This window comes from Drosophila sechellia, chromosome 2R (assembly GCF_004382195.2).
Source record: "Drosophila sechellia strain sech25 chromosome 2R, ASM438219v1, whole genome shotgun sequence".
NCBI classification, from domain to species: domain Eukaryota; kingdom Metazoa; phylum Arthropoda; class Insecta; order Diptera; family Drosophilidae; genus Drosophila; species Drosophila sechellia.
The window spans coordinates 9,518,083-9,746,418 of NC_045950.1; the positions used below are offsets into that span (position 1 = coordinate 9,518,083).

General features: G+C 43.7%; 38 protein-coding genes and 9 non-coding genes across 78 annotated transcripts; 24 read left to right on the forward strand and 23 right to left on the reverse strand.

The window, feature by feature from the left end:
- Positions 1–4,031: 4,031 nt before the first annotated feature.
- LOC6608988 lies at positions 4,032–7,552 on the reverse strand. The gene is made up of 2 exons (XM_032716569.1): positions 4,746–7,552; positions 4,032–4,696 (listed from the first exon to the last, which is right to left on the reverse strand). Exons 1-2 carry the CDS (start codon positions 7,443–7,445, stop codon positions 4,100–4,102), a joined length of 3,297 nt encoding a protein of 1,098 aa, XP_032572460.1. The 5' UTR covers positions 7,446–7,552; the 3' UTR covers positions 4,032–4,099.
- Positions 7,553–8,093: 541 nt separating this feature from the next.
- LOC6608989 (attacin-C) lies at positions 8,094–8,985 on the forward strand. The gene is made up of 2 exons (XM_032716115.1): positions 8,094–8,480; positions 8,543–8,985. The coding sequence occupies exons 1-2, from the start codon at positions 8,155–8,157 to the stop codon at positions 8,940–8,942; spliced, it is 726 nt and encodes a 241-aa protein (XP_032572006.1). The 5' UTR covers positions 8,094–8,154; the 3' UTR covers positions 8,943–8,985.
- A 38-nt stretch (positions 8,986–9,023) lies between these two features.
- LOC6608990 lies at positions 9,024–13,697 on the reverse strand. Its single transcript, XM_002033667.2, has 2 exons — positions 9,946–13,697; positions 9,024–9,877 (listed from the first exon to the last, which is right to left on the reverse strand). Exons 1-2 carry the CDS (start codon positions 13,659–13,661, stop codon positions 9,106–9,108), a joined length of 4,488 nt encoding a protein of 1,495 aa, XP_002033703.1. The 5' UTR covers positions 13,662–13,697; the 3' UTR covers positions 9,024–9,105.
- A 7,687-nt stretch (positions 13,698–21,384) lies between these two features.
- Positions 21,385–22,485, forward strand: LOC6608991 (immune-induced peptides). 2 transcript variants are annotated; one of them, XM_002033668.2, is made up of 4 exons: positions 21,385–21,475; positions 21,538–21,750; positions 21,810–22,312; positions 22,369–22,485. In XM_002033668.2, exons 1-4 carry the CDS (start codon positions 21,424–21,426, stop codon positions 22,372–22,374), a joined length of 774 nt encoding a protein of 257 aa, XP_002033704.1. In that variant the 5' UTR covers positions 21,385–21,423; the 3' UTR covers positions 22,375–22,485. The 2 variants fall into 2 exon arrangements, with proteins under 2 accessions (XP_002033704.1, XP_032571730.1); XM_032715839.1 differs by lacking the exon at positions 22,369–22,485 and having other exon boundaries at positions 21,810–22,351.
- Positions 22,404–24,287, reverse strand: LOC6608992 (N-acetylglucosamine-6-sulfatase). Its single transcript, XM_002033669.2, has 4 exons — positions 24,200–24,287; positions 23,453–24,146; positions 22,755–23,392; positions 22,404–22,701 (listed from the first exon to the last, which is right to left on the reverse strand). Exons 1-4 carry the CDS (start codon positions 24,200–24,202, stop codon positions 22,558–22,560), a joined length of 1,479 nt encoding a protein of 492 aa, XP_002033705.1. The 5' UTR covers positions 24,203–24,287; the 3' UTR covers positions 22,404–22,557.
- A 344-nt stretch (positions 24,288–24,631) lies between these two features.
- Positions 24,632–49,265, reverse strand: LOC6608993 (probable phospholipid-transporting ATPase IA). 10 transcript variants are annotated; one of them, XR_004361572.1, is made up of 12 exons: positions 46,488–47,810; positions 32,313–32,436; positions 32,031–32,214; positions 31,804–31,964; positions 31,544–31,741; positions 29,922–31,293; positions 29,053–29,859; positions 28,736–28,989; positions 28,578–28,676; positions 25,490–25,572; positions 25,046–25,236; positions 24,632–24,979 (listed from the first exon to the last, which is right to left on the reverse strand). XR_004361572.1 is itself a non-coding variant. In XM_032717212.1 (11 exons), exons 1-11 carry the CDS (start codon positions 47,080–47,082, stop codon positions 25,139–25,141), a joined length of 3,975 nt encoding a protein of 1,324 aa, XP_032573103.1. In that variant the 5' UTR covers positions 47,083–47,810; the 3' UTR covers positions 24,632–25,138. The 10 variants fall into 10 exon arrangements, 8 of the variants coding, with proteins under 8 accessions (XP_032573103.1, XP_032573104.1, XP_032573108.1 ...); XR_004361573.1 differs by having other exon boundaries at positions 24,632–24,982; XM_032717212.1 differs by having other exon boundaries at positions 24,632–25,236.
- On the reverse strand, positions 32,689–33,532 carry LOC116800711 (protein D2). The gene has a single exon (XM_032717219.1). The coding sequence runs from the start codon at positions 33,315–33,317 to the stop codon at positions 32,706–32,708; it is 612 nt and encodes a 203-aa protein (XP_032573110.1). The 5' UTR covers positions 33,318–33,532; the 3' UTR covers positions 32,689–32,705.
- Positions 39,805–39,878, reverse strand: Trnai-aau. Its single transcript has one exon. It is a non-coding gene; the product is annotated as a tRNA-Ile (tRNA).
- Positions 40,207–40,327, reverse strand: Trnal-caa. Its single transcript has 2 exons — positions 40,290–40,327; positions 40,207–40,251 (listed from the first exon to the last, which is right to left on the reverse strand). It is a non-coding gene; the product is annotated as a tRNA-Leu (tRNA).
- Positions 40,490–40,563, forward strand: Trnai-aau. Its single transcript has one exon. It is a non-coding gene; the product is annotated as a tRNA-Ile (tRNA).
- Positions 40,821–40,894, forward strand: Trnai-aau. The gene has a single exon. It is a non-coding gene; the product is annotated as a tRNA-Ile (tRNA).
- Trnai-aau lies at positions 41,270–41,343 on the forward strand. Its single transcript has one exon. It is a non-coding gene; the product is annotated as a tRNA-Ile (tRNA).
- Positions 41,588–41,661, forward strand: Trnai-aau. The gene has a single exon. It is a non-coding gene; the product is annotated as a tRNA-Ile (tRNA).
- Trnal-caa lies at positions 42,917–43,038 on the forward strand. The gene is made up of 2 exons: positions 42,917–42,954; positions 42,994–43,038. It is a non-coding gene; the product is annotated as a tRNA-Leu (tRNA).
- LOC6609001 lies at positions 43,393–44,086 on the forward strand. Its single transcript, XM_002033671.2, has 2 exons — positions 43,393–43,691; positions 43,744–44,086. The coding sequence occupies exons 1-2, from the start codon at positions 43,488–43,490 to the stop codon at positions 43,789–43,791; spliced, it is 252 nt and encodes an 83-aa protein (XP_002033707.1). The 5' UTR covers positions 43,393–43,487; the 3' UTR covers positions 43,792–44,086.
- LOC6609002 (trypsin alpha-3) lies at positions 44,535–45,392 on the forward strand. The gene has a single exon (XM_002033672.2). The coding sequence runs from the start codon at positions 44,558–44,560 to the stop codon at positions 45,338–45,340; it is 783 nt and encodes a 260-aa protein (XP_002033708.1). The 5' UTR covers positions 44,535–44,557; the 3' UTR covers positions 45,341–45,392.
- Trnai-aau lies at positions 48,165–48,238 on the forward strand. The gene has a single exon. It is a non-coding gene; the product is annotated as a tRNA-Ile (tRNA).
- Positions 49,266–49,655: 390 nt separating the features above from the next.
- On the reverse strand, positions 49,656–60,754 carry LOC6609005 (centrosomin). 7 transcript variants are annotated; one of them, XM_002033674.2, is made up of 11 exons: positions 60,476–60,754; positions 55,838–55,881; positions 55,067–55,440; positions 54,738–55,004; positions 54,485–54,652; positions 54,205–54,423; positions 54,070–54,133; positions 53,771–54,009; positions 53,241–53,435; positions 50,727–52,851; positions 49,656–50,663 (listed from the first exon to the last, which is right to left on the reverse strand). In XM_002033674.2, exons 1-11 carry the CDS (start codon positions 60,658–60,660, stop codon positions 50,404–50,406), a joined length of 4,140 nt encoding a protein of 1,379 aa, XP_002033710.2. In that variant the 5' UTR covers positions 60,661–60,754; the 3' UTR covers positions 49,656–50,403. The 7 variants fall into 7 exon arrangements, with proteins under 7 accessions (XP_002033710.2, XP_032572411.1, XP_032572409.1 ...); XM_032716520.1 differs by lacking the exons at positions 55,838–55,881; positions 60,476–60,754 and adding an exon at positions 55,502–55,670; XM_032716518.1 differs by lacking the exons at positions 53,771–54,009; positions 54,070–54,133; positions 54,205–54,423; positions 54,485–54,652 and having other exon boundaries at positions 49,656–49,861; positions 50,593–50,663.
- LOC116800614 (lysozyme 1) lies at positions 55,979–56,787 on the reverse strand. Its single transcript, XM_032716522.1, has one exon. It carries the CDS (start codon positions 56,618–56,620, stop codon positions 56,060–56,062), a length of 561 nt encoding a protein of 186 aa, XP_032572413.1. The 5' UTR covers positions 56,621–56,787; the 3' UTR covers positions 55,979–56,059.
- A 79-nt stretch (positions 60,755–60,833) lies between the features above and the next one.
- Positions 60,834–63,694, forward strand: LOC6609006 (golgin subfamily A member 1). Of its 2 annotated transcripts, XM_002033675.2 has the most exons (6): positions 60,834–61,300; positions 61,390–62,175; positions 62,228–62,326; positions 62,620–63,033; positions 63,089–63,328; positions 63,386–63,694. In XM_002033675.2, exons 1-6 carry the CDS (start codon positions 61,127–61,129, stop codon positions 63,506–63,508), a joined length of 1,836 nt encoding a protein of 611 aa, XP_002033711.1. In that variant the 5' UTR covers positions 60,834–61,126; the 3' UTR covers positions 63,509–63,694. The 2 variants fall into 2 exon arrangements, with proteins under 2 accessions (XP_002033711.1, XP_032572412.1); XM_032716521.1 differs by lacking the exons at positions 62,620–63,033; positions 63,089–63,328; positions 63,386–63,694 and adding an exon at positions 62,395–62,512.
- Positions 63,695–64,179: 485 nt separating this feature from the next.
- Positions 64,180–93,669, reverse strand: LOC6609007 (low-density lipoprotein receptor-related protein 6). Its single transcript, XM_002033676.2, has 7 exons — positions 93,600–93,669; positions 92,274–92,580; positions 66,804–69,793; positions 66,584–66,741; positions 66,252–66,521; positions 65,569–66,193; positions 64,180–65,505 (listed from the first exon to the last, which is right to left on the reverse strand). Exons 2-7 carry the CDS (start codon positions 92,464–92,466, stop codon positions 64,705–64,707), a joined length of 5,037 nt encoding a protein of 1,678 aa, XP_002033712.1. The 5' UTR covers positions 92,467–92,580; positions 93,600–93,669; the 3' UTR covers positions 64,180–64,704.
- LOC6609008 lies at positions 87,870–88,567 on the forward strand. Its single transcript, XM_002033677.2, has 4 exons — positions 87,870–88,014; positions 88,070–88,212; positions 88,264–88,396; positions 88,457–88,567. Exons 1-4 carry the CDS (start codon positions 87,879–87,881, stop codon positions 88,555–88,557), a joined length of 513 nt encoding a protein of 170 aa, XP_002033713.2. The 5' UTR covers positions 87,870–87,878; the 3' UTR covers positions 88,558–88,567.
- Positions 93,670–94,074: 405 nt separating the features above from the next.
- On the reverse strand, positions 94,075–95,809 carry LOC6609009 (protein CLP1 homolog). The gene is made up of 4 exons (XM_002033678.2): positions 95,612–95,809; positions 94,991–95,543; positions 94,412–94,919; positions 94,075–94,344 (listed from the first exon to the last, which is right to left on the reverse strand). The coding sequence occupies exons 1-4, from the start codon at positions 95,702–95,704 to the stop codon at positions 94,227–94,229; spliced, it is 1,272 nt and encodes a 423-aa protein (XP_002033714.1). The 5' UTR covers positions 95,705–95,809; the 3' UTR covers positions 94,075–94,226.
- Positions 95,810–96,032: 223 nt separating this feature from the next.
- Positions 96,033–97,077, forward strand: LOC6609010 (histone H3-like centromeric protein cid). The gene has a single exon (XM_002033679.2). The coding sequence runs from the start codon at positions 96,131–96,133 to the stop codon at positions 96,806–96,808; it is 678 nt and encodes a 225-aa protein (XP_002033715.1). The 5' UTR covers positions 96,033–96,130; the 3' UTR covers positions 96,809–97,077.
- LOC6609011 (cholinephosphotransferase 1) lies at positions 97,071–105,277 on the reverse strand. Of its 3 annotated transcripts, none has more exons than XM_032716758.1 (6): positions 104,613–105,277; positions 102,051–102,291; positions 101,834–101,992; positions 99,377–99,508; positions 98,424–98,582; positions 97,071–98,353 (listed from the first exon to the last, which is right to left on the reverse strand). In XM_032716758.1, the coding sequence occupies exons 1-6, from the start codon at positions 104,831–104,833 to the stop codon at positions 98,012–98,014; spliced, it is 1,254 nt and encodes a 417-aa protein (XP_032572649.1). In that variant the 5' UTR covers positions 104,834–105,277; the 3' UTR covers positions 97,071–98,011. The 3 variants fall into 3 exon arrangements, with proteins under 3 accessions (XP_032572649.1, XP_032572648.1, XP_032572647.1); XM_032716757.1 differs by lacking the exon at positions 99,377–99,508 and adding an exon at positions 100,178–100,309; XM_032716756.1 differs by lacking the exon at positions 99,377–99,508 and adding an exon at positions 101,139–101,270.
- A 768-nt stretch (positions 105,278–106,045) lies between these two features.
- Positions 106,046–113,030, reverse strand: LOC6609012 (protein enhancer of sevenless 2B). Its single transcript, XM_002033681.2, has 6 exons — positions 112,916–113,030; positions 112,036–112,315; positions 108,163–108,260; positions 107,985–108,104; positions 107,758–107,923; positions 106,046–107,541 (listed from the first exon to the last, which is right to left on the reverse strand). Exons 2-6 carry the CDS (start codon positions 112,111–112,113, stop codon positions 107,368–107,370), a joined length of 636 nt encoding a protein of 211 aa, XP_002033717.1. The 5' UTR covers positions 112,114–112,315; positions 112,916–113,030; the 3' UTR covers positions 106,046–107,367.
- An 86-nt stretch (positions 113,031–113,116) lies between these two features.
- On the forward strand, positions 113,117–116,290 carry LOC6609013 (guanylate kinase-associated protein mars). Of its 2 annotated transcripts, none has more exons than XM_002033682.2 (2): positions 113,117–114,790; positions 114,846–116,290. In XM_002033682.2, exons 1-2 carry the CDS (start codon positions 113,260–113,262, stop codon positions 116,102–116,104), a joined length of 2,790 nt encoding a protein of 929 aa, XP_002033718.1. In that variant the 5' UTR covers positions 113,117–113,259; the 3' UTR covers positions 116,105–116,290. The 2 variants fall into 2 exon arrangements, with proteins under 2 accessions (XP_002033718.1, XP_032572646.1); XM_032716755.1 differs by having other exon boundaries at positions 114,852–116,290.
- A 408-nt stretch (positions 116,291–116,698) lies between these two features.
- On the forward strand, positions 116,699–123,354 carry LOC6609014 (protein lin-54 homolog). 2 transcript variants are annotated; one of them, XM_032716821.1, is made up of 6 exons: positions 116,699–117,057; positions 119,787–119,976; positions 120,038–121,482; positions 121,541–122,454; positions 122,530–122,669; positions 122,737–123,354. In XM_032716821.1, the coding sequence occupies exons 3-6, from the start codon at positions 120,121–120,123 to the stop codon at positions 123,060–123,062; spliced, it is 2,742 nt and encodes a 913-aa protein (XP_032572712.1). In that variant the 5' UTR covers positions 116,699–117,057; positions 119,787–119,976; positions 120,038–120,120; the 3' UTR covers positions 123,063–123,354. The 2 variants fall into 2 exon arrangements, with proteins under 2 accessions (XP_032572712.1, XP_002033719.1); XM_002033683.2 differs by lacking the exon at positions 119,787–119,976.
- LOC116800661 (elongation factor Tu, mitochondrial) lies at positions 117,817–119,605 on the forward strand. Its single transcript, XM_032716825.1, has 2 exons — positions 117,817–117,925; positions 117,982–119,605. The coding sequence occupies exon 2, from the start codon at positions 118,011–118,013 to the stop codon at positions 119,478–119,480; it is 1,470 nt and encodes a 489-aa protein (XP_032572716.1). The 5' UTR covers positions 117,817–117,925; positions 117,982–118,010; the 3' UTR covers positions 119,481–119,605.
- Positions 123,355–125,815: 2,461 nt separating the features above from the next.
- LOC6609015 (putative uncharacterized protein DDB_G0271982) lies at positions 125,816–127,721 on the forward strand. The gene has a single exon (XM_002033684.2). The coding sequence runs from the start codon at positions 125,915–125,917 to the stop codon at positions 127,472–127,474; it is 1,560 nt and encodes a 519-aa protein (XP_002033720.2). The 5' UTR covers positions 125,816–125,914; the 3' UTR covers positions 127,475–127,721.
- Positions 127,722–128,185: 464 nt separating this feature from the next.
- LOC6609016 (synaptic vesicular amine transporter) lies at positions 128,186–142,855 on the reverse strand. Of its 3 annotated transcripts, XM_032716824.1 has the most exons (9): positions 142,597–142,855; positions 141,410–141,612; positions 137,843–138,350; positions 130,249–130,419; positions 130,046–130,184; positions 129,854–129,912; positions 129,196–129,791; positions 128,772–129,089; positions 128,186–128,373 (listed from the first exon to the last, which is right to left on the reverse strand). In XM_032716824.1, the coding sequence occupies exons 3-9, from the start codon at positions 138,327–138,329 to the stop codon at positions 128,302–128,304; spliced, it is 1,842 nt and encodes a 613-aa protein (XP_032572715.1). In that variant the 5' UTR covers positions 138,330–138,350; positions 141,410–141,612; positions 142,597–142,855; the 3' UTR covers positions 128,186–128,301. The 3 variants fall into 3 exon arrangements, with proteins under 3 accessions (XP_032572715.1, XP_032572713.1, XP_032572714.1); XM_032716822.1 differs by lacking the exon at positions 128,186–128,373 and having other exon boundaries at positions 128,470–129,089; XM_032716823.1 differs by lacking the exons at positions 128,186–128,373; positions 141,410–141,612; positions 142,597–142,855 and adding an exon at positions 139,485–139,854 and having other exon boundaries at positions 128,470–129,089.
- Positions 131,837–133,612, forward strand: LOC6609017. Its single transcript, XM_032716826.1, has 2 exons — positions 131,837–132,275; positions 132,469–133,612. Exons 1-2 carry the CDS (start codon positions 132,134–132,136, stop codon positions 133,449–133,451), a joined length of 1,125 nt encoding a protein of 374 aa, XP_032572717.1. The 5' UTR covers positions 131,837–132,133; the 3' UTR covers positions 133,452–133,612.
- On the forward strand, positions 135,408–136,232 carry LOC6609018. The gene has a single exon (XM_002033687.2). The coding sequence runs from the start codon at positions 135,509–135,511 to the stop codon at positions 135,929–135,931; it is 423 nt and encodes a 140-aa protein (XP_002033723.1). The 5' UTR covers positions 135,408–135,508; the 3' UTR covers positions 135,932–136,232.
- A 3,192-nt stretch (positions 142,856–146,047) lies between the features above and the next one.
- Positions 146,048–146,120, reverse strand: Trnak-cuu. The gene has a single exon. It is a non-coding gene; the product is annotated as a tRNA-Lys (tRNA).
- A 1,255-nt stretch (positions 146,121–147,375) lies between these two features.
- LOC6609021 (NAD kinase) lies at positions 147,376–157,254 on the reverse strand. 4 transcript variants are annotated; one of them, XM_002033689.2, is made up of 5 exons: positions 155,014–155,155; positions 152,192–152,595; positions 148,966–149,343; positions 148,195–148,852; positions 147,376–148,052 (listed from the first exon to the last, which is right to left on the reverse strand). In XM_002033689.2, the coding sequence occupies exons 2-5, from the start codon at positions 152,512–152,514 to the stop codon at positions 147,765–147,767; spliced, it is 1,647 nt and encodes a 548-aa protein (XP_002033725.1). In that variant the 5' UTR covers positions 152,515–152,595; positions 155,014–155,155; the 3' UTR covers positions 147,376–147,764. The 4 variants fall into 4 exon arrangements, with proteins under 4 accessions (XP_002033725.1, XP_032570211.1, XP_032570210.1 ...); XM_032714320.1 differs by lacking the exons at positions 152,192–152,595; positions 155,014–155,155 and adding an exon at positions 157,112–157,254; XM_032714319.1 differs by lacking the exons at positions 152,192–152,595; positions 155,014–155,155 and adding an exon at positions 156,202–156,683.
- Positions 157,255–157,907: 653 nt separating this feature from the next.
- Positions 157,908–162,109, reverse strand: LOC6609023 (NAD kinase). 4 transcript variants are annotated; one of them, XM_032714325.1, is made up of 5 exons: positions 161,788–161,863; positions 161,632–161,703; positions 159,255–159,572; positions 158,601–159,183; positions 157,908–158,546 (listed from the first exon to the last, which is right to left on the reverse strand). In XM_032714325.1, the coding sequence occupies exons 3-5, from the start codon at positions 159,509–159,511 to the stop codon at positions 158,259–158,261; spliced, it is 1,128 nt and encodes a 375-aa protein (XP_032570216.1). In that variant the 5' UTR covers positions 159,512–159,572; positions 161,632–161,703; positions 161,788–161,863; the 3' UTR covers positions 157,908–158,258. The 4 variants fall into 4 exon arrangements, with proteins under 4 accessions (XP_032570216.1, XP_032570214.1, XP_032570213.1 ...); XM_032714323.1 differs by lacking the exon at positions 161,632–161,703 and having other exon boundaries at positions 161,788–162,109; XM_032714322.1 differs by lacking the exons at positions 161,632–161,703; positions 161,788–161,863 and adding an exon at positions 160,336–161,069.
- Positions 162,110–163,700: 1,591 nt separating this feature from the next.
- LOC6609026 (grpE protein homolog, mitochondrial) lies at positions 163,701–165,152 on the forward strand. The gene is made up of 3 exons (XM_002033694.2): positions 163,701–163,880; positions 164,000–164,294; positions 164,571–165,152. The coding sequence occupies exons 1-3, from the start codon at positions 163,795–163,797 to the stop codon at positions 164,829–164,831; spliced, it is 642 nt and encodes a 213-aa protein (XP_002033730.1). The 5' UTR covers positions 163,701–163,794; the 3' UTR covers positions 164,832–165,152.
- Positions 165,153–165,522: 370 nt separating this feature from the next.
- On the forward strand, positions 165,523–166,759 carry LOC6609027 (PH domain-containing protein DDB_G0287875). Its single transcript, XM_002033695.2, has one exon. The coding sequence runs from the start codon at positions 165,523–165,525 to the stop codon at positions 166,696–166,698; it is 1,176 nt and encodes a 391-aa protein (XP_002033731.1). The 3' UTR covers positions 166,699–166,759.
- A 294-nt stretch (positions 166,760–167,053) lies between these two features.
- LOC6609029 (L-lactate dehydrogenase B chain) lies at positions 167,054–169,591 on the forward strand. 2 transcript variants are annotated; one of them, XM_032715744.1, is made up of 2 exons: positions 167,054–167,216; positions 167,976–169,591. In XM_032715744.1, exon 2 carries the CDS (start codon positions 168,000–168,002, stop codon positions 169,014–169,016), a length of 1,017 nt encoding a protein of 338 aa, XP_032571635.1. In that variant the 5' UTR covers positions 167,054–167,216; positions 167,976–167,999; the 3' UTR covers positions 169,017–169,591. The 2 variants fall into 2 exon arrangements, with proteins under 2 accessions (XP_032571635.1, XP_002033732.2); XM_002033696.2 differs by lacking the exon at positions 167,054–167,216 and having other exon boundaries at positions 167,468–169,591.
- Positions 169,592–180,648: 11,057 nt separating this feature from the next.
- On the reverse strand, positions 180,649–181,787 carry LOC6609031. The gene is made up of 2 exons (XM_002033698.2): positions 181,268–181,787; positions 180,649–181,203 (listed from the first exon to the last, which is right to left on the reverse strand). Exons 1-2 carry the CDS (start codon positions 181,766–181,768, stop codon positions 180,868–180,870), a joined length of 837 nt encoding a protein of 278 aa, XP_002033734.1. The 5' UTR covers positions 181,769–181,787; the 3' UTR covers positions 180,649–180,867.
- A 1,063-nt stretch (positions 181,788–182,850) lies between these two features.
- On the reverse strand, positions 182,851–183,508 carry LOC6609032. Its single transcript, XM_032715828.1, is given in 1 exon segment — positions 182,851–183,508. A coding segment is annotated over 1 exon segment (408 nt). The 5' UTR covers positions 183,433–183,508; the 3' UTR covers positions 182,851–183,024.
- A 6,243-nt stretch (positions 183,509–189,751) lies between these two features.
- Positions 189,752–202,349, reverse strand: LOC6609033 (CDK5 and ABL1 enzyme substrate 1). Of its 2 annotated transcripts, XM_032717139.1 has the most exons (9): positions 201,909–202,349; positions 199,685–200,919; positions 192,346–192,729; positions 192,152–192,278; positions 191,938–192,086; positions 191,296–191,328; positions 190,884–191,001; positions 190,629–190,813; positions 189,752–190,486 (listed from the first exon to the last, which is right to left on the reverse strand). In XM_032717139.1, the coding sequence occupies exons 2-9, from the start codon at positions 200,506–200,508 to the stop codon at positions 190,141–190,143; spliced, it is 2,166 nt and encodes a 721-aa protein (XP_032573030.1). In that variant the 5' UTR covers positions 200,509–200,919; positions 201,909–202,349; the 3' UTR covers positions 189,752–190,140. The 2 variants fall into 2 exon arrangements, with proteins under 2 accessions (XP_032573030.1, XP_002033736.2); XM_002033700.2 differs by lacking the exon at positions 191,296–191,328.
- Positions 202,350–202,662: 313 nt separating this feature from the next.
- LOC6609035 (pre-mRNA-splicing factor syf1 homolog) lies at positions 202,663–205,563 on the forward strand. The gene is made up of 3 exons (XM_002033702.2): positions 202,663–202,776; positions 202,835–204,865; positions 204,925–205,563. The coding sequence occupies exons 1-3, from the start codon at positions 202,732–202,734 to the stop codon at positions 205,498–205,500; spliced, it is 2,652 nt and encodes an 883-aa protein (XP_002033738.2). The 5' UTR covers positions 202,663–202,731; the 3' UTR covers positions 205,501–205,563.
- A 72-nt stretch (positions 205,564–205,635) lies between these two features.
- On the forward strand, positions 205,636–207,746 carry LOC6609036 (cytosol aminopeptidase). Its single transcript, XM_032717140.1, has one exon. The coding sequence runs from the start codon at positions 205,816–205,818 to the stop codon at positions 207,463–207,465; it is 1,650 nt and encodes a 549-aa protein (XP_032573031.1). The 5' UTR covers positions 205,636–205,815; the 3' UTR covers positions 207,466–207,746.
- Positions 207,747–209,557: 1,811 nt separating this feature from the next.
- On the reverse strand, positions 209,558–210,628 carry LOC6609037 (peroxisome biogenesis factor 10). The gene has a single exon (XM_032715810.1). It carries the CDS (start codon positions 210,013–210,015, stop codon positions 209,647–209,649), a length of 369 nt encoding a protein of 122 aa, XP_032571701.1. The 5' UTR covers positions 210,016–210,628; the 3' UTR covers positions 209,558–209,646.
- Positions 210,629–213,523: 2,895 nt separating this feature from the next.
- On the reverse strand, positions 213,524–214,370 carry LOC6609038. The gene is made up of 4 exons (XM_002033705.2): positions 214,232–214,370; positions 214,024–214,152; positions 213,830–213,955; positions 213,524–213,758 (listed from the first exon to the last, which is right to left on the reverse strand). Exons 1-4 carry the CDS (start codon positions 214,296–214,298, stop codon positions 213,541–213,543), a joined length of 540 nt encoding a protein of 179 aa, XP_002033741.1. The 5' UTR covers positions 214,299–214,370; the 3' UTR covers positions 213,524–213,540.
- Positions 214,371–217,621: 3,251 nt separating this feature from the next.
- Positions 217,622–218,183, reverse strand: LOC6609039. The gene has a single exon (XM_002033706.2). It carries the CDS (start codon positions 218,114–218,116, stop codon positions 217,739–217,741), a length of 378 nt encoding a protein of 125 aa, XP_002033742.1. The 5' UTR covers positions 218,117–218,183; the 3' UTR covers positions 217,622–217,738.
- Positions 218,184–228,336: the final 10,153 nt, after the last annotated feature.

The window sequence follows — 228,336 nt, forward strand, 5'->3', positions numbered from 1 at the left end:
TGGCAGATTAACCGTAATGGATATGACCATAGCCCAAAAACCAATCCAGTGAATCCTAAAAAGCGAGTGGATCCGAATATCCAGCGCACATTTTAGTCAGATTTATGATTGTTTGCATTATGCGTTTAATGTGCCTTGATTTACATTAGTTTGCGTCGCGAACAAAATTGAATTTGCCGCGCTTTGTTCTGAAAATTATACAAAATAGGGAAGAAAAAAGCGAAAACGTGCCCCTGGAGCAGACGCAATATGCAAATAATCTGCAAATTTATAGGCTTTCCTTGGACTCCCTGCCACACAGCCGTACAGCTGCGACCCGGCATTAAGTTCCTGAGTGGCATGCGGCTAAGCCGGGTTATTATCTTTTATGAACTGAACTTCCTTTTGATTGGTAGTAGCAATGCTGTTGCGGGCTTCGAATGATTGATGCATGTGCAGAGATGTCACCGGTAACAACATGAGCCCAAAAACTTGACATTTCTCGCATGAAGAGGGCAGATTTGCGATATCAAAGGGGATGGGGGGCAAATTCAACTTTGTAGCGGAAAGGGAAGGTTTGCAACGCTTGCATGTTCCTTGGGAAAATCCATTAAAACACTTGAGCTCGGCAGACGCGACACAATGCTCTCCAAACAAGGAAAACCAGAATGCATTTCCGTTAATAGTGAAGGCGGCTTTGAAGGCTGGCAGCCACACTTAGACGCAGCACTTGTGGTTACCCTTAAACCTTCAGGACTCCCGCCAGGACCAGCCAGCCCAGCACCAGATCACCACCCCATCCCGCCAAGGACATAAAATGTTATTGATATTGCAATTTTTAGCATTTTGTAATTGAGGCAAAAGTTGGTGCCTATCGCAGGCACATCAATTGTCTGCCAGATAACAGCCCGAGCGGATAACTGTCTAAATGCCACTTGAGCATGTGTTTAAACATGCCAAGCACTTGGCTCACTCGAACTATGCAACAAGCAGCAGGAGCAGCAGCAGCAGCAGCAGTAACAAGGAGCCCGCAGCAGCAACACCACCACACGGGTTGACACTCGCCGGCATCAAAGTTCATGGGTGTCCTGGGCGGCTGGGTTGCCATCCTGTCGATGCGCTGATAAGTCCTTGTCCCCCAAATCCTTCCACCCGTGCCCGCAACGCATCTTGTCTCGTCTCGAGAAGGCGGGCGGAGTGCCAATGTTGCCAATGTTGTTGGGTAAACTCATAATTGGAATTAATTATGCATTCGCACTTTGCGGCCAACTTTTCAAGTGGCTGGAGTGGTTAGCTGGAGTCAGTTAGGTGGGCCAACTGGGTGAGTGTGTGGGCTGCTCCTTTAATTGTCCAAGTGAACATGCCTCGGATGTATGTATGTATGTAGCCACCGAAACGGGAACAGGCACAGATCCGCATCCAAGCAAACTGGCGGCTGAGGGCAAGGGTTAAGTGCAAATTGCAGTTATCGTAAGTATTTCTTATACACAGTTTAGACTTGGCATTGTCCTTTAAAGGAGGAGTGTTCCAAGTTGCAAATAGGTCTGAAATTCATACCACTCCACTACTTTAAGATCTTACATATCAGGATGTTAATAGGAATTAGTTGGTAAAGTTAAAGATTTAATAAAGTAGTTGGTAGATTGAATGACATATCCTTAGTTCTTATATATATCCTTGGCCTAAGCTAACACTTAACATTTTTATGAAACCTAACAGTCACGTTATTCTTTTTGAAAGAACTTACCCGTTTATCCCATAATATATGTTCCAAATTACGTCCAGAATGACACTCCAACAATGGACCTCACCTGGACCTGGTTTGCATTTGAAAAGCAAGCGACTCGAGGTGGCACATCCCCATTTAGCAATTCTCGGCTGGCAGCCAGTCTAATTTAAGTTAGCCCATTTATCTTATGGCTTTCCTCTTTGTGGGCACTTTTTCTGTTTGCCAGCCGCTCCAATCTTTCTCCCTTAAGCAGTCCAATTTGCTGCTCTTTTATGGCTACTTATATTCCATGTCCTGCCCACACCTGAGTCCAATAATTACTGTGTGCCCACTTTGGCATTGTCCCGGCCGTTTGCAGTCCGGATTTGGCCTTTTCTTGTGCCCATTTGTGGGCAAAATGAATGCATAATGCCACGGCCAAGATGTTGCGAATTAATTAAAATTTGACAGCTAATAAAACGCAATCACAGCCATGAGAAAGCGTTCACACAATGGCCGTTTAAGTTGCGAATTGCGGACAATTGCACGCTTCATTTCGCCTGTTCGCCTGTTTTGACAAGCCATCGGAATCAAGTCACAAAGGACAGTGGCAGGGACCCGCAGAAAAATGACAAAAGGATGTCGCAAATCACAAGTCCTGCAACGCAACTCGCGGCTGAAGGACACTTGAAAAAAGCGAGGTTAGTCTTGGATAATCGATAAGATTTAATATCTTGAAATATGAATTTTATAAACATCTTAAACACCAACAAAAATATACCTTTTTTTTTGTTGATATACAATTTCTTTGCAATAGTTTATACAACTTCGTATAAATCGTGACCTTTTTTCCACTTAAGAATAATATAAATTACATGCTTCCTAAAATATTAAAACAATTTTTTTTGTGTGCCCAAAGTCGACAATAGTGGGCAGCAAACGGCCGGAAACGATTCGACATGAAGGGACTTTCTGGGTCCGCGTCGCGTGTCATGAGCAAACAAGATAATGTTACAGCAGTCATCGCCAATCGGAGGCGGTTGGAGGTCCTGGGCAGGACCACGGGCACTGTGCGGACACTCGAAAGGAATTCGGTTTTGGCAGTTTGCTTTTGGCCCCAACCCTCGCGGCGATTTGTACGAAAAATGCAAATGAAAACGTCTCAGCTTACGCCAACTTCCCACTCCAGCAATCTGCTGAGTAGGATGGGAATGTGGATGAGGATGTGGACTGGAAGTCGAAACTGAGACGGAGAGCGGAATCAGGACCAGCAGCATAAGCAGGAGATGGAGGAGGCTGCCAAGTGGCCGGTATCCTGTGCTGGTCTCCGTAGGCTGGGAAATGATTGATCGCCGGGCATCAATTTCGCAGAAATGTTATTGCCTTGCGTTCGACAGTCGGTCGATTGCCGCTCACCAACTGCTTTAATTATGACTTAAAGCGATGTCTCCACACAGGTTAAGTTACTTGAAGAAATTTATTCGGTCACAAGTATTATATGAAATGAAAAAAGAAAAATAAGCAAAAATGTAAAAGCAAGAACTACATTAAACAAGTTCAATTATCAAATATCAGGATTCCCAAATGCAGTCTTACAAGCTTTTTAAATCAGTAAGTAAGAACGACTGATCTGGTGTAAAAATACATAAAATGTTCTAAATTAAATCAAAATATCTTTAGTTTAAAGGACCAATAACATTATAAGCTGAATTATTTGTTTCACTTGATGACAAAAGCTACATGTTTCCTTTTAATTGCAACAATTTTGAAATATAGGATCTGTTGCTTGGAAAATTCCTTGAGAGCCTGCCTGATCTTCGGCCAATCGGCGGCTGTGTAGTTAAGCGTTTTCATTTATGAAAATGTCTGAAACATGTTTCGCTTGCGCAAACAGAATGCGAGTGTGCGAGTATGCAATAAAATTCCATTACAGCAATGGCTCGACTTAAAAACTTGGCCGAAAAAAAAAGGAGGCAAGATGAAATTTCGTTGCATGAGCGAGGAGCCGTGGGAGGAGCATCGGGTGGAGCAGTGGGTGGAGCAGCAAGGGGATAAGGAACACGACCAGGAGAAGGAGCATCCTGCAAGTGTATTAAAAGCCCGCAGACATTTTCTCTCTACGTGAGTGCATCGCATGAGCTTGGCCCTGTTTGTTGGTGTGTAATGTGTGTGTGTGTATGGGTGTGTGTGTGCAAAAGTCCTTGCATATTTTATGAAACTTGGCAAAGCATTTAACAACACAGGCACACCCACAGACAGAGGCAAACTCATTACTTGAATTTATTTAGCACTTAAACCAAATGTTTCATTCGCCTCAGCCGGCTGATTTGGTGGTGCTCATATCCGTGCATATCCGGAGTTTAGTTGCCACTTTGGTGGCTTCAAAGTACTCAGCACTCCTTGTCGCCCCGGCTAAGGATCAAAACTTCTGGTGTTCTTAAGGATCCCTCGTGGGCAGCAGAATGACGGGCACTCGGGGGCAGTAGGTACGCTGTCCTTAATCCGCTTTAGCAGCTTGGTCTTCCGCTCATTCATGGGTAACCGTGAGCAAAGATGCTCCTTCTTATGGACATAGCCACAGCGTGTGCAAAGGTCCTCGAGCGTGTTGATTAGCAGCTTGTTCTTGGCACAGGCCTCTATGGATCCGCTGGACAAGATCTCACAGCTGGATGAAGACGACATGGAGAACGAGGTAGTGGGCGCGGGCACAGGCACCTTTACTCCACACCGAGGACACTTGTCCAGGACCATCGAATCACCGATTTTCTCAACTTGGCCCACGCATGCCAAACACTCTGCGGAACAGGAGATCTTCTGCAGGCGACAAGTTTTCCGGGGTGAGTAGTAAAGTTCCTCAACGGGCCTAAGGTTTTTGCTCCTCTTCCTCGCCGTAAAAGGGGTAGAATGCTTTTTAGGACGCTTAAATTGTGCGGAGGTATACAATTCTTCGATCTCTCCCTTGATCTTCTTGTGCACCACCTGCTCAACTCGCGATTTGCGATCCAAAGCCTGAAAGAAAGAAGATTAATGTATTTCGAAGATTTTATAGTTTACCCACCTGGAACATCAGCTGGTGCTGGTTCATCATGCTCCTGATGTTGTGTAGCGAGTAGCGCCACTCGAAGTCCCGCATTTCCTGCTCCTCGTTGGACAGATCCAAGCTGTTGTTGAAGCTTATAGCTGATCCAAAGGTGCTGCTAAAGCGTCTTCTCCTGCGCTCCTCGCGCTCCAATTGCTCTGCATTGAGCTCCTGCTCGAGGAGTTTATTGTACAGTCCACCGTCCATCTTGATTTCCTGCGACAGTCTTGAGCTGTGAGGTGGGTCACTTTTGCTCGTCCTGAGTCCCCGCATGCCAAAGGGAATAATCCGTGTGCTCATCCGCTTCCTAGACCACCAGTTCCGCTCCATAAACTTTTCCACCTCTTTCTTCTGTTTAGCATTCACAGATTCGGTTTCCAAAACATTAAGCCTCTTGTCCCGCGGCGGTTCTATTCGTGCATAGTTTCTCTCAATCACTATTTCGTTAAGATACTCCAAGTACTTTTTGGCCAGACTTTCCTTAATTTGCGTTAAAGGAACTCCCGATTCTTTTAGTTCGTTGTAGAGACTCTGAAGCTTGGACCACATTTCATGGTTCGCTACTTCCTGCATAAGTCCATTGACATCGGCAATATAATCGATAACTTCGTTTCTTTGTATGACGTCCTTAAGGAGGAACTGCACGTGTTTGAATTTTGCATCTGAGCGTAGATCTTTCAAATGAAACCTTTTAGAATCGAAATCTTTGACGTTGGTCTTCGGGGCATTTTCCGTTTTGTCTTGGCGATCTCGCACAGGTGCAAGGAGTTTCTGAAGATCATCTGGCAGCGGATCATATATAAACTTATTGCTGGAGGGCGATTTCGAAAATAGGTGACCAAAAACTTGGCTTTGGGATTTTGGATAAATACCAAGTTGGGTATCGGAAGCCCTTCTTGGAGGATACCTGTTCGATTGGTTTCCTCTGTGCAGAGCTGATTCGCTGGCTGTAATCCTAGATACACCCATATGGTGGCTGTTGCTATGAAGGTACATGATATCCTTCTTCAAAGACTGGTAGTGACTTTCCTCTTGACCTTTTGGAGGAGCAACGCGGATCTTCTTGGGTACTATGAGTGGCAGGCGAATGGACTTACGGGTAAATTTTCGGTTTCGATTGCCGGCCATAACTAACTTGTTCAGTGATTCACTGAGGGACGCAACGCTATCCCTTTTGACCAACAAATGAGAGCCACTCCTCTCGGCAGATAATGCGGGTCGATCCTTGTTTCCGAAACCGCTGCTCGTACTAGAAAGCTTTTTGTACTTATCTGACTTAGTGGGCACTTTTTCGGATCCGATGAAAATCTCTTGGGACGCAATCGAACTACTCGAACTAGAAGCTTGAAGTTTGTCACGTAGTTTTTTCCTATTTCTTCGCTCAATATCACGCCTCATATATAGGGGTATATCATTGTATAATGTTTCGAGTATATTTTCTTGCTTTTCCCACTCTTTTTTTTCCCTTCTCTGTTGTAAAGTTTCAGCTTCGTTAGTTTTTCCACGATTATAGTCCCTTTTCTTTGCCTTTGTCTCTAAAAGTGCATTTAATTCGTCTTTAATTACCCTATCCACGTAGTGCATTTTACGCTTTCGAAGTTTAGGCTTTGTTACCTTAGATTTAATGATTTTCGGATCTGGAACACTTCTGGAACCTCGGCCGCTTTTCAATTTTTTTTTTATTCGTACTTTTTGGATTATGTTTGAAACATCGGAGATGCTTGGGATTTTGCCAAAATCAAATTTGGGGTTTTTGTTAGTTTTTCTTTTGATTTTCGGGATTTTAATAACTTTCTTTTTCCAATTGAAGCTTATTAGTTCCCTTATCAACATTTTCAATTCCTCTAAAGATGGTTTTAATGGATCTTGTTTCTTTGGCTTTCGAATGCCCTTCCTAATTCTTTTAAATTTTTTCCGAATAACCAGTTCATCTAAGCTGAAATATCTTTCTTTTCCCTTTTTCTTTGATTTCCTAGTTTTATGATGTGATGTATCTATCTGCAAGTCTCCTTGTTTTCTTCCTGCCATGGCCATTTGTTTATTGATCAAAGCGCGTGTGTGCAACACTTCAGTTTTCCAAAATTTAGCAAAGTTCTCGATTTCGATATCCTTTTTAGCCCTACCACGTCTTAACTTTCGGGGTCGCCTTCCCCGAACCTCCGATAAATAGTTTCGAACCTCCTGTGCCTCTGCCTCCCAGATCTTGTCCTGATCCTTGACGTGCTCGTAGTAATCCGATCTCTTTTGCCACTTCCTAACCGCCTTGAACAGTCGATTGAAGCACTTGTCCACCAAGTTCTGTGGATTCCGGACTTTCTTTAGCTGCCTCCTCAAGTGTCGAAGTTTGCGACGCAGTCCAAGTTTCACATGCTCCTGGTGGCGAATTAGCTGACTTTGTAGCCTCAAAGCTTTTGACCAGCTGAGCAGCCAGTGCTTGTACATGGAAAGCATACCGCCCACCGCCCTCCGTGTCTGCTCCCTCTTCTTCTGCTCCGCATCCCGCTGCCGGTGATCTATGGAGTTCCGCATCCTGTGGAGCAGATGGTCACGGATCCTTCGCATCAGCTGAAGGCGGCGGTGGGCGTTACGCTTTCGCAGACGCAACTCCTTCGCCTTACGCCGGATTTGCTTCTTCAGCAGCACCATCTGGGTGCTCCGGTGGAGCAGGGGCACTTGCATCGCGTACTGATTGAATTTGATCCCTTATCCTCTGAATTGTGTATACAAAGAATACCCATTAACTAGATTTTTCAACAGTTTTAATTGTCATGAAATGTCATAAAAAATTTAAAAGCTAACTCTATTAAAACTTGAACTTACTCATTGGCAAATATGGTATTATAAATTGAATGTATATTGATAGATCCTATATGAAGGAGGAAGTCTTGAGGAAAAAAAGATCATGTGCCAAAGATAGCAAAATCTTTATACTACCCTCTTATTCTGTATTCAAAAATCCATAGCTATTGGTATTTACATCACAAGTTCTGTACAAAACGCAGATTTTCATAATGAAAATATGGCTTAAAGATTTTTATTTTAAAATTATTTTAATATAAATATTTATATATTTTAAATTGTCTACAAAATAAACCCTTAAATAGATTAAAAATCGCCGGCAAGTACTTTGAAGGGGATGCACAATCTCTTATCAGACGGTGTGAAGCACCTGGTCATTCGGGGATCCCAGTGCGAAACGTTGCTCAGCTTACAGATAAGGCATCACAAATCATCCATCCATATATTGGTATTCACTGGTGGCTTCGACGGGAAGCCCCATTCAGAGATAGATTGCTATATAATTCACGGTGACCAGATCCCAGCATCGACAGTCAACAGTCAGCCGCTTAGTCAAGTAGATCGAAAGTCAGCAGATTAATACAGCAAGATGAGCAAAATTGTTTTCCTAATCGTGGTCATCATTGGCGTACTTGGCTCCCTTGCGGTGGCCCTGCCCCAGCGTCCGTATACCCAGCCACTGATCTACTATCCCCCACCACCGACGCCACCCAGAATCTACAGAGCACGTCGCCAGGTGTTGGGTGGATCGCTCACATCCAATCCGAGTGGCGGCGCCGATGGCCGATTGGATCTAAGCAAGGCCATTGGAACGCCCGATCACCATGTCATTGGACAAGTGTTCGCAGCGGGCAACACGCAGACCAAACCGGTATCCACTCCCGTAACCAGCGGCGCTACCCTCGGCTACAACAAGTGAGTCTCTACAGGATTAAGGTTTGAGCAACAGTCCAACTAATCTTACTTTTCATGAGCAGTCATGGACACGGCCTGGAACTGACCAAAACCCATACGCCCGGTGTGCGGGACAGTTTCCAGCAAACGGCCACCGCCAATTTGTTCAACAACGGAGTTCACAATCTGGATGCCAAGGCATTTGCCTCGCAGAACCAACTGGCCAATGGCTTCAAGTTCGATAGGAATGGAGCTGCCCTGGACTACTCTCACATCAATGGTCATGGAGCCACCCTGACGCACGCCAATTTTCCCGGACTGGGCAAGCAATTGGAGCTGGGTGGACGTGCCAATCTTTGGCAGTCGCAGGATCGCAACACAAGGCTCGATCTGGGCAGCACGGCATCCAAGTGGACAAGTGGACCCTTCAAGGGCCAGACCGATCTGGGCGCCAATCTGGGACTCTCCCACTACTTTGGCTAAAACTATTTTCTTAAAAATACATTACACAATATTTATTCTAAAATGAATTTTGTTGCTTATTCCAAATTAAAAATATATGAATTAACTCAAACAAAGCGAATTTTTAATTGGAAAAAACAACTAATGAATTGAAACAAAAATCTAAAACGTTAATAAAAGAAGACTAAAGACCCACAAATGCCTTGGCCTGCTGCTCGCCCGCCTCCTTATAAAGCTCTGCCGTCTTTAGCAGTTTTATAAAGCGCGGAGAGTACTCGGTGGTTAGGCTCTTCTCCAGGACCTCGTCCAGGCTGGTCTGTTTGAGCACCTCCTGCAAACGGGCGTTACGTTGATTGCGCTCCGCGGATTCGGCCATCTTCTGGAGATAAACCAGATCCAGGAGCAACTCATCGCGCACTCGAACCGCCGCCTGTTGATCCTCCATCGGGAGATCCTCGTACTGCCGCAGTAACTTCTTGACGATCCTCGACTTTTGGCTGATCTTAGTCGGATCGAGCAATCGCACATCCTGGCTGAAATCCTCGGCAAGGATTTGAAGTGTACTCTGTCGCTTCTCGCGACACTTTTGCTGCTCGTTCGATGTCTTGAGAATTAGGTCATAGAAGTCCTGGAGATCCGGGCGCAAAGGAATGCATGCTCTTCGTCGCACCTGCTCATCAATTATGCCGCTAATCGCCTCCATTGTGTCCCGCAACATGGTCTCCGTGTGACGTAGATAACTCTCGGTCTTGTCGTTGCGGATTTGGTAGAAGTTCTTGGTCTGCGTCTGTGCGCACTTGCGATTCCTCTCCAGAACCGCCAGTAAGCGGTCCATGCCGGGATCATTTTCCACTGCCTCGAAGACAGCAGAAACTATGTCCTCGGAGATTTTGCCCGTGATTAGCTTATCGTAACTTTCCGATCGGGAATCCGGTATTTCTATCCGAGGTCGGTGGCTAAAATAAGCAAAAAAAATACGAATTAAAAAAAGGTAGTCCAGTTTATTAACCCTTTGATTAATTACCACTTTCCTGGTGATTTTTGGCCTTCATTTGTAGCCACATTTGATGCATCTTTTGTACCTCCTTGTGTGCCTTCTTTGGAGGCATCATTAGGACGCTCTTTTAACTTTGCCTTCGCAGCCTTTTGGCGATTCTTATGCTTTCGGTTCCACTTAATACTTGGCCTTCTTATCTGACCCTCCTGCTTTCTGGGCTTCTCATTTCCAGTTTTTGGCTCCCACTCATCTCTGGACTCTTCGCCCACATCGCGTATACGTCTTTCGTCCTTGGCCTTCAGATCATCTAGATCGTTCTCCAATAGTGCAGCATTTCCATGATGTGGATCATTCTGATAGCCAAGGTTCAATTCAGAATGCAACGCCTTATAACCGGGCAACAGACTTATGGAGCCATTGCCATAGAACTGTTTGGTTTTAGGATCCCCGCACAAATTGGCATTTATGGAAACGTTGAGTTTCATCGCATCCGGAGCACGGCAAGCAATATCCGTTTGACTCGATTGATTGGTACATGGGGCTGGTGTGGATGACACTGGACTGGTGGGCACCGTAGTAGTTGTGCAATTCGCAGGCAAAGTAAAGGCGCTAGTTATATTTCCAGCTGGAGTGGGGACCGTAGCCGTAATGGCAACACATCTGGGATCCAAAGTAGTCACAGTTCCTATCGCCGCCATGTAAGGATCGTGCTTAATTTGCTTGTTGAAGAAGGGTCCAAAGTAGCGATGGGCTCCAAAGGATTTAATAGGTGGCGAAATGGGCTTTTCGGGCAATTGTTGGATATTTCGTTGCACCGGCATTTGCTGTTGCGGCAACTGGAATTGATGCGGCATCGGTTGCTGTTGTGGCATTAATTGCTGTTGCACCTTTTGCTGCTGTTGTTGTTGTGGCTGTGGTGTCTTCATATTTTGCAACTTTTCCAACTCATTGAAGAAATGGCTTAGATTAAAACTGGCCTGGAAATTACTTGATTGGTGACGCTGACGATTTAGATCGTTTTGTTGCGGCTGTTGCGGCTGTTGCACTTGTTGCTGTTGTTGCTGCTGTTGCTGTTGTTGCTGCTGTTGTGGCTGCTGCAGTGGTTGCTGCATCTGCTGCTGCGGCTGCTGCTGTGAAAATTGAATCTGCACAGGCTGCTGCCCCTGAAAGCCGCCATTGGTTCGCTGATTCACCATGGGTACCACGACCTTAGTGGGATCGTAGATCGGCACCATGGAATCGCTGTCATGAGCAGTTTCTAGTTCATCAAAGTGAGCCAGCATTTCATGGCTTGGATATGACCTTTCACCCGAATACTCTGCATCCGGTGTGAGCATACCATTACCCAGATTCCCGAAACCAGCACGATTGCCATTGTGGTCTTCGAAGTCATCCAGCAGAGGAACCAAACGTTTGGACATTGTATGTTGCTTATCATCTGATGCGTGTTGCTGTTGCTCCAGCTCGTTATCCTCCAGCGATCTCTTGGATCTCCTGTTCTGTCTACGATATCTTCGATGCCTCACTTGCCGCTTTCCACGGTCCTTGTCCATGGACAATTCATTGGCCAACAGTTTCACCACAGCATCGGGATTCACTCTCGGAGCCGATGCAACAGCCCCTTTGGCCACCACTTTACTGATTTCCTCGCATTCTGATTTCTCCTCTACCGGTTCCTGGAGCTTTAGCTTGATGTTGACTTTGACAATGCTGTCGTCCTTCTCGGCATCCGTTTCCGACTTTTCCGCATCCTCCGACTTGCACTCCGTGTCACAATCGGGATTACTGTCATGCTTATCGGAACCATCATCCGTTTCAGAACTTTTACGTTTCTTCAAACTGTTTTGCTTTTTGGAGATGGAGGACAAATCTGCACCCGTACTTACATTGAGTTCGTTTTTTCTGGCCAAATTCAGTGGTATATCTCCTTTTAAAGGCGACTCTGCACTTGATTTAGCTTCCAAAGTGGATCCATCATCTTTCAGCTTACTGCCCATTGGGTTGGTTAGCTCTGCCTTGGCTTCACGTTTTACCGGACCCAATGGCTTGTTTTCCACTTCGATCTCTGACCTATCCTCAAATTTTCCATCGATGGACGATACCTCAGAATCAAGTTTACTTTCGGGCTTGACTAAAGATTCCTCATCCAACTTAAGCTCCTCATGTAGGCTCTCCAATTTAACCTCTTCATGTGTGTCCTTTTCTTTGGATTCCCCATCGCCGGTTGAATGTAAGGCTTTGTCATCCCTAATGTCCAATTCTGAAATTTTCATGGCCATCTTACGATCGGATATATTTTCATCCTCGGATTTAAGGACCGGTTCCTCTACAGATAAATGGTCTAAGTGTAATTCATTAGGGGCTTCCAGAAAAGAGGACTCCGAATGCGGTTCCCTCTTGAAGCGATCCAGGTCGAGCGGCATGCGATTACTCCTCTCGTAGTCCCCCACATTAGACATTTGCTTTTGGTTCAGAGGATGAAATCGATCGTACTGGTGCACCCGGTAGTCGTAGCTCTGTGGCATCTCCATCATTCGATTCCCGTCCATGCCGGTATTGACGGGCTGTAGGTACTCCAAGTTCTCACTCTGTGCCATCAAGTTATTAATTCCCATTCGCTGATCCACATCGTCGTTATCCTCATTAGACTCCAGTTGCTGCTGCTGCTGCTGGTGCTTCTGCTGTTGTACCTCCAGCTCCCTCCGTCGGATCATGCTGTCCACCATTTGATTGCGATGGATGTCCAGCAGAGCGTTACTTGGAAGCGATGGACCTAGGCCCTTGAGCATCAGTCGACTGCTGGTCTTCAGTTTGATCTCATTCATCGGATTGAAGCCACTGCACGAGCTCCGCTTGAGCTGCTTCACAAAACCTTCGCTGATCCGGCCAGGTTTGGAGTGCTTGCTGGGGCCCTTCTCGGACGCCTCCTGCTCGATCTTGGAGAGCTTGTAGTTGGCCTCGTGGGCCAGCTTGTGCGACGAAGCATAGGGAAAGGCCAGGCGATTGAGTGTACTCTCGTAGATGCCATCCGGAATGGGGTTATCACCGAACTCGGGCAACTTGTCCACCCATTTCGATTCTTCGACCTTTTTCGGCCCCTCATTCTTCTTCTCCATCTGCCTGGCCTCCAGACTCTCCTGGTCGGTCAGCATCTGCTGCACCTGCTTCAGCTTGACGTCTAGGTGGGTCATCCCAGTGTTATGCGTAAGCTCAGGGTACTTAGTCACCTGGAACTTGCGAACGATGGTGTCATCGCCCAATTGCTTGTACTTCAGCTTAACCTTCCCCACCTCGGTGCGCTCCAGTGCCTTGGCATGCTGGTCGATAATATTCTTGGCTATGGATCGCTGCTGTTTGTCACCAGATCGCTTCTTATAGGGATTGCTCTTCTCCATGCTGGCCTGAATGTCACGGAACCAAGCATCCGCCGCCTCCTGCAGCATTCGCTCTTCATCATCAGATTCATCCTTCGATTTCCCGACATCCCCTTGGGCATAACTGGCCAGCATATTGTCAATTGAATTGCGCCGATCCCGCTGCTTGAGAGCATCCTGCTCCTGGCGGCCGCTGTAAGAAGCCTTAAGCTCCTGCAACTCGGGACGTACCAGCTCCACTGCCCGGCTGAAGCTGAGCAACTTATCGCTGCCCTCCACCGGGTGCTTCTCCTCCTCGGCGGAGATCTGCTGGGCGGAGCCAGGACTACTGAACACCATCAGCGCCCACCAGAATTGTAGGAAAATCATGCTGTCAGTTATAGTTTTGTAAAGAATAAGACAAATGTGAAGCTGTCTAGACTGAAAACTAAATGCTTTTACCTACTTGGTTCGTGACAAGAGCGTGGTGTTTCCAGTTATTATTTAATTTCCATATAAATTTAATATGGGATCTATATTTATAATATATCTAACTTATTCTTAATATTCATTTGAGTAAACATTGTTTGGAGTTCATTTTCCTGACCACAACAGGATGGACTTCAATGGGGCTTCGAGTTTTCCACGCGCTGGCTGGCAACAGGTGTCTGCCGCACAACTTTGACAACGTGGCCCGATAAGAGTCGCAATGTCACCAGTCCGCCCACGCCCACTCCCCGCCACTCCCGCGGCAACATGCCCCACCCCCCTTGCCTTTTCCGACCAGCGGCAACTGCTTCATTGTGTCAAGTTTTCGCACACGTACGACGACTGCGCCGGCGGCTTCCGACAGCTGTTTAACATGAGATGTCCTTTGTTGCCCACCCACACACTACATACTACATACGTACGTACATATGTGCAGCCATGGGCGCATGGGTAAATGATACCCACCCACCACGCCCACTCCGATTTCCCAACGGGCGTATTGTTTTCTCGCCCATGTAAATCAGATTTTTGTTTTATACCAAAACTTTTGCCAATGGAAGTGGAAAGGGAAATGGAATGGGGATGCACAGCGACAATAACATTTCCTATTTCCTTCTGTCGCTGCGAGTGTGTGTGTGAGAGTTTGAGAAGGTGTGTGTGTGTGTTATCCTGCATGCTGTCAATGCCAAAGTCAGCACAATGCGCCGCTCGAAATAATTGAAAATATTCAAACATTCAGCGGGAGCAACTGCAGCATCCAGTAGCACCATCTACGTGTATCCACATGTAACTCGTACATACTTACATACATATATAAGCCAACCCGCAGCAGCAGGCAGAACTAATGTAATTAGCGGGCACAGAGCGCATTCGCTTTTGATTAAAAGTTTTACCATCACTTTATAGTCCCCCAACAATGCCAATGAAGCAGGCAATACGAATAAACGCATTGTTTGCTGTTTAGTTTGCAAAATTATCGGGGGAATGACTTGTGTACATATATCCCCTTGTATTAATCGCAAGATGCTGCAAACAAAGTAAACCGCCTTTTTTAATTGCATCATACGAAGGAGTTATACTTGTGCTTTTGATTCACGTCTTTATTAAGACAATGGTTTGCTAGCTTCATTTATATTCGAACTTGGGGGATTTAGGGTTGCTCATCCAGAAAAGTTTCATTGTGGAAAAATATAGTTAACTATAGTTTATAGATATAAGTAGTACCTCCTATTTTCTATAATCGAGTGCTTCGATGCGCCCGCAAAACTGTCAATGCTAACGTTGCGTATACGCAATGTGGTCCTGCGTGATTTTGTATTATTTTCCTGCATATTGACAAATTGCGGCAAACTCCCGCCACAGATTAGCGGATTGTTCAGGGCAAAGAATGTCGGATTAATCTCACGCAAAATGCGTCAAGCGCCGCTGGCCAATAAACAATATTGCGATAATTTTGCGGCATGTAATTAAATTACTTAGCCAGAGTCGCAGTGACAGGACGCAGGATGCAGGATGCAGGACACAGGACGCGGGAACTGGCAGTGGTGCGATATGCGCCCGGACAAATCCTTTCAACAGGGCCGCGAAGTACCGATGCGGCTGAGCCTGGGGACATATTTCCATAAAGCCACCGCAGGCACCGCTGTCAATATGCGGATTAACGAATCAATTACACGGACAAGGACGAGGGACGAGCAGGACGAGGTCCTGGACACGGATACATGCATATTGCGGGGAATGTTCGCGGGGCCGGCTAGCTGTTGCTTTCGGCGACAAAAATTTCATTTCGCCGGATAATTTAATTAATTGCTGGATTTCACAATCATGCCCAGATGCCGCACCGCACCGTCCTGCCCCCCCGGACTGACTGACTGGCAAAAACAATTTGAATTCCGCTCCAGCTATCCGGGCTTAATCGCCATAATCCCCAATTCTAGTCATTGCCGTTCGCATTTATGATGTGCATGAAGTGCAAACGCAACCATTGCCCACTTCCCGGACACTGGGCAACTAAATTAATTCGATAATTGACTTCCATTGCCTTGCCCGGATCCATTGTCATCCCTTCCGGATCTCCAGCTACAGCTACAGCTCCAGCAGTTCACCAGTTTCAGAAACGGACATGGAGACGGAGATGAAGATGAAGACCGTGACCATGAACCGTCGCCTCCTCGGATGCCGCTCGTTTACTTTTTTATGGGCGGCGCACACAGAAAACATAAAAACGTCTGTTGCGTGTTGCATATGGAAAATTGCCAAAACTCGGACGGCAGCTTGGAAGAAAAAAATTGGGGAATGGCACTGCGGAAAGGAAAGGAGGAGAATGCGAGCCCAAGGAAAGAAGTCGCAAAAGGAAATGTTGCAGAGCAGTAAAGGCCAGGCTAATGGCAATAGCATGACAGCCGAAAGAGACGGACAAGCTAGTATCAAGGACGAAGGACGAAGGACGTGGGACAGAGGACGGCGGACGGCGGACCAAGGACTCGGGACAGGACACGGAAGTTTTTATAGTTGTGCAAGTGCATGTGATTGCTTTATGAGCTCCAGATGAAGTTGCCGTCACGTCCGCGGCCCGGCTGTCATTTAGTTAATTATAAGCAATTAGCAACGGATGTTGCCAACGGGGAATTAAATATTTAGCGCCTAAATGCATCTAGTGCACACTATCGGTCTCAAGCGAAATATTCTTCAAATGGCGCAGATACTTACATCATCTACAAAGTAGATGATGTACAAAAGACATTAACTGGCACTACCAAGGGCTGAATACAAATTGTAAATTAGAAGGTTAGTTGAAGAAATGAAGTCGAGTAGTAAGTGAGCACTGCCAACTGAACCAGTAATTAAAGATCAACAACTTTCGAGTTGCGTGAAAGTTGAAGGCAGGAAAACAATCTCCTAGAAGGTAGCTCCTCTGGCCGATCTCTTGGCGAAGGCGGCTCTCTGGCTGGTAATAAAATAAAGCATTTTACTATTGTTGACTCATTTGAGAATTGTCTGTCTGTCTGTCTGCCTGCGTATGGGAATCGGGCAAAAAAATAAGGGAACGTGCAACGCGATTCCGGGGCAACGGTAAAGCTAAAGACAGACGCAACGGTGGAAAGACAGCGAGAGTCGGTGGCATTAATTTGTGCTATTTCCTAGAGCGAGTGGGCGGCTTTCGGTGGGCGTGGGCCTCAAGGCAACGCATAAGCAGATGAAGCCAGTGTTGATGATGATGGCAGGATGCGCCGTGATGCGCCAGGATGCTCCAGCAACCAGAAACCCACCAACCAGCTACCAGGATCTACCAGCAGTAGCATTTGTGGCCATGATAAAAGTTGCATGAGCTTGCACTGGGTACTTTATGCTGCTTTCCGCCGCCTGTTGCCTAGCTACTTGTGCACTGTTCAAAATTATTGGGTTTTAAGTTAAGCAAAGTTAAAGAAATATACTTTCTTCTTATAACTTACTAACTTTCTATCAAATTATAAATAGCCAACCAAATGAAGACTAGAGCTAATCAAGTTTTTGAAAATTATTGGTTATGTAGCTAAACTGATATATATATAGAATGGTTATTAAAATGAAAATGTTTGCTGTTAATAATCATTTATCCTTATATTTATAACAAGACCTTCAATGTACTACATTGCGTATGAATACATCGAATCCCCTTTCGCTGACTGCACAGCATTGCCCGGAGAGAAGAAAGGTGAGAAAGCTTCGGTCTTCGGCCAGTCAGACGCGTTCCCAAGTTGCAGTCAAATTTTCATTTTTCCACTCACGTATTTCGATTAAATTCTCATTTTGGTCATAATTTTCCAGTTTTTACGTTGGCCTCGCCATTAAATTGCAGCTCGGCTCTCTCTGGGACGGATGTGCGCCCAACTCCAACTTGGTTTTCCCGCCAGTTGGCTTTGCTTCTTTATGTGCGTTGCGTATCGAAGGCATCAAGTTCTCTGTCGGCGAATACATTTAGAAAATTAAAAGTTTTCCAGCCAGCAGAGGTCCTACGAGCTAAAATAGATAGAATAGTAGTGTATCTGCAATTGTTTGCGCGCTCTACCATCCATAAATCAATTTGCAGCGCGCAAGTTTTATTATGGCTGCATAAATCCGTTAACAAAGCCCCAGCCACCTGATGCCCAGATTTCCGTATATATATATCTATCTATATATACATATGTATGTCGTACGTGTGCCTGGCTAATTTTGCGGCACGCACACTACCGCTTATTCCCAATGAGCATTGAACGATGTCAGGATGCGGATACAACAGGTTTATGCCACATATCGCTGGCAGCGACAGTTGGCTTATAGTCGCACAGCTAACTTTTTGCGCGTAATAAATTGATAAATAGTCCAGCACGCATACATGGCCCCAAAGTGGGGCTATATTCGTATATAGGTACATATATTTCTGTGCAGCTGCCAAGTATGCAACAGTTTTCGATTGCTAGCGTCCATGCAGGCGACTGCAAAGAGTTGCATACTTCTTGGCTGAAACCAATTTGTATCCGGATTATATTCGGTTTGGTTTAGACTTTGCTGACTCAAGGAGTCCCTAAAGCGTATAAACAATTCAAAATCGTAGTTTTGGTAGTGATGTTGCTGTAACTATTTCGTACCTTAACTATTTTAAAGTAAAAATCTTAAAAAATGTGTTTTAAGGTGTTTTAGGCAATGCTTAAGACTGATGAAACTATAATTAGAGAATTTGACTACCTAATTAAACATTTATTTTGAAACTAAATGATTAAACGATAAGTAATGAAGTGAAAAAATTATTAGTTAAATGTACTATTTTATATTCTAAATCAAAGCTAGCTTATAATTTTAATTAAAATACTCATATTTTTATATAAACATCTAATATCAAATATAAACATGCATAAATATACTTTAACCGCCCAGCACTAGCTCCTCCCCAACCATGAACCACACTCTGATGAAGTGCATCATGTCCCCCTGAAATGGATCTTTGTAATCCCGGCCAGAGACGTTCTTATCAAACAGCGTTGTCAATCAAAAGTAAACATTTCAGCTCCCCAACTGGCAGATGAGAGAGGGTAGCTCCACAATTTCAGCATAATTCACGCGAATTCATCCGTCTGTTGTTTTTCGATTATGTCGCATTGTCTTGGCTTAAACTTTTTCGGTGGCCCAACGACAAGAACCGAACCGAACTAAGAACTGAACTGCAAAGTGATCCGAACTGGCCAGCAACTCGGATGGGTTGTTGCCTGGCAATATTACAGCGATTCCTACTTATGCCTCAATTCGGTTGCCTTGTCACGGTGAGTGCTCAAAGGAGGTGATGGGTTCGAGGAAGCGAGGATGCGAGGATACTGGGATGCTCGAATGCCTGGATGCTCTGATGCCCGGCTGGTTGGGTGGGTGGCTGTGCGCCATTCGAGCGACATGACAAAGGGGCGCAAAAAGGACACCCGGCGCGCATCCTTGGACCCGTGCATCACAAAACATGACATGGCACGAGCCATTCCGTTTGTTTTTTCTATTCCCATTTTACAGCTGTCCATCCATCCGCTGGCCAAACAAATTTTTCCACTGTTTTTCGCTGCGATCCCTGAGTAAAATATTATGTTACACGGCGGACACAAAGAAAGCGCTGGTAGCCCCAAGTCGCTACGACTAAATATGGAAATGAACGAATGAAAGGTTCGCCGGAGGCGCATTTAAATGCAATATAGAAATAGACGGGTTGTCTTTTTTTCGCCCGCCCCCAGCTTATGCATATGCAACAAGCCGCACACAAGCAATTCATTAAGCGCAACGCAACTGTGGCAAATAGAAAATTACCGACAAAACACTGGCCGACAGTTTACGAGCCGCAGACACTGAACGTCGAATGGCAGCAGCATATTTACAACTTTGAAATGCCTCATTTTATTGGTCTCGAAATGAACAAATGGCGCACAGGCCACAGGGACATGGACCTTCTGCTCCTCCAACTCCTACACATCCTATACTCCTTCGCCTTGCTGGCTGGGAAAAAATTTTGCATAATTTATGTGGGTGCCGCGCACACGGAGGTCCCGACGGATTCGAAGGATCCGAAGGATTCGAAAGGAAAACAACGCACGAGCACCACGGCCAACTGATTTAAATGCAATTGCACTGAAGTATTTTGTTTGGCGAACGGAGCTAGATGAACTGGGGGGCTATTGAGACATCTGCACGTGCAACCGGAAACATCCGGAGAGAACAGCCCAGGCCGGGCTACGCCGGGCAATTTCTTTTCATTTGCCAAGGTGTTGAGTTGCACCAACATCATCCGACATCGACGTGTCCAGAAGCCAACAAAAGCCAAGAGCCAAACCCCTGTTTGTGGCAATGGTTTTGGTCACAAGTGTCGTCTATTTGTCGTGGGCATCTTGGGCACCTTGGGCATCCTTGGCATCCTGGTCTGGCCAAGACAAACAACCAGCAAATTTAGTGTATTTTGTGCATTTTTAAAATTGTCCAAATTTATGTGACACGGTGCGCCAATTGATCAGATTAAATAAACATGAGGGCAAGCGAATCGAATTTGGCTCCACCAGAAGACAGTGCATGCGCCAGTCTGTATTCAAATGGATGGGCGCATCCAACAAGCGGGGGAATACAGTGACCACCAGATAAGGTAGACGGTGTCACTAAAAAATGTCAAAAAATATATTACAAATCTTATCCATTTCAAACTGATTTTTTTATTGAATTCGAAATATATAGTAAATTTGAATATTCCAAGTAATTTGGATTTGGATAATTTGATTTGGATATTGCTTTTGAAATAATATATTCCAATAATATTCCTGGTAATTACATAAGATTATTTTGATATAATTCTCGTCATCATTAAAATATATAAACGTTCGAAAAAACAATGTATTTTCAAAAATTAAAAATAAAATTTGAATACGCATTACCTTTTCACTATCAGTCTATAGTTATAATAACTCATATAATTAGATTTTCATTAGCTTTTAAGCCGAAAACACTTTTAAGCAGAAATTATTAGACAACACTTGTAAATTAGTCCATCTCATATATAGCCTCAAGTTTCGCTTAAATCCAAAGATAAATGAATGCCTTAGAAAATCTATTTTCTTTTTATCCCAAGTGACAGCAGAAAATGGGCTTGCAATATCTGAAAAGAGTTTCACTTAGCCAATATTTACTGCACTTGTTGGCCACAAAATAGTAGCGACAAGAGACTTCCAGGAATATATTCTCGTGTCAAAAGCAATCTACTTTAAATGCAACTATCTGGTGGCTAAGAAAACCCGACAGTTTGATTCAACTCGACGAAACAATATAAGCACGTGCTAAAAAGACCTATGCAGTTGATGCTCTTGTCATATTATAATATAATTTAGTAGCAGAAGTTACATGGTATACGAGTACTAAACTAGTTATGGCAGCTTTTCCAAATAAGCGATTGCATTTGAGCAACCTTATGTGGATGCTTAATGGTTTAGTGCGGGTCAGGGCGGCATCTTTTCAGAAATTCCCGATCGCACACCCATTTCAGATCGGATTGTGACGTTTGGGATTTTCTGAACGATCGCTGTAAACAAGCTCATCATCCAGATGATAATTCGATGGCTACTTGCCGGCTATAAATACTTGAAGCCGTTCGATTGCACTCAGTTGAAGCTGGGCTCTGGAACAGATCACTATGAAATCGTTTGCATTGATTGCACTGGCTGTCTGTGGCGTTATCTGCGTCGGTAAGTAGTATCTCTAAATATTTAATATAATATATTTCATGACATTATTGCAATCCTGGCAGCTGCGGAACCACAACACACCTACGACGGTCGCAACGGGCCGCATGTCTTCGGTTCTCCGGGCAACCAGGTCTATATAAGGGGCCAGAATGAAGGCACCTACAGCGTGCCGGGAGTGGGTGGCCAGTTCGAAAACGCTCCTCAGCGGGGTGAGCATGTGTACACCGATGAGGCGGGCAACACGTTTGTTAACCGAAAGAACGTTGGTGGACCAGGTAAGTTTAGGTCTCTATACGGATTCTCCAAGATTCTAACGCTATGTTCATAATTTCAGCTTCCCACACCATCAGTGGTCCCAATTATTCCGCCCAAAACGTAGGTGCCAATGGTGCAAAGAGTGTGGGAATTCCACAACGCGCCCGTCGCAGTCCACAGTTTCACGTAGAGCGTCCCGGTCGCACTGTTGACGTTGGAAACGGAGGATTCTACATTCAGCGCAGCCGGCGCAGTCCACAGCTTCATGTGGCACGTCCAGATCGCACCGTAACCATTGGCAATGGCGGCGTCTATATTCAACGCAGCCGCCGCAGTCCGCAGTTCCGTGTGGAGCGACCAGATCGCACTGTTGATTTCGGTAACGGTGGCTTCTCCGCTCAACGTTTCCGCCGCGGAATCAACGATGCCCGCGTCCAGGGTGAGAACTTTGTGGCTCGCGAAGATCAGGCAGGAATTTGGGACAACAATGTCTCCGTTTGGAAGCGTCCGGACGGACGCACTGTCACAATCGATAGAAATGGTCGTACCATCGTGTCCGGAAGGGGACGTCCCGATCAGATCGTAAGCAATCTCACTCATTTAACCAGTTCCCTCAACTAACGTATTTATGTTTTCAGTACTAAAACGGTTCCAAATAAGTGTAACTTTAGAATTTAAAATTCGATTAATTTGAGACTATGTATATAGCAACATAAATCACATGATATCTGAATACAAAAATATCCCAAAAACTATATGCGCCAAGCGTGTTCGAATTTGGATTTGGATGACTATTTGGTTAGGTTAGAAGTAATATGAATATGCATCTATACAAAACACGAGTGGCCCGAACACTGTGTGAGATTCTTGAGACGCAACGAATACAAAGCTCGTTCAATGGGCAGCAGATCGTAGGCAATGTTGGTCATTTGAAAGGGATCCAGTTGGAGGTCATAAGCCTCCAAAAAGTTCTGAAATATAAACATATGGAATATGTAAAGGTAAATGTGAAATGCTACTTTACCTCATTATCACGAAATTCGCAGTAAATGCGATCCTCGCGATGACGAATATTTCTTAGGCAGGCGTAGGTGTTGTTCCATGAATCCTGGCAATGGCAATCCGCTGCAGGGGTGCACTGCGCCAAACGATCCTTTTCTGGCCAAGGGCATTCGGGATTGTAGGTTGCCAGAGTTCCCTCGCCCCAGTACTCGATCAACAGGGAACGCTCGAAAAATGGAACCCTTCGCCTTTTGTTTAGCAAAAGCTCGTGAAATGATTGCCCATCCATGTAGGATGGTGTGTCGATGTCGGCCCAGGCGAATATAGTCGGTGCCAAGTCCACTAGACTGACGGCAGTGTCAATGTGGCTCTCAGGTGCTATTCCAGGTCCACGGATTAACAGCGGTACATTAATATCCGTTTCGTAGGGCTGCCTCTTATCGAAGGGCTGTGCAAACTGCCCCACATGGTAGCCGTTATCCGAGGTGTAGATGATGTAGGTGTTCTCCAACGATTCCGTATCGTTTAGCACCCCCACCAAGGTGACGACCAGTTCGTCCACGGCTAGCAGCGTTTCCCAGCGCTTCTGGAAATATTTGTCTATGGTGTTGATGGTTTCGTTGGGCAGACGACGTGCTGCTCGCACCAACCAGTGCTTATCTGAAAGTGTACTTATATATGTATATTGGTGGTATAGATATCATTTGATAACAACCTTACCCTGCTTAACTTGATTGAAGCTGGGTGTGCGTAGGGCTTCTACATGAGAGAACACACCCTCATGTCTTGGCGCAGGAGTGAAAGGTTCATGGGCTGCCGGTGGCGCTACCATCGCGAAGAACGGTTCGGAGGATTGTGTAGCATTTCTTAGGAAGTCAGCGGCGCGATCTCTTAGCAGATCGGTTAGGTAGGTCGACTCGTAGTGCACGTTGCCGGCATTTTCGCGCAGTGTGTAGTTATAGTATCTAGAGTTCCCGTGAAGGCCATAGAAGTGGTTCCAACCCTTCGGCACATCCCCAGCGCCCCAGTACTGATTCAAGTACTTCCCGCCAAAGAAGGTATTGTATCCGTGCTGCTGCAAGATGTACGGCAAAGCCCGGGGCTCCAGGGCCCGCCGCCAGTGCGGTCCGTAGCAACCACCACTTACGGAATTGTTCCGGGTGCCGTGATTGTGCGCATACATGCCCGTCAGCAGGCTCGTCCTCGCCGGACAGCAGATGGGCGAGGGCGTGTAGGCGTTGTGGAACAGGGCGCCACCGAAACCCAGCAGCTGGATCGTCTGCTCCATGGGAAACATACCGCGCAGCTCCACATCCTGATCGTCGGACAGTATCAGCAGAATGTTGGGCAACTTCTCGCTGGCCGTGTTTCCCAGGCAAGCGAGGACTAGCACGATCAGGGGGGCTAAGCCGATCTGCAGAGATCGCCTAATAAAAAACATATAGGATATAACTTAAGAATACTCACCATGGAGCAGATCGAAGTTTTCTTTTGTTAACATAAAATTTGTGCGATAACAAAGCCCGGCTTGCAAGTGCAGTGTTGTAAAAGGCAGCGACGATCTTTTAGTGCCAATGGCCAAACAAAGTAGGACCAACTCAAAGTCCTAATCAAATTTTTACCATAATTTTTACCTATTTAGTAAACTGCACTTACCACTAGTGAAAATACGAACATCAGCTCTTAAGCGCGCGAACGATTTAAATTTATATTCTCCCAGTGGTGCCAGATGACTAAACTTATTTAGCGTCGCGCTGCCAGACAACAGTATAGTAATGGGGTGTACACACTGTAATGTTAATCAATTGTTAATCTTACAGTTGGCGCCAAACATGAAATTCAAAACTTTTCAAAACTTTTTTCAGTAACTTCCACACCCCGTATTAAAAGCCAACAAGCCACGTTAGAGAAATATGATTTATTTCCATTAAATATCAGCGGTTCGGTGACCGAAAAATACAGAATCTTTGCTGACATGTTTTTGAAATTCACAATAATGTAATGCATATGTAGGTACAAATGTTTACAGTTTACTTAGAGATAGACTTTTAAAAAAGAATGCAAGTCTGTATCCGTATCACAAAGCTGCGCCGCGGACAAGAACAGATACAAAAAAAAAACCGAACTCTAGCCTCTTAAATGTGTTTTTGCTCGCGATCTTACAAAATAAATAACAGCAAATAGACAGATAAACTTATAAGCGCAATATTCAATTTTTAGTGGCGTCTACGAAATGTTTTCCAATTACTGCTGGTGTAAGACACATAGTTAATAAATTTGATGTGTGTGTGAGTGTGCTTTAGTTTGGCCTACCAGAAGTTTGGCCTATCTGAATCGAAATCGTAGCTCCTTGCGCTCTCCTATATACATGTGCACCGTGAGATCCAGAGTCCCCTCGTTTCCGGTTTAGTTACCCTCGGGCTTTGGCAGATTCGTATCATAGGCACGTATAATGATAGACTGCGGCACAGCTCCGCCCTCCTCCTGGGAAAACGCATAGCCATCTGGGAAGGTAGACAATGCCATTTAGTTAGAATCGTATATATCATAGCCTTGTACAAGTGGTCATTCATGTTTGGTATCTGTAATGTGTGAGTGTGATCCCAGTGTCTCATACATATGTATGTAGTTCTAACTCCAAAGGAGCCCCCCCCAAAAATGGAGGCCATACTCCATAGCCCAGCCCCGGGATGCGGACCTACTGCTCGAGGATTCCTACCACTAATGGCTGGGTTCCTGCAACTGAGTGGTACTCACGCGATAGCTCGAGATCCGTTTCGACTCTCGTGTTGGCACGACGGGTAAAGACATTACGTAGCAGCCGGGCCGTTTCCGTGAATCTGTTGGGTTAATTTTGGAGCGGGTCGGATATGGTTTAGTAAAGGATTTCAATTTCGTACGGGAGGTCAGGCGGGGGCACTTAATAGATTAGTTTCCATTTTGAATTGTTAGCACTTTACAGAGTTCTTGCAATTACACTAGTGAGATCCGAATTCAACGGAATATTGCGATTTTCTGGGCTTGGGCAGAGGAGCATACATATGTATAATCAAATCAGGATGAGCAATAAGGTGTGTACAGGTGTGTACCAAATCGATAGGGGCATGCAGAATACGTAATAAATGGAGTAGAGCCTACATACTTTAAAGTTGGCAAATAAAAGGAATACGATGCGGTTCTGGAGATCAAATTTACAACGAATCTTTGACGCTACGTAAATCATAAGGTTCGTACCATAAAGTGTTATAGGTATACAAGTTTGAGGTCCTATCTACCCGTATATATGTATATCTCCCTTCTGAGAAGGGGAGCCCTCTATATAAAAAACAAATACCCTGTGACTGGGTGAGGTGACAAAGTGGGTGTATGTGTGTTCTTGTGGATGGAGTGTGTTGTGAGAGTGTAGATATGATTTTTCAGCAATATCTACGATTTACTTACACCGAATTATCGATCCCAAGGCATACATGGTACTGCGCACACAGACATTAACGCAGAAAACGTTCAGAGAAATTTCAAATAAACATTTTTCAGAATTTTGCTGTTGACTCTTTGACTTTTATTAAATTATATATTTTGATTAGTTATTGTTGGGTGTGTTTGGGTTCTGCGAGTAGGTGTTGGGTGTGATTGGTTAAGTCGCTTTGTTGGGTGTGTCGAGTAATACAAAATAAAACATAAGTGCAGAGCATATCGAATCAATTCGGATCGGATCGTATTCAGATCGGATTGAACAATCAGCAGCCATTGCGTTAGTATATAGATAGATCATTGGCCGAATTAAATTGCATGCGAGCTGGGGAGGACGGTGCGGGATACATATATTCAAAACTGATACATACATATCATCTGGGTACCATCACATTCCAAAAACGTTGGGATGAGTATATATATATCGGTTGGTTAATCATAAATTGTTAAGTAGGATCGAACGGAACATTCGTGACTGGGTTTGTTAACGTTAAGTAACTTTACAACCTGGTAAGTGTCTTAGAAGTATAGTTCAACATCCAGCTAACACATACATATGTAGGTACGATTAGAGATAAATAAAGTAACTCAGCTTGTTGGGAATGATGATAAGAAGACGTCTCACAAGATAGCATTCCCTGATTATTGGCCTATCCTACGTGCCTAAACACACCTGGCTACTCCTTAGACACTATCACAGTTGGCAAATAGTTTGTTAGCACATACAGTATGCGATGTAAAAAATATCCGCTTCTCGCGACTAGCATATAAACATGAAAATATGATATATATGATATGGATGCGGAATCGGGAAATAGTCCCATTCGGAATGCAATTACAATACTATACAATGCTCACTTATAAAATACGTTTTACAACTAGAAAAATAATTCGATTTGATTTGCCTTCGATGAGGGAAGTCCGTCCACATCCTCACATGTGCAGAGTGGCCGTCATGGGTGATGTGGTGCTGTTTCTCGCACTCCTTGCCACTTCAGTGGCCACCTGACCACCTCGCCACTTTTGGCGCTGCCTGCTCTGCTGCTGCTGTTCCGTGTCGGCCTCCAGCTCCAGGTTCTCCACCCGCAGATTCGACGTCCTACTGGATTCCGACGCGGGGTGATTATCGTGCGAAATCAGAACATGGCTGGATCGTATCAACTTGCCGAGGGTATATCCAAAACCGGAGTCACTAGTGCGTCGCATGGGTGCAGGGATTTCGAATGGATTCATGGATCGATTGAATGCATGGATTTGGGATTGAGGGGACAATCGTCGCCGCCAGGGATTGATGGGGGATAGAGGAAGACAGAGAGATTACATTTTAGGGATTTAAATTCATTAGATACTTGCTCATGGTGATGCGGTCGAAGATTGAGTAAATCTGAATCTGATTGATGCTGGCAGTTTTGGTCTTAACTCAGTTAAATTGTGTTTGTTTCTTTAAATGCGCCGATTTTATTAAATGACTAGGCGAGAATACCTCAACACAGCCAATATATATATAAACATATGTATAACCAATTTATGTTTTAATTGCATTCAAAATTTTCTCTATAAGGTCTACAAAAGGCGTATCAAACTTGGGTAAATACATAACATTAGGATCTAAACATGAGTTTGAACTTGTAAATATCATTATCTAGGTGTGCTATGTTTATTATATGCATTGAATAGGTTACATATGAAATAACACTTGTGAGTGGATAACAAATGACAAGAAAAAATAGTGTTTAATCTTATCTTACTCTAGTCTCTAATACTATTTACACATTTATTCGCTAATACAATGCCATTTAACATTGTTAATGGTCTGTAATCTTATTCATAAAGGTCCTGGGCTAACACTTTGTGTTACTTTACTCTTTGTGTGTTCGATTCTAGGTATAAGTATATTTGAATCAATTTTCGGTGGCCAATATTCAAGTAGATACTTTGGTTTTGATATAACAGCAACTAACATACATCGAAAGTTGAACAAACACAATTCGAGGAGGTGAAAGTGCGATAACGTAATGATTTGGATTTAGTAATGCATTTTTATGACCCAAAACAAACTCTAAATAACAACTAAGGTTGGTTTCGATATAGGTGCAATGCAAAGACTACAAGAAGCAGGGTATAAAGTGCAGGCACATATGTTCAATCAGCCTTGTTTCGGGTTGTAGGATAGGTTTATAGAAATATCAACGTCTTAGGGGTCTAGTTAATATTCAGCAAATGCGCAACAATTCAAATTGAAAGTATAGGTATAGTTCGATTTCGTTTTTGGACAAACAAAAACTAAATACGTATGGAGGAATGTAGGGGAACCTCCGGCCCGGAGGAAAAGCGTGACTACGGGGGTCTGGTAGGCGATTGCTTCGATACTTACGAAGATCGCGGCTCGTTCATCACTTCGGAGATGTCGCTGCGTCGGATCTCCGTCTCGCGAACAGCCTCCGTCAGTGTCTTAAACACGGTATTATGTACGCTAGAAAACAAACACAATTCAATGAGTTATATTCCATGGTGCTAAACTCATTTACTCACAGTTTGCAGATCACATCGACCAGCAGCGTGGTAATGGGCACCAGCATCAAGCAGAAATAGAAAACTGGCGTCGATAGCAACTGTATGTCCATGCCGCGGAAGTTGCTCGCGAACTTGAACATTGGCCACACATGGCTGTATATCAGCACAAAGCCGAACCACAGGACAATGGAGCCCCAAATGGCCAGATGGGTAAGCCAGGTCCACGAATTGGTGATGAGTCCAGCCTTCAGGCAAACAGTTACAATCACGTACTAAAATAGCAATTAGCTTAATTAATATCAACTGAATCAACTTGGCAAACGAAAGGTTCTTACAGTATAGACGAGATTGCCCATCAATAGGTAATCACTGGTCTTGCCATCGCTCCAGATCACCTCCGTTGTGTATGCTGCCAGTGGTAACCAGAAAAGGAACACCGAGTGCAGTAGCGCGTTGAATATCCAGATCCAAAACACCTTCACATTGAAGAGCTTCGCATTCTGTGATGTTTTATAAAGCATTGGGTACCGGATCATCGTTTCCGCCGTGCAGAATTTCTCAAAGAGTCCCATCGCAAACGGCGGCATGGCCGTGAATAGCACATTGTACAGGCCAATTGTCCAGCGTTCAAACAGGATCTGGCCCGACCAGCCGGAGTAGACGGCGAACCACAGCTCAATTACATACAGGCACACGTTCTTGTAGAAACTGTACAGGATCAGCTTGGAGATCCTAGCGTAGTTCCAAGCACCGTGGACCAAGAGTAGGCGCTGCAAATAGCGAAACTGGGCGATCGAGTAGTCCGATGCGCACGCCGCCTGGAGACCCTCAACTCCAGATATTCCGATTCCCACGTTCGCCTTTTGGATCATGGCCACGTCGTTGGCTCCATCGCCAATGGCTAGAGTCACTGCATTCGTGCTCTGGGTGACCATCTCGACCACCTCAGCCTTTTGCATTGGGGACACTCTGCAGCAGATGACCACCCGACACAGAATGCACAAGTCTTGGAAATCATTGCGCAGGTCGCAGCTAAGGGCGTACTTCAGCGTAGTACCATCGATGACTAGTGCCACATTGGCGTCCTTCGCCGACGAACTCTTGAACTCTCTATAATGGCGATGGATGACTTCGCGGGTGGCCTAGAAATAAATATAAAAATGTTCAGTAGAATTTCTACAAAGTTATTAAATAATCAACTCACATCGAGGCTCTCCTCGTTGAGGATTATGATATCCATGGAGTGGCTAATCAGACGGCAGGAGTAGCCAATATTGATGGCCGTCTCCTGCTTGTCCCCGGTAAGGACCCAGATGTAGATGCCGGCGTCCAGCAAAGATGCAATCGTTTCCGGCACACCATCCTGCAATCTATCTTCGATTGCTGTGGCGCCCAGTAAACGAAGATTGTTCTCAATGAGATTGGCCGCGTCCTCCAACTTGCTCTCGCGATTCTGAAGAGCTACCGATGCCTTATCGAAAGTCTGACTCCACTCTTGGTAAACATCCGGTCGAATGTCAGCAACTGCCAAGCAGAGGGTCCTCAATCCATCCGAAGCAAACTCCTCCAAATGACGCAGCGTCTGTTCCCGGAAGGCTTGACCCTGAGGAGCCAGACGTTCGTATATCACCGTGTCGGCTCCCTTGCAGAATAGCTTGATCTTATTTTCCGGCGTCCGAACAATCAACGACATACGCTTACGCGACGAGGTGAACTCCAGGACATTCAGAACCTCGTATCGCTTTCGCACGCCAAGCGCATTGATCTCCACATACTTCGGCGTACGTGTGTCGAAGATGTAGCCAAATTTCTGGGCACCCTCCACCAGAGCACGCTCATCCGGACTGGCAGCGTGGTAGATCATGTTGCCGTTTTCCTTGCGCTCGGGGATTACCGTATGGCACACCGATAGCAGCTCCAGGAACTCCTCTATCACGGCGGACGTCTCATGACGACCGAGGATATTCTGCACCAGCTGAGATTCCTCCGGCGTTCGCTCGGCTGTGTACACGTATCCGGCGATGGAGCATTTCTTGAACTCCATCACGTTCTGCGTGAGGGTGCCTGTCTTGTCCGAGAATATATACTTGACCATGCCCAGCTCTTCGTTCAGGTTCGAGGTGCGCGCCATTGCGGGCGTGTTGGACTCCTCGTGGTACATCTCAATGTCGTAGTTGATGAAAATGGCCTGCAGGAAACGCACAAGCTCAAGCGTCACCTGCAGCGAGATGGGGATCAGGTTGTTGTACAGAATGAAGAAGGTCAGCAGGTTGTAGCCAAGGCTTTTGGTCTTGAAGTCGGTTAGGCCCAGGTACCAGTCCGTTTCCGAGTGTTCCCTAGTCCAGAACAGATTGCACAGGCCGCTGATGATGCACAATGATATGAGGATCATGAAGAGCATGAGGATCTGGGTGTTGGTCAGCTTGTCTACGGTGGAGCGCTTCAGTGGCGCCGAAGTAGAGTTCTTCATCAGCTTCGTCTCCTGTCCGGAGTAGACAACGATCCCGAACACCCATGCCGTGTTCCGAAGAATGGCGCCACGTTGGAGCACCTGATCATTGCCCAAAGCAGCGGGTCTACAAAAGAAGCAGATGATTAAATAAGTTTTCTTTCATTTGAAATAGCAGTAGGGTGACAAAAATGCCTTCTAGGAATTAAAAACATCTGCAGTTTCGTCATAAATTAGAGATTGCATCTTGAATAATGTGGCGTTCTTAAAATAAGTTTCGAAATGCTTATCTACTTGCGCACACACATTGTTGAATTAGTTTTCATTCTGTTTATATAACTATTTAATTAGATGCTATTTATAAACGAATTACTCACGGCTTCCCAGTCTCCCTGAGCACCCCGTTAAACTCGTATAAATGCCGGTTGGGCAGCTCGCACTCGATCCTGCCCTCCAATCGTTGCAGATCCTTCGTCTCCAGCAGTTCAGCGGTGGCTGGTAGGGCCTGTCGGATCTTCAGGTTGGTCTCGCCATCCAGATTGGCCGTCTCTATAAAGCACATGGCCTGCGGTTCACTGTGGACGCATCAGATTCGTATATAATATCAAATTAAAATGGGGTTAACTTGTGTGAGCACCTGGACGACAGAAGAATCAGATCGGCGGGAAAGAAGGTATTGATTCCCACTTTGATGATATCGCCCACCGTCAACTCGGACCAGCGAACTGTGCACCAGGAGCCACTATCCAGGCGCTCTATCGATCGGTGATTGATCTCATTATCCGCCCGATGTCGTTTCTGCAAATCATGGAAAGATATTAATATAAATAAAGCAACTGGCTATATGTTTGCCTTAGTACTTACAATGTCCTCGATTACCTCCTTAATGGCGCTCACCGAGAGGATGAACATCAGTGGCACTAGCGTGGTGTAACGACCCGTGGGCGACACCTCCGGGATTTGTTGCAGTATGGCAATTAGCAGGAAAAAGCAGTTGGAGTAACGCCGGAACTGCTCGAACAGGAACGCGGGCAAAAAGCTGATGAAACTGCATGCAAACGGGACAGATTGTTGTTTACTTTGGGTCTAATCCATTCATTTAGGTCATGATAGTTATCAGGCGCTAAATGGCTCGTACTCACTCACCTATATTTTGCCGTCGTTATGCGATTATTACCGTACTTAGTGGGCTGTGGCCCATTTAGGTTTATGATACGCCTCTCCCCATCATCTGCATCGTACCCAGCGGACGAGGTGAAGTCCTCGTCATCTGGAAATATTCATGAAAACGTTGATTAATAGGTGATATCAAAAAGCGAGAAGTCGGAAAATTACACGGCATTTGTTACCGTGGACAGCGATGTTTCAATTAAGTTCTCATTTTTTGCTGATTAGTAAACGCCTATTATCTTTTGAATGCTACTATTAATCATTGGATTCAGATCAATTTTAGATATTATTATGGATATAAGAGTATGACATTATAGTCGTCCTAAGAACTGTGTTATAAGAACAAGACTAATTTAAAACTACGAGCTTTTATTCATTTTCATTTTGATTTAAATGTTCGAATTCATGTTCCGAGACAAGGAAAGTTGGTGTCCATCGCCACAACCATTCCACCAGATAGAAATTGGCAGCCATCGGATTGCCCAGCGCATACTTCCTGGCAAAATTGTGGCAATTGAAGGTGGCACGACCCTTTTCCTCGCCCTCGGGAACGAAAGTCTCGTCGAAATCGAGCTCTAGATACTGCTTGAAGGCCAGGAAGACGATACGATGGACGTTACTACCGTGGATGGTCCGCCGGTTGTCGTAGGCGACAAGCGTCTGCCCCATGGCGACATCGCAGCCCGGAATATTACCCACCAACCAAATGAGCCACTCCGTATGATTATCCGGCGGCACGTCCAAGTCGACCATCATCAGCGTGTGAAAGTGCTCCGGATCGGCCTTGAACCGAATGATCGGTTGCTTCAGCGTCTCATTGATCACTATCATAATGCCCGGCTTGATGTCGATATCGCAGGGATATAGCACACTGATCACCTTCGTTGGCTTGCAGGCAAGCAGGCGGGGAATCACGTGGTGCTTCTTGAGTTCCGTGACCAGTTTCTCAACTGGACAAACCAACGGGCAGCTCACCAGCATGGTGATGGAATTTCAAAATTTGGTAAACAAAACAGGAAAGAGGAGCTAGGCTTGCTATAACTGGTATATAAGCTTCTTGTTATTCTATATGGAACAATAAGAACCACAGATGTCGGAGCTCTTGATCAATTAGAACTGATCAATCGAAACAATCAATTCAATCAAATAGGTATCCAAAGGATCCAATATTTGTGTACACAATTTCCCCATTATCTGATAGATTTCAATATTTTTCTGGGCACTTACGACTCCAACGAATGCGCATCGCCTTGTAGACATTACGAAAGTCCATTTTGGCCCGGCGAAAAAGCGCGGCACAACGGATGCGACCTGCCCGATCCCCAGATGGCGCCGCTACCACCGACTCCACCGTCTCCTCCTCCGCTTCCTCTTCCTCGGGCCCGGGTAACTCGTCGGATCCAGAGTCGCAATCGCCTACGGGCACGAAGGCAATGCACTCGCCGGCGGTCTCTTCCTGATTCCGCTTGGGAAACCCCAGGATGGAGGGCAGTTGGTCACTGGTCACAGCCTCGGCAAGGATAATCAGCCACAAGTGGGCGTGGCGATTGCCAAATGGTATAAGAGTAGTCCTGTGGGATGGCGCCTGCGCCTCCTCTTTTCAATCAATGCGTATAAGAAAACACGATTTTCATCCCGTACGGAGGATTCTGTGCCATGCACATTTGCCTATACACACGGCCAGTGAGGGGATTCCTACGGAGCACCATCTGACCATCTAATCAGAGTGGTTCGCCAATGTTCCTTGCCTGGCCACCTGGACGTATAACTTTTTCACATCCATCACCTGGCAACGTGCCTGCACTTTTCCGTTTCAGGTATCGATTTGTCACAATTAAGTTGAATGCGTTAAGCACGTGATTTTCCGGCCAACAGATTTAAACGATGTAGGTATATTCAGTAAGTTAACTTGATTGGTAATTGCTCAGATGACACTGATTGACGAAGGATTATCAAAGTTACTGAAAATTGGCAAATATTCTGCGACACACTTTCACCACCACACACTTTTCACTATGTGCGCTCTCCTGAGCTCCGATACTACGACTGAAATGAATTTTCGACGAGCTCGAAGGACCCAGAAAGGACAACAGGGATGGGTTTGCCGATGTGCGGGGTGTGGAGGGGTCACCCAGGTTGGAAACCCCTTGAGTCCAACCCACCACCCCTCAAAGCTGCGTAGTGCATTCTCCAAAAGGAGCTTATAAAGCTTGCGATTTATCAGTAAACCCAAAACACTGCGTACAACTCGGTTGATTGGAAAGCGGGGTGGGGGGTGTTTGGAAATGCAGGAGCAAAAGCGAAAGCGAAACGTGCTAGCAAAACAAAAGGTGAGAAACAAGGGAGAGCAACGTGCGAAAAGAGAGCGCGAAGAGAGCGCGACTGCGCCTTAAGTCAAATGCTTTAAAATGACTTAGAACTTCGAAGTCGACAAGAACCGACCAATGAAGTACCCTAACTAATTCGGAAATTGCACGTATCTCAGAGAAAATTGCACGTATCTCAGAGAATACAGATATCAAAGAATTTATATTCTATATATTCGCATTGCAAGCTAATATATGCTATAAAGCATATTCTGCCAACTTCTTATCGAAAACCTCCTATTTCCGAATAATTATCGCTAGAAAATATTTATACCCAGCTTCCAAAATAAATATTACATTTTATGACAAGGTCAAAATAACCACATGGAATTTTGATAAATAATTTGTAGCGATTATTTCAATTTCTAAGAATTTCAAGCGAGCTTCAAAATCCTTATCGTTTTCTTAATTTCAAGAAATTCATTTGTTAGTTCGGATATGAAAGCTATATACATACATACGTACATATATATCTTAAAAGTATAATGGCTTAGTTAAAAAAATATAGGCACCTTTTCCTTTTTTCCGGCCTGGGCGTGTTCTTTTAAAATAATTTTTCACTGACTGCACACTGCCCATCACCGACGATTCGTCCAGCCTTCGATGGGGATTACTGCCGTCTGTTTCCGTGATCCCATGTCCGCTCCTGGACGGAGCAGCCTGATCATTGTCCGAGGGAGGTAAGTCCGCTCCACCGGACGGAGCCATCGCTGGACCCGTGGTGGCTGTCCGCCGGAGCACCTGACTCCTCAAGCGGCGAACACCAGACTTTATGCTTGGCCACAGGCTGCGCACATTGAAGGTGGCTTGGCTGGGGGGCGGATTGTCCAGGAACTGCAACTGTCGTCCTTGACTGTGTCCGTTGCGTCCGTTGCGTCCGTTCTGGGCGTTCCAGCGTTCGCTGTTCGCTCCATTGTGACCACCACTCGCGTGTTTGCCGGAGTCTGCCATACTAACATGGCTCCGCGAATCGCTTGAATCACGCTGCAAATATACGGATACACCTTTCAATCAATTTCCAGATCTTATCTTTTGCGACACGACACGATTCAATTAGTGGTTTCAGTCGAAGGATTGTCGAGACTTTTCGCTGTCGCGAAATTCTATTGCACTTTGGATTTTGCGTTTCACTGTCATTTTAATTCAACGTTGCCGATTTTTATCATTTATGGCTTGATTTTCAAAAGCTTGCTGTGTGTTAAGGTTAAGGCACACTGGATTAACCCGGGTACTAAAAGATTAAATATATACATTCAAATATCTGAGCTAGCAGCACGCTAAAGTTGACTGCCAACTCATCGTCATTAGGCGCAATCACGTTTGAGTCACTTATATTGCTTAAATGAAACATTATGAATCATTCAACAATGAAATAAGCATACCATTGTTTAAAAACAGTTGGGACCGTAAACAAAAAAGTATTTAGTAAAAAATAAGGCCCATCGATATTTGTAAACTGAAAACTTGTATCAAGTGGTTTTCATTGTTAATCGCTGATTATAGCTACTGTGTGGACTAAATAGATAGTTCTTGCAAATAGGACTTGCCAACATTTTACTATTTCTGCTACTATTTTAACCATGGCCTGGTATTGATTTACTGACCACTCAGGAGGGTAATTTAGTTGTCATTACGCGAAGAAGAAAGCCAACCAACCAATCATCAATGCAAAGTGCCTCTAAAAAAACGTCAGCATATATACACGATATCCCTTAAGTCAGCATATATAGTCACTTTAAATCTAATTATAAAGCGGTTTGGCATTGTACCTATGCTATTCTGTATATCTGTTTACACGGTCGCTTTGATTCAGTGTTCCTGCAATTTACTTTGGATTAATTAGCCCTAACAACCCAGCAGTTCCCCCGGGAAGTCGCCTCGTGCGACCAGGTAAACACGAAAGTTTAGTCATGGATAAATTCAAATATGTATGTTTTTTGGGGGGAGGCGTAGGCGTGGATAGGAAAGTACAGCAGCGATCATCGACCTCGGAAATCGGAAGCTAATGAAGCGCCTTTGTAGCTTTCTAACTTTCTGCACTGACCAAGTGATATGAGTGACGAAAAAGTATCTATTTGCGTGCCCGGTACGTTTACGTGTGTGTATTGAACGTGTTTTCCGGCCATAACCACATGGTCACCCGAAGCAACAAAAACAAACCGAATTATGGCGCCCGCAGAGCCATTAAAACGACAATCGGGGGTTCGATTGTGAAAAGGATTCTCCGATGGCGTTGCACGTGTGGGGATTTGAGAATTGGATTCCTGAATGGATGGCGAATGGTGCAGCCAGGGGTCTATGGGGTCTACTGAATGGGGTTTATCGATTGCTCCAGTTTCTTGGAATACGCCTTGCATTCTGTGAGTACATGTAAGTACCCGTAATCAACTCCTGTTGACCTTCGCACAAGCAAACGCAATTACAACCGGGCTGGAAAATCGACAAAATTATATATGTACTCAATTGGACTTAGTAAAAGGTAAATTAGTCTTTAATATTTATGGGCAAAGGCTATCCTCCTCCGTTGGATTGGAATTTCGATTCGATTTGGTCTCATGGAGTCTGACGTAAATCGCCTCAAGTAGATCTATCTGGTAAACATATGTGGCAACCAAAATATACATATCTGCGACGCTATTAAATTTTATTCCGCCAGCCGCGACGGCGTCTAAAAATACCACCATAGACATAGGAATAAGTAGGTTTTTTTGGATTCATTCCAAGCGAACTTACTTATTTGCGGATTTCATATAAATTCAACAGCCGCAGGAATGCCAAATGGAGTGCATCTTGTATAGAAATAATCCCCCCTTTACTGGACCCAAATAGAACTAATTATATGTATGTAGATATAGACTGTTACAATCCCAAAAGCCAGGGTATCCTAAATTAAACATTTGGGGCGCACTTAAACAGCTTAGTAAGCGACTGGCAATGAGTTGGGGAATACATATGTTTACCCCAATGAGAGGTGATAATTTTGACCCGACTGTAATGAGTTTGAGAAACAGAGCAATATGTCTGTGCTTGTGCTGCTTATCTGGGGATGATAAACAAATACGAAATACAAGGCAACTCGCGAATGTCAGCGAGGTGTTTTAACTTCTTTTCACTTTGAGGGGGAAAAAGTCGCATGCTCAAGACGACAAAGGTGTCTACACACAATCGATACCGAACTATTGGCAACCGACCAACGCTACTGTGTGCCATCGTTTGTTTAGCTGGCCAGTTCCATTCCCTGGAACACCTCCGTAGTTGGGTTCGGAAGTAGTAATGCTATGCTTGATTACCATTATATAAGTACAGGGTGAGGCAATGCTGAGGTGCATACCCCATCAATTTCCCAGACAGATGGAAAGCGCAGGGCAGCGTGACGATATTGTCAAGTCATTTGCTTTAATTTACGTTTATTTTTGGCACAACATTCATTGTTTTTCCTTCGCCAATAATTTAATTAATTTCAGTTTGGCAAATAAAGGCAAAGGTGACAAAAATTAATAGAAGAGAAAAGTTTCCACAGCCATTTTGGCAACAAAACGATCGCTGATCAGCTGGGAACTAACTATACTACACGAATTGAATGCAAAATGTGTCACAACGATGACGAACTGACTGGTGTTTACCTTCAAGTCTATAGATCTGCTGGTTCCCCCAGGCGCACCGATATAACGATGACATCTCGCTGAGGACCAAACGGATGCCACTAAACGATTCGATCTGCAAACCCCTTCGATTTGAGTGGGACTAATGCAATTTACTAGTAAATCGGTTAGCACATGCACTGTAAGTGCGGCTAATGCCCGATAAAAGGGAAAATGGTCGCCAGAAGAGAGCATCCAACCGATGACGCCAACGAATGGCAAAGAAAACTGGTCTGAACAGCATTTGCAATTAACAACAATTGCAATTGTTAAACAACAGAGAGAAAGAGCAGTACATTAACAATATGACGATCGGGAGAGCAAGTGAGTAGCAGAAAACAGCAGTGCGAAAGCGAATCGACTTTCCATAGCGTATCCATTGGGTGAATGATAAATAAAACAAGCTTTCAAATTGTCTTTTCCACACTGAATGGGGTTTTACATGTAGAGAAAATACCACCCACTTCCGTTTTGGGTAAATTCGTTCTAGCATTCATTTGGAAATGTCATCAAGCATTTTGGTTAATACGTGTGTTTACAAATATTCAAAGTTTTCTGTGCCGACTAAGTTATAAATATAATAACATATATGTTATGCATTTTCAGAGAGAGCACTTTCTATATTTTTAAAATTATTTCTTATATTTTCCTATCTATGCTGCTCCTGCATAAATTTATTTATATTTTTTTTCACTGTGCCCGTAAATTTTGTACATTTGATTAGACAGCTGCTACTCTTCATTGGTCGGTAGCATAGACATAGCATATGAAAATCAAACGATAAATTGACGCGCTTATTTTCTCGCACATATGTATTGGTATATGGAACACATTGTACAGCTGTATGTGTAGATGTTGTCCATGCAACAAAAGTCCCACCGATAATTACATTTGACCTTTAGGGGCGCGGGATTTGTGGGATTATTTAAATGCCGTCACTAATATTCGAAAGCGATTTGCGTTACGGGTGACTGTTCAACACTGAGATCACCATCACCGTAAGACTCGGCTGTCGTACATTCAGACTAAATATCCGATATCCAGTATTTACTTTTGCCAGTTAACAATTCGCGTTGGCTCAACACGTCGACCTCGTTAACCGGTCCAAAAAGCGTCTATCCGCTGGCACGACTCTTTGGTTGGCGGTTCGAATGGCGACTGAAATACTGAATAGCTGAAAAAATGAGCAGAGAGCGCGTCGCCGAGTGGAAAAGCAACAGAGCAACTCAACATCAAGTGTTTGCCTTGGTGGGTTGGGGGGGGTCGGATTTTGATTTTTGTATTAGGCGGTTGGTTGCCAGACCGCGGTTATCAAGATGTACATGCACGCAACACGCTTGGTGATTAGTTATCACACATCTGGATGTCAAAACTGGAAGGCCACGTGTCAGACTGACAAAGCCTAAAGGCACTCATCCTTAGGCATCTACTAAAAAACGTAAAGCATAAAAAGAGTTCAACTGGCCCATGAGGGGATCGAACCCGCGACCTTCGCGTTATTAGCACGACGCTCTAACCAGCTGAGCTAATGGGCCATGTATTAATGGATGCAAGAGGCGTAGCAGACTGGAAGGCGTACTAGACTGGAAATCAAAGCAAAAAAAAAAACTTAATAAACGCTTAATAAATTTAAAGTGGGCATTAATTAAACAATTAAATATATAATACTTGTTATGTTATTGTTAGTAATTTACATGCTCAATCCCCTTTAAAAAAATTTATAGATTAAGTTATGATTGAAGAAGCACAATTCGGTATATCATAAATTTTATTTTGTAAATTTATTTTTATATGTTATAAAGCAACAATTTCTCCGCCATAAAATCGCATTTACTAAACAAAACAAGAGCATAAAAAAAGTTTTGTCAGAAGTGGGATTCGAACCCACGCCCTCAGAGAGGACCAGAACGCTCATACACTTTCGTTCGGAAAGTAAGATTTTCAATCTTGAGTCTGGCGCCTTAGACCGCTCGGCCATCCTGACATATGCCAAACCAGTGTCCGATTCCGTAGTTGTCTGCGCGAACACAGCGTGTATGACAGTACCAGAACAATTCTACTCGTAATATAACAGTTGCAGTGGAATGGAAGGTATTTATCTGTAGCTCTGTTAGCGAAAATCGCATTTCGTCAATCCTTCAGCCATGGCCCATTAGCTCAGTTGGTTAGAGCGTCGTGCTAATAACGCGAAGGTCGCGGGTTCGATCCCCTCATGGGCCAAATTAATTTTTTTTTATCATCCCCACAAAATCTTTTAAAGTAACTAAGAAAATTCACCGAATTGCCTAAACACCAGCGCCTCATCATACATTATAATTTTGAAAATGTATGTCCATCGCATAATTAAAATCCTTATATTTAAATATACGGACAGAGATAGGGCAGATATTGATGTATCTTTTATTTACACTTGTGAACAAAAGCTCAAATACTGTTCTCATTGGCTTAAAAGCGTCTTTTGACAGACAACATTGCATGGCCCATTAGCTCAGCTGGTTAGAGCGTCGTGCTAATAACGCGAAGGTCGCGGGTTCGATCCCCTCATGGGCCAAAAGGTATTCTTTTTTCCTTGTTATATATTTTTACTACTACATAATTTACCCTTCGAAAATAGGTCTTAATGGATCAACATGGATTTCAAAATACAAATGTATTAAATGGAATTTATGGACATTTGGTTAATAATAAAACTGTGTATGTTGGTTTGGTTGATTACCACTTATGTAGCAAAGTAAGAATTCCATAATAACCTTGTAGTTGGAAATATGCAGCTTTTTGCAATTTACATACATTATTTATGAACTCAATTATTGTACATATGTATCAGGAATTGTCCGACGTTGAGGTCCTATGTATCCAAATCTTTGCTTCAGTGACCAATTCCGCGGCTGTACTCTCAAAAAGCGTTTGGGAAAATAAAATGCATGGCCCATTAGCTCAGTTGGTTAGAGCGTCGTGCTAATAACGCGAAGGTCGCGGGTTCGATCCCCTCATGGGCCAGACAATTTTTATTTTTGAACATCCCGATTGCTTTGAGGCTCAAAGTTTGTGTCTTGGCTTTCCAACAGCGGTGTAACTAATCACTAACTGTTAGCAAAAAGAATGCTCCGTGTATAACAGTGCTACAAGGCGTGGAGTATAATGTTAGCTCCCAACATAATATACTACTGTTAAATACAACGCTTAACAGATCTATTAGAATTGCTATTTGGCAAAACTCGCATTTTGACAGTTGCGCACATATGGCCCATTAGCTCAGCTGGTTAGAGCGTCGTGCTAATAACGCGAAGGTCGCGGGTTCGATCCCCTCATGGGCCAGAATAAATACTTTTTTTTTTATTACATTTCTAATGCACTTCGAAAATTAAAAAGTTAGTATAGATTTGATGAGAACGTGTCCCGCAAGCTTTATGTACAAACCTAGATAAGCAAAGCCCAATTATGGACGGCTGCTAATGTTATCTCATGCCGTGCAAGCTAGGACAGCGAGTATCCTGCGATGATGTCACATAACGCCGACAAGGATGATCTAACGTGGTCTATTTTCTCGCAAGGCAGCTAAGTGAAATGTCAATTCAATTTACCATCAAGGATGATTGAATTTCCCGTCCCTTTAGCCGACCAACTTCTCCGCGTGTGAGGTATCTTAATTTGCTTTGGCAATCAAGGTAAACGGTTTATTGAACGATCTTATCTTCGCCAACGAGTTGAAAATGCTTTTAGACAATATAATGGCAAACAGAGAACATCCTGATTTATTGGTTCAACCAAAGACACTAGAATAACAAGATGCATAACGGACATACATTCGTTTGGCACTATGCAGCCACTGCTCAACAATTTATTATTTATTATTATTTCATTTAATTTCATAAAAAAATAATAATTTTATTAATAAATAATAAAAATAATAATATTTCATAATAATATTTCATAAAAAATAATAATACGTAGTAGAAAATAAAAATTAATAAAATAAATAAAAATATGAAAACAGTTCGTTGCAAAAGTCATATCGTCAGGCACGAAGTGCGGACACAAGCCCTCAACAATCATTGCCTTAATAATTTTTCTCACGCCGCAAGCTGAATACCCTAATGACAAGTATTCTAATATAAAGTCATTTTCGAAATTCATTTTGTGATGTACATAGATTCGGCTATTACTATTTCTAAGCTTTATTTAAATATTAATAACGTTAAGGCAATGAAAAACAAGAATTTTTCGCATGGTGCCAATTGATAAAACATAATATAGATTTAAAGTCAACGAACTTCTAAGGTGAAGGGCATATTTTGTCAAATTTACAATGCATGAGCACACGTATGCACACATACAGTTGTCTGGTATAACTGTATGCGTAGAAAAGAGCAGTTTGCTGTAGCGCTCTCCGCTCTTTCTCTCTCGAACAAAAACTCAAGAGAGCCTGGAGCCACCTCTAGAGCCACGGCCAAATATCGCGTGCCAAAAATTTGTATGGCCGTTCCGCATTTTGTTATTCTAGTGTCTTTGGTTCAACGCACCATTTTGTAATTATTTTTACACTAGATTTTGGGCGCTTGCGGAAACAAGTGTCAGGATGGCCGAGCGGTCTAAGGCGCCAGACTCAAGATTGAAATTCTTACTTTCCGAACGAAAGTGTTATGAGCGTTCTGGTCCTCTCTGAGGGCGTGGGTTCGAATCCCACTTCTGACAAATATTTTTTGCAGCCCAAAAAAAAGAACGTTGTTTTGACAAACCATGCAAAATCATTTTAATAATCCAATATATATTTGCTTATACTTTTGAAAAATCTCTCGTTGGGTTTACCTATATAAATACCTGCTTAACAAATAAAATGGTAACTAATATATTTACCATTCTATTAGTTTAATATATATTTTCCAGACATATTTTTAGCAGGATATGACTAAAATGATATTCTTATTGTTTCACTGTACATTTACTTTTGTACATATTGTACATTTATATTCTAAGAAATATTGGCCATCAAACATAGTGCCTAGAATAGCGATTGACTCAAAAACAAAAACTATCATAGTAGCATAGAAACATAGTGTCAAATTGAGTTCTCATCAATCAATCTCTGAATCAAGATTTAAGTCAGTTTGAATAAATTGTATATTTTTATACCAATATAAGCCATGTCGGAAGAGCAGCCGTCGAGCTCGTTGCTGAGGCCCATTTTAATCATGAGGGATATCGAAATGGACGGAGCAGGTGATGACGCCGGTAAGGAGTCCTCGAAGCCCAAGAAGCATGTCACCTTCAACCGGATGGTGGAGTATTTCACCTACTCGGAAACTTTGACCAGCTGGAAGAGGCGGCTCATGTCCGACAACGACTTGGTAGGTACAGAAACACCACAGACATGAATTCCCCATTGATTCGGTCTTCCAGAGCCGGAGCATGCCGACCGAGTCGAAAACTCGCTTTACAAAGCACTAGGCCAATTTATGACTCCAGCCCATCAGATTGCCCATATTGAAAAACCAATACTGAACAGGAACGAAACGCTGGCGGAAGTTGTTAAACGGAACGTGACACTTTTAACCTAATTGGAAAATAAACGAGAGCCCGAGTCCTGCCGGCGAAGCGGATGTGGACTTGTCCGTAGTTTTAATGCATTTTCCGTGTCCTACGTTGGGCAACGAAGTCGAGCAAATGACCAATAAGTTATTCATGATTTGTACCTACATTTCTATATTTTTGTTCGTATATTAAAAGCATAAGCTAGTGCAGAGTGGTTACGTCTATTTTGGCCTTCGTGCTCATTCAAGGCTCGTAAGTGGTCATGCAATTTACAACGCTTTTTGCGCACCGAACGGAAGGAGTAATCTGTATTTGAAATATTTACAATTGGTAAGGCACAGTCAATCGCCGGAGAGAACAGAGAATGGATTATTGCCCCATTGAGACGTCAAAACAAGCATTCCTACGATAAGTCTAAGCCAAGCAACTGACCTATCTCACCGTAACTAACTAACTAATCGATAACCAGTGGGCAATTAAAAGCACCCATAATCCTGCCAGCACCTGGAGACAATTGCCGGATGATGGGCCTTTTGGGTAATCAGCGATTGATACGAATGAAATATATGGCCGTGTCATTTGACAACCTTATCCGCACGCGGGCAATGGCCAATCTCTTGCTATAAAAGGCCATCCAGCGCAGTTAGTCAGCCATCCAAGGTTGAAGAGCACTAACGCAAACATGTCCCTACTATTAGCAGCTTTCCTAACCCTGTTGGCCCTCACGAATGGCGCAGTCATTCCCATCGGTCTGGAACCCCAGAAATCATCGCTTGGTGCCCGGATTGTGGGAGGTACCACCTCTTCCATCAAGGATCGTCCCTGGCAGGTTTCTCTGCAGCGTTCTGGAGGTCATTTCTGCGGAGGTTCCATCATCAGCAACAACATCATCGTGACCGCCGCCCATTGCCTGTATAGCCCGACCACGGTCTCCAATCTTCGGATAAGGGCTGGCTCCAATAAGCGAACCTATGGTGGCGTTCTCGTAGAGGTGGCTGCCATCAAGGCACATGAGGGATACTCCTCCAGCACCAAGGTTAACGACATCGGAGTGGTGCGTCTGAAGACTAAGCTGACCTTTGGCTCCACCATCAAGGCCATTACGATGGCCAGTACGACACCGGCTCACGGATCAGCAGCTAGCATCTCAGGCTGGGGCAAGACCTCCATCAGTGGCCCCTCGTCAGCGACGCTGCTCTTTGTGGACACGAGAATCGTGGGCCGTTCGCAGTGTGGCAGTTCCACTTACGGATATGGTTCCTTCATCAAAGCAACCATGATCTGTGCAGCGGCGACGAACAAGGATGCATGCAAGGGTGACTCTGGTGGACCTCTGGTATCCGGAGGCCAACTGGTGGGCGTCGTCTCCTGGGGACGAGATTGCGCCGTCGTCAATTATCCCGGCGTGTATGCCAACATTGCCGAACTGAGAGATTGGGTCCTTCAGGCCCAGAAGACTGTCTAGCTTTAGTTAAGCACAATAAAATCGCACTCATAGTACGTATAGTTAAACTGCAGCTGGCAGGGCTTTTATTTCAACTGCTGCTTCCGCTCATTTACTGCTCAACAGCAGTGACTTCTGAATCCAGTCCCCAGAGCCACACATGCGGCAGCAGGACGTGCCCTTCCTGTGGCCACGCCGCTCGTTTGGCTCATGCAATCTGGGTCAGTCCACAGGGGTTGACTGCCGGGTGGGGCCTTCAATTCTGGCGGGGCACAGGGCGGCACCATGGTAAGCCAGTTACGGCGTTTGCATACCCAACGACCAGTAAAGTCGGGTGACATATCTGTGACATGGCTGCGAATGACATGTAAAATCTCTGTCTATTCCATTTACACGCTTTTGTATTACTAAAACTTAAAGTTATGTATGCAATTTATTTAAGTATTCAAATTTTTTAGTTCATTTGTTAGTACATTTTGTGCTGATGGTAAAACTTCCTCACTGATTGTTTAGTCTATGTACTACTTGTGCAGTTAAAATTTGCTATCTATATTGTTTCTAATCGGTTTAAGCGTTTTACAACATTCGATAGTCGTCATTTAAATAACAAATTTATGGCTAACAATAAATTTTGAATGCAAAAGTGCCGGACAATGACGTGCAAACATTCTGTTTACGTTTTGTAATTGCTCTTTTAAAGCTTTTTTAATTGTATGTCAGCGGAAAAGTTGCTGCCCAAGTACATTTGTATTAATTTGCTTTACAAAAAAACTGTTGTAAATTATTAATTGTACTAAACAGGACACTATAAGTAGTTAAGTGGAACCGAAAACTCCCTTGACCTTCCATACGCTGCATAATCTAGAAAATCAGCACAACATATGTTTGCGCACATCGAAAAGGCCAATCGAAAGTGTACGGTCTATAAACAAATGAAGTTGTTAGCAAACGAATCTCCGGGAGGCACTGCCACTGAAAAACCGCACCCTCGCTCCACTGGGCCACAGACCACGGGGCGCCAACGTTATTGATCCAAAACGACAAACGAGAAGGCGACTGGGTGGTATGGAGATGCCCCGACCCACGAGCAGCATCTACGTATGGTGACTAGCCTATTGAATGCCAGGAATTCTTGGAAGTCCATCATCTACGCCAAACTCGCACTCACCTTCGTACTCCGTGCGCTTCCTTCGCAGAAACGAGGCCGTCATTCGCAGTCCACGCTGTGCCAGAACGGAAACACGACTTTTGCCGCTCTGGCGTGACAGTATGGAGCCCTTGGAATCCTTGCGGTTGGACGACCGTCGACGGGAGGAGAGTGTCCCGGCCGCGGAGGTGGACACCGAGGCAGGGGGCTGTAGTCCAGAGACCGGGGTAACCGGCGTATTGGGCGTATCCGAGTCGATAAAGCCGAGGTTGCTATTGGCACTGTTCAGGTGGATGCTGGAATGGTCCGGCGGTCCGCAAAGCGTAACACTGCCACCGCTGTGCACACTGTGCGACACGGAGGCGGCTAGCTGCTCATCCAGGCCATCGGAGGCCCTTGGCGTCAGGTGTTCCAGGGACTCAAAGTCTCGGTTTATTGCCGGCGGCATCGAGTGTCGGAACCACGAATCCTGCCGCTGCTGGGCGATGCGTTGCTGCCGCCTTCGCTGGCTAGCCGAAGATCCCAAATGGTTTCGCAAACATCCATCGGGATCGTCCCCAGATCCATGGTCTGGACTCCGGAGCTCCAGGCTCTGGCGCTGGTAGCTGCCCGACATTCTGGGGGCTTCTCTCCAATCAGGAACTTGCTCCCAAGGCACTACTTGGTCAGTATTTTAGGTCTGCAGGCACACTCAAGGCACTTGTGGCTACCAAATCGCGTTCCAATCTCGTTATGTAAGCCGTTCAACCGCTGGCTTGGTGGGTGGTTCCATGGTCGTCTCCAAACCGACTTCCTTTACCAAATTCCCAAGCCCAATTCGTGGGCCTTGACTCTGACAGGTGTTGAGAACCGGAACAACTGCCGAACAACCAGACGCTGCCATTAGTCGAGCGACTTTAAAGGCCTGGAATCCGGCTAATACTCGTACATCAAAAATTCATTGCAGTTCTGACATTTAGGGGTAATGGTGTTTGCTTGTCACGCATATCAAGTCGGGGCACGCTTCTGCTGGAGAAGATACAAGTATCTATCTATATAATTTCAAGTGCCTTCATTTCCTATAATCGAATCGAATGGTATCGTCGCTTCTCCTAGCATAAATCTGTGACAGTCAAAATAATTAAAGCGTCGCTCACGGGCGGGAAACCTTCAGATTATCGAACTGCACTCACGACTTCAAGTGGCACAACGACTGCAGTGCTAAATTGTGAATTTACACCTCTCTCCAATTACGCTACGCCGTAATTGCAAAAAGTACGAAAAGGAGCGCGATTGCGGGGCCGCTTTCAACGATTTCCCATGCCAAGGGAAGGCGGCAATTGGTCCTGGCGGAAGTGCCGCGGGAAAAAAGCACGTCCAAACCGAACCGAAGTCAAAAGCCAACTGCGGATCCTCCACGGGAAAAAGGAAAAGGGACATCAACTCGCACACAGCCGCATTCGGTCCATGGATACGAGTGCCCGAGCCCTTCAGCCGAAGTTACCCGATTGTGGGACCATGAAAAGTTTTCAAAAATATATGTGTCGCTCAGGAATACACGCTCCAATGTGGGCCACGCTACACGGCACTAAATAAACTACGAGATAAATTGGGCAACTATGAAAGTGCGACTGTTTTATATTTTACATTTCTCAAGCGAGAGCGCACTAGTCTCTGCTTTTGCAACTCAAGTTGATTTCGGCTGCAACGTGTCATCGCGGCCCATTAGCTCAGCTGGTTAGAGCGTCGTGCTAATAACGCGAAGGTCGCGGGTTCGATCCCCTCATGGGCCAATTCCACTTTTTTTTTTATTTTTCTTAAATATTTATGATAGCCATGTGGAAGAATTGTTGGTATCCACCTGCTCGTAAAGTAATCTTATCGTTGTACTGTCAGAGGCCGAGATTCACCGCTTCTTTTATAAATATTTGCTGGCATATTCTATTTTTAGGGGGTGTAAAGTATTTGGGTTTGTACACTATTGCATGGCTATAACGAATTTTTATACACATTCGGAGGTATTGATGTAATTCTAGTTTTAAATGCACATAATATAAAGTGGTACCTTATTAAAACATGTTACTAAAACATGTATTATAATATCTATCTTGAATTAAAAACTATGTGGACATTAGTTACTGTGACTAATTTGATAGATCGGGGGAAGTAAACTTTTCGATTAGGTGAAAATGTTTGCAGTTAGATAGGAAATTTTATAACCTGATTACTAACTAATAATATTGAAATATGTACATGTTTTGAATGTGCAATGTATGCATGTAAGACTGTACTAGACCAGAGCTTATAGCTTAAAGATCCTAGAATCTGGTGGGCTTGAAGTTTTGGATTACTTACAGGTATTCAGGAGACCGGGTTCAGGTAACTCGCTGCGGCGAAACGATAGGCGAAAGCGGAAAATGGAGGGCATAGCTTGCTGGTGAGCAACTGGTGACCGAACATAAACATCCGAGACAGATTTGCAGTGGGGAAAAGCCAAGAAAAGCCGCCCTTGTTTGGCTTCCGTTTGTAGTTGTACTTCAACACAATAGGTTGTTCAGTTTTACGAAGAAGGCGAACTCATTTATGGCATCCAACATAAATGTTACACACTATTTACGCACTGATAGATTGCAGGGTATTCTATTTAAGCACAGTGAATAATGTATGTGCATAACCTACGTAGATATGTACATACGTATATAAGTTGATAAGGAGGAAAACAAAGCCGCAAGCGAAGCGATAAGGTGCTCTTACACTGTTGCAACCGATTTTCTCTAACTGGACTTGGAAGTTAGTTTGTCTTTAGTTATAGTAAACATTATTCGCTACGCTTGTTTTTGCATTTGGCCATTTTGCGCTTTTTATAAACTACAGCTGTCATGTCTGCATTCGCTTCCTTGACGGTCTGGCAGCGCTGCCACATAACAGCTGTTCGCAATCTATCGACTATCGCTAGAAGACTGTTTAAAAAGTCCGTTAAAATGTACTTGCTTATATAGAAGATAAAGCCTACTTTACATAAAATGGAAATAAAAACATTTTTTTAGCTTTAACAATATATATAAAGTATACATCTGTAAAATTAATAAATAAATAAATTTTGAGCTCCTTGAGATTATTGTTTAATTTACCTTAATTTACTTTCATTTAATGTAGATTTTTTCAAATGCATCAAACCCATAACTTAAGTTAATACAAAACACAGGCAAATAATTCTAACGCAATTGTTTATTCCATAAAACGACGGGTACAAATGACTTAAGTTCTAGATCTTGTTCTCCAGGACAACGCACACTACTTTTTACACATTGTACAAATGGATGTTTCGAACTAAAAGAGTTATTGGATGGCAACGTAGTTAAACGGTTTTGGCCGGCAAGTCAAACAATTATTTCAATATCCGTTTCGATGGTTAACTGAAATCAAGGATTAAGAGCAGTTAAGCAGCAGGAGAATACATTAATCGGGCAGTAACTACACGCAAGTGATTGGAAAATGGAGGGTTATGCGAGACAAGAATCAGGTCGAGTATGCTAGAGAATATTCGAAAAAGTTATGGTACTAGGGGATATATATATATATACATTCTAATATACATATGTCATTCAATATGAATGAGTGCGCCGGGTTAGATACATATTGTCAGCACTCAGTTTCAAGTTAGCTTTGTTTTGTGCTTAAAACAGGTGTGTGTCTGTGTGTATAGTTCATTCAATGGGTTCGATTCCCTCAACAGTCTTTAGAAAATGCATGGGTATTTCGTACTAATAGCTTCGTTGTTTACGGTCTCTTCAAACAAAAAAAAACACATAAATTATCAATTATTTAAGTTTCAAGTTAGCAACGAGACAACAAAATACAATGCATACAAAATATAAGAATGGCAAGAAATGGCAATTGAACATTGGGTGAATGGCCTCTCGGGTTAATGCTGATATACTGGACGTCGGCGCGATCGTTATAACTCATTCTCCATGTTTGAGCGAACGTTTCGCAGCACATTGTGCGTTTTTAGTATTTGATTTTTGATGTCTTTCTCAACTTGTGCTTTTGCTTTGTTAGCCATACGCAACTTTTCGTAGGTGTCTTCAAATGCGCGCTTGGTGCGGATTAGTTTGCGCCGCAACTCGGCGTTTTCAAGATCTACCTTGGCACAGTCGTGTACTGTGGCTGCACCACCAGTTGCCACGTTGCTCTTGCTGTCCGGTGAAGTAGATTCTGTGGAAAAATGACACTTTTTAGTTGAGTGATCTCTTGGCTGCGAGGTTAATCCAAACTCACCCTCTGACTTTGCCCTTGTGCTCGCTGACCCCTCCGTTTTCATCTCTACAGTCTTGAGCATCGCTCGCTGGGCGTTGGATACTTCTACGCTGGATATTCTGCCGGCATCGCTTTCTATGCCCAGATCGGGAGATGATGTGTTCACCCTCTGGCCCACCACTGCGGCAGCGGCCTGCTTGCACGTTGTAGCCTGACCCGAGGGTGGCCCCATGGGCACCGCCACCTCTTCGGATGTGTAACCGGACTGGGAAACGTCGCTGCTGTTGGAGCGCTTCTGCAGCAGCTTTTGCTGCTCTTTCTTGAGCGCCTCCAGTTGCAGCCTCAACTCCTCGGAACGCTTCTCCAATTGCAGCTTGTCGTTGTAGGCCTTCGTGCGCTCCATCACCGCCTTGGATGCCTGCAGAGTGCTTTCGTCCAGCTGCTTTTTGAGGGCCCGCGTGGCCAGCTCGTACTCGACAAGCGTCTGCTTCAGCTCCTTCTCGTTTTCTTGGTGATAGTCCAGGGATCGTTGCAGTTCCAACAACTGTTGAGCCTGCTCCTGGTAAGTGGTCAGTGCCACCCAGTCGCGTTCCAGAGCCTCGCGATGCAGGCGCTCGTGCTCTGCTAGCTGCTGCTCGGCATCTAGTTTGAGTTTTTGTAGCTGAGATTGCAGGGTTTCCACTGAATCGGCGTGCTGCTGCTCTATTTCCTGCATTTGCTGCTGCAATGCCTGCAGTTCCATATCGGTTATCTGCGAATCTGCCGTCAGAGTGCTGTGGGCCAGTTTTAGTTGATCAATCTGCTCGTTCTTAAGCTCCAGCTGGCGTTGCAACTCGACCATGCGTTCCTCTTCGTGTGATCCTATAGCTTGAAGGTCCGCAGTCAGAGCTTCGTTGATAACTCGCAATTGCTCCAATTGTTGAGTGATATCCAGGCAGCGCAATTGCTCCTGCTTATATCGATTGTCCAGCTCAACCATTTGGCATTGCACATTAAGCATACGTTCGTCTTTCTGGGAAATTTGCTCCTCCAGCTGGGCAATACGCTCGCTGTTGCGATTGCGATCCTGACGGGTAGCGCAGGTTCTTCCCTCGCTCTCCGACTCGCTGACCGCCTGCTCAGGCGCCGCCAAGCTGTTGGAGGTTTCGTCCAGGCCAATGCGTGCCAACGAAACCTTGCGGTCAGGCTCTGACCAGGCCTCTGACTCGCTCTGGTTATCCAACTGTTGAGAGGGCAGCGGTAAGGAGCGGCGCTCCTTTCTCTGTCCTTCTGAGCTGCGTCGCTTTTCCAACTCTTTTTTCAGAGCCTTGTTCTCGGCCTTTAAGTTCTCTACAGTCGGAGCCATCGAAGTAGCGGCGTGCAGCTCCTCGTGTGAATTGAAAGTTTTGTGGCTTGCATCGCCTTCGGTGTACAGGATCTCGGATAGATTGCACAGCTGAGCGAGGCTTTGGTCAGCCAAGGATGTAGCTGTTATATTCAGAGTCATATTAAGACTCTTGGAAAGATCCAAGCTGCGATCCACAGCCTTACGCATGGCATTGCGTCGATCTGCGGCCAACACGCCAAGAACATCTTTGTGCTTCAGCAGAGAGTTGAGGAAACCAGCCAGCTCCTCCAATCGGTTCGTCAGCACACTGCAGACATCGACGCATTCAAGACGCCACTTATCCGCCGTCTCAACTTCCGTGCGAGCTTGTTGAAGTTCTAAACGCAACTGGCCAATCACAGCACTGTTCTGTTGATCGTCTGCCAGGCGCTGGAAGAGCACATCCACCTTTCGCTGCAGCAGCTTGTTTCGCTCCAATGTCCTCATGTACTCCGCCTCCGTGAAGGATTGCTGCAGATCTGCTTCTCCGGCAGATTCCTCGCTTATCTGCGGCAATGTCTTCTGTTGGTTAGCCAACAGCTTAGTGAGGCGCTCCACCTCGCGATTTTTCTCCCATAGCTCCTTGTTGACCAGGTTTTGCAGATTCGCAGTCTTCTTCTTTACTTCCGTCTCCAACTGCTTTATCTTCTCCTCCTGCTCTTTGATCTTTAGTTCGTAGCGCACCCTGAGGTTGGTGGACATTTCGTGGGAGCTGGCCTCGTTGTCACTCATGGAACGGCCGCTGGAGGATGGCGAAATTACCGTCTTAGCGCAGTCGTTCTAAAAGAAATATATCATCATTTGTATAATATATACTTTGTAGAAAACAATTACAAGAATGTTTTTAAATAATAGTTTTTCTGTGTCACGCATTATTAGCAGTCTGCAGTTGGGCGACATATGTATGTCAGACCATTATAGAAGCGAAACATCTTTAGGTATTCCTAGCAATTCTAACGACCTAGTAGCCCACAGTGCATTTAGTGCACACGAGCAATCGAGGGTCATTGTGTTTAAATTTAAATTTGTGCACAAAACACTTTTTTTAATAATTAAAGTACTGTGACAAAGCAAACACAAAAAGTTCATACATATGTTGAATGAGTCACTCAATTCATCTTTGCAAATTCAATTAAGAAAGCTATGCAAATATTTGAATTAAGCCTTACCTCCTTGTTTGCCGACTGTTCGTTCTCCTGATTAAGTTTCTTTATCTCCTTCTCTTGGCTGCTCAGCTTTTGCATCAGCTTCTGAATGGTGCGGCACGCCTGCTCGTGGATGCGTTCGCGCTCCTTGAGCTTCTCCTGGGCGTCCTGCAGCTCGCAAATCTTATCCGCAAGTTGGGCGCCAAGATCTCGATTGGCCTGAAAGTGAGCAGAGAAAACCGGAAATGGCTACAGCATTGGGTGAAATCAAAAATAAAAAGGCCTTAGCTTAGAATTATCTGATACGTTTAATTGAACAGTCATGAAATTGAGACGGGGTGTTATGTGAGCAAATTGAATACACTTTAACAAAAAATTTGTCGACGTTTGAGGGAGCGACACTGTCTGATAGAATATGGACAACTTCGGATTCATTGGACTGGATTTCTTTGAACGATCAACGAAACCGGAACGAAGGATGATCAAATAGAGTACATAATGCCGGTGGACGGGAGACCAATTCCGGAAATTGAATGCCCCACCTCAATAGACACATTAAGAGGGATATGGGCTATCTGGAGGCAGGAGTGCACCCGCATAGCCAAGAAGATGATCTTGAGGGCTATGTGCCCCAGCGCCAAAGGTACTGCCGGAATCCAGTGAAGCTTGGCAGCGAATAGTTGTAGAACGCCGTACTTGGCGCCGTCATGGCCATTAACTGGGTATGTCTGGTCTGGTGGTGGCCCTGATGATAAACGTACTGCGGACACGGATACGTTGTTTGTTGCTGCAGCTGTGGACGACGACGTTTTAGGAGCTGATCACACTGTTCGCTGGATGGTAAGGGCTTCACCTGACTGCCTTTCCAATGGCAAAGGCTCTTGTGCGACGATGGTCCCTGACTCCCATACAAAACACTGATCGATGAGAAGTTTGAATGCAATGAGGATGTGCTGCCGCTACGTTCAAGAGAAGATGTGATACCAACCCCGGCATCCGCCTTCATGCGCATCGGCTGCACGGTGGCCACGCCGCGATCCAGTTGCCGCACCTCCTTCTGTTGTAGGTTTTCGGAGAGCTCACGGAAGTAAAGATTCTGTTGCCTCATAGTCTCCAGTTCGGCGTTCAACTTGGCTATCAGTGCCTCATAGTTTAGCACGTTTTTCTGCATACTTCCGCACGACTTTTCCTTGCGCTTGATTGTGGCCTTGGAGAGGGATTACTAGTTGAGCTGGGTATGGCTGAGGAAGTGGAAGGTTGCGACTCACTTCCAATAGCTGGATGGAATGACGCTGCACGTCCATCGTATTGGCGGCCTCCTTCATCGAGCGGGCTTGTCGCTTCATATCATGTTTTAGGGATCGAATGGAGGTCACCAGTTCCTGATTCTCCTTCCTACAGACTTCTATTTCAACCTTAAGAGAGTCTATGTCCTTCTAAGTATACATGGATTCCCCAAACCCAATTACCAAATACTCCACCTACTCTACAAGGGAATTACTATTAAACGGATTTACTTACGTTGGATGACTCGGCGGATGCTGTTTCCTTTTCAATACGCTCTACCAGTTCGGAATTCTTGATGGCCAGCTCTTGAATCTTGCCCTCACAGGCTGTTAGGGATTCCATGCGCTCGGCCAACATGAATTCCAGCTCGTTCCGGGCCGCTACGTTACGAGCTTCGCTATTCACCAGTTCCTCCTCCAATCTCTGCACCTCCGATTCAAGGCTCAGAATTTTCCTGGTTCTAGCAATATTTTCGACAGGTTGACCACCAGACTCCGCCACCTAGTTAATCAAGCAAATGCTATTGGTTACTGATTTCAGAAAAGTCGCAGATAAAAACTCACCTGATAGGCGTTTATTTGCTCTTGCAACTCGTCGATTATTGCCTGGCTTTCTAAGTCCGCTTTGCGCTGCAATTCCTCGTGGTGAGAAATGGCTCGAGCGGCATCCTTGAGCAGCTCCATCTTTACATCGATGGTTTTTCTCAACGTCGCGATTTCGATCTTGGCATCGATGAGCTGTTTGCTTAAGGAGTCTGAGGAACTGTCTGCTCGGGCACCCGGCTGACCCTCCTCCAGGAAGTAGATGCGCAGCTTTAGATTGAAGTTCTCCTTACGCAGCGCGGACATCTGCTCCTCCAACTCGCGCACAGAGCGACCCTGCGGCGGCAAGGGAGAGTTGCCGCCACCTGGAGGTCGCGGAACGTCAAAACTGGCATCTGCAAAAGGAAACGGTGGAATTAATATTGATTTAGAGTGTCTATGGATATCTTTACTGACTAAAAATCTTTAGATTTCTCGAATTCTGCGAGGACGATGAACGATTACTATTCATGATTTTATAGCTTTCATCTAGACGTTAGGGAGCAACCACATATAAAATATAAAACGCCAACAGCGCGGCCGAATAAATGTGGGAATGCTCGTGTGTGTAGCCAAAACGGAATCCTAATATGCAATGGTTTCCATTCTAATAAAACATAACGTTAAGTTCATAGGCTGCTTGAAAGGCAGTGGAAAAACAGGCAAATTTCACAAAGATCTCTCAATTCTAACGCCACTGATATAATCATTTAGAAAGCAGGAAATATTTGACATATTCATCGTGAAACTTACATGAGTTCTCCATGGTGACATCTTGCAGGGCTCCCGGACTGGTGCTGTAAAAAAAAAGAGAGAGAAATCTGTTAATTAAGCTCACTAAAAGCAACTCGCTGTGGTGACCTCGCAGCACAACATCCAATAAAACAAGACGACTTTAAACGGTAATTAAGATTTTAATTTCGCATACATAAATTCTCATATTTCGGCAGTGATGACCTAATGGGCAGACAATCTCTAACTATCTTTGACCTCTGCCAGCTCGTCGCTGGCCACAGAATCTGTGGCGTTCCCTGGCTGGAAACACTCATCGATGGCATCCAATGTGCCATTGCAGAACTCCGGGTAAACGGACCAGGCCGTCCAACCCTGCTGCTTCTGGATGAGACGGGCGCACTGGACGGCCATGGTGATGTCGTCGCTTAGAAGGCGAGTGCAATTAACATTGCAATCGTTGAATGCATAGTATTCCGTTCGATTCGGCGGCGCACACCAGTACCGATCGCTGATCTGGAACAGTCCGTAGTCCCGCGATCCATCCGCATTGGCCTGGCCCACAACGTGCGTGTTGAAGCGGCTCTCGAATTCGGCAATACAAAGCCATAGGGGTAATTCCGATTTCGGGACATCCAGTATATAGAGTTGGCCAGCTAGTTCGCAGGGCTGCAGGCGAATGGCCAGCAGGGGAATCCCGTGGAACAGGAACCACAGCAACGGGAGTACTCTCACTTTCGACCAACTTGATCGGACCATTCCAAGCGGGCTCCAGTCACGAAGTGGCTCTCCAACTCCGGCCATCAAGGTAGCTCTCGAATAGTATCTAACAATCTTGGCTAGCGCGCTTAATCCGATTCTATAACCGGTTTACATTATTTGGCCCGGCTTATGACTTAAATAGGCAATAAATACTAGAAAATAGACGGACAATTGCAACAAGGTTTGATGATTGCGTTGCACTTTGTTCTGAATACTAAATATCTACTATTAATTAATGACATTTCTCCCATTTACGAAAAAGTAAACTGGAAACGATCGAGATTTCTATTTTGAGCATACATATAATGGCTAATTAAGAGATTTACCCAGTTTTCATGAGATGTTCATTGGTGCGGAAAAGTAACAGAAACATTTTCAATCAAATGAACACCTACAGTGGGATAGTTTAATGATTTATCATTCAAAAATGATTTCAAGAAATAATAAAAATAATAAAAAAATAAATAATAATAATAAAAAGGAAATATCCCTTTTTATGTATATCCCATTAGAAATATTTCCAATTAAGTTTTAAAATGAAATGCCTATAATCGAAATCGAAATTATGAATAGCATCTTAAAACTATGATCCACACCGTACATTTTTTCTATCAATTGTAGGCACACCCAATAATTGCCCAAATCGGCAATCAACCTCTTTTGATTCGATTTTGCCCAATTGCGCTGTGAACTAAATTTCAGCTAAAGTCACACTTGAATGATCGCACTTCCAAAAACCACAAGTAGCAATGGATGAGATTACACTTCCGCGCCTTAAATCCGCCGTGAATCGGGGAGTATAGATTACATACAGTGGGCCCAACTATTATGGAAAACAGAACTTACCAGAATATTGAGTTGTTGGAATTCAGAGAGTATCTCTTGAATGGGGAGCCAGGTACATCCGCCGAGTGATTTAGTGAGGTAGATCGAAAGATGCCCGCCATATTCTATGTTTCATTTAGCATTTGCGCTCTTATTAGCGTTTATTTATATTCTTTTCACTTTTGCTTCAGTTCTTCTGTAGATATTTGCAGCGACTCTAATTTTGAGATTTAATTAGTTTGCTTTTACACGGGGTGGACACGTCATCCCTGGCTGCTGCTGTTGTTGTTGTTGTTCTTGGCTTTATTCCCTAAATACTTTCGCGGCGCACGCCAAACTTCGTTACGTATCCGCCATGTCGTCTTCGAAGGGACGGGCAGCCATGAGTCATGGGCTGCTGGGCGATGCGACGTGCGCAGCGGCAATCAGGAGCATTCAGCCGTAGAGCGGAAGAAGCTTCAAAGAGTCTGGCGCTTCTACGGACGGGATGCATCCCCGAGAGGCTGGGGGTTGGACGACGGCACATGTGGGCCACCGCATCGTTGAAGATACTACCCACCACACACACACTGCACCACGCACCTCTGGTCGTTATTTATTTTGGGAATTGAGCAAACAGCAAAACGGCGACCGCATTAGAAACTGCAAATTGTGAACGGGACGAGAAAATTCTGCCAAACATTTTCACTCATTGTTTTGTTTTGGCATTCGGCTATCGCTGGTTACTATGGTGGTAATGAAAATCAATGGCTTAAGTCGACAGCTGAGCGACCTGGTCATTGGCAACAACAGGTGTGCATTGGAAGCGTGCTGGAACATGTGTCTCTTCGGTTAGCACCTGAACTTTGCCGCGAATGCATTTTAGGGCCCTAACATCGACAGGTAAACTGCAGTTAGCAGCCCATTCTCACCTCACCTGGAACGCAGACTCATCTACCTGGCTGCCTGGCGCGCCTCGAGTGGGTGTCAAACTATGGCCAACGACACACAAAGGCGCCTGCCTTAATCAACAAAGAAATACAATAACAATAAACAGAAGTGGATCGAGCCAACAGCGAGTGATATGCGAGGAAAGCATCTTAAGACAATAACCATATGATGAAGGACGCACTGAATCTTGCAGGTTTTTGGACAGGTAGGGATAATGCGAGTTACAAGTGACCTTCATTTGTTTGTCCCGGATGTCAAATGCCTGTCATAAACAGGCAACCTATTCAAAATATTGATAAAATATGCAAATACAATATGTTTATTGTTCAAAATAACAAAGGAAATGTGAATCTTTAAAAACAACGCCTAAGAGGATACTCTCAAATATTCGAGCATATTACTCAATTAAATTATGACTAATATATCTTTATTAATGCGAAAAATACAAAACTGAATGAGCAATTTGCATGATAAATTCGACTTATGATCCCTCAAATTAAATGGCATACAACCGATACTGTACTTTGCCAACCAGGATGATTCTTTCGAGGGTAGGGAACACTCAGCGTTGCATTTTGGAAGGGCAACAAAAGAGGTGCTCTGTTCGGTTTTTACACCATAGGGGTTAATTCCACGAGTCCATGACCCCTGATGAATGCACGTGTGTGTATAACTAACCCACACACACACGGAACATACGACGAAACTGCAGTCTGATAAGACGACTTATGACTAAATTCAGAGTTCCCGGAAGTGCGAAATCGCTGATAATGATATAGGTTGATGCGGCTGTGGATTGAGCCATAGAATGCTCTATTTCACAAACAAATTAATTCGTATACTTTTTCTCCGACTAAAATTAGCCGCAGCATCGTGGCGACAAAAACGACAAGCGAACAACAACAACAACAGCATCAGCATCAGGGGGCACAAGCACAGATATCTTTAGTATTTCTAAGTATATATTACATTATTGTACATCCGAGCACTTTGTACTTTATATATCTGTGTATTTCGATTTGTTTTTTTCTTTATCCGTGAACCACCAGCGTTCTCCGAATGAATCGCCTATCCACAGCGACGAATGCAATCAATTACAAATCAATCTATCACTTTTTGTATCTCGTAATGCAATATAAACAATTGCACTTATGTACAGATATGTATGTACAATCAATCACTCACACACCCGCACAACGCTTGACCCGCTGATTGTTTCTATTTACATATGTATATATATGGTTAAGTGAGTATATAGATATGTATGTATAGTATGTACATATGGCACGATTGATAGCCGGAGAGGCAAGCAAAATAAACCGAAAAACGCTCTCTGCACGTCCAAATAAACCGAAAGCTAGAACATAACTGACTGAAACTGCGATGCAACCGATTCAGAGCGACCCAAGGCAGAGCGAACGGGCGGAAAACTCGGACTCATCTGTGAGGAAAAAGGAAAATGCGCTCAGCAGATGTTACGCATTTCTCAATGCCGTACACTGCGAGAAAGCGGTCAGCAAACTCAGTTCATTGGCTACGCAGAATACAGAAATGTATACTTAAGGGTTACATTTGTTTCCTCAATTCATTTCTTTTTTTTTAATTTACATTTTTATAATGTATAAGAAAAAATAAATGACTATAACCTAATGGAATTTTCCCATTTTAAACTTATTTTTGCCAATAGTAAATCTAAAGATTATAACCTAAAAATCTATTAAATAAAAAAGTGATGAAGCTTACAATCTTAAAAATAAACGTACAACTTATAGGAGTAGCAAATAAATCTTATTTCATTTAAAATCGTAAAATAATCCAAATCACTAAATGTATTTAAAAACATTTTAAAATAAAAATTGATGGAAATTTGAACCCGGAACTTTTTTTCAGTGCAGATGTGTTATTCTTCCTCTCTTTGAGTTTTTGGGGTGGGTAATTGTACGCCTGTGCTTGTGAGTGTGCCTCCCCCTATGGGTCCGTGCAGTACGGATGCGGGAGAGCTCCAGCTGAGAGCGTTAGTTCCCGATCACAGTGGGCACATGGCGATCATCTGCTGCGCACTCGCAGTTGCAAGGGATTTCGATGGGTTCGCACACAAGTCTTATTGGTAAGCTATTGTTTATACTGGTGTTTTGGACTTACTCGTCTATGCTTTTGGACAGCGCCTCGGCCAGTTTGCGCAGGACCCTTTTGTCGATTTCGGAGGCGCCATTCTCCTCCAGAAAACTGGTCACGGTCTCAATCAAAGTGATTTCCTTCAAGGACGATGTACAGGTACCATTGCCGTCGCCGCAATAGTCCCGCAAAACCTGCTTAGACTGGTCCATGGGAGGTCCTTAAATAGTTAACTTTCGCACACAATAATTCTAACACTTGACAATTTCACAAAGGACGCTAACAAATAGACTTTTTTTTACTGTTTGGAAAATGAAGCGCGCTGGAACAGCTGTTTCTGGCGTCAGTTATCGAAATGCAGCCATGCGCACTGGCAGCACTGCCGTGCAACGGGAAAAGTTAACACAGCGGTATGGCAACTCTGTTCGTCGATTTACGTTACTGCAAAGTCGATTCTTATCGATGGTAAACAACATCGACGGTTTACGAAAATTAGCATTCGCCTGATAAGCAAGTGGAACACTACGGCCACCAGATATAACGCCATGCTATAAACGCTCCGTGGGCACGTTTTCGTCAGCCCCAGCCACAAGCAGGCCAACTTCAGTCGGGGTCAATACACAGACAGAAAATAGAGCAGCGCAACAGAGAAAAAGCTCCCCCTCGGAAAACCCAACAATGTTTGCCACACTGAAAAACAAGATCAAGGAGGAAACCGGCGATGATGTGGTCCAATCGGCCAACCAACGTTATCCCGGCAACAACAACAACAATTACCGGCTACGTAGTCGCCGCGTTAGCATTAATTCCAACTCAGCTGATGATGTGGGCGGTGGCGGATTCTACAATGAGGTAAACTGAGCGAAAAAAACAGTCTATTTGTGTATACTTACACATTAAACAAAAGCACGGATAAACAAACACCTTTACTCTTTTTGCAGTCGGAGCAACTGTGCCAGTTGCGGAGTCAGTGCAACGAGCTCACCACGAAGCTGTCCACCGTCACGCAAGGATTGCAGCAGCTGCAGGAGGAGAAGACGCGCGTGGACAAGACCAACGAGATTCTGCTAGAGAGTGTGCGTGTGGCCCAGACGCAGAAGGACATATACTGCGAGGAGCAGGAGAAGATCCAGAATCTGCAGCAAATCGAAATTGATAAGCTGAAGAATCTGCTTAGCTTTCGGGAGCAGGAGTCGGTGGATCGCATGGGTCTCATGCGCCAGCAGACCCAGCAAATCGAGTCCTTGAGCGAGGAACTAGAACGGCTGCGTCCCATTGAATCCGTGGCCGAAGATCTACGCGATGAACTAGAGCAATTGCGACATTCCACACAGCAGGAGAAGAATCTGCTGACCACCACACTGGCGGCGGTACAGGAGGAAAACCGGCACCTCAAAAAGCGCATGAAGATCGTCGAAGAGTCGCGACTCGAGTCCTTGGGCAAACTAAACTCCGAGCAACAAGTGCAAGCCCTTATTCGGGAACATAAACTGCTGGAGCAGCACTTGGAGGAGGCACATCTGCAGTTGTCGGACATCAAAGGCTCGTGGAGTGGCCAGAATCTGGCGCTGGAAACCCAAGTTAGTCGTCTATCAAAGCAAGTGGCCGAAGAGACAACCGAAAAGCGTAAGGCCATTAAATCCCGCGACGATGCCATTGAAAGCCGCAAGCAGGTTTCATTCGAACTCGAAAAAGCCAAAGATGAAATAAAGCAGCGTGACGATAAGGTAGGTTAGATAGTAATACCTAAGTGCCAATACTTATGCAATTTAATTGCAGGTCAAGCTGCTGGAGGAGGAAATCGATGAACTTAGTGTGGCCCTGAAAGAATGCCGAGAGGAGAACGAGCAGCAAATCCTCTTTGAGCGCAACAAATCTGTGAGTATGCCTCCCGATTCTGACGATTTCCATTGGGACTTGTAACACTAATTTAACCTACAATGCAGTACTAACTCTACCAATTAAGCTCCTGGTTTACTTGGAATTTTCCAACCACACCTATTATGTAGTTTTTGATTGTAAATGTTTTCCTTTTCGCATTAAACTGATTTAATCGTTGGCAAACTTTTTGGTAAACTTTTTCCTTCAATAATGCACGCATATATGTTTACCCTCAATATCCCAAACTGATTGTTGGAGATTTTGTAAACCAATAAACCGAATGTTCTCAGCAAAATTTGGAAACAGAGGTAAAAGATCTCAAGACTCGTCTCACGGCAGCGGATGACAGGTTCAGCGAGTACTCCTCGAATGCCGAGCAGGTGGCACAAAAGCTACGGGCTCAGGTGACTGAAAAGCAGGAGCAGCTGGACGAAACCATAATGCAACTGGAAATCGAACGAGAGGAGAAAATGACTGCAATACTTCGCAATGCGGAAATCGCCCAGAGCGAAGACATTTTACGGCAGCAGTTGCGCTTGGAGCGCAGCGAGGCCTCCGACCTCCAGGAGAGGAATAATCAGCTGGAGAGGGATATATCCGAGACGCGGCAAACGTTGCAGCAGGTCAGCAGCACAGCACAGGATAATGCCGACAAGTTGACCGAATTCGAGCGAGTTCAGTTGGAAATAATCGAAAAGAATAAGGTAAGATTTGGAATGAATGGTTTTTTATAAATATTATTAACCAATTTTGTGTTAGACAATAAAAACACTGAATCAGCGTTTGATTGACTTGAAGAAAACCGTGCAAAAGGAACTACGCAGTGCGCAGATATCCACGGACAGTGAATCTCATCCGACAACGACACCAGGTCACAGAATCTCAAGTTCATCGCTGGAGGCATTTTCAACTGGCGACAAGGGAAATTGCGTCATAATGGACGAAGTTAATTTTCAATATTTGAAACACGTAATTGTTAAGTTCTTGACCAGCCGCGAGGTATGCAATTTCATCCGTTTCCTGCATAATTACTTCGATGTCATGTGTTTTCTTTAGGTGGAAGCTCGTCATCTTGTTCGCGCCGTATCCACTTTACTTCAATTGACAACCGAGGAGGAAAAGCTGCTGCACGACACATTGAATTGGAAGATGAGTTGGTTTGGCATGAAACCAACTTAAGTAGCCACTGCAATACATCACATTTGTACTCTAGTCTATAGTCAATTCATAACGTTCGTGTAATATGTACATACCAATTGCATACGCAGCACTGTGTTATTTTGTTTACCGACAACATTCCATTTTGTTGAATAGTATTTATTTCTACCGTTGTGATTTTTATAATAAACTAACATTTATGTAAAATGTTGTTTTTTATTTAGTAAATACTAGTCATCCGTGCGTTTGCGTTGTATTGCATTTTTGAAAGACTATTCAAATCCATATCATTTTTTATAAAATCGAACTTACCATAAAGTAGAATAAGTGTATAATACATACATTTTACTTTACACGATATTAACTTCCACTCTACATTCCCCATGGCGCCATCTAGGAGTGCCAGTTAGACAATTAAGAAAACCATTAATAAAAGTCAATATTTAATTTTTAAAAATACTGCATTTTACAATTAAAAATATTGTTTGTTACATTTTACGTTCACTAAAATTAACTATAAATATGAATTTACTTCAATTTGTTTATTGCAAAGACCTACGTCGTATGAATAACTAACTATTCATTTGTATTATCTATGAATAAATGATATAGGAGGATTAAAGATTAAACAAAAAACACATGTATTAATGAGGCACTTTTTGGTGTTTATAACAATTAAGAAGACAGTTGAATTAGTCGCATATCCGTCAATATTGCTTCATAATATAGTTATCTATTTACACTTTTAAACTAAATATTAAACTAACTCTAGGTGTTAAATGCATTTAAATGAAAATTGCGTACTTAGGTTTTAACCAATTGTGAATTTTCTGTCAGGTTTCGGAAAATTTGGCACACGGAATTTCAAAAGACTCACCTATCGCATATTACATCATTTAGACCTAAGGTAATTGCTAATAATCTGCAGTCTATTGTTGCGTATGGTAGCTGCAAAGCATTATACTGCAATCTATTTCGGGCTATCTGGCAAAATGAAACTTAACGAGATCGAATAAGTCCTTCAGGCATGGACGCTCTCTCTAAGCTATGATTAAAATTAGTTAAAGCCTTAAATGACCAAGTAAACTCACATACATATTTACAAATCAGTTGTAGCAATTAGAGTTGGAAACATTAAAAAAAATCATAAAACGAAAAGCTATGCAAAGAAGTGATATGTTGCTCCTTCTCTCAATTTACATGTAACTCTCAAAATGTTACGTAAATCCCCGACTGGGCGACTGCACTGGTGATGGCGGGGGCGGGAGCGGCGAGAAGTACGTGGAGCTCCGCGATGACGGCGATGGCGGGCAGGAGGATTCCGGCACAATGCGCACATCGCTGTGGTAATGGGAGCGTGGTGTCGGCGGCGGCGGATACGGCTCACTATCGTAGCCATATTGCAAGCAGGCGGCCGCCGAACTGGAAGAATGCTTTGTGGCTCCCCCATTACTGTTATTGCTGTTCGATTTGCTCGTATAATTCGAGTCAGACTCATCACAAATGTCCGTTGAGCAGGGTGTGGGTGGTGGAGGCTGATTGATGATCTTGTAGTGTCGGTACGGACGACGCGATCTGGTTGCCGGCGACGGTGGTGGATTGATTGGATACGCCACCATACTGCTACCATTCGTCGTTGAGCTCGAGGCGCCTGTGATATGATTGCGATCGTAGGAGTTCATGCTGTTGCGCGAGTTCAGCGTAGACATGCGTACTGCATCCGCAACCGAAGCGATTTTGGAAACCCTTTGCGATTTGCTCAGCGTCGACGGTGACAATGGATCAGTGGCCTGATCATCCTTAGGCTCCGTTCGACTCTTTCCAATACGCGTGCGGCAGAACTGCAGCAAATAGACAATCGAAAATATGGTTATCATCGTAGCGCCAATCAAAATCATAAAGGCACGTTTGTCGGTAGCAGGTGCCATGCGACGCTGCAGGCAGATATCCGAGGATTCATCGGCTCCATCGGCGCAGTTCTCCCAGCCATCGCAGAGCAAGGCGGCCGAGATGCAGAGCTAAAAGATTTTCAAATTAATTAATTATGCAACTCATGTGTTGGTGATAAAAGACAAACTTACCTTGTTAATGGGACACTGGAACTCCCCTGGCCGCTTGCAACAATCGGCTTCATCATGACCGTTGGCACAATTGGTGGTGCCATCGCACACCAGCGACTTGTCGATGCACTCGCCCGACTGACAGCTGAACTGATCTGCCCGGCAAGTGGGACAACCCACCTCGTCCGACTTGTCCGGACAGTCCTTCTGTCCGTCACAACGCCACGAGGCTGGGATGCAGTCTTTGTTCACGTCACTGATTCCCGATACGGGAGCCGCGCACGTAAAATGATCCGGTCCACAGGCCGGAAAAGCGCCACAGTTCTCCTTGTCCTCCAGCAGCATTAGATGCTTTGGGCAGGAGCAGACGTCGCGGGTTCGAGCGATTCCTTCACCGCTGGCAATGCAGATGTGCGAGCACTTGGTTCGGCTGTGCATGCACGTGTGGTTTCGCAGCACTTTCGGATCCGGCGTCCAAACGGCCCGGATGTCGGTGATCTGAGGTAGTCGCTGCAGTTCGGCAGATCGTCTTTCGCCATTCACTGTAATACGTTCCACGCCGGTTTTATCATCCAGCCAGTAGACAAAGCCACCCAAGGCAGCGATGTTGATCACTTGCGAAATGTGCATAGAAACAAGTGTTTTTCTGGGGGAAAAAATGTATAGTTAATTTAAAAATAAGTATAATTTTCTTTCAAACTTACTTGTTTTTTCCGTTGATATCAATGGCATCGATCCGCTTGCCATGTGCATAGTAAATCATATCGGATTGCTGATCCAAGGCTAAGGCAGTTACTCCCTCCAGTTTGTAAGCCAGCTCCACGCGCTCATTGCCATCAACTCGGGCACGTATTATAGCCTGATGGCTACCAACATCCGTCCAAAAGAGCAGGCGCTTCATGGCATGCACTGCAATGTTGCGAGGCTTCTCCGAATCTCCCGTATCGATGACGCCAACGGATTCGCCCAGGAAACTAGAAGTACAAAGTATTATTAAACCATATCTGTTACACTAATGGGTATATTAGATATTTACCTAGTTACATTGATGCTGTTGGACTGGGAGCAAGTCCAGAAAAGCAGGCGCCCAATTATGTCGATGGCCAGGTCAAAAGGCTGACCCGAGTTAGCCAATAAGCTGACCTTGGTGCCGTTGGCAAGAGATCGTTTGATGCTGTGACTTCTGCCCTCAATCTACGTTTGAAGTTATGCGATTGTTAAAGTTATTTCTTTAATTAGATAATCTTGCTGCTTACCCAATAAATATGATGAGTGATTGGATCATAGTCCACAGCACGAATATTCTTGCCAGAGACGGGCAGTGGAATATTTGGACAATCCGTGGTGTTCGGTAGCAATCGCCCAAAGCTGTTCCTCTGACTGAAGATAATGTAGTTTCTGGGCGGAATACAGGAGACGCCGTCCTTGGCCAACTGGTAGTGGGTGGGACAGGCGCAGGTCATGCCCCGTCTTCCGGGCTGAGCCAAGCAAAGATGTGAACAACCGCCATTGTTCACCTTGCACGGATTAACACCTGTCTGGCGCTTATCGTTGAACACCAGCAGCGAGGTGATGTACGTCATGCCCGAGTGCACCAGGCTGCGATTCTGACCCGTTGTCTTGTGTACTCGCTCAATGTCTCCAGTGTTCCAGTCGCTCCAGTACACATAGTCCTGGTACAAGGACACCGCATACGGTTCATCCATATCGCTGCCAACCAGAATCTGCCGCTTCTTACCATCCCAGTCAGCACTTTCGATTTTAGCTGGCCGCGATTGGGTGGCCCAGTACAGACGTCTTGTCTCCTGGTCGAAGGTTAGTCCGGCGGCATGATTGGCACCCGCTACGATGGTCTGCAAGTCAGACCCGTCCATTGCCGCTCTGCGAATCGAATCTGTTGGCGATTCCGTCCAGTACATATAGCCTCTTCGCGGTTCTAGAACCAAGGAACGTGGCTCCTCCACTCCTTTCCACAGGAGCACTCGCCGACTGCTGCCATCTAGGCGAGCAACTTCAATGCGACGAGCTTCTGCATCTGACCAGTAAATATTATTGGCCAACCAATCGACAGCGATGCCATCAGGACCAATCAGACCGGAGTCCACAATTCTTTGAACGTACGAACCATTTAAAAAGGCGCGGAAAATACACTTGCTCTTCTGATCTGTCCAGTAAATCCTTCGCTCGGCCACAGAAACATCCAGAGCATGTGCATCCCGCACATCTTTAAACGGTATCCGCTCGTCGTTGTGGTTACCCTCGTTGTACTCGATAGAAATCCGACCAATGTGCTCCTGGCGGGAGAACAGTAGGAAAGCAGCTGGCACCACACATGTTCGCTTGTCGTTGGCCAGCTCGTAATCAATGGCACACCGGCAGACATAATCCCTGGGACGATTCAGGCAGAGATGCGAGCATCCACCATTCCGCACGGCACAAGCGTTCTGTCCCCTCACTTCCCGCAAACGTGTCACCTTTAGTCCCATCAAATCTGGATACTGATCCACAACAACTATCCGATTGTTGCCTGTTATCTTGTGAGCACGATCTATCGAGCGACGTTGCCAGTCTGTCCAGTATAGGTAGTCATCCAGGATGCTCAGGCCAAACAGATGCTTCAGATTGTCGCTGATCACCACGCGTCGGCCAGACCCATCCATGTTGGCCACCTCGATCTTGTCCGTCTTGCCATCACACCAGTAGATGGCCTTGGCCTCAATATCCAAGGCAATGCCATTGGGCCAGCCCAGATTCTCAGAGACCAGAACCACACGCTCTGATCCATCCAGCGAGGCGCGCTCCACCTTGGGCTTGCGCTCGTTCCAGTCGCTCCAGAACATCCAGCCCAGCGATGGAGCCACTGCAATGGCTCTCGGCTCCTCCAAATGCTCATAGATCAGCACTTTCCTCGCCGTACCATCCAGGCGGCAGACCTCTATGCGATCCGTCACCGTATCCGTCCAATAGAGATTGCGAGCCAGCCAATCCAGTGCCAAGCCATCGGGATGCCTCACCTCGGAGGTCACAAAATCGGTCACCCCGGTGCCATCGGCATGAGCTCTTTTGATCGTGTACGTCTCCACATCGGACCAATAGATATGCTCCTCCACTGGATCGTAATCTATGGCTATTGCGTACTTAACCTTCCCCAAAGGCAGCGGGAATATAGTGTAATCCGGTGAATCCAGGGATATCTTACTAATCTGCGTTCGCTGCACAATGAACATCATCTCCTGCGAACCATTAGCACACGTATTTGCAGAGATTAGCTTCACTCCGGTGGGACAGGCGCAACTAAATCCTTGCGAGTTTGTCGCCAGCAGGCAAAGATGTGAGCAATTTCCATTGTTGTGAGCACAGGGATTATCCTCATAAGGCTGCAGTGAGGGATCCCATGCTCTGACAGAGTTCGGTGCCTTGGGCGTGTCTATTAGCTCCTTTAGTTCACGGGTTTGCAGGTCCAAGGCATTCAGGGAGCCCCTCTGCCAGTCCGTCCAGTACAAACGATCATCGAAGAAGGTCAAACTAAAGGGATACTTTAGGTTGTTGACTATCGTTCGCCGACTGCTTCCATCTAATCTCATCACATCGATGAAATGGTGCTTGCCATCCGTCCAGTAGATAAGCTCGTTCTTTAGGTCTACTGCCAATCCGTTGGGCCAGAACACATGCTCCTTGACCAATGTCATGCGTGACAGTGGATCCCCGTCCATGCTGGCTCGCTCAATCTTCGGATACTCCCCCCAATCCGTCCAGATGAGCAATTTGCGAGCAGGAACCACGGCCACCGCTCGCGGCTGATCCAGATCCGTCCAGAACAGCACCTTCTGGTAGCGACCATCCAGCGTGGCCACCTCAATGCGATTCTTTTCGCCATCCGTCCAGTAGATCTTGTCCGTATACCAGTCGATGGCGAGGCCCTCGGGCTTGTCCAGACCCGTGGATATCACAGTTTGCTTGGGCGCCCGCAATAGCGGCTGCAGTGCGGATGAGTTCGTTTGCGCACACTCAATGATCTCCCGTCCGGAATCCGTCCAGCAGACCAGATTCTTTGCGTAGTAGAAATCGATGGCCATCGCCTCGGCCAGATCCCTAACGATCACATCGATCTGAGGTCCGCCCGTGGGCCTCGTGATGTTCGCCACCTGGATGTCGTGGCGCGTGGTGAAGAGCAGGGTGGCCGGCGTATTGACGAACGCACTGGCTGGCGGGCTGGCGATCAGGGATGAGGAGCTGGGCATGTGAACTGCAAGTAAATGGGAGTATAGTAGAGTGGGTTAATAGTGCAACATTTATGATGGCTCTCGCACTTATTTTAAGAAAGTTATAACTTAAAGTAAAATAGTTCGGTTTACTTTTTTCTAAGCAACTTTTAATAAACAAATGCAATATTTAAGCAATTGGCAGCAACTATTAAATAAGCAACAAGATTCGCGGGCTCGAGTGGTTAACAATATGGCAGAGCCGGAATTGTTGGCGTAGTAAATGGTAAATGCAATCGCAACTATACGCCCAGGCAGGTCTTTGTTTACCATTTATGTGCCTGAACATGTGCATATGGATGTGCACATATGCGAGTGGGCGAATGGTTGGCCAAGTTCGTCGGGTGGGTGGCTGCAGCACTCCGAGCTTCTGTTCGCTGCAGCGCTGATCTAATTGCGTATGAATAAGCTCATGGAGGCGCACCATGTGGAACAAATTTCAGCCGCTTGGCTACTGCACTGCCACCAAAATAATAATTTGCCCATAGACTGCGTAACTTTAATGGGCGGCTCCAAAAAATATTTATTAAAATACGCTTTAAAGCTGTGGTAATTTAAAAATCTATTAAAACTCGTAAGCAGATTGGAGATTGGGTTGTTATATGCAATGTTATAAACTAACAATTTCCTTTTAAAATATGGAAAAAAATTTGCTACAAAATACCCGCCCATTGAATATTTAAGCAATTCAAGTATTTTTACTAGACCATTTTGAGAAGAGGTCCACTTTCAGCTGCAAAATGTTGACCCACAAGGCAACAGGAGCTGAGCTGCGCGGGATGCAATGCCTGATTCCCCCCGATCCCTGCCATCAACCAACCTGTCAGCGCGTCAGGCATTTGCAATATTTATGCAACCAGACGGAGGAGCAGCAGGCTCTCGAGTAATCCATCAAGCACCGTGGGCTTTTGGCGGAAGGTGGGGTCTGGGGGGTAGAAACTGACGTGGAGGACCGAAAACAAAAATGGTGACATTTTGCAAAGTGGGTTGGTTGCTTGCTTGGTTGCCTGCTCATATGCCATCAAGCGTGCACACGCCCACTTTTGCGGACAGCCCCCATCCCGCCCAGCACCAGGCAGTTGCTAGTTGGCCACGGGTGGAGCAACAGGATTTATGTGCCAAGTGTGTAAATGCAACAATATTTGCATACATCCAGCGACTATACCTATGTATATGCATATATAAACGAGACGTGTTTGCCTAGCTGTTCGGGAATTGTTCGATAATAGTGCTAATGCGGGAATCCTATATCATTATGTTCGGAAGTAATGTGCAACGTAATCCCTGGCTGCTGACAATGGAAATGCGTTGCGGCTAGATGACGCTGCTGTTCGAGGGATCAGCACTTGACTGCAAATCCTTCTATAATATTCACATATTTTTTATGCTCCTCCGCAGATGGCAGTGAAGCGTTAAGAAATCAACATCATTAACAACAAAAACAAAAATAAAAACAGCAGCAGGAGCAACAAAAACAACATCAGCAGACATGCTCATCAAGTCGAGTACCAAGCCATGAAGCGAAGTCCCCCAAACAACCATCTCGTTTTCCTCTGCACCAAGCGAAAAAGTGTGGAAAAACTTGAAACTTGAATAAGGTTTCCCAAACAAAATAATCCAAGTCCCTGTTTTGTAAACCCTAAAGCAGCTTACAAGCATTCCAAGCGATTTTTCAGCTTAAAAGATAGATTTCTTCAGATGACAAGGCTATAAAAGGAATCACTTGGCTATAAAAATCGCTTGATAAAGCCTTGAAAATGCCCAAGTCTCTGATTCCATTGGCTTGGTTTGAATACAATTCATATGTTTTTTCTTGCAGTGCAGGCACACACACTCGACCGAAATTGAAATGCAGACGTAGCCGGAGATGGAACCGTGGCGTAACCCGTTGATTCCTCCTGCTTGCACCACTTCATTCAAACTTGGGAAAATATTTTAATTATTAATGTATACAACTGGGTTCGGGTCGGGACAAGAGGCTCCAGTGGGAGCAGGAGGAGTACCAGTCGCCTGCCAGATGGGAATGGCAACGGGCGATGGAAAACCAGGAGCCGGCGAGGGTATTGAAATGGGCAACGGATGCGCATGTGAATGATGCGGCTTGACGATTGGCACCGGCTCCGGCCCCGGGAGCTCCACCTACCCTTCCGCCTCCTCCCCCATCCAATGGCTTGTGGCAAAATGGCATAATTCGGATGACCGAGTCGACAATTTGAACGCGACGGCAGCACATGGCGACCCCCATGGTCCAGGTGAGTTCGCTTCCACCACTGCCACCACCCAGCAGGCAGCAACAACTGCACTTAAATGCTAAATGAGTGCAAGTGCTGTTATTGTTGGCCAACTGGAGCGGGGCGGGATCTCGGGAAACTCAGCGAATCCGGCGGATAGTGGGCATCGGGGATATGGTGGTGGTGCAGTAAACTTTAAGTGAGCACATCAGGAGGAGGAGGTGCAAGAGCAGGATGCTGCCACTCCATCCGCATCCCGGCACTGGCAACACTCGAGTCCTGCACCCATTTTGGGTGGCAGCTAGCCGCACTAGTTGCAACGGAAGTTGCAGCTATTTAAATGTGTTGAAGAGCCTGGCCCGGCTAAATAGGCAGCCAGCAGAATGGTAGAATGGCAGAACAGTTCACCAGTTGGCTGCCATGATGCCAGGATGCCGGGCATCCATCTAGTCAAGCATCCGTACGGTATGCCACTGCTCATGCCACGCGGCACTGCTCCTCCATCGCTGTGGTTTTTGTTCCTCGCATTTTGCATGAGCTCATTGTTGTTGTACTTGTTGTTCGCTAAGGACGAAGTGCATCGAGGACTTTGAGGTTACACTGGGGGAATCGCTAATCAGCTGGCTATAGCATCTTTAAGATGCCAGTGTTATAGCAAGTTATTATGTAGTTTTTAAAGCACCTGCTTAAGGTTTTCAGTTTTTCATGTTAAAAAATATTGCTTTTTTAAAGAGCTGCTGCCACTTTTAGCATACTATAATTTACAGAATCTAATAATGCACATTGAAAAGAGTTATTTTGCTTATTTTTCTGGTTTATAGCGTACTAAGTGAAGCAGGTGCGATTTTTTAAGTAAATTTCCCCATTATTATGCTAATCATCGGTTCATGATGAAGTGCTGTAATTTTCAAGAAAATCAACTATTATAGTCGCATCCCCAATTTCTTGCACTGCGCTGTAGAAACTCCCTGCCACGCTCCATAATTAATTTCGCCCATGAATAATTTTTAATTAAATGTGCAAAAGCAGAGGGCAAAAAAAAGCTGCACTAAAATACCATTGAAGGGAGCAATGTGCCCTGGTTTTTGTCATAGCCTTCCTTTTTTTTTGCGACTGCCAAACTGAAGAGCTGTTGGGTAACTGGGTATTCAGCATGGCACTCATAATCAAATTGAACAAAATAAATAAAATAAATAAATAAATAAGGCAAGGCAGCTATCTACCAACCCAAAGTGTCAGCCATCCATTGAAAGCTACATCATGAAATGCAGTTACTTAAGTTAACAAAGTTTTCCAAGAGATCCCCCGATGAGAAGGAACTGTACGTGCATAAACGAGGCTGTTATCAACTGTCGTCCATTAGGCGTTCGCCACATCTCACAGCTCAACATGCATCATGCTGAATGTTGGAAGCTGAAGAGCCGGCTGAATGCTCAATAAATTATATATGTAACATGCTTTTTATCAATTACTCGCACCTTCACAGGCAGCCAGACGACAGACGACAAGCTGCAGCAATGTCCATGGCAAATTGCGGGACAAAACGTGAAGTTGGATACGAGGCGAGCGAAGAGGCAAAGAGTTGAGGCCAGCCCATGAAGACCAGGCCAGGCCAGACCAGATGACGATGCCAACGAGGAGCTGCGACTGCGAAAACTTCGTTGGCAGCAAATGCAATTCCAGCGAGTAAATGGAGACGGCAGCTATCCGAGTCCAAAGGCGTTAACAAGTGTGGCAGCGAAAAGGGAGCTTGGCCAGGTCTGGGCTCCTGAAACTTTTCCATTAGGTTCGCCCTGCCTCCGTTCTCAAACCACAGTGAAGCCTCTATAGCGGCAACTTGCTCTTGCCATTTGTTGAATGTGATTTTAAGTTAAGATAGAGTACATTTCCAGACTTTAAAATTATGAGAAATGAATTTATATATAATGATCTATACATATATTCCAACTAGATAATACATTTTTCAAAATTTAGTAGTTTTGCTTTTGGAAAGCATTTTTTTGAGTGAACTTGTTGAGATTTCATCAAACAAGTGCTCTGTTTTTTCAGGGAAGTACGCTTTTATTTAATTTTATAATTACAAGACTCTAGCCCATCATTTGCATCACAGTCTGCTGTCTTTTTTCCACATCCTCAATCTCAGAGCCAGCTGCATAATATTCACAACTTATTCATTGTTTCGTCAATCAGGCGTTGACATGCCAGTTCCGCCCTAATGGCCAACAAACTGAGCAACAGGAGGAGCACTCGGCACACTGGAAACGAGACGAGGGGGAATTGGAACTGTGAAGGCGAAGGAGGAGCACCACCTGCCACGAAAGCCAGCCAAAGTTATTCAAGCAAAACTCCTCGAACACACAAAAAAGCCAAAGCCAAAACCAAAGCCGAACAAAGCCAAGGAAAGAAAGCAATTTTGTGAAAATTTAAGATGTGTTGCGGGCAAACTTTGGCCTCCATCCCAACCATCATCTCCATCTCCATTCCATCCACTGTGCTCCCTGCTCCGTGTTCTGTGCATTTTACATACAACACGATGGAAACATGAGAACAACAAGCCCACGAAAAAAGGTAAAGAGATAAAAATGCGAAGATACCAGAGGAGACCACGTCTGGGATCCAAGCCAGCCAAGCCAAGCCAAGGCAAGCCAAGCCAGCCCAGGCAAAGCAACCAACCATCCGGACCCAGGAGTTCACTCATTTAAATTATCAACACGAAGAGGGAAGCTGGAATGGATGCAAGATGTTCTAGAGGAGCGGAGAATCCTCCAGCGAATCCACTTAACTTCAAGTTAACACATATGCTTGGTTGCCTGCGTACGATAATAATAATCATGGTCCCCATGATCACCTTGATGATGAAGCTCTTCCCCATTGCTCCCGATGATGATGAAGTTTGCCTGGCTGTCTTGTTTTTTCGTCATTCTCCCTTTTTCTCCTTTTTTTTTTGCTTTCCAGTTTGCCAAATTGTTAATGGTTATCAAGGACGAGATGGGACTTCTCTCCTTTGGCTGCAATTTGAGATCCCAGCCGAAATCGCGAACCTTTTTGGTCTGCTGCTGGTGTTCATTTCGGATTTTTTTTACTCCATTGCTGGGACAGAATATGTATATTGAGCTGATTTTGCTTTCAGCTTAACTACAAGCTTGAAGTTTTAATTAAATAGGACCGAATGTATTTTCTTTGACTAAATACAATAATGTCGAAGTGAAAATTGAAATTATAGACCAGCAACAGTGTGTTAAGCACTCCAGTATCCTGCAGGCATTGAATGCTTTTCCAATTATTACTTTATCCACTTTCTTTTAGAAATAAATTGCAATTTGATTATCTCACAGTAATAAAAGCAACGGCTTAAAAAGCTTTAATCCTACGATTTTAATTAAATTGCACAATAGATGCTCGTGACAACCCTGAAGGAGAGCCAAAAGGGCTGTCCAAAATGTGGACAACCCTGGTTAATCTCGCTACACAGCATCCCTGACAGCTTTAAATTAAAAGCAAAACCACTGACACGAAAATGTTCACACACCTACTTAAAATGTAATCGCCGCTTGCTGCGGAACAGATCGGGGCGCGTAATCCGGTGGAGGAGTAGAGGGAGGAATCTGATGAGGATGTGGATGAGGGATGTGGCTGCGGGGTGCCTGTCTGTGCTCGCCCGATATGACAACTGGCCATTAACGTTAAAATAAATACGCTGCGATGGCCCCGGCCAACGCCAATTGCCAACTAAAAGACTGGAACCTGGACGGATGGCAGCGCGACCATAATGATTGTGTTGCTGAACGCTGGAGGAATGGGTTTGCTGGGCAGGCAAGCAAAAAGCGATGGAGCGTTGAATGAGAAAAATCAACAAGCCACAAATCGTATGAACCCGTCGACGGATGCGGGAAAAATGCTAAATAATCTCTGTGGTGGCGCAAAAAACACACACCAAAATGGAAATCAGCTCCTCCTGGCCCGATAATGTGCATGGAAAATTGTGAGTAGCCAGCAGCATGGCGAATTTTGATGGCATGTCCACTGAAGCGAGTCGAACGGACAAACGGACAACGGGACATGCGGACAACTGGACAACTGGACATACGGACAGGCGAACTCGCGGCAACAGCAACTTAAAATGCATTAAAACTCGGCTCGCAGCATTAACATTTAAAAAGTTAAACATAAACATGACTGCCTGCATCCGGATCCACATCCTCATCAGAGTTCGTTGAGGCAGTTAACAAGCTGCCAGCCACTACTTGATCAAAACAACATTAATAAAACGACGACTGGGAAAACTGCGAATAATAAGCACTTGTATAAGAACTTTAATCTTATGCTTGAGTTCCTCGAATTCACATTATTCTGATTGCATTTCAGGCGGCAATCTATATTTTGCTGGATTAAATATTATTAAATTAATGTAAGGCTAGAAGTCTGTAGAATAAAAACTAATATAAAACAGTATTTGTTTTCTGCCTTTTTTATAGTATAAAATCATAGCAGTGTTGTTGAATTATAATCTAAGCCCGCCCAGCTCATGATGGCATTAAAATTTATGCCAAAATCCCCAGTTCACCGAGAACCCGGAAAGGCAGCCTCATCATAAGACTGAAGGATGCATCTGAGATCATCAGCCCAACCCAGCTCGTTGAAAATTGCCCACAGCCCGATGCTCCTCCAGTCCACCAGCCCACTTATCGGGCAAACATCATCAACTCCAATCCACTCCAGTCGACGACGCGACGCGAAACAAAACGCAATGCGAGTATATAGTAGAGCTCAGTGGATGCAGCTGTGGATTGGAGTTATACAGCGATAGCTATAGCTACGGCTATGGCCGCCAGTCGAAGCCAAAAGTGGAAATTGCAATCGTGCCCGAAAAGGGGCCGGAATCATTTTGCTCAGCCATTGTTTGGGTTTCCTCCTGGACGGAGCAACTCATGTTTTATTTAAAATCCTCAACATTATATTACAATGGGCGGTGGATGGATGCGACGATCTTTCCATTTGCTTGATGGAATGGAGCATTTAAATATTATGCAGATGGATATGCCTGTTCAACCCCAAGCCCGAATTTCTCTACCAGTGTGTGTGTGTATCTGTGGGCATGATGCTAAGCATAACCATCACGAACAAAGCCCCAGAAGACGTGCCCTCAACCAAATAAAATATTGTGGAAAAAAAATGAAGTCATGAACTTTATTTTCTCTCAACTCGTTAGCATCAACACCCATTTTCCCCGCCCCCAACCAGGCAAATCCCCAGCGAAACGCCATTAACTCGCACAGCATGCAATTTGCACGTTCGGAAGGGAAAGACTTGCCAAAACTCAACTCGTTCGCGCTTCGGGGGAGCAGGCAAAAGAAGAAGCTGGCCAGGCTAAAGCTACACCGTAAAAAAAAAGTTCATGTATCTCAAAACTGTACTTGAAGTACAAAAAACAATCATATTTTAAGCTGATGCTGTATTAAAGATTTCTAGACAGCAGCTCTATGAAATTCTCAAGAACCATACCCCCATTCTCTCAGTGTACAGAGCTCCAGAGCTACAGCAACAAAAAGAATTCCCCAAATTGGTGCCACACAGAAAGAGATAGCTGGCTGACAAAAGAAAGAGGCAGAGAGGGTGGGAGGCAGCGAGAGGCAAAGCAGAAGCGTTGTGGTAGGAATCGTGCCAAAACTGTTGAAAATGTTGCACAAACGATTGGGTTTGTTATCTTTTCCAAACGGAAAACGTGCTGTGCCCCCAACAGAAAACAGAAAACGGAAAAAAAAACACACACACCAACGGCAGCAAGACGACACAACATGGAAAAAGGCGCAGACATGCAGCAGCAGCAGCAAACTCTATGCCACAAAGATGCTGCGTTGCAGTTGCAGCATAGCGCCGCTGGAGGAGCATGGCATGGCATGGAGTCCAGAACAAGGTACATCTATCAGTGAAATCGGGGGCGGAGGAGTTACTCTGCTCGTTTTTATTCGAGAATACTTCCTCAGCTCATTGGTTTGGTTAGACGCCTGAGGCTTCAAGGGGCCAAAGACACTCGAGTGGGCCAAGAGCTCTTTGAAGGAGATTCGTTTCTGGAAATGACAGTGGCCCAAAACCAAATCGGCGTCGTTAGCTTGAGCCAGGGGATGGGTGCCGGCTGGGGCGGGTTGCTTCACTCTATTTGAAGGTGTGGAGAGGTCAGTTGCTGCTGCTTTGCTTTGGATTTCTTTGCCAAGCGTCCATCATCAGCCCTTGGGGCCATAGAAATTTGCATCAATTTCAAGTCAAGGAAGACGAACTTCAATTCCCAACAAGAGGCACTTACTCGGTGCTGCTTGGCATATCGAAGCACTGTTATGGCTTGTAAGTGGTCGATCAACTGCGCCAATTATCATTGTGAGAAGGAAATAATATCTCTGCTTCGAGCTATTTGCAAAAATGTTTTTATTTAAGCCACTTTCAACTGCAACTCCTTTGGTTGGTTAGAAATATTTATGGTAATCCTATTTAAGTCCTGTTCCCCTTTGGTTTGACCCAATTAAAAGAAAGTCTTCAGCCATTTTAAATTTAGTTTGGCTGCCAACAAGTTTTAATGAAAATCTGATTAAAAGTTTTAAAATATTCCAGCATGGCTAGCCACTGCACTGTACAGCTTAATTAAAGCTTTAAGTATATTAAAAGTTCTAATTTCTCGTGCAGCAATTTAAGTTGGTCCTGTGCTGATTTGGCGTAGGAAAAAAAAGCATTGTTTGAGTGCTTACTTGAAGCGTAAGCACTTCCTAATTAAATACTTGTGCCAAATACGTGACAACGATGGGCAGAGGACGAAATGCAAGCGCAGCTACTGCTCCTGCAGCCGAAGGATACAAGCCTAGTCAGCGTATAAAGCGCTGCATCATTATCAGCAATGCCAGGATGTGCAGGATATGCAGGGTTGCTGGTTGTGGGGTTGGGCTGTCGAGGAAACACTGTACCCACATGTCAGCAGCCAGAAAGCTGGCGGGGAATGGGCCTGCCAAGCACATGACCATGCTCAATGTTTCTGTTCCGTTCCGTTCTGTTCTGCTCTGGTCTGGTCTGCGTTCTCCTCGGATCGCTTGTGTTCCCATGGTTGTGGCGCACTCACTCATAATCAAGCCGAGGTGGAAGGTAGAAAATGGAGGCGGCCCCGCCCACACAGCCAGCGACGGCACGACTGGGGCCACCACCATTCATATTATTATAACGATGTGGGTTGGTCAGAGGAACAGCAACAGCAGCAGCAGCAAAATCAGCAGAAGCAGCAGCCCCAACAGCCGCATCAGCACACTGAGAAAAAAAAGTACGTGACCCAGATATGTAAAGCCTTCTTAATTAAGACTTCCATGCGAGGTAAAAAAGGTACGATTTTTTTCACTAGGGGAATCCTATTACGATTTTCTTTAATCTAAAATAGATAATATATAATCATTTAGCTACTAACTTGATTTTTGACTCTAGTACTTGCTGTTAACGAACAAAGCTGAATAGATGAATTATGAGCTCAGAATGCTTACAATATTATTCAATATGTAAACATGTATATAATGAGGTGTATCTCAAGCTACAATTTTGCTTAATGAGCTCAACTTTTGATTAATTGCATTGAATTAAGAGCTTAGACAGTTTGGGTCTTCTTTATTAGCAGTGCAGTTCAGCAATCTCGCTTGAAAAATATCGTGTTAATATTTTCTGCAGCCCCACGAACCCTGCCACTTCCACTTCCACCTCCTCCTCCTCGTAGTGCAGTCCCCTGGACCAGACCACTGCCTCATCCACCTAGGATCCGTTAATTTTATGGCAATATGCCTCGTTCGTCCGCCGTACACGAGCATAGTTGTGTAGTTGTGCAGTCGAGTAGTTGTAGTTGCTGCACTCAAGTGTTGCCCATCAAGATTGCGGGGCTGTGTGCCTCGCTGGCTATGAATTCCATTCCCGGCGAATCCGGGGGGCTAACCACCCAGTGGGGCAGTGGAATGGCGGAACTCGGGGAGGAGCAGGTGGGCCATGTACTCGCGCACAGAAAAAATTAAGGAAAATTGTAAATTTAATATTCTTGCGCGCCGGCTTGATGATTTAAATTAATTTGCAGCCAGTTGGGCACGGGCTCATTATATTCATCATGCCAGGGTTTACTTTGTATGCCATATATATGTATGTATATATATAGATATCGATAACGGACTACAACCTTATCAGAACATCTTCCCATTACTGAAAGCAAATTTATCAACAGCAGCTTAAAATATAGGAAATTATTCCCAACTGCTTGCAAAGCATGAAAACATTGAATAATTCGCTTAACAAATTTGCAGTATTATATTATTTTTCCAAACTTTATCCTTTTTATCATATCTATGCGCATATCTCTCCATTTAAAAAGGGAATTCCCTTGCGTTTGTTTATTTACATTTAATCAGTCACCCCTAAGATAAATTTAAATGCTCAACCCCTTTCCTTTCCTTTCCAATAACAAATTAATCCAAATTGTGGTTTACTTTAATTAAATTCCTAATTCCGCCGGAGGCTATGGAACAGATACCCACCCACATGGAAATAGAGGTAACAGCCACCCGGCTGCCCAAATATTTGTCTATCTAAAAAAACAAAAAGCAATGTGAGGGTAAGTTGGTCACGGCGATAAATAAGTTGAGTAAATAAATGCATAAATAAGGGATTGCAGAACGGCCTATAATGCAAGTTCAATATTGGCTGTGCAAGAGGCAATATGTTAATGCAGATGAAGTCTTGTGACAGGCATACGAAATGAGTAGCATCCACATCCACATCCTCATCCACATTCACATTCACATTCACTTGGCAGTTGGCAGCTGGAAGCGAGGCAACAAACAAATTGACATTCAATTAGTTGCCAGCAAGTCGGGCGCGTCCTCGAGAACACACTGCCACAGTGGAGCCTCCACCTTCGTGCCCCGCCGTCGAAGCTGCAGCTGAAGCTGAAGCTGTCAGAAGCAAACATTTGTGCAAAATAAAAATTTGTACATGTGTACAAATAAAGCAACTACAAGTTCGAGGGCCCTGGAATTGCAAATGTAAAAAAATAAAAAATAAAAAAAAAAGGAAAGAGGCAAAATGTCTACAGCAGCAGCGAGTCTGCCAATTGAGACGAGTCTGCCTTCTGGGATTGGGACTACTACACTTGTGGCCATTAGCACCGCATGGCAGATGGAATTGATTTATATTGAATTATTGAGCTGCCTGCCAGCCGCGAAACAAGTATTTGTGCACACTGATTGAAGTGAATTGGAATCGAAAATTTCTACAGCGCCCAACTGACAACGAGATTTACTTTTGGTTAATTGCCACATGCGGTCCAAAGTCTGGGCCATGTATGGAAATATGCTGGCATTCGAGGCGGAGCAGGCCACAGATCCCGAGTTGGTTATAAATTGCAGCATAAATTATCCCGATTCAGTCCTGGGTGTTGTAAAAGTAAATTGCCAAGCAGGAGAGCAGAGCAGCCGGCCAAAGACGCGGCAAACAAATCACCATTGCAATTGGCCCCTTGCCTTGGCCTTTAGGATGCCCAACACCATCTCCACTTGGATACCCATTCCCGCTCCCATCTCCATACCCATCTTGGCCAAAAGGAGCGACCAGCTTTTGCAAATTGATATTTTATTGCCATTTACTTTTTCTCTTAGCTCGATGTTGTGGCTGCTGCTGCGTTTGCCAGACGGTAATTTATAAATCAATTTCAGATTTATGCCATCCCAGGTGGAAAGTGCCGGCTAACTAATTGCTCTGTCACCGATGAAGGCAAACATTCAAGACATCCCAGGCATTACAAATTCATTAACCAGCAGTCAAGTCATCTTTAAAGCCATTAGTCTGGACACAAAACTGAATTGTTGTTATGAAGCCATAATTCCTAGAGAATCCAAGTAGAATCGCATAGAATTTTATGAGAACTTTAACGCTTTCGCAGTTTAACAATATATTTGTTGGCATTACGGAAAATCCGCAAATAAAATATGCATGCTAATTTAAATCAAATTTATGTTTACCACACTTAGCATAACAAAAGTTATAACAAATCCTAAAGAGAACAAGTAACCCAAAACTAGTTGCTTTGAATTTTGGCCAGATTTTGCTTTTCACATGCAAATAAATCGGCCACAATGTTCGCATTCAGTTGACAAATTTAGCATTTTTAACGGAGTTCAGGTGTTTCTATGCCTGCTCCACCTCATCCTCATCATCCAACCATCCATCTATCCATCCTCTTCGTAGCTTATGGGTTTTTTTTTCTGGCCGTCCGTCTGATTTCATTTTAATTATTATACTCGCTTGTTACCCCCTACACGCTTTTATTTATACAAATTCTTTACGCTCGCCGTTGTTGTCTTGTTTTCGTTTTTGTTTAGGGACAAAGCCAGATACACAAACGAGCTTTGGCCTGGCTTTGGTTTTGGATTTGGCCATAAAACAGCTTGTTGTGTGGCGAGTGCGACTGCCGCCTCTAGGCGTTTTGTGGGCACAGCCCAGAAAACAGAAAGAAAAAAATCGTATACAAAACCCAAAGTCGAAAACCCAAACACAATCCTCTCCCGCCGCCACAAAACCAAGATGTGATTAGGGCGGTGGAGTAGGATCTACGTACGTACGGGTATAAACTCTCGGGTTCGCCAGCCAGTAGCGTAGTCCAAGTTCGTGAACAGCTGGGGGAACTCAGGTAGCGCAGGTAACTCTGGAAAACGAGGAGAGCAAACAAGACGTGTCCCAAAACAAGCTAAGCCAAACGATTCCAGCAAGAAGAGATATCGTTACAGTGAGCGAAATTAGTGTGCAGTAGATCGGACTGAAAGTATTCTTCAAAATATGTAAAGAAGCGTGTATCTTATAAATCTATAATCTATTTGCCTTATTTCCGCATTTGAGCAAAATAATTAAACTGATCAAAAAATATATATAATAATATATAATAATAATAATATAATATAAATAATATATATATTTCCAATTAATACAATAAAAATATTGCCAAAGAATCCCTATACTCTGCAAATTTAGAAACAGAATGATTATATTTTGGTTCCTCGATTAAATCTACATTCTTTGGAATTTTATCTATTTTAAACAAAACATTTACTCGATTTTCTCTCAGTGCATACACAAAATCAAGCCATGAAGGCATCTTTTTGGGCTCGTTAAGCACTTGGAGACTGCGGCTCTCGATAAATTTGGCCGTAATCTCGATAATGATTATGTTTGCATTGTTGTTCGTGCCCCTCGCCCCTCTATAAACCCATTGTTTTTAAGATTTGGGTTTTGGGAGGCTCTCTGTAATCGGAGCTTATGCGATAATGAAGTTGTTGTCTACTGGTGTAAAATTACTTTGGTGATATCACAAGGAGTGCTGCCAAAACTTTACTTAATACTACCACCGCTCGTATATCAACATAATGAAGTTCGACATTAATGGCGCAAACGCAACAGGTTATTTACTGTTAGCTGATTTGTTTAAACTTTTAAAGCGTCGAATCTGCTGCCAGCGTATTTAAATGCGCCCCTTTAGTCGCAAAACGTGTTTTTTTTTTCTTTTGCCTCGCGCCAACTTGAGTGGAGTGGAGTTAAGTTGAGTTGACTTGACACCTTCCTATGCATATATTTAACCGCCTGTCCGTTGTCAAGTGAGGTGTCATAAGCGAAATTTATATCGCTGCCATTTGGGGGGGATATACCCCAAGTCTGGATTTTATATTTAAAGACTAGCTTAGCCTCTTTAAAATGTCGGAATTTGCTAACTCACAACTCAAAAACTCACATCCTAGGGCATAAACTTTGATTTTAGCCCAATTAGCAGTGTGTATTCCTTCAGAGTGAAGCAGGCAAATAGCCGGCTGTCCACAGCCAATCGAGTGGCCAAGTGGAAACGGAAACTTGTGGGAGCAGCCACACATCAACGCACCCGGCTAAATAAGCTGTTTGCACCCAGTGCAGCAGGCATGAATGCGAAATTAGTCAAGCGCTCAACTGCATTTACCGTGAAGGTGAGCGAGTGACTGAGTGCCACATGCAAACCCACAAGCAACAACACCACCACCACCATCACAGCCACATGCAGCGCGTTGTTGCAAGCCCAGGCAATTCAATTTCAATATGTGGCAAATTATAACAATTGCCAAGATCCATCGGAGGAACTCACTCACACGCACCACGGCAGCTGTGGATGACTGCTGAACTGAATCGGAGGAGGTGTCCGGGTTCAACGTACACTGGCCAACAGGATGGGGTGTTATGAAACAGCAAATTAGAAAAAATAAGTAGCTTTCTAATGCCTGAAACAATTGTTTATATTTTTGAATTGATGTCTTTTAGCTTAAACTCTGATCTCTATTAGAAAATCTCACTAAGGTTCCAACTTCTAATACTCCATTAAAACTTTTAGCAAAATAATGTTCGGTTACAAAAAAGACAAAGCAAAGTTTTATTTTTTTTAATATTCTTTTTTATGTAGAATCGCTCATCAGTTTATTTTATTAATTTCTTATTTGGATGTTCAAGACTTTTTTCATTTCTTCAATTGTATACTTTAATTATAGTTTATTTTATCATATGCAAACATAAGCTTGTCCCTAAACTTTTGTTAGCCAGTGTAACCGTGCGCAGCACTAAAGTTATTACGCATACCAAAGTTAATAAGCTCGAGTCATGGAAATTGTTATAGCTTTTCTGGCCAATGTTGCTGTTCCTCGGCAAAAATGGCTGCAAATTGTTGGAAATTGGCCGGACTGCGTCGTCAGGTGAGGACAGGAAAGAAAAACCGCAATCCGTTGGGCATATGATATAAGTGTATTCATACCCCATCCAATCCAACTCCAGATATTCCGGACTCACATGCCAATGGAGATGGATCGCTCACAGGTATGGTTATGTGCAGCATGTTGCATGTTGTGGACGGAGCAATTTAGTATCTTAACACGTTACAAATAAATGTCATTATTAAGATGGCATGACATACCACAACCTCGACTGCGAATGTGTGTGCAGAGTACGGGGAAAGCTCAGCAGATACATGTACCCAGCAGATACATCCACGTATCTGCCGAGGAAGTTGAAGTGGAAAGAGAAGGGAACGGATGCTGCGGATGGTATCTCCCTCGTTTGCTGTTAATTAGCATGCTGGGCCCATAAGGGAGAAATTAAACACAAACGGCGAACAATTTGTGTATCAACACATTAGAGAATCATTTGTTGCCCTGCAATAACCCTTTGGACCAACGATTCCGATACCAATGCCTAATGATATGCCATTGGCCCAAACCGGAACTGCCTGGCCATTGCAACAATTACAAATGGGGCCTATTGATAGATATAAACGCACGCACTCGCAGCAGCGGTTTCAATGATTTGTTTGTGCTGCGCTCAGAAACTCTTTTTCCCAAACAAACGACACGCACAAATGAGTTCGACTACACGGCAAGAAAAAGTTGTGGCCACAAAAATATATGCTTAAAAAAATAAAAGGATTTAAAACCAAAGAAATCAGTGTCTTTATAAGATAGTTGTATATTTTTATAATGGATTATAGATTAATATACATTATAATTGTATGGAACTGCCTTATAAAGGAATATTCATTAGGAATATACCGACTTTTCTTGCAGTGCCTGTTTACATTTAATGTGATGTTTACTTTAAGTGTCTGCTCATTTTCGTTGCGTTGGCGTGTTGCAGTTAAATTTCGCATTGCAGTTTTATATGAATTTATGGCAAACGGCTTGATAAACAATTTACATTACACTTTATGGCTTTCGTATTCAGCGAACAAGCCTTTCGAATTTCAAAAAAAAACTTAAAAAAAAAAATTTCGTATTCCAATACCATTCTTTTGGTCGTGTTTTTTACTGACGTTATCGAACTCTTTCCCTTTTGTCCATCAAAAACCATTAAAACTAAGCATGATCCATCTGTGTGATAAATTACTTTTTGTGGTTTTCTGGTTTCACTTGGCTTGTTTTCGACCTATGTATAACTAATGATGCTGATGTATCCAGGAGATTGCTGGAATTCGGCATCGTGGTTTAATTTATGCGTTAGCCAGTGAATTTTTTTTTTCTCTGGCTGCCAGTCTACAAAGTTTTGATTGGCGAAGTTAAAGGATATTCTAAAAAAATAAGCAGCCTTAATTTATCGTTCGACCAAAGTTAATTAAAAAATCAATCGAGGCGTCTTCGCTTGGCCCACAAATCATCCAAAGTGTCACTTAAATTATGGAGAAGCTACCCTCTCCAGGGAAAATCAAATACGATATAAAAAAAAAAACGAGCTCTGGACAAATTAGTATGCACAACAGGTTAAAAATTGACAAACGCCAGTCGAAGAGGCAGCTGCGAAAAAAGAGCAACAGGAAAAATGCCAAATATAGAGAGGGTATAAAATAATAAAAGCCATAAATAAACTTTAAATTGGTTTTTTTCCGCCGTCTAGATAGGAAGCGTGTTCCGAGGTACCAGAGTGAAATAAATTAGCAATTCGTCGAACGGGGAGACTGCTGGGCAGTTGGACTATGAAGAAGAAGGATCTGCCAACGAGCTGCGAATTAATGTTTCCTCCCAGCAATATTAGATAACGAAACCCGAGACTCGACCACAGCCATATGGAGTTCAGATCTTTGGCCAAAAAAAAAATAAATAAAAAAAATAATAATAAAAAAAAAAAAAAAAAAAAAAAATTAAGTAGGAAGGGAACTTGGGAGCCAATGAAACGTAAACAAGAAGGGCAGTCAGAACAATTACACGAAAACAAAGAGCAGTCAAAAGGCCAAAACAAGCCAAAAACCAAAAAAAAAAAAAAAAAAAACCGAAAAAAAAAACAAGGTATAAAGAAGAAAAAGAGGAAAAACATTTCTGGCCAGGTTTGTTGATTGTACGGATATGTGTGGTGGAAGGCATGCTGGGCCTGGCCTCTAAATGACCGGCTTGGCTTGGAAACGAGTCGCAAGTGGCCAAGTGGGACAGGGAGAGGGGGGACTGGCGGTCCAAAAGGGTCTGGGCCATGATTTTGGGCCTGGGTCTGAGCCCGGTCTCGTCTCTTAACGATGTGCATGTTTATGCGCTGCTCTGCTGCGTTGCAGGCAACGCACGAACGCCCAGACATTTAAAGCGGCGGAGGCAGCAACGACAACCAGCAACCAAAAGGAACCCCACCAGCCACTGCGGCCACGAGCAGCGGGAGGCGATGGAGAGGACCGAGTGGGTAGCTTGTTAGCAAGGGAGACAAGGCCAAGATGCCACTTAGTGATGGGCAAATCAGAAACTATCGTTTATTGACAGTAACAACAATAAGCACTTACTTGCTTATAGTACTTTAGAATATTTAAGCATAAAATACTAATAATAAAAATTAAACTTTTAAATATTACACAACTGGCCTAATCTTAAAACTTTCTATATATTTGTATCTTTCGTACCAGTTCACACTTGAAAACTGTGACTTCATCTGTGACTCTGATCTGCTCGCATGTGCAACGCCCCATCCCTAAATGTTTCCGGAGTCGAGGAGTCCCCTTGTTTTTATTTCTGTTTCTCGTTCAGTTCGTTAGTTGGCCAAAGCCAACGGCTATGTTAAGTGGCCCCATACACACAGATACGCACGCATACAGGCGCACGGAGAACAGGGTTGCCTGCGCGCCTGCAGATATGCAAATGGGTATAGAAATTTAATTACTTGCTGACATTTTTGGTGCCTTTAAATTGGCAACTTGTTGGGTAAATTATGGTCGTATTACTTTATTCTCACCTATGTAGATATATGATGGCTTTTCTAAAACTGACAATATGTAAGGAGAAAATTCAAGTCAATAATAGCTGTTTCCAACATGGCTTTGCTAAACAAATTCTTTTGCTGCTACTCGATCAGCACTGGTGTAGTTGTGATAGCAAGTTCCTATGTAATAATCGATTTACTTCGCCTGTTCTATCACCTGACTATCTTCTATTTCCCAGGGCCTGTTTGTAAATTGCATTTTGCTTGTGATCGTTAAATGAATTTTCATTAACTTTTCTTCAGTTCGACATTGGTATTTTGAAAAACACAGTGGCGACGAAGTCCACGATCTAGTCACTGTTACAATGATGAAGAATCGTATTCAGGTTATCCTAGTCCTGCTGGTCGACCTTTTGACGGATATTGGATTGCTTTTGAGCGTGAATGTAAGTAGCTAATTTTATAAGTTTAGTTAGTTTCTCATACTTAGTTATTAGTCTGGTCGAATACCCATATTGATTTGGATGTTGAAAACGATATTTTTGGCCCTCGTCTACTTGATCGTTATCCTGTCCCTTTCATTTGCCTATAACCACCTTATATTGGCCTTGATTTTCATTCCCATATTGGGTAAGATATATGGGGCAAACTAATTATTGGTTTTAAATTAATTACTTTTCCCACCCCAAGCAATGGAAATATATTTCCTGTTGATTGTGACCCTGCATTTTGTGGAACTAGGTCTACCGAGTGACGTGAACGACGAGAGTCCCGATGAAACAGCCGTCTAAGTTCTGAATGGTTTTATGTGCTATTAAAGAGATCCTCAAAAAAAATAAACACAATCGTTAAATTAACGATTTGCCATGCGAACAACTCGTTTAAACTGCAAAGGAGTGCGGATCGAAGTGCGAGGGAATCGAGATGGTGGATAACCCAGCTGGGAATGCCCTTAGCCTATCAATGTTTCCCTTTTTGCAATTAACATTTGTGGAACACACGTAATTACAAGATTACGATAAGTGATAAGCGACGGCAACGGCAAGAAGGATGCACAAGTTGGCCAAAAGCAGTTGGACGGGTTCGCGATGCGTTTTGTTGTTGCTCTTGTGGCAGTTGCATACACATATATTTGCATATGCCAACCGCGCTGCATATGGTAGCCAATTTGCTGGCAATACCAAAACCAATTACGCAGATGCACAGGGAAATAGAATTTATAGCGAATTCTTTACAAATATTCTAAGCATTTTTGGTTAAGTAAGAAGCTGTTTCTACAGTCAGCCAGTTTGAAACTACACAGCATTTTATTTCCTTTTACAATTCTAGTTTTAAAACTAATAAATCGGGTTGTTTTTCTCTGTGTAATATATACGCAATACGCACAGCCCAATCAGCCAACACAGAGGTCAGTGCCAGGCCAACCCGCCCACACACAAATCTGTGGTCAGAGGAGGGCGTTCGTCGCGTTGATGAGCAGGATGATGCCATGATGCCATGATGCGACGATGATGATGTGGATGCAACCGAACTGCCGGGCGGCAGGCAGGCACAGATGCATTACACAAACGCCGGACTGACCACACCACAACATTATTGTTTAAATTGCAAAGTGATACATTTGTGCCGGCGGACCGAGAGTTTGCCTTTGGTTTTAGCAGTTTGCAAACGGAATGCAGATGGCTCCCAGGATGATTGGGTTAGTTAAAGCCCAATTGTGTTTGCCGTTCGTTCGGGCGTTTCATTGGGCTTAAGTTTAAGCAGATATTTGAATGCAATTCCTGGCAGGAAGCTGTTTAACAGCTATGCATTTCGATAGCAAACTAAATAAACAAGCTGCCAGTTGTGGAAAGTTTAAGCGAGCTTTGAATAGTATGATTAAAGGTTAAGTTGATTAATTGCAATTCAAGAGCTCATTTGGTGTCATTCCTTGCGGGCAATATGTTTATAATTATGCAAAATTAGGTAACATTTTTGGGAATTATAACTATATTACATTGACATAATTGCCATTGTACGTAATGTGAAAAGGTTTAAACAGATTATAGAAACCTAATTAATCATAGTCCATTATCTTATTTCCTACAAAGAGTAAAGTTGAAGTGATTCTTTGCTAAAGGCTATTAGTTTGGGCAGCTTTTGTATGAAACACTTTTACATTTATATAATTAAACTAGTTCATGCTATAGTTAACATCCTGATAGAATGCTAAACATCAAATTAAGTTTTTAATTGCTACGCTCGAGCTTAAACTTACGCACGACTAAATTGAGTTGGGCATTTTTAATTGGATAATTGGGAAATACTAATGCGACTTATGCTTCCTACACAAATCCCGCGTGGAAAGACAAAGTGTGGCAAGTGTTGACTGACATTCTAAGCCAATGTCAGCTGGCTGTTGGAAAGTTGAAAGTGGAACTGGTGCACACGTAAATGAAATCAAAATCAATGTCAACAACAGTGAAATGTCGAGTGTCCCGCGGGGACGCAAAGGATGTCAGCCAGGATGGCAGGATGCCGTCAGTGGGCGGTGGATGTGGCGTCAAAGGAGCCATCGCCTTTGAAGTGCTCCCATTACTACTAAACTGGCGTTACTACGGCGTAGTAAATAGAAGCTAAAGCAAATAGCGCTGACGTAAAGGGACCAAAAAGGGGGAATCCCCTACACGGCATGACAGCAGCGCGCAAAAACGTCAGTTAGCTGCAAAAAAGAACAAGTTTTAAAGAAGAACCGGGTGGCCGTTGGGTAATGTGGGTGTGGAGCGGGTGTCATGGGCGGCAAATCAACGCTGGCAAAAAAACACTTTGTGCGCGCGTCAAAGTGTTAAAGAAAGTAAGCATCCATCCACACACCACCCAAACCACCCAAAACCACCCACACACAACTACAGAGAGCCGGCCGGGAATGATGGGAGATGGGTTTTTTTTCCCGGAGCTTTGTGTACATATTTGATGCGCTTTTTTTCCTCCCACCCGGCTCGACAAAGTTTTCGGGCTTCCTTTTCGGTGCGGCGGCACTTGCTTTGTGGATGCCTCCATGCATGCTGGAGTACTCGCAATTCCGGACTCCGAAAAAGACTCCGGATTGCAACTGAAGGAGAGAGCCGGAAAATAAAAAAAATAAACGAAGAATCCGAAGGCTTATCTTTCAGCCAAACACTCGAGCGTTTTTGGGGCTTAACGATGTTTGGACGGCCTTTGTCCATTTGCTATTTCCATATTGACTTGTCCCCTGCAGGTCCCTTCTGCTTCAGTTCTTTGCGCCCCTTTTTTAAGCTGCACTGGGAAAAACTTTCAAGGAGTCATGCAATATCTATCTATAGAATTCAATTCAATTCAATTCTATAGAATTCAGCCCAAAAAATTTGTAAGTTTCTTTTCTAGACTTCATATCTCAACTTTGCTTATAATTCCCAAGTGCTTTTTATACAGAACAGTTCATATAGAGAGAGGATCTATCGATTAACTTTTAGATTTTAAATAGATTGAATTGATGAGAATTGAACATTTTTCTGAGTGCACACTTTTTGAGCCTGGGTCAATGCTTTTTGCATTTGAAATATGCCGGCAATTACCGGGCAACTTTGCCATATTACAACTGCTGAATTATTAGTGAGCTGCTTTTTTCAGCTCATTAGCGTCGCATCTAGTGGAAAAGTGTTTTTGGTGGGGCCGCAGAGTTGTTGTAGTAGTGGTAGTAGTAGAAGTAGATGAAGAAGGGGGTACTAAATTATGCGCAGTGCAATCAAGTTGAGTGCGTACTACAGTCTAAATAAGTAGTAGTTGTTTAATCATAAAAGCATTGCGCCGAGAAATTGTCAGCCTTTGGGCTTTGACAACACGAAAAAGAGCTTAAAGGAAAACGCAAAGCGGCAAAGGAAGGGGCTAAAAGGCTGGGCGAGGGGCGGGGAGCGGGAAGCTCAAAAGTGCAGTTGAAACCACATAAACAAACGCATACAGTGGGCACTCGAACAGGCGAAATGCCTTAAATGCAGTTTTTGTCTATTTTGTCTATGGTTTTTTAAGCTTTTAAATTGAATGAAGAATTAAAATAAGGAACATTACCATCAAGATTTGCATGTAAATATTTAATTTGAATGGTAATTGTTCATATATATATTGAATTTTTGCTAAAATACCTATTTTTTAAGTTATGGCATTAGAAACCAATAAATATATATATTAATATGGGAAAAACATATCGCATGCCTCAAGAGAAATCACTAAACTAATCACTCTCAATTTATAATTCAATCACTTGGAAATCACGCAACTACATTGGTTCACATTAGCGAGCGATACCTGTAGTACAAAAGCCTTTGAGGGAAATGAAGCAGCGATATCAGCGACCCCCATTCCCATTACAAACTGTCTATCCCTGCGGTTTTTTGAACTCAAAGGCCTCGCTACTCGTCAAATTAATCGAACTGCCATCAAATGCTTGTCAGTTCGCAGCTCCTTTGGCAAAAGCGATGCCCTTTGTTCGAAATGAAAGCACAGAACTTACCATTTTTGTACTGCCAACTGTTTGAGATGCCAAAGCAAATCAGTAGAAAGCCGATCAGCATTTGTCGCCAGCCCACTCCGCTGTTAGATTTCGCGCATGTCGTCGCTTTCGTTGTCACATCTTGAATATTATCTATAACTTGGCACAATTGAGGTTCGATTTCAGCAGACTTTGTGTATGGCTCGAGAGCCATCTTATTTTGGAAGCACTATCTCCGGAATTTTAAGACATTTGGCGCAAAAACAACAGATGACGCGACCCGATCGCTTGTCTTTTGTTAGGCCCACATGATAATCACACGGAAAAACTGCAAGTGGAAGAGAGAGGGTGGTTTGAAAACAGGTCGCTATCGAGAATCTTTCACTCCTAGGGTATCAAATAACCCCATTGTTTGTAGTTACTTTAGTTTGTAGTTACTACGTATCTTTTTTAATAGATATATATTGGTTCAACTGTTATGACTACCATACGATTAAAATTTATTTTAGTTTTGATCACGTGTAAGTTAATAACTTTCAGTTCCTATGCTCGCACTTTTGTTGCGCAGTGTAAGCTAGCTGTTGCTGTTGTTGTTATTATTACAGTCTTTCAATTGAGTTTCCCGCTTCTTTGTTGGCCAGTGTGATCGTCTTGTTTGCATGTGTGCGAGCCACCAATTGTTGTTGTCGTTAAGTAGCGAGTGATAAGCAATTGTGCAACTGTGTGAGGGCCACCACACCGCCACCACCCCCTCCGACCCAACTGGTCGCCAAATTGAAATACTGTAAGTGATAAGGTGACTCTGGGTAATTAGGGAACCTCTTTTGCCGCTTCCACGGCGCAACAAGCCGGCAATCTACGAATTGCGGTGTGCGCGTATGTGTGTGCAACTCCCAGAAAGGCGCTGCGCTGCACTTTCCAGTGGAATATTTCACGACGCAACCAAAACAAACGCCGTTTGCCGCTGGAAAATGCAGCAGCAGCAACAAAGCAACAGAGAGCAAGTGAGAAAAAAACACACAAACACACGCGCACACACGCACAGACGCACACACACACTGGGGGAAAACAGAACGTCTTTCAAGCAGGCCGTAAATTTAGATGCCCGAAAATCTCCTGTTTTGTTTTTAGAACCATTTGATACACATTCCAACAACAACAACAGCAATATCTCGCATGCTGCACAACAAACACGAAAAGCACGCCAAATTCCACAGTATCTATGGTTTATGCCCGTTGAAAGTGTATTAATCGTCGCCGTTTCATCGTTATTTGTTGTTCAACCAACGCAATTCGACCGAGCGCAGCCATTTTGTGGTTACTATGTTTTGTAAATATTTGATTTACTTTTCACTGAGTTTTCCGTTCGCCGTGTTGCCGTGTTTTTCGTCTCGCTCTTTCGAACAGTGTGACCGCACTGAGGCGACGTATGCAGCCTCCAGTATGGCTGTCCCTAATTTGCCTAAATATTACCAAATACCAAAACAGTGTTCTAAATATACCAAATATAATGGAAGTAGAGTACACGGTTGGTTGGAAACCTTGCTAAAAAGACAGAACACCATTTTGTTTTAATTATTTTTGAATAAAATTATATATTTTCATCAAATGGCGCTAAACGAACATTTCAAATATGTTGAAATTAAACTTTTACCCAACCCCATTTTTTTTTGGAGGGACTTCACTGGAAAAAAAATTATATAAAACATTTCATGAATATCATATATATATATGAATATTATATTAGTTTTACATTTTTAGAAATTACAACATTTTTTGTATATATGTTCTATTCTTTTATAAGCAACTAAGAAAATATTAATTGATTTTTCAAAATGTTATTAAATTGTTTCAGCTGTTAAACTTGTGGAAAACTTTAAGTTGACTACTTTCACATCTAAACTGTATTTTTTGTAACGCCAACATTAATTTAAAATTTCTTAAATTACATCTAGAGCAGAGCATTTACAAATGCTAGGTGTGATTATCCATGAACTGCAGTTCCGACCACAGGAGCAGGGCGTTCGGGGGCAAAGGTCGCGGCTGCGGCGAAAGCAACATCACTGCCTGTCTTTCCATATCCACTTCGGTTCTAAGGATATTTAAATAACAATCATATATAGCTAGTTAATATGAAGTTTAAGTTCAGCAGCACTTACACGCAGCAAAAACCGGCCACGTTGGTGCCAATCACATCGTCCTCCACGGACTCGGCAAAGCTGAGTGCCAGCACATGATGGATTAGGGCGGGCGTGGGTGTAACCGCCACCACCTTGGTCTTGTTGTCCTCCGCCTTCATTCCAATTGGCATGCAGGAGTCGGGCAGCGGCGGTGCGCCGATCTTGTACAGTCGCAGGTCCTGGAACTTCACCTCGAAGCTGAACGGATAGAAGGGCGCCCTTGCATTGCCGTAGAAGTACTCCTTGATGCGCTGATCTCTCGCCTCGTGTCGCAGTTCCTTGCTGCGCTCGACGACGCCGCCACTCTTGGGCAGGAGAACCACATGAACTTCCTTGGGCACATCCCGAAGCAGCTCGTTGTATAGTCGCTCCTGGTCCAGGACGAAGATGGCGCAGGCTCCATAGGCTTTGGCCGCGTGCAACAGGTGCGCGTAGCCGGATCCCTTTACCCAGCCACAAGTGTTTATAATAATGCCAGAGCTTTTTGCTGAGAAGATGGAGAAAATTGCAGTTTATATATTGAAAAGTGCTCAGATTTGATACACCTTCCGAACTTACTTCGCTTGTTGCTATTTAGGGATTGCAGCGTTACCTCGGCCATTTTGGAAACCACGGCATTGTACAGCACGCTGTTACCGCTGGGCGACTTATGGCCAAAGTGATAGACCAGCGGCGCTGTCTTGGCGAATCCCTCCTCGACGTTCGCCGGTCGCTCGATGAGAATGGTGGCCACACTGCCGGAAATGGCTATCGAGCCCTGTCCAACATCCAGGTCGGCGTACAGCGGTCGACGACCCACGCGCACAGCATAGTTAAGCAGGATGCGGCAGAGAGTGCTCTTGCCCACGTCCATGGGACCGACGACCATGGCCACTGGTCCGTAGCGATCCTTCTCCTCGGCCTCCATGCGGAATTGCTCCAGTGCCGCATGGCAGTTGACGTACTGCACCATCGGCGTCTCCTTGGAGATGTAGCACACGTCCATTTTGCCGGAAACGTGGAGCACACAGCCCTGGTACGTGAAGATGGCCACCTTGGCGCCCACACCGAACTCGTACTGCTTTTTCTTCACCAGCTCCGTGCCGAACAGCTCCGCAAATCCACTGACCAGCTGAAATCAACAATTTGCTTATAAATTACGAATTTATTGTAATCCGAAGAGGTTTTTGGACCACTTACGGACACCAACACTTTGGCGTCCTTCTGCTCGATTTCAAATCGCAGCTCGGAGTCGGACTCCAGAGTGTAGTCTTTGCCATGGTCCTCCGACATGGGTGTGTCTTCAGTGCTCTGCTAATGTGTTTTTATGGCGAAATAGGGCAATTATCTAAAAATGTACGAGGTAAACAATTTCGCATCAGCTGTGCATTAGGGATGGGAGTCGGCCGATAGCTGTATAGTAGTAATTAATCGATTTGTGGGGGGTATACATGATCACTGCAAATTAAATTAAAGTACTGGACTTCTTTAAATAAATAACATGTATTTACGTAAATATTAATTGGTTCATAAATAAAAATATTTGAATTCTCAATTGTTATAAATATATTTAGTTAGTCAGTGCCCATTGAAATCCTCGTTTCATCGGTAATGGGTATTGTTTGCTTTGCTTGATACGGTCACACTGTCACACAAAAAGCGGGAATTCTTTCAAAAATTTCGTTTTCGTTATTTTAAACAAGTACACAAAATTTGAAAATGCCACGACACAGTAGAGTCAAGCGCGCACCCAGGCCGTCGGCGAACAACTCAAAGTCGCCGAACGACGATGACACAGCCTTCCGCTCGCCGGAGCCAGAAGACGGCACCGACTACGGCCTCGAGTTCACCACCAGCCAACTGACGCTTCAGGAAAACAATCGGCGTTCCTCGACGATGCGCAGGGACGCCGGACGGAGGCAGTCGCCAACGAATGGTAGCTCCGCCAGTGGCGAGGAAGAGGACCAGGAGAATCGCCATCCCAGAGCCAGACCGTCGCAGACGCGTCGATTGACCGTGCAGCAGGAAAGCAAGACGCGGGCAGCAGGGCCAGTTGCTGCGCAGAACCAGACCAGGCGGCGCAAAGCGGCCAATCCCATGAGCAGAGCCAAGAGGATGGATCGCGAGATCCGGCGACTGCAGCACCATCCCGGCACACTGATACCCAAGCTGCCGTTCTCGCGTCTGGTGCGGGAGTTTATCATGAAGTACAGCGACGGCGAGCCGCTGAGGGTCACCGAGGGCGCCCTAATGGCCATGCAAGAGTCCTGCGAAATGTACTTGACGCAGCGGCTCGCGGACTCCTACATGCTAACCAAGCATCGCAATCGCGTCACACTGGAGGTGCGCGACATGGCATTGATGGCCTACATCTGCGACCGGGGTCGGCAAGCTTAGTCCAAGAGAGAAGTTTAGGCGTAGTTTAATTATTTGTTTGAATAGTTTTGTATATTCTTTGTAGTGTTTACGTAAAGAAAAGTTAAAAGAAATTGTTCAATCCCCTTTTTTATACCATTAATATTAGCTTTAAATAAATATTTTTGCTTGACAAGATTGTTAATTTCACTCAAATTGTTCGAAGTAATCAATTCACTCAAATAACTCGGCATTTTTATAGGTATCGGGATGAACTCCACCAAATAAATAACATGTCATTAAGTTACGTATAGCAATTCGTTTTATTTCTAGTTCTTGCTGCTTGCTTCGTCTCCATTTTCATGTACAACATAAAACATAATCCATAATAGTTTAACTATAAAGTTGCCGGCCAGCGCCGTGCGAGCTACAAACATAGGTTTTCAGCTAGGATTAGGATGCATAAGATGTAGTCACGCGAAACGCACTTAAATTATGGGCCTAGTCAAGGTAGGTAGTGCGCTTTTTGAAATGAGTCACCATTTAGAATGTCGCTGCCCTTCGGACGACCTCGATGAGTAGAGAACTGAGCACTTAAACGAGTAACATGAATAGATAGATTGATATAGATACTGGCCTCAACTGAACTCAACAACTGCGCTCGCACTTGATCTGCTGTCTTTCGTGGGATGGATCGATTGCCAATGGGTGGTTGGTTACAGGACTTAAACGTAAGTTGAGCTTTCGTCGAGCTATTTTCGGGCTGGCGGCTCTGCTCTCTTTTTGGCATTTGCACATGTGTGAATTGGCGCAGTAAAAGTACTGCTGTCTAGATTTATTACAACTTACACAATCATACAAAATATTGGTATTTATTTTCTTTAAATATTTAGCCATATAATTGATATCCGGAGACTGCAACAGTTCTTTCTCCCAGCAGCCCTAGCCACTTTGCCTTCTTTGCTACAACGACGCGTTGTAAACTATATCCTAAAATGTAGGAGCAACATCATCTTGCTTCGCCCTTTCGCTAACTTCACTATCTGCTTTATTGTTTAGTTTCATTTCGTTTGGTTGTTTCTCAGTGGTTTTGGTTATGGTTATTTAGCCAAAACATCGACGGTGAATTTTGTTGGGTTGGTTTGTATTACTTGCGCTCCCCATTCGCCTGCTCCTACGAGTATCCCTCGGTTCTAACGACGTAAATTTGTAAAATTACTAATTAATGTAGCGGATAACCGGAGCCTAGTGCGGTTTGCTCTTCGACTTCCGATGCGCGCTGCCGCCGTTCTTGTCCGCACTGCTGCCAAAGTTGCTCTGGCTGCTCACCGAGGCGGTGGCCGGATGCTGGGTCGCGCCCTTGGGCGTGTACGGTATCCGGAAGAGATCGATGCGCAGGTGCTGGCAAATCTCGAGGCACACCTGGGCGCAGTAGCGCAGCAGATCCTGGGTGCCCCAGATGAGCGTGAACCACAGCAGCCAGATCTCCGGCACAATGCAGTTGAAGTACTGGTTGAGGAACAGCAGCGAGGGGCCGAGCAGCGACCAGTCCAGATACTCCATCTCCGCCTTGGTCATGTGGGCGATCTGCATGGGAATACATAGTGATTAATGCAACGTGTGTAAAGTAATAGTAGGAAAAGGTTGCAGCACTCACCACCAGCTTATTGGTGACCTTGGCGGCCACCATGCCGAACGCCATGATGTACACCGATGCGTGCTCGGTGAAGAGGTTCTGCGGCGACTTCTGGGCAATCATCAGGGCGGGCAGCACCACCAGCGTGAGCGGAATGCTGGGCGAGAGGACACTGGTGCCCTGTGGGAGCATGAAAGTGACTCAGTTAGTGGCCATCGATCTGTGGGCACGTTGTACGCTTGCAAAGTGTCACCGCTGTGCGCGTGGGACGACATCAAACGACTGATGGGTGGTTGGTTGATTGTGATCTACGGCACATTTTGCAAGGGTCACAACGAATCCGGGATTGTGCACAAACAAAAGTGAACAAAAATTGTTTTGGCTTTTGGTGTTCGGGGTTCAGCAATTTCCCCTCCAGACATGAATGCTTCACACTCGAGGGGAAATTGCGCTTACAGATTTGTTTAACACATGTTTTATTTACAAGGTCTAGCGCTATTGGGCGGGTGTGTGGGTGGGTGGGTAGGTGGGTGGGTGGTTCGGTTGGTTGTTGTGGGTTTTAAAATGCAAAATGTCAGTATACGAAGCCAAGTCACCAAACGCAAGCACAATGCCCAAATTAAAACAAACTACATGCCATGCCAAACTGTCACCCAAATAAGAACTACGAGCTAAACAAATAAATAAACAAGGACGTGCACTTGGACCGAAAACAGTAGCATTACTCTAGGTACTTAAAGGCAAGACGTTCAGGCTATCAGATCTGTACTGTACTGTAATGTATATTGTGTATCTACTGTAACTACTGAAGCCGATTTACAGTGCGTTTAAGCCACATAAGACATAGGATACCACATGAAGTACATATGTAAGTATGTTTCTGCTCCCAAACGCACTGCACACCAGGACATGATGGACGAGGCTATCTCGATGGGTCTTGTTCTGCGGTTACAACTTAAACGTTAGTTTCTTACAGCAACCGATGATCCGTTCTTGCCGCAACCTTCGGTCAAAATGCATTTCGTGTAGCGCAGTGCTAGAATCAAATCAACGCCGCAGGCCACATAAATTGGCAGAAATCGCGATTCGCAGTTGAAGTGCGGCAGCTGCCAATGTCAATAAATGCGGATGGTAATGGGGTTTTGGGGTTCGTTTTGGATCGATTGATTCATTGATTGATTGATTGCGTGCGGAAGAAAAGAACGACGCGCATTAAAATTTCATTTGTCATTGCGAAACAATTGCGGTTTTTCCAGATTGCTTTCGGTGTAGCAGAAGTGTGGCTTAAAAACCTAAAGGATAACGTTTTACAAGCTCCAGATCTAGATAATATGCTTAGGCTAATAAATAACTATAATAACAAACACCAATAAGTGTCATTCGATTAGTAACTCAATTAAAGTATAATACCACTTAAACAACTAGTTAAACCCAAGCAGCAGCATGCTTTCAATGGCATTCAATGGATATGGAGTTTTAGTCGATTTCAGGGGGGAGGTATGATTAGGATATTATCGCGTGCTAGGGGCCAAACCAAATTCCAGAGCCCTCCACCGAACGAGCCGAAACTGCAAACCATTTCCAAATCGAATTCAAAGTTCAAAGGAAAATGCAAAAAGGATATTAGTAGAGAACCCAAAAAGCAGAACCAAAGATTAGTTAAGGATGGTATTTATGGCTACGGATTGATTAATGACCCGCTTTTAGTTTTTTTAATCTTTTTATACTGATTTCATAACCGCCTCGTTGTTGCGAGATTTGGGTGCAATGCTTACAGCAACTGAGGAGCCGTTTTTGCCACTGCCGCCTTGAGTAAACATTTTTAGGAAATTGATTATATTCAAGGCATAACCGAATGTGATAAATACTAATATTGTGTAATTCCATGAAAGGCCCACGATTGGTATCTAGTAAAGATGAAAGATTGCAAGAAAACGATTAAATTTAGAATCTTCGACTACATTCAGAGGATGAGGTAAAGAGGTTTGGTAATAAGTTGCTAAAATGTTTGGATTACTAAAGGAGTGTTTGTGGAGTGTTAAGAGTCGCATCAAACTGTGAACACCCCATCACGCTAACTTACAAACTATGCTTACGAATATATACGAAATAGAGTAGATTTTAACATTACTTTTGGGTTAAATAGATATGTAGTTCCAGAACCGATAGACAATAAAGACATAAATAGTATTATAGCAGGACCAAAAATGTCAACTGGACAATTGGACAGGGCAAATACATAGATCGATATTAGGCTTTACTAGAAATTAGCTTAAGTTTCGCATTCAGCAGCCTCAAAAATAGTTATTGTGTATGAGTTTTTTTTTTTAATTTTTTGTTTTTTTTTAGGCATGCTCTCGTTTTGCTTTCGAATAGATCTTGTTTGCGTGGTGTCAATAGCAACAAAGCGGTAGTAATTATGTTTGCAGCAGCCGGGCCGTTCGAACCAAAAGACACATGAACACGAATCAACAACGGCACAGATTAAATAGGCAAGCAACTGGGGGTTAAAAGACTGGGATAAAGAGGGGTTAAGGGTTTATCCTCACGCCACGCACCTTCCTCGAAACTCAGCTGAGCTGGTCAGCAAGTAGAAAGCTAGTTGAAAACTGAAAGTTCTTCCAATTTCGATTCATTTTTTCTTGTTGAGCAGCCAAAATTAATTTTTGTTTTGTATGTACTGGTAGTAGTGTTCTGTGTGTGTTTGTGTGTGTGTGGGGGGTGTTAGGGACTTACAGCAACTGTCGAGCCGTTCTTGCCAACACCACCGGCTTTAATGACGGAAAACACATAAGTTAGGGAGAGCAGACCGCACACAATGGTCGTCACTGCCGGCCCATACCAAAGCTGTATACTGCCAATGCCGATCTGAGTGTTATATGTGCGTGTGGTGTTGGTGTTTGTTGGTGTTTGTTGTTTGTTAAGTGGTTTTACCGCGACAGACATTGGATTTCGGCAGGTTTGTTTACAGAGGCGAGCGCACAGTACGCAATATGTACATAGAAGTAGAAGGTATTAGACATTTGCAATTACTGGTAGTGGTTAAAGTTCAACTAGAATCTATATGACAACTATGCATAGATATTTCAGAGAGCTGTGTGTTTCGTTCGGGTACCTCAATAACCTAACATCTTTCGTGGTTTCCTAACCATGCTAAACGAAAGAAGAAAAACATGGGAACTCAACGATTGGGTAGCTGAATTCAAAAACTAAACTAGCACGCCAATTCGCATTGAACAGAACTTAAGGTAGCCGAGCCGAGCTTAAACCTAAGCAGCCTAAACAAAAACTCGACCTCTAAACTCTAGGATAAACGTAACGAAATAAAACTCTTAAGAATATGCTTACATAACTACTGAAATAATTAAAGGGTATGCAAAGAAGTTCCGGTAGCACTCATCTTCGCTGGGCGCCTTCAGAACCTCGCCTACCTTGGTGAGCCAGATCTCAGGACCCAGTGCAGCCGAAACCAAGTGAATGGCTATAATCGAGAACTGAGCCTCCGTCACATCAATTCTGCCGAACCGCATCGTTCCAGACACATACGTCTGCCAGTGGGCGCAGTAGAAGAGCGCAATAGCACAGAAGCACTGCAAGAGAAGTCCAGAAGTTAACGCGCTCTGAATAATTCGTGCGTTATCCACTCACCTGGAAGAACAGCCAGTTGGGATAGTGGCCCAGTTGGCAGGAGATGCACGCAGACAGGGCCACGAACACTGTCGATATGGAGTCACAGCCATGGTCGAAAAGTTCGCCCAGCGGGGATGAGGTATTCGTGCGTCGCGCCTGCTTCCCGTCGATGGAGTCCAGACTCTGGTAGATGAACAGACCCAGCGCGCAGAGCAAGCAGGTCCAACGCGGCGGAGCTTCAACGCCATTTGGACTATAACTAAAAAAGGATTTACAAAACAAGATAATTAAAAACGAGTCAATAGTAACAGAGCTTTCATGGGAATAGTTTCTTTTGAATTATTGATTAGGCCACCCCAAAACCCCCGATTATTTGTCTCATTTCAATTTATAAAAGAAACTGCAGTTTGAATTGAAAAACCCCAATCTAAATATTATTGTAACCTGACTACGCACTCGCGTTTATTTATGTTGACATTTCCGTATTACATTTCTGTGGAGTTTCATAATTTCTTGTAATTTATAAATGAATACAGAATACAGAGAATTAAAACTGTGCGGTCTGCCAAGCGTAGAATTTCAAACCGCTGCGTGTGTTTCCATGTCAATTAGCCCCCCAAAGCCTGACGTCAGCCAGCATACGATCGCCTGATGAGCAAAGTTCCCAAGCAAAGCTCCTTAATTATCAAAAGTAAAAGTAAAAAAGTAAGTAAAAGTAAGTAAAAAAAAAAAGAAATCACTACTTTGCGGCAGCCACTCGGAATATGTGCCCGATAAGCGAACTGCTATCTCCTACAAAACGTCGCCGAATCAGCTGACTTCGCGTTTCCGGCTCGCAATTTCGGTACACTACCAGCGACGAGCGGTGCGAAGAGAAGGCCTCATTCCAGCTGAATCATCAGCATGCACAGAGATCGACACTACTTTATCGAGTTCCACTGACCTAGACAAGGTTCAGCTAAATCCGCGAGCGGTCTGGCTGGCAACCAGAAAGAATCATTGAAATTATTAAAACAAATACGAATGTGCCAACAAATGTGGAATAATAATAATAATAGGTAAAGTGCAAATAGAACCGGTCTGCTCTTTTGGCGGCGTTTTGTGAATGAGTATATAGATTCTATAGCATGTATTTCCATCTTTAAATAACAGGAACCGGTGACACGTGAGCAGCTTTAAAGCTGATTCATCTGCCGGGAAGCGAAGTAAGATACGTAAGATACTTTTCGGCCTCTTTGATTGACATGCCAGCGCTCAGAAGCAATCAAGCCTAATGGGCACACGTGGGCTTGACCAAGTGGTTTATTAATATTACATTTCTCAAACAGTCATAGCTATATTTTAAATAATTAAATTCACATGACATTTGCCCCTCTACTTAACTTTAGCTCACATTCAGCTGCTAAAAACAACAAGCTCTCAGTGTTTTACTATTTTCATACCACTTTTTCACTTACTCACTAGGTGAGAAAGATCAAGAAATATGGAAATACACTGCTTTCTGGGCCATATCATTAGAGAAACAAGCTAAGGTTTTCTCCACAGCCCCAGTGAAAGTCTCTTTCTAAATTTAGTTCTTGTTATGGCGGCAACATTTGTGTTTCTCAGCTTTGGAGTAGCGAAACATGCTCAAGTGCCGGACTTTGTTGGGCAGGCCCATAAAAATCAATTAGAAATGCAAATTGTCATTCTAATTCAATCAAAGGTATCCCAATTGAAAGGCAAACAATTGGAAAATGCAAAATGTGCCCCCGGGGTTAACTCAAGTGAACTTTGCTTTATCAGGCTGCGGCTTTGTGAAATGCTTTACTTCTTGACACCTGTTGGTTTTCAATGCAGTACTTTAGCAGTCTTGAGATGCAGCGATGATTAGCCGCCTTTGTTTCTTTCTACTTATCGTTAAATGTTGCCTTTTTTGCAACGCCCTCAGGCTAAAGAAATGCGTCATAAATGGCGACAAACGACAATGATTGCGATTACTTATAATTCGCGCTGTTCGTGTGTGGATGGGTAAAGTGGCGAGACGCCCTCACTATCTTATCGCTGGCATAGTTTGTGTCCAGGTTCGGGTGTTTCACAGAATCCAGTGCCTCCTCGCCACCCTCGTGTAGTCAGTTGGCTAGTTAGCATGGTTATGGAATGATACGCTATCGCCACGCATTACGAAACGCGAACGGGTGGTGGCCTGATTTTCTTGTTTAGCTAACTAGCAGCATTTATATGCTGTTTTCTAATATTTTAACTGACTAATTGGGATTTCAAATGAAAAACCTACGAGTATTGAGTGTTTGTAACTACTACAGTTGGCGAAAACATTGCTCAATTTATCAATGAATCCAAGATGTTAAGCTTCAAAAGCTATGGTTTTTAGAAAACAATTTCTAAATCAGCAAAGAATTTCGCTTTCTGGCACACCAGTGCGGCAAACTGCGAACGACAAGTGACGGCTGATAGATGGAACAAAGCAGCTGATGATGATCCCCGCAAAATGTGATGAAATTTGCTGGCTAAACATTGAGTCCCAAGAAGTTGATTTGCCGGGGTAACCGGCAAATGGCGACCAGGTTCTGTGGAGCTCACCAGATTAATATCAGGGTGGTAACCACATTGAGGATCAGTCCCACGATGGTGATGAGATTGGGGGCCAGCCAAAGGGGCGTCTGGGCGACCAGCCAGTTCCACCACGGCTGCAGCAGCGGATCGAGCAGGCTGGCGCTGAAGCAGGAGTATTTGTGCTCGCTGAGCTTCCTCAGCTGCTGGGCACTCAGGATGTGCTTGTCCCGGTAGGCGAGCAGCGCCATTTTCCCCCACCTGGTTACGTCGTCCGATTCCTGCGTCGTCGCGCTCTCCTCACGCTTTTCACTTTTCACTTTCCTCTGACCTAGCGCTTTTCCCTCGCGCGCATTTGTGTACGTGTACTTGACGTATGCGCGCGTGTGCGTGTGTGTGCGTGTGTGTGCGTTTGTGTGTTCGCTTTTCCTGGCTATTTTCACACGTGGAGCGCGATGCTGGCGCAACTACGGAGCGCGCCTATGATTTGCGTTTGTCAACTGCGGCGTGGTCAGTTTTACGAACGCTTGGATGCGCACGGAGTATCTGCACTTGTATGTTTACTTAGAAAATTTAACTTAATTGGACAACCGTGCCGTCGAGTTTTTTTTCTTATTGCCTATGACCAGTGTGACCGCGACTGTGACTGCAAAATAAACCATCTGCGCTTGCAATGAAATACCAGAAAAGAACGATGTTCTTATCTTTGCGATAACACTTAGCCCAGACTCAGCCCAATTTAACAGCAGTCTTGGTGTTCTCTGTTAGTTGCATTTTGCTCATAGCTATTGAATATCGTTGCGATATTATTTGTGCAGCTTGTAACACATATTTTTAATATTTCTGAAATTTAAGTAGCTCAACTTAATTATTTACTATATAGCACACGATCATTTGCTCTGTTATTGAAACAGCCACATTTACAGTTTCCTGTTAATAGCCCGTTACTAGTCTATGACTATCGACCACTTATCGATAACTCCACGACTTGCACTGAAAATCGCCCTTTTAGCCGCCAATTCAAATTCAAATGTATATATCATAGTTTATTAGATAAATCAGTTTGTTGCTTAAACTACGTCCTCAACTTAACATACCGTATGCAATGTTTCATTTGTGTATTCGCTTGTTAGTTAATATCTAAACCTTGTCAATTGCCTGCTTTATTGTTACGATTAGAATTTATGTTTAAATATGCGGCTACTACTGGTTCTGGGCCGGGAAATGCTCGCCAACGCCTGCAAATATGCTCAAAAAGTACAAAACTGTCGTGCGTCCAGCTGCTGGCCAATATAAATTGCGGCTTATGTAAACTATGGCCTATCAAAAGTTATTTTTGATGTGTTGTTTCCATGAGGCATCGTCGTCGTGTTTCTTAGTTTGGTGGATATTAGGAAAATGTATAAATGTATTTGCTTCGATATATAATATTTATATATAGATAAAAAAATAGGCTTAAAATGTTTCGTTTTAGCATTTTGTTGTTGTTTAAATTACTTTATATTGGCAACTCTCATTACATTTGTTAATGCATATAGTTATGTAGTTGAAAAACGCTCGAACGTGCAACTATTTCGCTTTGCTGATGACAAAAAAGGTTACACACAGCACACTCAACCAATTATATAAATAGTAGTAGTAATAATTTATAGCACAATATGATATAGCAGCAGTTTGAAACTTTTTACACATGTCACAAATGTTTTTTTCCCTTTTGCAAGATTCATTTTTCGTCAATGGAGTTTTTGTGGTCAGAAAACGGATTGCAAATTATAATTACTGACAATTTTTAACTTTAAAGCGAAGGGACAAAATTTCACATAATCAATTTACAGTCGCCGCAAAAGTTGCATGTGCAGCCGAGGCCTAATATCGTGTTCAATTTTCTTTAAGAAGATACATATTTATTTATAGATGCGTGCATGTATGCATATAGTAACCAGCGATGCAAAAATTAATTTAATTTATGTGGTAGGCATTTACGATAATATAATATAAATTTTGTTTTAATTGTCTTCAGCTTTGAGACATTTAGGCAAAAGTTTTCTTTTCATAGTGAATTTGTTTTGTTTTCTATAAAACGTGTTAAGCATTAGGTTGGTTGGTTGGTAATTCGTTATCATATAATCATAATAATATAAGTGTTCACTCGCTGCGAAACGCACTCCTTCAAAACATCAAAACATAAACTAAAGAGCACATGTAGGACAATCCTCAACACTCGTTCAAAAGCACAGGACAGAACTTCTCTTTATCGAACTTAAATTATATATTTATATCAAAAATCCGCTTGTTTACAATAATAATAATAGTGCCATCTGGTATGTAGACATACTTGCATATGCCAATAGTTGCGGCCAAGATGCTAGCAGTGAGTTTCGTTCTCTGTGCGGAAGGATTGCAAAGGAAAACTCCGATCAAATGCCTTTTTCTTCGGCCGCAGCTATACATACACAAATAAATTTACATATCTAGTTTAAAGTGTCACTCAGTTGCTATTAAACGATTTCGTAATGTTATCGTAATGTAATGTTTTATCAAAAAACGTCAAAACGTAAAAAATGCATTCGGCTTAAAGGCTTAAACTTGTGTTGTATACGTTGTCTACAGAATTTATGTCCACGCTTCTTGTACATATAAATATTTAAAATTTGTGTTTCTTAGTTTCTTCTTGTTGTTATTTGCAATTGCTGATAATGCTGCCTAATCGTTATGGGTGTGTGTTGTGTTTTCCGCGTTTCCCGGAGAGGGTTGTGTGTGGCGTCCCTCCTTAGAAGTTATCTTATTATGAATGATATGGCGTCACATAAGTTGCTGGGAAGATGCCTTTCCTATTGCCGATCTCGCCGTTCCACCAGTTCTCATCGGAGCGATCTGTGACGGTGATGACATCGCCGCGTCTGAAGTCCAATTCCCCGGATTCCTGTGGCACAAAATCGTACAGCGCCTGCACGAGCATCTGCAATAAAGAAATCGGTCGGACATCATGAATCCAAATCTAATACTCTTGGCATCGCTGTTTGTTTATAGTTTAAATGGGTGGGCGGTGGAGGCGGCGTCGTACGCAAGCATGACCTCAATGTGTTATGCGAAATTTGTATTTTTAAAACGAATCTGCATGTCTGCTGGGCAAACTCAACTCATCCGAATGGAATGGAATGGACGGCACACCCACCTCTTCAGGTATCATATCACGCAATTTGACATCCTGCGACCGGGACACGCTCGCCGTCCGATGATATTCGACCAGTTCGTTGAGGGAGTTGAACTTGACCACCCAGAGAAAGAATTTGCTTTGAGCATCGCGCAGAACCTTGAAATGCTGAACGCCATCGGGGCATCTGAAGAGGGCAAAGAATTTCGATCATACATATGAAAGCTGGTGCCATTGAAGCAACTCACTTGACTGATAAGGAGAAATCGCCGGGACTGGATTCGCTGATGCGTATCAAGAAGGCGCCTTCGTGCTTATTTGACAGCAGCTTCTCAGCATCGGCGCGTGTGATGCGTCCGTAATACCAGCTACAATAGAAATGATCATCATTTGGGTCTCGATATGGGAATTTCGCACTCGACTTACTCGTGATTCTTCATTTCTATGTAATTACTGGGTATGAGGCCTTCCTTTCCATCCAGCTCGGCGCGATACCAATTTGAATCGTCTTCCATATTTAATATCTGTGTAAAAAGAAGGGATTTAGGTTTAAGCAACAAAAATCAATGGGTTTGTAATGTAAATATCTAATAAACTAAGCTTGATATGGGTGAAAAAAATGATCTTAATGGACATAAAATACCTAAATCTTCTACCCCTGCCTAATAAAACAATCATATATTCAGCTTCATACGGCTGAGATAATGTAAAGTAAGTTCTTTGGTTATTCAATGAAGCATCTGATTTTAATTGCCGTTTCTCTCGATGGAAACCAAGGAACCAGATGCACAGTGAGTAATCCGATCCCCGAAAATTCGTTGTAAGAACCTGCCTTCGTTGTTTCCATTTTGAGGGCCACACCCCTTTAATCGCCCTCGCTCCAGACAATGTGGATCAATCGAGACATTCTTCCGCTTTGTTTATTGGCGACTGGCCCGATTCCCCAGTGATTCGATGAACAGTTTCCAATTGTTTGTTGATTGAGCGCTGTTCCCAAAAACTGTGTCAGTGCGCAATCAGCGAAGATAGGCTTATGGTTTGGTATCTATTATCTCCCCTATTCTCATATCTTTTTCTTGCGAAACGCTAAAAATAGGCAAGCATTATGGCCGCGACATGTGATAAGAATGTTAAGTGAAACGGAGCACTCACTCGAATGGTCGAATTTCACTTTTGTCTATCTAATGGACTTTTTCCTAGCCCATTTCGCATGCCAATGACACAACAACAGGCTGCTGCCTGCGTAATCGGCGACTACTTTTTATGATATCTTACGATTGACAGCCGAAATGGAAGATTGTCTATCTGCAAAGGTCTCGGCGTTTGCTTGGCCACTGGGAATTCCCAGATTCGAAGTTGACTGAGTTGAGCTTTTATGAATGAATCTCGCTTTTGACGGCGCCCAGCAGCCTTCAGTTTTCGGAATCTGTTTGCTTTTCCCAAGGAAATCGCTGAACAAATACCCAGGAAATGTGTTTATTGTGCAAAGGTCAGGATTTCGCCTTTTAGTTAAGTCTTAAGTAAGGCATACTCCAATCTTTATGTGTTTCTGTCATTTTTCCCTTGAGCAGTTCGGTGTTTATTTGGCAGCTTTGTTATTTTCCAATATCGCTTGACGTCAAGTTGGAATAATGGAATGGCATTCAAATGAGTCACCCAAAGAAAAAAACCCCTGCTGATACTGTGTAGTTGAGGGTTGGTTACTTTTCTGAAGTTGCAACTTGTAATTACCCCACGAATGTCTCATCGATAATTATACAAGTGACTATCATACGAGGTTAAAAAAAACAAAATACCTTAACCCACAGATCGATTTCTTGTTAATTAAAGATACAGATACATGTGTATATATGAGATATCCCATATTCGATTCGTATACTGCTGTTTTGCGTTTTTTGGTTACATTTTCGCACGTCGGAATGTGGCGGGGATTTGGGTGGTGTGGAGCTGGAGGTGGATGGGGTGTCAATGTCGTTTCCAGCTTATGTAAAACCCAATTATTGTGCTCACTGTTGGCTGTGGCAGTGGGATTTTGACCGCTCAGCTGTATCTGGCCGACTAATTGGCAGCTCCATAGTTCTAATCCACCCCCCATCGCCGACGATCCCGCCCGCATCTGTCACCCACCCAGACATTGTTCATCGTATATTTTTATTTTATTTTTAGATTGTTTCATTCATTGAAAACAGCCGCCGAGAAATTCATTTCCACGGATTCGTCGTCTATTACAGAAAGTTTTCTCGCCGCTGAGCACTGGAAAAAACCAGAGGGTTTAGAAATGATATAAACTTAATTATGCTGAAATCTTTCCCAAATACTCCATGATCGTATGCATATTTATTTTCCCAACTGCAAAGGGAAGTGCACAATTTTTTTTTTTCAGTGCAGGCAATGTGCATGCCTGTTGGATAATGCATAAATATTTAGCGGCGCTCTCGGAAGGCAGGCACGTAGTGGCCATGATTGTTATTATCAATTGTTTATACTCGTATGCTTATGTAATTACTAGAGAAAAAAATCTATTGTCGTTTCGGAAATTCTACACTGAAAAAGTGTCAAAGCGACACGAACGTTCACTTTTCGCTGTTTTCGCGACAAGCGAAAGTTGAGCACAGAATCCCCATTTCGTGTGTGTTTTCATATTGTTATGATAAAACGTGGCCACTTTTGCTGCCCAAACAACACAACAAGGCCGTTAGAATCGGTGGCATGTTTCTGGGAAAATGAAGCTCCAAATATCCAAGAAATGCGCTGACCTGAAAACCAGTTTTCTGGAAGGAACGAAACCCAATGAAATGTTTGATGATTCACACAGCGCTCCTCTCTCTATCGCCTCCTATGCCAGCTGTATGTTTGCTGGATTGGGGCATCTTTTCAGATAAGGCCATCGAAAAGTGACTAATCGCTGGCAAACAAACAAATGCGCTCGCAGTTCGAACAGATATGCGTACAGATAATGTACAGATGTATTTCTATTTCTCACTGCCTTTATCCCCCGCATCAATGGAGCGCAGAGAACTATGGGTTAAACGAACTATGACTATCAGTGCGGTTTGTTTACCCGTTGATAAGCCCGTGCAGCTGGACAGAGGGCTCATCTACGGCGTAGAAGCCCCTCTAATGGACGGGAGCAGCGCACACACTTGACCTTCGGGTGGCGATAAAGAAGCCTCTTCGGCGAGTCATTGACACCATCAATCAGCAGCAGCAACAAATGCTGCAAATGCAGCGGCGGCATATGGAAAAGAGGCGCAAAAAAAGAGGCAGAAAAAGGGAGAAAACCTGCCACGGGCCTGGGTTCCTGCTGTGACTAACCTACGACAAGGTAGACACACAGCAACGAAAATCAGCTTACAGCGCGCCCTGGCAACAAGAAACCGGAAAATTCGCCAGCCAAAACAAAGGGTTTGGCCTAGGACACCCATCCAGCCAGCCAGCCATCGAGCTAGTGAGCCAACACAAACACAAACACCTGGAAGGAAGCAAGGCGGCGGCGGCGAAAAAGATCGAATCGCAGCCTGCCAGCAGCCTTTTCTTGGCCAGAAAGCCAGGGAATACAAGCAACCCGGGCAAGCATCGGATGTCCCCCACAAAGTTCCGCAAAGTCAAAGGGGTCATCGAATATATCAACACTACAAACTGTTGGAATGGTTTTTCCAAGCATTGGAAAAAAACTAATAGAAAAGTTGAAATAGTATATAAATACTATAGGAAACCTAACAATAAATAAGTTCATTCAAGGAAACAGTGAAAAATGCTAGATTTCCAAAGTATAGTATATAGATTTATTCATATATGCATGTTTATAGCTTTAGAAACCCAATCTGCACATCATTTTTCAAACTTTGTAATGCTAATCAGAACTATATGCAGATTAAATGGGGTCAAAAATAAGGTCTTTATAGATTTCGAGTGCAAACATACAATATTTCAGAATGTAATGCTTTACAAGGTTTTTATACTGATAGTGGAATACATTTGACTGAATCTTTTGGTTCTAGTAAGAGTATTCGGGCTGCGGTGTCTCATGAGTCGTAACCCTTTCGTGTTGCCTTCTGTGAGTGCACCTTTTGAACCTCTTTAGCCAGCTTTTGCGACTGCTGTCTGTTTGGTCGCGATTTAGTAACAAAATCTGTCTGGGGATTGAACCTAGGATGTGGGTTAAGGCAACGACCTGGACGCCGGCAGCTGCATCGCAGCGGATTATGCATGCAGGATCTGCCACGCCCCCCTGTCTATGAATAAATGCAGATATTTTGATTTAAGGAGGGGAATTGATGATTTTGGAACCGCACTCACCTTCAGGATCTGAGTTTTGCGAAAATTCAGCTCGTCGTCAGCCGTCGCAGAGAAATCGTGTTTGGCAATCGCTTCCATTTTGCTGTGTTGTTTTGTGTGCAGTTAGAAAACGCTTTCGGAGTTTGTTTCAAATTTAGTTGCAATTGTAGTTTTGGATTTAGTTTTATCAGCCTTGATGCACCACACACACGCACACACAGAGGCACAGACACACACACGCTCGTTCTCTGCTCTTGCTCTCTCACTCTCTTTGAATTTCTCTCTCACTCACTACTCAGTGCTGTGGAAATGAAAACGAAACGAGACGAATCCGCGATTAGTTAGCGCACATTATATAAACGATAAATCATGGATATTCGGCAGCGCGCTTTTCTCAGTTCGGTTAATAATAATATATCTTGTGCGAAGGCAAGGGAAGAAAGCGATTAAAAATACACCGACGACGACGACATTCCCAGGCGGAGCAGCAACAGAGAATGAACACAGACACGAGCCGCTCTCTTCTCTGCGGCCACTGTTTGGGTGTGTGTGCGTAACTGAGCGTGGCAGCGTTGCCAGCAGCTTGCGATTTGGAATTTCGGGGAAAAGCAGGTACCGCAAAAGCAATTATACGATGTTTGGCTATTACTTGTTGTTATGCGAAGTAATTTGCCTTAAATAATATGCAATGTCTCGCTTAGAACACAATTAACATTTGGCAATCTAGGGCGTGGGTGCTTGCTGTTGGCAATGCTGCCGCGGTGACGTTGTTTGTTTTATTTTTTGTAACCCCAATAAACACACACACACTCGCACACGCGGCGCTTATATTTCTATATGCACAAGTTGCGGCGAACTATTTTCGAGTTTCTGGCATGTGCAAAGAGGCCGCCGGGCTTACAATTCCAAAGGGCTAGGGTGGCTGCAAGCTTAAGCGACACTAATTAGGCGCGGGAGCGGTTTGGCTAACATATTACTACTGCTAAATTTGTAATTCACTTTTATTTTCATAGCAGCGTGACTGTGGCGGGGTCGCTTTATTATGCCATGAAAATATACTGAACACAACACTGTGGGAGAGGCATACCGCAGGGCGTTCGTAGTTTTCCATCACCTGGTCACACCGCAAGACGCTTCGCCATTTTAAAAATCAAAACAGGAGACGCTTCGCCGGAAAAGTCAGCATTACGATTCAATCCAACCGGACCCTTCAGCTTGACTCGCCCATCCGTCACAGCAGTCGCAATGCAGCGCCACAAGGAACTGTACAAGGAGCAATCGCTGGTTCTGAGCCCGCGCAATCACTGCCAGGAGAACAGGGATCGGTTGCATGCGGCGCGCGCCAAAAAACGGGACGATTGTTTTTACCAGAACCGCATCATCAGCGTGAGCCCGACGCCGGTCAAAACGAAGCAATTGGCAGCGGCCCAAGCTGCTCTGCCCCAGGAAAATGTGGCACCCAAACTGGAGAGTCCGGAGCAGCTGGACACGAAGCCCGCAGAACAGCAGAAGGAATCCAACCCGAAGGTCTCCCGCCAGAAACTCTACTTACAACGCTACATGGAGTGGAAGACAGCCAAGACCAAAGAGCATAAGCAGCAAGACCAGAATCGTCGAGGCGCAGCCATCAATGTGCCGACCGTAAAACAATCAAAGGTCTTGCCCAAATCGCAAACATTTCGGGTTCCCGATAATCTGGCTTCTGCAAAGCAGAAGGAGTCAAGTCACGGTTTCCAGCCTCCCAAGCGGTGTTCCCTCTACGTGATTGCCAATCCCACGGGCAATGCCAAAGCTGCAGAACCGATCAAACCTTCAATACTCAAGCCAACATCTGCAACTCCAAGTGCGGCCAAAGTGACAGCAGCTCCCCCGTCATCCAATACCGTGCCTGCATCTTCTGCCTTGGCCAAGCATAAATCAGCTGCTTCTGTAACAAAAATAGTGCCTCCAAGTCGTCAAAACACCAATCCGGTTGCCTTGGCCAGGCAAAAAGCAGCTGCGCGACCCATTTCAAACACAACGAAGCAAACTACCAGTGTAAGGCAGCCTGCGGTTGAAGCGAAGAAGATCACTACCACCATATCCCGACCCACCCCAGCGACAGTCACGAAAGCGAAAACGCCAGGCATACGGCAACAGCCACCAGTGGTCAGCACAAAACCCAGATTACCTGCGCCGCCGGCACCACGGACAGCTAGACTGGCCAATGTGTTGTCCCAGCCGTTCGAGAAACCTTTGGGTAACAGGGCACCAGTGACACGACGGGCGAATGTCGTGAAACCACAGCCTATTCGTGGCGGAGGTGGTGCCGCGGCCAAGTTCAAGGACACAGCTGGAGCGACCAGCAAGGCAGCAAGTCACTCCATGCGAATGAAGGCCACCAAGATAAAGAGCCAGTACACAAGGCTTCAGGACAATGTGCGAAAGCTTCCTCAGCTCAAAGCCGAATTGCTGCAGGCAGCCACGCTAGATATACCGCCTCACACGCCGCTGGAGGATATCCATAATCCCTTCATCGACCAGGCCACATCAACGCAGTGCAAGTCGAACAATAGCAGCGGTCATCTAATGGAGGCGTTTGGCGACAGCATCTTGTTGAGCCCGGTGGCACCGGTCAAAGTTGAAGGAGAAAGTTCGGTCAAAAGGCAGTTGCTGCCGGTAGCTAAGAAAGAGGCGTCCGGTCCGGTGGCAAAGAAAAAGTTCGACTTTACGCGTTACTCAGTGGCAAATTCACCGGCGGAGGACTCGCTCATCTTGGATCCTCAGCAGACGACGGGTGAGTTTGGGATACGCCTTTTCAAATCTTAAACTCACTCACATTTTCATTTTAGTTACAGGAGACAGTGGAGATTCCACTCTGGTGCCAGAGGGTACGAAGACACCGCCACGTCGCGAATCCAATGGCATGCCCAACTATCTCAGTCCGTTTGTTAGTGTCTCGCGGGGAAAGGTGAACTCGCGCTGTGAGAAGGAGAAACGCAATAGCTTCTACCTGTCCAATGAGGAATCGCCCTTGGAAGTTCGCCGTGCCATCGAATCGGTTCTGTACTTCCGACTGCAGTTGGAAAACGAGATCAGGCGTCTCGAAGCGCTTTGCGCGGAATGGGAGGCGTACAGCAAGGAGAATGAAGCAAGGCTGCAGGAAACGGGCGGCATTGACATGATCAACGTGACCATCGGCCAAACACGTCTGCTGACCACCAAGAAGATGATGCAGTTCAGCGGCCTGATCGATCGTTGCGAGGCTGGAGCGACCGGCAAGAACCGTCAGCCAAACGATGGCAGCGAGGATTCGAAACCGGTGCAGCCTGAGGATCTGGAGGGCTGGTGGGACATGCTGCGCCTGCAGAGCGAGAACGTGGACAAGCGCTTCGACAACCTGAAGCGTTGGAAGGCCAACGATTGGCTGGATCCGGATGCAGTGGCCGAGGAACCCAAACAGCCGAAGCCCAAGCACAAGATAAGTCGCAACATGAAGATCAAATCGAAGGCCAAGCCCAGCAGCAATCTGCAGCAGTTCCTCCGCAAAGCCCATGCCAACATGAAGAAGACCAAGGTGGAGGAGCCGATCCTAGAGGATGGCCTGCCCTCCACGTCCACGCGCCACAGTTCGCCTCGCGTAATCGTAGTTCGCAACCGCCGATCCTTTTCGCCCGCCCGCACAGTACTCCGCATGTCCACCGGCGAAGGGCGTCAGTCGATTGCACCAAATGCGCTCCTGAAATCAGCGATCCTTGCGGCCGCCGAGCAGAACGCTGCCAAGACGCCGCCGCCCAAGCCGCGGGCCTCCATCCTCAAGACGCCCGGCACCACGAAGCGGCAGAACCGTGGTGTGCTCTTCAGCGCCAAGAAGAGCGTACGGCGATTCCAGTTCACCTACGAGGAGGGAAACATTAGCAACGACGAGACGGTGGGCGCCGACAAGCTGGAGGACTGCGAGGAGGACATGTCGCTGGAGGCCTCCACGGAACGCAGATCCCTGGAGCAGAATCCCGGAAGGGATTCCAATCAGGAAAATGAAGCAACTCCTCGCATGTACACGCTGCGCAACCGGCGGGTTAATCTGCGTCCCTCCTCCGAGTTTATGTAGTGTTGTCTATTGACAGCAATAGTCCGTTGTGGAATTGTTTATACTTTTATCTTCTTAGTTTAATATTTTTTTGCGGATGCCATTAAGTGTTAATTCGTTAAGATGTTGAAAATTACATTTGGCGTTTTAAATGTTCGACGATTATGTTCTGTGAAAATGAAAGCTTATTTTATTTTTAATTATCTAACATACCTTGGTTTTAAAAATTAGCATAGTTGAAGGAATAAAAAAGAGAAGAATAAAGAAATTTGAAATGCTTTTCTTATTGAAAGGGGGTCGAAATTTAAAATGAACAATTTAATTCCACAACACAGAAATTTTATTATGCGACTCAACTAGTAAAACGTTACAGACCAAACTTTAATATTTGGTGTTTCAGAAAATGAATATCAAAATATTATTTGCATTTTTCAAGTTGTCTAAATAAATTTTAAGAATTTAGTTTTGGTATGAGTCTTTGGTAAAACATTACCCAAGTCTTTCACCTTCATGGCTCCGTATCATTTTGAGGTATTTTTCAGTATTTCCTAAGCAAATTTCAGTATATCTGACTATGTGTGGCGGTATAATTTAACGGTCGCGCTACGGTCCCACTCTGATTCATAAAAGTAAAGAAAGACCACTCGACGGCAATTTAAATTGAATTTTGAATTCGCTGTTGCACTCGATTGTAAATACTCGCTGATAAGGCCGCCAAATGAAAGTGCAAATAGCAGTGATATCGCGACGCGCATCTCACCGCAGTAACTAACCGTCTCGCGACCATTTCGTTCGCCCGCGACGCCCTTTGAGTTCAACGCATTCACATTTCCCAGTGTGCAGATTTCCTTTTTGTTTTGTCCGCAGTCATCGCGCACTGCATTCAAAACAGCGCCCAACACACAATACGCTAACCCCAGCGGCAGAGCATACACAGTACACACCAAGCATGGACACTAGTGTCGGAAATTTGGGTAAGGATTTGATCATTTCATATTTCAAATTGAATTTTCAACTTCTGGTACAGCGTGTACTCGCCATGGCAGTTGGGCCGTTCGCTGGCGCGCAAATTGATCTCCTCGATTAGCGGCTCCCCCTTCGCTTGTTTACCCCTCTGCCCAAACACCAACAAGCGGACTTATTTGTCCATATTGCATTGCGGCTTCCATATATCTGGCAATGGGTCTGAATTTGGATTTTTCGTAATTTTTTGCACTCTGCTGACGAAACGAAAAAGTGCTTTTAACGATCTGGGAACATCCCAAGGCGTTGCGTTGCCAGACAGGGTGTTACACACATGGACATTTGTATGTTTGTATTGGTGTTTTAGTGGGGTACAGTCTTGGGGGCAAATAATTTTACACTGTTAAAAGTATGCTAACGTGCAATTAGAGAATTGGCAAGCACATATATTTAATAAGAAAGTTATTTTAGGCTTTGGTGCATCTTATGAGTTTGGACGAGTTGTTGAGATGGGTGGTTAATGGGTGGAAAAAAACGCGCACAAATAATAACGTCAACAAGGGGCTGCCACCCCTTTCAATATTCTTATGCAAAAGTGGTAGTCAACAAAATATATAATTCTATTTCAAAGTAAATATATAACCTTTTAAGCTTCTTTAATTTAGGTTAATTCTTTAAAATTATTTTACCATTATAAAATGTTTTTGTTTGAAAATAATTTAACGTATCGATAAGTGAGTGGTCTATCGGACAACCTCCACGAGGTGGCAACTCTGGCGCACAGCACATTTCAGGGTTTACGCAATTTCGAGCCGTAAGATTTTCTTCGACCTGTGAAAAGGCTTTTTACCCCCTGCCAGGACAGCTAAATCTACACTCGTAAGTGCAGCAGGAGCTATCCATCGCGTAGCGCAGATTCTAATACACACCTTTAGTTAAAAGCGCCAATAGGAAGCCCAGAACCATGTCACATGCATTTGCCGCCGCCGTCTGCCGGTCCACCGCATCAATGTCATTGGCCCTGCGCTGCAGCCGGCGCGCCATGAGCTCCGCCAGAATGCTGCGTATGGCGGGTGCCACTGCCACCTCCACTGCCTGCAAGGATTGGCAGAGAAACGGACTACTTGCTGCGCCCAGGACCGGCAACATGCAGCAGTACCTTCGCGAGTATGCCAACGAGAAGAAGGTGTTCGAGCGAACCAAGCCCCATTGCAATGTGGGCACCATTGGCCATGTGGATCACGGCAAGACTACGCTCACGGCGGCCATCACCAAGGTCCTGGCCGACAAGCAGCTGGCCGAGAGCAAGAAATACAATGAAATCGACAATGCGCCCGAGGAGAAGGCTCGTGGTATCACCATCAATGTAGCCCACGTGGAATACCAGACGGAGACGCGCCACTACGGCCACACAGATTGTCCGGGACATGCCGATTATATTAAGAACATGATCACCGGTACAGCCCAGATGGATGGCGCCATTCTCGTTGTGGCTGCCACCGATGGTGCCATGCCCCAGACCCGCGAGCATATGCTGCTCGCCAAGCAGATCGGCATTGATCACATTGTGGTGTTCATCAACAAGGTGGACGCCGCCGATGAGGAGATGGTCGACCTGGTGGAGATGGAGATCCGAGAGCTGCTTACCGAGATGGGCTATGATGGTGACAAGATCCCTGTGGTGAAGGGCTCGGCGCTGTGCGCCCTCGAGGACAAGAGCCCCGAGATTGGCAAGGAGGCGATCCTGAAACTGCTCCAGGAGGTGGATAGCTTCATCCCCACGCCTGTGCGCGAGCTGGACAAACCCTTCCTGCTGCCTGTTGAGAATGTGTACTCGATTCCCGGACGCGGCACCGTCGTCACTGGTCGCCTGGAGCGCGGAGTGGTCAAGAAGGGCATGGAGTGCGAGTTCGTGGGCTATAACAAGGTGCTTAAGTCGACGGTGACGGGCGTGGAGATGTTCCACCAGATTCTGGAGGAGGCGCAAGCCGGTGATCAGCTGGGCGCTCTGGTGCGCGGCGTTAAGCGAGATGACATCAAGCGCGGCATGGTCATGTGCAAGCCGGGCAGTGTGAAGGCTCTCGATCAGCTGGAGGCCCAGGTGTACATCCTGTCCAAGGATGAAGGCGGCCGCACAAAGCCCTTCATGTCCTTCATCCAACTACAGATGTTCTCCCGCACCTGGGATTGCGCCGTGCAGGTGCAGATTCCCGACAAGGAGATGGTCATGCCCGGCGAAGACACCAAGCTCATTCTGCGCCTCATCCGGCCAATGGTCCTGGAGCAGGGACAGCGCTTCACGCTGCGTGACGGAAACCTGACCCTGGGCACTGGTGTCGTCACCAGCACTCTGCCCCCATTGACTGAATCGCAGCGATCCGAGTTGACGGAGGGCAAGAAAGCGCGCGAGAAGAAGGAGGCGGCTAAGAAGTAGATCCCCGGAACGCCGTCAGTCATTAACTAAAATCATATTCTTAAGCGATTTTTATGCATATTGTATAAGTTGTTGGCGCTCCAATCACAATCGAGTAAAATATAAACAAACACATGGACAACGAAGTTTTAAAACTTGGTATATTAGTAGGGATCTTAAATTGGATTTAAAATAGTCCGCTTTTTAAGTTTTATATTTGTTATTATATTTCTTATATAAATGTATATAAAGTAAGCACAGTTTTTAATCCTTGATAAAGGGCAATATTTAATTTAGGCGCCACTCATCGATTGATTATCGCTCTAGGTTAACGGCATCCGTAAAAGACTGGTATCGAAATGGATCCGATAAAATCAAACAAGCCCGCTAATAATCTGACTACGACATTTCACAACACTGCTGCAACCGCCTTGAGCGCAGCTGATGATAAAGAACATTTTGAAATTGATTTGAAAATTGGCAAAAATTAGTTCCTACCGCGTAGACTACTTGACCGGTAGATTCAAACATCGTAAACGTTTGTTTGCAAAGTAATTAATAACTTATTTTGTCCGCAGATTCCCTAGACGACACGGAACCATTGCCGGAGCTGAGTTTTGAAGACTTTTTGGAGCCAACGTCGGACAAGAGTTCCCAGCACATGGAAATAGAAGCCCTGGACTCAGAGGAAGACGATGGCGGCGGTGAAGATCTGGCCGATCCGGCCAACGATTCCCTGAACACGCCGCAGTTCAAGAAGAACGTGGTCCACATACTGGAGGACAAGAGGTTAAACTCGCCCGGACCAACCGTTTTGAAGTCGCACGCCATTAAGGTGGTGACTGCCGGTGGTACTCCTCCGGCCAAGGCGCAAGTTACAGACGTAAAGATACTAAACAAATTGAAACCAATACCCAGCAGTACGCTAAAGATCGGTAGCACAACCATAGCGACCAAATCCACAACGGGTAGCATAACCAAGACTTTGAGCAACTTGACCCAGATTAGGACGAAAGATGGCCAAGTCATCTTTGTCCAGAAGTCTGTACCTGGAACACAAAGCAGCACTGCGTTGACAGGGTCACCAAGCAGTGGTATAAGACGCCTCGTGGCGCCTTCTGGTATCCAGAAGGCAGTGCTTTCTAAGGGCGTGACCATGGCAAGCACGGGTCTGGTCAAGGCAGCTGTTCCTCCCAAAGCAAGCACCTCGGTACCCGGCACAGCCTTCACCATAAAGGGCATCCAACCGCTGGCCGGAGGCACTGCGAAGGCGTCGACTTCCAGCACGCCGGCAACCACATCCGGATCTCTGGCACAGCCCACCAAAATTCAGGTGGTGCGCACTGCCGATGGCAAAATTATCAAGATCAATCAGGCTGGTCCCTCGCTGCTAATGAACGCCAAACAGGGAACTGGCACCACAGTCACACCAGGAGGCTCTTCCGCCACTTCTGTCAAACTATCTCCCTCGGGAAATGTGGTGCTCAACAAGCCCGTTGGCCAGGTAGTGGTTAGAACAGAAACTCCTGTAAAGCCAGCGACGGGCTCTGTTGCCAGTGCATCCGCAACACCGGGCAAGATGTTGGTTCAAAGTGGCGGCAAACAGATTCTTGTATCCAACAAGAACATCATTAAGCTGTCACCGAATGCGAGTGCCACCAGTTCGACATCCCACACGACGGGCGGACAGACACCTTCCACGTCGAGCGGATTGCACGCTATTCAGATGCCTGGCAAGGGAGGAGTACAATATGTACGTGTCCTGAACAACAATAAGAGTGCCGCCGGAACAAGTGCAACAACGTCTATGCCGAAAACAGTGCAAACTCAGAAGATCACTGTGGTGAGGCCACCGGTTGCTACTGGTGTTCCTGCCACATCTTTTACAACATCCGCAGCAGCAGCTCCATCTGCAGCCGTATCGAAGGCAAACCTTCCCATGGGCAGCACCAACAAGATTGTAATGCGATCAATGGGCGGCAGCATTGTGCCGCTGCCTTCCGTGCAGACGTTGATCTCAAAGGTTGTTACTTGTGTTGGTACATATTTATTTCATTCTAACTCAATTTCTATCTTTAAAGCGTGCGCTGGGCGCCATCACCAACGCCTCAAAGCCAGCCAGTGCGGCGAGCAGCAGCGCCGCACCGAGTGGCAGCCAGGAGTTGCCACGCAAACACCGTCTTACCGATCTCAATATGCAGCTAAAGCAATCGGCCTCGGCCAGTAGTGAAGCCAGCGACAGCAGCGATGCGGGTCCTGAGGCCAAAAAGCCGCGTTACGTTATTACCATGCAGCAAGGATCACAGAAGGCAGCTTCCCAGCCAGTTCAGAAAGTAATTAATCGGCCAGCGAATGTACAGCGTGTGGTGTCTAGCAGCACAAGTCCCAATTCCAACTCCCCAAAGAAAATCTACAACTATGTTCAAACGACTGGAAGCAACGGGGCCAAGTACATGATCTGTAATTCGGGTGTGCCCCAATCATCGACGAGTGCTATGCGACGGGGATACACTGGATATGTGGAAAACAAGACGCGACGCCCGCCATCCATTTCCTCGCAACAGCACCGCTTCAAGCATATGGGTGCCCAGCAGCAGTCCAAGCACCAGCAACTCCAAGCGCAGGCCAAGCAAAAGATTAGGCAGCAGCAACTGCCTACCGAACAATCGTCGCCGATCAAGGTCGAGCCAAAGCTGCCGACACTGCCTCCGGGGGCGAAGGCCAACGTGCCCGCCAAGCCGCTCTTTGAAGTCCTAAAACCCGCAGCAACCCCGGCAGCAGCCGGGGCCGTTGATCAATTGGGCGGCATGACTTCGCGGCGAAAGCACTGCAACTGCAGCAAGTCGCAGTGTCTAAAGCTTTACTGCGATTGCTTCGCAAACGGCGAGTTCTGTCAGGACTGCACCTGCAAGGATTGCTTCAACAATCTGGACTACGAGGTGGAGCGGGAGCGTGCTATTCGCAGCTGCCTCGATCGCAACCCCAGCGCCTTTAAGTAAGTTTATTTGAAAGGGAAAGCTTATGAGTTCCAAAGGTGCTAATTATAACTACTTCCTTTTTTTTTTAACAGACCCAAAATTACGGCACCCAATTCAGGTGACATGCGACTGCATAACAAAGGTTGCAACTGCAAAAGATCGGGCTGCCTCAAGAACTATTGTGAGTGCTATGAAGCGAAGATTCCCTGCACCAGCATATGTAAATGCGTTGGTAAGTAAACTGATAAATCTGTTTTATCTATGATCAAACCAATCAAATCAATCAAATTATTCTTTAGGTTGTCGAAACATGGAAGACCGTCCGGACGTGGACATGGACTCACTGGACGGATTGATGGGTGCCGAGGGTCAGAAAAAGGACAAAGCTAAGAACAAGCAATCGAACGAGAACTGCGCAAATATATATTTGACGGACGATGTCATTCAGGCGACCGTCATGTGCATGATATCGCGGATTGTGATGCACGAGAAACAGAATGTGTCCGTGGAGGAAATGGAGCGCGAGGTGCTGGAGGAAATGGGCGAAAGCCTGACCCAGATCATCGACTTTGCCAAGGAAAAGCACGAAACCTCACAGATAGACGAGTCCAAGCCTTCTTCTTAGGCGTGCAAATATAGTCACACATGAATTAGTTTATAAGTTCAAGGAGTTCTTGACCTTTTCTCCTACCATATTCTAATTTTGGCTTTCTAAAAGTTGACCTTAAAGTAAAGTGTTTACCCTATTAAAATAATTTAAACACAAAATGTATATACCATACATAGCGAATTTCAGTTATAAGGCCATTTTAATTTTTGGCCGAGCATTGTAATTGTGTTGTAAACTTTTCCTTGGATTGAGTGTAAATAATTTAGATACCTAATAAAGTTTAATGACCATTGAACACAAATGAAAAGGGACGTTGTGTTGTTTTGTAGCTTGTTTATTCACCAACAACTTCAGTTACATATTTGTATTTTGTATTTGCATTTGCATTGTTTCAAATTTATTGATGGGCGAGTATATTAAACTCAACGCAATTTAGTTTGGTTTTTCACAATATCGGTATCAGCTTAGTTAGCAATATCTCTATGAAATAAACACATGTCGAATGACTACAGTATAGGTAATGCATATATTAGTTGATTGTATTGATAGTAGGTATTTAGTTTCGTATATATGTAGTTTTCTTTAAGTATAGTTATATATTCTACTTGGTCATCATTGTTCTGTATAAATAGCATATAAGTATGTTTGTGTTCTGGTTTCTCCCGGTTCTCACCCTATAAACATGGCATGGCATGACATGAGTACATATGTATGTATGTAGTTTCAAGGTTTGAGTAAAAATGTGATAATCGTTAAAGGACTATAGTACATATACGTGGTTAGTAGCTTGTTTTATGCTAATTAATATATGCCCTGTTATACATATTTTTCAAACACAGTTTTGACTAATATGCTCGCGCTAAACTATAGGTTTTATTTGCGGTCATTCGAATACGAACTTTTTGAAGAGAGAGTATGTGTGTGCGGTTATCTTAGCTAGCAAATACATACAGTAAACGTTTAGTATATCGATTTAGGGATAGTTTTGAATATTTGAATACTGTGCACAAAACGCTTTGGTTAGTTGCATTAGCATTGTTTGTTTGTTTGACCCCATACCAGCTTTTTTTTGAATTGTTAGTTACGTAACACTTATGCAACATTTGAACATAGTTAGGCAACAATAACGACTTGATTACGCATAATATATATGTATTGAGAGTATGCTGAACTATTCAGTTAGAAGCTATATTGTCTAATTCACACGTTTATATTGAATGCTGGGCCCCCAGAAGGGGGGCTAAAGCATAAACTTACACAACAACTTTATGAAAACCGAACAAAACCATTTGCTAAATATCGTATATGTACGTTGGATTTGCATACCCTGTACAATGTCTATTTTCTTAGGTTGTCGTAATATGCAATCATTGAAGAGTGTACCTTAGTTGTTAAACGCGTGTTGCATGATTGAATTCGGCAATTCTTCAAAGCGTGAAAAGTCATAACGAACACAGCGTAGAATTTCTGGTGTGCTATGAATGGATCTAGGGTATTATTATAGTTGAGTAATTCATCTTTCACAACAATAGAACAACGATGATAATCAGCAAGTATTTCAGCTATTCGTATATACAGTTTGTCAATATAACCTCATTGTATACCTGCGATTAACTACATTTTGTCGGCTTACTTGAACCATTTTCGACCATTACAGAGCTATAGTTTACTTTACAATACCTTCGATTAGAATTGCTCGGGCTATATGCGTTCAAAATAATGATTTTCGTGGCCCAATAAAGAGTGGCATTAGTTTTAAAGAGGATTTTACATGGTGATCACAACGCTTAAGGACACTTGCAGCCATTCAAGTGCCTTGCGGCAATATCCTTACGATCCAATACGATCTGTTGAAGTGATGAAACAAAGTCGGTAATACTTATGGGCTAAGAACCTAAACTTTGGGTGGGAAGAATTGAAGTTATAATCATATAATTATATATGTCTAAATTTTGTAGAACACCCAATTTAGCGACTTTATTTCTCACTAGATAAGTGCAAACTAAAATATAAACTAAGACTGCTATTCAAAATTGTGAACGCTTATATACCCTATATATATTTTCAATTTCTATGGAATGGTGTTTATATTCCACGTACCATTTGGCACCAAAAAGCCTATCAAATATTCCCTTTTTTGTCAGATAACTTGTGTGTGTGCTAATGTGGGCAACAATTTTACAAGATTCAATGATTATATAGATACTTTATTTAACTTTAACAACTTGAAATATGAAATTGATTTACTTAAGGAAGGCGGGCCTCCGTTGTGGAGTAATTGCCCATTAATTCCGTCCAATTTCTACGCCGTATTGCCAAAAAGTTTTAATGGATTTCAGTAGCGAGAATCATATAGACAGAACCGAAAACCAAAGTTACCTGTGTTTTCGGTTCTAGACCTATGAAAAAAAATTATTTATTTGGACTCATTTGAATATTTTCTAAAAAAAAATCCTATTTATATGATTGGCACGCTAATTTCGAACTCGCATACCTTGGAAAACTCAAAATTATCAGCTCCAAATGAATCGTATACCGAGTGAGTTGCTGTTCCAGGTTCAAAGCACTGTCAAAACTAATTCCCAGGGCCTTCTTTTGTCCCAGATCCTTCGCGCCGCCAGGCGAGTGACGTCTTCATTGGAGACCCCTTCAAAATTCACTCATATAACTTTCGCTATGCCGACAAGCCATTTTATCCGGTCCAGAACTATCAAAGACCTACGCCACCGACTCCGCCGGCACTGGTGAAGAAGGCCTCCTTCCAGACCTTCTACCACAATCCCAGATTCAGCCAGGATCCCGAGTACATTCCGGCAAAAAAGAGTCCACAAACTAGCTCCTATAGGCGTCGGCTACTGCTGGAATCTATGGATATGCCCTTGGGATCTACGGTGACAACGCCGGAGAGACAGAGTGTACCGGTGGCTCCGCAGACGAGACGTTCACCCACAGCCACGGATTCCCCGCTCCTCAGGACATGCTGTCAAAGTGTGCGCTACGAGGCTATGAGACGGGGTCCAAGCAACACGACTTTGTGCCAGAGTAGAACTAATCTCCTACGATCAGCTGGCGGCGGTGTGCCTCCTACTTCAACCACCACCTTCTCCATGAACTCCAACGCCCATCTGCAGAACAGAAGAAGCGGCTGCGGGATCAGCATCGACATCTGCAGTGTAGATTCGCAATCTGAGGTGGACAACAATGTAAGTATCAAGATCGCAACGGATGCCTATCTGCTGAACAATACGGATAAGGTGAGGACCAAGTCCAAGCCGGTGCGCTGTACGCCCAGATCCAGTGGCACCTTTGGCATCGACAAGCGACTTTCCAAGTTCAGTGTGAGCGAGACGAAACCTCGGACGAGTGCGGAATGGGAGCTCCGGCAGAGAGAGAAGGCACGGGAAGCGGAGCGCCAACGAGAACGGGAGCGGGATCGACAGTTGTTGGAGGACCGACGCTTGGAGCAGGAGAGGGAGCTTCAGGAGGAGCGAGAGCGTGCCCGCCAGCGGGAGCGAGATCGTGAGCAGCTCCGCCACTTGGAGCGTCTACGGGATGAGGAGCGTCTCCTAGAGTTGGAAGTGGAGCGCGAGAGGCAGCGACTGCGGGAACTGGAGCGGGAATCCCAGCGGCACAGAGAATACGAGCGTCTGTGTGCCCTCCAGGAGCAGTTTCGTCGGGAGCAAATGGATCTACTAAGTCAAGAGCCCATACCTCCCCGACCGTCGATTCCAATGACCTCGCACTTGTACACAACCACCTCTGATGATCGTTTGCCCGGAATGGCCTTTTGTGATTTATCTTCCCGAAGGACACGGAGATTGGAGAATCCGACCAGACCGAAAGAAAGACGAAAGACTAGAGTAAGTCAGGATTCTAGAAGTGTCTCCTCCGCTACCCGTTCACTTACACCCCCGCCGATCCTTACCCGGAATAGCAGCTCCCCATCACCCTCTTCAGCAGCTCCGTCTACACCCACCTCCCGTTCATCCACTCCAAATCGGAGGTCAAAACGCTGCTCCAGTCGTAGTTCAACCCCTGATTCCAATTCCCAACCTAGAACTACTCCAACCATTCCAAGAGATCTAGCTCGCAGTAGTTCGGGAACTTCGAATGGCAATGTCCATGTCACAGTGACCACGACCGGGCGTCGGAGCAACTGCAGCATGAGGCGTTCATCCAATGACCACGTTAGCGAGCAAAAGCAGCTAAATGGAAACCAAACCTGCGTCGCCTGTCTGAATAATATGCCCATTAGGATAACCACCTCTCGGTCCAGGGATACGGATCTAGCCTTCAGTCTGAACCATGTGAGGATGAGGGGATCATCACCAGCGCCCGCGGAAAGGAGCAGCAGTCAGGAAAGCCAAGATTCCTGTCAGGTTAACATTAGCGTGTATGCGGATAAACTGCGTTTGATGCGTTTATAATAATATAAGGGAAAAGTGGGGAATTATATGTGTGATTTTTGGAACAGATCATCTCTAGAATATAGAGTTAAACTGTCCCAGAAGACGCCCATATGCTCCACTAACTTTTCTATATTAGAATAACGCCAAAATTAGTTGTATCATTGCTGTTTTTTGACTTTTAAATATTCTTAACCAAGCTAAATCCCAAAATAATATTCCAAACTATTTTTTCTATATGTTCCTCGCTACTTGGAGTTCCTCCATTAAATCATTGCAATTGCGGGCGTTTGCTTGTTGGATCGGCAATTAATCCTTCCCTGCTGGGAGTAGAGTCTTCCAAGGAAGGACTCTCACAAGCTCATTAAGCTCTTCGTAAAGTCGATATATGATATATCTGTACTTCCAAACAAAAATTAAGATAGTTTCCAAACCTTTTTGGCCACTAAATTGCCTCCAATATGTAGTAGGGTTCTTAGGATCCTCACTTACTTTTTCCTTCCTACCCGTCTCATCGAACTTCTGGCTCATCGCAGAGCCTTGCTTTCACTAAACTTTCTCTTTTCAAATTTTCAAATTTGTGTGCTCTACTTTAACATGTGCAAAGTTTTTGGGGGGAGGTTACTTCTTGATATGATCAATGGTATAATACTATAGTGCAACTTGGGTAAAACATTGAACAAGAATAACGATTTGGATTGGAATTTCATATGATATTACTGATATTGTTGGTTGTGGTTACGGTTACTCTCTGATCTTCGCTTTTTTTTTTCTTGATTTTATTACCCTTTTTTTTTGGATTTTTGGTTGCACTTTTGGCAACATTGCGTTGGAGTTAAATCGTTTGTTTATTCGTCTTCCTCGTAGTTTTGGTAGGTTACATAACGTACCTGAGCCCGATCGCGTCCATAGATCAAAGACTGAAATCACAGAAATGAAATGGAAAAGGGTATGGGTTAGTCTAATGCATTTCCTAGTATGGTTTTGTATCGTGCAAAATGAAACTCAGGCAGCGATTTAAATAAAAATTAATAGTTTTATTACAAACAAATTAAGCTGAACTTAAGGCTAAAAACAATGATAATGGCTAAGTTTACGAAAAATAATAATAAATTAAAATTAAGCAATGTGTCGAGACTCAAAGCCTCTCGCTCTCGTACGCCTCATTCGTCCTGCCCGCCTCGGCATCCGCATCGGGAACAGATGTACCATGCATGATGGCCGGGCAGGATGCGGTCAGCTGGGGGATTCCAGAGGAATCCCCTGAAGCGGCAACAGCGGCTGCAGCTGCCTCAGCCGCCTCCCTGGCCATACGTACCTTCTTCTCGTCGCTGGTCGGCGGATTCTTGAGCAGCGTCAGCAGTGGAGCATACATGAAACAGAGTATGGCAATTCCAAACAACATCCACTCGAATCCGATGCTCTTCACCAGCGATCCGGACAAGGCCGGACCCACGGCGAAGCCAACACAGAAGGCCACATCACCCAGGGCGTAAACGCTGCCGTAGACCGCCGAGTGTCGGATGTCCACCAGATAGGCCAGTTCCGGCATCATCGAGGAGTCCACCATTCCAATGGCAAAGCCAAGACCTGCATTCGGTATGATTAGGTGAGTGATCGAAGTGGCCATGGGAATCTGAAAAAGGATATATGTAAATAAAAATTATAAGCAACATTGTGGATAACGATTTTTACTACTTAAATTTCAAAATTTGGTTATAGATAGACTAAAGAATACTTACAAATATCAAGCATCCTCCGATGATAATCAATCCCAAGCAGGCGGCAAACCATCGTCCAATCTTGTGTCCCAGCGGTCCGAAGAGATTCGTGCCAATCAGGTAGCTGATGGAGGCGGGCAGGAAGGCCACGCCCTGCTCCCAGCGAGTGGCTCCCATGTTGTCCACCATCCACAGCGGTAGCGAGGGTTCCAGCATGGCGATGCCCATATTGGCGAACGTAATGGCACCAGCAGCAATCAGGATGTAGGGATCACTGATTAGGCTCTTCAGCGAGGGTGGTTCCGTTTCGGCCTTCTGAAAGGATGGCTGCAGCATGAAGAACTGCAGCAGGCCATCGCCCAAGGCCAGGGCAGCCAGGATCAGGAATGGAGCCGATTTGCCCACAAACTCGTACATCACGCCGCCGAATGGTGGACCAATTAGCACGCCCAAAGCCAATCCTCCCAGCGCTATGCCCATGGCATTTCCACGCTCCTTGTCGTCCGTAAACCGATCTGCCAGCATGCCCATTCCGGAAACCGAGGAGCAGGATGATCCAATCCCCTGCAGTGCCCTCGCCACGAACAGTACCAGGTAAGATCGTCCAAAGGCGAAAACTGGGAAAAGGTTATGGGTTCAATACCATTTCTAGTGCTGAGAAGTTACCAGTGGAGCTTACTTATCGTTGAGAGGAACATTATCACGAAGCCAGCAAACATGGGAATACTGTAGCCAATCCTAAAGGAGTATAAATATGTGATCAGGAAGATGTATAAATAAGTATAAATACTTTAAAGTCACAAATCAGTTTCATCTTCTTGCAATCTATCTATGTAAGGCAAAGATAATCCCATTAGTTCATGGAACTTACCTGTGAGTCAGGGGTCCAACAATTGGGTTAACCAGCAGCTGGACAAACGCCTTGGAGGCGAACAGTAGTCCCACCTCGACGGTCTCGCCCACCAGCTCGTTGTGCCGCTCCTCCAGTTCCCGGTAGTAGGTCTCGTTCTCTGTGGATATTCAAGGACTTGCGCTGCAGACTGTTGGCCAATTAGCGGCTACGTAGACACTTACCCTCCGGACTAATCGTGGAGATCTCGAGCGTAGCCGCCTCGCTGCCATCCTTGTTGCATGGACACGGCGTCGGTGGCGGTGGAACGTTGGACGTTAATGGTGTGCGTGGAAAGCTGTCGAGCGGCGCATCCGGATGTCGTATGTCGTACAGGAACTCGGGTATGATGGGCACTAAGCGGTGGGGTTTGGGCAAAATGGAGACCATTATAATTTGATTGCAACAAAAAGAATTTGCTCACAATTAACCTAAACGCTCTTGTGCGCCCTGGGCGCAGTTTTCACCAGGCCGCCGGTTGGTAATTGCGTTCTCCGGGCACCAGAAACTTTTGTAATTGCCTTGCCGCTGGCAGAGATTGCCCCCCTTTACCGCCCACCCTCGATTCTAATTGAGTTGCAACCAAAAATTGAGGGAAAGAGTGCAAAATTGCGCATACGCCACGTTTACAACGATGCGTTGAATGGACTCTGCGATGTCTAGCATAAAGCCGCATGCAACTTTCGTCGTCTCCGGCGGGCAAATTCAATTTGTTTATTGCATGCTTCGACTCTGTTTATATTTATTATCAACACCCGGAGAACTCTGGAGCTCCACTCAACGGGCTCCACTGTAATTGCATTTCCTGCCAAAGTGCTAGGCCGAGGTCAGAGGTTGGCTCCCAGCGGAGTGGCTCTTCCAATTGAGTGTGTGCCGAGTTTGAAGTATTGTTGGGGTAATTTGTTTGCTTGTGCAGACAGTTATTCGTGGTTATCGCACTGACAGCCCATAACCATATATGTATGGCCTGCCTGCCAGCTTGGAGGTTTTGTTTAATGAGTGCCATTCATGCTCGATGGGATTGGGGTTTGGGTCTAAGCAGTTGGTTGGATAGATGGATAGTTGAACTCCAAAGTTTGGTATTAGCCTGTGCCCGTGCCTTGTGCCTCGTGCCAAAGTTCAGCGAAAGTGGAAGTCTCAACTGACCTGGAATCCCACTCAACTGTCACATATGTCGGCCAACATCATGGCAACAACATGCCATTTCTGCCATGCAACCGGAAATATATGCAAATTTGGCAACATCTAACTAATTGGGGTTAACCACTTGGCGATTAACAAGCGAATTTAGTGCTGCCGTGAAAAAAAAATGTTGCACAGTAATTCCCCAAGCTGACAGCCCCAACAAATTCATTAAACTGTCTCCCGATTCTTTTTTTGACATAAAAATGATAATTTCGAAAAAGCACGTGCTGTCGGGGTCAGAAAGTGGATGGCGTGGGATGTTAGGGGTTAGAAGGTGGATTTTTTTGGGGCAGGTGGAGCAGCCAGCGGAAGTCACTCGGTCGCTTCGGTTGCATTTCGCGTGTCGAAGACACTTAAACCGCAATGCCAAAAGGAAGGCGACTCGGGCAGCTAGACAAACAAACAGTCACTATTCAGGATTCAGGGCTACGGGAAATGTGATAGATTCATAGGATATCAGGGATGTCAGGTGGAACAGAAAACTATACGGTATTAGGATTACAATCAAAAAATATAGATTATTTTAAATCCAGTAAGAAGCATGTTTCTAATGAAAGAATTGTATGCTTCCTTTACCCAAATATACTAGCTCCTTTGAAATAGCTTCTAACCTTTTTAGAACCATTTCCCGCAGCCCTGTGGCTCCGTCCGCAGGTCACCCAGATACATGACTTCGACATGCCGGGCGACACTGGCGTCGTCGTCGTCAAGACAAACAGAAGCGGCAGTGAGGCGGCAACTGGCGAAGCAACCAGTCATCCACCGGCGACGAGGAAGAGGACAACTCAACGCCCAAACTGGGGACGCTGGAGTTCGCTTTTGTTTATCCGTTTAATATGCACAGTATTTAATTAGCCATAGAATACGCGGCAGGAGCGGGAGAAAATGCGACCCATTTGGGAGTCGGCCAGCAGGCCGCTGTTTGTGCGCTCCGTGTGGCAGGAGGCGATCGGGAGGCGCCACTTCATCCTCGACTACGAGCCGCGACAGAGGCAGCGCTGGAAGCGACAGAAGACCAGACTGAGAGGTGAGTGCTCCATAATCTTATGTCTAAACGGATGCAGGTCCTTTACAAAGTTAAGCCCATAATTGGACATAGGTTTTTTTAGAAAAAGTGGAATTTCAAAGGATGTTTCTATACAAGATTAAAAGTTATCTTTGAATCCATCTATAAGGATAAGGAAAAGAACAGCTAATAATAACTAAAATCCGTATTCCAGGCAACTACCAGCAGTCGGAATCCTACGAGATACTCGAGCAGTCCGTGGAGGACAGTGTGGAGTACCTGGACGAGTACCTTTTGGACGCCACCAAACTGACGCTGCAGCAGCAGCAGTCACTGCCCACCCTGGGTGGGCGTCCGGGCCCCGCCCCATCGACGGGTGGAGGTCAACGAGGAGAGCAGCGCCAGCAGAGCCGCCAGTCGAAGCGACGAGCTTGGCTGCTGAGTCGCGGACGCACCTATAACATGGAGCACCACCACATCGACCATCAGTCGCGCAGGAGTTCGCTACAGGATGCAACCAGCACGCTCTCCACGACGGCAAATAATCCCGAGGAGCGTTTGGCCGAAAGGGTACTCCACTGGTTGGACTTGGCAGGACGCACTGACATAGTGAAAGAGAAGGTGGTCACTCCGCCGGCCAGTGGTAGTGCCCAGTTGGCCAGATCAGCGCAGCGGATGCAGCGCAGTCACCATCGCAGCATGAGCCTGAAGCGCGTGGCGGCTGCGGCAGTGAATCACCAGCGATCGGTGGCCAGGAAGCACAGTGCCAAGCCACCACCCGTTGCCCCACAGGTCACTAGCTCCTCCGTGTCCGCCTCCAATGCCAAGCCCATAACCATTATCTTCAACAAGGAGGGCGTGCCTGTGCGCCTCAATAGACCCGCTCGCAACATCGACCTCTGCACCCTGAGCAGCAGTGCCAGCACCACGAGAAGATTGGCTGGTCAGTTGGCCTCGGCGCGCCTGTACAGCGGAGCCACTGCATCCCCACTGCCGGAGGACAGCCGTACGCCACCGCTCAGTGGCCGGGGAATGGGGTCATCCGCCGCCTCGGACAACCGAAAACAGCTGCACATCTTCATGCCCAGTCTGCCCAAGAAGGGTTTGCTGGCAGCGGGTTCCACAACGGGCAGTGGCATGGGAGGTTCTGGCGAGGATACCCTGAGCACCAGCTTCAGTGAGTTGTGCCAGTTGTAGTCACTCTTACTTTTTGAAGTACCTGTCTGAAGGTCATTGATAAAACAAACATCTTACTAAAAATTTAATTTAATTTCTAGAACTTTTTAGAACGATTTCTTGTTTTTAGTAATTTACTATTAATAAAAAGAAACTCTTATATGTTTACCTTTTTAATGCAAGTAATATATCACTAATATTGGGATGGGTTAAATATGAAAAACTGCTAAGGTTCACTGACTTTGCGTTGTTTGTGCGATTAATTTTGGAAAAATATTGTTTGATATATATATCTAACCTTTAAGCAGCTGTCAAACTTCTAATTGTTATGCTTTCCCAAAATAACCGTACTAACTAAAGGTTAAATTTGTCAAGAACAACTTAATAATATAGTATGTTAAAAGCTAGACTAATACAGCAAACTACATTCGATAATTTCGCAGACTGGGTATACTCTAACCGCAACTATAAAATTTTAAAAAATTAAATACCAATTAAAATGTATAGTACAGTGTGGAATCTGTAAATGTACCATAATTTCTTGGCATTATAAAATTCAATAATTTTTTTACAAGTCAAGTACCATCGAAAATTCGTCTTGCTCTCTTTTTGTAAGGGTATTTCTTGTGCTTCCGAGGACTACTTATTAATATCGCACAATCTTTTCTTGGTTTTATTGATTTTCGTTTTTGTTCCGTTGCCATTGAAAGTTTCTTTTGTTTGTTACTTTTTATCGAATTTGGTAAGTTTATTTTTGGATTACCCCGAAAAGTCGGCGGCATGTGCCACGCCCATTTCCTTTTGTTTTGATTTCGCTTCTGACTTCATTGTTGATTCTTGCGTTTTTTTATTAGCCTGCGGGGGCGGGTGATCCTGCGGGGATTCCCACGTGAATGGAGCGTAATCAATGTAATTGTGGTAATATTGCATGTTTAACAATGGCATAAAGTTGAAGTTAAAGTTTTACCCTAATGAATGTGGTAATTTTGCGCAGAATGGCAGAGAGTTTAAGTTTGGAACGGAATCGAGGCATTACTTGTAACGTTAATTCATTAAAAAATGCAGGAGAAGTTTTATAAACTTTAGTATTGGCCTTAAATATGTACACTTGTATTAAAAAGAAAAGGTATATTACGTATTTTCTTAAAGATTCTTTTTTTCTCAACTATTTTTATGGCTCTAACGATAGTTAAAACCTAAGCGGTCGTAAACTAATTATGGACATTACATATCCATCAGTCTGATGGGATAACAACCGTCAACCGTTGCGAAGGAGATGCCTTGGATATCCATCAAGCGTCATGCAACACCTAAATCTAAACTATTAACCTGCCACACGTGGCAAGTTGTCGTTGTCGTCGTCATCGTATTATTTTATGACTGACGCGTCGGTGTTTAGATTCGATTTCAATATTACCAGCTTAATACAGGTAAAAAGGAAATCCAGCAAAGCAAAATTATTGAAATAAGCGGAAGCATAGAGGAGATATTTAATCCTGAAGAATTCGCTCATATAAGGACAGTAATCCCAACTCATTAGATTTATTTTCTGTGCATTTTGGAGATACATCGCAATAGCTATAGATGGTGGGGGATAAGCGCAGGGCTCAATGAGTCATTGCGTCTGGCATGACAGCGAAACGACACCGAGAAAGCCGCACGATTGTGACCTTTCTGGAAATGGTTCTGGTTGGGTGGCAGCCACGGAATCCGAATCCGTGGCCAACGGAAAACGGGGAAAAGTTTTCGACTTCAAGGCAAGCGAAAAGACAAAGGGGGAGCAATTACTTTTGGAGGCAAGAAAAAAACGTTGGCCCGCCTGACGTTTGACTTTTGCCCGCTTCCTTCGCTCACGGCAGAAAGAAAATGCGCAACAATATTGGGTGTATTTCGGATTGCACACATAACAGGCCTAAACGGACTTATAGACAAGTCGTTCCGCCTGCCGTGACTTATTCGCGTTTCTGCAACGGACGCGGCAGGTTCTCGCGGCGATTGGAGTTCCAGTTTTCCCCATTGTTGGCCTAACGAGCAAAGTTTTCTTCACGGCGCACTTTAATTTTCCGGCCATTAGCGGCATGTCCACCGACGAGGATTCCCTGGGCAGTCCCCTTAAGCCGGCCACGCCCACACCTGGCGAGCGCGAACCGACGCGGGAACGCCATAAAGGCGGTCGATCTGGAGCCTCGGATCTGCTGCGCCATCAGCAGAGCTTTGAGGCTCGCTACAGTGGCATCATACAGAAGCAAATCTGGGAGACGAGCATCAACAAGGATGTGCTGGAACGTCAGCTGAATGCCTACTTTCCCTTCTCCAGAAGCGCCTCGCTGACCAAGGACGCATCCGGCGGATTCGATCAGCTTCTGCCGCTGGCGACAAGTGCAACTGGTCCGAAGTCTCGATCCCTGGCCACCACGCCCACCAGGCGACCGGGCGTCTGTCTGGAGAAGCTGGAGACGGTGGATGTGGCCTCACTCGACCAGCAGAAGCAAGCGAAGTAATGCCCAAGGATTTTGAGTACTCTAACATTGTGATGTCCGCAAGGTTGAATTGCAGTTTTGAACATTTTTAGTCTAAGTTAGGATAGGTTGGATATTTTGGATAGACCCCAAAATTCAATTCAGTATATCTAATATAAAATATGTGAAAAGACGGAACTAGTGTTTCTTTTTGGTGCTAATACTTCTACGTTCATTTTAAAATAATCAAATACGAATATATGTTCCTTACCCCTAAAAAAGTAATAAACAACACAAAGAAAAAATCCAAGCTCCCTTTAAATAAAAAAATAATTCTAATATATGTAGTTTTAAGAAGTATTACTAACGTGTAAGCTGTAAGTCCAGTCCAATCATCCTCAAATCTCACTAAAAACAATCAATTTGCACAGTTCAACCAATTTCGATGCAAAATAATCCTTTTATTGGCTAAGTATAAATCCAGAACATCCCGGGATCAAAGTAAGCCCCATTTAAGCTACTATTATTCAATCTTCTTCAATAAAACAAGAGCTTATTGCATATTCAATTTGTTATCGAGTCAAACGGATAGCGCCATGGTCCATATAAATCTCCACGGGATCCCTGCTAAATCTAATTTACGACAATATTATGCGAGAAAAGAAAATGCTGGGGGAAAAGCGGGGAAATTGCGTTGGGGCAAAGATCAAATGTAATAATCAAATGTATTTGCAGCAATTTTCACTTCAGCACCTTGCGCGCGAATCGGGAAAGCACTTAAGTGGAAATGCCGCCAGTCAAACGCTAAAAGCCCAGCCGCTTTTCCCTTTTCCCATCCGTTTATCCTGTCAACTGAGGGGAAACTTCTTCTATGGAGCTAATAGTTTTTCCACTTTTCCTTTGACTTTCACTTCCGTGCCATCTCAACAAGTTGCTCGAGTGGTTCGGCTATTTCCTCTTGGTTTTTCGCCCAACTTGTTGATTTAAATTCATGAACGTTTGGCACAAAGAAAAATCTCGTCCCACTTTTTTTCGGGTTATTTCTTTTTTTTTTTTCTTCCTTTCGTCCTGCTGTATTTGTCAGGCTGGAGGACCGGAGGATTCCCACTCAATGTCCATGTGTTTGGCCAGACACTTGACACAAGCACTTGCTGCTGGACACATCCACCACCGACCGCCCCATCCACTGCAGCAGAGTTTTCCCTGGTGGGGTTTTAGTGTCAACTGCAGGAGAGGGTCTTCGCCTCCAGTGCGTGTCCATTTAATTGACTGTCGACGGCTCGGCACTTGGAGCTGCCCAACTCAGCCTGCTCCATTGGCCATCGTATTGGCATCTGATAATGACTAAGCAGGGGCACTTCAGCATTGATTAGCTGCTGGCTGGTATTTGATTTAATTGCTGGTCTTCCCACATAAATTAAGGGTGCACTAAGCTCTTTGCGAAATATCAGATACTGCTTATCCTATGTCAAAATGAATGCCTTTTGCTTTGCCAATTAATTAATTTGTGGAAGATATTATACTTAATTGAATATAAGATATATATAAAATAAAGTTGAAGTATTGCTCTCTAAACGATGCATTGCTTGTACTCCAAGGATATCTTTGTTCCGACTAAAGAATACTATTTTCAATGAAGTTCTAGCATAGAACAGAATCTAAGAATCCGAAGAATCCTTGGGATTGATGTACTGACAACCACCATTCCCATTGACAGGAAGGCGTTCATTAGCTTAAGTGCCGCTCAGTGGTAATTTTATGCCACCACTTGCGCCATTCCCCAAGGAAATGGACAATTTCCAGGCGATTGACTGGCAAGGATAACCAGCTCCCGGGAGATAAATGCTCATGAAATGCTAATGGCCAGCAGGGAATAAGATTTATGCGTCGTAATATATGTATCCAGGTATCTTAAGGTATCCCCACCACAGGTAGTTGTATAGTTAAACTCACCCACTGTGGTCAGCAGCATGTTGTCGAGGAGCAGGGCTATGGCCACGATGACGAGCACCAGACGATTGGAGCCCCGCCAGCTGACCATCCAGGATTTGGCGGCGGCCCAGGACCCGGCAGCGCGTGGATCCTCCTCGCGGTACTGATCCGCTGGCGGCGGAGGCTGTCGTCCTGCGTAGGACTGCGACTGGTAGGTGGGCGGCGGCGGTACCGGTGGCTCCTTGCCGACGCCCATGATGCCGCACTCCTGGTCCATATTGCCATTCTGCTGATTGCTGTCCAACTGCTGCTTGAAGGGATTTTTGCTGGGCGTATTTCTGGCGGCTCCGCCGGGATTCTGTTGCTGCGGCTGGCTGTTGGTGGTGGTGGTGGTGTTTGCGTTTACGGTGAAGGAGGTGGTCTCGCTAATCTCCGACTGCTTCTGGGGCGCTGTGCTCTGCGTGTGTTTTCTTGGTCCACCATTGCCCGCATCGGTCGATGATTGCATTGCGTCGCTAGCCGCTGGTTGCTACGGATGGCAAGGCAGTAAGCCGATTGTCTTTTTAAAATGTAATCAAATCAAGAGTAAGCAGCTTTGCCGTTCCCATTCCCAATCGCATTTCCATTCCCCTTCCCATTCCAAATCAAATCCAAAAGTCGCACGCTCGCTTTATGCCCCAATGATTTTCGCTAATTAAAAGTGAATTACAAGTCTTGGGGCTGGCAATTAAGAAGCGTATCTTTCACACGGCAACACGACTCTTATTGAATCATACGAAATTTAAATATTTATTTAATTGCCTGCCACCCCGCACTACACAGCCAAACACACGGGGCGTATGCGCAACATTTGTTATTTTGAAATTTTCTGTTGCCTATCGCCAGGCGCAAATTCAATTTGCCAGCATAATTCGCTCGAAAAGTCTCACAAAAGGGAGTCGAAAATGCAGAGTTCTTTAAGCTTTCGGTTGTAAAATTGAATTAACCCACTGCTTTTAGCAAAAAAAAGGTCTCGTAATTGAAGGCGAAGATGAATCAAGTCTTCCGCCAATAGTCTTTGCATAATGCCTTCAATTTACTTTGCAATTGATCAAGTTTACAATTGATGCCGCCTGTGCCGTCGAACAATTGATTGTTTATGACGTCTTCGCAATGATAAAGTGTTGGCATTGAATGACAAATGAAAATTATCTGACAAATAGACGAGGAAGCTGCTGAAAGTTCATACAACTGCATCACGTTTGGGGGCGTGACAAACAAACGGCAGCGAATTTTGTCATTTCAATTGATTAAATCAACTAGAATTGGCTGCCTAAATACAAAGCTGTTGCGTTAGTTATAGTACAAGGGAAAACTGGCATCGTTTTAATTAGCCCCCATATTTGTCCATTAATCTCTGTTTTAATTGCGCTACTGTTGTTTATGGGAAGATTTTTTAATGGCAAACAAATGGGATAACTATTTATAACAAGGGAAAAGTTGTATTATTATGCATATATAAACAAATATGTGCTCTGTTTTCTAGGATATATATGATATATATATGCTATTGTTTTACTATTCCATTTCTAAATAAAGAATCTTAAGGCTTAAAGCTTTCTCTTCGCTGCTTCGATTATTTAGAAGAAATGATATGATGCTAGACATTATGTAAATCATTTACCTGTCAGCTTTTCCTGATTGAATAGATCCGGAGATTAATGCTCCACAAACTGGACTCTCGCCCCTAGAATATCACGTGCACTAATGAACCTGAATCTGCTTTAACGACTGATATTTATATATGGCTAATGATCACTGAAAGCCGCCAGAAACGCGCACTGAAATCTCAATTAGCCGCTGACTCTGTGGCCAGTGAATCAGAATCAGAATCAAAATCAGAAGTTAAGGCTGTATGATTTGCATTTGGGAAGTGCGAATGTATCGTCTGGATTGCACTTTCTTTTTCACAATTGGTTCACTTTGGAATCTTTTTCGGGTTGGATCGTTCATTCCGCGGATTCCAATTCTACCGACAAGTCGGCGATCTCAACTCAAACTAAAAACATTAGCGTGCCGCCGGCGGCTTATTATTAAACGAATTTATTTTGAGCAAGCGAAAAAGATTCGCTTAGGTTTTTTTTAAACAAAAAATACTGGAAGCGTAGTAAATGCATGGGTCTTTGCATTTCAAATGAATGCACAATGAAAAGTGTGTAAAATACATTTTAATAATTATTAATTAACAATTGGCATGCGATTTCGGTTTATGGGCGTGGGAAAATTCGATTCAAACAAAAGATACAGGTTTTTTTTTTTAGATTTTAAATTATGCTAATTCATTGGGTTTTCAAGTTTGACTTTCAGAGCCTGAAAGTTGAACTTTTTCATTTCGATTTGATTATAATCGAACTTAATTCAATTGCTAAAAACAATTCTTAAGTGCATGAGTATCGCGTGTATTATACTATGTTTTTATTCCATACAAGAATAATGCATGTAAACCAGGGGAATTTATTGCAATTTTTTTTTATTAAAGTTTTAATACTCTTTCAAAAGCTCTAGTACCATTCAAATTTTGAATAATTCAAGTTTTACTAATAAAATTGTTTTGAAATCTGTTTAAGTTGCATATTATCATTAGAAAAGAGTATATAACATAGAATTCCTGCATTGAATTAAATTGAGCTGCATGTGCGATGCGATGTGACGAATGCGATTGTTTAATTCTTTATTTATGTTCCCTCAGATATTTATTTTGATTACTGTTTGTCGTTGCTTTTTGTTTAATTGTTGTTGCTGCTGTAGCTTGTGCTAATTGCCCAAGATTTCTCAACTGGCGACGTTGGTTTAAAAAATGTAGTAGCTTGCTGCCTCTTCTGAGCATCGGCACGCAACTTTATTTAAATTGTGCCCATTTTTCAGATGTCTATTAATTAAAACCTAGCTCATGCCTGCGCTTAGCCAGTCGATTTAAGCTTGACATTGAGGCAGATGGAAGAGACCTCGGCTTGTGGAAGGCCATAAACTGGTTTTCCCGTATAATCAACCAGGAATTGGCAGCCCTTCAAGTCGGCTTTTTATCCACCATTTAATTGCTGTACAAATTTGCACCGACGCCCGAAGGTGCAGCTGATTATACTTTTATTTTTTTTTCACCAGCTAGCTATAAATTGCAATTTTAATTGGAAAACGGTAGCGAGATACATATTCTGTATAGCTGGGGCGTGTAAATGAGGCACCTTTTAAGCTAATTAGCACAAATCGATGCCAACGAGCAATCGTCTATTGAAACAAAAAAGATCGGAACTCAAAAACAAAGGCGTTTTGAAGTGGATTGGTTGAACGTGACAAAGTAGGCTTCAATTCAAAGGTTTACAAAAGTGCTTTTTCAAAAACAATTCTTTATAATTTGCGCTTAAATTGCAAGATTTTGTTTGAAAGCTCTGAAAAACGTTCATATTCTGATTTTAAATACTAAAATTATATTGTTTTATATGCGAGTTGGAACTTCTGCATCTTTAAAAACTATATTCTTTAGTTTCTTCATGCGTTTTCCAAAATCTGCTCTATATAACACCACTTTCCACTATTTCTTTCTTAACTTACCTGAGTAATTTCCTATAAACGACTCGTTTAGTTTTCTTTGAGGGAAGTTCAGCGGAAATATGGTTTCGATGGGCGGATGGGTTGGGTTTTGTGTGTCTGGTCTGCTAAATGCCAAAGATACTATTGCAAATTTGACTTGATGAAGTCAGGTGGTTGTTTTAGCCGGATTTTTGCGGGTGAGGTTGTGCGTTGTTGGAGTATTCCTGTGGGAGAATCGACAAAAAAAAGAAAAAAAACGAAGTCATTTAAATAAAGACGCTTGAAGCGGATTTGCAATGGCTCCGGTGGCCCAGAGATTTCTGCTGGCGGTGGCCGCCACTTGTGGATTCAGTGTTTTGTGATGGCACTCAAGAGGTTTTCCTTTGAGGGAAGTACTGTTTGCTCTTCGCTGGGCTGGCGGCAAGGTCGTTGGCCAACAAAAGACGGCCAAAAGTGGGCATTATAAAAGATCTTAAATAATAATACATCAAAATGTTTGAACTTTTTGCAACTCTATATACTACTATATACTATACCGAGTGCTGAAAGCAAATAAGATTGAATATATTTGCGGATTTATTATTCAATACCCAAATATGCCACAGTCAGTGAGATTGCGGCTATTTGTCGATAGGGAACATAAAGTAAGGTAAATACTATTTACATCTATATTTGTTAATACTTTTATTTGTCTTCTTTTTTTTCGGTGCGCCACGCTGTCGGTTGTCGAACCGAGCGAAAAATATTGTTTGCCTGGCAGGTTCGTTTCAAATCGATTAATAAATAAACACAAGTAGGTCTAAATAAACAGGCTTTAAAATGCAAATTTCGATTGATTTTTGATTGATTTTCATTAAGCAGACGAGAGGAGATTTAAAGGAATTAACCTTTAACAACTTTATAATATCGTTGTCATTCAATCTTGTTATATAAATATTACAGATGAATATACCTTTTTTTAATTGCAATGATACTTTTAAGTACGTTTTAATTGCCTTTTCACATTGCAATGTAATTATAAAGAGACTATAATTATAATAGAAGAAATTAGCATTTCCATTTTGTTGTTAGCAAATGAATTTAATTTTTGCATTTTAATCACTTTTAAATGAACCTAAAATAACTTAAATTTAAAGTAAGCTTTATATGACAAAATATAAAATAAAAATTTAATATCACTTTGAGTTAAATTTCGATTTTAAACTTACACCCTTAAATCTTTGAAGTTTTCACATATTTTCAGAAGATGCTTGCTTGCGTGGTGCTTGCGATTTAAACACGAATTTCGCCGCACATTTGTTGCAATTGCCGCGTGCGATTTTGTTGCTGGAAACAAAAACTAAACTAGAGGCTAAAACAGCAGCTGACTGCGAGTGAGTGCCACAAGTGTCTTTTCTGGTGCTGAGGCTGCACTGCGAGCGTGGGAAACGGGCACGTCCATCAGCCACGAGATCTCATCTCGCACTGAACGCAGATGCGCTGAATGCCGCTGGCCGCTGGCGGCGCACGAGGCGCCTGCGACGTCGACGGCGGACGACTGCGTCCAGGATGTGGCCGGGTGCCCTGCTGGCACAAGTGGTCGTGGCGCGGGGGTGGTAGGTGGTAGGTTGGTCGTCAGGACGCAGCACGAAGCTGGCAGCGCTGCCACTTGTTGTCTGCTGCCTGTTGCAGCACCAGCACACTCCCCTTATCCTTATCCGTTCCTGCCTTACTTCCACACCCACTTGGTTGTGCTCCTTCCCATCCTGGCATATTGATGGAAACTGCCAACGGCAATGATTCTGCTCAATTGCCTTCATTGTGTTCGCTCTCTCTACTTACATACATTTGTGTGTGTGCGTTGGGGTTTCCTCTGTTTGAATTTATTTTCGCTACGCCTGTAAGTATGCAACGCATTTCGGGGTTGCCTGCCACATATACATATATGTATATATAAGTTAAAATGGTGGGAGGCGGTGGCACACGCATATTATGCCTAATTGATTTTCGCCTCCTAAGTGCCAACTCAATTTTTGGGGACCAGAAAGGACATCTTCAATGGGTTTCGCATTTCGCTAAAGTCAAATACTGAATGTCTTTAAGGAAAGCAAAATGGGGTGTAAAGTAAACTTACATTGAAAATATTCGGTTGGCATAAAAAGTGGGCCTTAGTCTATGTAGAACCCATTTTTTTTATTTTATCCTTTTTTTATTTACATATTAAAAGTTTTTCAAACTCCAGGTAACCAATATATTTAGATGTTTTAGTTCCATTGATATCTCATGTGAAATTAAACAAACCGGTTCTTACACATTCTTTGTTATCTATATATCTGCTTATATTGCAAACACAAGCACTCTTAAATAATTTACCATATTATATCTATCTTAGTCACTTAATATAGGACAGACGGCAGTACTTCATTAAATAGTTCTGCATTTCCCGCACTTTTCACAACATCATCATCACACGACCATAAGAAAACCCTCTTTAAGTCGCACACGACCCTTATTTTCGCATAACGAGGTCACAATTTGCGTTTTCTTGTCGGGCGAACAGGTGTAACAGGTGTATTGCATATCCCCCAGGACATTGGCCTTACAGTAAATATGAATTGAAACGTGTTGATGCACTGATTTAACCAATTTCCGGTGGCAATTCGCTGCCGGCTAACAATTTGTAGATACAATCAACCACCTGATGGATTTTGGAGGTGAAACCGAACGAGTACACTTACTCATAGGCCGCTTCAATTAATCCATTTAAGCTGTTGTAAATTTATGCAGCTAGCCGGATGAGACACGCGAAGAATGGCAAAAGTCAGATAAAGATACGGATGCGCAGATACAAAGACCGCTGCGATTGGAAAACGACACGCGACTGAACCGAAGATTGGGTAAGAGGCAGAAGCCACCGGTGGCTTCGGTTGACTGGCCCAGAAATATTTATAAGCATTAACGATGATGGTGTAGCTTTGGCGATCACGTCTAGGGTCCAAAATTTGCATATAGAAGTCAAGATATTTAACCAGGCATCCGCAACGAACTGAAATAAAATGTGTAGAGTGGATGGTATAAAAAACATAAACAGATTAAGCGGCTTAAGCGGTTCAAAATGGGTATGGGTATTACCTTGATTAAAGAAAAAACACCAACATCTTTGAAGTCTTAACAAATTAATAAGGGGGAAAATAGGGTAATTTATGTTAATGGGTATAAGTTATTTAGCACCAGCATCTGGTTTTATTTAGAATAAAAATTCGATCATTTAAACAGTTTGGTGACCTTGAATGAGAAATGAAAAATATTCAAATGTATAAGCAGCTGTGGAACTTACTTATGAATTAAAATCAAATTGCACTTGTAGATATGAAGTTGTTTACAATAAATATTTTCAACTAAAACATCCATTTAATTTAACTTATTTCTAGATGAACACAAACTATACTTAAGTAACTCAGCCTTTAATTGCATGCCGCAAACTAAAGACATTTTCCTGAACCTAAAAAGAAAACCAATACGAAACCTTGCCACTCACAAATCGATTTCAAGCACATGCTTTGTGTAAAAGTCTTGGATGGAAAATCGGGGGAAAATAGCATTGGGGGCAACAACTACAATGGAGCTATAAAAAAAAGGTGGAGAGTTCCATCGAAGTGTTAAAGTGGCGACGCCAAAATAACTTCAAAGTTAATGGACTAGAAATCGACCAGGACTGATGGCATTAAATAATACAATAAATGCAGAAATGCTTTTGGGAGCGGATTAAAATGGGGCTAAAAAGGAACGTTTCAGATTTTTTGTGAGCCTGACAAATTGAATTGGCCACATATGACAGCTTAACTTCATATGCTCTATATGTTTGGGGGTTAAATCGATGACAAATGTGCCTCTAGAACTGATGCGGGTCATTCCGATGGAAATCTCTGGCCTCTGTGGTGGTCAAGTTTTTATCACAATCGAGAATAAAGAGTGGAGGGAAAACGGAAACCGGAAAACCCATTCGGCCGCAAATGTTTAATTTCCTTTTGTTTTGAAATGCTACACACAATCCTCGAGCTCGAGCTGTCATTAGCATTTGCGAAATCTATTTAAAAGGACGAGTGCCAGTAATTCCCCGGCCAAAGTTCAAATGTCACCCGGTTCGTGTGGGTATGTCTGTGGTGGAGATATATTTTCCGATTCCCCATGGTCGGGGGATGATACGCCGAGTCCTGTGTGGGTGCCGCATATTTGGTGGCATTCAATTGGAATATCAACACGTGCCACATCATCTTCAGCAGCATCGGAAGCTCGAGGAGCTGCTTCTCCTCCTGCTTTCGCATAGTTCAGTTCGCCTTTTACGCTCGGCATTTGTCTTAGTGGAGAACGAGCCCGACTTCATTAGAAAATTCCGCAAATATTTTGAATTTATTATTGCGTTTTTATATTCCAGCCGAATGAAAAGGATTTGGCTATGCTGAATGGAATTTTTCTTGCTTGCTAGTGAAAGTGAATAGCTGACTGGCTCATTGAAGGGTTTCTGTTTGAATTGGGTAAAGTATTTTTAATTATTAAAAAATTAAACGTAGATCTAAAATATAGGTTTTATTTTTAATATTTTACGTTTATTAGTATGAATAAAATATTTAAACTTATATTAAACAAAAATGTAATAAAATCAATTATAAAAAAGTGTTTCGCCCAACGTGGGGCTCGAACCCACGACCCTGAGATTAAGAGTCTCATGCTCTACCGACTGAGCTAGCCGGGCACTTACAACTTTTTGGGCAGATAACTCATAAGCAGTACGCTATGGTAAGAAGATATTTATAGAATGCTCAGAAAGATCATTTTGTAAAAGGATTCTAAAAATATTCTTAAAACTTAGAATGTTTGAAAATTATAGAGAGAAAACTATAAAACAAGAAAGAATCCTTTTTAATTTATAATATCCTACACATTTGGTACTTTTTGAATGTTACAAAAATATTGATTCCTAATAATTTATAATATAGTATCCTACAACTTGAGTAAGTTGTCGATGCCGAAAATATAGATGTTCTTCAATTTCTTTAACTTATTTTAATAGAATGCATTTTAATAAATGCGGTTTCTATTTGACCCGATTAAGCGGGTTTAGGCCAGAATATAGAGCAAACCATTTAAGACGGCTAACGAATAAAAGAAAAATTAAATTAATGTGCTTTCAGCCGTTTCTTTCACTTTGAGGAACCACAAGCATATAATTGAGGCAGATGACTAGTCCTGCGCAGTGTCCGAAAAGAAGGCGTGGCCAAGGACGACCAATCGGATGGCTCGAAAAATACGCATTGCTTTTATCCGCCAATCAGAGGAAAATGCCGAAGCTGTAGGAAGCTGTGGACATCACTCGGCTTCTCACTTGTTGCTCGCCAAGTGAGCAAGTGGAAAGGCGTCGAGGAAAAGCGTGAAAATTGATAATAAACGCACTTCGCACGTACACACACTCGCACGAGCATTTAGAGGGTGTGGTCGCAAGGGACACTTATAGTCACATTTATTGCCAGCTTTTATTTTATGCTTTTGATTTATCGTGTGGCTTTTACACTTAAGAAATCGTTGGAAAGAAACTTTTTTCGGTCAGCTACAGTATTAAAATCATTCACCATTGTGCAAACAATGAACGATGACATACTTTTAGGCGCAGCAAATAAATAATTGCCAATCCAAAGCAATATAAAGATGTACTTGGTCATAATCTGATGACCATATTTAATCCGTTACATTTTCTAACTTAGAATCCTTTGGTGATTTTATGATTAATGTGCACTCCCTTCTGCACTCCATCCATCTTCTCAGTTAGCAACCTGGACATTGACCAATTGCCGAGCCATTAGTTCCCCTTCTACAAGAGCCTTGTCGTCTTAAGTGTCCTTGCGGATGGATGGCTACTGTTCCGGCCATTCCACCCTCTACTTATCTAGTTAATTGCATTTTTATTTGCCTGTTGCGCGAAAACAAAACCAAAAAAAGAAACACAAGTGGAATGGATTTTGTGGCGCTTTAAGTAAATAATACAGTTTTTATTACCTCCATCGAATTGTACAGATAACGCGAGTCAACTTAAGTACTTAGCACTCGACGCAATTAGTCGTATGTTATGTAATAATAAAAACTTAAGAGCTACGCGTAAGCTGTGTTTTTTTTTGTTCACAAGAATCAACAGAATAGGTCTAGCTTAAGCAAACATTGCGATCGGAATCAATTAACATTTAACATTTCAACCAAGCGACTTAACGTGTATATAGTACAACAGAGTATTTTCCCTACATAATTAAGCCTACCAAATTGCACACTAGCACACAAGCCCTATAAACTACGACTACAACTAGTCTAATTGGCCACGCTAACAAACGGCGATTGGGTTTGGTTGCCATTACGCATCGTAGATCTGAAGATTGTCAAACTCATCTAGCGTGTCCTCCGACCCCGAAGCGGTCAAGTCCGACAGCTCATCAAGGCACTTCTGCCGCTTGCGGACATTCCAGTGCAGACCCTCGGCGAGGGAGTCAAACCAATCGGAGATTTGGTCCTGGGAGCAAATGCTGGGCACGGGATAGATTGAGGTGGTGACTCGCAGGCTGTCCCCATGGTTCAGCTCCTGGTCGTTGCGTCCGTCGAAGGAGACGCGTGAGGTGTTGCGGCTATCAGGTGAAATCGATATCTGCAAGGTCAAGGGAAAGCTATTAGTTGTCGCGATCTAAACAGCCAAAGTCCACATAAGCTTCGATGTCATAAAAAGTTTCTTAATTGAAAATGAAAAATTCAATTTGTAAAGTGGCGGATTTAATTATAAGCAAACTCACCTTTAGCTCTACTCCGGCGGGCACCACAATGGGCCTGAAGCTCAGCGAGTGCGGGCAAATGGGCGTCACCAAAATGGCCGGCACGGAGGGATGGATCATGGAGGCACCGGCTGCTGCCGCATATGCTGTGCTTCCCGTGGGCGTCGATACGATCAGGCCATCGCCCTGCACCGACGTAATGTATTTGCCGTCCAAGAAGATATCAATGTTGCTCAGGTACGGCGAGGGTCCTCGGTTGATGACCACCTCGTTGAGCACCAGGATGCTATTGTTGTGGCCATTGTTATTATTGCAGCCAGCTTTTCCTGTTTGTCCGTTGTTGAGCTCCACATAGTTGAGCTGCCTGTGGAAACCCGGTATCAGGAGATTACCACCCACCGAGTGGAGCAGCGATTCCTTGCGGCGTTCGCCCTTGCGGTGGATGGAGCAGCGCAGGCGACTACGTAGCGTTAGAGCAGCATGACCCTCCAGGACATTGGTCACCTGTTCCTGGAAGTTGTCGCACTGGAAGGGCGTAAGAAACCCAAGGGAGCCCAGATAGAAGGCCATCACCGGTGGGACAGATTGCTGGAACAGCTGGGAGGCGTACAGCAGAGTGCCATCGCCTCCCAGGCAGACGATAAAGTCAATCCGATCGGTCAGGTCATCGCGGCCATCTCTGCGGATTCGAAAATTGAATTTATAAGCTTAATTCTTCCAAGAAAACTAATCTCATTTGTTGGTGCAATGAAAAACTTAATAAACTCAAATTAGCTACGTAATTGTACTCACTTAAAAGTCACTAGCTTTTCACGGAGTTGCAGGAAACGCGCTCTTACTCCGGCATACTGTGCGTGCACTTTTTGGAACTTGGAGCTCTCCTGCTCCAGCTTAACGTCATCCCGCAGCAGCTTGTCCTCAAGGACGGCAGACTCCACCCAGACGACCATGTGCTTCTCCTGCACCAGCCACTCCACCAGCTGGACGAAGGGCGGCAGGACCTGGGAGTCCTTCTTTTTGATCACGAGCACGGTGAGAGGTGGCTTGTACCAGGTCAAACGCTGGCTGGCCGGATCCTGAATCTGCATCACCATGGCGGAGTTCTTCATAATGCGACCACATGGCCCGAAATGCTGGAATGGCGACGGAGCATTCAGACTTCTAGTGCGCCTGGAAATATTCAAAGAGAAGAAACACATTAAAGATCAGATGCACAAAGAAGGTTTGCCACTACGAGTACACCTCAAAATACGCGGATCGGGCGCCCCTGGGGTCACCTGTTGCTCCTCAGCCTCGGAAATCTGGCGCTGCATGGCCGAAGCTAGTCTTAACTTTTGGTGCTGCATAACGCCAAGTTCTTAGCTATTTTGGATGGTCACGCCCTTTTTATTATCCGTTTATAGACAGGTACGTAGTGCTCCGCGCACAAACTTGTTGGGAATTCCGATGCGAGCGCGACTGCTGCTCGTTCGAAGGTTACAAAATCACTGACAGGCCAATTTGGTGTTCGAAAACACAAAATAAAGGTATGTGTATAACGAATTTATATTTTTGTTTTCATTACAACAACACGTAGCAGCGCAAATAAACTTGTTGATTCTGCGGCCCAAACAAACAGGAATTGCACATGCCAACAGAGAGCGGAAGAGCGCGAAAGAGAACACGAAGAGAGCGGAAATGGAAATGGTGGAGCAAGAGCAATGCTGAGATTCTGCTGTGGAACTTTGTGCGTGCGAGTGTGTGAGTGTGAGTGTGCGGGGGTGCTGCTAACGGGTTTGATTGATGTGCTAATTCGCAGTGACTCAGCACAAAGAGCCACAAAGCTGGCAGAGAGAGAAGAGTAAACCAATGAGCCGTGAGATAGAGATAGACTAGCAGGAATTGGACCACTGCACCATGGACGTCGTGGATGCTGAACAGTGGGATGCATTGGGTTTGGAAATTTAATTAATTAATCTTAGTATTTAAGGAAAATGGAAGAGATATTCGCTCTAGCTAAATTTCATATTTTGAAGAAATGTATAAAATCGTTGGTTTGTATTATTAATATTAAAATATCTGTAAATAAAAAAAATCGCTACACATTACCTTTTTCCATAAATCAAGCATTCTGATCGTTAGGAAGCATCACAAAGCACCAACAGTAAGATAATATAATGCAAAGTGCTAATACTATATTTTAATCATTTTTTTTTTTTTTTTTTTTTTTTTTTGATACAGTACACATCATTCTTCATCAATAACATAATTTAATCGCATTGCACTTTTTTGATCAATCAATCACGGACATAGTGCCATTGTGATTATAAAAATACGTACTGACTCACTTAAAGACAAGGCGCAACGACAAAAAACTTGAGCGAAAGGAGCCCGTCAAGGAAATTACGTTAAGATGACGCATACGTTCTGAGGCAGGAGGATTTGGTGACAGAATGTGATCTTGTTTCTCCAACGACTTAATCATGATAACGACTTCTGTGGAAATTCACATTCATTTCTTAACTTACGCGACATGCTGCACAGTGAATGCCCGTTAAACGCACTCGTTCGATCGCTACTAGATACAGACTAAACTTAATTTCCAGGCTAGAGAATCGATCGGCACAAGAAGACACGTAATTGCCCATGGGACGTCAGCATGACAATGTTTTAAAATTCGTTAAATCACTGGCATATCGTAAACGCCAAGTCCGGTTCATTTTCAATTTCCCGAGGGCTTTAATGAGGGGTCTACTATATGTACACACATACATATGTATGAATAATCGATTTGCCGTCCAGACAAGCCATGCAAATGCGGTTAAAGCCACCTGACCTGCACACCTTTGGATTTCGGCACGGCGAATCGGTCACGAGCGACTGTCACTCCGATTTCGTTCCGATTTGAATATATTTCAATATTGTATGTAAGCTTGTCTGTCTGCCTACCTGTTGCTCTTGGTTTATGACCGGCGCCGAGCACAAACTGGCACCGATTTCGAATCTAACTGGCATCTCAAGTTCTTCGAAACAAACTGTAAAAAAATAGTAGCTGTCAAAGAGAAAAAAAAACCTACACATAAATTAACAGACGGCGCCAACGTAGTACCAATGATCGAGGTGTTAACAAACTCGTTTTTAAGTGGCCAAAAAAATAATGGAAATATGAAAACACGCAGCAGCAAACGCTGAACTATGCAGAAAGGTCAAGGACTTGTTTACCTGTATGAATTAACTAAGAAATACGTGATTTCAAATGCAGCCCAAAAGAACTAATTTACTGATAACAGTTCGCCTAATCATGCTGATAGGAAAGTATCCGTTGTGAAATTGATACTAAGTTTGATGTGTACTATTAACCGATTTGATATGTGTAAACAATAAGCGCCTAAATGCACACCACACACTTCTCACACCTGATAAGCACCAACAACATGGTAAACACTTGATTACAGAGCTACACTTCTTATCGCGGACATGCCGCGAACAAATGCTGCACGACCTGATAACTTTCAGACAAACCCCACTGAGCAAAAATACATCATCTATGATTAATTAATTGTATTTTTTGTTCTTTTTCTTATAATTGGTTTTTTTCTGCTTCTCAATAATTTGTTTATATCGAAAATAATTTGTTGGCTGAGAGTTATTTCTAGAACTCAAGGTCTAATTGTTAGTAATTAAATGTATTTTAAGACCTCATTATAAAAATATATAAAAAATTCGAGATCATGAAGTAAAACAAAATATATGGGGTTAATATTACTTGGTTTTTAAGTCAGCTTATACCAATAAAAAAAATAAGCCAAGTTTCACTTTGTTAAAAAAATATTCCTGGTGGATTTAAACCTTTCTTTTAGCTTTTATACGTTGCCATTCTTAAGCTAATTTGGCTTTCAGTTTTTTATTTAAATTGTGAATCATATTCTTAGTTTTATCTAGTTCATAACTATTTTTGTTTGACTGTTCTAGTTTCTGTCTTTTGCTTATCAGGATTTTTTCGGTGTTGCCGTGAACTGGGTTAGTTGGGATTACTTACGGCCAAGTGCCACTACGCGTGCGTCGTGTCGTGGAATCGAAGTAGCCGTCATCCGGATCCTGTTCGGATTTGGCCTGATTGTTTCCTGGACTGGTGGCCACACAATCATCCGTGAATGCTTCATCCTTGGCCCTTGTGCTGGCCGTATTGGCCGCATGCTGGATGATTCTCTGCCGCTTTAGCGAGGCATTGTGGCGGACGAGGAGATCATTGTACTGGGTCTGCTGGTGGCCAGTGCCACTCCAAGCCAGCTTATAGCTGAAGATCTCCTCCAGACGATGCTGGTGCAGGGTGGCCAGGTCAATGTCCGACAGGCACGTCATGTTCAAGTCTTTTGATTGCTGGATTATTCAATATCCCTCAAAACGTTCAGAGGAGATTCGCGTTGCTAAAACATTTTGCCACTACAAATTTGGATTGGAAAATTCAGGTAAACATTTCGCTTGGCATTTCTTGGAAGCTCACACCCTTGAAATGGCCCTGATTTTGAGCCAATGGTAAATAGCCTAGTTAACCTTGCTCCCTTTAGCTGGAGGTGTTAACCAAGCTAAGAGTTTTGGTAACAAAAGAATGCAATACACTTTTGTGGGATATAAAAACGGTAACTGCTGTGGCGCGTGGTAAAAGTTGATAAACAAAAACGATCAGTTTTGTTTTTTGGGGTTTTCGTATTCGAACCGGTTTTGTGTTTCTTTTGAAATTTGTGCAAAATAAATTTGTTATTAGCAATCGAATAGTTTGTTTTGGCTGCTTTTATTTTATATTTGGCCAACCTAACGGACCAGCAACGTAGTTCCGGCTTTGACGCAAGTGCCATCCAAATCGAGGGAGATGCGAGCCATTAAGAGATGGCTAGAAAGGAGCGGCACAAGGCCTAAATGCGTCATTAGCCAGCTTCCGTCAGCGGGGGATTGGGGCGGTTTGGCGGGATTTGGACTTGGCCAACTTTTATCGCCAGCACCAAATAACGATGTCAAGTATAAATCAATTGGCAAGAAATCCGCTGGCAAAGCCGCACGAAAAAATAACTCGGACGTACTAAACAAGCACAGTTAGCTTTATAACGAGAAATATAATTAAATCTTTTTTGTTCGTGATCGCGTTTGCGTTTTGGTCAACAACCTTTGAACAAGCCAAAAAAAAAAACTCCGAATACGTCCACTTGGACCACAATTAAACAGTCTCCTCTGCAGCTCTTTGGAAAACAACAACCCACTTGGGCATAACAGTATCGCCAGCCATTAATCTAGAAATCGTGACCTGTGTGTGCGATCAGCTTGAAGATTCCCATCTTTGCGGTTTCTTTCCGAAAGTGCCCCATCAGCAGTTCATTAACAGAGGTCGCCGCAAGATTCTGTTGAGTGCCTGATAAGATGGAGGTCTTAACAGACAGAGGAAGTACCTGTGAAGGTCTTCTTGGAGCTTGGAAGTACAGAGAGAACTTGGGAAATAGAATTCTTCAATTGATTTTATAAAGAATTGCCACTACTAATCATCATCAACAATCTAATCATCCCGCTCGTTTCAATCCAGTGATCACTCGCATTTGAAATTCTAATTAACTATATAGTTATTAGATTGCATAACCCAAGTGATAGCATCGCGTGATCCAAAGCCCGCCCGCTCTTCTATTTTTACCCAGATCAGGAAGCAATAAGTAAGCACAAGTCATTGAAACGCTTCTGTAAGTCAAACAAACAAACAAAGGAAGGCACAAGCCGCACCAGCCCCTAGTCGCTATATCACTATATCACCGGTTACATCCGTAGTAATCGGACTATGACAATAGAGGCGAACATAAAGCGAATTATAAATGACTTATGGGCATGACTTATACAAAGAAAACTGAAACAAAATAGGCGGCGAGCACAAATTAATTAATCAATAAACGGACAAACCGAGCAGCGAAATGCGCAGCGGCATCGACTAAGTGCAGCGATTATCATTGAATGGATCGGCGAGTGGACAAGGGAACTGCACCTACGGATTAGTGGAACCACTTGGCCACAACGTGTCCACATGTCAACACGGGTTTGCCATGATATACATAATTCAAATGACGCCTTTCGTCATGAATTCATATATGTAGGTTCCAAAGTTGCAAATGCAGGTACTAAACCTGAACTTTCATACTCGTAGTACACGTGCAACCTTTGTTTGTTATTAAAATGTACTCAGTGGGGGAAATTGCTTTGCATAGATTATTATACAATTAACAAGCAATTTTCACTTTAACAATAATTCATCAAGGTTACTAAATTCTTTATGATCTGTAGTAGATTGGACTCAATGGAAAAGGAACTATGATCTTCTACTCAAATTTGACTTTAATTACGTACAAGCGTAAGTTTTTAAATAAAGTAGCAACATTTAACGATAGCAACTTATTTGAGATGATAAGCTTTTATTAAGCAACTAAACTGAGAACGCGAATTGTATAATGTGACCTCCAGTTCTTGAGTGGATTCTTCAGACTGAGCTGAATTTGGTGCAGAGCCATCTAGCAAAGTCAGCAAGAATTGTATCTGCAAGATTGTATCTGCAAGATTGTATCTGCAAGATTGTGTATCTGTAGATAGATGTATTGCTAGCCAGCTGACTGCTGACCGTAGAAGGAAATCGAAAGTGGGCTTGGGCCTCGGAGCCCAGAAATGCCAAGTCATGTGTGCGCTAGAAAACAACGCTAACGTTAACGTTAACTAGTGGCTGCCAACAAAGTGCTCTAATTACACGTTATATAATCTGTTTTATTTTCTCCTTAGCACTAGCTCGAGCCAAGGCGAAGCTTCCAGCACTCCGGCGGCTTAAACATTTAAACTGACCAGCGATCGGCAAGCGGGTAAGTTAGGTAAACGACCGAGTCGAAAAGCGATCGACAAATCGACGTTCCACGATCGACAGGTGAGTTTGAGTTTGAGAGCGAACACGACCGTGCTGTCCGGTGAATATGCGATAACTGAGCTTGAGCTGCGACGCCGAAAAGGTGATTAAATTGGACGATTTGTGCGCGATTCCGATTCGAAAATAAAAGTACGCGAGCCGAGCGATTGTAAACAATGAACGGCCAGATCGCTTGGCGGGTTTTCGCCGGACATCGCTGGTTGGAAATCAGCTGAGCGCAGCCACGCGTCATGCATATACATGCATGTATGTATGTATGTACATATACATAATATGTATGTATGCTTAAGAGCAACAGGTGCTCTCACTGTTATGTAAATGTAATCAGCGGCCAGTGGCTGTTTAATTGCTGCTATCAAAATCCCACAAAAATATTATTGATGCATGCAGTCAGCGCGTAATTCCGTTCACACAACAACAATCTAAGCACGAAATTATTATTATTACTTGTCGAAAAGTTAGCAGAAGCTTTAAACCTATACTTTTCGAAAATGTCTAAAAGTGAGCTACAAAATCGAAAATTAAGTGCAGAAAATCAATTTTAGTGGCCTGCATCTGGAACATGTCACACATTCGTCACACGTGTTAACAGCAGTTAAAATTCGCAGAAAATTACGAACCCAAACAACATGTGTGGGCCACTCGAGAGCCAAGCATTTTCCCGCCAGCTCTAATTGATTGCCAACAATTCACTATATACTGCATGTACATAGTATACGTAGGTGGTACATTTCCTCTGCTGTGAAAAACAGGGCTGTACTTATTTGATAACAATTCAAATTTCGTCTTCGTTTGTAATTAAGTTTTGTTTTTGTTTTTAAACCAAACCTCTAAGTTCGAAATGTGATGTTCCGCAAGTGTAAAAGAATTTTATTCCATTGTTTCATATATAGTATTCAAACTAACTAACTGATTTTAAATAACTAGCAATAACTTAAACATCTGTTAAGTTAACAGTTTTACAGAGGGATCAATATAGCAAATGCAAATATAAACAGCAAAGCTAACATTCAAAAACCTAACAGCTGATCCACAGCTAGCAAAAAAAAGGCCAGATCTGGCGTGAAACCGCAATCAGATGTTGGCATAACTATGAGCCGCCCACTTACCACCACATACGCATCTGGAGGTCATCGCTGGCAGTGCCGTTATTCAGGCCAGGACCCGGTGCTGATGATGCTGCAGTGCCTCCTTGTCCCTGTCGTACGCTGTTCACGTGGAGGAGCTGATTGTCGTGGTCGTCGTGGTAGGATCCATTGCACTGGGTGGCCTTCGGCACCGTTTGCGCGGCCGAGGGGGTGGTCATTGGGACTGGGTTAACCGTTATGGAGCTGGAGGACTTCATTGTTTTGGCCACCTGCTTATAGCTGTATGTGTGTGTATATGTATGACTGCGCACTTATGTGTGCGCCAATGTGAGTGTTGTGTTGTGTTGGCCTCAGCTTGACCCACTAACGCGTTGCACCTGCCGACGACACCCACTTTCGATGGACAACTTCCCGATTCTGGGCTAGGCGACGACTAGCTCCTGATTTGCAATTTCCCGAACGCGAGTTTCAATGGTTCCATGTTATTTGTTTTTTTCCTGCACCAATTCACGTCTGTGTGGCAGTTGTGCGCGGAGCGTAAAATACCCATATTAGCAGTTATCACCTTATGGTCACACTAAGCCGGGAGAGTTTAAATTGCTGTTTGTCTTATTATAAAAATTGTTTATAAAAAAAATAAACAGCAAGTGTTTTATAGTTTACTGGCTTATATGTGTTTAAATAATAAGTATATCACAGATACCATAGATTCGTACATTTAAAGTAACACACAATAAATGAATTAAGAGCTTCCTAAAACTATAAACAAAACTTAAATTTTCCTGGTCAAAAGCACTTCATACAAGTATTTCTAAGTTTTTTTTTAACAACTTTCTTTCATTTGAAGATATATTAAAAGACATAACACCTCTACTTAAGTTTAAAATAGAAAAACTCCCGGCACTTCAAGGACATTTTCGCCAGAACTTACCGAAACTGAGTTCGCTTTTCCAGCAAACTGATGGGCAGTGCTTTCCTCAGCGGAGCTGGTGAACTGCCAGGCGTAGAGGCGTCTCCATTGGCCATTTCCCGCGCCCGCTGCATATCTTGGGGATTCATTTCGAACTGAGCACAATTCCCTATATATTTAATTACAACCGTTCGCTGGCAACGTTCGCCATCAACTACGCTCAGATTTTATGCAGTTCACACGACCAGATAGGCACGCATAGCACACCTGTCGCACGCACACGCAAAAAAACGGGGCGCACACCTTGAGTTCGGCGGGCAAAAAAGGCGAAAACATGCGGCTAAAACACGATCGCGCACATGAACACAATGGCCCAAGATTTTAGCCGCGCAATGAACATGGCTCGTACCGCCTGAGGGCGCAAGCATATAGCCTCAGCATCGGCGATAGCAACGTACACTTTCGATTCGCACCCAAATCGATGCAAACTAATGCTTTCTGACAGGCCCAAGTGCGTGGCAACCACGTGAATCCAATCCAATCCGATTCGATTGGATCCAAAGACAGTCGCGAGGTGAACAACATGCAAAAAGTGGCCTGGGAGAGGCGCTCTAAAACCAGTCCAGATGATCTGGGTGTGCTTGCTGGCACTACACTAATGCGAAATCTACAAGGCGAAGCTGGAGGAGAACACATTTCAATCAATTCGCAATCAGGCTTAATCTACAGCACAATTTGACAATGTTTTTTTTAAAGTTATGTTCGAGCTAAATTTGGTAAAATGTTTGGAACATTCCATTAATTCGCAACTACAAGCTGAATTTACAGGTATTATTTTATTAAGTAATATAATTCAATTGCTTATTATTTTAGAAGTGGGACTTTTTAACGTTAATTCTCAAAGATTTGAGATTCATTCAGCAATGCTCTCTACAACTTTTTGCTACAGTTTGCAACTGCATTTATATTTAACTAGCTGAAATTTACAATATTGACGTTTTAAACAGTAAAAGTACTAAAATGATTTCCATACATTTGGCAAATGTGTTTAAACAATTTGTTTTGAAAATACTACAAAAATTACACACTAAGCAAAAGAGGGCGAAGCATTAGAACTACAACTAAAAGCCCTAACCTACGGTTTCTAATAGCAGCAGGGACTTACGCACTACACATCGTACAATTTCATGTTCTCAATCTCGTCCAGCGTGTCCTCCGATCCGGAAGCCGTCAGATCCGACAGCTCGTCCAGGCACTTCTGTCGCTTGCGCACATTCCAGTGCAGTCCGTCGGCTAGGGAGGCGAACCAGTCGGATATCTGATCCTGGGCGCAGATGCATGGCACGGGATAAATGGAGGTGGTTACGCGGAGGCTGTCGCCATGGAAGAGCTCCTGCCTGTTGCGTCCATCGAAGCTAACCCATGAGGTGTTGCGGCTCTCGGGGGATACTGATATCTGAAAGCAGATGTTAGTAACGAATCTATGAGAGTTATGGGTAAAGCGACCAACCTTCAGCTCCACTCCTGCTGGCACCACAATGGGTCGGAAGCTGAGCGAATGCGGGCAGATGGGTGTCACCATAATCGCCGGCACGGAGGGATGGATCATGGAGGCACCGGCTGCTGCCGCATATGCTGTGCTTCCTGTGGGCGTCGATACGATCAGACCATCGCCCTGCACCGACGTGATATACTTTCCGTCCAGAAACAGATCAATATTGCTCAGATAGGGCGAGGGACCACGATCAATGACCACTTCGTTGAGCACCAGTATGCTGTTGGCTGCAGGTCGCGCCTCACCATCTGGATCTGCCTCCAGAGTCTTAGCCTCGTGTTTCCTATCGCTTCTGCGATGCATGACGCAGCGCAAACGACTGCGAAGCGTTAGGGCAGCATGACCCTCCAGGACGCTGGTGAGCTGCTCCTCGAAGTTGTCGAAACGGAAGGGTGTGAGGAAGCCCAGGGAGCCCAGATGGAAGGCCATGACGGGAGGCACAGATTGCTGGAAGAGCAGCGAAGCATACAGCAGGGTGCCATCGCCACCCAGGCAAACTATAAAGTCTATGCGATCGGTCAGATCATCTCGGCCATCTCTGTGGGATTAATGGTTAGGTTATTAATATATATATATATATACACACATTCTACCATTACACAGACTCACTTGAAAGTCACTAGCTTATCCCGAATGGCCTTGAATCGCACATTTTCGTTGAGCTGGGCATCCTCCAGCACGGCCGACTCCACCCAAACGACCATGTTCTTCTCCTGCAGCAGCCAGTCCACCAGGTAGACGAACGGCGCCAGCACCGATGCATCGCTGACCTTCTTGATCACCAGCACGGTGAGTGGTGGCTTGTACCAGGTAAGACGTTGACTAGCCGGATCCTGGATCTGCATCACCATGGCGGAGTTTTTCATGATGCGCCCACATGGTCCGAACTGCTGGACAGGCGAGGGTGCATTCAAGCTGCGAGTGCGCCTGTAAGGGAAGTGGGAAACCAGGACAATTAGTATGGATACAATGAAGTACCTATGTAGCTCCTTAAAGACCTTAGAATATGTCGATTGGTTTTGGGTCTTAGAACTGGCTCCTCCCGAATGCAATTGTTGTTGCAATCGTTTATATCCTCCCACTTCACATTGTTGAACTCTTCGATGCTCAAGGAGCTGTGGAGCGGAAACGAGGCAACCGCCTGCGGCTGATCAGGACGCAGGGGAAACATATTTCAATATCTCTACAGGATTCCCAGAATATTTGGCTTGTTTTCTCCACCTTTGCACTATGCAGACTAACTTCTCTGAACTGTAAATCAACCTTATGCAAATGGCGACATCGAAGGCAGACAGAAGTCGAGAGAAAAACATTGGGAGCTGGTGGGAGACGATTCCCCAGAATCGCATTTCCAATTCCCCTTCCTGCTTGCATTCGTAGATGCACTAAGAAAAACGGGGGCTATGTTAAACATTTAAACGTTGTAAAGGAAACTTATTTATATATATTATGTCTACATTCACAAGATCAGCATTCCAGTCAATTTAAAAGTTATTGTTTCAATAGTTCGAATGGTAAGTGGCGCATGGAACATTAAATCTTTACTCCACATGAATTTGGAACTAGGAACCCTATTTTTGGCAGTGCACTTATTGCGCCATCGTACCGATTTGTATTTGGATTACGAATTCCATGCTTTTCGCATGCAATCTTATAGCTAGGGGCACCTTTCAGCTGTTTGTCCACTTACGGCCAGGTGCCGGATCGCCTGCGTTGACCACCACCTGACGACGAATCAATGGCATTGGCATTCTCCCGAGAACGTCCCCGTGCCAGACAGTTTCCGTTGAGGTCCGGCTGCACTTTCCTTTGCAGATTGCGCTCCAGACAGAGCCGCGTCATAGCACTGAATCCATCATGATGGTATATGTGGTGGCTATTGGGCAATCCGTAGTGCCAGCGCTGCTCCAAGCGATTCTCGTGCAAGGTGGCCAAATCAATGTCCGACAAAGCCATTTCTGCTAGTAACTCCACTTTATGGCTCCGAAAAATGCAGTTTCGTACACTTGCGCTCATGGAATGCAGTTGAACCGCATTGTTTTGGCCAGCGGAAAAGGGACCAAGGTTCGAGTTTTGTTTTCACAACACAAGAGTCGGTTGCTTTTAAAAATAACACGCCCACGCACTTTTCATCGATGAGCCAACAAAATATGAGCCCAAAAAATGTGAATGTGTCGGCCGTAAAAGAGAAAGTGTTTTATCAGCGAATGCGGCACACAAACTGGTAATCAGAAATGCATTACGCTGATGGAGTGTTTAAGAAAACGCCTCTTTTTTTGTTTCGTTTACTTTAACTTTATGTCAAGGGATAGATAATTTTCCAACGATTTTTCTTAAGTGATTATTGCGCACAACTGGGCGGAAAATTGATGGCCATAATGGAAATGACGGAGGGCCCTGAATTTGTCAACCGGGCGATCGCGAGTGCGAGCAACAACTGAGCGCCTGAGTTGACCACGTTGGTCCGCAGCGGACTGGGTTTTCTACTCCGCGCCAATGACAGCTTCCCGTTTCCAATCCAGATCGCACTTAGCAGAGCGCAGGCGCAGAGGCCTTGGCGATCAATTATCAGTTCAATTGATAACATCGAAGCTATCAAAGCGAATCAATTGCCGAAATTGGCACAAGTCTAGACCAAATCGCTTTTCAATTTCTTTCGTTTAAATAGAATCAAGAAAATCATTTTGAGATGGGTTATTCAACTTTTACGAGGAAAGATTGTGTGAAGTGGTTCATCTATGAGTTTCTTAACTTACTTAATATACTGGTTAATTATTCATGCTTACAAAAAACTCTCACAACGACCTAGTACATGCCTATTTTGCAAAAACCGTCAAATATACATCAAATATATTAGAAACAACTAATAAACTTCCCTATAAGCATCATAGCATTTCTGTTACCCTAAAATCTATGTCAGCATAGTTACTTAATTAATAGAAAGATTATAGCAGTATATTACCACAAACAATTAAACAAAACATACACTGAATGCTAGTCGCGTGCCAGGGCAATGGAATTATCGCTTAAAGCACCTATTCGTACGGCCACCACTGTGCTGTTGCATGTGAGATGGGAATCCGATAAGAGTTGTGTGTAAGACGGCATGATTACAAATTCGGGCAGGTGATTGGGACCTTACCACCACCAGCTGCTGGTCATGTGGTTGCCGCCCAGTCCCGGAGCCGAGGTGGATGCAGTTGCTCCATCCACCGTTCCAGGGGCATGCAACAGATGACATCCATCGGCAGCGGCGTCCTTTTCTGTGCAAAAATATTCCTCTTGGTCGGAGGAGTTTAGGTCCTCTGGCGCTGGCATCCCACTGTTATGACGGCAGATGCTTGGAGAGATCAGGGTCACATCTGTGCCCTATCTGGAGGAATGCCGTGCTATATTTGCCGTTTAAATGCAGTATACCGCACTGATTTTTAACGAATTCTTTCGATGCAAAAAAAAAAACTGGTCAAAGTTTTGGCTAGGGCTGTCAATAGGCCGATTAAATAATCGATAGCATCGATTTCTTGGCCTATCGCGGCAGCAAGCGCGAAATTTAAAAACCAAACGGATGTCTTAACCTTCGTCATTCAGAAGAGCATTCGTCATTCATAATTAATGTGGACAAAGGAGTGTACTTGGCATTGCAAATTAGTCAGGCACGTGAAAAAACCGTTTATATTTTTAGCCTAATTTGTACGTGTTTTTGAGTGCTTTTAACCTCTCAAACAAACATTTTTGTTGTTTATTTTTTGTATTTGTTTTTATTTTTTTGTATTTATTTTTTGGCATTGTGTGAAAAACTTTAATTAGATCTAAACATATAATTTAATATATTGTTTTTAAATGTGTTTTTAATGCAAAGAAAGCTATTAATAGCACTTGGATTCTTTCTTTAATTTGAAATCTACCATAGACACTGCTGAAACTAACTAGTCAAAACTACATGTTTACTATGTTTATCACTTAAGCTCCCTTTTTTCCACCCACCTGAATTGTTTTCGCCTCTCACTCAAATCCAGGACTCTTCTCAATGGCTTGGGTGAGTTGCCCGGCGACGTGGCTGCCGCTCCATCGTTTTCCTCCTCCAGGGAACTGGACACCGAGGTACTTGCCACCATTTGGAGGGCCAATTGGAGATCCTCCTCACGCATTTTTTTTTGTTTGGAAAAGTATGAAAAAAAAAAAACCGAGTTTTAAGACGACAACCTCGTTGTTCCGGTGGCGAGATCCAACTAAGTGACTTCTCGTGCTTCGTTTTCCAAAATATATACAATGCATGCGCATATGTAATACTTGGCAGTGCGATCGGAGATGTAAGTTGTTGAATAGATGCTATGCCCGCCTCGTACACTCGTACTTTGAATTCATTAAGAGCCTCCCGATATTTACATTTCCAGAGCAACTTTTTTCGAGCGGTCCATATTTTGGCGGCCCCGGGGCGTGGCCGATCTGGTAAGAGATCGATTTATAAGCTATGCGTGGATTAATAGCCGGTGGCGCACTCTTAATAATATATGTCCGAAGGTAGCGCCAAGAATATAGGCCCATTTTTGCATTAACACCGATCGTGGGGTTTTTAAGTGGACCTGCCTGCCAATATGTCGATACACATTTTCACATTTTTATATGCCATTTGCATATTCCATTTGTCCATTCTCTATAAGAAATATTTTGTCGCTTAAAATTTCCATTTATGACCAAGGTGAATTCTCAGGGGTGTCAGGAACTACTGCTCCTCAAGTAGGGATTTTTTTATTAATAATTTTTTGCAATTATATTGCATTTTTGGAGTTAAATGTGTAAAATGGTAAAATACATAGAATTTTGACCTCATTTTGGTACTTTTGTTGCTATTTAAATATTTATTTATTTCTTGCACTGATTTCCTTATTAATTTCTTTCCTTATTGATTTCTTTGGATTTAAATAAATCCTTTTTTACATTAATGAATTCAGGCTTACATCTTTTCTACATCCGACTTGACTGTTACATTCTACAGCTACGCTGCGGTCACACTAAGCGCCAACAACACCGGGTGCAATCGATAAAAATAACTATCGAACATAAGTCGATTGTTGGGAGAGCTGTGAAGCCGACGATTTTACGTCAAAAGCGAAATAAGTTTATTTAACGTACGAAAAAGCTAAGCATAATGTCAGCAAAGGCAGCTTTACCTCTGCAAATGTTTGGCCGGCGACTCGTCCACCTGAGGTCATCGGTCACTTCCCAGAATATGAGGTAAATCCGGTCGCATTGCTTCCTCTTATCTGTGACGTAATGAGGGCGCACGTTTGTCGTTTCGCACGTAATTCTAACATTGCCTCCCGTTTCACCCTCTTCGTCTACCACACAACCAGTGCCCTCCGTTTGTACAGCACAGAGAAACAGCCAGAAGAAACGGCGGAGCAGAAGGCTACCGAATCCTCGCCAGAAGTGGAGAAACTCACCAAGGAACTGGCCGCCGCCAAGGAGCAGAATGCCGAGCTACTGGACAAATACAAGCGTTCGCTCGCCGACAGCGAAAACATGAGGAACCGACTGAACAAACAGATCAGCGACGCCAAGATCTTCGGCATCCAGAGCTTCTGCAAGGATCTGCTCGAGGTGGCGGACACCCTGGGACATGCCACACAGGCGGTGCCCAAGGATAAGGTACGAACTACATGCTAGGTGCCGTGCTTTTGGGTATCTTAAGGTTTCGGGCTCGAAAAGAAGTTCAACAGGTTGAGATAGGAGTTTCGTAATTATTTGTTGCCAATACTTGAAGATGACATTACAATCTTCTAGATTTCTTCGGGTATTTTAAATTGAGATATGTGGATAACTCTAGGGAATTCTTCGATTCAAAGTTTTATTAGCTATTTTAGACTTTATAGACAGCATTAAGATTTTTAAAGCTACCCTTACTAATGATCTTAATTATTGCAGCTCAGCGGCAATGCTGATTTGAAGAACCTGTACGATGGCCTCACCATGACGCGCGCCTCGCTGCTGCAGGTGTTCAAGCGACACGGACTGGAGCCACTGGATCCCATCAACCAGAAGTTCGACCCCAATCAGCACGAGGCGCTGTTCCAGAAGGAGGACAAGACCGTCGAGGCCAACACCGTGGTGGAGGTGACCAAGCTGGGCTACAAACTGCACGAGCGTTGCATACGCCCGGCCTTGGTGGGCGTGTCGAAGTGTTGATAGCCATGCGGCTGCCCAGAGGCATGTGTAAATTCCCAGTACCCCCCATAAACCAATTTACATGGCGTGTGTCTCTCAGTTGTTTGCAATTTGTTTTTCGCTGCAAAATTCATGTACGTAAACCCTGTGTAAATACAACCTATCCCACAAACACAAACGCATCCTTCGGGCAAAGCTTGCGAATTTAGAATTCCTCCTAGTTTCTAAGAGATCTGTGACTGGATTTGATGGCCACAATTTGTACCACACGCGTGGCCATCGAGTGTTCCACTTTAAGGTTTAATTACGATAATAAAACATGTTTTAGTTTGTTGAAATATACCAAGATATTTCTATATGTATTTCTCTTTTGGAGACTGTTTATCTAGGTCTCTTGTTAGTTTCCTTTGATTTCCCCGTTTTCCTTAGCCCTTGAAATTCGAATCCCTCTTGAAAACCCATTTCTTTTGTTAACAAAAACCAGGTAGCGGAGCGTAATCGCATTCCTGCATGTCGCGTAGGTGGAAAATTCAATGGAAATGCGTGATTTTCTATGACCCAGCAGGTAGGCTTCCAGCACGTTCCCATGAGTTCAGAGGAAGCACAGATGGTGGGTTACCTAAAACGAGATTTGCGCCAGAGTTCAAAGTCTACTTCAAACGGTTTTCAACTATCATGCGTTAGTTGTCCTTTAACATTTGAAGTGAACGGAATGATTGGTGTTCTAATGCGTTTTCTCTGGTCCTTGGCCATGGTGCAGTGCATCCAGGCTAGGGTGTCGATGCTGCCCCGTTTTTATGGACAAGACAGCGCTATTATAGTGGACATCAATAGAAAATTCCCACCTAGAATGGACTCCAAGCTACAGAACGCCTTGTACTACAACCTGCCGGTCTACAAACTGATAAAGCCCACCACAACAACTACGACGACCACGACGGCTGCTCCAACCTCTGGCTACCCTGCTGATCTCCTGGACATTGCTCACAACAAGCTGGGCCTCACAGATCTGCCCAGCCTCGAGGAGCTGGGTGAGATGATTGGCACGGATGGTGCCAGCGAGACCATAGATTACATACGCACGCTAACTGGAACGGAGGAGGGTTTGGCCTTGATGAAACAGTACCTAGATGCGCTGCACTTCGAGGAGGCGGAGGAGGAGAATGTGGCCGAGGAACAAGAGAAGGCTGATGACGACGACGATGATGATGACAACACAACGGGCAATGCTAGCTACGATGAGATGCCCGAAGAAAAATCCACCACCACAGCAGATTCCCGTCCTGAGCTGAGTTTAATGCAACGTTTCGGCGACTTTATGAAGCAGTACAACCTGTGGTCTGGTCAGGTCACCACTACCACCACTCCTGCGCCGTTGATCGCTCCGCCAACTGGCACGTTCCAGCCCGTCTTTGTGGCTCCTCCTCCTGCTGGCTTGAAACCCCTGCGTCCTATCCTGGTTAGGCAGCCACTGCCGTATCACTATCCCATTCCCCTGCGTCCCGTGTCGCTGGCCACCACGAAGCCAATCCAGGTGACCACCACCACCACTACCACCACTACCACAACAACACCTGCTCCGGTGACCAAGCCACATCTCAACACGCCCAAGCTGATCATGCAAGAGGATGCGGAGGGCAAATACTCAACCCTGCCTCCACACATCCAGCAGTTGGCCAAAATGGCCAATATCTCGCCCCAAGTCGTGGAAATCTTTCTGGAGCGGCAACCCAAGCTTGCGGAACTTGCCAAGCGCCTGAGCACCCTGGCACTCAGTCCGGAGCAGACCCAGGCCATGGACGCCCAGGTGCTCAAGGCCGTGCAGCACGCCCTGAGCAACAACGATGATCTCCAGCGGCTGATCGAGGCGTCCCAGGCACTTAAGTAGGCGGAATGTGTGACTAGTCTTAAGACCATTTCAAATGAAATATATTTTCCATATAAACCAACTAGCTTAGTGATCTCGATTGTATATTTCTATTATATATGACTACATTATATTATTATGTTTAAATTGGAAATTTCATAAGAAAATTGGAAATCATTATGGATATGATATTATTATGGTTATGGCAGATTTGAGAGGTTCACTTCAATAAAACAGTAATTTTAATAATTTTTTAAAATGCCACATGGGTTCTTAAGGGGTTAAGCACGTTCCATAGCATTTAACATCGATTTTCATACTGTGGTTAGTACCTCAAAACGCAAAGCTATTTTATCCGCAGATGTTAGTCAACACGTTATTAAATACTACCGTTTTTTTTCTAGCGTTTATTGCATAACTGTGGCCTATTTTGTGAATTAAACCACAGGTTAATACCTAACGCTTTCTAGTTAATAGAATTCATAATTGTTCAACAATTTAAATGAAAAGCTGTGCCAAGATGTTAGCAAAACGTTTCGGTAAGATTGTTCACATAATTTCTATATGTCCTTTAAAAATAGCACCCATATACCCTAGAAAATGGGCGAATGGGCGTGCATAGGACAACGCAGATGTACTTAACTTATTATATACCTAATTGTTTGACAATTTAAAAGAAATGCAAGGTCCAGGAAATAGGCCAGACATTTGGTAAGATTGTCGATGGGTTTACTATGTGTCCTTCAAAATAGCACTCTGCTACCCTGGAAAATAGGCAGTTGAGCGTGCATTGGACAACATGTGGTTCTGAAAGATAAGAGATGAGGCCATCTCCACGAGTTATTAACCGGATTTGATCGAGACGAAGTGAAAAATCAATGTGCGGCCAGCAGTGAGACCATCAGTCGAATTCGAAAATATGACCAACTTATTGGCTGTGTATTACACAAAATTAGTGCTGTAAAATACCAAAAAAAAATTAGCATTTCCTTACATCTCCCTAAAAGTATGCCTTTAAATACAGACAAATTAAATACAAATTAAATTGTATATCAACCTATTCGTAGATGGATAAAATTTTAATTATAACATAAAAACCTCATATAAAAAATAAGAAATCAAAAAAGTTGTTAAGCATTTTGCACAAGTTAATCTAAGCAAATGTAAGGATTATCTTGAAAATGCGATACTAAAAATATCCGTAGGCTTAGTTCCAGTATTCCTTTTTCGGTTTCAAAATTCAAAATTAAAAAATGACACTAAGTCAGCTGATACGATTGAATATGGCGCGTTTCCAGGCCAAAACGTGGAATACTAAAACCATGTCCAGCAAGTCGGCCAAGTCCTGCTTCTCCAAGTCGATGAAGCCCATGAAGCAGTTCAAGCGCCCGCGCATTTCGAAGATCAGTGTAGTTGGCGCCGGTCAGGTGGGCACGGCGATCAGTGCCATGCTGTTGCTCCGGAATCTCACCAAGAACCTGGTCATCCTGGACATTAACTACGAACTGGCCCAAGCGGAGGCACTGGACTTTCAGCACGCATCCGCCTTTCTAAACGATGCTCGGGTGGTGCCCTGCGGCGATAGTACCAACTCCAAGAATTCCGATGTGGTGATCATTACTGCGGGAGCTCGTCCGTCCGGCAAGGATCGTTCTCGCCTGGCTGCAATGCAAAAGACCGTCGAAATCCTGAAGAAGGCGGTGCCAAAACTGGTGGAGCTCAGTCCCGATGCCACCTTCATTATCATCTCGAATCCCGCCGATGTCATGACCTATGCTGTCCAGCGAATTACCAATCTACCCAAGCATCGCTGCTTCACCACTGGCTGTCACCTGGACACGGTGAGGTTCCGCAACCTGATCGCAAATCGACTTCGTTTGCCTCCGTCTCAGGTTCACGGCTATGTGATCGGAGAACACGGCGCCAGTGCGGTGCCAGTGTGGTCCAGTGTCTCCATTGCCGGCATCCGGCTGAATGATGTGGTGAAGAACCTGGCCTGCGGCGATGATCCGGAGAACTGGGCGAAGATCAACAAGCAAGTCACCACCGGTGGACTGGCGGTGGCCAAAACCAAGGGCTACACCAACTGGGCCATTGCCCTCACCTGTGCGGATATCGTGCAGGCAATGTCCGGCGGGAAGGGAAAGATCGCATGCGTGGGCACGGACATGAAGGGCCTGAGCGGCATACAGGACAACGTAGTGCTATCGCTGCCCTGCTTGGTCACCTCGGGCGGCATCAGCCACGTGTTTGAGCTGCCCCTCACGGATGTGGAGCAGAGCAAGCTGATGGCCTCCGCCAACATCCTTCTGGAGGCTCAATGCTCTCTGAGTATTTGATTCATGATTGGATTGGATTGGCCAAGTCACTGGATTTTAAGAAGTTTTAATACAGGAATATTTTAGTATCCGAGCTACTGAAGGATTCTACGAAAAAAAACTATACTAATGGTTTATTTGTTGTTCCGAAATATTTATATTGCAAACGAATACTTTTTGGAAATGTACATATTCTGGAAAATGTAGACCAGTGAATAGATAGAATGTTAACCACATTATTATATAGTATGTACATATCCAGATAAGTATTATACCTTTTTACGAGAGCCCAATAAATAGGAAATTGAAAACGAAAAAGGAACTTCTGACTGGAAATAGCCCATAAAAACCACACCCAAATCTCAAGTGGAAAGTAAAAACCGCAGAAGACCAGCTGCAGGAGCGAGTAGGCAAGCCCTTCGCCCTTTCCCACTTTCAGCTGGAGCAAGTGAGATGCACACACACGAATGTTTTGTAGACGAGCTAAAATAATGCAGAGATACAAAGAATCTTTGCTAGAATTTCTGTGACCCTGTTCGTAGACGTCTAAAATTTTGTAATTTTTCCAAAAATTATGATTTATATCGCATGTTGAAGTGACAATTTTTTTGAAGATTTTGGATCCCAAGGTCTTGGGGCAGGACAATCAAGAAAAATCGAAAGTCAAAGGTCTTGGAAACGAATAGGTGAACAGCGCAATGAGAAAGCAGCTGATGAGCTCCGGCAAAGAAATGTGGAGTCTTAAGATGTTTGGGGCCCTATGTTGGGCAACTTTTGGAGCCAAGGTCTACGATTGTAGCAGGCGCCCACGAATCTCAGCAGCGATCAGCGATCGCGTTCCGCTCCACAATTATTTGTATTATTTTTGGTGGCGATGCGACGAAGCGAATCAAGTTGGTTGGTTGACCCGGGGTTGCGACACGCGAAGATTATGCAGCATCCCATCCAATGGATGCAAGTGTAGCCAAGTGTAACACACCACCAGGCGATCAGAAGTTGGGCAGGTGGAACTCCCACGAAACACGTAGATTTTCAACGCCTCGTTGCATCGTCTGGGAAAATGTGCCGCTACGATTTGGTTTTTTGGGCTATTGTTGCTAGTTGGTGAATGCAAAGACACGCCCACGCAGGCCCTCCTGCCTTTCCCGTGAAATTTGTTTAAATAAATGGAGAATGCTTAACACAATTTAGCTGTTTGTTTGGCTAATGGAAATTCACCAGGCGCACAGTGCGTGAAGAAAGTATGCACCAACGTTTGATTTTCCAGCTACCTGCTAATAGATTTTCGGGTCTTCATTTTATTTTGTTTGTACCCTTATGTTTGCCTGTTGAAATGCTATAGTTTTTCCCCAAACAAATTTATGAAGAGACCCCCACGGAGCTTGACAAATGTATATTTGTTTGTTTTGATTGCGCAACTACGAATAGGCCTACATAAATTCTAGACTGCGTGTCGTAAGATACAAAATCTTCGAAAAAATGGGAAACCTGCTCCATTTGCTGTTGACCTATTGAAATGCGACAGTTTCACATGTGTTTTCGGGATTGCGTGGGATGATCGTGCAGCACGTGTATGTTGACATACTGACCGCAGTGAGTGTACTTGAGCAGGGGGACTTCCCCGTGAATCTGCCCGCCTGGATTTATTCAAATTACATGGTGCTATGAACCATCTCAGACCATTTTCCCACACCGATTGGCCCGCACATGCCATCCTCTATTTTCGATGTGCATCCGATTGTGACCTTCGAACAGGCAAACAGCCAGTGCAGCCTGCATCCGTTACATTCGTTGCATCCAGTGCAACCAAGTGCAACGCCATGGATCTTTCCCACAGCCGAGGGCTCTGGGTTATATTTAACAAATGCATGAGAGATTTGGGTGCGCTGCGTTTTCGTTTTCGTTTTGGATGCTGGATGCAGTAGCACGACATACACCTACTATCAATTTTGTCAGCCTGTTTGGCTTGGCTACACTTCAGTGATCTTCTGAATGGGATTAGGGTAGATTATCATCGCCCATTCCATTGCTCTGTTGTAGAGTTAGGCATTCGCCTCCTTGATTTTCTGCCAACCTGCTCCAATGATCTGTTAGGTCACGATCCAGTGATTTTTCCCAGAACTGCCCTTTGACCCCTGAAATAGTTTTCCTTGCAGATTTCCCACCTAAATCTGGCTGGTTATTGATGCTGGCCTGGTCGCCTAATCCGTTTGGTCACAGCTCAACGATTTTCAATGATTGAACTTCCTTAGGGATTACCGATGCACCCACACACTTCTCGTGGCTGCCTTCTACAATTTTTGAAAACCTGTTCGAATGCTATAGTTTTTGTGACTTTTAACTCTTTTTATGGCATCTCATTTTAATTTTTGTGGCTTTAAAATCGAATTTATTCGTTGGATCCTTTTCTATATCTTTGCTTACCTGTTAAATTGAGCCAGTTCTTTATGCCTGACTGATTCCTTGATTCTGATTCTTCTTGAGAACCAGTTTTTGTATTTTTGGCTATTGATTTTAGGCCTGCGTCTGATCATGTGTATATTATATATCCTACTTACTTTGAATGCCTGGTATTTTGGAGCAGGATGTTGCACTTCAGTGATTTTCTACCCGTATCTGCTAAAATTTATAGCATACATAAATAAAGAATTGTTCTTAAATACTTTGAGCCTGTTGAAATGATACATATATGTGATCTTATATAACCATAAACTGTAGCAATGTAACAGGAGAACAAGAAAAAACTAATATGTAACTATCGAGGGAAAAGGGAATTATCTACAGGTATATTCTGTGGGTCCTTATGTGTTTTCTATGGAAATCTGGTTCTTATTCAGGTAGTTTTTCGTTGAGATTTCTGCGTGGTATTTATGTAGGCCTGTTCGAATTTTCTGGCTTGGTCACGATTCATTGGTTTTTCACATTTTCATTAAAATTTTCCAATATATAAACACATCTTTTAAAAGTTAAAGATTGAGTGGAAATCTTTATGCTAGAAAAATAAAATTTTCCAGAGACTATTTAAGAATTATGTTCACCTGCTTTATTTTGGAAAATTTTCTTCGCTTCACTGGTTTTCAAAATCATCTTTATGAAAGGGAAGGAAAAATATTTCCACAACGGATGCTGCACACCACTCGGCCTGACCTTAGCTTGTTTAGAAATTGAGTCAAAGGTCACAAAAGTGTAGCATTTGAACAGGTTCTCAGAGTCATGGGATAAGGCTAGAATCTATAAATCCCAATACATTCTGAACCATTCTGTACCAAATCGATCATAAATCACATTATAACATCATGCATGTGATTTACATAAGTGTAAGTTAATAAAACCCCTATCAATGCACAAAGTAAAGATATAAATATTTAAATTGTAGCATTCGAGCAGGCAAACAAGAAATGTCACAAGCAGACGGCAGGTCAAAGTTGAGCCCCAAAAAGGTCATCTTAAGGTATCTTTGAAAAAGATGCTGCACATTCTGAGTCTACATTTCATGGCAGCCTATTCGTATGAGAGGCAATGGTTACGGTTCCTTGATTTTCATCCAGAGACAAACACATCCGTGGGAGAATCCCACCAAAACGAGGTCGCACTTGGAAATTCTCATCTTCGGCGGGTGTTGATCTCCTGCTGCGATCGTTGGCCTAAAACTCTTGCTAACCTGTTCCATGGATACACACGAGTGCGCTCCACTGATTTTTCCCATCATCGAGCGATGCTCCCTGCCTTTGGGCACTTTCTTCATCTCCTGGCTGGCCTCCTGAAGGTTGCTGTGAACCTGTTCGAAAATTATGCATCGATGCGCATCAGTGGCAATCATGGCAACATAATAATGGGATGCTGCTGATGAGGTTGCTCATAAACTGATGAGGGTACCTGGCTGGCTACCTAGCTACCTGTAGATTCATTCCGTTCGCCTAACTGCGCATTCTGTTCACCTGTTCGTTTGCTACACTTTATGCATGCTTCGGCAGTTTTCTAATTATGACTTATGATCTCTGGGATTAGACAAACAATGGATCGTGGCACGTGGTTCCCAAGATGCTTTCGCTTGTGCCTGACCTTTTCCCACGATCCGTTTGCGGTTGAGCCCTCGGGGCCCATGATCACCGCAAATCCCCTGCAGACAAGACAGCCAAAGGCTTAAATCTGTATCATTCGAATGGGCGAACAGAACGGCGAAGACGAGCTCATACTTCTCCAGGTAGACCAGGTAACTGACACATATTCCTGGCCCAAAATCTCAGCTGGCTGGGATGCTGTTGCCCTGATCGTGAGGTTCGGCTTGATTGCACTTTAAGCCGCAGGCGATGGCCCGAGGCAAAGTTCCTGGAGTTCCTGGAAGTCAGCACAACAAAGACTTTGGATTTGATGGATGTGTTTTTTGTTTGTTTTGCTAATTGATTTTGATCAGGTCAGCAGAATTGGTACGCAGGCAGTTCAAGCAACCCAAGAACCGACTTCCTTCCCTTTCTTGAAGAAACACTTTGTATCCCTACTTTCTACACACGCAAATTGCCATAATTGAGAACGACAGCTTCCTGTTTATTTTAATACGGCGTGAAATTGGAACAGGCTGTCAGGAGGGTAGAGCAAGTTCTCCGCTCTTCGCACTTGAATGATTCTCTTGGCTCCAATCATCATGGGCTATTGTAATTCGATGCGTGTTGAAGACCATTATGCGGGTCTTTGATGGGCAGGGGCAGGGGCAGCACTGCGTAGACCCTCCTTTCTTCGCTGTGAGCCTAGTGAAAAACATGAAATTATCGTGACAAACATCAGGGTTCATTAAGTCGCTTAAACATACTTACCACACACCACGATCGCGTTTCATGACGATCCGATCCATGTGGAGAGTGCGGCCGAGGGGCGTCTCCTTTGCCGCGGGCCATTTGAGACCCTATAATTTTCCAGTTGATAATCTTGGCTGATGATCGCTAATTGGCTGTCAAAGGGACAGGAACGCAGGGTAGCCTAGCAAGCAACTGGTTGATTGCAGAGTTAGTTGTACATATGTGGAAGGTATACTCTTCGGGGTTGAAACTCTGTGGCACGTGCCACACTTTCTTAAGGTCTTCGTGCTTCTTTTGTCTGAAATTTGATGCTTGTAAATGTCTTGGGTCCGAACAGGAAAACAGAGTTTGTAGAAGGACGAGAAGATGTTTTTGGAACTCGTGTTTCTTTGGCGTTTCTTTTTCAGTTCCCATATTGCCGGTGGTTGAATTTGAATTTGATTTCGCGCTGGAAGGGGAAAATGATTGCTGGCTTGTGCGTAATTGAATTACTTAATGATGCGGTTGGAATTGGATTGAATTTTTGCAAGACTTATGAAATATATACGAACTGTATACTTGGGAGTTTATAATTTAGTTACAGAATTGAAAGAAGACAACACTTTTAGAGAGACACTTTTTGAGAAAAGCCACCATTGGATTTTGATTTAACTAGTACAATACAAATATTTTAATTATGCACATATATTTTAATTATGCACATATAAATTAATAACAATAGAGAATGCTAAGTTCTTTTAAGTCCCTCTAGCTGTTATAAACCGCAGTCATGGCCAGATCGACTTGGCTAGTGATCCTGATCAAGAATATATACTTTATATACTTTTTATGGTCGGTATAGCAGCCCAGAACCCGCAGCATATATGAAAGAATATAGGTCAATAACACAATTATATACATAAATATGTATAACTTTTAAAGTTTCTTTCTGTAAAATCAAAATATTTATTTATTAACTTTCGCATCGCAAAATGTTCTAACTTTGTTTACAACTTTTGAAGTGCCCGGCGAAAGTCTTGTATAAATTTGCCTAACTCGTGTATTAAGTCGGTCTCATCTCAACCTCTGCTGACTTTCTGCCTTCCTGGTCGAGATCTTCGCTTAAGCATAAACAGTTCTCACGATCACTCTCTCTCGGCAGAGAACATTCGTTCTTGTAACGGATAATGGCCAAGAATTTCCCACACGATGTTGACACAGCGAACCGCGACCAAACCAACCAGACAGACCTTAAGGCCCTCCGCAAACACTCACACACACACACACAGGCCCGTTCCACAGAGTCCACATCCGTTTAACGTAACGATCGAGGATCTCGTTAAGAGCAACTGCAACCAGTGGAGTGGAGTAGAGCTGGAAAGTGGACGCAACCATCATATTCTTCTGCGCTCCTGGTCCTTTTTCCAATGCTTCGATTCGTAGTTCTCACGCGAGCACATGCCAAAGCGTAAAAAGGGACAGGGAAACAATTAACAACTAATTTAGGCCTCGGCATATAATTTTATGGAGAGTGCGGAGAGTCGCAGTCCCACAGGGAGATGCCTATCTGCAGGAGCTGTGGGAAAAAATACGTTACATTCCTTTCCATTGCTTCTCTGTCTGCCTGGCGGTGCGGCATTTATTCCCACGCGATCCTCGACTCTCGTTTTTGTTGGTTTTTGGGGTTTCGCTTTCGTGGAGTACCCAGTATTATCAAAATACAGGGGTATATGGATGGTGAGCAGGTGTAGGATCCTGTGAGTTCTGTTATTTTTCGATCTCTATTGTAATATAATTTTTAATACAATTTGTGTTTTAAGAATAAAGTATTCTACAATTATACTCGTACAATTTCTTTCGTAAGGCGTAAGATTAATATTTTAAAAAAATTAATATTTTGTAATTCACGATTAGAACTCGGTATCTGATAGTCGGTATCATTCGACTGCAACGTTCTTTCTTGTTTTTTGTGGGTCTTCGTTCACACGCTCTGTGCGTAAAAAAAGAGAAAATGAAGATATGGGAAAGGCAGGGATGCTGGCTCTTTTTGCTGTTCGCCTGTTGCTAAACCAAAAAATATTGATTGAAATTCTCACGCTCCAGGCAAGGAATTTTACCTGCAGCGAAAGGATTACGCCCACATTAGCTGAAAGATCTTCGATCGAGGTTTTTGTTAAATATATTCTTTGAATTATTGTCTTTGGTTTGCTGAAAGCCGCTTATAGAAGGTGACAGTTTCAACCCTCTTTTGGATTTAATCCAGTTGAAGATGCTCTTTGGGAAACGTATGAATCTGCTGTTCCCCTAATGGAAGCCAAGACTTGGCACGACTTCTTACTTTCTTATGAATGAAAGCAATTCAACCCTCATTTATAAGGTGTTGTTGCGTAATCTTCACTCCTCCTGCTTTTGCTGTCTTCCTGGTGAGGACAAGACGTATTTTTCAAGGCAGTCCAAATCACGAGGGTTGCAAACGTCTTAACAAAAAGGAGAAAGAGAAGGAATGCCTTCTTGTAGCTCAATAGTTTGGTGGTAGTTTTGAACTACTACCTTATAATAAACATCATAGGTAAGACGGCGACAGCAAATCCTGGAAAGGTGAGATCCGCTTTCTGGCGAAACTGTTTGCCTGGTATCGGATTTAATTGAAGCGATGATGCTTTAATTCAATTTGCATATTAAGTTCGTTGGAAGAACAAGGACTTCCTGAAGGAATCCTACCCAACTGTTGCTTGCTGCTTGCCTGATGATATTGAAAACTAATTAGTATTCCATATATAGCCCGCATTCTCACGCCTTCGGGGAATCGGAGAACATGCGGGCCAAACGAACCCAAAGGAATCCATAAAAAGATCAAAGATATCCTAAGGTTTCGCGTATCATGTGACCGTCGGGATTGTTGAAATCTGTTCATTGCCTTACGGATGCTGTTTGCCTAGTAGAAACCGACTAATTAAGCCGATTTCGTTCTCACGCCTATCCCAAACTTCGTAGCATGTGGCATGTGGAGTTCCAAGAAAAAGGCAGCATAAAAAGATCCGAAAAAAACGTGTCATAAAAAGGATCCCACAAATGCATGTCAAATAATCTATGTTTATTTTGCAAAAGAAACGGAAGCTGGTACAGGAAATGGAATCCGTAAGATCAGAAATCGATTTCCTGTTTAAAAAAATAGGATTTCAAGTGGTAACAGAAGGCATTTCCTACTTCCGTTATCCTGCAGGTGTTCTTTAACATGCCACCCGGTAAATTTTTCACCAGATTTAGGTCATGAGGATAATCGTTTTAAAACACGTGCTAGCTTTCTGCTTTCCTGTTAGAGAATCCACAGATTTAACCACCACCAGGATGCGTTTCCCACGTTCTATCATTTTCCCAGGAAAACCCTGGCTTGGTAGAGTGTGCTATTTAAAGATCTTCCGGTTCCTTTTTTATTCGTTTTTTGTGTTCATCCAATCAAAATCAATCCAATGACCTTTAGTTTAAACAAAGATCATTTCCGGTTGAAAATAGGCGTACCCTAAGATTATCATTCCGCTTCCGTAGTCCTGCAGGTGATCCTTCCAAATAGCATACGTTCGTCCGGTTGGCAATGAATACGGTTTCAGCCTGGGAAACATGTATGGACACTTGCCCACTGTCCTGTTGTCCTGTTAGAAAGTCCCTAATCTTACAGCCACTTGAGCAATTTTCCCACAACATCTTTTCCCATAAAAATTAAACACACATCACCAAAGATTTTTTCTCAGGATCCTTTTTTTAAGGATCATTGCCTGTTGCTCTTCTTGAATCTTGTTGAATTTTACGGATCTTAGTTTCAATTAACTAAAAAACGGAAATGTAATTTGAAGTGCGAGCAATATCACATCCGGTTGATGATTAATGTTTCTTAAGGAAGCGATCTCTCCTTAATCCTACAAGTGGTATTTCCTTGGCCTGTTGCTGGGTTCTTAGAAATTATTTTGGGACTTATTTTGAATTGTGGCTCAGAGCGCGTGCTGTCCTTTCTGTTGTCCTGCTGGAAAATTGTCAGACACGACCACCACTTGAAGTTAGTTCCCACGATGGCAGATATACGATTTTCCCATTAAATATTTATAGTTTTTTTTACTTGGTTTTTTTGAACAACATTTTCCTTGTACCTCTTTGCAAATTCTGTTGTCCTGGTAGAATTTTCGTTAAGGGGTTAAATATTCTTTAATTTCTTACACGCTCTAAATCAAGATTTTCCAAGGAATGGAAGACAGGGTTTTCATTTCTATTGTGTTGCTTCTGTTTATGTTCGCTTGGTCATTAAAATTTCACTTTTGCTGATTAAATTTTTCACTTGATACCGTTGAAAAGTATGCTAAAACTATTTGCCACAAAATTGCTTTAACTATGCACATTTTCCAATATCTTCTATGCAAGACAAGTCCTTAATTGCGTTGAGAGTCCTGTACGTTTTTATGTTTGCCTGGTGAATGAATATTGATTTTTTTGTAATTTACACAATTTTTCACACGATCTGATATATAAGGTTTACAATCTGCATGGGAAAAAATAAACGACCGCCTTTTATTTTCCCATGCAACAGGTTTTGGAATGAAAATGAACTATCATAATTTTCCCAGGACTCAGGTAACATTCCTTTAAAAAACTAATTGTTTGGCCCGAACCATGTAAGGTCGCACGATACATGAGAATTGCTCACCATCCACAGATTTTCCTCGGTTTTCCAAACAAAAGGCAGCAGGAATGAAACATCGTGTGCTCCGTGCCACTTACATTTTCCCAGGACTCGTTCTTGGGTAGACTGCTTTTCGGAAAACTAACGCAATCGTCCTACAATTTATATGTTGGCCTGGTATTATTTAATTAAATTTTACCGAATAGCTTGAATTTTTCACACGGTTAAGTAAACAAATTTTCCTAATAACCTTTTTAAACTACGTAAAATGTTTAATTATTTTCCCAAGCAACAGGTCACAGGAAACGCATTTGCCATCTCCATCTCAATCCATCTTCACTTTCCCAGGACTCCCGTTCAGGTAACATTCCTTCGGGAAAACTATTTTGAGTGTGCTGCTGTTTTTATGTTTGCCTGGTGCATGAATATTGATTTTTCTTGATTAAGCTGCAATTTTCACACGACCGGCAGATGCATTTTCCCACATCTGCCCAGGCTGCATTTCAAATGTATTTTAAATGCATTTATTTTCTTTCCCATGCAACAGGTTGCAGGAAAAGCCGTATCATCGTGTGATTCGTAACATCTGCTAGTTCCCAGGATCCTTCAGCAGGTATAAGATCGATCGATCTCTCGATCGGAAAAACTCAGTGGCACGTTCTGCTGTTTTTCCTGTTTGCCTGGTGGCAATGTTTACATTGTGAACATCTGGCGCGGAAAATTCACACGGTAGACAAACTGTTGGAGGACCAAAAGCAGATGAATATTTTCCCACAGCTGCAGTGGTTGCAACTGAATAGATCTTTATTTTTAGAAAGACCGTTTTTTAAACAAAGAAGGGGAGGTTACCATGTGAAATCAACAGGTTTCTTGGAAAAAGGGTGCTCCTTTGTACCGTGCTGCATTTTCAGCTGGCTTCTCAGCTGCATTTTCCAGTCTGGAGCAACAGGTAGAGATTCTTTTGGGAAAACTCTGTGGTAATGCTATCATTTTCGCTGCTGCCCTGGTAGCAGAGTTTTCCATTTACACAACAATTTTGGAAAATTCACACGATCGGAAAAGATGTAGAGATCGCATTTTCCCACAGCTTCACCAGCTGCATGTTCGAATTCTTAGGGCATCCCGTTTTTTATGATTCTTTTTATGTGGGAGGTCTTCTTTTTAGAAAAGATTTCAGCTGCACTTTCCCATGCCGCGTGCAGGTAGAATTCTTCGGCTTGTCTTCTTCAAATGCTACCGAAATTGCTGAGGGCCTATTACATGATTCTTCAGGGGTGTCTTCAAATTTTAAGAATTCTCACGTTCTTAAAAAGATCAAGGATCAGTAGCATTGCCCCTTCTTCTTGTGCAACAGGTCCTACCTGCAATTCCTTGAAGATTTCGAGATTTTTCAGCAAATGCAGTTTTCGATTCTGATTTCCTGATCGAAAACTTAACAAATTTTAAGCAATTTTGAACATTTTCACACGCTGAAAATGCATTTTCCCATAACGTCCAAAAGGGCCAACAAAGAAAGGATCACGGATAGAAAATTCTCACGAATTTTCCCAGAGATAGACATGTGCTAGCTACCTGCTCTATGCCATTTTCCTTAAATTTCCCGGAGTGGCGTGCTCATATTTCTGTCAGCCTATTACATATTTTCCAAGGTTTCCCAAGCATCTCGAATATTTCACACGGTCAGCCCGTGTCAAGAGATCTCTTCATGGTTTTGGGACAGCACCAACCACGATTTTCTTTAGCCTGTGCCGATCTTTGTTCTCACGCATCTGCCATCCAGATTGTGGAATCGGGGAATGTGGTTAAAGTTAGAATGAAAACCCACACATAAAGCGATCTCTGGTTTTATGTGACTCCAAATTCTGGGAATTATTTCTAAGGCTTGGAATGTTGAAGCGGTCGGTCCCTTTGAGTGGCTCAAATTCCAGAAATGGTTCGTGCGGGTACCTGAAAAAGGTCCAAATCCAGTTTGTCATCTTATTTTGCGCTCTGAAATCCACTGAAATGATTCTGGGCTCCTGGTGGATTGGTTGGACTTGCCATCTTTCCTTTTTTTCTTTTATTGCAAAATTGATAAACCAAGTGATGAGGCTTTTTATTTTGGATGGAACAGGTGGTGCTACGAATTCGTTTTATACTCTTCATAAACAATAAAAGTTCGCCATATTTACTCAGCTGCCAGTTTTTGGTGCTAATTAAAAAGGCTATTAAATCATTTCAAGAATATGTACTTATTTATCTTGGCTTTGCTAAATAACCTACTTAGTTTATATATTTTTATGAATTCACTTCTGGAAACAGCACTTCAAGTTTTCTTATCAAATCTCCATAGAGCAAAGTTCATATTTACAGTGCTGTTATGTTTATTTAAAGTAATAAATGCTGTAATATTTTCATTCACTCGAATGAATTAGATTAATGTAAGGATACTTTAATTGCTGATCAGGACCTCAACACAGCTCATATCATTGGTTACAAACTTGAAGGGGTTCTGAATGGTATCGTTGCGAGGATTGATCTCCGACAGAGAAACATATGACTTATTCGGACACGATTGCCCTTCAAAAGATCCGCAGATCATCTTATTGGATATGCAGGAGTCGATGAGTTGCAGCGCCAGTTCCACTTTGGAGGTAATGGAGTACACCTGACCAAAGGAGCACTGCCAGGAGCTCCTGATGCGACTATCAGCCGTGCATTCGGAATTCTTCAGGTTGGTATTGAAAGTATTCTGTGTGGTAATGGTGTACTTATTGGCATCACCAATCTGCAAGTGTAAAGAGAAGGCTCAAGATTTTGCTCTTACACATATGGATAGTTGTAGTACTTACCACCTTGGTTACACAGAGCGTGTAATTTAACTGGGCAGTTGGATGCAGTTTTAGGCATTGCGCCAACCCGTTCTTCACATTATTTTTATAGTAGTTGTTCAGGGTGTTGTAGGTGCTCTCAGGTGCATTTAAAATGCCACTAATACTTTCCTTGCACTTGATAATGGAGTCCCTGGCCACGGTGATCGTGGGTATAGTAACGCTATAGTTCTGAACGCACTGTTTGCTCCAGGAATCGATCAGGATAATGGGATCCAAATGGGCGGAGGCTTGTTCCAGTTTTTGCTGCATCGAATCCGCCTGCACATCCAGGGCATTGATTTGCTTCTGAAATAGCTGCTTAAAGTTGGCTAATTCATCTGCCAGCTGTTTGATCTTCGCGTCATACTGCCGCTGATTCTGCAGTATATAGAGATCCATGGACTGGGAGCTGTTCTGCGCCTGACTGGCCACCAGGCTCAGAAGAGCCAGAATGATTGCTACTCCCAGAAAGCTCTGCATCTTGACTGTGTGCCGAACGATTGGGGAGCCTCTGTTTATATATACTCTCTACTTTCTTATCACTCTACGTACTTCCCCTGCAAAAGTCGTCGTATCAGCTGCCCCATAATGAATTTTATTTGCAAGCTCCGAATTGGCTTTCATTTACTTTTCAACTCAATAATTGTTTACATAAGGTTTGGCCGTTGTTCCTAAGAATTTGTATGGGTATCCTCTTATCGGGGCCTTTTATAGGCGAAAAGTTAAAAATTAATTACGTTGGCCAACTTAAAGCTCTAAACAAGGTTATTTAATGAGAACGTCAAAGTTTGTCAATAAGGAAGTTTTTATAGATTGGGGAGTCACACAAAAACTGTCCTAAGTCTTTGTATGAATGGTTTCAAAATATGATATTACAAAATGGAAAGAACATTCCTTCTGTTGGGTCTGGTCAGGAAGTAAATATTTTGCAAAAATTTGTAATATATTTTTTAACAACCTAATAAGATGTGCTAATAATACCAGCGTTTTTCCAACTCGAAAAGGTTGTACAAAGTGTAGAGCAGTTTAGAAAATGAGTTCCTCAATGAATGGTAATTTTGCATTCCAAGATTTTTTAATTTGAAAGTAGTTGTATTAATTGACAATTCAGAGGGGATTCACACTCTTAATGTATTTGTTATGTATGTAACATTATCAGTGGATGATGCATCGATGGGATTTTTAATCTAAAAGATGTTTTTCGTACACCTCATAAAAGGCAATCCCCATTTTGTTGTTGATTGCAGTAAATATTATATTATTATTATACTATTACCACTTACTAAGTAAAAGTAAGCACGCAAGCCCACAATTTTCAAAAATATTTTTTTTCTTATTAATTTTATTATTTTTCTTGCAAATTTTTATCGATTTACAAAAAAAAGTTTGAAAATTCTTTCTCGCACTTTTTTTTAGCTGTAATGGGTATCTGATCGACAATATATCGATATACCTTGCTATTTAAATGAATTTGCAAACCTGATCGAATTATTGTCCATAAAAAGTCACTAATTATTGCCACCGCCCACTGCAAAACTACCAAGGCGATTGCGAAACGGAACTTTTTAGTATTTCAGTGTCTTTTTTTCGCTATGGTTTATTAAGTATACGAATAAATATCATAAAAATTAAAATACAACAAACGCTTAGGTTAGGCGACAATTACAATGCAAAACCGAAACAAACGCAACAGTTGCAGGATTAGTTTGATTGAAACGGGAGGATCGGGATCTCACTCAGTGCTGGACCAGTTTGAATCGGGATGCCTCCGCATAATCCCTGGCATCCGAGAAGTTCCGTTCCGGCTTGATGCGCACATCGGTGGGATCGTTGACGAACTAGCCACTCCAAGTGGTGGGCAGTACCGTTGGCTCGGTATTGTAGTCAAAGTAATCCTGGTCATCGGATCGATTGCGCTCCTGTTTGATGCGGGTCTCGCCACTCTTCACGAAGGTGCCATCCCATTCGGTGGGCAGGACAATGGGTTCCGTGTTGAATCCGTAGAAGTTGTTGGTGTTGGTCACGTTCTGGTTCTGGCGACGTATCTTGGACACATTATTAACAGCTCCATCCGGATACACGAACTTGCCGTTCCAGCCCTCGCACTTGATGGGTATATAGTCCTCTTTCTTGCGGAGTGGCATTTTTGAATTCTGTTTTTTTGAGTTTTCCAACAATTTGATCTATTCACACCGAGATCGCAAACACGATTGAGTCGCATTCGAGCAGGTCTTATTCTAAAATATGATTTCACCTTGTTTGAGCGCAAAACTCGTCATGTAAATGATTGTTATTTGCCGCAGAGAGTCGACCCCCGCGATTTCCATTTGTTTTGCTCGTATTTTGAATCGCTTACGTCAGGGGCGCGGATCTTAACGCGGTTTCTTCCGACAGCTTCAAACGGGTTCAGACACTGACAGAAAATGTTTGTTGGCAAATGGGTGAAAAAATAATGGAAATGATAAAAACTTGAATATTTCTACTAGGAACAATTTGTAAATGTCTTTGCATGTCTAAGAGGATTTCTATGTTAGAACCACTTTTTAAATGCTTTCAGTTACGAGTACATATATTGTTGTCTCGTACCTTATAGGAAAAGTTAGGAACTCCGACCGCAGAATACTTTGTTTTTTTACTTTATATATATTTCGTAAACTATAAAAAATAGAATTATAAAATGTCTACTAGCTTATTTTGTATCTCATACAGTTGAATCTTTTATTTTTTATCACAGCATATGTCACAATGTAATTTTTGCTTTGCACTATATATTTTCTCTCAGTGCACCTCCTCCGCAGGTTCGCACTTTCGATCGGCGGCAGACAACAGCGCGTCGCTCGGCGCTTGGCCATATAAAGTCATCGCGTCTGGCGGCTCAATGGCAGTTTGGAGCCCGAAGCCTCGGGAGCAGAGTTATGGTGGCCTAGCTGTCATAGGTGTCTTATGTAAAATACAGAGATATATCTTGATTGCCAGCAGATTAACGTGATTCATTCCATTCATTCGACCCGGCAGCGAATATGACTTTTTCTGGGGGCGGATCGCAATTAGAATGTGTATCGTATCGTTGCCGCATTCTAGTAGTAAGAATAGCTATTTTTGGAGACTTGCCCATCTATTTCTGTATATACCACTTATAAGTACTGCAAAATAATTGAGATATTGTTGCCCGTTTATGGGGAAAATGTATTAATTTGCATTTTATTTTTACAAACCTTTAAAGGTAATTTATTGACTTTCCAGGTGCAGCAAATAATCAGATAAGAAATATTTATTTATATATATTTATTTATTTATTTTTATATTATATTATTTTTTTATATTTTGTATACCCAGTTTCGGTATGCATGCTGGCTAGACGTTTTCGCATTCGAACTAACTTAATTAAAACAAAGTTATGAGGGTTCGGGCCATTATTCATTTTCGCCATGGGTTCGTGTCCAGGCTAGTTGCTAGTCTCATCAGTTTTGCCAATTAAGCTTCGCACAGGCAAACAACGAAAGGTTGTTCCGACATAGAAAAGTACACTGCGAAAAATAGTTACACGCAAAATGTTGAAAAAATGTTTATCAATTTCCTTACAGATATGCGTAATAAAGTGGTATATATTTGTATATTAATTTTATGTTCTAAATCGATGTATTAATATTAGTTAAAGATTCTTTCGATACAGCTGTAATATTAGTACTACCAACATTCTTAGTAATCTTTGGTATCATACATATATTTTATAATAATATTTTATATTTGTAATTACCACCTAATAACCCAAATTGCATGATTACTTTAATAAATAATAGAAAGAACTTATTTTTATTGTAATTAATATTTGTTTATTATTAATGTATATTATTATAATTCCTGTATCTTTTTGTTGGTGATCTTTGATCTTCGTGCAGTACTTTTGTTCTCCGTGTACCTGTTGCACCGCCAATACTCCTCCATCCCCTCCTCAATCTCTCCCGCTGGATGCGTGGCTGGCTTACCTGCGGCATGGACTCCCTCGCCGGCGACTCGACGTCCACCTCCTCCTCCACGTACAATTAGTGTCCCTCCGCTATCTGCCACCACCTCCTGCGACCAACTCCTGCGCCGCTGCCTCGTTAGAAGAAGCAGCAGCAGCAGCAGCGGCAGCAGCGACGGCAGAGGTAGCAGCACCGGCAGCAGCAGCGACGGCAACAGTTTGAAACTTTCTCATTTCGGCTGGGATGGAAGAGCAGAATGGCCTCCAATGTTTCTGGCCTCGTCGTCGTCTGCGCATTTGCTGAGCGCCTATTCGAAAATCCAACTAATTGCTTATTTTAACCCCTTGAAAACTGAGCGCACAACCAGACAAACACTTTGTTACACACACACACACATGTACGTGCACACAATGGTCCCCAGGCTTCGTGTTTATTAATTAACAACACAAAAACCCCGAACCAACAAAAGGCCCCAAACACACACACACACACACAGACACACGCTCACACACATACACACGCATACACAGTGCCAACCGGGCTTAATCCAAGTGCTGTCTCTGGCATATTCATTAGTGTTCATTAGTGGAACAAAATGCTCATTTACTTAACTACTCCGGGACAGTCGGCTGTGTAGACCCATAACGAGCTCCCCCATCCCTCATACCAGACCTCACCCCCTCCTCATTCCATAGTACCCCACTAGCCCCCACCACCGATTCCAGTGCCACTCCCTTGGCACTTATCGGCACTCGGCAAGTCACTCGGCTCCTGCCTCGTTGGCCATCTACATCCCAATCCCGATCCCAATCCGCATCTCCATCTCGCTCTCGTGTTGCCAATTAAAATTCCACTTATGCCAAGTTAACTCACTTGGCTCGTTAATTGTTGTGGCTTTTTAATTGGACCCTTTTTTCTCCTCCTGATGGCTGCTTTCCCGGCTCCAATTCAATTGAACAACAACGAAAGCAACTACAACAACGGCGTTTTTAATGAATAGCGCAAAACTTGTGGGTGCTATGCATCCATTTAAGCCCGAAAAAAGCCCCCAGCACCGATCTCTCTTGGCCCAATCAAAACTTCCACTATATGCGGACCCACCTCCTCGCTCACTGACCAGGCATTTTTTCTTTTTCAATGTCCCATTGGGATTGCTTATCGTCTGGGCTCGTCAGGGTTGTCAAGTGCGTGTGATGGATGGCTTGAAAAATATTCTGACAAATGTAAAGATACATTTTAAAGATACGATATAAATATAAAAACGTATCTTGCTTTGCTTAGCCTTTTGAAAATGAATATTTAGAAACCTACCACGCAACAATTCAGGCTAACATAAATTATAAATATAAATTAACAGAAATTATAAATAAAATTTACAAAATTTGCTAATGAGCAATTAGTATGATTTAATTTTAATTAATTAATTAATTATTATGCAATTTGTATCGTTTCCTGTTTCCAGCTTTCCCCAGTAATCCCTTTTGGCGTGCTCGACAACCCTGTCGAGTTGCTCTGGCTCCATTCAACTAATGAATGAAACCGCAAGCAGTCGAGCAGCGGCAACAACAACTCGAAACAAAAACCCAACAAAAACCCCTAATTAAAATGCATTTTCATTTGGGACGTCAGTGTGCTGGCACACCCCCTTAACCCCCCTTAACCAACGGCCACCACCCGATCCTGTTGTGCCCCCTCCTGAAACTCGACAGTGGCGTCGACCAACGGGGGTTGTCATGTTGTTAGTGCTAATTAGCCCCCGCTGGCGGCGCCACTGTGCGCCTCATGAACCGTTATGCCATTGTACACACACACACACACACACATACGCATAGTTATAGGCCAAGCCCCTCCAGCCCCAAAGCCCCAAAAACCCCAACCCCGCTACCGTTCGGTCTGAATGGCTGCGGGCATATTTAATTACAAAAGCTGCTAATTAGGAAACGTACACACCCACGTTGGTTAATTTGTTTGCAAACCAATTAACTCGGCGCATAGTAGCAGGCGCACAGAAAACCGCAGACAGTCGACAGGCAGCAAAAGCAGCAGCAGCGGCAGCAGCAGCAGCGGCGGCGAAAGAAACGCAGCAGCAGCAGAAGCAGCAGCGGCAGCAGCAGCAAATGGAATATTGGTCGCTTAGCCAGTAGTCGGTCCCTCAGTTCAATTCTGGGGGTCGTCGGAAGCCTTACGTGGCCGGGATGGTTCGTTGGCTGCTGAGAACTTTCCAATCCAATCGGTGGATGGCGAACTTAACTAATGCCAACTAACTAACTAGCCAACAACTGTTAACGACCCACAAAAGCCTGGCCACAAAAGATAAGGGCCCAGATGTTTTTCAGGGGGTGGCCCAGGGGTTGATGGGCGGAGCGGAGGCGACGGCGGGGGTGCCAAGAAACATTTCTAATAAATGAAAGCGAAACTTTAATGAAAAAGTTACGTTTCATTAGAGTGTGCGTGCGTGTGAGTGCATTAACACTGTGAGAAAATAGGTACAAATATATAGCAAAGATCATTCACTTGTGCACTTAACTGCAATGAATTTAAATCTAGCTATATGATATTTTTTCATTTAAAAACTAGTCAACGAAAAATCCACTGTAAAATTATTTAAAATTAACGGTGATTTTAATTTAAAATAAATCTTAGAGTTACTCCCTCATAAACATTGACTAAATATCAAGTAAAGCAAAACATGAAAAGCTTGTACCCTTGATTTTAGTTTGGTAAATGATTCCTTTCTTTTATTTTGCTAATGAAAGAAAGTTAAATTTTAATTAAAATAAGTTTTTGTTCTCAGTGCATGTTTGTTCTTAATAAATGAGCTAGAGTTGCTGCAAAACTTTCTGTCGCTCTGGTTTGGCACGTTTGCCTTTGTTGCTGGCTTCTGGCTTCCGCCGTCGGACGGTCGTGCGTGCTAATGAGTAATAAACCAGCATTGTTGTTGCGGGGGTGGGGTTGTGGCAGCCGTGTCAACACCCCCACCACCCCCAACCCCACCCCTGCCACACACGGTGGCCTAGACGAGCGGTAGACTTGAATGTCAGGCGAACAGACCCATCGAGCAGCATTCTCTGTCCCAAAAGAGAGAATGCGAAACCGGTGGGGTGGTTGGGTTGGCTTGGATGGGTGGCTGGGTGCCTGGGTGTAGTGCCAGTTGGTGGGGATGGTATCTGTGTGGATGCCCTCTGTTCCGCCTCGGCTTTCGCGTTAATTAGTTTTGAGCGCTTTCATTATGCAGCTACATGTGGCAGGCGGACGTGGCGTTCGGGCTTTTGTTCGAGGAGTGTGGGAGGGAGGTTAGTACAGGATACGCCATGTCCATGTCCATGTCTCTGCTCCGGAGCGATTCCATCTTTCGCCATTTCGCTAATGAGCTTTTTGGCTGACTAACCAATTTGGCGTAATTACATTTTTTCGGAAGCTCAGATTACTTTTTAATGGTATTTCTCGAAATGCAGCTGTCAGCTACATGGAATTTAAATTTAAAAAAAGTGTTGCTTGTAAATAACTTTACACTGAAAAAAATACTTTAAAAATAAGCTTAATCATACTCATTTCAGAAATTATAAAAATATATAACACATATTTTAGAGGAAATACATAAGTAAATACACCATAGAAATGTATTACTTTCAATATATCATTTAGTTTCTATAACATATATACACATACAAAATATTAACATATGTATGTACATATAAAAAAATAAAAGAAAAAACAAAACAGTTTGTTTCATTTATAAAGCCATCATTGGGTATTTTAGTAAATGGATGGAAATCAGTGAGTAAACCCATATGCTGGGTATTTCCCAGTCTCAATTGAGAAACCCCAGAATCGAAAACCATATTGCTGATAAGGCGAAACGCTAAGTGCGATTGCATCGCGTTACATGCGGCAGCCACCTCTGCCCATTTGCTGGCCGCCCGAAAGGCAGCCAGCTACAAAAACATTGTGGCTTATCACAAAAGAGTTAACAGACACTACAACAACAAGCGAGTTCAACAAAAGGCGATGTGCAGGCACGTATGTACGCCCCCCGCGGATCCGACTACGAACCCCCCCCTACTGACAGCACGTTTGAGTTGCCCGTATTTTTGGGTTATCGCCCGGTCGTATTTGTTTATAGCGAAAGAGAACTCTTTTTCTTTTTTTTTGACCACCTGTTGCCGGGCGCTGAGCGCCTGTTGCGCTAGCAAATAATCGATCGTCAGTTATTTATTGATTTCTGATTGATGGGCCATCCAAGTTCCCCGCCAAAGCCCATCCAATTTGAATCCCAACGACGTGGCTTAAGGGCGGGCGATTAGCTTCTGCGCTACGTGGGATCTTCGAGTGTGCTGGGGCGGATTAGCTGGCTTTGGTAATGCGGCTAACAGAAAAACGGCAACAGGCAGAGATCGTCGCCGGTGGAAATTTGAATAAAATTAACATTACAACTACAGTAGTCGGCGGCACAGAATGCTGATAAGCGCTTAATTTATCAAATGCATACATAAGTAGGTTTCGTTTGGTTAACTTTAGTTTATTCATTTTTGAAATGTCTATAACAGAAACCCAAGAAAACATATTTAAACATAAACACTTAGGAGTCTAGGAATCAGGGACAAAGGTAATGTTGGGATATACTCGTATATGTAAATTGTTTTTTTTTTTTTTATGTTTTTTAAATTGTTTTGTTTTTGTTTTTTGTAGTTTTGTGACTGTTTTAGCAAAACTTATTTAGCTACGCCCTAAGTCTAGGCAATATTATCAATACGATCGTTGAAAACCCAACACCCGAAAGTATGCTATAAGTACGGACGCCTACTTGCGACTGCCCTTGCGACACAATTGCTGTACCGCCTGCGCTGCCGCCAGGAAACTCTTCTCGGCGCAGCGCTTGGGCCAGTCCTAGGACTCGTAGAGCAGCCGCTGATAGTGCGGCAGGACCTCGTGCCGGCTAACATGCAGGCTAAACTCCAGCGCCACCAGCACAGCGAACTCCGACGAGATCAGCTCCTTGCGATTCAACCGGAACACGCTCTCCGTCTTCTCGATGAGGCTCTTGAGTGCGTCCCCCTTCACGTCGTTCATCTTGGCGCTGAGCAGCAGACAGGCGCCGGCGCACAGCTTGCGGTTGCTCTTGTTAATCAAATTGGCCAGGATGAGCTTCTCGAAGTACACGTACGCCTGCGATATGGTCACCAGATCGATGCGCGAGTCCAGCTTGTTGATCCGGCGCATTTCGCGCTTAATGCTGCAAGTGAAACGTAAATGGATAAGTATTGTTCCTTTAAATGGTTACTGAAAGAAGACTTTGGGTTCACTTTCTTAAGAAGTAACTTGGAAACTATTTCCATTCCTTTTAGAAGTGAAACCTTTCAGATGCCTTGTCTTACCTCCTCAGCTTGCTCAGCGTGAGCTGGATGGTGGGGAACTTCTCGCGAAACTTATCGTTCAGCTCCTTCTTAAGATCGGATGGGCGCACATAGTCAATGACCGAGGTCATGTACGAGGTGAAGGTCAGCAACGTGCGATGCTTTCCGGCAATCAACTCCGGGTCGTCCAAAATGCTAGCGGAGTACTGTGGGTTACACAAGACATAACTCTAGTTAGTAAGGATATACTTTAATAGAGGGAACCATTTAACTTACCACCTGACCACGCGACGAGTCTCCGCCCAGGATAACACTCTCTATGTCCATATCCAGCTTCATGTCCGGCGTCGGACTGGTTGCACTATTGCGGTTGTTGTTCTCATAAGTGAAGCACCTGCGAAGTCAATTTCGATTGATTAGGATGCACAGAAAATACGAATTATATGCTAAGATAGCGCGTGAGAGAAGGCGGGATTGGGTTAGTCGAAGCATTGCTGTTCGTCGGATATGTGCGAGAGTGGGTGGCTGGAGGTGTGTATGTGGGGATAGGTGAACTTGGTTAGTGGGCTAGAAGCTTTTGGCAGTCGACCAGGCTTTGGAACTACATCATTTCATCTACTGAAGCTAGTAGTAACATAGCTAGGTTGGCTGTTTTCTTTTTGTCATATTAGCTGTTTTCAAAATTTACCATTTGCCTTGACGTTTGGTTATGGTTTTTGTGCTGAAACGAAGTAGTGCAAAGCGTTAAATGAATTAGCAAAAGTTAATGGCACATAATGGTTTTATTTTTGTTTTTTTTTTTTTGGGTCAACTATTACCGAACCAAAACAAAGAAAATAATTGAAAATTCTAGCTTATCAAGCGATAAAAATATCTTTCGATTTTGGGGATTATATAAATGCGAACAATGTGCTGAGCTTCAGTAAATTTATAATTATTGGTTTGGGTAATATCACGCTCAACTCTTGATGAGTCAGATTTTCAGCTCTTGCTGGGTCAGCTTTGTGGCTGTTGACAAACACGAGCTAAACCAGTGTCTCCAATAACCAAGAAATGTGAGAAGTTAACAAAGAAGCTATATGTTTACTTTTAGGTTTTAATGGAATGGGGAAATCTGTATTCTTTCTTTGGCTACTTGCTCTTCGATCGGACAAAGGAATTATTAGTTAGCAGTGGTCGTTCGGTATGGCTAACCATGCAATATGACGCTCAATGAATGTTTCGAATGGTTCATGGGCATGACAAGATGGAGCTGATTGAATGTGTGTTCAACAAAAATGATACGAAAGATGATCCAAAATATGCTGGCAGACTGGAAGCCGGCACCAACCTCGCAATGCCATGATTCTTGAGCGCCGCTGTGCTCGTGATCTCCATTTGGTTCTCAAAGATGGAAGGATTAGCCGATGCATTGCCATGCTTCTTGCGCTCCTTTTCGTACTGACGTGAAGGTATCAGCAGATGACCATATGATATGTCCTGCAAATAACAAGTTGTAGTTATTATTAAGATCAGTTCCAGTTGAGCTAAACTTATTGACTTACCTGACCACTTTCTGCCTTCTGTATTCCCAGCAAATCAAAGGGATCGAATGGTGCATCGTTGATCGAGCTCAAAGGACGCGAAGTGGATGGATTCCGACGACGACGATCCTCCTTGCGAAACTCAGCTCTGCAAATTGGAACATTATTATTATATTATTACAATTTAATAATTAGAATCTAGTTTTGCAACTCACCTTCCATTCTTGCCCTTGTAGTAGGGAAGTGAGGAGAATATGAAGAACGGAATCTTGCGCGACACCAGCACCATTCGCTCATCCCTTGCCTGTCCAAGTCCCAATGGCTGGCCGGAGGTTCCACGCCGGCTATCGCTGATCTGGACCGACTTACTGACGCTGTTCCGGAAACTGCCCGCATAGTTTCCCGCCGGAGTCAGGCTCTCCGTGCTGCTGTCGTCGGTGATGTGGCTGACGCTCGATCCGCTCAAGACATAGGTGCGCTTCAGACCGCCGCCCATGGCAATGCTCGAATTGGAGCCCACCCGCATACCCGGCGCCGTGTTCAAACGTGCCCTCCGCTCCGGCTGTAAGTTCTGATCGCTTGCCCCATTGCTGAAGGTGCTGCAAGCGAGGAGCAGGAGATCGGTTAGAATTGTAGCGATCTAAGGAGCAACAGGCGCTCAACAACGCAAGTAGCGTGAAAAACGCGCACAAAACGATACAAAAACGCGCTGGGCTGGACCTTGAAGGTGGTTTTTTCGCCCCAAGTTGTTGCTACTTTAAAATACGCTTTTTTCGGTATTTATAAATTCAATGACAAATGCCAGCGATGAGACTAGTGTTGTCAGTTTAGCTATTAACTAAGAAAAAATCTTACTTTTAGGCTACGATTGTTTTATTTATTTTAAAGCTATTAGTTTTTAAGTTTTTAAAATGAAAGCATTGAAGGTTGGGGTTTGAATTATGATTATGTTACAATAAGTACTATACTTACTCTATTCTAACTAGCTTTAGTTAGCTCTTGGCTCTAAATTGTTTAACTATCTTTTTTAGTTTATAGCTAATTTTAGCCATTTTAAGTGTGGCTTGTGGGAGCAGCATCTCTGGAACTCTCTGCATCGCGTGGGCCCATTGTCACACCCCTCACGCAATGATCGATATTTTCACAGGCCCGCAGAAACGGAGAGAAAAGTCAGCGGAGGCAGAAAGATTTTCCCTTGTGCATTTAAAGGGCGATCAAAGTAGAGGCCCGCTGCTTATCGCTTGTGTATTTTTGGAAATCAAACAAACACATCGACACAAACACACTCGCACTCTCGTTCGCACACACATGTGCAATGCCGAAGGGCAGCCGCAACGCAAGTCAATTAGCCAACTGAAGTCAACATCTTCACGGCATCTGTGCGCCTGGTTGATTACCTTGGGATAATTGGTCTAGGTCGAGGTTACAGTCAAAAAAGTGTGGTCTTCTGAAGCGGGAGGGGACAGGGGGCATGGGCCAGGGGGGTCTATGCGCAAACTCCCCTCAAGTTCGTCGTGGTGACGATTCTGCGTTAATTAGCTGGATGAAGTGCAAGGCAGCTCGCTTTTCATTAAAAAACCCCTTGCAAGCCCAACCCAAAAATATGATGGAGGTGGCGCCTAGGCTGTCATAACCCGTTAATTAGTTGGAGCATTTTAACAGGCGCACAGAATTAGCAGCAGGAATTTAGTTTTACATGCTTACAACATCAGTGAAGAAGAAGAGGGTGGGGATGGTTGGGGCTTTAACTCCAAAATGTGTGTGTGCGTGTGTATGTTTGGCCGAAGAAGAAGTAAAGGGCCGAGCAAACATTTATTTTTGTGCTTTTGTGTTTTCTGTTCGTCTAACTATTGACTCGCTAATGAGTTTGTGTGCTTCTGTGTGTGTGTGTGTGTGTGTGTGCGTTGATAAGAGGTTGGGCAAAGTGCGTGTGCGAGCGAGAGGGAGCGAGTCTATAGACCACCACTACAACTCAAACAAGTGTGCATGTTTAGGTCCGGTATTTATAGTTTTTCTATTTCAATATCGTTTTTGGAAACTCCGTCTATGAAGTGCTGTGCCCCTGTGACAAAAGCAAACAATATTTAAATTCTAACAATAGATTTGATGAATTGAAAGAAAAATGATTCAGCATATTTTGAACCGTCGCAGAATTGAAAGAAACTTCAACGAATTTTTTCAATTCTTCATGTGCTATTTATAGATCGCCAGAATTGCGTTAGAAAATTCTTATAACAGGATTTGATAAAGTTCACAGTACTGTAATATTAACAGAATGTTATATCAAATTCTTTACATATTCTGCTAATAGCATAATGTTTAAATCGTGAACAAACTGATATGACTTCTGTTGTTGTCATAACCGATAAGTTAAAAATATAGGAAAAAATATAAAACTCAAGTCACTTAGCAAATTTGCATGCCTTGTTTTATATAAAGAAAGAAATCCTATAACTCTTATCTGCCAGCTGTGCAGATCTGAAGATATGTACATATGTCTTTCTCCTAGAGACTATCTCTCTGATTTTATTTTGATTGCAAATATTGACCGAAAACTGCTTCTAAAAGCTTTCGTAAATATACTTTTCACGTCTGCATGCGAGAGAGCGAGCAAATGAATCTGCCCAGAGTTTGATCGAAGAAAACACAATATTTTAATTGCAATATCTTTTCATTTTAATGGTTTTTTCTTTGTGTGTGTGTGAAGCAATCAAATCAACTGAGTCAATCGCGCTTTTATCAGCAATCGCTTTTGTTATTGTCATCGTGGCTTGTTGTTTTTGCTGCTATCAGCTGGCTATGTGCAAACAGATGTTAATGGAAGTAAGTTTCATTATATAAGTTATCGTTTGACCAGATCACGTGCCCATGAGCTTAAGAATGCAGCTCTGCTGATAAAAGCTTTCAGCTAGATAGGCCAAAAACAAACAAAAACTAAAAATTCACTAAAATAAATATGTAAATGTATTAAAACATGTTTGACTACACAACAACTTATTAAAAAAAGTTTCTAAAAACGCCAGCAAACCGCTTTCGAATCGCTAGAGAAACGCTAGCAAATGCAACTTTTATAAACATGTACTTATTGCGTGCATTTCTTATGTTTAAGATACTCCAACTGGAAATAACCACTACTCTCTATTATTATCTAAAACGACTCTAGTAGAAGATACACTGAAAGTAATAACTAGCAATTGCCACTTGAGTCTTTGTTTTGGCGGGCAATGACGCAAATTGATTTCAGCATTATCAATCCGGTCATATACTAGTAGTGGATTTCGGAACGAAATGGTGTTCTAGATAAGGTGAAAACACATCCAGCAACAATAACAATAATCGTGTTAGGAAAGGAAGGCGTAACCAAAGAATAAGCGTTTTGTAAACAAACAGCGGGAGCAAAACGGAATGCCAAAAAACGCCAGCGATTTTCGGACGAGACGGGCAAAAACGTCGATCGAAATGTTTACACAAGCCGAAAGTAATTACATAAAGCAACTAGGCAAAAAAGAAAAAAAAATATTGTCTATTTACAAGTCCAATTGAAGGCTGTCGATAAAAAGCACAAACAAAGAAACACAATGGTGTGCCGATATGAAACCAATAGTTTTTTGTTCCACTTTTTGATTTCAATACTTTGTGTGCATTAAAAAAATTGAAGATAATAACACGTTCCCACTGTTTTCCCATTCTACTGACTGATCATAACTTCAAGAGCAAAAACTTTGGCAAGAGCGAAAAGCGAGAAATCAGTGAAACGGGAACCCATTTTATCCGCTTTTAACCGCTTTTACTACCTTCAAATACAATGGAACAGATAAAACACAATAAAGAGACTTGAGAATGACGTGGAGTTCGAGCAAGTGTCGATTAACTATATATTAAGTCGCAGTTACTAGCAGCGAGCATTAAGTTTAGTCGATAAGAAGTGCGGTGAGCTTTATTTATCGCAAGGGGGTCTTTGTTTCGGCTACTACATATGTGCAATCAAGTCCACAAAGGCGGTGCAAGAAATATATGTATTTACAATCGGACGGATTAGGTGTGTCTATGTCATCTTTGGGCTTATCGTTCATTTCTTCACCGACGAGCGAGACAATGGAGCTTTATGGCGGTCTGTGTTGACTGTAGCAGAGCTGCTAAATGCACAGAAAAAAATTACATAGCTTTTCCCAGAATTAACTGCAAGTTTCCTCCAGTGTTTATTAACTTATTGTTCTCTGTACTGCAAGCATATCAAGTTTTAGGGGTTGCTTGCATAAACTGAAATGCAGTGGCAAATTGCAGCATGCACTTCAAGCTTTTCGCACCACTGACACACATTTCCCAACCCGCCGGCACAAAAGAAACCCCTTTTCGAAACGACGTGTCCTTGAACATAAGGATTAGAACCCCTGAAACGCACAAGTAGTGCGAATAAAAATAACGAAAGCAAACAAGAACAGGGAAAACCGGTTCCTATTACGTCGTCGATTGCATAAAACTCTGCCTCAAGGTTACCCAGTTTGGCGGAGTGAACGGGATGGGAAGGGGGGGGAACGCGGAGGATTTGCTCGCTGTTTGGACAGGTTTGCTGGCTGGCTGGGGCGACATTGACATTGAAATTGGTACGAGGCAGCCAGCAGGATGAGGCCAACAAAAAGCTCAATTTCAATGCTAAGCTTTGCCTTTTGCCGGCTGGAGGTCCTTCGTTGACTGTTGAATGGACAAAAAGGGCCGGGCCACTCCCCTAAATCAAGTTAATTGCCATGACGCAACCTTTGGCCAGAGGAAGTGAGAACTGAGAACAAAAAAAATGATAGATGGGGCAATAAAAAAATTGTTTACGTTTTCGGTAGAGTTGCGGATTTTTTTCCAGTTTTTTTAATTTTTATTTCACTCTTTCATATTCCCATTCATTGGCCAACTCCACATAAAGCAGCTCAGGTTTCAAAACAAAAACTGGACATAAGTAGTTTGTTTTGGTTTTGCCAATTGCGACGCAGTTTGTTTTTGCGCCTGCGCAGCTTTTTGTGGCAAGTTTCCCACACCGAAAAATGCGAACGATTCCGCACAACACACAATATTGTTGTTTGCAACAATTTGCCTCTTCAACAAATTCTGGCATCATCAAAATTGTCATCCCATTCCGGAGCGGAAATAGTAATGAAACCCTAGACTGGTGGGTAAAAACAGAACTTGCTTTATGGATTCATTTTTTTTATTATTATTTTTTATTTATTATTTTTTTGCCACGAAATCAGAGAAGCTGGGGAGCACTTGGGAATACATATTTGAAATCGCTTAAATACTTTGTAACTTGATGATGTTGCAAGAAATTCCCATTTATTGTTCACGTACTGAGTCATGATGAACGCAATATCAATCTATATGATATAAAAGGGTTAATATATAATTTTAAAATCAGCTGACACAAGAAATACCCGTTAATTAAAGTCTTCAACGTCACTGAGATATCTCATCGAGTGCTTTTATAATCTTCGAGGCTTCGATCATTTCTACATGCCAGATAAACCTGCTGAGTGTAAAAGATCTTATGATAGGACTATCCGTCGTATATCAAGATCTTTCTAACTAATCTAATCAGTTGATTGTCCTGTGTACATACATTGTATATATGATCTATTGATAGTTCATCGCTAAGATAAGGTGCTAAAATATCAAAATTTAGAGCTTTCGACTTTATCAAAATGGATCTAAGAACTCAGTGCAAGGAACCCTGATAAAATTGTATACTATATTATATATATTTTATATATATTTTTAGTTTTTCCTATTATATTCGTTGACTATTTGTTATATTCAGCGTACGAAGAGTTATAAATTTGCATCTTTATAGCTCGTTCGATAGTTTAGCTTTTGATGGCGCAGTAAGATCGTATATGTACAAATGTATATATTTATTAATAAACTTTTTATGGTATAATTAATTAAGAGGTATAGTAATAGAATCGCTCTCAAGCTTTTGCATAGTTATTGCCAAACTAAAACCAAATCCCCGGGAATTTGATTTGCCCCAGCAAATGGCAATGACAGGTCGCTGACAAGCCAATTGGCTGCACGCCAAATGCATATCTACAAGTATGTAACCCGCGGATGGATGACAATAAGTTTCCTCCCCATCCCCCCTGCGGTATCCGCGGAGTCCCACGGAAAAACGGTTTAGCCACCAGTTGAGTGGCAGCGGCATGCGAAAGAAACCGAAACCGAAAACGCTAGGCAGAAATAGCGAAACGCCAGCGGAGCACGACTGCAACGCTGCATGTATGTATGTGGCAAACAAGGTCAGTTTGCCAAAGCGCATTCGACGAGTTCAACGGAACTTGTATCTGGCATTGGAAGTGAAAGCTCTGAGATGCACCTTAGCTTTGCCCAGCTTTATGCGCGGAGAAAGACAAAGAAAGTCCCCGAGGGGGGCGTAAGTTCAAGGCGGTTTGCGAGCGGTTTACGAGCGTTTCGATGGCACACGCATTTCGGCATTGCGTAATTACTTTGCGCTAATACACCTAGATAGATATAATACCCATGATTCAACGCTGACAGGCCGTTTAAGTGCGTGACAAAATGCCTGGCGCCTCGGAACAAAAGTTCCGAATTAAACGAACGCCCCTCGACATGCAATTCAATTCAAACAATTGTTTGCACAGCTTTCGGCCGGGCACGCTCTCTAATTTACGTTAATTGAGCCGGCACACGTTGATGAATGAAGCCGATTTGATTACATTCCCCTTACCCCCTCCCCCAATCCGATCAAAATATTTTATTTTGGGGCAGGCGTTATTTTTAGCGCCAAGCGACCGGCAACAGACCTCCAATTATGCAGCATCAGGCGTTGAAAACGTGCAAATAGTCCCTCGCCATCTGCGAAAATACGTCACAATCGGGAAAAGTGCTCTCTCAATTTTCACAAGCTTATGTTTATAAATAATTTTCGATTTCAGACCGCCCAGCTGAGTGTTTTGCTTTCGCGGTACTTTCGATCAAGCTGAGCCTTCTGTTCGTAAGCAAATTAGAGACCGAGTGTCAATTGGCTAACGTAAACTTAGCGGAAATTTCAATTAACAAATTTGAGGGAGGGGAAAAATCGATGCCAATTATGACGACAGCTTAATTGAACGCAAAAAAAGTTCAGTGATCAAGCGGCATGATTCATTTTCTCGTAGCGTTCGAATTATTTATAAATCAACAATGAGCAAAGGAATATTCAGCGAATACATTTTAATTTATGGTTGGAAAATATTGCGATTGGACTGAGAAAAACTGTTCACTTGACGTCACGTGTCAATCTATTTCTGAGAGTCTAGAAGATAGAAGAATCGTTTAATTGGAAAAACATAAGTTCGAAGCTGCAATAACTTAACACATTTCCTGTTTGAGTATTTAGGTAGGTTCCCTTACTTATAGTCGCCTAATTTATGATATATTATTATAAAAACTTTGACTAACTAATTTGATTACAACTTCTAGCAACTGCTTACCACAATGCTGATTAGAAACCATAATAAGTTAAGATAGTTCGCTGATATGACAAACATGACTTGTGCACTGATTACTCACCGTTCCCTCAGCGGCAATAGCTTGCTGCCCGCTCCGCCGGATACGCCACCGCCGCTGCCCAGATTGGACACCTTGAGCGGTATCTTGACGCTGTCCGAATCGCTGCCGCTCTCGGCACCCGATCCTCCGCTGCCGGCGGCGCAACTCCGTGCCTGCCGCTGTTGCTGCTGCTGCTGTTGGAGCTTATTGCCCATATTGCCATTGCCCGGTGCCTGGTGGTTGTGACGACCCGACGAGGTCGGGCGCTTTATGTTGCGTCTCTCGGCCGGCACAATGCTGCTGCGATTGTGATCGGCGGCCGGTAGGACGTTCATCAGGTATTGACCCATATTTTCAGTTTCACTAAAATGCCCGTCCCCATCGCTGGCACCGGTGGTGCAGTCCTCCAGTCCCAATCCCAGCCCGATGCCGCCATCGATGCCCATGTGGACATCGGCGCTGCAGAGGAGCGGCGAACAGAGGGCGCCATTCTGGTGTTGCTGATTATGCTGCTGCTGCTGTTGATGCTGCTGCTGATGTTGCTGCTGCTGCTGCTGCTGTTGGGTATGTTGCTGTTGCTGCTGCTGCGTATGATGCCGCTTCTGGTGGTTGTGGTGCGTCGCCGAGTGGCTGCGCTGATGGTGGTGCTGCTGATAGTGCGGATGAAAGCCCCCCGAGCCGAGTCCCAGCGAGGATGGGTTCTTATTCTGGTTGCAGAGCAGGCTGCTGCCGAATGTTGCGCCGAATTTGGTGTCCCGATGGGTGCCATCTAACGAGATATTCGATAGGAACGAGATCGCAGCCAGTCTGCGCCTGTGTCTCGTCTTGTTGAGCGAACTTGCCATTAGGCGATGAACCCTTAATTACCAAGCGTGATTAACCGAAGTGGGTGCTGTGGGTCGTTTCCCTGGATGCTCTGATATATGTACCTATATGTATGTATGGTGAGTGCATATACTGTGTGGGAATGTGAAGTTGCACTTTTCTGGAACACTCTTCGCGATTCTTTACGAAAACTGGTTTCGAAAGTGATTATGCTGCTGTTGTATTTTCACTGCTGGTGGTTCTCACTTTTCTTGATCGAATCAATTAAGGTTTTTAGTCTCTAACTTGGCAGCCGAATTAAAAAACAAACTACTTGAACGCGACATGGTGACGAATTTTTAGCACTTTAGATGACGGAAGAGGTTTGAAATACGAATATTTTATGAACTTTTATTATTAACTAGCGTTTATGCGTCGTTGCGTTGCTTTGGCTGCAAGTAGAAATAAGAACAGAAGAGAGCAATGGGAATCAATAAATGAGACTACAAAAAGCGGCAGGAAAGCTGCTTTTGGCCAAGAGAAGCTTTCTCCGAGCGTTTCTGGAATATTCGTTGAAGTGCAGTGGGTGGCTCAGGGGAAACTGTGGTCAACACATTCTCATGCTCAGTGGACAAAATATTGAATATGATATAATATTGTTAGCAGAAGGCATCTCAATATGATATTCTATAAGCTATTTTAAAGGTATTTTAAAGTGAATATGCTATGGTTTTTTCAACTATTTTAAGTTAATTACCATTTTTGGTAAAGTAGGATTATAATCATGTTTGAAATCTTTTGAAAAATCTCACAACGTTCTTTTTTAATTTTAAGAATTAAGAGTTTTCCTTGAAATAAACCCGAATCTTTGCTGGGATTTTAGCCAACTGGATTGATAAAGCTTTTCCGCTGGCTGTTTAAAAAAGCTGCATGCGGCTCAAAGCTGCAGAGTGGTTTTAGCCGCCTTTGTTGCTGTTGTTGTTGCTGGCGGGCGGCTTAGTGTGTCAGGTTAGTGGGTGGCACCTGTGCGAAGAGAGGGGGCGGGAAAGAGAGAGATTGTGCCACAGCCGGCAAGGAAAATCTAAGCGCTTTTCCGCACTTCCGTGTGTGTTTACTGTTTACATTCAATACGGGAGGACCTAAAATGCCCAAAAATTTTCCCTCGGGCAACAAGAGCGAGTGGAAAATTTTTCAGAACCATCAAAAACAGCTGTTCGGAAAGCGGGGAAATAGATTTTCCGGTGGTGGTTTTTTTTACCTAGGATCCAGTCTAATTGGATTTACCTGGAGTGCACACAAGTTTGAGCCTGTGCAAAAAATGTAAAATCAATGCAGGAACAAGTGTGTGCGAAAATATTTATGACACCCACCCACTCACTCGCTCGCACACACACACTTGTGTGACGTGTTTTTTCCTGTTTTCCCCTCCGCTTTTACTTACCACTGTGTTTGGTTTTTCCACGGTCGTTGGGTATTATTTAAAACTTAATTCGATTAATAGTCGTTCTATGCTGAGAAATGTTTCAAGCGCGTCATTTTGATCTATTTTTATTGTGGATTTTCGACAGACTTTGATTTTTTGCCTTTGGCTGCCAACTCGCCTGCGCTCCTCACTCTCTTTGGCTCTCTTTTGCACGGCTGTGTGTGTGTGTGTTGGTTGGTGCACTCACGCAGTTGCTTCGTTGCGTAAATTATGCAAAATGCAGGCCAATTGCAATGTGTTTACAAAAACAGAACAAACGAACGCGTTAAGTGTGTTTTTTGCGATTTTACGAGAGCGTTAACTGGTCTCTGCGAAATACGCAAACGGTATGAACGTCAAAATATTGGCAGCAGCGACGAAAACATCTGCAGATGGGCTTACGAAAAATTCACAAACTGCGGCCAGTGTTGGGCAGCGGGCGAAGGGCGAAATACCAATTGAAAGGGAGGTAAAATATACCGCAATGGGTACTCTAGAAAATTCACGATTGTTTTGGTTTATCCATCATTGCAACGTTTAAATAAGGTGCACTTAAAAAAGATATTTAGAATTTTTAAACATTTTTACACAAGCCAAAGTTATATTAGTTTTACAAGCAATTTTTCTGTATTTTAAGAAAATGGTTTATATGTTAATTAGGTTTTAATTAATTTGGTATTAACCGCGGTATCTTAATACCACTACTTTTCTAACCCACTGGCAACGCCATTTTGATCAGCTGTTTTCGTGGGACGCGCATGAGAAAATTATTGTTTGCGGCATTTCATGAAAATCGCGGAAAATGGTGACAAAAACGATTAAATCTCTGAGTTTAGAGATCAATTTCGTAAGTACCATGAAATATATGTAGGCCACAACTAAACTATCATGTTTTTCACACACAGGAAGTGGAGGATGTGCCGTATGAGGAGGAAATCCTTCGGAACGCCTACTCCGTGAAACATTGGCTGCGCTACATTGACCACAAAGCGAAGGCGCCGAATAATGGTGTTAACATGGTCTATGAGCGTGCCCTTAAGGAGCTTCCTGGCAGCTATAAGATCTGGCACAATTACCTGAGAACCCGCAGGAAGCAGGTGCGCGGCAAGATACCCACGGATCCCATGTACGAGGAGGTCAACAGTGCCTTTGAGCGCGCACTCGTGTTTATGCACAAAATGCCACGTATCTGGATGGACTACGGTGTCTTTATGACTTCTCAATGCAAGGTTACCCGCACCCGGCACGTTTTCGATCGGGCTCTTAGGGCTCTGCCCATCACGCAGCACGGCAGGATTTGGCCACTGTATCTGAAGTTTGTACGGCGCTTTGAAATGCCGGAAACAGCACTTCGAGTCTACCGTCGATATTTGAAACTCTTCCCCGAGGACACAGAGGAGTATGTGGACTACCTGCAGGAAGCAGACCGCCTAGATGAAGCTGCCCAGCAGCTGGCGCACATCGTCGACAACGAGCACTTCGTTTCCAAGCACGGCAAGTCCAATCATCAGCTGTGGAACGAACTGTGCGACCTCATCTCGAAGAATCCACACAAGGTGCACTCCTTGAATGTGGACGCCATCATTCGCGGTGGACTGCGTCGCTACACCGATCAGCTTGGCCACCTGTGGAACTCCTTGGCGGATTACTATGTGCGTTCCGGCTTATTTGATCGAGCAAGGGATATATACGAGGAAGCCATTCAAACGGTGACCACCGTAAGAGACTTCACCCAAGTCTTTGATGAATACGCACAGTTCGAGGAACTCTCGCTGAACAAACGCATGGAGCAGGTAGCTGCCAATGAGGCGGCCACCGAGGAGGACGACATTGACGTCGAACTGCGGCTCTCACGCTTCGAATACCTCATGGAGCGCCGTTTGCTGCTGTTGAACAGTGTGCTCCTGCGCCAGAATCCGCACAACGTGCACGAGTGGCACAAGCGGGTGACACTGTACGAGGACAAGCCCGCCGAGATCATCAGTACGTACACCGAGGCCGTGCAAACAGTGCAGCCGAAGCAGGCGGTCGGAAAGCTGCACACCCTCTGGGTGGAATTCGCCAAGTTCTACGAGGCCAACGGACAGGTTGAGGATGCTCGTGTGGTCTTCGAACGCGGCACTGAGGTTGAGTATGTCAAAGTAGAGGATCTGGCGGCGGTGTGGTGCGAATGGGCAGAGATGGAGCTACGCCAGCAGCAGTTCGAGGCGGCACTCAAGCTGATGCAAAGAGCAACGGCCATGCCAAAGCGAAAGATTGCCTATTATGATGATACGGAGACGGTGCAGGCGCGCCTTCATCGCTCGCTAAAAGTGTGGTCCATGTACGCTGATTTGGAGGAGTCATTCGGCACCTTCAAGACCTGCAAAGCCGTCTACGAGCGGATTATCGACCTGAAGATCTGTACGCCACAGATCATTATCAATTACGGAATGTTTCTCGAGGAGCACAACTACTTTGAGGAAGCCTACCGGGCCTATGAGAAGGGCATCTCTCTGTTCAAGTGGCCCAATGTATACGACATCTGGAACTCTTACCTAACCAAATTTTTGGAGCGTTATGGCGGCACAAAACTGGAACGAGCCAGGGATCTCTTCGAGCAGTGCCTGGATCAGTGTCCTCCCGAGCATGCCAAGTACTTTTATTTACTGTATGCTAAGCTGGAAGAGGAGCACGGTCTCGCCCGTCATGCCATGTCAGTCTATGACCGCGCCACGTCTGCTGTCAAGGAGGAGGAGATGTTCGACATGTACAACATATTCGTGAAGAAGGCGGCCGAGATCTATGGCCTGCCACGTACCCGCGAGATCTATGAGAAGGCCATTGAATCGCTGCCCGAGCAGAATATGCGACACATGTGCGTCAAGTTCGCAGAGTTGGAAACGAAGTTGGGCGAAGTGGATCGAGCTAGGGCCATCTATGCTCATTGCTCACAGGTATGTTTATATAGATTTCTTTTGCATCACTTGAGCTAATTATTATCTGCGTTCTTTAGGTTTGTGATCCCCGCATCACTGCAGACTTTTGGCAAACGTGGAAGGAGTTCGAAGTGCGTCACGGCAACGAAGACACAATGCGCGAAATGCTGCGCATCAAGCGCTCCGTGCAGGCCACTTACAATACGCAGGTGAACATGATGGCCGCCCAATTCCTGAGCACAAACAACGGAACGGCTGCGGATGCCGGAGCAGGAGCTGGACCAGATGCCATGCGGCTGCTGGAGGAGAAAGCTCGCCAGGCGGCAGTCGAGGCGAAACAGAAGCCCATCGAGAAGGCGGCCTCGAATATTATGTTTGTGCGCGGTGAGACGCAGGGTGGTGCTAAGGGTAAACAGGATACGGTCGTCAATCCTGATGAGATCGACATTGGAGACAGCGACGAAGACGATGAGGAGGAGGACGGCGATGAGGAGAACGAGATGACGAACGAGAACCAGGCCAGTGCAGCGGCCACGAGAACCGACGGGGAAGGCCTGGTCATGAAGAAACTGCGCTTCGAGCAAAAGGCCATTCCAGCCAAGGTCTTCGGCAGCCTCAAGCCATCAAATCAAGGCGACTCTGATGGAGAGTAAATGTTTATATATGACTTCTTTTTTGGGGTAAATACATGTGTGTCGAAAGTTTTACAATTGTAATACCTGTTTTTATGTTCTGGCCTCAATTAGATTCTTAAATGGTAGTTTGATATTAATTGTTGTCAAACGAAGAGGGCCTGTCATATATTGTCTGCGTTTTGGTGGATCTAGTTAGTATAGCCTTAGGCCAAACGGAGGAACACACTTTCTACTGTCTTTACAAAATTGTTAGGCACTTCGTGATCTAAAAAAGCTACCCAGACGTGCGCAAGGGCGGACCAACCAGGAAACCACACACCGTGTCTCTCGAAGATGGCATCCACACGCATGATCAGTGCTTTTACGCGCAATCCAAGATTATATCAACAGCTCACAGCACCCTGGAAATCGTACAATCTGTTTGGAACACCACTTTTTAACTACAGACTTCAGCCAGCAGATTCTCAAATCTGGAGGGGACTAGCAGACAAGTGTGACAACAAGACTGTCATCAAGGGCGTGGTGGTGGGCGTCTATTCCAAGGAGGGCGAGGGCAAGGATGTCAAGATGACGTCCAGCGGCGAGAAGTTCGACGACCGAACTCAGGGCAAGGTCTCCGAGCTGCTGCGCGAAACTGGACTCAAGGGGGAACTGGGCAAGGGTAAGGTCTTCATGAACGTGGATGCCGAATTCCGGGCAGTGGCTGTGGTGGGTTTGGGCCAAGAAGGTGCCGGATTCAATGACCTGGAGAATATCGACGAGGGCATGGAGAATGCCCGCGTGGCCGCTGGCGTCGGTGCTCGGGCATTGCAACTGCAGGGTTGCACGGAAGTCTTTGTGGACTCCATGGAATATCCGGAGCAGGCGGCAGAGGGCAGTGCCCTGGCCATCTGGCGTTACAACAGCAACAAGCGCAAGCAGGATCGCACTCATGTACCCAAACTGGATCTGTACGACTCCCCGGATGTGGATGCCTGGACGAGGGGTCTCTTCAAGGCCGAATCTCAGAACTTGGCTCGAAGATTGAGCGATTCGCCGGCTAATCAAATGACCCCCACCATATTCGCCCAGTCGGCGGTGGATGCCCTGTGTCCGTGCGGCGTTTCCGTGGAGGTGCGATCCATGGATTGGATAGAAATGAATCACCTCAATTCGTTTCTAATGATTGCCAAGGGCAGCTGCGAGCCACCGGTGGTCCTGGAAGTCAGCTACTGCGGCACAGCGCCAGAGGATCGGCCCATTCTGCTGTTGGGCAAGGGTTTGACCTACAACAGTGGCGGATTGTGCCTGCGGCCAAAGGATTGCCTGCATATGTACCGCGGCTGCATGGCCGGAGCAGCCGTTTGTGTGGCCGCCATTCGAGCCGCAGCGGCGCTCTCCCTGCCCGTAAACATCACGGCCGTACTGCCGCTCTGCGAGAATATGCCATCGGGAATGGCTGTGAAGCCGGGTGATGTGGTCACCCTGCTGAATGGCAAGACGATGGGAATTGTGGATGTGAGCAAAGCTGGAACGGTGGTATTGGCGGATCCCCTGCTCTTTGCCCAGACCACGTACAAGCCTCGTCTGGTGGTGGACTTGGCCACCGTGGGTTACGGCGTCTGTGCTGGCCTCGGAGAATCGGCGGCCGGATTATTCACCAATTCCAATTTCATAGCCAAGCAGTTCGAGAAGGCAGGCGGCCTCACTGGAGATCGTCTATGGAGGCTGCCCTTGTGGCGCTACTTCAAGCAGCTGGTGACCCCGAATCTTACATTTGACATCAGCAATAGGGGCATTGGTCCCGCCTCCAGTTGCATCGCTGCCGCCGTGCTGCACGAAATGGTTCCTTGCGCGGATTGGGCCCACATTGATATCCGGAATGTGGGCATGCTGACGCGCCACAATCCGCTGCCGTATCTGCTCAAGGATCGGATGACCGGCCGACCCACCCGCACCATCGTACAGTTCCTGTACCAGATGGCCTGTCCGGATAGCAAGTAGTCTCCGGCTCTGGATCGTCCGCACCTGTGGCGCTAGTTTACCACGTTGCTCGTTCTATTTTACTTTTGTTACGTGTCCGTTTTTGGTGTTTGTTCTTTTCACAATATTGTCTCCATGTCCAAATTTTTGGTTTAGTGTTCCGTGAGCAGCTGGGTTACGACACATTGAAGACAGTTTTACGGACAATGGACCAGGTCAGTTTTTAATGGTGGAAGCAGTTCGACTGGCTTCTATGGATCGTCTCCCAGCTGCACAGAATTAAATGATTTATAAGTGCAACATTGATGGTTACTTTACTTTATTTAATAATTTTATAAATTGTATAATCTCGCTATCGAAGAGGGTCCGTCCGTTTGCCTGTCCGTCCGTATAAACGGACACTTATCATCACAATTGGTGGATTCAACTATAATTAACATGGGTTTAGCATTAATTATTTAAGTTTTTTTTTACACATCACATCAAATGCTACTTTAGTTAATTGAGCGAGAATGCAAAATGGGAGCGCAGGGAAAGTGTTTTATATAAACTTTACAGCTCCAGCAACTTCCAGCTCTTTGCCCCATCACATGACCCACTCCAAGCTTGCTTTTGGCCCTTTTCTTGTTGTTGCAGCACTGTTATGAGGGCGGCTTATTAGCCTAATTGCGTGAAGTTGGCTTTAATGAGTCGAAAAAGGGGCCAAGCCTGGCCCACAAAAGGCCACAAAGCAAAAGGCGCCTCCTGTTGTTGCTGCTGCTGCTGTCCTGTTGTGGCTTTGAATTTATGGCACGGCTTTAATGGGTTAACTGGGTTAATGCTCATCCCTCAGCTCATCAACTATCAGCCCCCTTCCCCCTCCGTTCCATGGCTCCAATTTTTGACAATTAAGCCGACTCCTCCAGGATTTGGGAGGAGATAAGGGAGGATGTTACTTGAAGAAACCCCTTGGCAGCTAAAATGCGAAGAGCGCGAATATCTTAATACGGCGACATTTTGCACAAGTCATTAGGCCATGCAAAGTGATAATTTTTGAACCATTTTAGCACTTTTCTATTTTGGCAATACACTGCAATAGGTTCGTATGGAATATTTGCAGCACCCATATAATTATTTTTATTAAGAAATATTTGTTAATGAGCATTACATATAGATGCTTGTTACCAAAAAAGTAAATATATATATTTGATGAATTCTTTGACTTATTCCGATTCAGTTCAATAATTTCATAAAATCCCATTCATTTAAAATATCACAAAAAAATGGCAAGATGATGTTTCATTTACTTAAGAAAATCTTCAGCTTATATGGAACTCTGTGAAAAGCCATCAACTTTTCCACCTCCAAGTAGGGAATCTACGCCATCGACTTTTCTTTAAGCGCTTAACATTTGCCCTCCACACTTAATGCCTGCTAACTGATAACTCGGGGACTTCCCCTTTTTCGTTGGAGTGCAGCCAAATGAATTTGCTAATGAGCAATCAGGCTTGAAAATATGCAAGTCAACGGAGGGGCACTTTAAAGAGTCTCCCCCAACCATTAACCCTCGAAAGCCAACGTTAATCATTTACAGCACCAGTAGCCGCAACACCAGCAACAAAAAGCGCCGAATTATGATTATTTAAAGGCATAGCGTGGAAATTAGCGTTGGGCATTTCCAGATTCGGATTCGGATATTCGGCCAGTTGCCAAGGCAGCGGTGGGTCTGGACTCAGATTCAGATACAGATAGAGATACGGTTACGGATTCAGGTTTGGGTTCGGGGTAGGGTCCTCCTCCGTGGGCCTGGTTTGGCTGCAGCCCAAAGGGCAGCGGAGAAGGGATGGCAAAAATAGATGAAAATGAAATCCTTTTTTTGGCGCCCGCCGTTTCGGTGGTGTCCTCGCCTAGAAAGAATTGCAATTGTGATAAAATTCGTAATAGAGTAACTAATGCCGACCACAGCAAAATGCGATAAATCGCTGGTTGGGTTCATGTTTGTACCCTTTTTTTTTAGCGCGAAAGGAGTCGATGCGTTGTATGAATTCTTAAAAACTATTTTTTTTTTAATTTCTTTAGAATTTCGTTTAGAAAGCAATGAAAACAAACAGACAAAAAAAATGTAAAGCTAGATTCGAGTTAATTTTTTATAAATAATTAGGCAGTAAATTTAATAACACATAACGTAGCAACTTAAACTTGAAATTCAAACTTGAAATTGGTTTAAAGAAAGATTCGAGTTAATTGCTTATAAGTGATTTTTTTGTTACACATCGGGCACTTCTTAAAATCCTCGATGGCCTTCTGAATGCAGTCGATACAAAAGACGTGGCCACATGGTGTGGCAGCTGGTTGGCGTCGACGCACATTCTCCATGCATATGGGGCACTTGTAGGGAGTGTCCTCCAAATCTCCGAGATCACGGCGTAGGCGCTTCACTGACTGCTTCTCTGGACTGCACAGATCGATGATCTCGGTGGAAACATTGAAGCGGCATGCTCGACAGTGACACTGCATTTCCGAGGACATTTTGTAGTGACTATGCGGACTGCTGGGTATGAAATGTTTCTGAGCTGTGCTTTGAACTGACATAAAACGCAACGCCTACAAATGTATACATACATATTTTTTTATTTAAGCAATTAGTTTATTTAACTCTTGGTAAATAACTTAGGTATTACAAATTATTTAAATTGATACCGATTAGATAAAGTTGTCCGGGAAGGCTAGTCAATTAAATAATTTCGATAAATAAAAAAAAATAAAAAATTAATATTTAACATTATGATGAAAAGAACAAAGGTAAAAACAAGTCTAGTTCAGTTAAATAATTTCGTTTAATAAAAAAAAAAAAATTCAAAAAAATTATTTAACAGCGCGATGAAAAGAACAAAGGTAAAACCGAGTCTAGTTCAGGGCATTCCCTCTTCTGTCCAATGAATTAACTCGATTTTCGTCTATATATTCCTTGGGTATCACACCACCCGCTCGATTTAAGAGGTTATGGGGTTTGGGATGGCTGTTGCCTTTTGCGGTCCAAACTTTTGTCGACTTTGTGCGGCTTTCCATTCCCTCAATTCTTCGCTTCGCTTCCGTACCTTTTAGAATTTTACTTTCTCTTCATTCATTTGCGGGTGTCTCTGTACATTTTTCTAGCATTGCCTTTTGCTTTGTTGCCTTTGGTGGGGCGACGTAGATTTAGTTTCACGGCAAATGATAATTTTCACTTGAGCGAGCACGTGGAAATGGGCTGAGGAGTGGGGGGGGGCGTGGCAGCGTTTGGGTATCTGCTATAAATTGCCAATTAACGGCAGGTCCTGCGCTGCGGTGCTTTTCATTTGCATTTCGATTCGCTGCCACATAGTATAATTAACCAAAGAAATGTCATGTGCCACGCTGCGTATACTTGATATTTCGATGCGCCTTTCGCTGCTAGCGCACTCTTTCTGCACAGCATAACCTGCCCCAACCCCCTTTTTGGTGACCCCCGCGCGACCTGACAGGCTTCACTTGACCGTGCGGCGTTGAATTGAAATGCATTCGATCTGGGCAACAATCGAACCTCACCCCCATCAAAATCCATCGCTTTTTCTGGTCAAGCACAGTGCTAAATTCGGTGCGGTTTTTGCGGTTTCCTTGGCTCGTTCTTGCCCAGTTGTTTTTGTCCCTCAAAACACTCACAATAAATACACACGACCGGTTCATTTGCAAATTGCAATCGCAGCTGCAGCAAAAAATTGCCAATGAATAATTGAGCGTGTGCGGTGAATATGAATGAGTGCGCGCACGGAAAATAATCTAAATTGTTGAATGCCATCTTGAAGTTGGTTCGAATGTTTCACAAAATATGGCATAACTAGATTTTATGAACTAGAAAACATACTGTTTCTTATGATTCACAAGCAATTACTAAAAAAATACTTTATGAAAATATTTCTATTGCCACACTTAAGCCAAGATTTCAATTAATTTTAAGCTAAAGCCGCAAATAATCCCCAGCTTTTTTGGCCATTTATTAGAGGATTACGCCCTGATAAATCAAATCATAAACCTATCAATTTCCCCAAATCCCCCTATCGCCACACATCAATCAGTCATTACCCCTTTCGGCGCTTATCACATTTCGGTTATCATTAGTTTTATTTTTGCCATTGCTTGTTAAACAACCAATAAAACGGACAAATAAATTATTGGCCATCTAACCTCCCGTCGAAACTGTGCATTGGCCACTGTTGGCTCCCTTCGTATCTATCGGTACATAAAACTGTCTGGGCAAAATGCTAAACAAATAGCCAACAACAACTTGGACACTGCATAAACATGGCAAAATATTGGGACTCCTAGGAGTCGGGGTCTGAATCCTGCTGCCACCAGCAACACCACCACCCAATAAACGGCAACTGCACAAATTATGTTTATCTATTTATTTTTAACACTGCTCCTCCTCTTCAGTCGGCTGGATGGCTGGCAATCTGTTGATTCGCCTAATGCATACTATATACATATATGCATAAATCCAAAATATTAGCCATTGAGAGGACAGTGCGTTTCATAGCTGTTAGTGCTTCAAGTTCTACTGCAAATATTCCATAACAATAAACAAAATCAAACCCACTAAAGTTGCTTGTTTCTTTAATTATTACTAATTTATTTATTATTTATTATAACTACAAAAAAACCATTGAAGATCTTTGCAAGGATGCCGCACAGTTTATTAGATTATTTTGGCTGCTAGTTAGAAATATATCTGCAAAATTAAAGCGCAAGATATAAAATAAATATGTCAATTGCATTTTTGTCATTTTTGTTGCTGGTGCAAATTTTGTTATTTTGAGATGCTCATAATCAGTTTTGCTTCTCAAAGGAATAATTAAAGGCTTTTTACTATTTCTTTGAAAGTAAAAATAGCTTCTGGAACAGGATTTTAAACGAACTTATTTCAATAAATATTGTCAAAAGAGGCGTTGGAAAAAACAAATTCCGAATTTCGAGTGTTAATACACAAACGCATAAAGGCATAATTTACAAATGGCTGTTGAAGTTTCTGCACTTCTTTTTTGGTCGTTTTATGTATTGCATTGCGAATTGACAGTCGCGTTCAAATTAATAGTGTTCAAAGAATATGGCAAGCTTAGATGGAATTTCATAGAAAATATCAAAAATAATATCAAGCTATTTAAAAATATTTTTATGAAACAACTAAGGCACAACCTCATTAAATATATGATATCACCTTTTGCTATAACTATAACTATTATTTTGGCCTAGCCTGTGAGTTGAGCTGAATAATTTAAATAAATAAATATTCGAATATCTTGTGCAATTCGGGAGATGAAACCAGTTCCGACCCACCGTTCCACATCGCCAATCTGGCGCTGGCATTCGCATCCCAATTGAGCCGCACTGCGTGCTCTGGCCACAATGGAAGGCATTAAAATTAGTTTATTTGAGCCCGATGGTGCCACTGGGAGGCATTCCCAATCGGAACAGCCGTACGCCCACTCCAGTAGTTCGGTTGCCATTACGCATACGCCTCGATGGTTGTTCGCTGCATTTCTCATACGCAGTGTGTCCCATCAGCAGTTGTGTTTCTGGTTTTCCGTTTATCGCCTGCATTGTTTACCAACTCCCGCCCCTTTCCCCCAATGTCTGGCCATTTGTTATTTATGTAAAGTAATTATTGAGGGAAATTTAATTGTTATACAACTTGATAGGATTTGCCAAACCTTTTCTTTCAAGAGGATTATGGAATGCACACTGCACGCACTTCATACTTTCAAAGTAACTGGGCTTAAAAACAAAAAAAAGTAGCTTAAGTCCCATCAAAATGAATTCCCGGTAAAATTTGTGGCTTGATTTATGTGCAGTATTTTCACTTATTTATTTAACAAAATTCCTATGCTGAAATGCATTTTGCACAACGGACGTCATTGTCATCATCAACCATTGCCATTGATTAATGGACGAGCTAATAAATTATGGCAGTTTTTTTGGAGGGGCGTTAAAAAACAGCGGCAGTAAAAAATCCAAAAATACATGGCCTACAAAAGAGTGCACACATAAATTGCTCAAAAACTTGTCAAAATCAAAAGAGCGGAAATCGTGTGAATTTGCAGTTCAAACTATGCGATATTTATTTAGCCATTGATAAAGGCCGAGCAAACAAAGAGCCGAGCCCAGCACGGCGCTCTGCGACTTCGAGCAGCCATTACAGGGTATCAAGCCCACACGGGAGGTGCAGACACATGCCTCCACAACCATACCAGTTGGATGGGTCTGTCGATAGCATCCGTTGGTGCTGTTTACATTGGCGCACATGTACGTGATGTTTTGTACTGAAAGATTTCGTATATTATTCGCCTGGATATGATGTGTCTTCATTGTGGGAAAAGGGGTGTGGACTTACTTCCGCCCTTGAATATGTACGAGTATTTCACACATGAACGACCCGGCGACATTTGGCACAGATAGTTGTCGCGATCCTCGGTGTTATTCTGCCACAGAGCCTTCACATCCGGCACTGTATCGTCGGCTAATTAAAGGGTATATTCAGAAAGGGTATTAGAAGTTACATACGTTTTGCCAAGCGGTCTTACTTACGTGTCAAAACCAATGGTTCTGCGCAGGGTATTTCATTGAAGTCACCCACTCTGGACTCACAGCTTTCCATCTGAATGTTCGAGTGATTCGAGTAGGCACCCAGCCAGGTGAAGTGAAAGCACTGCGGAACTGCAATTACAGGAGGAGATTGGCAGGATGAAATGATAGTATGCCCATATATATGATCGGTCCAAGGAAAGCAATTCACTTTCGGCCAGCAGTTGACAAGCGAACAGGAGCAGCGGCAGCAGCAATCTATGAAATTTCAGTGGCATTGCCGATAAGATATAAGATTGTTTTGTGCGAATATATTTTCGAGAGGAGCGTTCGTTGTTGCCACTGGAAGAGACAAACTGATAATGCCGCGATTGCAACCAAAACGACGCATCGATGAAATGAGATAGCGTCTTATCAAGGTTTTTTTTTATAAGTATTTGTCATTCACTTTGACAAGGTGTTCTTGTAATAACTTCAACAGAAAGAGTAAATCTAAAGGAGTTTTCCAATGAGTAAGGATATTTTTCACATACTATACTTAAGTTTTAAATTTTAGTTCCTTATGAATGATATTTTGGATGGGCCAACTTGAAGTTCTTCAGTTTTTATAGTCCACACACTTATAATTATCACGATTTTTAGCACTTCCGAGTGGTTTGATTGCTATCAGCGATCGATAAGCAGTCTTATCTCGATTCTCCCGCCCTCCCTCGCTGGACAAAGAAAGTGTCATAAATTGTATATAATTTTGTATTCCTTTGACAGACGAAAACGCGGCGGGATGACGAATTTATGCAAATGGCATTTAATTAAATTCGAACAATTGAAGGCGGGGTCGGTCGTCGGGGAAAAGTGAAACAATTAAACGGGAGCAGTTGGTAAAAATTTTAACTAAACTCTGCAAATTGTATTTGTTGTTAATTGTTCAACTGTCTACTTACCGCCCCTGCTGACATTTTGCGAAAAGTCCAGCCCACACAGCCTTTGCTCTCGCAAAATGAGTTTGAAAACAAATAAAAATGTCAAACGAATGAATAAAAGTTGTCTAATTTAATTTGTTTAGCAGGAGCAACGGCAGGAGTGGTAGTAGTAGTAGTACAGCCATTGGACACTGGGTCGCAAAAGTACTCGCACACTCACGTAGTTGCCAAACATTTGCGCAAATTGAATAAGCCCGCAAATTTGTGTGCGGCATTTCGGTTGGTGGAGAGGGGTGAGGGGGAACGAACGCTTGGCTCGCTCCTTGCACTATTTTTTAAATTTAATTTTTAATTGCTCAAAACAATTAAAATTTATTTGCAATTTTGTTTTTACGTGTTGCTCTCGCATTTGTTTGCTCAACTTTTTCGGCTAAGCAAACCCAGCTGCCATCGCAATACGTGTCCCGCAAACTTTTGCCGCCACTGTAAATTGGAAAATAAAGCCGGAAGCTACTTATATACGTATATAAATACGATATATGTATTTAACTATCCATTCGGCGGTGGCTTTAATTTTGCACTTGAGGCACTTGCCAGCGCTACGCATCCATCAAATCAAAGGCGAAAACTTTGAACTTTTCCAGTCAATTCACCGTTAACCGTTACATGATAAGCGCATTTCCCAGCGTTTCCCTTCACCTATTTCCCGATTTTCCCATTTTCCCACTCCACCACGATGCCCAGCCCATTGTCTTCCATGATGGATGACGTGTGTCATTGGCCCGGGGGCTCGTATCAATCACCAGACGGAAATTAGCGTTAGTCGTACATTTTCAGGCCAAAGAATCCTCAGACATGCGGAAAAAATGCCACGTCAAAAGCGCAACTATTCTGCGAAGGATTATGGCTGGAAAACTTTGATTTATTTCAAAGGGTTTCGCAATTTGCTGGTGTGACCAAATTATAAATAATTTCTCAAAGTAACTAATAGTAACTTAAAAGCAGCTGGATGTCTTAAGAGTTAGAGGGTTAAGAATGGAGTTAGGAATTGCTTTGTTTGGAAAGTCTTAATGAATCTTTTAAAAATTGAATTAACAAAAAATGTTAAAATAAATAGAGAAATAAATTTTTAGCTAATAACTAGTAAAACTACGCACTAAATGCGAGTAATTTCTTATTTGGTTTTGCCATGGCTTACACATTTAACTTGAACTTTCTGCCAATTTCTGCCAACTGATAGTTTGCCTTGCGGATCACCAAGCATTCCAAAACACTCATTAATTATGCAAATGTTTTGATTTGGCCATGTTTCAGGCTTAGGCACTTCGGAACAGCAAAAATTATGTTGCCAAAATGCAAATGTTGCGCAGGATGGTTAAGTTCAACGGGGCGGGTCGCAATCACAAAGAGTGCCATGTGATTAGCAGAAGCCATTTCAGCAGCCCTTCGTCGAATGGCCCAAAGTTGTTAACAAAACTGAGCAAACACATACTCCTGCCCCATTTTCTTGGAAATAATATTGTGTGCCCAGCTTTAGCGAAAGCAAATGTCACTTGGGTCTTATGGCGGCCTGCATAAAATTTGCATGCGATTAAAATTGATAAATTGCCAAGTAGGGGATGTGTGAATGGGAATGGTTCGCTCGAATGGCCCATACAAACACACCCATGCCACCCGACAATGGGATTCAATTAAAAGCTACACTCAGAGAAATTACTCTTCCAATTGCTTATTATTAACTTTGTTATTAACTATATATAATATATGTATTACTTAGTTGCTTGAAAACTGAAACTAAATTATAGAACTCTATTTAAATCTATCTTGTATGTTTTCATATCGAAAATGGGCCTGAGCATTATTATAGTACATTATTTTATTACTTTTATATATTATTATATTATATTTTTTTATTATATTATTATTTATATTATTATATTTCCTTCTAAGAGTTCATTTAGTTGAGTTTAATATGAATGTAATATCATATCATATCTGAATGAAAACATAAGATCTCCCCAATTAAACTTATTTTACTTCAAGGAAACCTTTTTCGCTAAATTCTATTTGGTACTAGTTACCCATTAGATTATTTTTGTTGATATATTTTCAGCTTGTTAGAGGCTCCTGCCTGACATCCTGTGACCACCTGGTTGCGCCAAACCCATGAACATCACCTACAAGTGTAAGTAAGGGGCTAATATGTCTGTAGATTTAATAAGGCGTGTTGTCGCTGGAGCTCCATTTCCCCACGGCATCCATGCCGGTTATTCCCGATGAGTTGCTAAACCGATTTGCTAAATTACAAGGTGCACCTGCCCCCTTTTGGGGCATCATCGCCGCATCTTTTGTCCGGCGCACACAAGTCGGCGCCCTCTCAACTCCGCGATCCCTTGACCCGCTGACCCCCCCTCTAATTACGCCCGCGAGGCGCCGGCGAGTCCGAATCATTATGTCACCTGTGCGAAGAATGCCGCACGTAATCCGGAAACTGCACGACGGACACGGCGAGCAGCTCATTGTGCGGAAATCGCATTTGGGGCAGATAGCACCGCCTAACTAACGACCAGCCAACTAATACGATTAGTGTCATAAGGCGGCATGTCACCGAGCGGAGGAGCTCGTACACTGAGCGAAAATAGTAGGACAAGCATATTTCGAGAACAGAAATTGTTCTCCATTGGCTGCAGATATTATTTGGCTCATGATGATATAATGGTTCTTAGCAACTATATGAATTTAATATTAGTTTGTTAATGAAATTTCTTTCAGTGCTTCTAATTTGGTGCGTCTTGTTATTACTTCTTAGATGATTGCTTCTTTTTAATGGTATCCACAATTGTCTTCAGCTCGTAGTACGAGTAGCGATAATAGCTGTAGTACTCGGGATTCTTGTATGTTTGCTTTTTTCCTGCCTTGGGTCCAATTTGCTCCTTTTCGTCCACAATTCTGTAGGTGGATGGGTGTATGAAATCGGGGGTGGTGAAGGCCGTTGTGTTCAAAGTTTGGGGCGTACATCCTTCGGGGTGATCGCGTACATTTCGCGGACTGGCGCCCAAACGCTTGAGGGTATTGGCATCCTTTGAGTAATTGTGAGCGATCTTCAAGTGCCAAAACGTTGGGCGCCATAAAAGTGGAATTTTCAAAGGAGAACGCATTGTGGGGCTGTAAATCATACAAAAATAATTTGGATGGGTAACAAATGTTTTTTTTTTGGTTTGACAAGTTGTCAACTTTATTTGGAGCACTAAGACTTAGTGCTAAGCTATTTGAAACAATAATTTTTTAAGATAAATCTCTTCACAATACGCACTGCAATATGTCACTAATCTCTTCCAACCATAAATCACTATGCGAAAGCCAAATATGTTTAGTTTGTTTAGAACTAGACAAACTTGGGACACACTTAGCAGCAGTAAGCCAAATATGTTTATTTTACCACGCCCCAAAACTTGAGTCTGTCATAAACATGGAACTGTTCCACTTTAAGCCGGGCATAAACCAGGCACAACTGCCAAAACACAAAGCACACGTTGAATAATTTCGATCATTAAACTTATTCCACTTAAAATCCATTCAGGATTCGAGGGGACCAAATGGCGGAGATAAATGCCCCAACAGCCCCAATGTTAACCCTCGACAATCAGCCCCTCCCAAGCCCCAAAACCCCACAATGGACCTCCGGGCGGCGGTAAAGTTTTTAAAACTAACGTTGAACAACGCCAACGATGGCAATAAAAATCAACAGCAACAACTGTAGAGCCGGCAAAATAAACGCTCAAGTGCTGAAAATTGTCAGGTCCCTGGAACAAAAAAGAAGGGACTGGGACAGGTAGGTAACACGTAGGTGGTTCACCTGAACGCTTTTTAATACACTCTCAAGCCCACACGCACATAACACGGAGGCGCCCCTGATTGTGGCTTGTAAATTTATAGTTTCACCAAGAAAATCGCGGTGGCAAACTTTTTACTTTTACTGGGTCTCTGCGTGAAAACTCACACTGCCACACACACACACGCACGTAACTACACCCACACACTGGCAACGGCTCTTAACCCACTCGTTTCAACTTCCTGCGGCACATCCCCATCCCCATCCTCATCCTCATCCTCATCCACAATCCCAGCCAGCCAGTTGGCGACATCTAATTGCTTTTGTTTTCGGCCCAGAGTCTGCCATTGCCGCACTACAAGTGGCTTACAAGCGGGTACAGTTGGGTCGCAAAGGTTGCAACCGTGCCCCAAAAGTCGTAGTGCTGCGGAAGCCCTTTCGTTAAGGTAATTTTCCGCCATAATTTCCATTGCTATGTGTGTGTGCGTGTTTTCAGTGTGTGCGAATGAAATCGTAGAAAGTTTTGGCCAATTTTTCGAGGTTTGGAGTTAAAAGAGCTGTAAAAGTTGATTGTAAGTGGGGCTAAACTGGCAGCGGAGAAACATTACGAAATTCTTTTGGCTGTAAGCGGGTCTTTTGGATTTTTCTAAAAAATTAACTATTAACTACTGCTACATTAGCCATTAGCTAAAGGTTTGGAACTAATTTGTGAAGCTGTTTAGAAGTATGCTGCCATATATGGTTCAATGCCAGTTATCAAATTTTAAATGTATGTTATGTTTCGCAGTCAAAATGTGCAACATCTCCATATTCATGCTTAAAATACGGCTCCAATTTGTTTCACACCGCATCCAAGTTGCCTTATTTAAAGCCAGATAATTTGCCTGACACCTCGAGTTCTGATAACTTCCGAAGACATTCGTTGACTTTTGTGGATGGAATCAAAAATCCGGCGAAACAAAGCTGCAGCTGCAGCAAAACTTTATGCAAATGCTACGGGAATTCGGGATCTCCAGTGGTGATGAGCACCACCAGGGCCACCAGTGCCACCCCACCCAGCCTTTGTGCCATTTTTCGCACGGAGGCGACAACCAACAACGAACAACGAACAACCGGTGATGGTGGGGCAAGAACATGGTGGCACTACTGCTATTTGGCTGCTTGCTTAATTAAAATGCGGAGGCAGTGCGAGAGCTTCATTTGGCCCGCTTAATCGCCCGCCACAGATTTGAATCGGCTTGGAGGCCAAGAGCCGAGATCTGAAGGGCTGGACGGGCTGGAGAGGCTGACGGGCCGAAAAGCATTCCGGAAAATCTCGACCCCGCCTTCGCCGTTATTCTTGCTGTTGCTTTGCATGTAAAGTGTCAAGTTTTTCATTATAATTTGCATATTTTTCGCCAACTTTTCGTCGGCACACCAACCAATCCACCACCCAACCCACTTGGAGCGCCTGGGCAAATGACAACAATAAGCATTATGGTCTGAGCATCGAGGATACCGCGGTACATACAGTTCGGTCAGGATCTGGGCAACATGCTCATCGTGTCGCCTATCTGCTGGATACACAGAATGTATCTCTTAAGCTATTTTAAACTTAAACTTGAGTTTAATTCGTTGACTTCGCTCCATGGCCGCCTGCGTGTTTGCCCAAAAACTCGCAAAGATGTTGCCGAGCCGCGGCGCATAATCACGCGAAATCTGAAAACGTGTCTGGTATAATAATGAGCACTGATTATAACTTGAAATTGTGTGTGAAAGTACAGTTGTGTGCGCCAGTTATGCTACGTGGAGCGTTCGTTGTAAAAACTGTTGGAAAAAGTATTTTCCACCAAGTTTTATGCGCACAAAGGCATGGTGCGATAAAACAATGGCAAGGCTTGGAAAAAGGTACTTTCAAAAAAAAAAAAAAGAAACACATATTATAATATATAACTTCATTACGCTAAAAGCGTAAGAAAAATTCAAAAATGATATAATGATCATTATAAATCTTAAGAACAAGCAATTCCAAAGATTTCGTTGCATACTTTTACGCAGCACTTTATATTATTGAACTTTTAATAATCGTTATATGATGCTGTAAGAGATTTTTGTTAACAATAGATTTTAGGACAATTCCAGAGCGAAATAACTTTTCTCACCCACTGTACCTTCTACACCTCGGCTACTATGTGTATTTAAACTCAAATGATGTCTTGTTAATCAACTACCAAGTTGAAATGAAGCAACGGAGACAGGAAAGCCACGTGGTAAGACTGAAGTCCAAGCGGCAGGAACATTTCCAGCCCTGCGGCCACGTTGTTATGTCGTATTGTGCCAACATGTCCTGCCGCCCACTTTCTAGGAACTCCTCCTTTCATCACGGAGAACGTGTGGTGTGTTGGGGCGCCTGCAGGATATTATATAATGTGTAGTAATTTGAATTTGAAGTGTGCGGCAGCGAATGAAGCTTATAAGCCGCAGACAGTAGACCAAAAAGGGGCCGACGTGTGGCTGGTGTCCTGTGAGAATATCCTTTCTTCTTTTCATCGCCCGCATCGATGGGGGCACATCAAAAATGTTGATGTCTCGGGGGCCGGATTAATGGGATTTTCTTTCATGGATTTATGCCGATTACTACGACGTTATTAGTTTAGAAGCGTGACAGTCGGTTCGACATTTTAAAGTAATCCATTGATATACGACTTGGCGACGAGGGTCCTAGATGGCATAGCTTTGAACCCAAAAAGCCCGCACTAAATCACAAAAATTGCATGGACCGCGCCCCATTAGAGCGACTTATTTATGGCAACGCGACATTCAATGGCAATTCAATATATTTTCGAGGCGAAGAACAAAAAAGAACGCCGCAATCAAACCGAATTTGTATCTGGCCGTCGGTCATTTTTGGTTGGCTGGCTTGGCCGTGGCCGTTTTGGCCTGGCCAGAAAACAGAAAACAAACTCCGCCATCGCCGCACACAATAAACCATTACAGACGATTAATTTCATTATCCGCGGCGAGTGAAATCAAAAACAGCAACAGATTTATGCGTGCGACCGCAGGATCTCCATCGAAAGCGAATGCAATTGTCCAATCTTGTCTCGTTTTTTTTTTTTGTGCCAACGTTTGGTTTTTATAATACCCGTATTTTTTTGTTTGGAGGTTATCAAATGGTATTTTAGTCGGGATATATGGCTTGTTTGATAAAACTGATGATGATTTGGTTTTGCGGTTTTAGGAGCGCATGCAAAAGTTCTATTGTGCCATGTCCTCGTGATGAATTGTTTGATTTCGAAGCGTAAATGTTTTGGGATACGTAAATCTGATCAAAGGCAGGGCACGCTGAACAAATTGCCAAAAAAACGCGCTTTTATTGTGTCCCAAAACCATAAAAAACGGAATATTTCAATTTCTTGTGTCCATTAGAAGACGGGTTTGTGGTCAGAAAAGATAACGTTCTTTATGGCCAAATAATTTATGATTAATTTCAAAAAGAATCTTAGCTCTGTTACCTTTTGCTCATTCATTTTTCTTGAGATCAGTTAAGTTCTTAACATAGTATTATATTTTTTGGGACAATCCCAAATGACTCCGTTAATGTTTTTAATTTTCCGAGGGCATTGCCAAGTTGAGACAACGGTCGTAAGCTTTTTTCACCCTCGATAGGAACTTTTTTTCTTTCGACTCCCAGGGGTGCATTTAATTTTAATTGTTTCATTTGTTTGTTTTTTCGCTGTCTATCTGCGCGCATTTCCTTTTGTGGTAAAAAATAATAATGTTGAAATAAAAAATGAAGCATATAAATAGAAGATTAAATTCATTAAGCAAACATCAGCAGATGCTGCACATACATACATAGAGCATAGTGAACTGACGCATTTCTCCGCTTTCGTTTCCGTTTCCGCTGCGAATGTGTTTCCCTTGGATACATTTTGACTTATTTCTATTTGTATTTGCCACGCTTTATTTTCGTGGTCGATGGCCGCCACAGGAGACATGAAAGCCAGCAGTATCCTTCTCGCATACTCCTTCACCGCCTTCGCAGCAGCACTATATACCCCACTATCTGTGGATCCGTGGATCGCTGGGGGTCATGTTTAGCTTATTCACCCCTTTTGAATTGCTTGGCTCTGGCAGCCGACCCCCGAGGGGTTGTGCAACATCGGTCTCTATGGTGTTGCTGCTGCTGTTGCCGCTTGTTTGTTTGTGTCTCATTGAGCATGGATGCCAAGCTGCACGGAAAGAAAATCCATAGCTGTTATCAGTCATCTGCAAATAAATGTTAAGCAGCTTGAGTAATGTGTAGTTAATTAAGTAGCTAAATAATTATATTAATTGTTTACTTAGGATTAAAACAAGCTGGTTCAGAAATTCTTATTAGCATTACAGCTGTGCAAAAGTATGCAACGAAATTTTTATGCGGCTTATAGGTGCTTTAAAGTATGCAGAGTAACTTTGTATGTCTGCTAGTCAAAGGATTCTTTCAGACAGAAACACGAAAATGTGAATTTTCAGTACTTGCACGATATTTTCTTTCAGTGTAGGGCAAGTCTAACAAACGCCGAGGAAAAATGAGATAGAATGAAGCAAGGCGTGGGTGGAATGGAAACCGTTTTCGGACGGATTTATTTGCTTAAACCCAAAGTAAAAAGTTCGCTTTGGCTGCGTGGCACGCGGTAACTGTAATTGTCATTATGCCCCCGGGCAGTCAGCCCAGTTACTTACTAACCCCTTGCTGCCACCACCCACCGTCGACCGCCCACCGCTCACAAACCTCGCCATCTCCTTCTGCACCGCTCCAACTGCCTGATGTGCCGTCTCTTTTCGTCGCCGTCTGGTTGCCTTTGGAATGTTTGTCTTTGGCTTGGCAGCAAAGTGAAGGCGACTTGAATCATTTTTAACCCCTTCGTAACTCCCCCCGAGCCCACCGCCAAGTGCTTTTCATATTTAGACGTGCTACTTATTTTCCCCGCCCTCGCTGCTGCCAACGATGCTCGTGCATTTTGCCATCATCATCTTGGCCATAATAATCATTTAGAGGAAGTTCGCCTGAGTTACTTGGCACACTCAACAAAGTATCTATCAATATTTGCATTTAGAAGTTCTTTGCCTTCTGGCTTATTTGTTGAGTTATTAACTGGAATTAGGAAAATTGAAATGCGTTTTCCGCATAAGAGCGTGAAATTAAGGTTTCCACCCGCACGCAATGGCAATGGCCAACTTGGGTACACTTCGGTAGGTACTCTTTTCGGCCAGTCGGCTTAACTTTTCTAATTATGCGACACGATAATTAACTCAATTTTCTCTGATGCGACAACAACAAGTTAAAGAGCGCCAGTGGAAACAAAAGGCCAGGAAAATGCCAGAATATCTCCTACCAATGTGCAATGGCCATGGCCCAAAACAGTTGGCAAGCCGCCGAAAGAAGCGATGGTTTGAGGCGGCGGTGGCCATAAAATGCCATAAAAACCGCCGAGTTGAGCTGAAGTTTCCAAATTGCTGCTCGATGTGGTCGGCTGGAAACGGAGGTCCTTTTTTCCTGCTCGAATTTAGCCGGAAAAGCCAATGTCCATGGAGCGAAGTGAATGGTGTTTGACTGTCCAGCAATGTCAATTTTTGAAAGCTATTTTTTGTGATTTTATTAGCTGGTAATGTTTTGCTAAAGAAAGCTATATTTTACCACGTATATCTTAAATATCTTACAAAGTGAATCTTTTAAATATACATTTCTGTAACCACTTTTGATGGAAAGGCATTCTTTTCATAATCTCAAGAACATTTGCAATATATTTACTTTACTACATTTTATTGGCTACCCAAAATACAACAAATAACATGACTGAGATACATTTTTCGCAGGATTATCCTGCATGTAAGGAGCCCCAGTAAGAAGCTACCCAACTCATTAGCAATCACACGACCCAGGGAAATCCCCTCAACCGACAGACATTCGAAGGTTAACCTCAAGTTCCTGGGCCCCCATCGGATTGAAGGGCTCCCAAATGTGCGATTGTCTCCGGCAAACTCCAGCAGCCCGAATTTGCGAGTGGCAAGACCCCGAAATTAGCCCAGTCACGCCGCCAGCTGAAGCTATTAAAAATTGTGAAATAATTTCCAAGCACGCTCCAATGGAGCAATTGGGGATTGTCGCGGAGTGTGGCTGCAATTACTTTGATGGTGACTGCGGCTCTGATGATTATTATGATGATGACGCGCACGTTACTCGCGGCATGCAAATACCATGCCAGCCCCCGGAATCCCCGACTTTCACAATGGATAGCGAAAGCAGATCAAGCCACGCACCCCCCGGATTTCCAGGATATCCAAGGACTAAGCCTCTATCAGCGGGTGGGCGGGAACTCTCTCGTGTCGAGCCTTTAATCAGGCCGCATTATTATTAGCAGCGAGCTATGATATATAGCTATTTGTTTGATGACTTCGGTTGTGTTTTTTCCTGGGCACATCTGGCGCAATGTCAGGTTTACCAATCGATGACAGCAAGTGCTCTCTAGGTGGTGCTAAATGAGTGCCAAGGGTTGGTCAACCTTTCCATTGAGCATCGCACTTGTGGCCCTTGCTCCTTTCGCTAATGAATCCTTTTGGGGAAAAGGGGTTTGAACAGCGGTTCATTCTTAAAAACACACACTGCTATCGAGTTTCAAAGGAAAATCTTTCCATTTAATTAAAGCTAGATTGTGTATTGCAGCCAATTGGGCTGCTTCGTTGTGTAAATATGACTTAAAGTAGCGAACATTGGAATTACAACTAAGCTGATAAGTAAATCGACTTATGATAAGTTCCTGCAAGAAAATGCCCAACTACCCAGGAGCTCACAACAACTTCTTGTGATGGCAAAGAAGGCAGGAAGCAAAAAGTTGCCAGGGAAAAAAAGTTCGAAAAGCGAATACGTAAATATTCGTAAAACACAAAGGCTTGATATATATAGTATGTATATATATAGTATGTATACACGAGCAGCGCAGAGCCTTTGATAACTTAACCAAAGTCTTACGTTGCAATTCCTTCGCGACATAAAGCTATCCGATGTATGAAAATCGTGGGCAAATATTTGCCGATAATTATTCGCGCACAACTTTAAGGCGCTTTAAATGGGAAAACCCCGCAGATATCGGATCACAAAGGCGAATCTTCTCACACTCGTCTTGAATGGATGAGCGTGGCTGTCGAAGGATGAGGTCGGCTGAGGACGGCTGAGGACGGTTGGAAACCCCAAGGAAGCTGTCAAGCGTTGAATGTAAATGCCAGGCAGCCAGGAGATAAGCTCTTTGGCCCGGGTGCGGCAAACAAGCAGGAAAAGTGAGAAGTGTCCTTCTCATCGCTCCGCCATTGTCCTTGCGCGCGACTAAAATTAAAAAGGGGACGACAGGCCAAAAAGAAAAAAATACAAAAAAAAATAAAGAAAACAAAATGATAAGAAATCGGCGCGCTGCCAGCTTGACACAATGAACTTAATATTAATATGAAGTAAATAAAGGCACCGCCAAGTGCTGAAGTCGAGAGCGTTCTGATGGTTCCTGTGGACTGGGGCTTACCCATAAAGTGAAGTAAACTCGCCGGAGTCGAGTGTATTATGGAGTGCCCTGTGCGGCTTGTATGTGTTGAAAAGATTTACGAGCCCGAAATTCGAACAAAACTTTAAGAGAGTGAGCCATAAATTAGCCGAGGGGGTAATAGCGCCGACTTCTAGTCTAGTATTTTGACAAGGCCCGACCAGCCACGCCCATCCCTCCAGGCTCAACCCCTTTCAACGTTATCCCTTATCCTTTATGGTTATTGTGTGCAATTCGTGGTGGCTTCACCTTTTTATTTTGATTCTTTTTATACCCCTTAGTAGTATACTAAAAGGGTATACCTGGTTAGTTGTGAACTATGTAACAGGCAGACGGAAGCTTTCCTTTTAAGGTACATATTAGGATTACTAACTGAGTCGATCTGGACATGTCCGTATGTCCGTCCGTATATCAATCCTTATGTCACTACGTATGTTCGTCCTTATGTTCTTTCTTATGTCCGTCATTATGTCTGTCTGTTTAATAAATTGTATTATTTGTCTTATCGTTTTATTAAATTATTTTGGTTTAAATTTCTGTCGATATTTAAAAAGAAAAGATATTTAAAGAATACAATTTTAGGCTGACTATTCTATTAGCTGTGTAATGGGTATCCGTTAGTCGACCATTGCGAGCTCTATTGTTTGATTTTTTTTGGATTTTGGTTTTGCTCGGGGTAGCGTCGCTTATTGTTATTGATGTTGTTATCAGGCGCAATTATTTTTTTGATTTACACAATTCGATGGCCGCGTCGCTTTTCGGTGACAATTTTCTCGCCTCGTTTTGTGGTTGGCAAAAAGGCTCATTTGGCCTGGCTTAGCGAGGTGGGTGGAGAGGTCCTTTTTCGCCGAGGGTTTCCCATTGCCCTCGCCTTTTGCATTATTGACAGTTGTTGTGGAATAATCTGATTTAAAACGCTAAATGGCGTCGCTACTTGGGCGGTTTTTCCCAGTCTCTTCCCGCTTTTCACAGTTTCCCAGCTTCCCCAACTCCATTATTCTGGGCCCTGCCATATTTTGGCCGCCATTGTCTTCGGCTTTTATCTTTTATTTTCTGTTTGGCTTATTTTTGGGAACATTTGCCAACACAGAGATTGGCTTTGAATTTAAGTAGCAATTTCCTGTTTTGTTACTGTCCCTGTTGTTGTCCATGTCAAGTAATGAATGTGGAAATATGCTGGGACTTTGCAGTGGGTTTTCGAAGAGATACTATCCAGCACAGGTTTACCGGCGATAATTTGGGATTGTAATTTAAATTTTAATTGGTTAGGAGTAATATTCTAATACATATTGCCTTGTGTACATTTCTGGCGATTTTCTTTGGTCAATTCCCTAGTTCTAACAAAATATAAACAGATTAATGAATCTTTAAACCCCATCGAACTCAGATTGAGTAGGTCAAGTGGTAAGCGATATAAATGTGGAATCTATCCGCTAAGGAACCCACCCAGCCGTAATCCCCGGCAATAACATACTCCGGCATAATTACATCACTAGTCAAATTACAGGCAATCCTAGTTCGCAGCATACGATAACGTGAGGTGTTGTCTTATTTCACATAAGCCGCTTACCACTACTCCCATCTATGTTTATATGGGCAAATCCTTGGCCCGCCCCCTGACTTAGACCCCATTACGTAATGCATTTTAAGTTATTTGCGGAGGGAGGTGATGGGCTGTGGGTGGAGGTATGTCTTCGCTGGCGAGGGAATACGAGACATCCATGCACCCACACCCGAGCATAATCAAATTCAATTGCTCATTCAAAACATTAAACTGTTTATTTTTGGATGGGCGCAGTGGCAAAGTGGGGCGAGACTGGGGCAAAGGACGCAGGACGAAGGACGAGCTGGCGGCTCAAGTGGCAAGGCACTTCATCATGCCGCCTAATCATTTGACCCACTTGAGAGTTGTGCAAATACTTTTTGCGTTACAAGTCCCAGCCGCCACCACTTGCCAACGCCATCGCCATCGCCATACGACACACGAGCTGGTCTAATCCTTTCAAATGTC

Excerpts from the sequence above, each read along its gene's own strand:
- LOC6608988 (XM_032716569.1), bottom strand. The coding sequence starts at position 7,445 with ATGCAAGTGCCCCTGCTCCACCGGAGCACCCAGATGGTGCTGCTGAAG. Across the intron at positions 4,697-4,745 it reads AGCACCAGCTGATGTTCCAG|GCTTTGGATCGCAAATCGCG; the intron begins GTGGGTAAACTA and ends TCTTTCTTTCAG.
- LOC6608989 (XM_032716115.1), top strand. The coding sequence starts at position 8,155 with ATGAGCAAAATTGTTTTCCTAATCGTGGTCATCATTGGCGTACTTGGC. Across the intron at positions 8,481-8,542 it reads GCTACCCTCGGCTACAACAA|TCATGGACACGGCCTGGAAC; the intron begins GTGAGTCTCTAC and ends TTTCATGAGCAG.
- LOC6608990 (XM_002033667.2), bottom strand. The coding sequence starts at position 13,661 with ATGATTTTCCTACAATTCTGGTGGGCGCTGATGGTGTTCAGTAGTCCT. Across the intron at positions 9,878-9,945 it reads CAAAAATCACCAGGAAAGTG|CCACCGACCTCGGATAGAAA; the intron begins GTAATTAATCAA and ends TGCTTATTTTAG.
- LOC6608991 (XM_032715839.1), top strand. The coding sequence starts at position 21,424 with ATGAAATCGTTTGCATTGATTGCACTGGCTGTCTGTGGCGTTATCTGC. Across the intron at positions 21,476-21,537 it reads CTGTGGCGTTATCTGCGTCG|CTGCGGAACCACAACACACC; the intron begins GTAAGTAGTATC and ends CAATCCTGGCAG. Across the intron at positions 21,751-21,809 it reads AAAGAACGTTGGTGGACCAG|CTTCCCACACCATCAGTGGT; the intron begins GTAAGTTTAGGT and ends TCATAATTTCAG.
- LOC6608992 (XM_002033669.2), bottom strand. Across the intron at positions 23,393-23,452 it reads CTTCAATCAAGTTAAGCAGG|ATAAGCACTGGTTGGTGCGA; the intron begins GTAAGGTTGTTA and ends GTACACTTTCAG. Across the intron at positions 22,702-22,754 it reads GCGAATTTCGTGATAATGAG|AACTTTTTGGAGGCTTATGA; the intron begins GTAAAGTAGCAT and ends TTTATATTTCAG.
- LOC116800711 (XM_032717219.1), bottom strand. The coding sequence starts at position 33,317 with ATGCTGGTGAGCTGCCCGTTGGTTTGTCCAGTTGAGAAACTGGTCACG.
- LOC6609001 (XM_002033671.2), top strand. The coding sequence starts at position 43,488 with ATGTCGGAAGAGCAGCCGTCGAGCTCGTTGCTGAGGCCCATTTTAATC. Across the intron at positions 43,692-43,743 it reads TCATGTCCGACAACGACTTG|AGCCGGAGCATGCCGACCGA; the intron begins GTAGGTACAGAA and ends TCGGTCTTCCAG.
- LOC6609002 (XM_002033672.2), top strand. The coding sequence starts at position 44,558 with ATGTCCCTACTATTAGCAGCTTTCCTAACCCTGTTGGCCCTCACGAAT.
- LOC6608993 (XM_032717211.1), bottom strand. The coding sequence starts at position 47,082 with ATGTCGGGCAGCTACCAGCGCCAGAGCCTGGAGCTCCGGAGTCCAGAC. Across the intron at positions 31,965-32,030 it reads AGGAGGTAATCGAGGACATT|AAACGACATCGGGCGGATAA; the intron begins GTAAGTACTAAG and ends CATGATTTGCAG. Across the intron at positions 29,860-29,921 it reads TCAACGAGGAGAGCCTCGAT|GCCACCCGCGAAGTCATCCA; the intron begins GTGAGTTGATTA and ends ATTTATTTCTAG.
- LOC116800614 (XM_032716522.1), bottom strand. The coding sequence starts at position 56,620 with ATGGCCGGAGTTGGAGAGCCACTTCGTGACTGGAGCCCGCTTGGAATG.
- LOC6609005 (XM_002033674.2), bottom strand. The coding sequence starts at position 60,660 with ATGGACCAGTCTAAGCAGGTTTTGCGGGACTATTGCGGCGACGGCAAT. Across the intron at positions 55,882-60,475 it reads CTGTCCAAAAGCATAGACGA|CACCAGTCCGGGAGCCCTGC; the intron begins GTAAGTCCAAAA and ends TTTTTTTTACAG. Across the intron at positions 54,010-54,069 it reads GCCATTGGAAAGGCAGTCAG|CTGCAGCAACAAACAACGTA; the intron begins GTGAAGCCCTTA and ends CGTCGTCCACAG.
- LOC6609006 (XM_002033675.2), top strand. The coding sequence starts at position 61,127 with ATGTTTGCCACACTGAAAAACAAGATCAAGGAGGAAACCGGCGATGAT. Across the intron at positions 61,301-61,389 it reads GTGGCGGATTCTACAATGAG|TCGGAGCAACTGTGCCAGTT; the intron begins GTAAACTGAGCG and ends CTCTTTTTGCAG. Across the intron at positions 63,034-63,088 it reads AAATAATCGAAAAGAATAAG|ACAATAAAAACACTGAATCA; the intron begins GTAAGATTTGGA and ends ATTTTGTGTTAG.
- LOC6609008 (XM_002033677.2), top strand. The coding sequence starts at position 87,879 with ATGGCTTTGCTAAACAAATTCTTTTGCTGCTACTCGATCAGCACTGGT. Across the intron at positions 88,015-88,069 it reads CTATTTCCCAGGGCCTGTTT|TTCGACATTGGTATTTTGAA; the intron begins GTAAATTGCATT and ends ACTTTTCTTCAG. Across the intron at positions 88,397-88,456 it reads GATTTTCATTCCCATATTGG|CAATGGAAATATATTTCCTG; the intron begins GTAAGATATATG and ends TCCCACCCCAAG.
- LOC6609007 (XM_002033676.2), bottom strand. The coding sequence starts at position 92,466 with ATGGCTCTCGAGCCATACACAAAGTCTGCTGAAATCGAACCTCAATTG. Across the intron at positions 66,742-66,803 it reads TCACTCATCATATTTATTGG|ATTGAGGGCAGAAGTCACAG; the intron begins GTAAGCAGCAAG and ends CTTCAAACGTAG. Across the intron at positions 65,506-65,568 it reads TCCAGTGTCCCATTAACAAG|CTCTGCATCTCGGCCGCCTT; the intron begins GTAAGTTTGTCT and ends AAAATCTTTTAG.
- LOC6609009 (XM_002033678.2), bottom strand. The coding sequence starts at position 95,704 with ATGTCGGAGGACCATGGCAAAGACTACACTCTGGAGTCCGACTCCGAG. Across the intron at positions 94,920-94,990 it reads CCTAAATAGCAACAAGCGAA|CAAAAAGCTCTGGCATTATT; the intron begins GTAAGTTCGGAA and ends CCATCTTCTCAG. Across the intron at positions 94,345-94,411 it reads GTGGCCGGTTTTTGCTGCGT|AACCGAAGTGGATATGGAAA; the intron begins GTAAGTGCTGCT and ends AAATATCCTTAG.
- LOC6609010 (XM_002033679.2), top strand. The coding sequence starts at position 96,131 with ATGCCACGACACAGTAGAGTCAAGCGCGCACCCAGGCCGTCGGCGAAC.
- LOC6609011 (XM_032716758.1), bottom strand. The coding sequence starts at position 104,833 with ATGGCGCTGCTCGCCTACCGGGACAAGCACATCCTGAGTGCCCAGCAG. Across the intron at positions 102,292-104,612 it reads ACCACCCTGATATTAATCTG|TTATAGTCCAAATGGCGTTG; the intron begins GTGAGCTCCACA and ends ATCCTTTTTTAG. Across the intron at positions 98,354-98,423 it reads AGGTCACCAATAAGCTGGTG|ATCGCCCACATGACCAAGGC; the intron begins GTGAGTGCTGCA and ends ATTCCCATGCAG.
- LOC6609012 (XM_002033681.2), bottom strand. The coding sequence starts at position 112,113 with ATGGAAGCGATTGCCAAACACGATTTCTCTGCGACGGCTGACGACGAG. Across the intron at positions 108,261-112,035 it reads GCAAAACTCAGATCCTGAAG|ATATTAAATATGGAAGACGA; the intron begins GTGAGTGCGGTT and ends CTTTTTACACAG. Across the intron at positions 108,105-108,162 it reads ATAGAAATGAAGAATCACGA|CTGGTATTACGGACGCATCA; the intron begins GTAAGTCGAGTG and ends TTTCTATTGTAG.
- LOC6609013 (XM_002033682.2), top strand. The coding sequence starts at position 113,260 with ATGCAGCGCCACAAGGAACTGTACAAGGAGCAATCGCTGGTTCTGAGC. Across the intron at positions 114,791-114,845 it reads GGATCCTCAGCAGACGACGG|TTACAGGAGACAGTGGAGAT; the intron begins GTGAGTTTGGGA and ends TTTTCATTTTAG.
- LOC6609014 (XM_002033683.2), top strand. The coding sequence starts at position 117,033 with ATGGACACTAGTGTCGGAAATTTGG. Across the intron at positions 117,058-120,037 it reads CACTAGTGTCGGAAATTTGG|ATTCCCTAGACGACACGGAA; the intron begins GTAAGGATTTGA and ends TTTTGTCCGCAG. Across the intron at positions 122,455-122,529 it reads CGCAACCCCAGCGCCTTTAA|ACCCAAAATTACGGCACCCA; the intron begins GTAAGTTTATTT and ends TTTTTTTAACAG.
- LOC116800661 (XM_032716825.1), top strand. The coding sequence starts at position 118,011 with ATGTCACATGCATTTGCCGCCGCCGTCTGCCGGTCCACCGCATCAATG.
- LOC6609015 (XM_002033684.2), top strand. The coding sequence starts at position 125,915 with ATGGATATGCCCTTGGGATCTACGGTGACAACGCCGGAGAGACAGAGT.
- LOC6609017 (XM_032716826.1), top strand. The coding sequence starts at position 132,134 with ATGCGACCCATTTGGGAGTCGGCCAGCAGGCCGCTGTTTGTGCGCTCC. Across the intron at positions 132,276-132,468 it reads ACAGAAGACCAGACTGAGAG|GCAACTACCAGCAGTCGGAA; the intron begins GTGAGTGCTCCA and ends TCCGTATTCCAG.
- LOC6609018 (XM_002033687.2), top strand. The coding sequence starts at position 135,509 with ATGTCCACCGACGAGGATTCCCTGGGCAGTCCCCTTAAGCCGGCCACG.
- LOC6609016 (XM_032716822.1), bottom strand. The coding sequence starts at position 138,329 with ATGCAATCATCGACCGATGCGGGCAATGGTGGACCAAGAAAACACACG. Across the intron at positions 130,420-137,842 it reads CATGCTGCTGACCACAGTGG|TGCCCATCATACCCGAGTTC; the intron begins GTGAGTTTAACT and ends CCCACCGCTTAG. Across the intron at positions 130,185-130,248 it reads CTCCACGATTAGTCCGGAGG|AGAACGAGACCTACTACCGG; the intron begins GTAAGTGTCTAC and ends GAATATCCACAG.
- LOC6609021 (XM_002033689.2), bottom strand. The coding sequence starts at position 152,514 with ATGACGTGCCTGTCGGACATTGACCTGGCCACCCTGCACCAGCATCGT. Across the intron at positions 149,344-152,191 it reads ACGCGTAGTGGCACTTGGCC|GCGCACTAGAAGTCTGAATG; the intron begins GTAAGTAATCCC and ends GAATATTTCCAG. Across the intron at positions 148,853-148,965 it reads GAAAAGCTAGTGACTTTTAA|AGATGGCCGCGATGACCTGA; the intron begins GTGAGTACAATT and ends TCGAATCCGCAG.
- LOC6609023 (XM_032714322.1), bottom strand. The coding sequence starts at position 160,661 with ATGAGCGCAAGTGTACGAAACTGCATTTTTCGGAGCCATAAAGTGGAG. Across the intron at positions 159,184-159,254 it reads GATAAGCTAGTGACTTTCAA|AGATGGCCGAGATGATCTGA; the intron begins GTGAGTCTGTGT and ends TTAATCCCACAG. Across the intron at positions 158,547-158,600 it reads CAGCAGGAGTGGAGCTGAAG|ATATCAGTATCCCCCGAGAG; the intron begins GTTGGTCGCTTT and ends ATCTGCTTTCAG.
- LOC6609026 (XM_002033694.2), top strand. The coding sequence starts at position 163,795 with ATGTCAGCAAAGGCAGCTTTACCTCTGCAAATGTTTGGCCGGCGACTC. Across the intron at positions 163,881-163,999 it reads GTCACTTCCCAGAATATGAG|TGCCCTCCGTTTGTACAGCA; the intron begins GTAAATCCGGTC and ends CCACACAACCAG. Across the intron at positions 164,295-164,570 it reads AGGCGGTGCCCAAGGATAAG|CTCAGCGGCAATGCTGATTT; the intron begins GTACGAACTACA and ends TAATTATTGCAG.
- LOC6609027 (XM_002033695.2), top strand. The coding sequence starts at position 165,523 with ATGATTGGTGTTCTAATGCGTTTTCTCTGGTCCTTGGCCATGGTGCAG.
- LOC6609029 (XM_002033696.2), top strand. The coding sequence starts at position 167,931 with ATGACACTAAGTCAGCTGATACGATTGAATATGGCGCGTTTCCAGGCC.
- LOC6609031 (XM_002033698.2), bottom strand. The coding sequence starts at position 181,768 with ATGCAGAGCTTTCTGGGAGTAGCAATCATTCTGGCTCTTCTGAGCCTG. Across the intron at positions 181,204-181,267 it reads CGCTCTGTGTAACCAAGGTG|ATTGGTGATGCCAATAAGTA; the intron begins GTAAGTACTACA and ends TTACACTTGCAG.
- LOC6609033 (XM_032717139.1), bottom strand. The coding sequence starts at position 200,508 with ATGGCAAGTTCGCTCAACAAGACGAGACACAGGCGCAGACTGGCTGCG. Across the intron at positions 192,087-192,151 it reads AGAAGGCAGAAAGTGGTCAG|GACATATCATATGGTCATCT; the intron begins GTAAGTCAATAA and ends TGTTATTTGCAG. Across the intron at positions 190,487-190,628 it reads ACGCTGAGCAAGCTGAGGAG|CATTAAGCGCGAAATGCGCC; the intron begins GTAAGACAAGGC and ends TTTCACTTGCAG.
- LOC6609035 (XM_002033702.2), top strand. The coding sequence starts at position 202,732 with ATGGTGACAAAAACGATTAAATCTCTGAGTTTAGAGATCAATTTC. Across the intron at positions 202,777-202,834 it reads TGAGTTTAGAGATCAATTTC|GAAGTGGAGGATGTGCCGTA; the intron begins GTAAGTACCATG and ends TTTCACACACAG. Across the intron at positions 204,866-204,924 it reads TCTATGCTCATTGCTCACAG|GTTTGTGATCCCCGCATCAC; the intron begins GTATGTTTATAT and ends TGCGTTCTTTAG.
- LOC6609036 (XM_032717140.1), top strand. The coding sequence starts at position 205,816 with ATGGCATCCACACGCATGATCAGTGCTTTTACGCGCAATCCAAGATTA.
- LOC6609037 (XM_032715810.1), bottom strand. The coding sequence starts at position 210,015 with ATGTCAGTTCAAAGCACAGCTCAGAAACATTTCATACCCAGCAGTCCG.
- LOC6609038 (XM_002033705.2), bottom strand. The coding sequence starts at position 214,298 with ATGCCACTGAAATTTCATAGATTGCTGCTGCCGCTGCTCCTGTTCGCT. Across the intron at positions 213,956-214,023 it reads AGAACCATTGGTTTTGACAC|CCGACGATACAGTGCCGGAT; the intron begins GTAAGTAAGACC and ends CCCTTTAATTAG. Across the intron at positions 213,759-213,829 it reads GTACATATTCAAGGGCGGAA|TACAAAACATCACGTACATG; the intron begins GTAAGTCCACAC and ends GAAATCTTTCAG.
- LOC6609039 (XM_002033706.2), bottom strand. The coding sequence starts at position 218,116 with ATGATTTACAGCCCCACAATGCGTTCTCCTTTGAAAATTCCACTTTTA.